The sequence below is a fragment of the Kogia breviceps genome, chromosome 19 (genome assembly GCF_026419965.1).
Source record: "Kogia breviceps isolate mKogBre1 chromosome 19, mKogBre1 haplotype 1, whole genome shotgun sequence".
Taxonomy (NCBI): Eukaryota; Metazoa; Chordata; class Mammalia; order Artiodactyla; family Physeteridae; genus Kogia; species Kogia breviceps.
This window is the reverse complement of record NC_081328.1, coordinates 1,914,100-2,150,023: the sequence shown is the minus strand read 5'-3', so window position 1 is coordinate 2,150,023 and position 235,924 is coordinate 1,914,100. Positions and strand designations below refer to the sequence as shown.

General features: G+C 45.5%; 3 protein-coding genes, 1 long non-coding RNA gene and 1 pseudogene across 32 annotated transcripts in view; 2 read left to right on the top strand and 3 right to left on the bottom strand.

The window, feature by feature from the left end:
- The window catches only part of SPECC1 (sperm antigen with calponin homology and coiled-coil domains 1), a 219,867-nt gene extending 146,325 nt beyond the window's left edge, over positions 1–73,542 (bottom strand). For 3 of the 15 annotated variants that reach the window (XM_067021724.1, XM_067021725.1, XM_067021726.1), the window contains exons 1-2: positions 73,319–73,338; positions 9,779–9,945 (exon numbers count right to left, since the gene is read on the bottom strand). In XM_067021724.1, coding sequence (XP_066877825.1) covers positions 9,779–9,925 — 147 coding nt within the window. In that variant the 5' untranslated portion in view covers positions 9,926–9,945; positions 73,319–73,338. Of the gene's footprint in view, positions 1,002–8,605; positions 8,816–9,778; positions 9,946–32,236; positions 32,337–72,787; positions 72,876–73,318 lie in introns of those variants that run through there. The other 12 variants (XM_067021727.1, XM_067021739.1, XM_067021731.1 and 9 more) reach the window with 11 other exon arrangements.
- A 10,894-nt stretch (positions 73,543–84,436) lies between these two features.
- On the bottom strand, positions 84,437–87,793 carry LOC136793250 (uncharacterized). The gene is made up of 3 exons (XR_010838279.1): positions 87,271–87,793; positions 85,321–85,524; positions 84,437–85,090 (listed from the first exon to the last, which is right to left on the bottom strand). It is a non-coding gene; the product is annotated as an uncharacterized lncRNA (long non-coding RNA).
- A 9,112-nt stretch (positions 87,794–96,905) lies between these two features.
- Positions 96,906–153,309, top strand: AKAP10 (A-kinase anchoring protein 10). Of its 4 annotated transcripts, none has more exons than XM_067021763.1 (15): positions 96,906–97,010; positions 104,423–104,470; positions 107,989–108,171; positions 110,493–111,032; positions 119,064–119,162; positions 123,549–123,633; positions 124,444–124,567; positions 125,921–126,057; positions 128,300–128,444; positions 130,377–130,550; positions 135,607–135,716; positions 138,555–138,637; positions 142,829–142,881; positions 143,504–143,599; positions 146,970–148,373. In XM_067021763.1, the coding sequence occupies exons 1-15, from the start codon at positions 96,989–96,991 to the stop codon at positions 146,973–146,975; spliced, it is 1,905 nt and encodes a 634-aa protein (XP_066877864.1). In that variant the 5' UTR covers positions 96,906–96,988; the 3' UTR covers positions 146,976–148,373. The 4 variants fall into 4 exon arrangements, with proteins under 4 accessions (XP_066877864.1, XP_066877865.1, XP_058904418.1 ...); XM_067021764.1 differs by lacking the exons at positions 96,906–97,010; positions 146,970–148,373 and adding exons at positions 97,388–97,700; positions 152,815–153,309; XM_059048435.2 differs by lacking the exon at positions 96,906–97,010 and adding an exon at positions 97,388–97,700.
- A 4,104-nt stretch (positions 153,310–157,413) lies between these two features.
- Positions 157,414–158,459, bottom strand: LOC136793232 (heat shock factor-binding protein 1 pseudogene; annotated as a pseudogene).
- Positions 158,460–169,730: 11,271 nt separating this feature from the next.
- Positions 169,731–235,503, top strand: ULK2 (unc-51 like autophagy activating kinase 2). 12 transcript variants are annotated; one of them, XM_067021746.1, is made up of 27 exons: positions 169,731–169,883; positions 170,787–170,879; positions 172,040–172,081; positions 180,366–180,398; positions 180,696–180,732; positions 185,612–185,785; positions 186,649–186,722; positions 188,501–188,602; positions 189,902–189,960; positions 191,179–191,261; positions 192,804–192,848; positions 193,191–193,279; positions 198,811–198,985; positions 207,516–207,576; positions 213,777–213,914; positions 216,983–217,128; positions 218,835–218,915; positions 220,766–221,052; positions 221,934–222,121; positions 222,536–222,639; positions 225,618–225,767; positions 227,154–227,362; positions 228,879–229,057; positions 229,466–229,584; positions 229,913–230,085; positions 232,261–232,396; positions 233,237–235,503. In XM_067021746.1, the coding sequence occupies exons 1-27, from the start codon at positions 169,794–169,796 to the stop codon at positions 233,293–233,295; spliced, it is 3,126 nt and encodes a 1,041-aa protein (XP_066877847.1). In that variant the 5' UTR covers positions 169,731–169,793; the 3' UTR covers positions 233,296–235,503. The 12 variants fall into 12 exon arrangements, 11 of the variants coding, with proteins under 11 accessions (XP_066877847.1, XP_066877850.1, XP_066877849.1 ...); XM_067021749.1 differs by having other exon boundaries at positions 192,801–192,848; positions 227,154–227,335; positions 229,913–230,070; XM_067021748.1 differs by having other exon boundaries at positions 192,801–192,848; positions 227,154–227,335.
- The last annotated feature ends 421 nt before the right edge of the window (positions 235,504–235,924 follow it).

Genomic DNA, 235,924 nt, shown 5'->3' with positions numbered 1-235,924 from the left:
TTAACAGAGGCCGGCTATAATCATAACCAACAGAACTCATCGTTATTATTTTTGTTATTAAAGGAAAGCAAGAATGAGAAGGGACTGTTTCAGGAAAAGATTCAGGCAACGCAACGGGGATTCCAGAGGGCACAGTGGAACTTTTTAAAGCAAGTCACTAACCTCCCTGGACCTCAGACTCTCCATCTTTTCATAACAACGTCCAGGAAACATTCATGGTGTGCGTGCTTATGAGGCACCAGGCACAGCCAGGGACAGCAGACACTTCACATGGCTCTTGTGAGAAGTGGGAATGAAATATACAAAGAGCGCCTTGGCACAGGGCACCTGCGCCACACACGGCAGCTGCTCCTGAAAGTTCTGGCGCTTCTACACACCATGCTAGCCCTGAAGCCCACCTCTGAGTTCCATTTTACCAGCCGCACCCAACTTCCTCTGCCTCTTCGTGGACTTTGGGGTCCCACTCTGTATTAGAAAAAGAGCTGTGCCCATCCTTTCCAGGGGAAAGGAGAAGTCAGACTCCTTGCAGGCCAGGGGCATGCCGTCTCTCCCTGCCACGCACACGGCGCGCTTGGGTGGCAGCAAAGCTTTTACAGGGAGCGCACTTCGTGTCTCCTGCACCTTCCACAGGGAATCCCGTCGGAGAGAGTCACGGCTTAGAAGGTCTCCCAGGGGGCACGGCCTACAGACCCCAAACCAATCCTACCGGCCCTCTGAGGCAAACTGCCGAAGCCTCTCTTACACCGTCACTGTTTTTTGAAGGCAACATCAGACACAGAAAGCTGTGAGTCTCAGTTACTAAGTCTTTTTCCTTCTCTGTTTGTGGCTGCATTCTTGGCTTTGTTTCCTGGTCATCAGGTGCTGCCTGCGCACCGCTTGAGATTTCTGGTTTGTGATAGAAGATCCCTACGAAAGTGTTGGTGTTGCTTTGATACGCTTGACAAGTATTTTCACTGTCGCTTCCATTGATATTCAAGCCGCTGAGCACCTGTACCTGAAAGCTGACAAAAAGAAAACGTTTGAACAGCTCACAGGTGAATGTGACTAAGAAATTCCTTCAATTCCACAGCGATGGGGTCCGGGGTGGAGATGCAAAGCTTTCAAATCATCACACAGAACACAACCCGGCCTTTAAAGGGAGATAACGTGTTATGGTTGGAGCCGTGGTTCTCAAACTTGAGAGTCCATCGGAACCCTTGGAGGGTCTGTTAAAATGCAAAGCCAAGCCCGCAGCCCTAGCGTCCCCACCAAGCTTCCGAATCCCTAGGTCTGGGGCAGGGCCTGAGGATTTGCATTTCTGACAAGTTCCCAGGTGATGCTGATACTGCTGGTGTGGGGGCCACGCTCTGAGGACCAAATGGCTTAGAGCGGCCCTGTCGACGGCAATATTATAAGAGCCACAGACCTAAGTTTACATGGTCGAATAGGAACATGAGAAAACGTAAAATGAAACAGGTAAAGTTAATTTTAACGATATATTTTCTGAACCCAATACATTTAAAACATTATCAATCAATGTAAAACACATTAAGGTCTTTTACTTCTTTTGTAGTCACTTCAAAATCTGGTTTGTTTTTTTTCCATCCCTGTGACTCATTCATTTTTTCTTTTAACATCTTTATTGGAGTATAATTGCTTTACAATGGTGTGTTAGTTTCTGCTGTATAACAAAGTGAATCAGCTCTACATATACATATATCCCCATATCCCCTCCCTCTTGTGTCTGGATTACTGCAGCTTTAGAGTATAGTCTGAAGTCAGGGAGCCTGATTCCTCTAGCTCCGTTTTTCTTTCTCAAGATGGCTTTGGTTATTCGGGGTCTTTTGTGTTTCCATACAAATTGTGAAATTTTCTGTTCTAGTTCTGTGAAAAATGCCATTGGTAGTTTGATAGGGATTTCATTGAATCTGTAGATTGCTTTGGGTAGTAGAGTCATTTTCACAATGTTGCTTCTTCCAGTCCAAGAACATGGTATATCTATATCTCTCCATCTGTTTTATCATCTTTAATTTCTTTCATCCGTGTCTTACAGTTTTCTGCATGCAGGTCTTTTGTCTCCTTGGGTAGGTTTATTCCTAGGTATTTTATTCTTTTTGTTGCAGTCGTAAATGGGAGTGTTTCCTTAATTTCTCTTTCAGATTTTTCATCATTAGTGTATAGGAATGCAAGAGATTTCTGTGCATTTATTTTGTATTCTGCTACTTTACCAAATTCATTGATTAGCTCTACAGTTTTCTGGTGGCATCTTTAGGATTTTCAATGTATCTGCAAACAGTGACAGCTTTACTTCTTCTTTTCCGATTTGGATTCCTTTTATTTCTTTTTCTTCTCTGATTGCTGTGGCTAAAACTTCCAAAACTATGTTGAATAATAGTGGTGAGAGTGGGCAACCTTGTCTTGTTCCTGATCTTAGTGGAAATGGTTTCAGTTTTTCACCATTGACAATGATGTTGGCTGTGGGGTGGTCATATGTGGCCTTTATTATGTTGAGGTAGGTTTCCTCTGTGCCTACTTTCTGGAGGGTTTTTATCATAAATTGGTGTTGAATTTTGTCAAAAGCTTTTTCTGCATCTATTGAGATGATCATATGGTTTTTATCCTTCAATCTGTAATATGGTGTATCACATTGATTGATTTGCGTATATTGAAGAATCCTTGCATTCCTGGGATAAACCCCACTTGATCATGGTGTATGATCTTTTTAATGTGCTGTTGGATTCTGTTTGCTAGTATTTTGTTGAGGATTTTTGCATCTATGTTTATCAGTGATACTGGCCTGTAGTTTTCTCTTTTTGTGACTGTCTGGTTTTGGTATCAGGGTGATGGTGGCCTCGTAGAATGAGTTTGGGAGTGTTCCTCTTTCTGCTATATTTTGGAAGAGTTTGAGACGGATAGGTATTAGCTCTTCTCTAAATGTTTGATAGAATTCACCTGTGAAGCCATCTGGTCCTGGGCTTTTGTTTGTTGGAAGATTTTAAATCACAGTTTCAATTTCAGTGCTTGTGATTGGTCTGTTCATATTTTCTACTTCTTCCTGGTTCAGTCTCGGCAGCTTGTGCATTTCTAAGAATTTGTCCATTTCTTCCAGGTTGTCCATTTTGTTGGCATAGAGTTTCTTGTAGTAATCTCTCATGATCCTTTGTATTTCTGCAGTGTCAGTTGTTACTTCTCCTTTTTCATTTCTAATTCTGTTGATTTGAGTCTTCTCCCTTTTTTTCTTGATGAGTCTGGCTAATGGTTTATCAATTTTGTTTATCTTCTCAAATAACCAGTTTTTAGTTTTATTGATTTTTGCTATCATTTCCTTCATTTCTTTTTCATTTATTTCTGAGCTGATCTTTATTATTTCTTTCCTTCTGCTAACTTTGGGGGGGTTTTTTTGTTCTTCTCTCTCTAATTCCTTTAGGTGTAATGTTAGGTTGTTTATTTGAGATGTTTCTTGTTTCCCGAGGTAGGATTGTATTGCTATAAACTTCCCTCTTAGAACTGCTTTTTGTTCATCCCATAGATTTTGGGTCGTCATGTTTTCATTGTCATTTGTTTCTAGGTATTTTTTGATTTCCTCTTTGATTTCTTCAGTAATCTCTTGGTTATTTAATAGTTTAGCCTCCATGTGTTTTTATTTTTTACTGATTTTTTCCTTTAATTGGTATCTAGTCTCATAGCGTTGTGGTCAGAAAAGATGCTTGATATGATTTCAATTTTCTTAAATTTACCAAGGTTTGATTTGTGACCCAAGATATGATCTATCCTGGAGAATGTTCCATGAGCACTTGAGAAGAAAGTGTATCCTGTTGTTTTTGGATGGAATGTCCTATAAATATCAATTAAGTCCATCTTGTTTAATGTATCATTTAAAGCTTGTGTTTCCTTATTTATTTTCATTTTGGATGATCTGTCCATTGGTGAAAGTGGAGTGTTAAAGTCCCCTACTATTATTGTGTTACTGTCAATCTTCCCTTTTATGGCTGTTAGCAGTTGCCTTATGTACTGAGGTGCTCCTACGTTGGGTGCATAAATATTTACAATTGTTATATCTTCTTTGTGGATTGATTCCTTGATCATTATGTAGTGTCTTTCTTTGTCTCTTGTAATAGTATTTATTTTAAAGTCCATTTTGTCTGATATGAGAATTACTACTCCAGCTTTCTTTTGATTTCCATTTGCATGGAACATCTTTTTCCAACCCCTCACTTTCAGTCTGTATGTGTCCCTAGGTTTGAAGTGGGTGTCTTGTAGACAGCATATATACGGGTCTTGTTTTTGTATCCATTTAGCCAGTCTATGTCTTTTGGTTGGAGCATTTAATCCACTTACATTTAAGGTAGTTATCGATATGTGTGTTCCTGTTACCATTTTCTTAATTGTTTTGGGTTTGTTATTGTAGGTCTTTTCCTTCTCTTGTGTTTCCTGCCTAGAGAAGTTCCCTTAGCATTTGTGTCAAGCTGGTTTGGTGGTGCTGAGTTCTCTTCACTTTTGCTTGTCTGTAAAGGTTTTAATTTCTCCATTGAACCTGAATGAGATCCTTGCTGGGTAGAGTAATCTTGGTGGTAGGTTTTTCCCTTTCATCACTTTAAATATGTCCTGCCACTCCGTTCCGGCTTGCAGAGTTTCTGCTGAAAAATCAGCTGTTAACCTTATGGGGAATCCCTTGTATATTACTTGTTGCTTTTCCCTTGCTGTTTTTATTATTTTTTCTTTGTATTTAATTTTTGACAGTTTGATTAATATGTGTCTTGGCGTGTTTCTCCTTGGATTTATCCTGTATGGGATTCTCTGCACTTCCTGGACTTGACTGACTACTTCCTTTCCCATATTAGGGAAGTTTTCAACTATAATCTCTTCAAATATTTTCTCAGACCTTTTCTTTTTCTCTTCTTCTTCTGGGACCCCTATAATTCAAATGTTGGTGCATTTAATGTTGTCCCAGAGGTCTCTGAGACAGTCCTCAATTCTTTTCATCCTTTTTTCTTTATTCTGCTCTGCAGTAGTTATTTCCACTATTTTATCTTCCAGGTCACTTGTCTGTTCTTCTGCATCAGTTATTCTGCTATTGATTCCTTCTAGAGAATTTTTAATTCCACTTATTGTGTTATTCATCATTGTTTGCTCTTTAGTTCTTCTAGGTCCTTGTTAAACATTTCTTGTATTTTCTCCATTCTATTTCCAAGATTTTGGATCATCTTTACTATCATTACCCTGAAGTCATTTTCAGGTAGACTGCCTATTTCCTCTTCATTTGTTAGGTTGGTGGGTTTTTACCTTGCTCCTTCATCTGCTGTGTGTTTTTCTGTCTTCTCCTTTTGCTTAACTTACCGTGTTTGGGGTCTCCTTTTCGCAGGCTGCGGGTTCGTAGTTCCCATTGTTTTTGGTGTCTGTCCCCAGTGGGTAAGGTTGGTTCAGTGGGTTGTGTAGGCTTCCTGGTGGAGAGGACTGGTGCCTGTGTTCTGGTAGACGATGCTGGATCTTGTCTTTCTGGTGGGCAGGACTGAGTCCAGTGGTGTGTTTTGGGGTGTCTGTGAACTTAGTATGATTTTCAGCAGCCTCTCTGCTAATGGGTGGGGTTGTGTTTCTGTCTTGCTAGTTGTTGGGCATAGGGTGTCCAGCACTGTAGCTTGCTGGTCATTGAGTGGAGCTGGGTCTTAGCGTTGAGATGGAGATCTCTGGGAGAGCTTTCGCCCTTTGATATCACGTGGGGCCGGGAGGTGTCTGGTGGACCAATGTCCTGAACTTGGCTCTCCCACCTCAGAGGCACAGGCCTGACACCCGGCCGGAGTACCAAGACCCTGTCAGCCACACGGTTTTGTTTTTCTTTAAGGATAATTTGCTTCATGGAGGAAAAAGTATAGGTTCTTCTGACTCTTTTCTGTCTTGCTTGTTTCTCTTTAGGGCCTGACAGATTTGGTGCAGCAAGTTAGAAGGGAGAGTAGAGAAGATTCCTAGAGAATGTCTTAGCCTCGCTTTCTTGTGGCCACAGGAAGCTGCAGTTGGTCCCGCCGTATCGGGGCAGATCCTTTATTCCCTTCCCAGGACGGGGTATCTGAGGCAGGGCTTAGCAGAGGCAGGAGCTGGGGAAGCCAGCGTCTCTGAGGACGTCAAGGCGACATGAAGATGGTGAGGCGACCATTCTGGTGTGTATTTTGCACTCACAGCACGTGTCAAGGGCTCATCACCACACGGGGCTGGTGGCTCCTCTATCAGGTGGTGCAGGTGTGGAGCATTCACTCCCAAAGGACAATGACAGGACTGACCGGGTCCCCAAGACTCGTAGAGAACATAAACCTTAAGACTCTGCTTTCCAGGCACCCTGAACCCTGGCCACAGGAGGCTGGGGAGGATCAATACACGACTTGTGCCAATTTTTCTCTTGCTTTTGTTTTTAACCAGCCAGAAGCAAAGAAGCAGCTGGGCCTTCCAAGGGATGAGGGAGGCTTGGGCCGGCTGGCAGCTGTGCTTCATACCACGTGCAGGCGACAGAGAAGCAGAGACAGGTGACACGAAGTCCTGGGACACCCCAGTCTGTGGTCCTGGCCTCTCCGTGCTCCAGTCTTGCACCACTGGCCTGCACACCGTGACCCGGGTGTTCTGTCATTTGTGACCAGAGGAGTCCTGACTAATAGACTTGGCCTGCGTAAGTGGCCGGTGTCCTGTCTGCATCAGAGCAGTTCGGGTCCTTGCCTCCCTGTGCTGCGCTCAGAGACACAAGGAAGACTCCCGGTAGCCCCTCACCCCACCCTGTCCCATCCAGGCTCCTGTTCCCCCCACCTGCTCCCCCGGGGCTCCTTCAGCTCAGGCCAACATCTGCAGTAGGGTATTTCGTCCTACTTTCGGTGCACTTGTTTTAGTTTTCCTATTTGGGGCCAGTGAAAACACATCTGTCCATCCCATATGTGTCCATCTCCTACAAAGCAGTCGTAGTAAGACGTTAACTGTGGCATCCAGGTGGTGGGACGCTGTGTTCACTGTGTAATTCAACTCTCTGAACGCTCACAGATTTCCGTAGTAAATACTCGGGGGGAAATCTGCTTGCTCTTCTGTCCATCGCTGTTGCCTCTTTCTCTTCTGTTCTCCGGGTTTTTTGTCGTCTTCCTCTGTCCACTGAGGCGGACAGCAGAGAGGGTCAGGGCCAGACAGGTAGAGGGGGGCATGGCTCTCTGCTCCTCCCTCCCCCAAGCCCCGCCATCCTCTTTTACAGGATCGGGCCCGGGGATCCCAAGGACCAGGACGAGAGCTGAGAGTCTCCACAGGAGTATTTGTTTTTCCCCCGGCATTTTCCCCGTGGAACAAGTTTCCAAAACACACACCGATCAAAGGCGGAGCGGCCACCGTTTCATTGCCTTTAGGAAACACATGAGCTTCAGACCTTTTTGAAAACACTGCTTTTAAAGTATTTTAATGTATTCCAGAAGCTCTAAGGGTCTGTTCTGGGGGAAATGTATGTATTCATTTAAAATCCATATTAGAGATGTCTCCCAAATGTGCTATAAGTCAAAGATAATAAAAATTAAAGTCATGGAGATAACCGTCAAGTCGGAGATGTTAGAATAAGGATCAACATGATCTGTAGGACACTTTACCCACATTTACTCCTTGTGGCAAATACGGTGCGCATCCCATCTCGGAGCTCAGGGCAGCTACGTAGCTTGCCCGACGTTTCACAGCTCGAAAGGGGCAGAGCTGGGGGTCCCGATGCAGCCGGGGTCCCGACCCCCTCTCTGAGCGAGCGCCTCCTGTTCCACATCCGTCACCCCCAGGAGAACAGGTGTGCTCGGCGCCCAGTCCACGTGGGGCGCTGCCACGTAGCAGGTGCTCTCGTAAGCGCGAAGGACACAGCTTGCGACAAACAAAAGAGCAGGTGGTCCCGGCCCTCGTGGGGCTTCCAGTCTAGCCACGGGGGGACGACAGGAACCACGCAGGTGGGTGTGAGGGTCCTAAGAGCTGCGAAGGAAAACGAGGCAGGGCGAGGAGGACGGGCCAAGGCCACACTTTACACGGACTGGTCAGGGGCGCGCCTGTCACGGTGACCTTGAGCACAGACTTAGGCGAGGAGAAGCGGCAGGGTGCTGGGGGGGAGGGGGGGCGCCCCAGGCTGAGGGGCAGCTACCACACGTGGCTCGCACGAGGGACAGCGCCGGGGCACCTGGAGGCCGTGTGTCCGGAGCCCGGGCAGCCTGGGTGGCGGTAGGGGTTGGACTTTGCTCCCCTCTGAGTCGGTGGGGAGAGCCTGGAGCGTATTAAGCAGAGCAGTGACATGACCTGTGTTGAAAGGAGCACTCAGCTTCCGCTGAGAACGGAGCATAGGCCTCAAGTCAAAGGGAGGAAGGTGGCGGCATGTCCCCGGCGGTCCCCGGGCGGCGGTAAGAGCCGGTGGGAGTTGACATCTATTTTTAAGGTAGACGGCATTTTGCCGATGGACCATGGGATGTGAGAAAAGGAGGGTCCAAGGATGATGCCACGGGCTCTGGCCTGAGTGACTGAAAGATGGAGTCGCTGTTTACTCGAATGGGAAGAGTCACGGGCGGCAGGGGCGGCAGGTTTGCGGGGGGGCGGGGGGCGGGAGGGAGATGGAGAGGAGGAAGGACAGACTCAGCGTTGAATAGGTCACCTTCAAGGCGCCTTGTAGACGTCCAAGGGGCGGTGCCACAGAGGCAGTCGGAGGAGTGCTGGCTGGAGGTGCAACCTTGTGAGCCATCCACACACGGTGTTGAAATTCACGAGAGCGGAAGCTGTCACCTAGGACAAGTGTCCTCACCAGGGACGGTGGCGTCCCTCGGGGACTGGGTCGGAATCTGTGGGGGCACCTTTAGTTGCCACTGCGGTTGGAGGTGCTACTGACGCCTAAGGGACGGGAGGATGGAGGCCGTGAACGCGACAATCTTGCACAAAGGACTGCCCTGCGTCCCAGACGTCTCACGGGTTCCAGCCCCTCGGCGGTGCAGCATCTTACTGCTATCCGAGGCGACAGCATCCCTTTGGTGCGCATGTAAAAACGGTGTATTTCTTGCACAACTTTAAGATACACTCAACTTTCTAAGAGTAACGAGGGGAGGCTGCACTTGGGCTCAGAACTTTACCGAGGGCGCCCAGCATTCATGCCAACATGTCACGCGTCTCCCCCCAGCCTTCCTGGTGTCTGAGACGTCAGCACGACAGCCCGGAGTCCGGCTGTCCGGAGCTGCCACGTCCACGGGGCTCCAAGGAGCACGGGGGCCCTTCAGCGGAGTCACGCGCAGGCAGACGTGGGTAGAGACGCGGATAATTTACCTGGAAGTGATGTTCCTTTTGTTTGGCTTTTATAGTTAGGCCACTACACTGACTTCTCCAAAGTGCGTGTGAAGGTAGGGGACGCGGTCTCTGAGTCTCATCTCAGGGTGAGGAAGGGGGCGGCCCGCCCACCTGACATTAGGGGCACCTTGGGGGTGAGAAGGAGCCGGCAGTGGAGCCCCCAGGGGCTGCGCGGGGCCGGGGAGAGGAACACGGAGAGAAGGGACCCCAGCCGCAGGCAGGTGGGGAGCTGACCCCTGGACTGTCGGGGTCCTGGTGACGCTGAGCCCGTCTAGTGGGGGCTGGGGGCAAACTCTGGCTGGAGGGTCCACATGGTCCAGGGCAGGGGCTCCCAGTCACCCCGTTAACCTGCACATTTCCCCTCTCCAGCCCGGGGCACTCCGACTGCACCCCCTTTGCTCTGTGCCTTCAGGTCAGGCTATGCCGGGGCTCCTGGGGCCTCGCTCGCTGTCACGGGGCGCCCAGCAGCCCTGCCCTGTGTGTCCGTCCGTACCTTGCTGAGCCGGGCCTCAAATGCCAGCGAGGAGGATGACTTGGAGCTCTTCATGCCGGGAGACGGGGCGGGGGGGGCTCGCGCGCGGTCCCCCCCGCGGCTCCCCCCTCTGGGGACGGGGCTCCAGGGCTTGGCTGCACTCCTCATGTCCGTCCCAGTGGGTCCTTCTGTGCAAGAGCAGAAGAGAAAAAGCGTGTGTCCACACTTGAACCTGCTGAGAGATATCACAGAGGTCCATCCCCACGCACCGCGGGCACCACCGGGGTCGCGGAGAACGAGCCTCCGGGATGGGGCTGCACGTAGAGCAGCTTACTACCGAGAAGGTACCTTTGCAGCAGGTTCCTTTCTCTGGCCTCACAGCAGCCTTCACCAAACTATTACCAACACACGTGCGGGCTTCCCTGGTGGCGCAGGGGTTAAGAATCCACCTGCCAATGCAGGCGATACGGGTTCGAGCCCTCGTCCGGGATGATCCCACGTGCCGCGGAGCAACTAAGCCCGTGCGCCACAGCTGCTGAGCCTGTGAGCCACAACTACTGAAGCCCATGCAACAAGAGAAGCCCGCGCACCGCAACGAAGAGTAGCCCCCGCTCGCCGCGACTAGAGAAAGCCCGCGCGCGGCAACAACGAAGACCCAACGCAGCCAAAAATAAATGATTTTTTTGAAGTGCAATATTACTGATGCTCTGACAGTACTCTTTGGCGAAATGACGGCTTCTCCTTGGTCGGGGGCGCCTGTAGCACAGTCTTACTGCTGCATATACACATCTTTCTGTCTCCACGTAAAACAGGCCAGCTCGAGTCAAGACACGCTACGTCCATAAGCCTTGCCATTTTAGGGTTGATAATTGAGCGACTTACATGATTTCCAAGTAGACATAAATGAATTACTTGAAAAACAGATTTCACAGAAGCACAGGTTTTTTTCTTCTTTTGGACAAAAATGGTATCAAAAATTAATAGGGCACCCTCAATAAATCTGTGAAATAAATTTTAAAAAATTAATAGGGCAGATTTTAATTGGGCAGACCTGACATCATAGGACAGAGGTACCCGCCCTAACTAGAATATTCTATGAAAGACAATTTATGCAAAGGAGCAGGATGCGGTTAAAGACTTGGGGGGTGGGGGAGTGTGAATCCACGTCCAAAGACAAGCAAGACAGCCTGAGTCCTTCGATCAATGCTGAGGAGGTGGGCCGGCCATCTCAACCTCTCTGAGCCCATTTTGTTCTCAGTAGCACAGTGGGACCCTGACTCTGCTGTCCCCGTGGATTCTCGTGACCAGGGATGTGAGACAGAAGACCAAAACCGCAGACAAGAAACAAACTGAAAACAGCACTTTAAAACACCTCTAGGAAGGAAATCCAAATAAGAGGGGCTATATGTATACGTAGAGCTGATTCACGTTGCTGTACAGCAGAAACTAACACAACACTGTCAAGCGACTACACTCCAATAAAAATGTTTAAAAAACAGGGCTTCCCTGGTGGCGCAGTGGTTGAGAGCCCGCCTGCCGATGCAGGGGACACGGGTTCGAGCCCCGGTCCGGGAGGATCCCACGTGCCGCGGAGCGGCTGGGCCCATGAGCCGTGGCCACTGAGCCTGCGTGTCCGGAGCCTCTGCTCCGCAACGGGAGAGGCCGCAACAGTGAGAGGCCCGCGCACCGTGATGAAGAGTGGCCCCCGCTCGCAGCAACTGGAGAAAGCCCTCGCACAGAAACGAAGACCCAACGCAGCCAAAAATAAATAAATATTAAAAAAAAAAAACCCACTATGTGACAGCTAATGCCAGTGGCCGCACTCACAGGACCCGGGGCTAAATAACCGTCCCCCGGGATCGCAGCTGGTGCTCGGCGGCCCTGGGCCTCCTCTCCCCTCACCGCATCCCAGGACACCCTGTCCACCCCTCTGAGAAAAAGAACAGGCTGCCCGCTGCCCCCAGCCTGGCGCAGTGGGGTCCTCCTCCCGTCCTTATCTCCCTTCCCAGGGACACCATTTCAACCCACAGCATCCCAGCCAGGGCCATCCAGTTCCTCCTCCTACTTAAAGGGATTAGCTGGTGGCAGGGGTCCAAGACCCCACCTGGGGCTCATTCAGCAGCACGGCTACCCCGGCAGCTGTGCCAATGTGGCTCCAGGTGAAAATAATATTTTTTAAAAGATTTACTTATTTATTTATTATTTATTTTTGGCTGTGTCGGGCCTTAGTTGGAGCATGTGGGATCTTTTGCTGCAGCGCACGGGCTTCTCTCTGGTTGGGGTGCAGGGGTCTTCTCTCTCTAGTTGTGGCGTGCGGGCCCTGTAGTTTGCGGCACGTGAGCTCAGTAGTTGTGGTACGCGGGCTTAGCTGCCCCGCAGCCTGAGGGGATCTTAGTTCCCTGACCAGGGATCGAACCCCCGTCCCCTGCATTGCAAGGCAGATTCTTTACCACTGGACCACCAGGGAAGTCCTGTGAAAATAATATTTTTAAGACAGTGGTTTGTTTTCTAAAGTGTTTTTGAGAAAAATTATTCACGATTTCAGTTATATGATTAGTTCAATAGTCTGAGCTTGGTTCCAGGTGTCATGATTTTTAAAAATTCTATTTTTTTTTTTTTTTTTTTTTTTTTTTTTTTGCTGTATGCGGGCCTCTCACTGCCGCGGCCTCTCCCGTTGCGGAGCACAGGCTCCGGACGCGCAGGCCCAGCGGCCATGGCTCACGGGCTTAGTTGCTCCACGGCACGTGGGATCTTCCCGGACCAGGGCACGAACCCGTGACCCCTGCATCGGCAGGCAGATTCTCAACCACTGCGCCACCAGGGAAGCCCAAAAAATTCTATATTTAAAAAACCACTTCTCGTGTACTTTACGATGTTCAGCGCCAGCTATTTTTCTTTCTCGGCCCACAATGTTTAATTCTGGTTTCCACAGCAACAATGAAAGAATTCCTAGGTTAAGACCTATAGAGCAACTAATTTTATTAAATGAATATAAACATAAAATGAACGAACATAGCCTGAGTGATTCTTGGAGAGAATTACTGATGAATTTTATCCAGGGCTGCAGGAACAACCAGTAACATGTCAGTTTGAGTCATGGAGACGAGAAATAAAATACGTTTCATGAAGGCACCCTTTTACGCGATGATTGCAACTACTTAGAGATGATTATTGCAGGGCTTACTTGCTGAAAACATAGGTGATTCTGCAATGCATCTATGCTTTCCAAAATCTGCCCAGGTCACCCCTGCCTCTTGTTTATTCCCCAGAAGGAAGAAAGAATGTGAAGAGGAAAAGCAGAAGAAAGATGATAGAAAATTTCCCCAATGTTGCCCTAAGTCCTTGGCAAAAAAAAGAGAGAAAAAAAGTAATAACAATAACAGAAATAAACAAAGGAAGGAGAGAAGGAAAAGGAAAGGAGAGGGGAGGGAAGGGGAGGGCAGAGGAGGGGAGGGGAGAGGGGAGGGGGGAGGGGAGGGGGGAGGGGAGGGGGGAAGGGAGGGGGGAGGGGAGGACAAAGGCATCCTAGTCAAAATTCCAGATCTAAACGCCTCTTAATCTCTGTCAACCTTCTAGACAATCACCTGAAAAACATGCAGCCTCTTTATTTTTATTTTTTTTCATGCAGCCACTTTTCAAAGGCTGCCTGGTCACTTGCTCTGAGGCAGAATTCTCAGGTTTACTTCGTTTGCATCTTCACACCTTTCTTTATCCTCCTAGAGCCCTGAACCCATCAAATCACTCCCAGACAAGCGTACACAGAGGGCCTTCCTGCCGCGGACCCTCCTCACCGCCAGGCTCCTTTTCCTTGTCTCCCTTCACGTGTCTTTCCCCTTATTTCCCCAGACGGAGGCTTCTATTTCGTATTCGTGCACCAGCCAGGCTCTTCAAATTCCATCTTCTTCCAGAATTCAAAATACACAGAAATGAAATGAGTAATGTCCCCTCTTGAAGCAGGAAGAGCGTCCTAATGGTAGGGAGAGTGCCAGGGGGTGGGATGCCAGGGCGGGTGGTGGGCTCTGCCAGATCAGAGCAGCTTTCCAGGGACGGCCGACGAAAGGATGATGGCGGAGGGTGGGGACACGGCTCCAGGCAGGCTGAAGGCCAGCTCTGCACCCTTCTCCCCGCCCTCCGCGTCCAGGACCTTGTCAAGCATCGCCCACCCCCAGCCAGCAGGACTGGTGGCCTCCTAGCGTTCTCCAAATCTCCAAGTCGGCCGGCTCCGGCCCTGCCCTCTGTCCACTCCCAAGAAGGCCTCCTGCTGGCAGGGGGCAGGTGCCCTCAGGCCCGCTCCTAGGTTCTGCAGACTTTCACCCAATCCGCTTCCCACCGTCTCCTCTCCGACCCTCCTCTCGCCCCTCACCCCGGGCCTGGTGTCCAACGCTCCCTGTAATCCTACGAGGTAAGGGGTCACCTCCGTTCAGGGAGGCTAAGCAACTTGCCCAGACCACAGAGTTTATGACACAGCCAGGATTCAAACCCAGCTTGAACGGGCTCTTACACACCGGGGTTGGGTACGGCCTCCCTGGGTAACCCTTCTCCCACGGGAAGGCACTCGGGCTTTTGGATCCAGCGCTCCTGGTCAAAATCCGGCCCCACCGCTCACTGCGTGAGCCCGGGCGTGCTGCCTGAACACGAAGATCCTCAACGCCGTCCCCCGATAACTGGAGTCACTGGTGCCTGCACCGCAAAGCTGAAGATGAAGGAGGACACGGCACCCAGGAGCCGCTCAGCAGACGCCAGATGCCCCCCACAGCTGTTCCCCGTTTTCAGCTGGGGGCCGCCCTGCTTGATTAACTCAGCCACACCCAGCGGCGGGTCGGTGGGATCAACGTGCGCTGGCCGGGGCCACGTCAGGGAAGAGCTCTCTTTCTACACAGAGCGGCGTGTCTTCATTTGGAAACGTCCAAGAGGGAAAGCACGGAGGAAGATGAACACCGAGAGCAGACACCTTACCGTCACTAGAACTGGCCCCCGCTGCTGCAAGACAGACACGGGCGTGAATGCTGGGCGAATGAGACTTTTCTTACAGGCATGTGAACTAGTGACGGAAAAGAAATAGACGCGTTCTGGCCAAGGACAAGATCATGAAAAAACAAGTTTCTGTGACTAATTCCCTGATTTCTGAAAACCCTCCTAAACATCTCAAAGATGGTCTCATCCACTGTTGAAAAACATCCACGTGTAAGTAAGCAGATCCACGCAGTTCAAACCCGGGTTATTCGAGGGTCCACGGTACAGTTAAATTTAGGAATTCACTCCCACAGGGGTGGGGAGAGGGTCTTCCCAGGGGTGTTTTCCTTAAATTGTTCATTTTATTTAATTATCAAGCTTCTTTCCTCACGGGAATCATGCAAGACTTCTCTTTAAACCAGAACTCATTCATGGTATGGAGTTAAGTAGAAAAGAGAGAAGAGAGAGAGGGAACAAGGAACACAGTTAGGAACAAGCCGAGTGTCCGGGCACCGCGGAGGGTCGGAGCCCCTCCAACACGCTGCTGGGCTGCTTCATCACCGCCTTCAGAACCTGGGCTGGAGAGGCGGTCTCGGCCCTCAGGTTGGTAACGCTTTTAAGGCAAGAAAACGGAAAGGCGACTGGGACGCCATTCTGGACCACCACAAATAAGAGGGCGCGTCCAGGGACTTCCCTTGCAGTCCGGTGGTTAAGACTCTGCGCTTCCACGGCAGGGGGTGAGGGTTCGAGCTCTGGTCGGGGAGCTAAGATCCTGCCTGCCGCGCGGCTTGGCCAAAAAGAAATTTTGAAAAAAGTAAGGAGTGTCCGGGAGTGGGAGAGGGCATGGAGGTTTGCACTCCAAGTACAATAAGCCCCAGGAAGCCGAGAACGGAGGCATCCAAGTCTGAGAACGAGCAAACTGAGAATGTTCACATAGCTCAACTACCAGGGGACCTGGCAGGAAATAGAAGGCAAGTGAACAGCATGCCGAGAATATCTAGCTGGAGCTTTCTAGAACACATGCCCAGTTTGCTCTTGACCTCTTCAGCAGGGTGGGTGGCTGATTCTGCCCCCGGGGGGACCTCTGGCAACGTGTGCAGCTGCTTTGGGTTGCCCCAACTTGGGGTGGGGGGAGGTGCTAGGGTAGAGCCAGGGACGCTTCTGGACATCCCAGTACCCAAAGGGCAGCCCCACAACAAAGACTGATCCAGGCTAAAATGTCAAGAGTCGAGGTCGAGAAACTCAGTTCCAGAGGAAGAGGGAGGCTCCTCGGGCGCTGATTCTCAGACAGGCACCTGGTTCGTTTATGCTAACACTGGAACGTTTACGCCGAAAATCTAGTTTGGGAGCAGCCGAGGGAACCCCAGACTTCGGCCGGAGGCCACAGGAAACTCTTCGAAGCTTATTATTTCCCGTTAGTCTCGACATGAAAAATCATCCCGTTAGCCTCAGATTCCTTCCTGGTAAATAAAGAAAAGAACAGGTTTCCACACAGCATCAGAAGGAAAATGGCAAACAAAAATTCACTGAACCTATCAGGAGAAGTCATTGAAAGAAAATGAGAACCAAGAAGGGATAAGACAAAAACTAAACAGAAGAGAACATTTGCACAGCACTAGCCATTACCGTCTCAAGCCAAAAACAAACTCTGGACATGGAATAGGGACTTGCAGAAACTATGACGCACTGACACGAGGTGGAGACCGTAACAAATAGAGCTTAATCGGGAATAAGAAACAGGAGGAGCTGGTCTCTAAATATGAAAGGCAGACCCTAGAGAGAGGCTGTAATCTGGAAGCTATATTGAGACCAAACCCTGAGAATCGCTGCCCCAGGACATCCTTCTGTCTCCAAAGCTGAACCAAGAAGCCGGCATCCCACAGAGCTGGTGGCCACTAATCAGTAGTTATTTCCTTACCTATAACATGGCTTCACATCAAAGAATTAAAAGAATGAGCCAAGGCAGTAGAAAGGAGACGGAAATAAAATACTTCCAAGAGCTCTTTCTACAGGAATTGTTTGAAAAGGTCTGTTGAAAGAGTAACTAAGAATACAAACTATAGTCTAGTGCCAAGACCATTCAATAGGGAAGGACGGTCTTTTCAGCAAATGGTGCTGAGAAAACTGGATAGCCATACCAAAAGAATGAAGTTGAACCCTTACCTTACACCATATACAAAAATGAACTCAAAATGGATGAAAGACCTAAATATAAGAGCCCAAAGTGTCAAACTCTTAAGAGGAAAACACAGGGGAAAAGCTTTATGACATTGGATTTGGCAATGAATTCTTAAATATGACATCAAAAGCACGGGCAACAAGAAAAACTAGACAGACTGGAATATGTCAAAATTAAACACTTTTGTGCATCAAAGAACACAATCAACAGAGTAAAATGGCACCTCACAGAATGGAAGAAAATATTGGCAAATGGGTTTGCTGTGGACTGAATTGTGTCCCCTGTCCCACCACATTTACATGTTGAAGCCCTAATTCTCAGTGTGATTGCATTTGGAGATAGGGCTTTTAGGAGGTAAAGTAAGGTTAAATGAAGTGATACGGGTGGGTCCTAATCCAATAGGATTGGTGGCTTTATTAGAAGGGGGCAGAGAGAGATCTTTCTCCTGTGCACACACACTGATGAAAAGCCATGGGAGGACATAGTGAGAAGGCGGCCATCTGCAAGCCAGGAAGAGAGCCCTCACCAGGCACCAAATCAGCCATACATACCTTGCTCTTGGACTTCCCAGCCTCCAGAACTGTAAGAAATCAATTTCTGTTGTTTAAATCACTCAGTCTATGGTATTTTGTTATGACAGCCCAGGCAGAATAAGACGGGGCTAATATCCAGAATATATAAAGAACTCCTGCAACTCAACAACAAAAAGAAACCTCACTTAAAGATGGAGAAATGCTGAATAGACATTTCTCCAAAGAAGATATATGCATGGCCAATAAGTACACGAAAAGATGCTCAACATCACTAATCATCAGGGAAATGCAAGTCAAAACCACAATGAGATACCACTTCATACCCATTAGGATGGGTACTACAAAACCAAACCAAACAAAACCAAACCAGAAAACAACAAATGTTGGCAAGGATATGGAGAAGTGTGGAACTCTTGTGAACTGTTGCTGGGAATGTAACATGGTGCAGCTGCTATGGAGAACAGTATGGCAGTTCCTCAAAAAGTAAAAAATAGATTTTACCGCATGATCCAGCAATTCCACTTCTGGGCACATTCCCAAAAGAACTGAAAGCAGGGTCTCAAAAAGATATTTGCGCACACATGATCAGAGCAGCATTATTGACAACAGCCAAAAAAGGTGGAAGCAAAACCCAAGTGTCCACTGATGGATAAGTGGACACACAAACTGTGGTCTATACACATGCAGTGGAATATTACTCAGTCTTAAAAAGGAAGGAAATTCTGATACATTCCACAGCACGGATGAATCTTGAGGACACTATGCTAAGTGAAATAAGCCAGGCAGAAAAAGACAAACACACTTGTATGATTACACTTATATGAAGTACTTAGAGGAGTCAACTTCACGGGAACAGAAAGTGAAATGGTGAGGACCAGGGGCTGGGGGAGGGAGGAATAGGAGTTCTTGTTTAATGGGGACAGAGTTTCAGTTCTGTAAGGTAAACACAGTTCTGGCGACGGATGGTGGCGATTGCTGCACAGCAGTGTGAATGTACTTAATGCCACGGGACTAAACACCTAAAAATGGTTAAGACAGTAAATTTTGTATTATGTGTATTTTACCACAATTTTTTAAAGATGTGATAAGAAAGACAAAACAAAACAAAAGCATATAGTGCAGGAGAGAACCGCAGACCTTCACCTCCATTTCGGCAAAAGCATCTTGAGTCGTATGTTTGCACAGTCACGTGGTGCCCCTGCCACCGTCTGGGACTGATATCAGCTGGGAAACCGGGGAGAGCTCCAAAAGGACCCGTTTACAAGGGGCTGGGCCGCCCTGGAGGAGCAACACGGGCTAGGACATTATCACCCCCGGCCTGCGGGGTCAGGGAGGAAGCCGCTGGGCCCCGGAGAGGGCTGGACCAGGGGCAGGGGCTGAGGCGTCGACAGAGAAATGCAGCTAACTAACCCAGACAACTCAGTAGCACTGGGGGCGTGGCGTGGCGGGGCGGGGCGTGGCGTGGCGTGGCGGGGCGTGGCGTGGCGTGGCGTGGCGGGGCGTGGCGTGGGGGGGGCGGCGGGAGGAGCTGGGGAGAGAAAGGCCTCAGGGCCGTTCTCCCCTCCCCGACCCTCCAGGGCTACCCACGGGCTCACGGAGAAGGCGGGGCTCGAGGGGCGGAGCGGCCACCACTGATGCGGCATAGCCACAAGGTGGTGGCAACGTGGAGGGACAAACGAAGGCCTGGCCATCTCCCACCCGCCTTCCAAAGTGAGAAGCCCCCCCACCCCCCCACCAGCCCAGGAGGGCCTCCCCGCGGCTCCTACCCTCGTCTGTCCACCGACCCGCCACGCAGCTGGCCTGTCGCCTTCCCGGGGGCCGCCTGCCCGAGCACCGCGCAGAGGCAGTCCCGACTCGGCAGCTTCTCCCGACTTCCCGTTTCTGTTATCCTTGAGGCCTCCCTCCCGGCCTCCCGGGCGCAAAACCTCCGAGCCTCGTGGCCTCCCGCCGGCCCGGGCCGCTTCTCACACCCGCGGCCGCCTGCCGGGGGAGCTCAGGCTCGGCGCCAACCCCGCGAGCCCTCCTCCTTCTCCGGACGGACTGAGCAGAGCCCCGGCCCCTCCCCGCCGGAGTCAGCCCTTCCCCGTAAGCCTCCCGCCCGGCTCCCGCGCTGCTGCTCCCGCACCGTCTGCGGGCCGGGCTCGCGGCCGGAGGCACAGACGTCACCGTGCTGCACAGCGGCCAGGGAGGCCCCGGGAATTTGCTCCCTTGCCCAGCCGGGGCCTGTGCTCAGCCTTGCTCCAGATCGAGGGACTGCCCGGCTGAGCTCGGCCCTGCAGTGCAGCCGGACCCAGGCCTCTGCACCGTTCTCGGCTGGGGGCATCCACGGCCCCAGGACCCTCCTCGGGGACCTCCCCCAGGAGTGTTCCGGCCCCTCCTGCCAGGCTCTGCCAACAAGACTTTCGGATACTCACCCGCCCGAGCCGGCCCCCCGCGTTTCCCTGCCCCCTCCCCGTCCCGGCCCCTCCTGATGCCGCCGCCTCCCCGGGCCCCCAGCTCTGTTCCTGCCGTCTTGCCCACAACCGTTAACGCCACTCAGCAGCCCGAGGGCGCTTTAAAAACACAAATCATAAAAACGGCTAACATGGTACATTTTATGGTATGTGTGTGTGTTTAACCACGATTTAAATTTTAAAAATTATTTTTTAAAAAAATACAAACCCACACAAGTCAGATCATGTCCCTCCCTACGGAGAAACTTGCTGCGGCTTCTCACTATACTTAGAGCGCAAATCCAAGATCTCTGCCACAGCCCCGAAGTCCTAGGCCATCGTGGGGCTGCCCATCTGCATCCTGAGACCCTCCCCTGGGTGCTGGGGGAGCTACTCCAGCCCCTGGACCTGCCCAGCTGGTTCCCAAGGAGGACCGTTGAACTGGAAGGCCCCCTCCAGCTCTTCACACGGTGCGCGGAGAGGGGGGGGGGTCCTTCCTCCAAAAGGCCTTTCCCTGCCAGTCTCTGGAGGAGCTCACCGCACAGCACCCCGGTCGTTTCTTCAGAGCGTCTATCACCAAAGCCAGGCTCTGGCTGCTACTGATCATCCATCGTGGGCCCTCAGCCTCCACCCACCCCCTGCAGCTCCCAGGGCACCTCACCTTCCGGTTCACCCCCGCGTTCCCCCGGATGCACCGAGCAGGTGCTTAGCCAACATTAGCTAAGGAATGTTTAGATCCTGCCCGTCATTGAAGAAAGGTGTGCAAGTGTCTCCCTGCCCTTCCCTCGCTAGCCAGGCACCCAGATTCACAAAGTATTTGCTGAATCAATCAGAGAACACGAAACGGAGCCATAAAGCAATGAGAGCTCTCCTCCTGCAAGACTTATAAATGCCTCTAAACAGCTACCAAATAAGCAGTCCCCGGATTGCTTTCAGGATGAGAACCCCGTGGATATTGATACCCAGCCTTCCGGCATTATTACCTTGAAAACGGGGTTCACGTTGATGTATGAGCATTAGCCTTATGAAATGCATCTCATTAACTTATACCATGCTGGAGAAATAGTTCCTGAAGTTATTCAACACCAAACCTCTGAAATCACCTACTGATTCATCTCCATTCGTGACTTTATTCCCAAAGGACGGCTTTTTCAATTTGTGCTAGACATCCCAGTTTCACCGTAACAGTCAATAATAGTTTACAATTTTATGCTCTAAGATTTCAGACACCTTAACCAAAACATCACAATACATGCATTTATGTTCGATGCTCTGTTAAGCGGTAGCCAATGGCAACCACAGGTTTAGGGGCCCAGTAATTTAAAGTGTCAAGTCTAAGTACCTTTTATGCAGGCTTTTCTGTTTCTTTGTTCCTACCAGGGGCCCCTCAACCAGGTGGGACAAGGGGTAAAGGCCTATGATGTCAGTGGCACAGCTTCCAAGGAAGCGGGCGGCCACTTCTGAGTCATTCTGTTCTATTTCCTGTAGAAAACAATGCAAACACTGCAGGGCATGCCGCCCCCGACCCCAGTACCCCCAGCAGAACTCGATGCCCTCCACCCCCTCACTTCAATGCGCTTGCCCTACAGAGACGGGGGAGGGGGGGCACGCAAGTCCCCTCCCCCAGCGCCACAGGGCACAGATGCAAACAGGGGCCCTCCGTCCATGGGCGGAGAGATGGGGCCCCACCCCACATCCACACACACACACACACCCCCCCCCCCAGGCTCACTATGCGTTAGCCACATGGGCCTCTGGCCAAAGGGAAATAGAGGCCAGGAAGAAGGCAGCCCCGGCTCTGCAGACTCAGGAGGGGCAGCTCCCACGCCACACTCCCCACCCTGTACACGGGGCTCAAGAGAAACGGCGGAGGTTCACCTCCCAAGGCCCCTTGCTGAGAAAGTGGCTCAACATTCACGAGCTGTGGTGGGAGATCCCAGCACACACCCTGCACTCTGACTCAGGGCAAGAGCGCGGGCGTGAACCCTCCTGCACCGTCACAGGCTCTGCCGTGGGATGTCCCGAGTCACAAGCCAGGCCTCCTCCATGGCCGTCTCCCCTCCGATACTTTATTTATATTTATTTATTTTTGGCTGTGTTGGGTCTTCGTTTCTGTGCGAGGGCTTTCTCCAGTTGCAGCGAGCGGGGGCCACTCTTCATCGCGGGGCGCGGGCCTCTCACCCTCGCGGCCTCTCCCGTTGCAGAGAACAGCCTCCAGACACGCAGGCTCAGTAGTTGTGGCTCACGGGCTTAGTTGCTCCGCGGCATGCGGGACCTTCCCAGACCAGGGCTCGAACCCGTGTCCTCTGCACTGGCAGGCGGATTCTCAACCACTGCGCCACCAGGGAAGTGGTGGTGATACTTGAATCATCACAACTTAAGTTTCTCTTTCCCCAAAGATGGGCTCCTCACCACCGGGTCCTCACCACCCGTCTGCAGATGGCAGAGGCGGGGGCCCTCAGGACAAAAGGGAGGGCCCACCTGACAGACCCCGAGCTGTCTGGCCAGTTTCTGACCTTGTGTGTCTGTGTCTGTGCCTGTGTGTGTGTGCGTGTGTGCGTGTGTGCGTGTGTGTGTGTGTGTGTGTGTGTGTGTGCATTGTGTGTGTCTGTGTGTGGGTGTGACAGTGGGAACAACCGATTTGTTTTAGGATTTTTTTCTATTGGAGTAGAGTTGATTTACAATATTGAGGTAGTTTCAGGTGTACAGCACAGTGATTCAGTTTTATATATGTATATATATATATATATATATATATATATATATATATATATATTCTTTTTCAGATTCTTTTCCCTTATAGGTTATTACAAGATATTGAATATAGTTCCCTGTTCTATACAGTAGGACCTTTTTGGTTATCTATTTTTTTATATAGTACAGTGTATATGTTAATCCCAAGCTCCTAAATTAGGAGTTTGGGAACAAGCAATTGAATAACCAAAGTAAATCTTGAGCTCGACAAAATAAAGAACTTGTATAGGGAAGAAACCAAGATGGACTCTGGTTGCCTTCTTGCTTCTTGCTCAGAAAGGGCGGAATTCTCCTCTGACCGCTACCTTCAGAGGCCTGTGGTCCCTGACGGACTCACAAAGGACCCCGTCGGCGGCTGTGGGTTTTCTATAACGATGACATTATTCTGAAAAGGCAGCCCCGAGTCACGGGAGCTTTAAGGGTTCAGAGTGGCGGGGTCTCAGCTGGAGATCAGCCGCGCTGCGTGCTGTGGCCCAGGCATGTCGGGAGGCCGGCCAGGGCAGCCCCTGGCAGCCCGTCCATCTGTCTGCCTGTCTGTCTGTCCAAGGCACTGAAGAACCTCCCGGGAGAGCTCTCACCCCGGGGGCCCAGGGAGGGGGGCAGGGACTGGGCTAGGAAGATGAAGGGCCCTTTCATCGTGTCTTTGGGGGTGCATGGAAGCCTTGGCTCTTGCAGGTGGTGGAGGAGAGGCAGCGGGAGGGCCAGGCTCCCAGCTGTGGCCCCAGGAGCTGGTCTGCAGCACCTCGAGTGCAGGGACAGGACGGCAGGGCAGGGCAGGGACCAAGGGAGGGACCGCACAGCCGCTGACCCTGTTAGCGGTCTGTGTTGGCTCCTGGACCACAGGAGGAAACGAGGGGGAAACAGAACTTTCCCGAAGCTTCTACAGGCACAGAGCGTGCAGGGGCCTGACTCAGGCCCCTGCAGGTGGCAGTGGCCGCCCCAGGCGTGGCAGACACCCCGTCTGGGTACGGGGCAGAGTCCATCCCTCCACCAGGGCTGTAGGACTCGGCCATGGCTCTGGATTTCCTTATTGTTACCAGCTTAAGTTAGATCACTGGGCGTGCTGATTTCTTTTCTGTTTTCACATTCCTGAAATATTCTTTTCTAAGCCACAGGCTTCAGCTATTTTCCTGCAGTGCCAGCTGGCTCACGAAAGCACCTGCTGTCCTTTGCGGGGCTAACGTATTCCGTGCCCGGAGCACGCCCTACCTTTCCCCAGCACACCACGCTTTGAGGAGTGTGTTTTAAACATGTACAATAGCCGCAAATATGAGGGATCATGTACAGGCTGCCCCCGGGATGACCCTGCCATCGTGGGTGCCTCGCAGGGGTCCTGGGAGCAAATCTACAAGGAACCGCACACAGGACGGACAGCGGCGCTCTGTGCTCCACCCCCAGGGTAGGAGCCTGAGACAATGACGCAACAGCACTGTGGCCGGGCCCTAAGCACGGGCGCTTTGTGATGCGGGCGTGTCTGACTGGCTTTCAGTGAAGAAAGATGGTCCCCTGTCCCTCAGGGGACCCCGCATGAGCCACATCACCAGGCTGCCCCCACCTTCTCTTTGTTCTGGGGTGAGGCCTGCTTCATGCTCTGCCCACGCCTGCCAGGCGCCCTGCACTCAGATCCCAGCGCCACAGAGGATGGGCAGCTATGCTGTCACCAGCCTCCAGGCCTCCCCATGGCCACTCCACACCCAGGACAAGGGGTCCCCACCCCCATTCCTACTTTCAACCTAACCCCTACTGTCCTGTCCTGCTTCCCCACCACAAGGAGTGTCCACAGCACCCCAACCAGGCTGACACCCTGCTGACTCATCTCCCACCCCGGCTTCTGGGCCCAGAGGATCCTGGAGCAAAGGACCATCTCATTCCTCTGTGGTTCCACAGCTCTCCACCCACCGTCTGGGCCGTAATCAACGTTGTGTAAAGACAGGCTGAAAACCTCAGTAAAACTAGAAAGCTGCTAGAAGAAGACAGGAGAAAAATCTTTGTGACCTTCAGTCAGGCAACAATTTCTTAGAATCAGCACCAAAAGCATGATCCGTAAATAAAATTGTTTAAAACACTGATCAATTGGACTTCATCAAAATTTAAAGCTTCTGCTCTTCAGAGGACATTGTCAAGAAAATGAAAAGCCAACTGGAAGGGAAGCATCCGCAAAACACAAAACTGATAAAGGACCTGATTCCCGAATTCATGAGGAAACCCAGCAAAACTCACGAAACTCAACAATGACGAAACACACAACTCAATAAAAAATGGTCAAAGATTTAAACACTTCACCAAAGAAGATAACTGGATGGCAAATAAACACATGAGAAGATGCTCAATGTCATGAGTCATTAAGTAAATGCAAACTGAAACCACAGGGAGATATTACTACCCGTCTAATTAGAATGGCTTGAAGTTTAAAAACATAAAAACAAGCACAGGCAAGGGCATGGAGCAACTGGAACTCCCATTCATTGTTGATGGAAACGCAAACTGGTGCAGCTGCTTTGCAAATCAGTGTAGCCATTTCCTATTGTTAAAAAAAAAAAAACCCAAATTTAACTGAGTACATTTTAAAGATCTTATTGGCTTTTTTACTCAGTGATTCATGAATTGGTCATCATCCAATCTAGCTGAGAGAAAGGAGCTCCGAGGAGCTGTACAAAGCGAGAGGCTTTTACAGGCAGCAGGGAGCAGGGACAAAGAAGTTGTACTCGGCAAAAAGCGGGTTGCTCACTGCAAGGCCACTTCCCTCTAGGGGCTGCCGGGGTCCACCAGGCAGGTGACCTCACTGGTGCGGGTCAGGGGATTCCCGATTCCCTGGTTAAAGATCCTATTTCCGGGAGAGGCTGAAACTGTAATTAAGTGAAGTTTTGGTGACGTGGGGCTCGGCATCAGCGACTCCATTTGGGGCCTCTTGTTTTCAACGTTACAAAATTAAACATGCGCTTATTATACAATCTAGTAATCCCACTACTCAGTATTTATCCAAGAGAAATGAAAACTGTGTCCGAGTGGGAAGCTTGATTCACAGGCTTGGGTTCTGATGAAATAAAATTCATATTTTAAGGCAAGACATTTAAACATAAACTTTTTTCTCTGCTTTTGGTCTCCTTCCCCGCCTCCAGTGTACACTGTGCATGTGCATTAACCAGACCTCCCCAATGGCAGAGATAACTGCTCAACCATAAAGATAAATTTTTCTCCTTCTGCAACAAGGACCTACTGTCTAGCACAGGGAACTCTACTCAATATTCTGTAATAACCTATAAGGGAAAAGAATCTGAAAAAGAATAGATATATATATGTATGTATGTATATATATAACTGAATCACTTTGCTATACACCTGAAACTAACACAACATTGTAAATCAACTACACTTCAGTAGAAAAATAAAATTAAAAAACAAAAAACAGGGGCTTCCCTGGTGGCGCAGTGGTTGAGAGTCCCCCTGCCGATGCAGGGGACGCGGGTTCGTGCCCCGGTCCGGGAGGATCCCATATGCCGCGGAGCGGCTGGGCCCGTGAGCCACCGCCACTGAGCCTGCGCGTCCGGAGCCTGTGCTCCGCAGCGGGAGAGGCCACAGAGGTGAGAGGCCCGCGTACCACAAAAAATAAAAATTACAAAACCAAAAATTTTCTCCCTCTGGTACCAGCCATGTAACTCATTAGAAGACAGTATTCCTTTCTCAATCCTGTAAGGGGCCACGATGACCACCACCGGCCTGGTACATGCAGACGTCTTTGGTGGACTTTATATATGAAGCCAACATATCATTTCCCTTAAAGACAGTGAGTGGTGCGGGACAGCCTGGTGAGAAGACCTAGAGAGGTACTGGGCCATACCTAAAGGAAGTTCTCAGCCTAAATACTCACTTATGAACTTACATTAGCGTTACTAGCTATGTTACCTGAATTCTGCCTATTTTACAAAAGGATTGTTTCTTACATCACCAAATGTGTGACTGAGCCTCAGATAAAATCAATGATGATTAGGTGACTTGAAACGACTGACCAAATACATAGTTGTATACGATCAGTTACTGTAACAGTGTAACTCTAGAATTGGGAGGAAGCCACAGAGGGAACCGTTTCCTGGACCCTAACAGACTGTAGGACGCGGGGTCCAGAGGTTTTGGGCAACTGTTAACACGGCCTAGTCCAGTATCAGCACATCAGCGAAATCCTCACTCGACCTGGGAATGAGCATTGCTGGGACCATGGGACAAATTGGTCACTAAATGCCTCCCAAACCTCTGTCAAAATTAAGACCAAAAGGGAGGGCGCTGGAACATAAAGAATGTAGCCCACCGTCCAGTTCCACAAGAAGCAAGTCATCAGCCACTGCAGTCAGTGACCCACAGGACACCTTGAAAGGAATTCTGAGCAAAGACCAGGATGAGGCACTTTGCGTTCTGGGAAAACTGGCAGAACCAGCCCTCAGGCAGTTAGACGTTTTCAGGAGGAATTTTTTATGAACCTGGATTCTTGCATCTTCCCATACTTAGAAAAGCACTTAAAAAAAAAAAAACAGGGCTTCCCTGGTGGCGCAGTGGTTGGGAGTCCGCCTGCCGATGCAGGGGACACGGGTTCGTGCCCTGGTCCGGGAAGATCCCACATGCCGCGGAGCGACTGAGTCCGTGAGCCATGGCCGCTGCGCCTGCGCGTCCGGAGCCTGTGCTCCGCAACGGGAGAGGCCGCAACGGTGAGAGGCCCGCGTACCGCAAAAAAAAAAAAAAAAAAAAAAAGCTTTGCTAATTCTTGTTCCTATTAGTTGCGATTGCCAATGCCCATCTCCATATGTTCTCTTTGACGCTGGATGTTATTTATGTTTTCAGTTTTTGCCTATCTGCTACAGGGAAAGTGACATTTCATTAGTTTGAGTTTGCATTTCCATGATTCTTACCGAGGCATCTTTCTTGGCTGTCAATATTTCTTCATATATTTATGGAAATAAATATACATTTCTGTTTATAAATTGCCTTTGCCCACTTTTCCTGTGTGTCTTTTGCCTTTTCCTAACGGATGTGCGCAGGTTCCTCTCTCATCATGGGTAGCAGCTCTCCGCGGTACGGGTGCTGCACATAGTTCTCTCTGCCACGTGCCTGTCTTTCGATGCGCTACGGTTTTAAATGTGTATAACGTCAAGTGTGCCATCTTTTTCTGTCTCCCAAGATTACATGAAGGGTTGTCTTAAGTCATAAAGGGAAAGAATGACACATTTGACTCTATATAAGAAATACAAGTGAATACTCCTGCATTTGGTGGGAATGAAAACTGGTACAACCATTACGGAAAACATTATGGAGGTTCCTTAAAAAACACTAAATATAGAACTACCAGATGACCCAGCAATCCCACTCCTGGGCATATATCCAGAGAAAACCATAATTCAAAAAGATGCATGCACCCCAATATTCACTGCAGCACTGGTTACAAGAGCCAAGACATAGAAGCAACCTAAATGTCCATCAACAGAGGAATGGATGAAGAAGATGTGATATATATATATATACAATGGGATATTACTTAGCCATAACAAAGAATGAAATAATGTCATTTGAAGCAACATGGATGGACCTAGATATTGTCATACTGAGTGAAGTAAGTCAGACAGAGAAAGACAAATATCATATGATATCGCTTATATGTGGAATCTAAAGAAAAAAATGGTACAAATGAACTTAGTTACAAAACAGAAAAGGAGTCACAGACATAGAAAATAAACATATGGTTACGGGGGGCGTGAAGGGGGGATGAGGGATAAATTGGGAGATTGGGATTGACATATACACGCTACTGTAAATAAAATAGGTAACTAATAAGGACCTACTGTAGAGCACAGGGAACTCTACTCAATACTCTGTAATGAGTTATATGGGAAAAGAATCTAAAAATGAGTGGAGATATATCTAGATCTAGATCTAGATCTAGATCTAGATGTATCTATATAGATTTATCTATATCTATATATATCTCTGATTCACTTTGCTGCACACCTGAAACTAACACAACATTGTAATAAATCAACTATACTCCAATAAAAATTACATTAAAAAGAAACACACAGAATGCATATTTATGTATATAAAATAGATGTATACATATATATATATGTCTCTATGCATATCTGTGTACCCCAAATACTTTTTCAGTATTTCCTTGTTTAACTTTATTTCCCCACCCCAACAACCCATGGCGTGGACACTAGAACCATCCCCCTTTTACAGATGAGAAGACTAAGGCCGGGGAGGCCGAGATGGAGCCCTCGCTGCCAACAACTCTTCCTTTGACTCAGTGTCCCTCCACACAACCCATTCTCTCCACACATCTTAAAACAGCAAAATCAACACACAGTGATAACAGCTCAGAAACGGTCAGCTCCTATAAATAAAACAGACAACCCAGAAAAAGCATATTATCATAGAACAGCTGAGGATACACACTGACAAAATTATAAAATATTAGAGAACATAAAGGTCACTCATAAATGACAATGGAAAAACTGCCTAGCATTATTTTGTTTAAGTCAAAGTCCACTTTTCACATCAGGCACCAAAGTAAAAACTAGAAGGAAATAAATCCCTTAAAAAAAAGACAGATTTCTAAAGTAAGAAGAAATAGTTAAAAATGGGCAGATGTGACTATGCAAAAATGTTAACTGGCTGTATGGTTTTTCTTTGTTTGTTTGTTTGCGGTACGCGGGCCTCTCACCGTTGTGGCCTCTCCCGTTGCGGAGCACAGGCTCCGGACGCGCAGGCGCAGCGGCCATGGCTCCCGAGCCCAGCGGCTCCGCGGCACGTGGGATCTTCCCGGACCAGGTCACGAACCCGTGTGTCCCCTGCATCGGCAGGCGGATTCTCAACCACGGCGCCACCAGGGAAGCCCGGCTGTATGGTTTTTAAAAACTCATTTTAAAAAGGTAAAACATAGTCTGGGGAAAATAACTGATGAAACTTTGTGAGTAAATCTTTTAAAAACCTTTATGGGGACTTCCCTGGTGGTCCAGTGGTAAAGAATCCGCCTTACAATGCAGGGGATGCGGGTTTGATCCCCGGTCAGAGAACTAAGATCCCACGTGCCACGGGGCAACTAATCCCACGTGCCGCAACAACTACTGAGCTCACGCGCCTCAACCAGAGAAGAGAAAAACTGCGCACCGCAACTAGAGAGAAGCCCATGCACCGCGACGAAGAGCCCACGGGCTGCAACTAAGACCCAACGCAGCCAAAATTAAAGAATAAATAAAACCACACTTTATGAATTAGCCACCCCCACAAAAAAACGCATTAAGATCCTAACAGATAAATGAGCAAAGGAAGAGAAGGTACAATTTGTAAACAAACATGTGAAAAAAAAAGTTCATCGTAACTATATTAAAAAAGATGCAAAATTACCAACAAGTGCTTCTGTTTTGCCTGTTTTCTTTTCTTTTCTTTCATGGTGCTGTCACTGGAATGGATAAAATTAAACTGACATCTCACACACAGTGTTGGTAGAAAAGCAGTCTAGCAACATATACAAAGCACTGTTAAAAACTCATGTGCTTCAGGCTTCCCTGGTGGCTCAGTGGTTAATAATCCTCCTGCCGATGCAGGGGACGCGGGTTCGTGCCCCGGTCCGGGAAGATCCCACGTGCCGCGGAGCGGCTGGGCCCGTGAGCCACACCTACTGAGCCCGCACGCTACAACTGCTGAAGCCCAGGCGACTAGAGCCCGTGCTCCACGACCAGAGAAGCCACCTCAATGAGAAGCCCGCGCACCACAACGAAGAGCAGCCCCCACTCGCCGCAACTGGAGAACGCCCGCGCGCAGCAACGAAGACCCGACGCGGCCAAAAATTAATTAATTAATTTTTAAAAATTCACGCGCTTTGATCCAGTAATCCCACCTCTGAGAATCCATTCTACAGATAATCCAAAAACGTGGGGAAAATTATACGGACAAGACAGTCACTGAAGTGTCCTTTATCATAGCAAACAAACAAACAAAAAGCAATCCCATTTTCAAGAACAGGGAATAGTTAATTAATTTATGGAACAAACAAATTATACGCCATTAAAAATAATTGTGAACTAATAATATAAAGAAGTATGCTATAATATTTAACTGTACAGGTCCAGAGAAATATAGAAATTTGAAGTCGTCTTAGTGCATGGCACTGAGTCACTATTTCCTCTGCTTTCTAAACTTACTCCGGGTTTCAAAAGACCTGCGTTCCGATCCCAGACCACCGCACCCACCAGTCAGTCTGCCCTTGGCCAAGTTACAAGACCTTTCTGTGCCTCAGTTTCCCCACTTTGAAAGTGAAGACCGCACGCGTGGGCGCCTCACGGGGCGACGGCGAGCCTCAGAGAAGATGATCCTCGGCGAGCGCTCAACCGCTGGGTCTGCCAGGCAGTAAGTAGACAGGAGTGTTGTGTTTACCTTTTTTAAAGATATTAACGTGTTTGAAAAATAAAATTGAAGCGAGGGGAAAAGGCGCTTCCCACGCGGCGGCTTTTCCCAAGTGAAGGTGTGGCCTTGTCTGTTTGGCGCCCCCTCGACGTCCGTGGGTTTGTTCTGCTGAGACGACGACACCGCACCGTCCACGTAAGCTCACTCGGCAAAGGAGAGACGAAGGGAAGGGAAACGGCCGCTCTAACCAGAGCCACGCAAAAACGCGTAGAGTCTGTGGGGCACAGCTGCAGAGACCAGACCCAAGGTCAAAGCAGCACATGTGTGTCCCCACCTTTGCACCCGAAGGGGAGGCGGCAAAGCGCATTTCTCGAGCCAACTTAAAGAACGGGCTTTCTGCATGACTGAGCTAAAGGTCTGATTCCAACAAGAGATTAGACTCGATGGAAAAAAGGGAAGAAAAACAGCCCAAACTTAATTTCCAGCAAACGGAGAGGTGGAGACCTTTCAAAGTAGCTGGAGCCCTTTGCCAGGGCGGGTGGGGCAAAAGACCGTCTAAACAGAAACCATATCACGAGTAACTTCCTAGAAAAGCCTCTATCTTTGCCGCATCTTTGGAAAGTCTGCCATCTAGGCCTTGTAAGCACAATGTTTGGCCCAGATACTGAGCGCGGGCACGTTATCGGGCCCTCTGCAAGGAGGGTGGGCGTGCTCCACAGAGCTGGTCTTCCAGGGGAGAAGGCCCTAGAACCTCGTGGGGGTGAGGAACCAGGCAAGTGGGCGGCCCCTCCCGTGGGATTTCAGACTTCCCACCCTTGGCGAGAATAAGGCACAGCAGCAGCCCTCTTCACCGCGGTGGTGAAACACAGATCTCCACGCTGCTAGCAATGAGACCCACCGGGGGGATTTCTCTTCCAAAGACCTTCAGACATTTAACCTAAAGTTAGCATTAATTATCCTTTCTTGGCAAGACGAGAGAAGTGGCAGGCAGTGAGAAAAGACGGTGTTTTCAAGCTGCCAGAAGATGTCTGAAATCCATTTTTAGGCCCCCAAACATGCACGTAGCATGAACTTGCCCAGCCCACGAACCACAGGAGGATATATTAATAACACTGGAGTCAGAGCAGGAGTCACCGGGACTTGAGACGTTACAGCCACAAAAGAAGAACCTCTTCCCCCAGATACAGCTGTTCTAAGAGTTTCCACCTCCACCTTAAAGAATAACCAACAGGGTACTTACTGCAAAACCTTGGGCTTCTCCTGCTTCTCAGAGCGGCTGGCCTCAATCAGCAAGCCAGCCGCACTGTTCTGGGGTTTGGTGCCGGCCGGGAGGAAAACCACACTCGAAGGGCCGGGCACTGAGCACTGGAAGCGCTTCGCTCAGGAAACAGGCGGGCTCAGCTCTCCAGGGCTTCCGACGGCCTCTCCCTCCCCTCCACCCCCCACCCACCCCCCCAAAAAACCCTGCAAAATCACTTCTATCCTACTGGCTCCGGAATACTTCCTTCGAACCTCTCTGAAACATAAGGATTTAAAGATGTAAGCTGACTAGTTTCTTGCTGATTGCTCCCTGAGATATCAGACAGAAAAAAAAGAAAAAGGCAGTCTGCTCTTCAGAGGGGAGTCTGCCCTGAAGCCTCAGGGTCCCTTCCTTTCGAGCCTGTGACTCATAGAATGTTCTAGGTGGGATGGGAGACTCAGGTTCCAGCCGGGAACATTTCAAAGCAGGTGGTTCTGATCGGCGGACTCTAGGGACCTCGGAGGTAAGGCGTCTGGATCTCCAAGGCTCCCGTGACCAGTTGAGGCTTCCTGTTTCACTCAAGGTAAATATTTTCATACTTAATTTTGAATTCAGAGAGCTCCCAAATCATAAGAGCACTCTCACGACAGGTGGCCTCCAAGCCCCATGACGGTAAGATCTCCTGTTACAGGGGGCGAACACGCGGCATGGAAAATACACGAGGAAGAAATGTTGTGAGAAGGTAAACAAGCTCCTGTGTTGTGTCCACACTCTCCACGAACTGAAGGGATCAGGGCCAGGCAGAGCTCAGTCACGGCCATAAACTGGATTTTACTTGCTATTTTAGTGTCAAACAGGTGTGGGAAGCAGCCGAGTAGCTCTTAATGGCGCTGTGGGTTGGCAGGGCCTCGGTGACGTTGAGTCCGCTGTGTTCACCGCGGTTCCATGCCCATCCCAGACCACGGAAAGGAGCTCTGCTCACGCAGCTTGGAACCGCTCCCCACGAGCTCCGCCGCCGGGGCTGTTGCTGTAACTGTGGCCCCATGCCCCCCCCCCCCCGGCAAACGCTGCCGCCTCTGGTGGCCCCCCCTCTTTGCCTTAAAGCAAAAGAGAGGCACACCGCACGGGACACGCCCTCGCGGAGGAACGTCCATCCTCCGGGGAGCCGGGGGCGCACGGGGACCTGACTCACCCGGGGGTTTCCGCAGCGCATGGCCCCGCGGCACAGTCACGGGGGGTGGCCATGGGCGGGACCCTGCAAGTGACAGAACTCCGCTTAAGCAAAATGGCAAACTTACTGGCTAACTGGCTGCTCTGGGGATGACTTCAAGCTGGCTTTAAGCCACTTATACCTGGAGGTTCGGATGCCGTTGGGAAGCTGCTTCTCATCACCCCTCGGCTCTGCTTCCCTGAGTTCGCGTCGCTCCAACACAGGTGCTCTTGGGATGGGAAAGCCTTTCCCGGCAGCGTTCCAGGACTAGGGGGCTTTAGCGTTCAGGATCTCAGAAGACGAGACCTCAGAAAAGAACCCCAGAGTGATACACTGTCCAACCCAGAGGAGGGGAGAGGGACCTGGGTGATTGGGGACCCTACCAGCTGTAAGAACGGTTCCCCAAAGCAAAAAAAAAAAAAAGCTGGACAGACAAAAAAGTACAAGCTAGTCACCCACTAGCGCCTTGGATTTCAGCCTTTCATGTGACCATGTCTTACTTCCCCAATCAGACTGTAAATCTATTAATGGAAAGATATACACAAATTGTCAACAGTGGTTATCTCTGGAATTGGCGGTCATTTATTTTTTTAATTCACATTGTATCTTCTACATTTTCTAAAACAAGTAGGTATTAAATTGTGTAATAAAATAATTAAATAAGTTATTGCATGCTAAACAAATCCTAATTACAAAGTAAAAAATATATACATAAAATATCTATGAATAAACCTGGTAAGAAAATTGCTGTTGCCCCCCAAAATCTACAACATTTTACAGAATGACAAAAAGAGGACTGGATGGAAAAATATACCATGATTTTCCAATTAGATATTCATCATTCACAAAATAATTTTATAAATGTATTGTAAGTCCAATAAAAATTCTAATAGGATTAGAAGTGTGAAGAAAATTCTTTACAAAGTTATCCTAAAATTCATCTGGTAAAATAATTCATTCTTCTCTATAAAAGAAAATTCTAAAAAGAAAGTGTATTTACACTCCCAGATATAAAAGCAGACCAGAAAAGTAAAATAATTATAATAGTATGGCTCAGGAATAGAAAGATCATCAGTGAATCATAACAAAGCCCAAGCATAAGAATTTGGATTACAATAAAGATGGCATCATTAATCTGAGGACAAGGAATGGATTGTTTTTTAAAATGGCATTGGGAAAACTGGCTGATCATATGCAGAAAAAGAGAGTGACGGAGAAAGAAGGAAAGAGACTCCTACCTCACACCAAATGAATTTTGAAGGAATAAAGATTTAGGTGGGTAAAAAAAGAAGCATTGCAAGAACTAGAGGAAAATAGAGGAGATTCTATATGTAAACAAGATGAAAAAGGCCTCTCTGAGCCCACCTGCAAAAGCAGAATACATAAAGAAAAATAGATTTGGCTACTTTAAAAGAAAACACTCTGCAAAACAAAAACAAAAACTATAAACAAAATGTAAATGCCAGTGACAACATGAGCTGAGCATCTATGCATAACCTTTGGTTCAGTTATTCCATTTGTAGAAATGAATCCTATGAAAATAATTATGAAGGAATTTACAGCTGTGTGTGCAAGAGTTATAAGCTTATCCTTGATTATAACAACGATGACAACAAAGGAAATAATTAAAATCTAATTGGTTAGATGATGGTATATTCACATGATTAAACATTATGCAGCTGTTAAAAGTGACATATATCAACCAATATTCCCTATGATACTGATGCAAAAATCCTCAACAAAATACTAGCAAACCAAATTTAACAACATATATAAAGGATTATACACCATGACCAAGTGGGATTTACTCAGGAATTCAAGGTTTTCCAACATACGACAATCAATCAAAGTAACACACCATATTAATAGAATAAAGGACACAACCACATAATCATCTCAATAGATGCAGAAAAGCATTTGACAAAATCCAACACACGTTCACGATAAAAAAAGAAAAAAAAAAACACTCAACAGGCTAGGAATAAAAGAGAAATTCCTCAGCCTGATAAAGAGCAACTACAAAACACCCAACAACAAACATTGTACTTAATGGTGAAAATCTGAAACTTTTCCTGTAAGAGCAGTAATAAGGTAAGGATGTCTGCTCTCACCGCTTCTAGTCAACAATATAATGGAGTCTTTAGCCAGGGAAATTAGGAGGAAGGAAGGAAGGAAGGGAGGGAGGGAGGGAGGAAGAAAGACAAGGTATCCAGACTGGTAAGAAAGTAAAGCTATATTTTATTAGCAGATGACATGATCTCGTATACAGAAAATCCTAAGGAATCTACAACAACAAAACAGAGCTAATAAACTTGTTCAGCAAGGTTGTAGGCTACAAGATCAATATACAAAAATCAATTTTATTTTTATACACTTGTAATAAACAATCCAAATATATTTTTTAAAATTCCATTTACAATAGTCTCAAAAAGAAAATATCTAGAAATATATTTAACAAAATACATGCAAGACTTGCAGTACACTAAAAACTACAAAACACTTAAAAAATTGAAGAAGTCTTAAATAAATGGACAGACATCCCATGCTCAAGTACTGAAAAACTTGAGACGGCAATGCTCCTCAAATTGATCTACAGAATCAACACAACCCATATCAAAATTCTAGCTGCTCTTTTCACAGAAGTTGACAAGTTAATTCTACAACTCATATGGAAATGCAAGGGACCCAGAATAGTCAAAACAATTTTGAAAAAGAGGAACAAAGCAGGACTCACACTTCCCAATTTCAAAACTTACTACAAAGCTACAGCAGTCTAGACCATGTGGTACTGGCATAAGGATAGACATATGTAGATAAATAGAATAAAACTCAGAGTCCAAAAACGAGCCCATACATTTATGGGCAGTTGATTTTGGACAAGGGTGCCAAAACGATTCAATGGGGAAAGAATAGTCTTTTCAACAAGTGGTGTTGGGACAACTGGACATCCACATGCAAAAGAATGGAGTTAGACTCCTACTGCACACCACATACAAGAATTACCTCAAAATGTAACAGCTAAAAATAGAAAACTCTTAGAAGAAAATATAAGTATAAAACTTCATGACCTTGGATTAGGCAATGTTTTCTTAGATATTACACCCAAGACACAAGCAACCAAAGAAACACTAGATAAGTTGGACTTCATAAAAATTAAAAACTTTTGTGCTTCAAAGGACACTATCAAGAAAGTAAAAAGATAGCCCACATAATGGGAGAAAATATTTGCAAATCATATATCTGATAAGGGTCTATTATCCAGAATATAAAGGACAAGTAACCCAACGAAAAAATGGGCAAAGGAGCCAAATACACATTTCTCCAAGGAGAATATAAAATATACAAATGGCCAAAAAGCATATGAAAAGATATTCACCATCTTTAGGCATTAGTGGTATGCAAATCAAAGCTACAATTAGATACCACCTCACATCTACTAGGATGACTATAGGCAAAAAGACAGACAGTAATAAGTGTTGGCAAGGATATGAAGAAATTGAACCTTCATACATTGTGTGACCCAGTAATTCCACTCCTTGGTATATACCCCAAAGAACCAAAAACAGGAGTTCAAACAAAAATCTATACACAAATATTCACAACCACACTATTCACAATAGCCAAAAAGTAGAAAAAAAATGTTCATTAAGTGATGAATGGATAAACATAACATGTAGGTCCATATGATGGAATATTATTCATCAGTAAAAAGGAATGAAGTAAAAAAAAAAAAAAAAAAAAAGAGTGAAGTAGTGGCACATGCTACAACATAGATGAACCTTGAAAACATTATGCCGAGTGAAAGAAGCCACATCAAAAAGGCCACATATTGTATGATTACATTAATATGCAATTTCCAGAATAGGCAAATCCATAAATACAGAAAGTAGATTAGTGGTTGCCCTGGGATGAAGGGATAGGTTAGAATGGGGAGTGACTGCTAATGGCTCCAGGATTCCCTTTTGGGGTGATGTAAATATTCTGGAATTTGATAGAGGTGAGTGTTGCACAACTTTGTCAATACACAAGAAAAATTACTGTATTGTACAGTTTAAAATTGTGAATTTATGGTATGTGATTTATAGCAACTTCACAAAGGATACTGTAACATATTTGATCATGTAGAACAATGGTGACAATAAATTAGTGGAAAATATGATTGTAAAAGGTGCATACAGTAGGAAACCATATTTACAACAGGCATAGAAAAAAGACTTAGAGAAAAGTCTATATATTAAAAATGTTATTCTTGAACCCCTTGTTGAAGAATGAGTTGACCATATAGGTGTAGATTTATTTCTAGAATCTTTATTCTGTTCCATTGGTCTATATGTGTGTTTTTATGCTATACTGTTTTGATTACTATAGCTTTATAGTGTATCTTTTAATTAGAAAGTGTGATGCCTCCAGCTTTGTTCTTCTTTCTCAAAATAATTTGTGGTTTTTTGCAGTTCTATATGAATTTTAGAATTGTTTTTTGTATTTCTGTTAAAAAATGCCATTGGGCTTTTGTTAGGGATTGCACTGAATCTCTAATGGGGAAAAGATAGTTTCTTCAACAAATGGTGCAGGGGAAATTAGATATCCACATGCAAAAGAATGAAATTGTACCCTCATACCATACACAAAACCAATTCAAAATTGATTAAAGACTTAAACATAAGATCTGAAACCATAAGACTCTTAGGAAAAAACAAGGTGTAAAACTTCATGACATTGGTCTTGGTAATGACATCATGGATATGACACCAAATGCACAAGCAGCAAAAACAAAAATAAACAATCAGGACTACATCAAACCCCAAAAGCTTCTGCACAGCAAAGGAAACAACCAACAAAGTGGAAAGGCAACAAACAGAATGGGAGTAAATATTTGCAAACTATATATCTGATAAGGGGTTAATCTCCAAAATATATAAGGAACTCCTACAAGTCAACAGTATAAAACCTAATATCCAATAAAAAGATAGGCCAAGGACTTAAATAGATGTTTCTCCAAAGAAGACATAAAAATGGCCTACAGGTATATGAAAAATGGTTAACATCAGTAATCATCAGGGAAATGCAAATAAAAACCACAATGAGATATCACCTCACACCAGTCAGGATGGCTATTATAAAAAAAAAAAGAAGAAGACAAGTGTTGGTGAGGATGTGGAGATACTGGAACCCTGTACATTGCTGGTGAGAATGCAGAACAGTGCAGCCGCTATGGAAAACAGTATGGAGGTTCCTCAAAAAATTAAAAACACAGTTGTACCTCCACCTTTTCAGGGGATTGGTTCCAGGACCCGCCACGGACACCGAAATTAACAGATGCTCAAGTTCTGCAGTCCGCCCTCCGTATCCATGGGTACCACATCCACAGAGTCAACCACCCATGGATCGTGTATTAAGTTTGCATCAGCACTGAATTGAAGATGCAGAACCTGTGGCTACAGAGGGCCAACCATATATTTATTTTAAAAAATCTGTGTGTAAGTGGACCCATGCAGTTCAAACCCATGTTGTTCAAGGGTCAACTGCAGAACTATCATATGATGAGGTCATCACACTTCTGGGTATTCACCTAAAACAACTCAAATCAGGATCTCTAAGAGATATTAACACTCCTGTGTTCATGGCAGCATTATTCACAATATCCAAGATGTGGAAGCAACCTAAGTGTCCATTGACAGATGAAGGGATAAAGAAGATGTGGGGTAGACATACAATGGAATATGATTCGGCCTCAAAAAAGAAGGAAATTCTGCAACATGTGGCAACATGGATGAACCTGAGGACGTTATGCTGAGTGAAACAAACCAGTCACAAAAGAACAAACACCGCATGACTCCACTTATGTGAGGAATCTAAAAGAGTCAAATTCACAGAATCACGGAGTAGAATGGTGGTTGCCAGGGGCTGGGGGAGGGGAATGGGTCATAAAGTTTAATTGTTTAATTGACGGGCATAAAGTCTCAGTCAAGCAAGATGAGCAAAAGCTCTGGAGACCTGCTGTATAACGTTGTACCTACAATCACCCATCAGGTATTGTACGCGTAAACATTCAAGAGAGTAGATCTCACGTCAAGTGTTCTTACCACATTCAAACAAAAATTTCAAAAATAAATGACAAAAAAGAGGATGTTATTATCTCTGGGTGCTGGGACGATGTGAGGTTCTAATTTTCTTTACGTTTTTAAGATTTTTCTACACTCGTTACAATGAACGTGTAACGTTGTACAATTTTAATAACAGTATTTAAGCATAACAACAATTACGCATCTGAGAGCATCAGACTCTATTTGTGACTTGATAGCTTATACTGCGGAGAGTAAGTTCAATGTGACCCAAGGAAGGCTTTCTTAATTGTAGCAATAAGTAAACCCTGGACAAGACTCCCTCTGCAGGGACCGAGAGTCTCGGAACAGAGGGAGGTGACGGGCCGCGATGGCATGTCCAGGTGTCCACTGGCACAGAGACCACACAGTACAAGGTGGACCAGCTCCTGGGCTGGGTCCATGACTCCAGACCAGTGCTAAAGGAAACCTGTGTGCCAGCCAAGTTCATAAGCGCCTCAATGGGAAACCTGCCAGCTCTCCATGGAACAGAATTTACTAAACCTTAGCCAAAAATCAAAGCCTTAAGATGTTCTGTTTTGCTCTTGGAAAAATAAATGTATCGACCCTAAAAATAACTAGGACAAAGCCAAAAGATGAAAGTGGCTCTGAATGGGTTTCAGATGTTTGATGAATTTTTGCAAAGACCCTGAGAGTCCCCAGGACCCCTGCATTCTAGCAGAGAGGTGCCACGAGGATCTGTGATGACGCACCTTGAAAGGGCACCTCCCAGGGGCAAAAACAGCTAGAAAATCTTCATGGGTTTCTACATTTCAACTGCCAGCAACAGATCCAGCGTTTCTTACTGGAAAGCTGAGTATAAATAGAAATTGCTGGGACTTCCCTGGTGGCACAGTGGTTAAGAATCCACCTGCCAATGCAGGGGACACGGGTTCGAGCCCTGGTCCGGGAAGATCCCACATGCCGCAGAGCCACTAAGCCCGTGCGCCACAACTGCTGAGCCTGCGCTCTAGAGCCCGCGAGCCACAGCTACGGAGCCCAGGCCCGACAACTACTGAAGCCTGCGTGTGCTGGAGCCTGCGTGCCACAACTACTGAGCCCGAGTGCTGCAACTGTTGAAGCCCACATGCCTAGAGCCTATGCTCCACAACAAGAGAAGCCACCGCAATGAGAAGCCCACACACCACAACGAAGAGTAGCCCCCTGCTCGCCGCAACTAGAGAAAGCCCGTGTGCAGCAACGAAGACCCAACGCAGCCAAAAGTTAAAAACAAAAAAAAAAAGAAAGAAAGAAAAATTGTTTACCTGATGGGTTAGCAGGTCATAATGAATACGCTTATCTACTATACAAACTCTGCAACCTGACGTCAGCGTGTAGTATATACATTGCTCTTCCTATCTATAAGGCCTGACTGTAAACACTCATTCCTCCTAAGAGGAACTTGACTTTTATGTTAACCCAACCGTCTCTTTAGACGACTTTTTAATTTAGTTCTAAAGCATAAAATTTCACTGTAGGAAATTACATAGAGAGGAGTAATTACAGAGGGAGACACACCGCACCAGGAAAGGGGTGGTTAGTGAAGCCGGCCTTCATAAGAGCTCTGGGCAAGGGCCACTGCACCCTCCCTAAGAAAACACAAAGGCCAGGCTCCTTTTGTAAATGCGTCGCTAGGAGCAAGAGTTCTGGGGCTTCCCTGGTGGCGCAGTGGTTGAGGGTCCGCCTGCCGAGGCAGGGGACGCGGGTTTGTGCCCCCGTCCGGGAGGATCCCACGTGCCGCGGAGCGGCTGGGCCCGTGAGCCGTGGCCGCTGCGCCTGCGCGTCCGGCGCCTGTGCTCCGCAGCGGGAGAGGCCACGACAGCGAGAGGCCCGTGTACTGCAAAAAAAAAAAAAAAAAAAAAAAGAGTTCTGTCCGCTTATGAGTTACAATGCCTGGATATATTGTCATAAAAAGCACTCCTGGAGGCCCAGATGAATTCACATGCCCAAAGGAGCGTGGACAGGTCATGCTGCCATGAGGCAGATGGGGCTCCAGGGCTGGACGCCCTCTGCCGACTTCCCACCGCAGCCCAGACCACCCTCTGGCTGCCCGTGCCACACGCCCGCCACCCGCACTGCGCTCCCCTCCCAGCTGTGCGCGGGTGCTGAGTGAGGCCATGCGTATATTTGAATTTGTTTAATTAGCCAGGAATAGGAAAGCAGCGACTCTTTGGGCTTCAAAGCAGATGTTACGCTAAATTGGGGAAAGAACGAGAGCCCCAGAGCGTCTGAAGAATGACTCAGCCTTGGTCCCCCACAAGTCCCATCGTCCCTGGACCTGACCCTCCTGCCGTCAGGATTCCGAACCTGAAAGACCCGCCTCTGACATCCAGCGGCCCCTCTTCCAGCTGCCCCGCCCCCTCCTCCCTCCCAGCCCGGTCCGCCCCTGCACCCTTCCCAGAGCCGCGTTCCTTCCCTCCGCCGCGGCTCCCACAGGCCTCCCCGCCCAGCCTGACCCCCAGGACCTCCTGCTTCCACCGGCTCCCTGGATGCCCTCACTCTGGCCCTGCTCAGGCGGCCACCCACTGGGGATCCACCAAATCACCCATTTTTCTTTGTTTCCAGTCTGGGTCTCCGGATGGACCTATGCAGACGGAGCTCCCCTGAGGGCATGTAGCTCTCACAGCCCCTGAGCAGCTGATTTGTTCAGCTCTAACTGGCTTCATGTCGAACCTTCCAAAACGCATTTGCTCTAAGAACGTCTTCGTTAACCCAGAGGGTCGTTAGCCTGACTAACCGCAGGTCAAGCATTATTCCTCAAGCCAGCCTTATTACTAACAAAGCTGACACAATCTCCATCTGACGCCTGACTTGGTTCTTCCTGATTCTGAACCATCTGTATTGGTGATGGGGGTGGGGGGAAGGGGGGCACGCGGGGCGGGATGACGCCAACAGTTTCTCTCCCAACCCCCAACAACCATTGAACTTTTGCTCGCACCTTCCTATGTGTGCACAGAAAGCAGAAGGAAGAAATGAAAGTCGTACATCCACCGAAGGTAGAAGGAAGTAATGAGTAAAGAAAAAGCAGCAATTAATGAAACAGAAAACATTTTTGAATGGTCCAGAAGATTAATCAAATTGAAAGCTAGTGTTTTAAAAGCACTAACAAGATGAAAAAAAAAAACCTCTGGCAAATTTAATCAAGGAAGAAAAAAAGGCATCCAAATTAGAAACAAGAAAGAGGACATAATTATATATATGGATTTGTAAACTAGGCAAAATGGATGATTTTCTGGGAAAACATAGATTACCAAAATTAAGTCAAGGAGAAACAAACAGTCCCAGAGGGAAAAGAAGGCAAAGGTAGGAAAAGGCAATCCACAAAAATACTGAAAACTAATAAACATATGAAAAGATGCTTAATCTACCCAGTATCCAGCAGACATGAACTAACGCAATGAGATACTTTTAAACCCATCATATGGACTAATATTTTTTTAAAGGGATTACAATGTTAGCAAAAATGTAGGAAACAGGCAATTTCACACACTTGTATGTATGGCTCTTGGGAAGCAGCTGGACTGGAGAGTGTAAAAGGGGACTTTTCATATTTTACTCTCTGTACTGCGATATTTGAATTTTTACAAGAACGTGTTTTATGTACTACACCTGGAATTTCTAAGCCTGCATACACAAGGATTAATGCCACAATTGTTATCGTGTGTTTAGATTGGAGAAAAAAGTAACCTGAAATGAGGGCACAGACTTTAAATAGTTTATGGATCTGAAACAGAACAGGTAAGAAAAAGGAGAAACAGAAAAATAAGCAGCAAAGTACAGACTGGATATGATACAGAAGAAAACCGCACATGCAAAAGCCATGAGCTCGGTGAGGGCAGGAGCTCTGTCTTATTCTCCCTGCCCCCTGCCGAGTGCAGAACACAGGGCACTTAGTAAATGTTTGCTGAATAGTGAAAGAAAAACCGATGGAACACATCGAAAGGTACTCTGGGAATTTCAATTTCAAGAGAAACAAATGCAACAATTTTGCTCACACCTTTTCTACAAACTTGAAATGTTAAGATTATTCTTTTCACCGCAATCCTGTTACACTCTTCATATAACCTTTAAGTTTGAAATTTATACTTGCACTCGTCATTTTCCTGCATCTAACCTTTAGTTAAAAGGATGTGGTTCATCTTGCTTGGTCTGTTACTCTATTTTCACTGTATATTTTCATAATATTGGTGCACTGCTGCTCTTATTTGTTAAAACTCAGTTTTTAGCTTTTTATATTTTGTAGCATTATATCAGTTCAGAAAAATTGATATAGCAGAGAGGTTCAAGGAATTGTAAAGGTCAGGTTGAGAGTATAAATATGACTCAGCAATTAGAAGGGTCACTGTTTTGTTTTCTATTTTTAATCAACGTTTTTTTAATTGAAGTACAGTTGTTTGGAAGGGTCACTATTGAACAGGACTAAAATGTAAGCTGGAGAGATGCATGTCCCATACGCTGTGACGTGCCACCCAGCCAGTTAAAACAGGGATGTTCAGGCAGAAAGCACAGCCGCGAACATTGAAGAACTGGAATTTACTGGCCCATTGATGATTTGTTCCCAAGGGCTAGAGCACTTTACTGCTTTGATGAAGCTTCTGAAATAGTGGCAGAAAACCACGCACGCCCTCCACGTGACTTCCGTGGCCTCTTTGGTAAACCAACCAAGTGCTTCCTCGAGGGCAGAATAATGTTTCTCAAGGCAAACCCGATGCATTTCAAAGGAAAACTACAGAGGCCTCATTTAAGGTTGTATCCCTCCGAGACAAAACTGGTCCAGAACACACGCGAACGGGACGTTTTTTAGAACTGCCCCAAAGTTAATGATACATGTTCTGGTCAGAGAGAAAACAGAACAAGATGTTAGCAAAATTCCTCTATCAAATAACGCTCTGAATGTCAAGGAATACCTACGGCGTGCCCCGTGGAAGAGGAGGCGCAGAAAACTTCACCCTCCCGTTGACGGAAACCTCAGGGAGCTAGACGGGTGGGGGGCCCGCCGCTGGCGCGGCCAGGGAGAAAAGGAGCCGCAAAGTAGCCTCACAGGCGTGGCACCCGGGGCCCGTCCACACCACGGCCGTTTGCTCGGACGAGAGCAGATGATCTGAATAAACCGTGTGGCCTTCACTCCGGGCTGAGAAAGGGGTAAACACGCCGAGTCAAACTACAGTCGCGGACGACCCCTGTCGTCAGTATGCAGTACGGAATGTGATAGCAGGGTTTGCTTTTCACGCCGGACAGGCACTCACACGGGTACTTAAGATGAGGAATCACAGAGAACTATTTCTTCAAGACATTCACGATGCCGATTAAGACCGCTTCTATGATCCCAGGTGACTCACTGACACAGTCTATCTCCGTCATCAATATTTGCAGCGGCCTGAATCTTAACCAAAACATCAAGACTTTCAATGCTAAGATGTTAGGATACCTTTTTAAAAAAATGTCATTGAAATACAGTTGATGTACAACGTTGGGTTAATTTCTGCTGTACAGCACGTGACTCAGTTATACATGTATATGTTCTTTTTTGTATTCTTTTCCATTATGGTTTATACAAGATATTGAATATAGTTCCCTGTGCTACACAGTAGGACCTTGTTGTGTATCCATTCTATAGGTAATAGTTTGCACCTGCTGACCCCAAACTCCCAGTCCATCCCTCCCCACCCCCCCTTGGCAACCACAAGTCTGTTCTCCACGTCTATGAGTCTGTTTGTTTTTTTGGGTTTTGTTTTGTTTTGTTTTATAGATAAGTTCGTTTGTGTCATATTTTAGATTCCACATATAAGTGATATCACATATGTGTCTTTGTCTGACTGACTTCACTTAGTAGGACCATCTCTAGGTCCATCCATGTTGCTGCAAGTGGCGCTGTTTCCTTCTTTTTTGTGGCTAATGTTCCTCTGTATATGTGTGCCACATCCTCTTTATAAGATGTTAGGATGCCTTGATGTGACCAAACTACAATAGCTAACTAAGTCTCCGTGAGCCTGACTTCCCCAGTAGTTGACAGTTTTCTTTACAAATTGAATACATTTTCCCCATATTATTGGCATATTTAAAAACTATACTGAAATGCTGCAGAGCAATATAAACAAGTATTCTTGTGATGGCTGAACTCTCTCCTGCATGAGATTCAGGAGATGACGCTGCAAAGCGAGAAGGGCTCAAACCCCAAATGTCTTTACCTGGGTTGCTAAGGTGTTTGGACTTGATAAGCCCTAGTCAGTGAGGACGATGTAAGCAAAGAAGCAAGGCGATCAAATTCACATTTTAGGACAACTGCTCTGATGGCGGCGCAGAGGGTAGATTATAAGGGGGGTAAAGCTGGAAGCAAGAAACCAGTTATGAGGCAATTTAAACAGCCTAGATGAGATATAATATACTGAGAGAGTGACGGAGAAATTCACAAGAGGCTGAACCTACAGACACCAAAATGGAAATAACAGGACTTGATTACCAGTCGGATTTGGGGGAGGAAGGAGTTGTTTCTGGTTTGGAAACAATTTGCTGAGATTGACGAAAGAGAAGGTTTGCCATGCATATTCGTTATCTACTGCTGTATTAACACATCAGCCACAAAATTTCCCAGCTTGAAACAACCAGCATTTATCATCTCACAGTTTCTGTGGGTCAGGAATCTAGGAGCGGCTTTGCCGGAGTGTCCCTGAGCTGGGGCTGCATCATCCAAAGGCTTGACCACAGCTGGAGTTCCAAGGGGTTCGCTCACACGCCTGGCAACTAAGCGCTGGTTGTTAGCAGACCTCACTTTCTTGCCCAGTGAACCTCTCTCTACAGGGTTGCTTGAATATCCTTCGATCGTGGCACATGGCTTCCCCTGGACCAGGTGACCCAAGAAAGAGCAAGGAGGAGGCCACAGTGTTTTTAATGACCCTCAAGTCTCACACATCCTCTCTGACTTATTCCATTCGTTAGGAGGGAGACATTAAGTCCAGCCCACGTTCAAGAACAGGGAGTTAACTCCACCTCTTGAAAGGAAAAGTATCAAAGAGTTTGTGGGTATGTTTTCAAATCATTGCACCTCTGAAGTGGATGAGGAGTTCAGTTCCTGCTGAATTTGAAACGCTGGAGGCGCTCAGCAGGAAGAGGGCAGAGGGCAGACGGACACGCCCCTCTGTGGTCGCTGCTGAGCTCAGTGAGCACGAGGTCTACAGAAGACAGAGTTAGAAGCAAGGTTACAGAGCTAAGGAGGAAATGAGAGACAAGGGAAGTCAGGCTACTCCTGAAAACTTAGGCATAAAAGGAAGTCAACAGTTAGAGGTCAGAGTAGGGGATTTGGGTGGACTTCTTTTTAATAGGTTGTTTTTTCTTTTAATTATTATTTTTTTTTAATTTTTGTCTGTGTTGGGTCTTTGTTGCTGCGCGCAGGCTTTCTCTAGTTGCTGCGAGCAGGGGCTACTCTTTGTTGAGGTGCGTGGGCTTCTCATTGCGGTGGCTTCTCTTGTTGCGGAGCACAGGCTCTAGGCGTGCGGGCTTCCATAGTCGTGGCACACGGGCTCAGTAGTTGTGGCTCACAGGTTCTGGAGCGCTGGCTCGGTAGTTGTGGCACACGGGCTTAGTTGCTCCAAGGCATGTAGGATCTTCCCGGGCCAGGGCTCAAACCCGTGTCCCCTGCATTAGCAGGCGGATTCTTAACCACTGTGCCACGAAGGGAAGTCCAGGACTTTTTTTTTTAAGACAGGAAATCTTTGAGCATGTTTATAGGTAGAGGGAGAAGAAATCAGTGGAGAGGGAGAAGTCAGAGTACAAATGAGTAGGGGGTAGTGACAAAGGTCCCGTTGACTCAGCATAGAGGAGAGACCGCTTTACTTGAGAGAGAAGGAAAAGAAGAAAGAAATGGTGCTATTTAGGGCGGTCCTGTCTCCAGAACAAGTGGGTACACGACAAAGTGTGTCGTTCGGAATGTGGATGCAGCCCCGTGCTGGGAAACACACTCAGGTCAGTTTAGCTGTTCCCCGAGCCTTCCTACCTTCTCTTGTTGCTGTATGCAGAGCCTTGCGACAAGCCCCTGGCCTGCTGTAGGTTTCACCGTTCTGACTTACCTGCTTTCTTGTTCCCTAAGCTCTTATAAGGCCTTTGATTGGCTGCCTACCTAAGAAGATGACCAGCTTGGCCTCGGAACCTGCTCTGTGGAAAGTTCCCGGGCTTCCCTGGTGGCGCAGTGGTTCAGAGTCCGCCTGCCGATGCGGGGGACGCGGGTTCGTGCCCTGGTCCGGGAAGATCCCACGTGCCACGGACCGGCTGGGCCCGTGAGCCGTGGCCGCTGAGCCTGCGCGTCCGGAGCCTGTGCTCCGCAACAGGAGGGGCCACAGCAGTGAGAGGCCCGCGTACCGCAAAAAAAAAAAAAAAAAAAAAAAAGTTCCCATCAGCAGCCCTGACAGACTTGGTATCTTGGGGGCTCTGCCTGCTCTCAGTCTGTAGCCTAACAGGATCCCAGCCTGGACCCCGAGTTGTATGGATGAGGTAGTAAAACTCCTCTGAACCGCAGTACGTCGCATTCCTCAGAGCGGAACAGAAGAAACCGCTGGTGCTGATGTTTCTGCACTAGAACCCCGTTTTGGTGTCTAGATTTATTACCTTTCAGTTCTACTAAAATTTTGCAGCGTTAAATACAAATGTAGCCCCCTTTGTGTTATTTTTGACCTCAGCAAAATCCGACCAAGAGTAGATGAACATTAAACTGTGATGATTCATGGAGATGAATAAGCCGATACCAGCAAGTCCCCATGTTAGCCGTTACCATGGTGACCAGGGGCATGAATGGCTATTTAAAGGTGCTTTTTCTGTGAAACATCTCATTAGGCACAAGATAGTAAACCGAATGAAATCATGGGAAAGCTTCCTATTTTTTAAATTTTAATGAAGAAGGCAATTAAGCTAGAAATATTTTAGCTACTATTTATAAAGCAACTATTACAGATCCAACACTTTCCTAGGGTTTTTTGCTTAAATTGGCACATTTAATCCTTAAAAAGCCCCTATGAGCTACGTCTTATTTTTTACCCTCAGCGCAGCTGAGGAAACTGGAGATCAGAGAGGTTATGTAATTTGCTGAAGTCACACAGCATGTGTTAAAAAAACCCTGAGATTTGCACAGAAAAAGCCCATGCTTTTGCCATTTCCCACACTGTCTCTCTAAGGAAGGGTAACTGCCTTAAGGTATAACTACAGTGACCTTCTAGCAGACAGTCACTCCCACACCCCCCTGCTTAACCTTCTCCGTAGAACTGACCGTGACCTGAAGTTTCTTTATTGCTTGCCTACCTTCCCACTGAGACGATACACTCAACGGGTTCAGGGTCCTTGTCTGCTTCACTCCCCACCCAACCTCAGTACCTAGAACATCATCTAGCATGGGGCAGGGAATCAAGAAGTATTTGTTGAATTAATAAATGAATGAAAAAATTCCAAAGGAAAGTGAAATCGAGCAGGACCCTGCAGGGCCTTCCTGGGGACAGACAACTCGCCACCTTCCGTGTCCCCTGCCTGTTGTTTGTAGAACAGCTTTGGCCTCCTAGGCCTTCCTCAAGTTCCAAAGAGCAAAGTTCATCAGAAAAGTGAGAAAATGCAGAAAGAAAGGAAAAAAGTCAAGCAAGACGAAATAATAATAGTTTAGCCATAAAACAAGTCAAGGAACCTTTAGTTCCTCCTCAAGGGCTGTAGGTAACATCCTGAGCCGTATCCTTGAGCTGTTTTGCAGATACTGAACCCCCCCCCCACCAGGTGGAAGAAGTTAGCTGCATGCTGACCACCAGCAAGCAGACCCCAGACCCACTGGAACCAGAAGGTCGATGATGTTGACTCCTGATTACCTCACCACCAACCAATCAGAGAACTGTGCACAAGCTGATCACACACCTACAGCCCTCACGCCTACCAGTGTCTTTAAAAACCCTTCCCTGAGAGCCCTTGGGGGGTTCGGGTCTTTTGAGCATGAGCTGTCCGTTCTCCTTGCTTGGCCCTGCAATAAACGCTGTACTTTCCTTCACCACAACCTGAAGTCGGTAGATTGGCTTGGTGAGAGTGGGCCCAAGTTTGGCTCGGTAACAAAAGCACTAAAACAAATGCTTATATAAATATTCATTTTTAAAAGAAAGCATTTGACAATTCCAAGACAGAATTTAAATTATAAATTTTTAAAAGAAATACCCAAGTGCTTATTTGGGACATACTGGGCCGCATTTTTCCATGTACTATTTTCAGTAAAGCATTTAGCAAACTTGCAAGATCATGATAACAAAGATGTGCTTCTATAACTCTGAAATTGTGCCTAAAGGAAGTTCTTCTTTACCAGCTCATGCACACATTTGCCCCAAAAAATTGTAGCATTTTTTTTTCCTGGAGAATATCCATGGCCAGTTTAATCAAAGGAGGATGCTTACTGGGGTGAAGCTATCAAGTATGAACCTAAGTTAGTGTCGATATATTCCAGAACAACAACAAAAAATCCTAATTTCCTCGATCAACCCTGAAAATGCATTTCCTACGTCACTGGGGAGCGAGGGTAAGAGAATGTAGAAAAGTCCTGATTTCTATCAGCAAAATCAATTCAAAGCAAGTCGGTAAATGGATGTCCTAACAATGAAGAGCGGGTTATGTCCAGAAGAACCATCTAAAATATCTTACTGTGAGGATGCTACTAAAATCTTTCAACGTGATTTCTCTCCGAAATAATATTATTGAATTAGTATTTTTTAAAAAATATTATAAGACTAAATTTTTTAATGTTTGACACTGGTATACATCAACAAATAAACAGAGCAACAGAATCGATAAAGCGAGAATTTGTTCCATACGGCATAGCACATGGAAATATACTCAATATTTTGGAATAACCTATAAGGGAACAGAATCTAAAATATATATATATGTACATATATATACATTTATGTACATATATATATACATATATGTATAACTGAATCACTTTGCTGTACACCTGAAACTAACACAACATTGTACATCAACTAGACCTCAAAAAAAATTAATTAATTAATTTTTTAAAAAGAATTAGGTCCAAACACACACAGGAATTTAATACATGATAAAGCTGGTATTTCAAAGGAAAAGATGGATGGGTTCAATAAATGGTCAGCTGGACAGGCACCTGAGGGGAAAAGTGCAGTTAGACACCCTACTTTTTCCTTACCGCAAAATGACTCCAGCAGTACCAAATATTTCAAAGAAAAATAAAACTAAAATAAGTAGCAGAAGAAAGTGCAGGAGAATATTTACAGTCAGAATGGGGAAGGTCTTTCTATTTATAATATGAAAACTCAGAACCTAGGAAAGAAAAAAATCAACTACGTACAAACCAAATCTCTCTGCATATTTAATTAAACACAGAACAAACACAGTTAAATAAACATCAGTGAATGAACTGAGAAAAAACACTATTTACTCATACCTAGGCAAAGAGTTAATTTTCTATACATGAAAGGTGCCTACAAACCCAAGGAAAAACCACCATTAATCCAAAATTAAAATGTGCAAATGTAATTGTTCACAGAAAATACAAATGGCTCTTCAACATGTAAGATGCTCAACCTCAGTTTTAAAAAAGGAAATGTTAATTAAAATATAAATCTATTTTACCTATCAGCATGGCAAAAATGTGAAAACTCCGGTACATCACAATGTTGGTTGAGAGTGTGAGGAAATCAGCGCTCTTAATTTTTGCTAGAAGGATACATACTGATATCTTCTATGGAGGGCAATTTGGAATATCTATTAAATTTACAAATGCATATCTTCCTTGACAAAAGCAATTTCACTCGACGAACGTATTCTATAGATTTATTCTTTCCAGGGTCGGGAACTGGGGACTAGGGAACAGTGGTGAAAGAGGAACTTCTTTTTCCCCATATCTCCTTTTGAACACATTGAATTTTGTATACTGTCATTTGTTACTTTTTCACAAAACGCAATTTTTAAGCTATATGTCTGTGCACTCTTATAAAAGAAGACATATTTATTTACTCTCCCCTTCAGTTAAAGTCAAAATAGAGAGGGAAATTTGGCAAGTTACAGATTTCTCTATATTAAGAGGTAGAAGCAAGGAACATCCCACTGAGGGCCCTGGTCCCCACTGAAGGAAGATACAGGAGAAACAGTTCATCACAGAAGAGCTAATAAGACGACAGTAGGAGATGAAAATGACACAAATGGAAGAAAAAGGCAGCACCATCCCATGGTAAACGTTACACAAGGAAGAGCAAGAAGTGAAAGTGAAATGCTGAAAAAATCAGGGAAATAGAAGATTCATTTGAGAAGATGGAACAGAGGAAAACGGGTGAAAGTGACTAGAAAGATATTTGTTGTGGAAGATAAAAATGGGATGCACACGTAATTGCTATATTGAAGACGAGAGCAATGGGACAGGAAAGGGAACGAAAGATGTACTAGAAGAAAACTCTCCTGAAATTGAAAAAGTTCACCATATATCAAGGAAATCGGGAGATGGCAATCAAGACAGGCTCTATCCTGGCAAAGCTGACTGGTGCTCAAGGACACAGAGATAACCTAAGAAAATGAAGCAGAAGCATCAGATCACCTATAACAGGGAAACAATCTTCTCCAGCCATCTCCACGACATCAGAAGTCAGAGATGAAAGAGCCATGTCTGTGGAGTGTTGAGGAGAAGGGACCCAGGAGGAATACTTCACCAAGTTAGAAGGTCACTCATATTGAAAGGGAAAAAAGGCAATTTAAGATATGAAAGAACTCAAGAACCTTTTAGAGGGGGAGATAAATTAGGAGTTTGCAGTTAACATAGTCACATTACTATATATAAAATAAATAAACAACAAGGACCTACTGTATAGCACAGGGAACTATATTCAATATCTTGTAATAACCTATAACGGAAAGGAATATAAAAAGAATATAATATATATATGTATAACTGAACCACTTTGCTGTGCACTTGAAAGTAACACAACATTTTAAATTAACTACACTTCAATTAAAAAAAAAACTTTTAGAAAAATGTAGTCATAATGCAGCCAGTTAGAAGTTAGATGTAAATAATGTGCTCGTTGACGGAAATTTAATGCCTCTGGCGTGAAGTCCAGAGGCATAAAAAAGAGATTTATAATGTTACTATGTAAAAATTCAAAACTTTTATAGGGCACCAAACCCCACAAACAAAATCAAAAGACGAGAAACAAACCAGATTAAAAATACGTGCAACACTGCTAATATCACATAAAAATAGAAAGAGCTCTTCGAATCAATTATAAGGTAAACAATCCAGTTGAAAAAAAAGAGAAAAAAACACAGATGAAATATAAATGGTTTAAAAATATATGTGAAAGGTTGCTCACACTGATTAATAATTTTAAAATTCACAGTAAAACGATGATCTGTGATATTTGCTAGACTGGCAAACATTGACAATACCAAGGCGAGAGGGTGGAGGAATATTTATTATTTGCTGAGGACACATTATGTGTAAGGAATTATTCTGGGTGCTGGAGATACAAATATGAATAAAATAGAAAAAATGCTCCTGTCCACACTGAACTTATATTTTTAGGGGGTAAATAGGGGAGGGGGAATTTACATAATTATTTAAATGCAATTCTGACACGTGGTACAGAAGAGAAATACAGGGTGCTTTGAGAGCGTAGGAAAGGGAAGATCTGCTTTAGTTTGGAGGGGGGTGCCTTCTTAGCCACTGTAAATTGATCAGCTCTTTAGGAGAACAATTGGCAAAATCTTAAATAGCCACAACTTTTTTTTTTAAGTCTAGTTGATTTACAATATTGTGTTAATTTCTGCCGTACAGCAAAATGACTCAGTTATACACATATATACATTCTTTTTTATATTCTCTTCCATTATGGTTTATCCCAGGATATTGAATATAGTTCCTTGTGGTCTACAATAGGATCTTGTTGTTTCTCTATTTTATGTATAGTAGTGTGTATCTGTTAATCCCAACCTCCTAGTTTATCCCTCCCACCTCCACCTTTGGTAACCATAAGTTTGTTTTCTATGTCTGTGAGTCTATTTCTGTTTTGTAAGTAAGTTCATCTGTATCATTTTTCTAGATTCCACATATGACTGATATCAATGATATCTGTCTTTCTCTTTCTGATTTACTTCACTTAGTATAATCATCTCTACTCCTAAGTATCATTTCTACCAAAATACATAACTGGGCAAAGATACACACACAATAATGTTACCGAAGCACTGTTTATAACAGGAAAAAGATGAGAAATAATCCAAATGTCCATCATCAGGATATTGCCTATACGAGAGTACATACACAGAATTCAATCATCAAAAAGAAGCATAGGGCTTCCCTGGTGGCGCAGTGGTTGGGAGTCCGCCTGCCGATGCGGGGGACGCGGGTTCGTGCCCCGGTCCGGGAAGATCCCACGTGCCGCGGAGCGACTGGGCCCGTGAGCCGTGGCCGCTGCGCCTGCGCGTCCGGAGCCTGTGCTCCGCAACGGGAGAGGCCCGCGTACCGCAAAAAAAAAAAAAAGAAGCATAAAGATGTCCACATATTGATACACGAAGATGTGTGTCATGTGAAAACAAAACCAAAGAGCAGTACAGAAAACAAATATAGATTATGTGTTCCAGTGCACGCACAGGAAATGTCTGGAAGTAATAGAAACCAAACAGCTGGGGGAAACGTTAGGAATTTTCACGAAGTCGTAGATCTGTGATTGCGATTTTTACAGCAAGCAAGAATTACTTTTTGAAAAAAAAAAGAGATTAAGTTAAGGAAACAAAACATTTCTTTAAACCTACTAGTCTTAAGCATCGCCAACTTTTCTCGTATTTTGACATCTAAGACACAGAGACACACATGGAATGCCTCTAACTCTGTCAGTGATGATGGAATAAAAGTATTCTTCCTGATCATAAAAAAAATAACACACACACTCTTTGCTTAATAAATACTGTGTTTAATATTTTAGCCTTTCCTTTTAGGTTCTGTCCCTTCAGTCAACATGCAGGTTATAAATAACGTCACTTTACATGTGCCTTCTGCCAAAACCCACTTAAAGTCAGCCAAAAAAACTATACGCTTACAGTCCCTTATCATTACAGTCTCAAAGCTAGACTCGGTCCGCAACCACCCTGTCATTTGGAACACTTTTTAAAACGCCACACTACAGCTCCTTTAAAGAAAAAAACAAACCCTAGCATATGGTGTTAGGCATCCTTTGTTGCTACGTATAACGACTAAATCCTGCACTTTTAATACAGCTTTCATTTAATTACTACACATCAAAGGGTTTTCTAGGTTTTTCTCATTACCCCTTAATTAAATTTCTTTAGGATACCGTCACACTCTTTTCCAGATGAAAATGCGGAAAAGAAATTGAGCAACTTACAAAATAATATTGAGGGAGATGAGGTGGAAGTACAGATAAAACAAGTTTGGTCACGATTTAATCACTGTTGAAGCCAGGTCATGGGTACATGAATATTTATCATAGGAGGCTGTATGTTTCTGTGAATGTTTGAAATTTTCTCCAATAAAAGTCACAAAGCAATACGGAAGGAGCACCTGGCAGCAAAAGGAAAACCCCAGTTCACTTACTCAGAGGTTGGACACCAGGGGTGCACTGTTACCTGCAGGGTGAGCCATGAAGCTCTGAAAGGCACCTTCAGCAATGAATGATTCATTCCAAGTGAGTCAGGTCCCACTGCCTTACCTGTAAGACCAGCCTCAGATCTTATTATAGCCATTGTAGCATGCGGACGCCAATAAAATGTCTGCCATCCTGCAGAGAACTTGTTGCCTGCTTTAGAAGAAACACTGAAGGAAGTTCTTCAAGGTAAAAGCAAGCGGCCCCAGGAGGAAATTCAAATTCACACGCACAAGAATCAAAGAGCGCCAGTGAAGGTAATTATGTAATTATAAAATGATAGTAAAAACACAGGTTTTATTCTCCTCTGAATTGATTTTTTAAATTATGTAAAATATTATGCATATAATGTATTGTTGGACCTGTAACACATAGAAATATATGTGTAATGTATTTGCCAACAGCTACACAAAGGAGATGGGTTGGAACAAATCTATATTGGGCTAAAGAAATCACTCTAGATGGTTAAGATGATAATTACAACCATGTACGGTCAGGTTTGCAATATTAATAGACATAATATGTAATACCACGAAAGAGGAGCAAAGGGAATAGAGCCACACAGCAGTAACGTTGCTATGACTCACTGGAACTAAATTAAGATAAATCTGTAGGAGATTCTGATACGATATACACGGCGTGCCCTACAGCAACAACAAAGGACATAACTCAGATTTGGTGGGGGGAATCACTAAAGAAAATAAAAGGTTTGTATTCGCTTCCTAGGTCTACAGGAATAAATTACCACAAATTTAGTGGCTTAAAACAACAGAAATGTCTTCTCTCCCAGTTCTGGAGTCTAGAAGTCTGAAATCAGCGTGTCTCCTCCCTCTGAAGACTCTAGGAAAGAAACTTTCCTTGTCTCTTCCAGGTGCTGGTGGGTCAAAGCGATCCTAGGTACTCCTCGGCTTGTAGCTGCATCTCTGCTGACTTTGGGTGGACTGCTTTCTGTGTGCCTCTGTGTGTCCTCTTCTCCTCTCGTAAGGACACCAGTCATTGGATTTAGGGCCCACCCTAAATACAGGATGATATCATCTCAGGATCCCCAACTAGTTACATCTACAAAGACCCTATTTCCAAATAAGGTCATATTCTGAGGTTCTAAGTGAACGTGAAGTCGGGTGGAGACTATTCAGCCCACGGAAATGTTATATTAGAGAGCACTCAATGCAAAAGAAAGCAACGACGGGATAACAGAAGCAACTATACTGGTGATAGTGAAGAGGCTGAATTAGTAATTTTAAAAACTACCCTCTCAGCTCTGTGCTTTGCGTTGACCTAGAGGGGTGGGATAGGGAGGATGGGAGGGAGGCTCAAGAGGGAGGGGATATGGGGACATGTGTATGCATATGGCTGATTCACTCTGTTGTACAACAGAAACTAACACAGTATTGTGAAGCAATTAACAATAAAGATCTACTAAAAAAAAAAAAAAAAAAAAAAAACTACCCACAAAGAAGAGCCCAGGCCCAAAAGACTTCAACGTTGAATTCTACTGAACATTTAAATAATAATTAACATCAATTCTTCACAAACTGTTCCAAAAACAGAGAGGAAGGAACACTTTCCAACTCATTTCATGACATCAATATTTTCCGGATACCAAAACCAGCTAAAGACAACACAAGAAAACTACAGACCAGTATCTCCTCTGAATATGGATATAAAAATCCTCAACAAAATACTAGTAAACCAAATCCGGCAATATATTTAAAAAATTGCATACCATGAGCAAACGGAATTTATCTGAGGAATGCAAGGTTGGTTTAACATGCAAAAATCAATTAATAGAATAAATAAAAATCACACAATCATCTCAATAGACATAGAAAAAGCATGTGACAAAATCCAAGACCCTTTCCTGATAAAAAACACTCAACAAGCTAGGAATAGAAGGGAACCTCCTCAACCTGAAGAAAGGCGTCTACTAAAAACCCACAGGCAACATCATTCTTTTTGTTTGTTTTTGCGGTACGCGGGCCTCTCACCGTTGTGGCCTCTCCCGTTGCGGAGCACAGGCTCCGGACGCGCAGGCCCAGCGGCCACGGCTCACGGGCCCAGCCGCTCCGCGGCACGTGGGATCTTCCCGGACCGGGGCCCGAACCCGCGTCCCCTGCATCGGCAGGCGGACTCTCAACCACTGCGCCGCCAGGGAAGCCCAGGCAACATCATTCTTAACAGTGAAACACTGGATGCTTTCCCCCTAAGATCAGGAATACAAGGATGTCTTCTCTGCCACTTCTGGTGAAACTGTACTGGAGCTTCTGGTCAGGGCAATTAGACAAGAAAAAGAACAGGCAGCCAACGAAGTGTGCTTCCTCGAGCAAATTACCACTGTGAGTACCTGAAGCTTAATCCCACCGGGGAACTCTGGGCGCCAGCATACACAATACGCTCCTTGGCGTTGTCCCACGGTAGGGGGAGGTGCAGGGAGCTGGGGTACTTGTACACCAACCCCATCACCTTTGGCTGAGGGTTTCTGAGGAGTTGGGAGGGTGCTAATTCCCTGGGACTTCCACTCTGCGGTTCTGGGCAGCAAAGTGGGCACCAGAAAGCCCGGGGCAAAGACGCGCAGGTGCTAATCACTGGGAGTCGGGCCAACATTCACCGAAGCGGTGAAAAGAAGGGGATACAGACTGGGTAGCTATGCTTCTGCTACCCATCCTGACCTGGGCATCCAAGCTCCTCTTGGATTCCCCATGACGGCTGGTATCCAAGCCAAAAAAAAGGTGCCCAAACGAGCTCCTCCTGCTCTTCCGCCCCCACACCCACGACCCTGACGGTTCCAGGCCCTCTCTTGTCACCCCCACTGCAAAAGCCTTGGCTCACACACCATCGAGGGGCCCAGCTGGCTCCCCGACACGCAGCGGCCTTTCTCTTCTTGACAATCCTCTAAAAAGTGGCCCGTGTGAATGTTCTAAAATGCACATCTATTTACCCACCGCGTTACCACCAAACTTCAGTGGTTCTCATAAGGTACTTAGAGTAGTCAAATTCACAGGGACAGAAAGTAGGAGGGTGGTTACCAGGGGCTGAGGAAAGGAAAATGAAGAGTTGGCGTTGCACGGGGACAGAACTTTAGTTTAGGAAGACGAAAAAGTTTGGCGATGGAGGGTGGTGACGGTTGCACAGCAATGAGCAGGTACTGCACACCGCGGAGCCGTAGCTGAAGATGGTTAAGAAGGTAAATGTTATGTCATGTATTCGTTACCACGGTAAAAATGTTTAATGCTTCAGTGGTTCTCACTGCCTAAGGAATAAGGTCCAAGCATCTTACTTTACACATCAGCCCCGTCCCCCAGCCTTTGCCCATCCCTCACCCTCACCTCCAACCATCTCAGCTCTGCGCCTCCCCTGCCAGAGCTTCCCGACATGCAGTTTCCAGAGCACGTCTTGCTCCTCCAGGCGCGTTTGCCTTTGCACTTTCTCGTTTCTCTCCCTGGAGCGCCTTTCCCACCCCTGTCTACAAGCAATTTCTCTTCCTTCCTCAAAACACATTCCTTCATTTTTTCAGCAAGTATCTACCGGGTCCTTGATTCCTGCCTTAGGAAACAGACAGTGGTGAGAAAGACAGTGGGGGCCAGTGGTTTGAAGCACGAGTGTACACGGCGTCCTTGGGAAGCACCCCAGAGGAGGGTCTGGCCTCACCGGGGAAACTCAAGAGTCAAAGCTTGCCCACCTCCTCCTTGGGGAGCCCTCAGACACAGCCAGTCTCTCTCTTCTTGATGCTACTTCTGAGCCTTGACATTCTTTTAATTCCTGCACACGCCACACTGTTTATACTCATTTCATAAGCTTCTGGATTAGTCACGATTCTCTAGGTTGCAAGTGACATGAAACTAATCTGAACTAGCTTCACAGAGAAAGAGGGACGGATGGCCTGCTTCCGCACATAAACTGTGGAAAGCGCAGGGGTGGGTGCGGCCCAAGGAACAGCTGGACCCGGGGACACCCCCTCCCCACGTCTCTCTGCCAGCTGGCTTCACCCTCTGAGTGGGGGATGGGTTCAGGCAGCACCAGGTCCCTTCGCTTAACTAACTGTGCAAATGCCACAGCCTGTCGATTCTAAGACACACGTTTTAACCTCCCTGAAGTCAGCGTGCCGCCTACGGTGGCCACTGGCCGGTCGTGCTGCCCGGCCGGTTACAAGATAAGCTCCTGAAAAAGCACCGTGACTCGGCCTCCATTCCGGGGGCCTCACAGACGACCGCAACCCTCCAGTATCTCAGCCTGCACCCCGAGACGGGCAATCGAAGCAGCGGCGCGAGTCCTGGCTGCTTTATCAGCACCTTCTTCTGATCCCCTCAGGTGAGAGAAGGGAGGGCCAGCATCAAGTTTGAAGAATGGGTGTCACAAGCTCAAAAGAGAATCCTGGAGACGAGTGAGGAACAGATTTACAACCACACATTACCAGGGTTCCTGATGGCAGAGGGGACATCATCTGCAAAACGTCACAGACAAATGACCTGGAGTCAAGGGGACTCAGAAGAGGAGGTTTTAGAAATGCCCTAAGCAGTTTGCTTCACTTACACTTTCCTTTCTGTATACGAACAAGAACCCTGTATGACATGAACTGATGTCTTAAATACGTATAAAAGACCTTTTAATAAGCCTAAGATAAAAAGTGCACATGATAAGAAACATTACATCACAGTTTAATTGACAGTATGTTTTTTTCTTTTTTAGTGGAACACAAAATAATTGTTTGAAAATGGATGGGGCTTCCCTGGTGGCGCAGTGGTTGAGAATCCGCCTGCCGATGCAGGGGACACGGGTTCGTGCCCCGGTCCGGGAAGATCCCACATGCCGCGGAGCGGCTGGGCCCGTGAGCCATGGCCGCTGAGCCTGCGCGTCCGGAGCCTGCGCTCCACAATGGGAGAGGCCACAACAGTGAGAGGCCCGCGTACCACAAAAAAAAAAAAAAAAAAAAAAAAAAGAAAATGGATGGCATCTTAGATTTTATGAAATGGTGTTGACTGGGCACTCACTATGCACTGGAGACACACACAGAACCAAACAAAAACCAAGTTCATAAATCTAAAAAGTAAAAATCAAAAAACCCCCAAAGACCAACCCCCCGCAGAGCTCACGCATCCTATGACCCCCAAGAGCGAAGGGGGCTCTGGCCCTTCCAGCTCCATCTCCAGCAACTCAAAAGAAAGGGATTAACCTGGTTTGGAGACATGATTATCCCTGGAAAAGTCTCTGAACATGGACTGTGAAGTCCCACAATGGTCTCAGTCTGGGTCACGGCCAATGCTTGTGCCTGAGGTGAGGTCTGCTTCCGGGAAGAAGGCAGGAAGGAACACTGGACCGACAAAAATCAGAGTCGTTTTAATGTCTGTTTGTCCTTTAAGATTGTGGGCACCCAGAAGCAGGGTTCTTGTCTACGTTGGGCGGGGTCCAATCAGGAAAACAGAATGCAAGAGCAGTAGCTCAGTAGGGGGAACCTAATATGGGAACTGGCCACAAGGTCTGGGAAGGGCTAAAACGCCAAGTCGGGGGGCGAGCCGACCCAGAGACTCCCAACAGCGGAACCCCTCCAGCACGTTTAATAAGGCTGGAGGGACAAGAGAAGGAGGTGGGACACAGGCCAGAGGCCACTGTCACTCAGCTGGAGCTGGAACCACCCCTCAGACACGGTCCAAGGCAGCAAACGGCGGAGAAATCCCCTGGCGTCCACCCTCCTCTCACCTCCCCACCTCGTACGCACACCCTTAGCCAGCGGCCGAGGCCAGGGGAGCATCGGGAACCAGCCTGAGGGCGAGAAGGCCAGTGACCAGCATCCTCTAACTTAGCTCTGTATCTGCAGTGCCCACCACAGGACCAGGCTGCAACAGAAGGAAATCAACTAAGTACTGAGAGAGGCTAAGAATTACAACTGAGATGCACGATTAGAGGTCTGAAGAGTGTTCCCTGGGGCAGGGAGGAGAGAATAACTTATTCCACTCCGGGGACACAGGAAAGGGTCACAAAGGACATGAGGAAGGAAAACGTAAAGAAATAAAGAGCAGAGGTGTGCCAGAGAAACAGAAAGGTGAGGAAGTTAGGCAGGGCAGTGAAAGCTTCTCAAGAAAGCACACTGTTCGGCGTCAAATGCCATGAAGTGCTTTTTCAGTTTCTCTCAAGGTGATTACACAGCTTTCCCCTCTTATTACTTACACAGTAAATTAAACTCACTTATGTCCTAATATCAAAGCATTCTTCAATTCCCAGAATAAAACTTACTTGGAAAAATGCACTCCTCTTTACATTCTGCTGAATTCATTTTTCTGTTTTATTTAGGATATTTGCATACATTCATACGTAAGCTTGATCTACACTTTACTTGTGTGGGCTTGCACTGTACTCCATCGGGGTTATTTTAACTTTGTGAAATTAACGTTCTGTGTTTTCTTATTTTCTGACACACCATCAACCTTTGATAATTCGAGCACACGTCACTGTGTGTGTGGAATTTTTACCCAGTCTCTCTCTTGTCGTTCCTGCTTCCCACTTTTTGGCTGGTTACCAGCCCTACTACATCCACCCTGAGCCCCGTTCCTTGCCACCACAAAACCCAGATCTACGCTTTCCAGCTATATTGAGCAAAACTCTCACCTCTTGGATTTGTAGATGAAGTACAAAAAGGCCCTGCCCCTGTCTTGCCTAATTCCTCTCCCCGCTCATTTCTGATGCCTCCTTCTTACCGGAAGTCTTGTCCGATATGCCCTACCCGAAACCCCAATGCCCGATCTGGGCTCACCCAGTCCTGGCCTGTTATCCTCCCTTGTCTGTCTCCCCACCCAGACCTCGAGCTTAAAGACTGAACTTGTGTCTCATCCGTCACTATCATCTCAGCACCGGCACATAGTAGGTACCCGCTACGTAGTGATTAGGTGAATGTTATAACCGTGCACCTTAGAAACAACAGAAGGAAGAAAGCATTAAGTGAGCGAACGATAGTCTGTGGGTCAAGTCTGGACCAAATGAATGGACCACATTTATTCACATACTGTCTACGGCTGCGCTGAGCTATCAGGGCAGGAGCAGAGCTGTTGTGACAGCGTGTAAGACCCCGAAAAGCCTAAAATATTTTCTATCTGGCTCTTTACAGAACAAAGTTTTAGACCCCTGGTTCGGAGCCTCCACTCGTGTGCGGACTCCAGCAAGCCATAGAGTTTTTTTTTTTATGCATCAAAACAAGAAATGACCCAGGAAAGTTTGAAAAGAATGAGTTACTACTGCTGAAAGATGGTGGGCAACGCAATAGGTTTTCTGTTCCTACACTGACGCTTATTGGACGTCGTGAGAACGGCAGCCTCACCGTGCTCCCAGCTCCACGCCCACTTCACCCCATGATCAAGTTCACTGAACACCCTCGCACCACCATGCTTGTTTATTTCAAGGTGTTGCTCCACACTCAGCAGGGGCTGCTCATAAACTCAAAAGACCACAGACCAAGAGGTCACGAGACCAAGTGAGGTGAGCCAGATGGGGGACAGCCCACCTCTCGGTTACCCTAGCCAACATCGAAGCATGACTGATTTAACAGAGGCTAGAAATGTGGGTTTTTACGTGGAATGTCTTGATTATTAAAAAGTATTCAATCAACAAACATAGGCATTTATCTTGGGATCCGGGGGCAAATTTTTTCTTTGGAAGTACAGTTGAATGTTGTGCTAATTCTGTACAGCAAAGTGACTCTGTTATACATATATATATTTATTTTTCATATTCTTTTCCATTATAGTTTCTCACAGGATATTAAATATAGTTCCCTGTGCTATACAGTAGGACCTTGTTGTTTATCCATCCTATATATAACAGTTTGCCTCTGCTAATCCCAAACTCCCAATCCTTCCCTCCTCTACTCCCCAAATTGGTTATTTTGATTACAGAATTAAGGATTTCTACTCAACAAAGATTCCGGGACTTCCCTGGTGGCGCAGTGGTTGAGAATCCGCCTGCCAATGCAGGGGACACAGGTTTGAGCCCTGGTCTGGGAAGATCCCACATGTCGCGGAGTAACTAGGCCCGTGAGCCACAACTACTGAGCCTGCGCGTCTGGAGCCTGTGCTCTGCAACGAGAGGCCGTGACAGCGAGAGGCCCGCACACCGCGGTGAAGAGTGGCCCCCACTCGCCGCAACTGGAGAAAGCTCTCGCGCAGAAACGAAGACCCAACACAGCCATAAATAAATAAATAAATAAAAATTTAAAAAACAAAGATACCAACAACAAAGTGAATGGACACATTACATATCAGGAGAAACCATTTGCATCATCTAAAAATCAACAAGTGGCTAATGTCTAAAATATTCTAGTCAGAAATTCTAGTCGAAAACTGGGGGGCGCAGGACTCCCCTGGTGGCACAGTGGTTGAGAGTCCGCCTGCCAATGCAGGGGACACAGGTTCGAGCCCTGTTCGGGGAAGATCCCACATGCCTCGGAGCAACTAAGCCCGTGCGCCACAACTACTGAGCCTGCGCTCTAGAGCCCGCGAGCCACAATTACTGACCCCACGTGCCACAACTACTGAAGCCCGGGCACCTAGAGCCCATGCTCCACAACAAGAAGAAGTCACCGCCATGAGAAGCCCGCGCACCGCTACGAAGAGTAGCCCCCGCTCGCCGCAACTAGAGAAAGCCCGCGTGCAGCAACGAAGACCCAATGCAGCCAAAAATAAATAAATAAATTTAAAAGAAAAAAGGAAAAATGGGGGGCGGGAGGGAATTCCCTGGCGATCCAGTGGTTCCGACTCGGACTTTCACTGATGTGGGCACAGGATTGATCCCTGGTCGGGGAACTAAGATCCCACAAGCCGAGTGGTGCAGCCCCCCCCCCCGAAAAAAAAAGAAAGAAAGAAAAATGGGGAAAGAGCAGGAACAGGCAATTTATGTTACAGGAAATGCAACAAGGCAGCAAGCGTATATAAAGATATTCTCAAACTAGGTAGTAACCAGAGAAATGTATGTAAAAAGAGTAAGGCTGCTAAAAATTAGAAAGCTGGACAATGCCAAGTGTTTGCAGAGATAAAGATCTTTGGAATCCTGTGCACTGCTCGGGGGTGCGGGGGGGGGAATGCAGGATGGTGCAGCCTCTTTCAAGAGCCATCGGTGGTACTCGGTTCTATTCGGTATAGGCACACACTACGAGCAGGCAGTCCTGCTTCCTGGCCTGAATCCCAGAGAGATGCTCCCAGAAGTCCATATGGGACAAGTACAAGAGGTTCATTAAGCATTGTTTGCAGTGTCTGGGCGTAGGAATCAATGTGGGCGTCCATCACCAGGAGAGAGATAGGCAGGATGTGGTGGATACACAGACCAGATAGTTACCATGGCAACACGGCGTGAGCGATAACACTAGGGGGAGCTATAACGCGCGACACCATTTATGTAAATTAAAAATACTAGCACACGTAGCCTGGATGGGAGGGGCGTTTGGGGAGGATGGATATATGCACGTGTACGGCTGGGACCCTTTGCTGGGCACCTAGAACTACCACAACATCGTTAGTCGACTGCACTCCAACATAAGATAAAAAGTTAGAAAAAAATACAGAAAAGAAAAAAGAAAAAAATACATGCACACAAATTTTAAAAAATATGAAAAAACATGCACACAAAACAGTACACATTCTTAGGAATACATACAACAAGACATGGAAATATTTGGTAGGGAAGAGACTTTCATTCAAATGCAAATATTTTGGGAAGATGTAAGCACATTATCTAGTGAAGTCAAGATAGTGAATAAATTGACAGTTACATTTGGGCCATACAACTACAAATAAAACCACAATTGACGCTAAAAAAGAAAAAAACATACATACAACAAAAGCATATGTATTAAATACATTAGAATAGTCGGCTATGGGGCGAAGAGAATGAGAGAGTGGGGTACACAGAAGAAGAAGGAGTGAATTATAAATGAACCAACAAAAGCATCAACAGGCACACAAAACAAGAGAGAGGGGCTTGGACGGACCAACGATGATAAAGTGCTAAGAAAGAGCATGTGATTAATTCAGTTCCCCACACCTGAGGTCTAAAACCATGGGGAGAAGAAGGAATGAGGTCTACAACTGGACACAGCCCGTAGAGTCAGAAAAGATTTGACAATCTAAGTCCACACAGAGTCAGAAAAGATTTGACAATCTAAGTCCACACGCAGGTTCAATGACCTCAAAAAGCCTTTCCAACGAAGACGTTCCATTATACCATCTGCTGCTTGGGAAGACAGAACTCAGACAACCCAGGCTGTTAATGTCAGCTTGGAGCTTTACATCACCATCCTCAGCACAGAACACAAGTCGGCAACGTGGTGAGCAGGGAACAGGATGAAGAAGAGACAGCTTCCTGAGTCCTTGTAGCTGAGACAGGCTGGGACCTGGGACTCTTTGCTGCAGGGCTGCAATGCTTGGCCCTGGACACAGCTCTCCTGGAGCAACAGAATACAAAGAAACGATATGGGACTAAAAATAACTGCAGGAATGCCCAGTTGGGGCAAATTCCGGACCCCAAAGATACAAAGAGACCAAAAAACCCAGCTGCCACTTTCGAAGAGCCTGGAGCAAAAACAGGGCACTGCGCATGCCCCCTGCACACACCACCTAAGGGGCGGGCAAAACAGCTCAGTCACCCCTCTGGCCGGTCACCTGGACACACCCCTACCCTCACCCCATATAAGGAACAAGCTCGCCCGCCTCAGGGAGCAAGCAAACGAGGGAACCTGTTGTTTGTTATTTCTTGTCTGGCCTCTGGTCAATTTCTATTGATTAAGGAGGCCAAGAACCCCGGTCCGCAGCACAGCTGTACCTTCAAGCAGCGCTAACAGGGACCAAAGCAAGCAGTGACCCTGGCAGGGAGGCTCTGGGTCCATAACTACATGTGATTTGCTGTTTGATCCTCAGGGAATTCCCAATCTTGTGGGAGATTAAACGTGGACACAGAGTGAAGCGACAAAAGCCACTGAACACAGCCACGGAAGAAACGTAAGAGATGAAACGCCCCATGAGCAGAGCCAGGGCCGGGGTTTGGGCAGCAGAGCCTGCCGCGGACGGGGTGACCGGAAGGGCCCATGGAAAAGGGGTGCATGACACTGGGGGCGGCCGTGCTCGCGATGAGCCGCCGGTCGCCCTGCGGTGACCAAAGACCAACAAGAGGACCAATAGTTCAACAGTCACCCCACGCTCTGCGCCTCAGGGCTGCTTGGCACGAGCCGTACTTTGGCTTCTTCCAGAGTCAGGAAACACTTCTTTACCCATCACTGCATCTTAATACTCGGGCAAAAAGCACTTGGCGAGCCGGATGGGAGAAGTCAGTTCCAGGTATACGGTATCCATCTTTTTCTGTGGAAAACAGGAGGCACACTTTACAAAAAAGGGTTAACACAGCAGGCCTGAGATGGCTCTTCTGAGAAAAGGCCTACTTGCCAGGTTGGCCCTCGGCTGGCATCTGGGAACTCGGATTTTACTTCCTGACATTTGTAGGCCTGGTAAGAGAGGCTCTTATCGCTCCTAAATTGTTTCTGCAAACATGGTGGTTTCTGGTGAACACCTGCTTTCCTTCCGGGAGTCTGGAGTTTGCATAGGTGCTAGGCAGAGGACGCCCGCGTGACCAGCCCCAGAAAAAAACCCTGGTGCCCAGTCTCCGGAGAGCTTCCTGGTGGACAGCGCTTCACCTGTGTTCTCACAACTCGCCACCGTGCGACTCAGACGGGAGAGGACTTCTGAAAGCCTGTGCCTGCTCCCCTGGACTTGACCCCATGGGGCTTTTCCCTTTGCTGATCTTGCTTTGTATTCTTTCACTGTGATAAATCGCAGCCATGAAGATGACAATGTGTTGAGTCCCATGAGACCTCCTAGGGAATCACTAAATCTGGGGGTGGTCTAGTGGACCCCTGACACAGAAATAAATTCAAGATAAAAGAAATATTGGAGATCGGACCAAGAAAATGAACTAAACACGTACTTCTGCCTTCCAGGTACCCTAAAATTCTTTGGAATGACAGAAATATTTTTATTGTTCTGTTTTTTGGGGGTTTTTTTGCGTTATGCGGGCCTCTCACTGTTGTGGCCTCTCCCGTTGCGGAGCACAGGCTCCGGACACACAGGCTCGGCGGCCATGGCTCACGGGCCCAGCCGCTCCGCGGCACATGGGATCTTCCCGGACCGGGGCACGAACCCGTGTCCCCTGCATTGGCAGGCGGATTCTTAACCACTGCGCCACCAGGGAAGCCCCCCAGAAATATTTTTAAACCACTAAATCAATAAGAGACCTGGGAAACAAGAAACAGGGCCACTGGCCAACTAAAGCATCTAAGACACTTCTGAAAGGTGGAGAGTTCTCAGGATCAGACTGCCTAAGTGAACCCCAGCCCAGTACAAGCTTGGGAGGAGGCCGTCATGCATGGGTGACTGGTAACGGGTTTCAGGCTACAAATCAGCAGACAGAAAGAGCGGCAGGGCTGGGATCTGACAAGGAGATGGACTGGGGCACAGCGGCTGAGGTGGCCAGGGCCCTGGGATGCTTCCCGACACACAGAGCAGCCACAACGTGAGCCCCTCCCCAGGCTACACACTCCACCCGGCAGCGTGTCCCAGCTCGCCAGCAATCACCAGAGGCAGCAAAGAGACAGGCAGGGAAACAGGAATCCTCACAACTCAAAGATGAGCACACAAAGAAAGGCACCCCAGGTTTTACTCAGCGTCATGAAAATGGGGACACCAAGCCAACAGGAGAACATATCCCAGAAGAAGGCGTTAAAAAAGCACATAGAAAAAAAAAAAAAAGAAAAAAAAAAAAAAGCACATAGAGGGCTTCCCTGGTGGCGCAGTGGTTGAGAGTCCGCCTGCCGATGCAGGGGACGCGGGTTCGTGCCCCGGTCCGGGAGGATCCCACGTGCCGCGGAGCGGCTGGGCCCGTGAGCCATGGCCGCTGCGCCTGCGCGTCCGGAGCCTGTGCTCTGCAATGGGAGAGGCCACAACAGTGAGAGGCCCACATACCACAAAAAAAAAAAAAAAAAAAACACATAGAAGAAATTATTAAATGTCCTTGGAAAGACTGAGGGGAGACTCTATCTGCAAAAGCAAGAGCCAGCTGATGGGTGAAGATGTCTACTGCACGTTGTGAGATTAAAAAGCAGGGTCAAGAGAATCCCCCGGCGGTCCAGTGGTTAGGGCTCGGTGCTGTCACTGCTGGGGCCCAGGTTCGATACCTGGTCGGGGAAGTAAGATCCCGCAAGCCATGGGGCGTGGCCAAAAACCAAAAAAGCAGGTTCAAGGGTAGTACTATTTGTGCAAAACAAAAAGGAGGAATCAAGAATCTTCATATTTGCTTATATTTACATAAAGAGACTCTGGAGGGATAAGTAAGAAACTAATAACAATGGTTACCCACTTGTGGGGTGAGGGAGAACTGGGTAGGGGGACATAGGGTGGTGGGGGGACCTTTTAATACAGTATAATTTTTAAAATTAATTTATTTATTTTTGCCGTGTTGGGTCTCCGTTTCTGCGCGAGGGCTTTCTCTACTTGTGGCAAGCGGGGGCCACTCTTCATCGCGGTGCGCGGGCCTCTCACTGTCGCGGCCTCTCTTGTTGCGAAGCACAGGCTCCGGACGCGCAGGCTCAGTACTTGTGGCTCACGGGCCTAGTTGCTCCGCGGCATGTGGGATCCTCCCAGACCAGGGCTCGAAGCCGTGTTTCCCGCATTAGCAGGCAGATTCTCAACCACTGCGCCACCAGGGGAAGCCCATGATACAGTATAATTTTTGAACACTGAATATCTTATCTATTCCAAAAATTAAATTTATAAAAGTAGAAACCTTGAAAATTAAATATATGATAAACAATACTTAAAACACTCAACAGATCAGCTAAAGAGTTGACTGGACAAAGCTAAACGCTAGATTAGGGAAATGTCCCAGAACCATCCACAGAGATAAAGAGACAGAACATTTGAGAGAAAAGTCAAGAAACTTGAAAGATAAATTAAGATAGTCTAATACCCCATTTAACAGTAATTCCAGAAGCAGAAAATAAAGAGAATGGAGGAGATGAGGGAATCCTCATACTTCCCCAGGGCCAAATAAATGTATTAACCTATAGAATGAAAGGGCCCACAGAGAACCGAGCAGGAAGAACAAAAGAAATCCACCCCTAGACAAACAGTGCTGAAATTTTAGAACACTAGAGAAAAAGAAAAAATTGTAGAGCTTCAGAGAAATAAACAGTTTAACTACAAAGAAATAGGAATCAGGCGGCATAGATTTATCAACCACATTAGATGCCATGCCAGCAGGTAATGGAGAATTATCTTAAAAATTCAGAAAATTTTTAACCTAGAATCCTATACCTAGTCAAGAGTATTCATATGGAACAGCAAAATTTAAAAATATTTTTTAAACATGTGAAGGCTCAGAAAGTTTACCACGCACAGAATCTCTGGGGAAAAAAATTTACTTAAGGAGTCATTCAATCGAAACAAATAATGAATCCAAAAAGGAGGAAAACGAGATAAAACGATCAATGATGAGCAAATAATCAGTAAAACTTATGACTGTTGATGCATTAAGTACAAAACTGCCAAATCTCATATATGCAGATTATCTTTAAAAATCAAGAGAACATGTTTAGATATGTGTGAAAACTTAAGAATACCAAAAGAGCTCAATTTCATCTGTCATCAGGGAAATCCAAGTTAAAACCACAATGTGATACCCACCAGAATTACTAAAATAAAAAAGATTACCAGGCTTTGGCAAGGATGTGTGGCGTATGCTTCTTGGGTACATAAGTTGATGCAACCACCGTTGAAAACTCTTGGGCAGTATCTACAAAAACTGAGCATATGCATACCCTATGACCAAGCAATTCCACTTCTAGACATATACTCAACAGAAGTGCACACAGCCCGTTTGCTTAGGGCTGGCCTGTAAATGTATATAATATTGCAAAAACTAATAGAACTAGGAATCATAGTGGAAGTCTTTAACACAACTCTCGGAATCAATAGGTCAAACAGAAAAAATAAGTGTACAGACAATATAACTGATAATTAATAAATCTGAGATGAACATATAACTTTGTACAGGGAGAAGTCACTAAAACTGACAGTTTGTTAGACTACAAATTAATTTGTTTTTCATCTTTCAGCAATATAGCAGAATTGAAGTCCCCAGACCTTCCAGCTACAAAGTATCTTTTAAAAATACTAGAAAAAAAAAATATATATATATATATATAACTTTGGAATCAAAAGGATAGAGAAACCTGGTTAAGGCAAAATTCAAAAATGTGGACAAAATTAAAGGAATTTTCAGATATTATAATAACAGAAAAATGTGTTATCACTGATGGAGTTTCTAAAGAATGTACTTCAGGGAGAAGGAAAGTGATCCAAAGAAGCGTATCTGTGATCAAGAAGGAATGAAGAGTGAAGACAATAGTAAACAGGTAGATAAGTTTAATATTAACCTAGAAAATAATAATAACAGCAATAATGTCTGATTTGAAAGGTTAAATTTAAAATAGAGCAAAGGCCAGATGGGAGGCGACAGGAATTAGAGGCCCTTGCCTCCATCAGAAGGAGACTGATTACATAAACGATCTAATCTTTCGATTCAAAGGCTAGAATTTGAGTAAAATAAACTCAAATTGAGTAGAAAGAAAAAGAACAGAAATTAATGACATAGAAAAAGAAAAATGAATAGGATTAATCAATAAATCCAAAATCTGGTTCTTTGGAAAGACTAATAAAGTAAGCGAGCATTAAGCAAGTCTGACCAATTAAAAAAGAGAAAAGGCAGACATGCACGCACACACACGTATGAACAAGAACAAGAGTGCACCACAGACATGAAAGACTTCTTTGCTTTTACACATTATGCTAACATATATTAAATATGAACAATGTTAATGATTTTCCAGGAAGATATCAAGTATTAGGTTGACGCTGGAGATAGAAAACCTGAGAAAAGTCAATGATCATGGAAAAATGAAAAGGTAATTAAATACTGATACCAACTTCCTTAAAAACAAAAAAAACCACCAGCAGCCCAGGCAGTCTGCAGTCAGATTGTGCCACACTTCAAGGTGCAGATCGTTCTTCTGCTTCAAAGCACAGAAAATACTGGAAAGTTTCCCCACTTAATCAGTGAGGACAGCATAACCTTGATTATGAACTAAGACAAAAATGCGAGGAGGCTGAAAAAATATATACCAATCTCTTACAAATACAGATACCAGAACCCTAAATAAAATGTTAGCTAAGTGAATCTATCAAACAACCCAGACGTGCATTTTAAATTATCCCAGGATTTTAGAGACAGAAAAGCTAGCAGAATAATCACCTATGTTTAATACTGTTAAGAAGAAAACTACACGGTCTTCTCAATGCAAAAGCATTTGGGGGAAAAAAATCAACAAAACAGGAACTTACTTAATCTGATAAAGAAGATACTTAGTGAAGATACACTGGGGACATTCCCTGAAAACCAAGCCCAAGACAAAAAGGTCCTGTTTTACCCTTAATAGTCCACGCTGTGAAGAAGGTGGTCCATAGAAAACAAGGAATGAGCACAAACGTTAGAAAGAGACATCTGTTGCTGCTTAACAGAAGACAAGATTACGCGCCACAGGCAGACACGTCAACTTGAAAAACTATTAAAACAGAGTTCAACGTGGAGGCTTCAGATCTAGTTTGGGGCAGCAAATTAAACTCGCTTGCTTTGCGAGTTCATCGTACAAAGCCATTTGCTGTAGAGTTACGGCATCAGGGTTGACAGGTTTTGCTCCTCTCGCCCCGTCTTAAATGAAACCACATCTTGTTTGAAACTAGAGGACAAAAATCTTCTGAAACCAAAATTTGCTCGGAAGGGTTGACTTGTGTCGACTCCACGGGACTTTATCTGCTGCCTGCAGCGCCCGCAGCTGCTAACGGATAAGCGTGTCGACCGGTCCGCGAAATTCTCCCGATAGAGGGCAAGGGAGAGCAGCTTCCCCGCAACGCGTCTTTCTAACCGTACACCGCTTATTATATAAACTTACCTGCTGGCAAATGCAGCGCCCACAAAAGAAAAATGAGGTATTCAGGGTCCAACTTGCTTTAAAAAAAAAAAAAAAAAAAAAGAAAAGAAAAGAAAGAAAGCATCTAAAACTAACTGTGCTTCCAGGATGCGCAGGGAGGAGGCGTCCCCGCTGCGCTCCTGACAGGCTGCGCATCCCGGGCCACCGGGCATCCAAACGGCGCCCGGGCTCCAGGTGCGCCGCGCGGGCCCCGCCAGCTCAACGGTGCCCACGGCTCCGCGGAGCCGGGATTCCACGGGCCGGCCGGCCCCCGCCACGCAGCACTCAGGACAGCTCCCGCGGGGCCGCCGCGCGCCGGGCCGCGGGCGCCTCCGTGGCCCAGTGTCCGCGGCACCGGCCTCCGTCCTGCGCTCCCAGACACCCCCGGCCCGGAGGGGAGGCCGGCCACCTGCCGCGCCACCCGCGACACGGGTCCGGCCACCCGACTGGGCGGGCAGGACGCCGCCTCAGTGACGGGCAGTCCCGCGCCCCGCGCCGGACCCCGCGTCCCGGACCCGGACACGCAGCCCACGTAAACGACGCGTGGCCCCTACTCACCGGCCAGCTCGGCTCTGCAGCCCGCAGCCCGCAGCCCGCAGCCGCCGAGGCTCGCGCGCTCGCTCCCGGACTCCCCGAGGGGGCCCCCGCCACCAAGCGGCGCCGCGGAGGCGCCGCCAGGGGGCGCGAGCGAGCAGCGCGGGGCAGCCTGGGAGATGTGGTCCCGCGGCCCTGCGCCGTCTCCCGCCCGCGCAGTGCCCGGGTCGCCCGGCGTGGTACCTGGACCCCCTGCTCTGTGTCCGGACCGCTCAGCGTGGCAACCGGACCGCCCAGCTCGGTGCCCGGACCGCCAAGCGTGGTACCCGACCAGCAGCTTCAGCATCGCCTGGGGACCTGGTGGAAACGCAAACTCTCCCTCCACCTGAGGCTACGCAGGGTTTGCTGCATGGAAAACTCGGGGGTGGGGGGGGAGGCAGCAATCTGCCTTTTGCAAGCCCTTCAAGTGATTCTGAAGTTTCCTCAGGTTTGAGAACAACTGCTCTACATCCCCCCGACCCCCACCCCCACCCCCGCCAAGGGACCTCATCTCACCTGTGGCATCAGTTACACACGTAGCACACACACACCCATACGTCCCCAGGGGCACTGCCGGCCCAGACCGCCCCTCTCCCTCCCGCCGGCAAGTCTCAGTGTCCACCCAACATCTCCTCGAGGATGCCTCTGAGACTCCCAGACTCATCAGGGTCAACACCAGACTCGGGGTGCGCACTACCCCCTTCTGGTTCTGCTCCAGGGCGCCTCGTGTCCACTGCATTCATCGACGCGGAAGTCACCTGAGACCTTAGCGGAAGCCGAAGGGGCCGAAGGGCAGGACACTTAGTCATACCTGAGGGAGGATCGGAAGAGGAGGAAGGAAGGGAGCAAGGAAAACACGAACCCGTCAAGACGTGAGGGGAGGGGAAGGACGGGTGCCGGTGTAAGAGTTCCCTGGAAGTGTTACTGAGGGAGAGTTGTTTAAAGATGCTGAAGCCGGGGCTTCCCTGGTGACGCAGCGGTTGAGGGTCCGCCTGCCGATGCAGGGGACGCGGGTTCGTGCCCCGGTCCGGGAGGATCCCACGTGCCGCGGAGCGGCTGGGCCCGTGAGCCGCGGCCGCTGCGCCTGCGCGTCCGGAGCCTGCGCTCCGCAACGGGAGAGGCCGCGACAGTGAGAGGCCCGCGTACAAGAATTCAGTTAAGAGGGGCTGTGGGCTACACGGGAAAGAACAAGATAGCTCACACTGTATGATTCCTAAGAAGTTGCACATATGTGAGCCGGCAGGCAGAGGAGAGGGGTGGGCCAGGGCTAGAGGTTCTCAGGGCCCACACAGCCCCACACCTTCCCCCCACCCGCCCCCAGGAGAACTTGCTGCGTCTGCATACACTGTGGTTGTCACACTGGAGATGCCACCGCCATCTAGTGGCTAGAGGCCAGGGACGCTGCAGCAAATAATGTTGGCACAGGACGGCCCCACGACAAAGAAAATCTGGCCCAAATGCCAAAAGTGCTGAAGCTGAGAAGCCCCGAGAAAAGACGAGAGGAAGTTGTCTGTGAGGACAGACAGGTGTGTGTGTGAGTGTGTGTGTGATGCTGAATCTAAACTGAGCAAGAAAAGAAATAGGAGGGAGAAAGCTGAATGGCTGAAGGAAGTAGTGGGTCAGACAGACTGGAAGTTCTGATGGAGGTCAGGGATTTATTTATCTTACTGGAGTCATTGAAAAACCAAGCTAGAGAGGATGGTCACGGAGGCCCAGGTCACCATGTGAGGATGGATGTCTAAGTACCATTATGTCAATTGCACAGCCTGGGGTTGGGGCGGAGGAGTGGCGTAAATGAGAGACCAAGGTCATGTACGTGGATGCGGAAACCACTGACACACACGGCAAGAAAGTAGAGAGACACCAGGAAGGGGAGGGGAGAGGGTGGTAAAGGCAAACGGTTGACGGCTTGGACAAGAGTGCCAGGGGAGGTGTGGGCTGGCCCTGTAGAGAAGAGCAGGCTCAGGTGTCCTTAGGTGTTCTCAGGACAGTCAGTCAGTGTTTCCATCAAGGCAGAGGTGGAAAAGTGGAGCCACCCGGAGTGCTTGAGGATAAAGAGGGATTTGCAGGTTGTGGGGCAGATATTCCAGGGGATTCTGGGTTGGGATGGGAAGGGTTTGGGAGGTGGGTTTGCAGAGGCGTGAGGGAGGAGAGGGGAGGGTCTGGAGCAGGAGAGAGCTAGATCAGGAGCAAGAAATACAGAGCACGTGGGGGGGGGACGTAGGAGTGGGGTCATGTCTTATATCTTGCAAGTTGATTGAGCCTTAAGACCAGAGAATTTGCCTCACTTCACAGGTGGCAGGGGGGAGGGGGAGACATTCATCCTGGCAGTGTCTGTAGCCTCAGCAAGTCCTGTGACAGCAGAGTTCCTCACCCTGAAATGGTGACTCTTAGTTACAATAAATTCCTAATAAAAAACCTATTTCATTCCTGGAATAATCTTAGTATCATCTATTTTTTCAATTGGGGCTTGACTCGGTTTGCTAATACTTTAGGATTTTTACATTGATCTTCAAAAGTGAGAGTGGGCTGTAATTTTCTTGTTGAATGTCTAATACTGTTTGGTTTTCAGAATCAAGGTTATGATCAAATCAACATTTGGAAGCTTTTGTTCTTTGCTTTTACTCTGGAACGATTGAAGTAGCATGAAATTTTTCTGTTCTCTGGGGTCTGATCACTGTCCAGGTGAAACTGTGTGGGCCTGATGCTCTCCTCGTTATTAAAGAGTTAATAACTCTTTAACAAACTTCTTTATTTCTTCTGTGGTAATTTCACAATTTAGATTTTTAAAACTCTTATACAGAGTTAGTTTTGAAAACTTATAGTTTCCTCAAAACAAATTGTCCAGTTCATCCAGATTTCCAAGTGTATTTCCGTAAAGCAGAGCAAAGCATTCTCTTGGGAACTTTTTTAAAAAAATTAATTTATTAATTTATTTATTTTTTGGCTGCGTTGGGTCTCCGTTGCTGCGCGCGGGCTTTCTCTAGCTGTGGCGCGCGGGGGCTACTGTTCATTGCGGTGCACGGGCTTCTCAGTGCGGTGGCTTTTCTTGTTGCGGAGCACGGGCTCTAGGGCACGGGGGCTTCATCAGTTGTTACACACAGGCTCAGTAGTTGTGGCTCGCAGGCTCTTGAGTGCAAGCTCAGTAGTTGTTTCCCAGACCACGGCTCGAACCTCTGTCCCCCGCATTGGCAGGCAGATTCTTAACCATTGTGCCACCAGGGAAGTTCCCCCTAATTTCTTATTTTGTATATTTTCGCTTTCTTATGTTACAGTTTAAAATTGTATTTTTCATTTCAAAGAATCAGCTCTTAGATTTATTTTTTAGTTCTATCATTTTTTGTTACTATTGTTTCCTAATTCATTAATTTCTGCTTTTATCTTTACTAGTTTTTTTTTTTTTCCTTCAGGGGTATTTTTGTTGCTCTTTTTCTAACCTCTTGAATTGGATGCTTAATTTTTTCAATTCTTTTTGTAAATGTAAGTGTTTAAGGTTAAGAACCAGCCTTTAGATACAGATATGTACTATCTTAGATATAGCCCATAATTTCTGATGTATCTCCATGATTGCTATTTTGTAAATATTTTAAAATTTTGGTTTTGACTTATTTTTGATGTAGAATGTTTTTTTAATTGAAGTCAAGCTGACTTACAATATTATACTCGTTTCATGTGTAAAACGTGGTGATTCAGTATTTTTATATACTACAAAATGACCACCACTGATGTAGAGTTTTTTAATCTGAAGCAAGGGTAGGAGAGTTTTTAAAATTCCAGGCGTTGGGGCCTTTTGTTTCTGATTTTGTTATTAACGTTTGGTTCTATCTCATTGTGGTCAGAGATCAGAAATCAATGTTGCCTGCACGCTACTTTATTATTTTTCATATTTGAGTTTTCATTTGCAGCTTAAATAGGGTCAATTTTTGTGAATGTTTTAAGGGCACTCAAGGAAAATGCATAGTCTCTGGCGTGGGCCTACGGGTCTTGATATGTGTCAATGAGACATAACTTATTAACTGTATTATGTAGGTCTTCCATATCCTTAGATGTATTTTGACCTGATGTAATCTGAGAGAAGTAAACTAAAATCTTTTACTACTACTGCGTTTCTTATTTCTCCGGAGTCCTACTTTATAAATGACGATGCTATGGCATTTCTGCACAAATAGCCCTCTTATATTATATATCCCTCTCTTCATTATAAAATGACCTTCCTTGTCTCATTTAACCTTTGGACCTTTGCCCTGAATTTAACCTTGTCTGCTATGATGACAAGCTGATGAATTTTGCTTGCTTTAGCCCAATATCCCTTGGCCCTTTTATTTTCATCTTTTCTGAAGCCTTTGTCTTAAGTAAATCCCTTGAATAGGGCACCAAGTTTTGCTTTGTGATTCAATCTGAAAGTCTCTTTTCTTGGAATAGATGAGTTTAGCCCTAGCGTGAATGTGAGTTATTTTATGCCACGCTTTCAGCCCTTTTAGTCCTTCTTTATTCTTATATTGAGTGCTTTGTGTTTGCGTTGCTGTTGTTCTAGGTGTGTTTCTCCTGATCATTTGGAAGGTTTGCATGTTGATTCAAGCAGCTGCTTTTACAACGATAACTTGACAGGATACTCTAGTTCTCCAGACTGTTTCCATTGACCCCATCCTGAACAATGAAACACAGCACTTTTCCTCTTTTTTCTTTACCCCTTCTCCTTCTCTGCACTCAGTGTCAAGTGATTTCATCTTTCTTTAGTGTTTGTTTTTCTTTCATTAAATATGCGTATACATACCTCTGTTACTTGAGTTTTTAATCAGTTTTAAATGAGATATTTCAATCCCTGTGTATAACAGATGACGAAACCAGTGAGTTGAAATGCCCCCTCTTTTCTTTCCCTTTCCATCCCTATTTTTGTTAATTCTACCATTCCCACGTTACTGGCTTTGTAAAATCATCCGTTCTGCTGTGACCATTATCCCCACGTTTGCTTTTGCCCCAGTCCTACAGTTAAACAGGTTCAGAGTCTCTTTCGCCAAAGCGTTTCCCCTGGATCATTCCGTTTTAGATTTCATCTTGAGATCTCATCTTGTGAAGATCCTGCTTCAGTAGTTCCTTCAAGAAGAATTTATGGAAATGATAGTCTCTGATGAGCTTTCCATGTTCAAAAATGTTTCTTGCCTTTATCCAGAAAAACAGTTTGACAGACTATAAAATTCTTGGGTGACATTTTTTTTCTTGAGGATGTAGGCATTGCTTCCTTATCTCCTAGCACTGAATGTTGCCACAATGAAGTCTGAAACCAGCCTGACTTCTTTTTCCTTATACGTGATTTAATTGCCTTGCTGCCCCTATGAGATCCATAAACCTCATTGTTGTACATTTAGGAGTTATTCTTCTGTGCCTGTGTTTCCTGGGACAGAGTGGATTGACTCTATAGATTCAGCTCTTCCTTTTATCTGATCATTTTTCTTAAACCTTTAATTATTTGTTTGAATACTTTATTTCAGTCTAATTCTTGGGTGCACAAGCGCGCTTTTCCCGTTGTTCCTGGAAAGTGCCAAGGTCTGCCCTCACCTTGGCAGTAAACTTGGCTGGCTCTTCCCAAGAGATCCAGGTTCCTCCTGTTTGACTTCTGTCAGCCCTCACCTGTTTGGGAATTAACACCTGTCTCCTAGCTTTATTAAAAATGGTGTTTCTGCTTCTGTCTCGTATTCCTCCTTACTCTTGCGTAACTTCTGCAAGAGGACTGGGAAATTCCAACTTTATTTCACCATGTCTAAGCCAGATCCAGTTTCGACCCTTTCTCAGCCCCTTCTATTATTTTAATTTCACCTGTGTCAGGGGACCATAGCGCTGACTGTCCAAACCTGGATACTATGAGCGTGAAAGAGGGTGATATTAACGTGATGCTGGGACTCGCATTGTAACCTGGGATTATCTCTGGGAAAGCGAGAGGTGTGGCCACGCTTCCTATGGGGCGCTTGTCTTTGGATTGTCGAGTTTGGAGTTTCCATGTGCAGACCTATTTCAGCTGCACAGCCTTGCCCCCTCCCTGCCTGGCACGGTTACAGGTCCCGGCACCGGCCCTGTGGGACCCGCGGTCCAGACCCCCCAGTCCAGGTGTTAGCTGGGGCATTAAAGGTACTGCAGATCCCATCATCAACAAACCAGAGGCTGGCTTAGCTCAGTCCCCTGTCCTCCCCGGTCCCTGAATGGCTGCTTCACAAACTGTAACCCTGGACAGGTATCAGCTGCAGCTTTTCTTAGCACCATTTCAGGAGCCAGGAATCCCCCCTCAGGCCCTACAGCCCCATCTCTCATGAGGCTGTTTCAGTTCTTACTGCCCACGAGTCGAGCCCGCAGCCTCCACTGCCTGATTTCAGACGAGGGGCCAGCACTCCAGCGGCTTCAAGCCCGCAGCCCACTTTGCATCTCTGCCCCCCTCTAGTCCATGGAGATGCGTCAATGTCTTTGAGCCTGGATACATACTTAAATTTTTGTTATTTTTATATTTCTTTGCTATACTAGAGGGATGAGTTTACAGTGCTATATATTAAATAGAAATATCTGTCTGATTTCTACTTTGGGAAATATTCCATTCATAAATATTAGGCCACAAAGAAAAAAAATCTCAAAAAGTTCCAAAATCAACAATCACACTGACCCTAATGCAATAAAATTAGAAATTAACCACAACATGATGTTACAAAAATGATTCAGGTCAGGGAGGAAAAAGGAAATGAACATTAAAATTATCCACTCTCTACAGAAACAACCGGCAACACGAGAGTTAACTGTCAAAGCCTGGGGGAGGTTGCTAAAGGAGGACTCAGGAAAATTGATCACCCTATGTGAATTTATTTGAAAACAAGAAAAACAAGCCCTAAAAAGAAGTTTTCAACTCTAGAAGCTAGAAGACTGTAAGTGGAAGGAAAGGATTAATAAGAGTAAAGGCAGAAAATGTTTGACCTGGTAATAAAACAAAATACTGGTCCTGTACCTCTACACTCCTACACCCAATGCCCAATTTTCAGTTCTTTCCCTTTTTTTTTTTTTTTAGGTCTTAGTCATTAAAAAAAAAAATTTATTGAAGTACAGTTGATTTACAATGTTGTGTTAATTTCCGCTGTACAGCAAAGTGACTGTCATACATATATATAAGTACATCCTTTTTCATATTCTTTTCCATAAAAACAGCAAACATTGGCAAGCTCAAATTTACACCCATTCAGCCGAGTGCAGAGAAAGACGTCCAGCCCTGCTGACCGGTTTTGCTTCAAAATTCAAGGTCCCTCAGGCCTCGAAACCCAACCGTGTTTCTCTTCCTCTTCCTCTCCCAGAAAGCGATTTCTTTCCTTCTCCGTCCTCAGACCTCCAGCACTTCCTTCCCCTTCTTCAGCCTCAGCTGCTGACCTTGCTGAGAACCGGACGCATGCAAGGGGGAACTTCCACGCCCCGCTCATCTCTGTACACCTGCGTCCAGACAGGCCTCCCCACCGGTCGGGATGGAAGAACAGTCCTGGGGTCCCGCCTCGGCCCTCCCCCTCCCCAATCCCCGCTCCGGCGCACCTCCCGCCCTCCACTTCCTCCTCTCTCGGCGGCTTCATCAGCTCCCTGCTCTCCCAACAGCACATAGACTTCGTGATCTTTCTCCCGTCTGATAAATATTCTTTTTACTTTTTTTTTTTTTTTGGTTAAATATTCTTTTAACCTCACCCCTCCCTCCAGCTACTATCCCACAAGTTTCTTTCCATTCCCAGAAAGCTTCCTCCGATGCTCTGTCTGATGTGCTGTGTCTCTCTTCCTCTTCTCCTGCGAGCCCCCTCCCACCAGACTTTTGCCCCAGGCCCTCCAAGAAATACTCTGGTGGAGGTCATCAAAGACCTCTACACTCCTACACCCAATGCCCAATTTTCAGTTCTTTCTTTTTTTAGGTCCTAGTCATTAAAAAAAATTTTATTGAAGTACAGTTGATTTACAATGTTGTGTTAATTTCTGCTGTACAGCAAAGTGATTCAGTTATACACATATATATGCATTATTTTTCATATTCTTTTCCATGATGGTTTATCACAGGATATTGAATATAGTTAGTTGCCTGTGCTACACAGTAGGACCTTGTTGTTTATCCATCCCATATATGCTAGTTTGCATCTACTAATCCCGAACTCCCAGTCCGTCCCTCCCCCACCCCCTTCCCCCTTGGCAACCACAGGTCTCTTCTCTGTGTCTGTGAGTCTGTTTCTGTTTTGCAGGTAAGTTCATTGTGTCATATTTTAGATTCCACATATAAGTGATATCATACGGTATTTGTCTTTCTCCTTCTGACTTACTTCACTTAGTATGATCATCTCTAGTTGCATCTGTGTTGCTCCAAACGGCATTATTTCATTCCTTTTTATGGCTGAGTAGTATACCGTTGTGTAGATGTACCACATCTTCTTTATCCATTCATCTGTCGATGGACATTTAGATTGTTTCCATGTCTTGGCTATTGTGAATAGTGCTGCTATGAACATACGGGTGCATGTATCTTTCTGAATTAGAGTTTTCTCCAGATATATCCCCAGGAGTGGAATTGCTGGATCATGTGGCATCTCTATTTTTAGTTTTTTGAGGAACCTCCATACTGTTCTCCACAGTGGCTGCACCAATTTACATTCCCACCCGCAGTGTAGGAGGGTTCCCTTTTCCCACACCCTCCCCAGCATTCGTTATTTGTAGACTTTTTAATGGTAGCCATTCTGACCAGTGTGAGGCGGTACCTGACTGTACTTTTGATTTTCATTTCTCTAATAATTAGTGATACTGAGCATCTTTCCATGTGCCTCTTGGCCATCTGTTATGTCTGCTTTGGAGAAATGTCCCTGTAGGTCTTCTGACCATTTTCCAGTTGGGTTGCTTGGTTTTTTGTTGTCCAACTTTCAGTTCTTAATTCTACCAGACCTTTCAGCAGCATCTGACCCAGCCCATCCCTTCCTCCTCTTAGTAATACTTTCCTCAGCCACACTCTTTGGGTGGTCCTGCTCCTTCTGGATGGACCTTCTCAGTCTCCTTTGCCGGTTCGTCCTCATCTTCCCACCCTCTTGACCTTGGAGTGCCCCTGAGTGCCGTCCTTAGACCACCACTACACTCACTCCCTTCGTGAGCTCACCCTGTCTCAGGGCTTTAAATGCCATCTATATACCAGGGACTCCCACATTTGTATCTCCTGCTGGGAGTTCTCCTCTGAGCTCCATCCTCATATATCCAACTGCAATCCTCAGCATCTCAAATGCAATTTGCTCAAAAGTTAACACGTACTTTTCTCCTCAAGCTTGCTTTTCCTGAAGCCTTTCCTATCTTAGTTAATGTCAAATCTAGCCTTCAGACGAAAAATGTTGGAGTCATTCTTACTCTTCTCTCTTACACACCATATCCAATCTTTCTGCAAATCCGGTTGGCCCAATTTTTAAATCTATTCCTAAATCAATGAATTCTCCTCATCTGCCCTGTGACCACCTGGTCCAAGCCTCCTTCCCCTCTCACCAGGTGGTCACAGGGCACTTCAATATATTTAGCTCAAGGTGAGATGAACCACTGAAAATGCTGAAAGAAGCTCCAGGTTTGGGGTTCCATCCTTGGCAAAAAAAAAAAAAAAAAATGTGATTAAGAAAATTCAGAAACCAGAAGTGCATTTGAGGGTTTTGCTGCCACCTAGAGGACTGATGTAGTACTGAACTAGGCACCCTGAAACGCAGAGCCCCAAAGAGTAGGCTGCTTTTAACAGAATACAGCAAAATTATTTGGAGTTTTGAATAAGAACTTTTAGATGTTTTATGCAGGGATTCATAACACTTTGGATCATGGGCTCATGTTAAGATGTGGTGAAACAATGAACACTCCAGATAAATGCACAAACCAATCCCACACATTTCCAGGGATCCTGGGAGCCCCCCCCCAAGACCATAGCCAGGTTCAGTCTCCAGTTAAGAACCTCTATGTTACATGGGAATTCACTACAACTTCAGAATTCAAAGTCAATTCAATTTCAAATATAAATACACTTTTTTTCTTATGGAGGCATATTCCTGCATGTGACATCAGCTGCATATACACAGGGAGCCATTGCAAGAATGAAGACACTTCTGGGTCTACAGATGGGATGAAATGAATGGCCAAGGCTGAGAGCACTGGTTTTGGGGTCAGACAGCTGCATTCTGAATCTGGGCTCTGCCACTGAGGCAGAATCTGTTAGCTGCCCCTAATACCCATCCTTACCCTCTGATATGGAACGAGAACCCCCAACTATATGAAATGTGTTGTTTCAGAAGAAACAAGGCTCTAGGTCCAGAGCCAGTATTGACCCTCAACACAACAGGATGTTGACTCTGCTTTGCTCTGAGCCCATCCAAACACGGCCCTGTCTAGGTGTCACCCACACGCCACCCTTCCCGCAAATCCCAGAATAACTATGCTGTCCCTTGTTTGCTGAGTCCTCCCCGTGGGGGCTCAAGTGTGCAGCCCCTCCTTGCAGGAGGCAATGGCCTGATTTTGTCGGATGGCACGGTCGTCCCTGGGGGCTTGGGCTGCCTGGGCCATGACCGTGTGCCTGACACATCTCTGCTTCTGGGCTTTGTCCCCAGTAGACGCTGCAATCTTTATATTGTGTGACGCTGGGAGCATGTGGGTTTGTGCCCCTTCTCACGACCGTCTTCGGAAACCTGCCCAGGGATTTCGTCCTCGGCTTCCTCAAGTCCCGCTGACATGCAGGTGTTTCTCCCCTCACACCCCTCGGCCGCAGGCTCCACTCCCAGAACACTTAGAACAGAGACTCCCTCTGCAACCCCAAGAGCAGCCGTATCCTTCTCTCCCAGCCCCTCCAGACTGGGTGACCGTAGCACCTGGCAGCCTATGCCCATGAGCCACTGGGGCAGGTGGACTCCTCCCTCTGGAGCTGCGCCAGGGCAGCACTGCTGGCACCTGCACGGGAGGGGTGACATCTGAGGAGCCGGAGCACGAATCTCAGGGGGACGGGGACGGTGATCAAGCGGGCAGCCAAAGGTTGGCAGAGTGAAGCCACCAGACCTTCCTGGCCTTCCTCCCAAACAGGGCACCTGTACTGATGGTCCCTTCCTGGGGGCCACGCTCTCTGCCCTGAATTCCTGTGAGCGTCCTGATGAGGCCCTTTTCATACCCCAGAGCCTAGAACGGGGCCTAGACCTTCAACATAAATAAATAACGAAAGCTGGCTTCCCTGGTGGCGCAGCGGTTGAGAATCCGCCTGCCGATGCAGGGGACGCGGGTTCGAGCCCCGGTCCGGGAGGATCCCACATGCCGCGGAGCAACTAAGCCCGTGCGCCGCAACTACTGAGCCTGCGCTCTAGAGCCCGTGAGCCACAACTACTGAAGCCCATGCGCCTAGAGCCCGTGCTCCAAAGCAAGACAAGCCAGTGCAATGAGAAGCCCGCGCACCGCAACGAAGAGTAGCCCCCGCTCGCCCCAACTAGAGGAAGCCCGCACGCAGCGACGAAGACCCAACCCAGCCAAGAATAAATAAAATAAATAGATTTATAAAAATAAATAAATAACGAAAGCAATAGAACCATTGCAACAGTAATAGCTATAGAAGCTACTACCCATTGAGTGACTTCTTTAGGCTCAACTCTGTTCTAGGCACTTCCAATACATTATCTTTATTTTTAAAATTAATTTTTATTGGAGTATGGTTACTTTACAATGTTTTGTTAGTTTCTGCTGTACAGCAAAGTGAATCAGCTATACAGATACATATAGCCCCTCTTTTGGGGATTTTTCCATCTAGGTCACCACAGAGCATTGAGTTCCCTGAGCTCTGCGGCAGGTTCTCATTAGTTATCTATTCCAATATACTATCCTTAAAAGCACAACCACCCCCAAGACGCAGGTGATAGATATTTCCACTGTACAGACGCCACTCATCAACGGTAAGTACTTTACGCGAGAACAAATATTGGGTCGGGGTAGATACCCAAATCACTGTTCCCAGACCTACATTCTTTCTGGTAAGACATAACACCCAGGAACGGAACATTTAGGAACCGGTGGAGTCTGTCTTCCTGGATAACCCGGTGGAGACAACGGTTAAGAGATGGACTCGTGGCTTCCCTGGTGGCACAGTGGTTGAGAGCCCGCCTGCCGATGCATGGGACGCGGGTTCGTGCCCCGGTCCGGGAAGATCCCACGTGCCGCGGAGCGGCTGGGCCCGTGAGCCATGGCCGCTGAGCTTGCGCGTCCGGAGCCTGTGCTCCGCAAGGGGAGAGGCCACAGCGGTGAGAGGTCCGCGTACTGAAAAAAAAAAGAAGGCCAGGGCTTCCCTGGTGGCGCAGTGGCTGAGAGTCCGCCTGCCGATGCAGGGGACGCGGGTTCGCGCCCCGGTCCGGGAGGATCCCGTGAGCCATGGCCACTGAGCCTGCGCGCCCGGAGCCTGTGCTCTGCGACCGGAGAGGCCACAGCAGTGAGAGGCGCAAGTACAGGAAAAAAAAAAAAAAAAAAGAAAGAAAAAGAGATGGACTCACCTAGTCCTGCAGCTGCAGTGAGGAAACACCAGACAGGAAATCCCCATTGGCCCCGTACACACAGACCATCCCCAGAACAGGGCCTCCCTCTTTCTGGGATATGGCCTCACCATCCTTCTTCTCTCACATCGGGAGGGGGACATCTCCGGTCTTGCCATCTTGCCAGCTCCCTCGTGCACAATTGGCCAGACGGGTTCCAGAAACCTGTGCAAAGAGGTTTTGCACAAGACCCAGTCGCTAGCTGTTTCCTCTGCTTGGCTACAGGGTCGACTTGTCTGACAACACTGAGGGCAAGGCTCAGTTTCTCTACACATTCGTCTGTTATAAAAAATTCTTACGAACATCTGTGCCCAAAAGCATGTGCGGGCTTGAGTAGTCATCAGGTGAAAAGTTCACCCTTCAGCACCTCGGTCTGAGGAATCCCAGTTCGGGCAGGTTCTGGCCTCTGCTTGTGGCTCTCCTCGGCTTACAGACAAAAGCTGTCTGGGGCCGTCTGCGTTTCTGCTGCAGACCCGGGTATCACACTTGCTCTCTGAGTGCCCTAAGTCAGGGCAAAGAGAATCAGGAACTGAAAATCATTCAGCCACTTCACATTCTCAAAAAGACACCTGTGCAAAACCTGGTTATTATTTTCAAATGAAATGAGTCATCAGATTTGACAAACCAACCCTTTACGCAGCACGGCACAAAGAAAGAGGGCTTTAGAGGCAGAGGAAACCGTGTTCCAATCCTTGGCTCTGCCTTGTTAGCTGAAACGTTTTAGGCAATTCATTTGCCCTCTCTGAAGACTCATTCCCTCATTTGCAAAATGAGGCAAATAATAACACCTAAGATCTCAAGCTGCTGTGAGAATTAAATGCACCATTACTTTAATCGAATAAAAAGTCCCTTGGACAATACCTGGCATTCGGTATGCACTCAGCAAATGTTAGACTCTCATCTCTAGCTTTTCGTCTAGATACTAAGCGTCTCACGATGGATCCCCATAGTAACAGACTATGGGAGAGATGCCACCCGAATTCATTTTAAATGAATGAGTTTGACGGTATTGTACACAGGCAATTAAAGGAGGGGACAAGAGGATTGATGAGAAAGGTTTGGGCTCACTAGTCTCCTTTTGGGGGAAGGGAGACAAAACAATTTGGGGCTAAATGTCCAGCCTACACCCTAGTCACTAGAGTCAGGCAGACTGGTTAAATCGGAGCCCACCTGAGACTCCTTTTCATCTGCAAAGTGAGACCTCTTATGGGAATTAAGGTTTCTAAAAGTATGTCTGGTAGGAGCTCAAAAATGATAGCTGAAAGATTGAGAGACCTAGAGATTATCTTATTAAGCTAAGTACGTCAGAGAAAGACAAATATCATATGATATCACTTATATGTGGAATCTAAAGAAAATGATACAAATGACCTTATCTGCAAAAGAGAAATAGACTGGGCTTCCCTGGTGGCGCAGTGGTTGAGAGTCCGCCTGCCGATGCAGGAGACACAGGTTCGTGCCCTGGTCCGGGAGGATCCCACGTGCCGCGGAGCAACTAAGCCCGTGAGCCGTGGCCGCTGGGCCTGTGCGTCTGGAGCCTGTGCTCCGCAACGGGAGGGGCCACAGCAGTGAGAGGCCCGCATACCGCAAAAAAAAAAAAAAAAAAAGAGAAATAGACTCACAGACAAAGAAAACAAACTTATGGTTACCACAGGTGATAGCAGGGGAGGGAGGGAGATCAATTAGGAATTTGGAATTAATACATACACACGACTGTATGTAAAATAGGTAAACAACAAGGACCTAGGGTGTAGCTCAGGGAACTATACTCAATATCTTGTGATCACCTGTAAGGGAAAAGAACCTGAAAAAGAATGTCTATAACTGAATCACTCTGCTGTATGTTTGACACCAAGACAACATTGCCAGTTAACTATACTGCAATTAAAAAATGATAGCTGAAATTCTCACCTTAAATTAGCACGTTAAAGAAATGGGCAGTCAAACCTCCAGGCTCCACAGATGCCCTGGAATCCGTGCACCTTTGCGAGCCTACAAACCCATTCCCTCGGCTGCACTCCTGGCCGCTCTGAACTTGCCGGTCGGGGGGGGGTGGGGGTGGCGGGCGGGGCTGGGAAGCGCGAGGTGCTCGCCCGCTGCTCCCTCTGACCCCCGACTTGGGCCATTCCGGACCTTCTCGGTCTCGGCTGGCTCTACCGCCAGCTCTGTACGGGCCCCGGCCGGCTTCGCGCAGGGGTAACGGGACAGCACCTCACCTCCCGCCCCGCGCTGTGCCTCCCTGCCCGGCTCCGGGGCTCCCACACGGACCGCGCCCTGAGGTCTGAACCCCAGCGCTGACTCGCAGGAGACTCGACGCCCTGCGGGGTGGATCCCCGACCGAAGCGGGCTGGGTGGGCGCAGTTTGTACACTTCCCCGGAAGCAGTCCCACGGATCCCGCGGTCCTTCCCGCTCGCGGGCAGCCCGCCCTGTAACGCCGGCTCCCGCTGGCTCCGCCCCCTTCCCCGCTTCCCTCCCCCCGCCCCCCGGAAGGCGCCCTTAAGCAGCCCTGCTGGGAGCCCTCCGCTGCAGGCTTTGCTTTCTGTGGTTGAAATATGGGACTTAGGATATTCACCGGTATAACAGCAATAAAAGCACTGTTTTAAACAGCAAGGTCCTAATGTAGAGCACAGGGAACTATATTCAATATCCTGAGATAAACCATCAGGGAAAAGAATATTATTTAAATGTATATATATGTACAACTGAATCACTGTGCTGTACAGCAGAAATTAACACAACATTGTAAATCAACTAGACTGCAATTTTTTTTTTAAAAAAAAAGGCACCGTTGCTGGCGGGGAGAGGAGGTGCCAGTCACCGCCAGCGAGCAGGGAGCCCCACGCAGCAAGATTACTCAGGCTCTCACCTGTGGCCATAGGTGTAGCTGAGGCACTTATGTCCCGGGGCAGCAATGCCTGTGACGACCATGCGGTGGCCCGGCTGCCAGTTGAGAACTGGAAGGGGTGGGAGGCTCAGGGGGGCTAATTGCCAACTCGGGTCACACCGTGAAAGCCACCGACCCCTTGTAAGGAGCAATGGCAGGGCGGACTCTGCTGCAGAGCAGGCCCACGGTCTAACTGCAGGAGTGACAGAGCTGAAAAAGAGCGCGTGGTCCCAAGGGGACCCCACCTGACGGGCAGGCGTGGAATCCGACCTGTGAAATGGGGGCATTTGAGAGGATACCCCAGAGCAGCTGAGCCTGCAGACTCCTCGAACCCCCTCTCCTCTCCGGAGGAGGTGGGACCACGACCTCAGGGGAGGCAGGTGCCCTGCAAGGTGCCTCTGGTTCTGCTGGAGATCTGCCCTCCACTCCTGATGGCCTCAAAGCAAACGGCCAAGGCCAGGTCTCTGCACAGCCATCCCTGCTCTGAGGAGAGGAAACAGCACACGTGCCAAAGGGCTCGTGGGGGCCACTGCACCTGGGCAGAGACCGGGGTCACATGGGAGGGTTTTGACGCTGTCGGACTGGGGAACGGGTGGAATATAAGCCTGGGTGAGGAGGGTGTTTTCCCACTTGGGGGCCTTTGTCTGAAAGTCGAGATCCAGTGGTACAGCCAGAACACCCAGGGCCGTTCCAAATAGACTGTTGGCATGGAACTTGGCCTAGAGAAATGGGGGCCGACATAGTCTTGAGGAAAGGTGAGAAGGGCTAAGGAGGTGGAAGTGTTGGAATTGATTTACTGTGTAAGAAGGACACAGCCTCTATTAAGGCCACTGGCCTGAGATGCTTAATGGTGGCAGCGCTCTGTCGGCTAGTGTGGCCAGTGAGAGGTGGCCATAGATGGGAGGAGGAGGCCAGGTGACTGCACTGAAATATCAGAGGAAGGCGCGTGTAATTATTGTGCCAAAAAACGAGGCTGGACCAGCTCTCGGGGCTCCTTAACCCACAGGGATCTGGGGCAGTGGCTGTTGGGTCACTAGTGGGTCACTGTGTTCCTAGTGGGGAGAAAGATGGACAACCAGCTAGGACACGCTGACCTTATATAATTAAAAAAAAATCAGGGCTTCCCTGGTGGCGCAGTGGTTGAGAGTCCGCCCGCGGATGCGGGGGACGCGGGTTCGTGCCCCGGTCCGGGAGGATCCCACGTGCCGCGGAGCGGCTGGGCCCGTGAGCCGTGGCCGCTGAGCCTGCGCGTCCGGAGCCTGTGCTCCGCTATGGGAGAGGCCACAGCAGTGAGAGGCCCGCGTACCACAAAAAAAAATAAATAAATAAAATTTAAAAATAAAAAAAATAAAATTTAAAAAAAAAAAAAAATCAAGAGCTCATGAGCAGAAAGCTGATGTCAGCCGTCCGAGTGGAAAATCACGTTCCCTCCCAAGTTTCCAGGTAGAAGTCAGTTCACAGGCCCAGCACTCATTGTTTGACAGGGAAGTCAGCTCTCCTTAAGGAAGGACCTTGCAACACCACCATGCCTATATATAGCAAATATTTCCCCCATCATCCCCCCAGAGAGACTTGAGGTCATTTTCCAGGGTATCTATGCACCAGGGAAGGGAGAACACCCAGAATTTCCAAGGACTTTGTGATATGGGATCTGTGATAAGACTGACTGAAACCCAAAACCTCAAAACATCACATGCTCCTGTGCTTAGAATGAAGGCCCATGGAGGTCAGACGATAACTAGTCCTAGCTCCCGTTTAGCTGACAGGGGGCCTAGGGAATCTTCAGCCCCACCCTGTGATTATTTTCTCAGCCCCCGAGTGGGAACCAGAGTAACACAGCAGACACTGTCTGTCCCGGGCCCACGCCCCCTGGGCACTGAAACCTGACAGCTTTACTGCAAAGCCCTGTGACTCTTTGCGTGTGGTCTTCCTTTAGCAGCTGGCCTGTGCCTGGAGCAGGTTGGACATGCCAGAGGGCTGACAGTCCTAGGTGGGAGAGGTGAGGAGTCAGAATGTCCGGTGTCCTGCCCGAGGCTCCATCAGCTGACCGTGTTTCCTGAGAAGTCCCAGAGGTCACTCTCTTCTCTGAAACAAGAAGGAATGAATTAGTGTGGAGGCCACTGGGTCATGAGAACCCGAATGGTGGCCCAGGACTTAGGGGAGGAGATGCTGCTGTGGAACTGTCAAGGGTCATAACAGGACTCCAGACTCGCAGAGCCCAAGTGACAGCCCGAAACTGTCAGAGACGTGGTGAATATAATGGCCACACAGGTGGGAAAGGTGCCGAGGGCGACTTGACCCTCAGGATCTGTGGAGTGGCTGATCTAATGATGATTATGTCCCTGGAGGGAGACAGGTGGGCAGTGTCACGGACTGAATGTCTGTGTCCACCCAAGTTCACATGTTGAAATCCTAACCCCCAGTGTGATGCTATCAGGAGATAGGGATTTGGGGGGTGGTTAGGTCATCCGAGAGTCCCCGTGACTGGGATCAGTGCCTCTGTAAAGAAGACCCCAGAGAGCTCTCTTGTGCCACCTGCCTTGTGAGGACACGGAGAGAAGACAGGCATTTATGAATCAGAAATCGGGCTCTCACAAGACACCAAATCTGCAGGGAAAAACGTGAAAGTTCACTGGAGGAAACTAGAAGTCCAAACGATGACAGCTTCTCATTGGCTGAGCTGTGGTGTTTTCCATTGGCTGGGCTTGTTGCCGAGTGAGAAGAAAGCCTTCCTTCCACCCTCTGTGGCAGTAGAGCAGTGGCACTTCCTGTCCGGGGGTGTAAGGTACCTCTCTCCATCTCCCCGTTCGTAACTGATGTCTTCCTGTTGGCGTAATTAATGGTGAGGGGTAGCGTGGGAGACCTCCCTCTACAGGCCTTCTCAACTCCAATTTTAGTTGAGGTTATTTTTTTAATTTAATTTTATATTTTTTTAAAGTGGACCATTTTTAGTCTTTATTGAATTTGTTACAATATTGCTTCTGTTTTATGTTTTGGTTTTCTGGCCACAAGGCATGTGGGATCTCATCTCCCCAACCAGGGATCGAACCCGCACCCCTGCATTGGAAGGTGAAAGTCTTAACCACTGGACCGCCAGGGAAGTCCCCAAGGTTTCCTTTGATTAATTATTAATTTTCACAGTAACCACACTAAAAAAAAGTTCAAAAAGCAACAAGTGAAATTAATAATACCTGTATTTACTTAGCCCAACATATCTAAAATATTTTCTTTTCAACATGGAATCAATATACAATATTAGTGAGCTGTGTTAAATTACTTTTTCATACCAAGTCTTCGGGATCTGGTGTATATTTTACACATACAGCACATCTTAATTCAGTTACCCACATTTCAAGTGCTGAATAGCTACATGTATCTAGTGGCTAACATGTTGGACGGCGCAGGTCTGAGGAATCCTTCATTGTCTGGACGTTCTGCAGAACGTGATACTGGAACACGATATTGATGACATCATGCTACCTAGACCCAGAGAGCAAGAAACGGCAGGTTCTCTAGATGCCCTGGTAAGACACATACATGCCAGAAGGTGGGATGTAAGCCCTACAAAGATTCAGGGGCCTGCCACATCGGTGAAAATTTTAAACCTGTTCGATGTTTGTGTAGAAAGCAATTTAACTTGCCCAAAGGGGAGTCTGGCCTTAGCCCTGGGCTGCAGGGAAGTTATCTCTTGCCCTTGGAATGTCATGTCTGATAGGAGCGTTTTGTTTTGTTTGGCCTTGGGCCAGCCATATAATAACAATGTGATTTGGGATGGGGGCTTTGGGTTGTGCAATATCCGGTGTGACCTCTTGAGGATGAGGAGACTGAGATCAGCCACGAGGACAGTTAACCACGCTTATTTGATGGAGCCCCGCCCCGTCCCCCAAAATCTTTACACACCGAGGCTTGGGTAGGCTCCCCTGGTTGGCAAGCCTCCATGAATACCGTTACAAATCAATGCCTGGGAGAAATGCTGTCCAGACTCCTCGGGGAGAGGACGACTGGGAGCTCTGTGTTTGGTACCTCCCTGGATTCTACCCTTGGCATTTCTTCCCTTGGCTGATTCTAATCTGTATCCTTTAGCGGTAACAAGCTATAACTGTGAGGATATAACAGCTCTCAGTGAGTTCTGCAAGTCCTTCTGGCAAATTATCAAACCTAAGGGTGGTCTTGGGGCCCCCCAAACTTGTATTTGGTGTCAAAAATTAGGGTGATCTTATGTGGGCTGTACCCCCTCACCTCACGGCTGGTTACTTTCACAATGTTATTAAATGTTTATTTACAATTGTCTATATATTTACCACTCTCTTTGCTCTTTATAATGTCTTGCATATCAGACTTTCCATCTGATAGCACTGTCCTTTGGCCTGTAGCAAATTCTTTAGAGTATCCTTTAGTAAGTTCTGCTGGTGACAATTTTTTTTCCTGTTTTGGTCTGAAAATGTCTTATTTTGTGTCATCTTGGAAATATATTTTTGATGGGGTTTGTAGTTACTTTCTCCAGCACATTGAAGATTTAATTCCACAGTCTTCTGGCTTCCATTGTAGCTGTTGAAAAAAAGCAGCAGCCAAAGTATCATTCCTTTGAAGGTAATCTCTTTCCCCCACCTCAGCAATGTTTGATCATTTTTCTTTGCTTCCTCAAGTTTCATTATTAATAATCTAGGTGTGTATTTCTTTTCCTTTATTTTTGTGTGGAGTTCATAGTCCTTCCTGAACTGGTAGGCTGGTTTTTGTCATCACTTCAGGACAATTATCAGCCATTAATTTTTCCAATATTTCCTCTGCTACATTCTCTCTCTTCTCCTCTTCTGGGACTTTGATCAAACATAAACGTTCTCACTGTATTCTCTATTTCTCTAAACTTCACTACATGCTTCATTCTGGATATTTTCGTCTGACTCATCTTTTCACAAATTCTCTCTTTGGCTGTAACTCAGTTTACAGAATCTATCTAGTTATTTTGTCTTTCAGTTCTAGAATTTCTAGTTGCTTCCTTTTCGTATATACTCTGTCCGTTCTTATAGTTTCCAGTTCTCTACCCAAATTTCCAGTTGTTTTTTATATCCTTGACCATAGTAAGCAGCATTATGTTAAACTCTATGTCCAATAATTCCACTACCTGGCGCTCTGGTGTGACTATTCTATTACCTGCCACTTCTCTTGGGTCTTGCTCCTAACATATTATCTCTTCATGTGTCTGGTATCTGTGATTGTGTGTTAGGCATTTTTTTTTTTTTGCGGTACGCAGGCCTCTCACTGCTGTGGCCTCTCCCGTTGCGGAGCACAGGCTCTGGATGCACAGGCCCAGCTGCCTTGGCTCACGGGCCCAGCCGCTCCGCGGCACGTGGGATCCTCCCAGACCGGGGCACGAACCCATGTCCCCTGCATCGGCAGGCGGACTCTCAACCACTGCGCCACCCTGTGTTGGCATTATTTTTGAAAAATTGTTTGTGGAAATAATTTGAGAATTCGGATGTTAGTATCTTATTCCAAGAGGATTTGCATTTGCTTCTATCAGGCACCTGGAGCGCACTAGCGATCAGGATTTTCTTAATTTACTGTTAGGGATTAAGGTTTCCTGAGTCACACAGACGGCTTGAAGCTGGGTTGCATCCTGGCAAGGGCTGGTGTAGATTTTTCAGAATCCCAACCCAAAGCAGGCCCTGGGCTCCAACTTCTGTCCTTTTAGTCTGTGTTGCTATCCAAAAAATCACTCAGCTTCTCAGTCTCTTTTCCGTGAACAGTGGATGCTCCCAGAGCAGGAGGCCCCAAACGCAGGACATGATTCGCTGGATTTTGTTTTTCTTCTCTATCTTCACCTGGTTAATTCTTCATTACCTTCTTATTTCTTCAGTGTCTTTTAATATTTTGTTCACCCTTTTCAGCTTTCCTCAGCAGGTGGCTGGCTGGTCCCAATTACCTGTTCCACTGTTATTAGAAGTGAAAGTCTCTGTTATGCAAATGTAAGAGATTATTATTGTTATAATCTCCTGGCTACTTGTTTTGGGTTCCTTTGATGGGAAAAATGTGCACTAAACTCCCATTTACTTGGCATGATATAGAGATTACAAAAGAAATAAATTTTGTTAGGTCCAAATTGCTTTGATTCACCTTTGATTGAAACTAAAATCAGAGGCCACAATTTTTTTTAGAGATAAATTTTACAGAGCTATTGATACAAATGCTTTTGATAATGTAAAACACTGGGTTATGAATTAGCCTTTGTAAGACAGTTGAGGAGAATTTTAAGTTATATGAATATATATTCTGAATTTTGTTAAAAATCTGAGTTTTTATCTGCTTATTAAAAAGGTACAAGGACGGCTTCCCTGGTGGCGCAGTGGTTAAGAAACCACCTGCCAATGCACGGGACATGGGTTTGCTTCCTGGCCCAGGAAGATCCCATATGCTGCGGAGCAACTAAGTCCATGCACCACAACTACTGAAGCCGGGGCACCTACAGCCCTTGCTCTGCAACGTAAGAAGCCACAACAATGAGAAGCCCGCGCGCTGCAACGAAGAGTAGCCCCCGCTCACTGCAACTAGAGAAAGCCCGCACACAGCAACAAAGACCCAACACAGCCAAAAATAAAAACAAATAATTTTTTTTTAAAGTACAAGTTTTCTTTTCCTATAATGTCAAACTATTTGTTTGAATAGTTTCCTTGATGTTATGAATGCTTGATATAGAAAACTTACATATGTTCGAATATTTGCAGTAGAACACCATTCATTTGATTTGTAAATCGTATTTGCTGTAGGAGATTAATTTTATTCACTGGCTTTGTGATAATTAACTTGCTGATTTTACCTTGCTGGTTTGTTGTAATTAATACAACTGGTAGAAAAAGCCTGTGAGGATTCTCTTAAAATTAGGAACATAATGAAAGAAATTCCTTCTGGTAAAAACTAATTTTGTTTCATAAAAATTAAATTTGTTTTACGTGTAAATTAAAGTGGCTCTAACAAATTAACTTAGAAATGCAATGCAGAGTGTCAGCTTGTCACAACTGGGTATTCAGGCTAATGGAATCTTCTTATTTTGATAATGTTGTTTTATTTTACCTCTATTCATATGTGGATCATCACATTCCAAAAGATTAAATGATAATTCTCTTAAAGCTTCCCTAAGCATATAAACACTTTAACAGGTGGTGATTCAGAAGGCGTCTGCACTGCTAAATATCTCTCATCTCCTCACTCTTGCCCAATAAATAGACATCTCATGCTGGAACATGGGATGAATGGGAATTAGCAGCAGGTGGAGGGAAAGACAGGAGGAAGTAGCACAAGCAAGTGGCCTTGAAGTCAGACTGATGGTGATTGAAATCCTGTCCCTGCCCCTAACCAAGCTTTGTGATCCTGGGTAAGTTACCCTGAGCCCCGCGGTCATCAACTGCAGATTGGGGGTAATGATGGTAGCCACCTCACAAGGGCTTTTGTGGGGGAGAAGGTGAAGGATTACCTGAGATTGTGGTTATAAATCACTCAGTCCCTTGAGAGCATGTGATAGATAAGTACTGTATAAATAATGACGGCTATTTTTAGCTGACTGGGATAAATCTAGCTGTCTCGGGAACAGCAGAATTTCTGCTAGGAGGGGCTCCGGAACAGAGATCGCACTGGAAGGCGCGATAGGACCCTGCTTTTAAGTTGATTCTTTGCGTAGTTGAAGAAAAGAGGAAGGAGACTTAGAGGGACTGGAGCGCTTCCCCGCCCCGCACCCCTTGTGCGCTGCTCCCGTCCGGAGATGCTCGGGGCTTGTCTTGCACTCCTCCGTCCTGTCCCATTCGTTCCAACCAATCAACAAACACGAAACAGACCTGCCAAGGGGTTGTGAGTTGCCCTGCGCTCAGGGCCCCGCTAGATGCCCCTTACCCCTTACATCGACCCAGTGGGAACCCACCGAGACCCACCCCGGCCCCGCTCGCCCTGGACGTCAGCCCCATCTCCCTTTCCAAGGAGCAGGGGCAGGATCCGGGGTTCCACCGGCTACTGACCGCAGAGAGCGGTCCCCCTGAGCCAGGCTGGTATCAGCGCACTGCTGACCCGGGGGCGCCGCTAGGACCCGCTGCAGCCTCCACCGTCAGACAGGGGTCCATTCCCAGCACCTGCTCAGGTCGGGGACACACTCGGGCATCCACAGCCTCGGCCAGTCTCCTGTTCCCGCCCGGACACTCTCCCCACCCAGGGAGAGGCTTGACCTTGGCTCTGGAGCCGACTCTGAGGTCCAGGCTTCGCCTCCAGTTAGGACGTGACCTTGGGCAGGTTATGTTTGTGTGTCCGGTTTCCCCCATACCACGATCACCCCCAAGGACCATCATCAATCTGGAGGGTTTGGCACCTGCGCTCAGAGAACTTTCAATACGCATCAGCTGTGATTACCTTACATGCCCCGAACCCAAACAAATCTATCAACCTGCTCTGATTGTATGGTGAAAAGACCCCGGGTTCTGGTTACAGTGTCAACTGCAGTCTCAACACAGACACGCTGAATAATCTGGGACCAGTTGCCCCTTCTCTCTGGACCTCTGCTGCTCCGTCCGTCACCTGATCGACGTCACTGATTTGAAAAACCCATTTATTGATTTTACAGGCTCCTCCCAGGCAGGAGTGCCCAGCTACAGGGATTACGCAGTCCTGTGGGAGGGGCCCCACGGGTGGGAGGCTGGTCACTCTGCTTTAGGAGCGAGGGAGGTCAGAGGTTCATAGGAAAATGGCATTTGAACGAGGCTGGAAGGATGACCCACTGGAGTCCGCCTGGTAAATAATGGCGAGGCTTTTATGTCGCTGCCCTTTCAGAGCTGAGCGTTCGCAGGGATCGCGTCCTGTAGTAGACCCACGCTCCTCCTCCACGGCTGAGGTCGCGGGGACCGCGGAGCCACACAGAGCAGGTGGTGCCCGGAGGCCGCATCCCGGGACCTGGCCCGCATCTCGAGGCCCGCTCCGGGGTCCGCTCGCTGGGAGCGCGGGGGTGCGGCCGCTGTGTCCGCCAGTGCCCTGGCCACACTCGACCGTGGCAGGGGCCCCGCTTCCGGAAGGGTTCGCTCGGCTCGGGCAGCGCCCGCGCAGTCCCAACCCGCGAGAGCAGCGGGGTCCCGGGCCGAGTGCAGGCCGCGCGCGCGCGTCACGTGGGCGGCGCGGGCGCGCCCCGCCGCGGGAGGGGGCGGGGTCGGCACGCGGCCTCCCGTGAAGCCCCGCGCGGGGAAGGACCGGAACTCCGGGCGGGCGGCCTGTTGTTAACATGGCGGCGGGAGCTACCGGCACGTCTTTTGGAGGCGGCGGGGCCCACACCCGGAAGACGGGTTTCTTTTCGGCCTAGCGCGGCGGCCGCTGCGGACCCGGAAGTCCGGGCCGGTTGCTGAATGAGGGGAGCCGGGTCCTCTCCGCGCCAGTCCCCCCGCGCCCTACGCCCCGACCCGGGCCCCGCGATGTCCTTCTTCCGGCGGAAAGGTAACGAGGGGCGCGGACGGGCACTGGGCCGGGCCTGGGGCGGCGGGTGGCGGCGAGGCCGAGGCGCGGAAGGACGCTCTGTGCGCGGGGCCCGCGGTCTTGCGAGAGGGAGCGGGGCCTCCGCGTGGGCGGGCGGGCGGGCGCCCAGCAGGTTCCGAAGTGTGTGCCGGGACCCGCGCGGCGTGGTGCCTTTTGCGGACACACAGCTTTTCGGGGGCGGTGCGGTGCGTGTGTGTGCGTTTGTACCAGAAGAAGGGAATTCCTCCCGTACTTTCTTTACGGAAGTCTCGGACTTGTCAGAATATTGAGGGGTTTATGTCTAAAAGCAACACGTGAAAAAATTGTTTTCTTCAATTAGTGCTCTTTCCCAGTTTCCCCTTTTTTCGGGGGGTGGGGTGGGGGAGCGGGATTCTGCTGTCCCTAAAGTGATAGGGCTTAACTTACGGCTAAAAGTCTCCTAACGAAAACGACTTCTTCTTTTGATGAATTAACAAGTTGACTAAGTACTGGAACGCAAACTTCAGAGACAAACTGCATATATTTCTGATTTTCAGTAGTAGCTGCCCAATTTTTGAGTAGAGGCAGCTTGATTTTGAGCCTGGGTAAGGTCGTTGGCGTTTCGTTACCTGTACGTATCCAGAGTGGACAAGTGTGGGCTTTCTGGGTTGATTAGTGGTTCTTGAATCGATTCTTGCTGCTTCGGGGAAAATTTACCAGAGAAAAACGGGTTTTTGGGAGAGCACTAAACCATATCAGGGATTTGGGTTCACGTGACAGCTCTGCTACTAACTCTGTCACCTGGGCCAGAAAAACGTTAACCCTCTTTCCTCTCTCACCTGAGAATTCAATGATTTCTAAAGACCCCATTCAACTCTATAAATTAAAGAATTCCTTTTAAGTACGCACAGAGTTTTAATAACTGATGCCATGTGATGAGTGAAAGAAACCACGATGAGTGAATGAAAACCACTCTTAATGAATGAAAGCGGTAAAATGGTACAAGGAAGCTTTCTTGGTAAGGTACCTTGGTATAGTTAATAGCGCTCTAATTTGTTTGAGTGTTGGAATGGTTAGTTGTAGTGTTTTTTTCGGGGGGGGGGAAGCATTCTGTGTATAATGAGGCAGATTGCATGTTGCACAATAGACTGTTGTCTCTATTCAACAAATACTTTTGAACGTCCACTCTTTGCCAGGCACTGTGCTAGGCCCTCAGTATTACGCACTGAACAAGACAAAATCCTTATATCCATGGAGCTTGTTGTCCGCTGGGGTAGACGAACAATAAATCAATCTCTCTCTCTCTCTCTCTGTTTACAAATTGAATACAGTGTTATGAAAGAGCTTGAAAGAAGAAACATATTTCGGTTTGATGTTAGTCAAAGGCCTCAGCAGGTGACCTTGAAACTTAGAGCTGAAGGAACAGCAGGAGGTAACGTATAGAGGCCAGGGAAGAGCATTCTAGGCACAGGGAATAACGTGTTCAGAGGCTGGGAGGCAAGAGTCTGGTGCCCTTCAAGAAAGAAAAGAAGCCCACTGTGACTCGGGCTTAGAGAGGTAGACAAGGATCAGATGATTCAGAGCTTTGTAGGTCACGGTTAGGTGTTATTCCAAGTGCAGAAACAATATGACTTTTAAAATGTTAAAGAGGGGTGATTTGATCTCTTTTTATGTTTTAAAAAGATCATTCTAGATGCTTTTTGGAAACTGGATGTGGCAAGAATAGAAACTGAAGATGGTCTTATTTAGGGATCCCATCCAGTCTCTGAATACCATTTTTAAATACCACCTATCTGCTGTTGACTCCCAAATTTACATCTCCAGCTTGGATTTTCTGCCCTGAATCCAGACTGTGTATCCAACCGTTGGTCCACTTGATAGCTCTACCTAATAGATGTCTAATAGATAAATCTTTAGCCTACTGTATCTAAAATTTCCCCTTAGATTTAGTCCTCCTAAACCTGTACATCACTTTTTCTCCTCTTAACAAATTACATTTCTGGCCTTTTAATTGCTCAGGCTAAAACCGTTTTTTGAACCTCTTTCTCTCCTACTGTATATCTGATCTGTTAGGTGTACCCCAGAATATACCCAAATCCAACCACTTCTCACCATCCCTGACCATTAACACCCTGGTCTAGGGAGTCATCTCTATTTAGGTTGGGTGGTTAAGGAAGTCCTCTGAGGGATGTCATTCAGATCTCAGCTTAAATGTCAAGAAGAAGCCGGTTTTATGAAGATCAAGGAAGCAGCATTATTTTGCTATAGGCTTCAATTTGGTTTCCCTTCTTCCATTCTTGACGCCTCTGGTGTATTTTCGAAATGCATTCTGCACACCTCTGTTCAGATTCCCTCAGTGGCTTTCTGTACATGGCCCTCCATAATCTAGGTCCCATTTCTTCTCTGTGTTCATCTCCTGCTTTCTTTCTCCATCATTCTTCCATTTATATTGGCCTCCATGTTGTTAAGTACATCCCACCTCCGGGCCTTTGCGCTTATTCTCTCTGCCTGGAAACCTCTTCCCACAGATACGTGCCTACTTTGTCCCCCATCTTCTCCAGGTTTTTGATTAATTGACATCTTGGTGAAGCTTTCTCTGACCAGCTTGCTTAAGATTGTAGTCCCCAGGCCCTGCACTCCCATCCCGTCACCCTACTTTATTTTTTCTGTAGCATTTGTCACCATCTGCTGTACTATGTTTTATTAGGATAGAAGATGATAGAAGATGATTTCTGTTCATGGCTGTGCCCCCGTGTCTAGATTAGTGTCTGGGATGTAGTTAGGTAATTAGTAAATATTTGTTGAATAATTAAAGTAAGAAAAATATTAGGAAGTAATAAGTGCTGTGCAGGGAATTAAACAGTGATGTGGGAGCAGATCACCAGATGACAATTTGTGTTTGGATAGTGAGGGAAGGCTTGTCTGAGCAGATGGTATTTAAATTGAGGTCTCAATGAGGAAGGAGAGCCAGCCTTGCAAAGGTAAAAGGAACTGCATTCTGGCTGGAAAGAACTGGTAAGACAAACATCCTGAGACAGGAAGGAGCGGGGTTTGTTCAGGGGCAGAAAGCAGGCTGAAATGTGCTGGGAGTGGAGGGCAGAGGGGCGTGTGCTCGGGATAGAGGTAGCGTGACCTGAGTGATGATGGCAGCACAGGAAAACTGGGAAGGCCTAGAACGTGGGGTAGGGGGAGTCCAGAGCTCTCTTCCGGCAGTTGTGAGTTTGCGGAAACTCTTGGACGTCCGTGTGGCTGTGTCAGGGAGGCAGTTGGCTGTACAGGTCTGTAGTTCTGGGAGGGGATCAGAATTTGAGTTCGGAACCTGGACTTAGAAGTATTTTGCATAAATGATGGTTAAAGACACAGGCCTCAATGAGCTCATCTGTGGAGTACATATGGGATATGAATTAGTTGTGTTGAAAGGCTAAGGTACCGTAACAAAGAGACACCAAGTACAATGGCTCAAACAAGGTAGGCCTTTATTTCTGTCTTGTGTAACCGTCCAAGTCCCTGGTCATCGGGTGGTTTTGCTTCACGATCATTCAGGAATCATTTTCCTCCCGTTGTGTTACTCCTCTTTCTCTTAGGGTCTAGTCTGTGTTATCAAAGCCAGGTTATAGTCCCGCTGTCAGCTTTCTGACTCCTGACAAGGGGAAAGAGAAGCTTTGCCCAGAAATGGCACATACCTCTTCTGTTCACATTGCATTGCTGAGGACGGACTCATATGGTCACAGTTAATTAACTCGGGCTTCTGGGAAATGGAGAGAAGCTAGCCAGTTGTGTGCCAGGGTACAACCCTCTTACTAGGAAGGCCAGGTAGAACCCTCTACAACCCTCTACAGTGACCACGTAGAATCTCCTGCCATGCTGTAGACAAGGAGGGAGCTCCGGGGTTAATCCAGCTTTTAGAAGTTGAGGAACATGAGTCATTGGCAAAGGAGAATTGACAAGAGAACTCCCGTGATATAGGAGTACAATATCACGGAAGCTAAGAGAAGATAATATTTCAAAAAGGAGGGGTAAACGGGGAAGGGGCTGGAAGGGGCCATTGGGGTAAGGGTGGGGGGTTGTTGTTTTTAAGATAAAAGATGCTAAGCACGTTTGTTCTATGAAGGATCCAGTAGCGAGGGAGAAAGAGAGGTGTTACTTGCAGGAGTGAAGTTCTTGGAAAGACCTTAGGAGTTGGGATTGAAGCCTGGCTGTATCAAGATTTGATTAGGATACACTGCAGGTGGAAATGGCAAGTGACACCACCACTTGTTTAAAAGTTTAAAACCTTCAAACAGTGCTGTAACTTGTTTCTGAATACATAAGTATATTAAAGAGTAAAAATGATGCAAACCATAAACATTCAATTTCTGAAATTTTTTTCTCTAGGAAGAGGGGGAATGAGTTGAGGGAGGGACTTTAGTTGTAACTGCAGTGTTTTATTTCTTTTAAAAATTCTTCTGAAGCATACATGGCATAATGTTAAGATTTGCTAAACCTGAGTGTTCCTCATATTAAGGTCTAGTCTTGCCTTTGTTTTAAATGTTTCATAATAATAACAAATTATTATTTCTTATAGAAGAAATAGTAGTGCGAAATAAGATGACAGAAATAAACCACGTTAAATGTGAATAGAATAAAATCTCTATGGCTAAAAAATCTAACAAAAGTTCATGTAAACATGGACTAAAAGATAAAGACTCAAGTTGGGTAATAAACCAAAATGCACCTATTTACCAGAGACACAACCAAAACATAAGGACATAGAGAAATTGAAAATAAATGGATGCAAAGATATATCAAGCAAATGTTAACTAGAAGAAAGTTTGTGTGGTAGATGAAATACCATTAGGGCTAAGAAGGCCTGTAAATTATGATAAAACGAAAAGGGTACTAGGAAGATAAAATTTTGAACTTGTTTGTACCTAAATCATTTTCAAAAGGTATAAAACAAAATGTACAGAATTACCAGGAGAAGTCAAGAAATTTGTCATCATAGTTAGAGTTTTAAGAATGTTCTTTTTTAGAAATAAAGAGCAGTAATTACGATAAAAGGAAATGGGTTAACCCAGACAATAAAAAGATGGTGATCTTCAGATTGGTTTCCTGTACTGTTTAAATGTTAAAAAGGTCATGGGAAAGTTAAAAGGATGGAGAAACATATCAGGGATATACAAACAGAAGGAAAGCTAGCATAGTCTTCACAATAGCACACACATGAAAAAAAGATGGAAAAGTTAAGTTTTGTGAGGGAAAGGGAACAAGAGTCATTATTCACAGATAATATGATTGCATGCATAGAATATTCAAGAAAATCTAGGCTTCCCTGGTGGCACAGTGGTTATGAACCCGCCTGCCAGTGCAGGGGACACGGGTTCGAGCCCTGGTCCAGGAAGATCCCACATGCCGCGGAGCAACTAAGCCCCTGTGCCACAACTACTGAGCCTGCGCTCCAGAGCCCGTGAGCCACAAGTACTGAGCCCATGTGCCACAGCTACTGAAGCCTGCATGCCTACAGCCCATGCTCTGCAACAAGAGAAGCCCAGGCACCACAATGAAGAGTAACCTCCGCTTGCCGCAACTACAGAAAGCCCGCGCACAGCAACGAAGACCCGACACAGCCAAAAAATAATTAATTAGTTAATTTTTTTTAAAAAAAGAAAAAACATAAGAAAAGTAAAGTGGGCTGTGTCAGATCCCGTAAGTTTCTCACTTGGCTTGAGCTACCATGCTCCTTCCTTCCTGCATGTGATCTTGCTAGTGTGTGTGCATTAGAATTTCCAGTGTTTTGTATAATAGAGGAGAAATGGTATAATTTTTTTAAATTTTATTTATTTTATTTATTTTTGGCTGCGTTGGGTCTTCCTTGCTGCCTGCGTGCTTTCTCTAGTTGCGGAGAGCAGGGGCTACTCTTTGTTGCAGTGCGTTGGCTTCTCTTGTTGTGGAGCACAGGCTCTAGGCACGCGGGCATCCATAGTTGTGGCTTGTGGGCTCTAGAGCACAGGTTCAGTAGTTGTGGCGCATGGGCTTAGTTGCTCCACAGCACGTGGGATCTTCCCAGACCAGGGCTTGAACCCTTGTCCCCTGCATTGACAGGCAGGTTCTTTTTTTTTTTTTTTTTTTTTTCCGATACGCGGGCCTCTCACTGTCGTGGCCTCTCCCGTTGTGGAGCACAGGCTCCGGACGTGCAGGCCCAGTGGCCATGGCTCACGGGCCCAGCCGCTGCGTGGCATGTGGGATCTTCCCGGACTGGGGCATGAACCCGTGTCCCCTGCATCGGCAGGCGGACCCTCAACCGCTGCACCACCAGGGAAGCCCAAGAGTGATTTTTTTAGGGTCTGGCAGACCAGGGTTGAAATCCTGCGTGTTGAAATGACTCTTTACTAGCTCATAACAGTGACCTAGTTTTGTAAATGAAGGAAGTTGAGACCCAGAGAATTAAAGTAACTTGTCCAGCATCACATGGCTATTGAATGGCAGAGCCCAAATTTGAACCCAGGTGTTCTGACCTTGTCTCTCCTTAAGCTCTGAGCGTACTTGACCAAATGCTGTTCAGAGATCGCTTCCTGAGAGAAACTTCCCCTGGCAACTGCCCTGCCCCGCTCCAGGGCAGCTCGCCCAGCGTTACGGAACTTTGAACGCACCCTCACCTGTCAGGATAGGGCTGGTGTGGTTTTTCCAAGGTCTGGAGGGGGGTCTCGGGCTGTAGAAGTGGCTCACGGCGCTCTCTTCTCTTCCAGTGAAGGGCAGAGAGCAAGAGAAGACCTCAGATGCCAAGTCAGGTAAAGGTGAGTCAGCACGTCGCAGTGGTGAATGCTTTCATCCCGTCACGCTCTGCCTTCTTTATAATTACTTATGACTGTGACTGATGTCCCTGCTGACTTATATACTCTTCGACACCCACCACATAATAGACTTCGACTAAGCGCTCATGGGTGTCCTTGTGATTCCAGTGGGCCAGTGTTGTCCTTACTAGTCGCACATTTGATGGTTCCCCCAAAGCCGTTAGTTGACTGTGTTTGAAAAAAGCAAAAGACACTCTTTACCGAGTCGCCTGACCGCTGACTTCCGAAGCCTGGTTTTCCGTGGTTTATCTGCACGCATGGATGCTCACAATCTTCACTTCCTTATTACTTTGGGTGAATGGCCTTAACCTTAAATTCATGTGGAGTCCTTTACTGGAATCAGTATAGTGTCCTTATTTATAGGTGAGAGCATGTGTTTTTTAGGTTGTAATCTCTGCTGTAGTTTTGACTGATTTCATTATGTCAATGTACAAAAATTGAAAAGGGAAAATTGTAATGAAAATTACTTTCATGACCATTACGTACAACTTTCATAGATGTAATTTATTCACGTGAATTCTAAAGATCGCCACTTATTTAGTTTTTTTTTTTAATGTTTGTATGTTGTGCGGCTAGCGTTGAGTAGTAACTCCATATGCTCAAATTGCCAGAGGGACACTAATTATAACTTAGAGGTTTGTACGATTAGGGAAGAAGTAGGGTAGCTTACAGCCTTATTTTCTGCTTATTTCTGATAATTTAAAGCCAGTTGGTTCATATTGCCTTTTTTAAGGAGAATTTGATTGACATTGGTAAAGACTTCAAGCCCTCAGCAAGCAGAGGCTTGTGAAGACTAACCTTGATTGCAGTAGCAGGAGGGACTTTGATGTCCGAGGCACACTCGCCGCCGACAGGGTGACCCGGAGGAACTTTCCTCCTTTGTACAACGAGGGGATTGGCCTACCTAACTCCTCAGTCTGTCCACGCTTGTACTCTGTCTATGGCAGTGCGTAGTCTGTGCTCACATTCACTGCCTTAACTTTAGAAGAACACAGATGCAGCAGGGAAGCAGGCCCTCAAGAAGTTTGCAGTCTGATTAGAAGGACAAACTCAGACCCAGAACAGTAGCAAGTAAACCAAAATCATAATAACTATGGTTTATTGAGCACCTGTTCTGTTCTAGGTGTCAGACAAACACTGTGGCTGTAACAAACAGGGAACCACTGTGGGCTTTTGAGCAGGATGTTGATGCTTTACATATGGCATTTATAGAGGTTAGTCTGGAAGAGTCATACAGGATGGGGGCCCTAGAAGTGCTTTGCTGTGATACCTGTCCTAAGGAAGACCTGTCCTAAGGGTGTGGTGTTGCAAATAAGCAGGTCAGGATCTTGAAGGAAAAGTCAGGAGATCTTGACAAGTAAACAGGTCTAGTGAGGAAGAATGGTTCCAAGATCTTGAGCTTTAGGGACTGGTGGATTGACAGAGACAGGGAAATTAGAAAAGGAGAATGAGTCTGGAAGAAGATGTTTTAAGTTTGACGTTTGGAAAAATTGGTCTTGAGATGGTAAAGATGACAAATGAGAGGTTGGTGAGTAGCAAGTAATTAGAGCCACAGGCTGGAAGCCGAGCTCAGAGGTCAGCCTGAGATCAGGTCAGGGTCCCCTCTGCCTCCAACTCTGCAGGGGTGAGCCCTTGGAGCTGGTGCTGGGAGGGTCCGAATCGAGCGCATGTGTGAGACTTGCCCCTCGAATCAGCCAGAGTTATAGTTAACTCTGTTTTGTCTGTTTTAGATAACAATTTAGATTTTAGATATCTGTTTTAGCTAAAGTTTTATCTATTTTACAGACATATCAAGGTCCCACTTAAGTTTATTTGGGTGGGGGGAGCTTACAGCTAAAAAAAAAAAGTTTGGAAAAGATTGCTCTAGTAATAACTGAAGGTTTGAGAATAAATGTGCTTTCTAGCAGAAGAAGTAAAAGAAGAACAGAGAACCTTGGGAAGCAGAGGAGTGATGGATGCCATGTCTGGCCCCGCGGGCGGGGATTTGTGCATTCAAGAGAAGGAGAGGGAGGGCACTTGGGAGAGGAGAAGAGAGGAGTGCAGGACCGCAGAGGCCCCAGGGAGATGGGTTGTTAGGAAGGAGAGTGTGAGAGAAGTGGTTCTAACAGAGAAGTTAAGAGAGAGAGAAGGCTTGCACAAATGAGTTAGTATTATTTCACATCATCATACACGTCTAATTGGGAAACAATCAGAAAGTCTCTCACTTCTTGATGCATGGTATTTGTAGCTTGTCTATACAAGAAACTAGATACTATTGTTTATAAACCTACCAGAATGATTCTGCTCCCTTCAGTTTATCATAAAAATAGAAACAAAAAACAACTTCCTTCTAAAATTGAAAAGACCGTTTGAAGACAACTCCACTGCATAATTCTCCCAACTCTTATCGACCGACTGATAAACGCGTGCGCCTGAGGTAGACGCTCGCTCTGTTTTATCCCGTAAGCACACCTCACGGTGATAGACGGGGCTGCAGTGCTGTGGGTTCTTCAGAGGGGGTATTACGCGGCCTTACTCAGATTCCGTGTCCGGGAACCGTTTGCTAAGGCTGAGAGCGCTTGTCTGTTGACCGCTAATGTATCGTGAATTGACCGCTTAACAAAGTAAGTGGTGCTAGTGGACAGAAGTGCAGTCATCTGAGTGTTTGTATTGAGGGTGGGGAATGCTCAGGGACCTGTCTGTGCCCAGCCTTCCTGCTGTAGCAGTGCACTAAGCCAAAACTTCTCAAAAACCTTTCGTGAGAGTCCTCGACATTGTGTAGAATAAATGGGGTACAGGTGGAATGTTGATTCAGCTGTAGCAACAAGTTCATGGGCTTACTCTGACCGCATTGTGATCTGGAGTTGGTGATTCCCTGTTAACACATTGGTGACCAACCTCTTTATCCTGAAGTCAGAAGGAAGATATTAATATTTCTTCAGACTACCAAAGAAAATATATTTTGTGAATTTTTAAGTATGCTTCATCTTTAGGCAGCTTGAACTTTGATCAGTTTTTATTAGATGGTGGAATTTTGTTACTCGGTTAAAAAGTAAAATAAGTATCCTGAAGAGTATTTTTCTAATTATTTTCCTGTAAGCTTTTATTTTGGAATTTTAATTTTGTTCCTTCAGCAAGCAAGTATTAAGGAATTAAAAAGGGTCCATGTTTCAGAATGTTTGCTGCCTTTGGTATTTTCTGTCTTCAGCAGAGTTCTCAAAGAGAACTCAAAGAAAGATCTCTCTTTTGAGTTACATTTTGAGCACAGTGTTTTGAGAATTACAAATAACAGTAGGACATTTCTTTCCAATTTTCTGCTGCTTGGTTAATTTACCGTTTCCCCAAGTATTTTTGTTGACTGTATGTACTTAAGAGAGGTGTTACAAAATCTAATTTTTGAAGTTCCCTTAAAGCCCTCTTAGGAGACAGTTTTAGACTATCAAATTGTGTTTAATTTTTAACAATTTTTTGAAAAATTATAGCTTCAATATCCGTACATTCCCCACAAAAAAGCACTAAAAATCATGCCTTGCTGGAGGCTGCAGGACCAAGTCACGTGGCAATCAATGCCATTTCTGCCAACATGGACTCCTTTTCAAGTAGTAGGACGGCAACACTCAAGAAGCAGCCCAGCCACATGGAGGCCGCTCATTTTGGTGACCTGGGTAAGTGACTTTCCGTTCTTGTTAACTTCCTAGGAGGAGGGAATGAGTATAATATGTGAAGTTCCTGCCAAAGGATACCGAACCGTGTAATTGGATGGGACTTTGAAAAAAAATGTTTTAACTGAAATAACAGCTATAAGTGTAATTAATGGATGACTCCATGTTGTGTTTCTATAAATATAAAAAGCATGCCCAGTAGAAAAATGGGCCATTTCCAGAAGAAGAAATACATTTGGCCACTAAATGTATGAAAAGGATGCCTCACTGCAGTAATACCAGTGAAATGCAAATTAAAATAATGAGTGAATGTTCCCCCTAACACACTGGCAAATATTTAAAGTTTGATAATTGGAATGTTAATGTAGATGCAGAGAAATAGCCACTCCTGTATAGCAGAAGTATAAATTGGTGAAGATTTTTCGGAAGGCAGTTTGCAAGTATTTATCAAAAGATAAAGTATAAGATGTAGCCCTGGGCTTCCCTGGTGGCGCAGTGGTTGGGAGTCCGCCTGCCGATGCAGCAGGGGACACGGGTTCGTGCCCCGGTCCAGGAAGATCCCACATGCCGCGGAGCGGCTGGGCCCGTGAGCCATGGCCGCCGGGCCTGCGCGTCCGGAGCCTGTGCTCCGCAGCGGGAGAGGCCACAACAGTGAGAGGCCCGCGTACCCCAAAAAAAAAAAAATCGTATGTCAATTTATCATAAATTGAAAAAAATCTGTGAATGGATTGACTTTACTAAAATTAGTCCCTCTTTTGATACCTCTCTCTGCTTAACATTTGTGTGTATTCAGAGCTGAGGTGTCAGAGTCTTTGTGGGTCACCCTCAGCAGTGCACTGCAAATGACATTTGTGTTGGTCACGAAGTAAAGTTGTAAGTTTCACTGGATTACTCGTATGTCTGGTGGGAATGTAAAATGGTAGAGCCACTCTGGAAGACAGTTTGGCAGTTTCTTACAAAGCTAATCATGCAGTTACCGTATGACCCAGCCATTGCAGTTTTAGGCATTTGTCCCAGAGAAATGGAAACGTATGTCCACAAAAAACCTGTACACCAGTGTTCATAGCAGCTTAAAAGCCAAAAGCTGGATGTCCTTCAACAGGTGCATGGTAAACAAACCGGTACATTCATACCACAGAACACGACTCGGCAGTTAAAAAAAAAAAAAAAGAACAAGCTCTTGATACACAGGACAGCTTGGGCGAATCTCAGGGGGCTGTGCTGAGAGAGAAACGTTACTCCGTTCTGGGGATGGTGGCGGAGAGGAAGCATGGGAGACAAGAGCGCTTGCCGTTGCCTGGGCTGGAGGAGGCCGCTGTGAGAGGCCGCATGAGGCACCTTCGTGTCACGGGGCTGTTCCGTGTCTTGGTGGTGTTTACACGAATCTACACATGGGACGGAATTGCATAGGACTCAATACACCAGTGAGTGCTGGTTAAACGGGGCAAGTCTGAATGCGGTTGGTGGATTGTGTCCGCGTCAGTATCTTGGTGTGATATTGAACTGCAGTTTGAAAGGTGCTACGATAGGGGAAACCGGGAAGAGGGCGCACAGGTTCTCTCTGTGTCACTTCTTCTACCTGCACGTGAATCTGCCAGTATCTCAAGATTAGAAGTTTAATTTTTAAAAGTGCTTGAAGTCTTACAGTGGCTCGGGATTTCCTGAAGTTCATGAAAAGAGATGTTGGCGGAGATGGACTAGTTAACATCGGCAGGAGGGTAGTTAGTGAGGATGATGATACACGAAGTGCTTCAGAAGAAGCATCAAAGGATTCAGAGAAGCCCTTTTGAAAAACTGATGAAGCCCCCAGTGAATTTTATGAAAATGAGCCTCTTTATGTCTTGCTGTGAAAGTTAAAATTTTTCCTTTATTCTGATAATTAGCTTGCGGTTATAATCATAACCTAAATTTAGTTAACTATAAAATAAACTTCTATTAAGTTTGATTTTATTTTTCAAGATAGAATCGCAGAGCTAGCTCTTTATTTTGTTACAAATAATGCTAAGAGTTCATAACATCTTTCTAGCTATATCCACACATCCACAATTTTTCCTCAGGATAAGTTCCTAGAAATGGAGTTACTGGATTGAAAATCCAAAGAGGTCTTGCCGTTTTACATTCTCATCATCCGTTTTGCTCTGCCCTGGTTAGTGCTTGTTATTTTTTTAAAAAAAACATCTTTCAGTTTGACAGGCAAAAATGTTATCCTCTATTAATTTGCTTTTCTGAGATTTTTAATGAGGTTGAGTTGTTTAAATATTTTTATTGTAAGTTTTGGCGGTTGTCGTCTGTTGCTGAACTGCTCACTCTCTTGCTTCCTTTAGGCAGATCTTGTCTGGACTACCAGACTCAAGAGACCAAATCAAGTCTTTCAAAGACCCTTGAACAAGTCTTGCAGGACGCTGTTGTCCTCCCTTATTTCATTCAATTCATGGAACTTCGGAGAATGGAGCATTTGGTTAAGTTTTGGTTAGAGGCTGAAAGTTTTCACTCTACAACTTGGTCCCGAATAAGAGCACACAGTCTGAACACGGTGAAGCAGAGCTCACTGGCTGAACCTGTCTCTCCTTCTCAAAAGCACGAAACTACAGCAGCTTTTGTAACCGACTCTCTTGAAAAGAGATTGGAGGATTCTCGCTCAGCCCAGTCGGAAGGAATTGACCTGAGTAATAGAACTAGCAACTCTCAGAATCACTTGCTGCTTTCCCGGGAATGTGACGGTGCCCGCTCTCTCCACCTGGAGACGGCCAGAGCACGAGCTCATCGAGGTTCCGCGGAAACCCAGGAATCCTCCAGGCTTACGGTAGCCAGTAGAAATAGTCCCTCCTCTCCACTAAAGGAATTATCAGGAAAATTAATGAAAAGTAAGTGCGTGATTTTTGTCTCTCTTTATCCTGTTTTGTTTTGTGTTTTTTTAAAATTTTTTGAATCTGTTTACAGAGTGAAACTTGAGGTGGGGAATAAAAGGGTTGGAATAGTTTCTCGCGCACTCGCTTGCAGATTTGGGGGTATTGGGGTAGTGCCCCGGGGCAGGGTCAGTGTATGAAGAAGGGACAGAGGGCTGTCTACAGTGACTGGATCCTCTAAGAAAGGCGTTGGCAGAATTCACAAATGAAGAAGGGTCGGGGGTCATGCTGCTGCTTCCTTCCACAGATTTTGAGATCAGATCCTTACCCAGATAGGCTGATTTTCAGCCCTGGCTCAGTCTTAGCTTTATTACTATTTTACTGTAGTTTGCAGATAAAATTATTTTTTAATTGCCAGCAGGTGACATTAATTGAGTTCTGTGCTAGGGGTGTACTTGGATTTCATGGAATAAGCACAGCATCCCTGTGAGGTAGGCAGTTACCCCGTTTCACATGTGAGAAAGCCATGGCTTAGGAAGGTGGAGGAGCCTTCCGGGGGTTACGCAGCAGGTGGGAGCCGGGATTAAAGCCCTGGCATCTCAGCAACAGCACCTCTTTCTCTTTTCTGTTAGTTTGGAAATTACAGGCTCTTCACTTTTCAGTTATCATCTCCTGGGATTCTGATTAGACAGCTTCCCATCCATGCTTGTCCTCTTCTCTTTTATCTTTGCTTTCCTCAGAGGTCTAGATGATTTCTTTTCTGGATTTTCCTAGTGTGTTTTTTTTCCTTTCTTTCTACGAAGACTTTATGAGGGCAGTTTTAAGGTCCACAGCGTAATTGAGGGGAAGGTACAGAAATTTCCTGTATGCCCTTCTGCCCCTGCACGTGTGTCGCCTCCCCCACTGTGAATATCCCCCACCGGAGTGGAGCGCTTGTTGGCATCAGTGAACCTGCCTGGGCACATCGTAATTACCCAAAGTCCGTAGTTAACTCTGGGGTTCACTCCTCTGGGTTTGGGCCAGTGTATAACGACATGTAACTGTCATTATGGTGTCATACAGAACATTTTCACTGCCCTAAAAATCCTCTGTGCTCTACCTGTTCATCTCTGTATACCTGCTAATTTGACCCTGGCAACCACTGATCTTTTTCCTGTCTCCACAGTTTTGCGTTTTCCAGAATGTCATGTAGTTAGAATCATATGTAGTAGCCTTTTCAGATCGGTGGTGACTTCTTCAGATCTTTTAGTTCGTTGATTCTCTCTTAAAATGGGTCTAATTTGCTGTTGAGTCAATCTTTAACATGTTATTTTAGTCTAAAAGTTAGTGAATTTTTCATTTCTAGAAATTTTGTTTCTTCAGATTTGCCTGGTCATTTTTTAGTTTCTTAGTCCTTTAGCCCTCCATCCCACTTTTGAGCCTATTTTTTATTTATTTAAATTTATTAAACATATATTCATTATCTGAGAAGCCCAATATCCCAGTTTTTGTGTATTTGAATCAGCATTTATTTGTTTCTTCAGATTCACACTCTTGGTGGCCTGTGATTTTAACGGGTTTTGGCTGTGAATATATGTCTTTGGATTTTTATCTTTGGTAATTCTTTAAAGACTGATTAAATTGCGTTATTGCAGAGTGTATTTACATTTGCTTTTTTGAAAAAGAATTTATTTATTTTTGGCTGCATTGGTTCTTCGTTGCTGTGCGTGGGCTTTCTCTAGCTGTGGCGAACGGGGGCTACTGTTCGTTGAGGTGCACAGGCTTCTCATTTGCAGCGGCTTCTCTTGTTGCAGAGCACGGGCTCTAGGCGCGCGGGCGTCAGTAGTTGTGGCACGTGGGTTCAGTAGTTGTGGCTTGCAGGCTCTAGAGCACAGGCTCAGTAGTTGTGGCATGCAGTCTTAGTTGCTCCGCGGCACGTGAGATTTTCCTGGACCAGGGCTCGAACCCGGTGTCCCTGCACTGGCAGGTGGATTCTTAACCACTGCGCCACCACGGAAGCCCCTGCATTTGCTTTTGCCATGCTTCTGGGACCAGCTTCATTACTATTCCATTATCACTTAAAACTGAATTTTTGTCTTGGGTTTTTCAGGCCCTAAACTCTTAAGGCCTTCTGCCTGATGTTGGTCTAATCTACCCTGTTTGGGCCCTGGGCAGCTGCCCTTGAAAGTGCAAGCCTCAAGTCTCTTGCAGTTGGTGGTTTTTCTCAGGTGAATGCCCTCTCCCTTGTACTTTTGCCCGTCTTGATTTGTACTGACTCCTACAGGTCTACAATTCCTTGTCTGCAGTCCAGAAATCCTATCACAAGTTATTTTTTAAATGAACAAAACTTGACCTGAAGGGATGTGAGCTTATTGCAGAGTCATGAATGTGATCATCTCACATGCTGCTGGGGTATTAAAATGGTACATATAGGGCCTTCCCTGGGAGTCCAGTGGTTACAACTTCGGAAGCAGTATTGTAACGAATTCAATAAAGAAGTTACAATATTTTTAAAATAGTATATATAAACACAGTGCGTTACCTCTGTAAAACCTCAAATTCCGAATTCTAAAATATTGGTGGTCCCAAAGCTTTCAGATAAGGAGACTGCTTGTACTTGTTTCTGTTTCTCACTATTTCCCACAATCTCTGATGTAGTTTTCAAAAGCATTTTGGGAGAATTCAGTATTAAGAAGTGTTTCTTTGAATATCTAGTGAGGCCTGTTTCTGGAAATGAAAGTCGAAAGTCTGTTTCTTTGATTGTAATACACTTTATTGTTTTTGGAAACTGTCTTTGTTTTGGTGTTAATTTATTTCAGTAGCAGTGAAGTCATTAAAAGAGTACTAGTTTTTCATTTTTTGTTATTTAAAAATTTTGCATTTAAATTCAAAATTTAAAAATTTTGAATTTGACACCTTTTGATGTGTACTTGAGTTTTGACACATGCATAGATTCCTGTAACTGTCATCTGTTAACTTTAACAGTATAATAGCCAGTCATTTTACCAGCAGAAGCAAGTTTACCTGGAAATAGCCAGAGGAGTTGCAGTTTGAGATATGCGAATTGTGGTGGACCATAGGCAAATCCAGAGAAGGGGAGCTTGCTTTTTTTTATATGGAAAAGCTGGGGCGCCGGTAGTAACCGGAAACCATCAGAGGAAGCTGCTGGGGGTGGGGGTCCAAAGTGTGGAGCTTTCTCATTGGTTGAGCTGCTACAGTGTCTGATTGGCTAGGCTGCCCTGGGGCAGAGAGAAGTTTTCTTCTTCCTGCTGGATGATAGAATAGACAACACCTTCCCGTTGAGACGTAGGTGCTGGTCTCTTCCTGTTTGGAGTAATGAGGATGCCTTGCGGGGCGTGAGAGCTCACCCTATAGGCCTGTTCCCACTCCAGCTTCAGCTGAGGTTTCTTTAATTCCACACATCACGATCAGGATGAAGAAGAGTTCTGTCACCTTTGTAGTTAAACCCTCTATCCCAGCACTTGACAGCCACTGATCTATTTGTCTCTTTTTTACCTTTTCTGGAGTGCCATGTAAGTGAACTTACATAGTATGTAGCCTTTCACTTAGCATAATGGCTTTGAAGTTTACCCATGTTGTTTCTGTCCTTGCTTTCTAAAGCTAAGTTCTGCTCTATGGATGTTCCATCCATCCACCTGTTGAACCACGTTGGGATTGTTTCCAGCTTTTGATTATGAATAAAGCTGCTATAAACGTGTGTACACGTTTTTGTGTGGACAAAAGTTTTTATTTCTCTGGACAAATACCTAGTAGTGGATTTATGTGTTAAATGTGTGTCTAATTATATAAGAAACTGCCAGACTGTTTTGTAGAGTGGCTGCACCATTTTGCATGCCCAGCAGCCATATATGAGAGTTCTAGTTGCTTTGTTTCCTTGTCAGCACTTGGTGTAATCAGCTTTTGTTTATTTGTGGGGTTTTCTAGCCATTCTAATAGACGTGTGGTGGTATCTCATTGTGGTTTTACTTTGCATTTCCCTCATGTCTGAGGATGTTGAATGTTTTTTCATGTGCGTATTTGCCATCTGTATCTTCAGTAAATTGTTCCAGTCTTTCCCAATATTTCATTGTTGAATTTTGAGGTTCTTTATATGTTCTGGATATAAGACCTTTACTGGCTATGTGACTTGCAAATGTTTTCTCCCAGTTTATAGCTTGACTTTTCATTCTCTTAACAGTATCTTTCAGAGACCAAAAGGACTTTTTGTTGTTGTTGTTTTAAAGAAGATGTTGGGGGTAGGAGTTTATTAATTAATTTATTCATTTTTTCTGTGTTGGGTCTTCGTTTCTGTGCGAGGACTTTCTCTAGTTGTGGCGAGCAGGGGCCACTCTTCATCGCGGTGCGCGGGCCTGTCACTATCGTGGCCTCTCGTTGCGGAGCGCAGGCTCAGTAGTTGTGGCACGGGCCCAGCTGCTCCGCAGCATGTGGGATCCTCCCAGACCAGGGCTCAAACCCGTGTCCCCTGCATTAGCAGGCAGATTCTCAAACAATGCGCCACCAGGGAAGCCCAGGACTTTTTTGATTAAGTCCAATTTATCAGCTTTTTTCCTTTATGGATTGTGCTTTTGTAGTCATGCATAAGAGCTCTTTGCCCCTAATCAGAGGTCATGAAGATTTTCTCCTGTGTTTTCTTCTAAAAGTAATATGATTTTTTACTTAACATTTAGATATATGATCCGTTTTCAGTTAATATTATATAAGCTGTGGTGGTCAAGGTGTTTTGTTTTGTTTTCTTTTCTTTTCACATGTGGATCATTCCATACGTTATTAGTTAAAGGCTCCTCTTACGCCATTGAATTGCCTTTGTACCGTGGCCGTATTTGTGTAGGTCCATTTCTGGACTCTCTCTTCTGTTCCATTGGTGTATATGTCTGTTCCTTTACCTGTACCACACTGTTGATTATTATAGCTTTGCAGTGAGTCTTAAGATTGGATAGTTTGAGCCCTCCAAGTTTGTTCTTTTTCAAAATTGTTTTTTCTATTCTAGGTACCCCACCCGCCCCCGATATAAATTTTAGACTAATCTTTTCAATATCTACAAGAAACTCTGCTGGGATTTTTATTGGAATTGCATTCAGCCCATAGGTCAGTTTGGGGAGAATTTACGTCTTAACTGTATTGAGCCTTAAAATCCACAGATAGGATGTGTGTCTTCATTTACTTGGGTCTTTGATTTCTTTCCTCCACATTGTATAGTTTTCGGCATATAGATCCTTACTTAATGTGTTTTGTTATTTGGTGCTATTGTGAATAATATGTTTAAAAGTTTTTTGTTCCTAGTTTTTTTCATTGCTAGTACATAGAAATATCAATATGATTGACTTTTATATGTTGACCTTCTATTCTGTGGCCTTATTACTCACTTGTTATTTCTAGGAGCTTTTGTGTAGATTGCTTGAGTTTCTTGTCTTGTGTCTGATCTTAGAAAGCACTCAGTCTTTCACCATAAAGTGTTAGGTTAGCTGTGGGTTTTTGTAAATACACTTTCTCGGGTTGATGACGTTCCCTTCTCTTAATAGTTTCCTGGGAGTTGTTGCTGTTTGAATCATGAATGGTGTTGAATTTTGTCAAATGTTTTTTCTGTATCATTTGATATGAACATGTGGTTTTCCTTCTTTGGTCTGTTAATATGATGGATTACATTGATTTTTTTTTTTTTAATATTGAATAAGCTTGCATTCCCAGGGTAATTAAGCCTCATTTGGTTGTGGTGTATTCGTCTTTTTATATGTTGCTGGACTTGATTTTCTAATATTTTGTTGAGCATTTTTGCATCTGTTTAGATGGATATTGGTCTGTAGTCTTCTTATACTGCTTTTGTCTAGTTTTGGCATCAGTGTAATTCTGGCCCCATAAAATGAGGCGCCATTTCGTGGAAAACAGCTGACAGTATTTGTTGCCCAGTGGTAAAATTTAAGTTTTCAAGTGAAACTTAGAATTTGGAAAACTTCTGTTCACCACCGTGTGCTCTAACAACTTTATAGAGTGTCTGATAAGATCATTGTGATATTAATGATGTGATTTCTTTTTTTATACCATATGATGCAATGCATCAACATTTGTAAGATCTTCATAAGTCAGCAAACCAATATTTTCTACAATATTTGAAAATATATGATGTTATAAAATCAATCATGAGTAAAAGACTCTTTAAACATGGGAGATAGACCAATAGATGTTAATGTAACAGAATACAAGTTCATTATATGGTTTCAGATTCTACATTCTAATTAACCTTTAAGAAACGACCACTTTTCGGGTTTTGGTATAGTATCAAAGAAGAATGTATCCACAGTTATCTCAGAAAGCTATTAAAATACTCCTTTTCCCAATTACACATCCCTGAGGCCAGCTATTCTTGATATAAATAAAAGAAAACCATTTCTCTATTCATAACACTTCTGACGCCAAATATGTGGGTCTCCCACACTAAGCAGTTCTCTAATTCTCTGTGGACGGTAACTGGGTGCCCTGTGGTTTAATTCGTTCTGACACTGCCCGGAGTTACTGCAGACGCCCCAGGTTAGGGGCTCAGAGTCCAGAACACTGTCCCCCACTTCAGATGCTAGTCACAGGTCCCAAGTTGCCACCTGTGCTTCCCACCAACCAGCTATAAATCAGGGGTTCCCACTACCCCCTCCTCTTTCAGTAATTTGCTACAACAGTCAAAGAACTCAGGGAAACACTCTATTTATGTTTATTAGTCTATTATAAAGGACATTGTAAAGGATAGAAATGAACTGCCACGTGAAGGGGTACATAAGGCAAGGTCCAGGAGGGTCCCAAGTTCAGGAGCTTCTGTCTCTGTGGGGTTGGGGTGCATCACCTTTCCGGGACATGGAAACATTCACCAACCCAGAAGCTCTCTGAACTACTTCATTTAGGGGTTTCATGGTTCTATCACGTGGGCCCAGTTGAGTAAATCATAGGCCATTGGGGTGATTCGTTTGGTGGTCCTCAACCCCTCCACCCTCCCCAGAGGATGGGGAGTGGGGCTGAAGCTCCATGCTTGCTTCGTTGGCAACCAGCCCCCACTCTGCGAGAGTCGCCTCATTACCGTAAACTTTACCCCTGGTTGAAATCAGAGGCTTGTTATAAGTAACAAAAGGTGCTCCTCTGGCCCCTACCACTCAGGAAATTGCAAGGGTTTTAGGGGCTCTGTGCCAGGAATCAGGACAAAGAGTGTATACATACATATACACGCATACATACTATATATATATATATACACACACACACACACACACTTCTTCTCATATCATGAGAGCACAATGTATTTCAACCAAAACAAAACACAACAGATTAAATGCCAAAGCAGATTTGAGAATCTAACAGTTATCAAGATGAATAGAGATGCAAAAATGTAAAATGATGCCCTCTTCTCATTAATTTTTTTCAGTTTGGGAAACAGTTATTTTCTGAAAAAAATGGTATTTATGTTAACTTTTAACAGATTTAATATTGTTAATTTAAACTGAATAATTTTTTCTTGTTTTAATTTTTAATACCTTACTATCTATAGATAAAAGTCACATAAACAAAGCTCTTTAGGGTCCTCAGTAATTTTTAAGATTTCAAAGTCCCAAGACTAGGAAGTTTGAGATTCACTGTTTTAACGTTCCAGGGTTGTTGAAGGTCAAATGAATGTATTCATGAATATGAAATTTGGTAGAATATGTAAAATGTAGATTTTAAAATGGTTTTAGAGCTCCCGCTGTGTAAGTCCTTCAGGTTAGGACTTTGGAGAGATGGAGAGAGGATGTGCACCGTGATTTACTCTTACTCATCAGCTTGTCAGCTGAGGGGAGGAGGGCCCCGGGGGCCCACACAACTCCTCTGCTCGAAGAACCAAGCAGTGCAGGAGCAACGTTACCATGGAAGCTGTTTTGTCCTAAGCATATTTACAAAGATATTTATTTGTAATAAAAGATATGTTTGTGTGTGTGTGCCTGGACGCACAGCAAACAAGCCCTGCTATTCATGAATATGGTCCGTTACTGGTCCAAGTTGCCTTTTGATTTTTGAAGTTGTCCCCTTCTTCCCTTGCAGGTATAGAACAAGATGCAGTAAATACTTTTACCAAATATATATCTCCAGATGCTGCTAAACCAATACCAATTACAGAAGCAATGAGAAATGACATCGTAGGTAAGCAGTGCTTGAAGCTATGGCACCAAAAAAAAAAAAAAAAAAGCCTATTTTTGGTTATTATTAAGAGAATTTTTCATGAACATGTAATTCAGCATATACCTTCCTTGTCTGTTTTCAGGGTACTTTATTATATCTGATTGTAGCTCACTTCAGAAGTTTGTGTCTTACTTGTTGGACCCAAATTATGAGATTTTTGACTTGAATAATAGTAGCACGTTTACTGAGTGTACTTACCGTGTCCCAGACAATATTCTAAGCATTTCCCATTGACAAACTCATTCAATCTTCTATTTAGAACTTTGCAGCATAAATACAGTTATTATTTTATAAGTGAGGAAGCACAGAGAAGGTAAGTAATCTGCCCAAGGTGACAGCTCAGACTCGGCAGTTAGGACCTGAAACCAGACCCCTACGTGGTAACTAGTACGCTATTCGGCAGTGCTTTTCCAGCTCTGCACTGGGACCAGTCTCCTCATAGGTCCTCACCCCCCTGCCAAAAAAGACGAGACTGGACAAATCGCAGTGCTTCACAGTTGTAAGGGCAAATACACACCACTTCAGAAGATTGTTTCCATCATATGTACATATGTATACTGAGTCACATAAATATGTTTTTCTGTAGGTCGTAATAAAAATGTTTGAAAGCTTTGTCCATGTTGTATCAGAAAGACTTCAGGTGCACCTGCAGTCACAGATCCAAATGGTTGATTTATTCATTGAACAGATATTTATTATACTCCCGTCAAGTCCTAGCACTAAGTTTTGAGTTTTTAATACAAAAATGAAGTGTTTTTGATTTCTGAACGAAAGCCTATTATTCTGCTCCTAGCAGAGTCGCCCCAGTGTGGGGCTCTTTCGGTCTTTCCTCGTCACTGGGGACAGCAGAGCCCCTCCCGGTCTCAGCTGAGCCTCTTGAACCGGCCACATACTTCCGGGCAGGCTGCCGGGTGCTGCCCCCACTGTTTCCCTTTTCTTCTCCCTGGCAGACTCCTGGGACACACGGGTCCTGTGGCTGTTGGTGGCTGTCCCCGTCTGCCTGTGTTTTGGAGTTTTCACCCAGTTTTGTTGCAGATGTTGTCATGGGATTGTGGGTTTTCTATGTAGTTCCTCTATTTCTATCTGAAAATTCGTTGCTACCATCTTTTAGACTTTCCCAGACCAACTGTGCCTAATAATAACTGTTAGGTGTCCAAACAGATTAGAATTTGGCTATTTGAGGAACTGGTTGGCTAGTAATTCCACTGGGTGTTTGTACCAATTGATAACTGTCTGGGGTAGGTGAGAAAAGGAGGGAGTTTTGAGTCAAACATTTTTGACTCAAACATGCAGTTCTAATTTTCCTTTCCATAAACTTTATCAAATTAACGATGTAATCCCATGAGGGGAAAAATCTGAAGGATCAAGTTGATAACATTTAGTGATCAAGAAGTTTCCTGGGTTTCCCTGGTGGTGCAGTGGTTGAGAGCCCGCCTGCCGATGCGGGGGACGCGGGTTCGTGCCCCGGTCTGGGAAGATCCCACATGCTGGCTAGTGGCTGGGCCCGTGAGCCGTGGCCACTGCGCCTGCGCATCCGGAGCCTGTGCTCCGCAACGGGAGAGGCCACAACAGTGAGAGGCCCGCGTACCGCCAAAAAAAAAAAAAAAAAAAGTTTCCATTCCAGTGTGTGTTGCTATGCTTTTTAAAATTCTAATTACCTCTATGTCTTTAGACCACTCACTTTTCCTCTTTGGGCCTCATTCTTTTGAATCGTGCCCTAATTACTTGTCCCCTCTTCAAGCTGGAATATTTTAATATAGCTGTACTTCCAGTAAGTTACAGTTTGAAGAAGCCTCCACTTAAGCTTTTATTGTGTATCCCACCTGCCTGGTTTTGTTGTAGACGTTATCTCTGGGTTTTTGGTGCTGCTATTTAAGTTCTTTGTTTTTATGTGGGGAATTAGATTGACCTCAAAACTGTGCTTCCACTGTCTGTTCCATCTTCCACAAATCCTTGAAGTGGTGGAATTTTAAAAATATTTTGGAGGTACAGTTGACAGAATGTGCTGATGGTTTGGAAGTGAGTGGTGTGAGAGGAAAAAAGGAATCAAGCATGACTTCATTTTTTTTAACAATATATTTTTTAGAAGTTTTATAGTTTTATGTTTATTGATTGATTAGTTGATTGCTGCGTTGGGTCTTTGTTGCTGCGCGCCAGCTCTCTAGTTGCGTCTAACGGGCTGCCCTTGGTTGTGGTACGCGGGCTTCTCATTGCGGTGGCTTCTCGTTGCAGAGCATGGGCTCTAGGCGTGCAGACTTCAGTAGTTGTGGCACACGGGCTTAGTTGCTCCGGGGCATGTGGGATCTTCCCAGACCAGGGCTCGAACCCGTGTCCCCTGCGTTGGCAGGCGGACTCTCAACCACTGAGCCACCAGGGAAGCCCCGACTTCGTTTTTTAAAAGCCTGCATACCTAGGGGAGTATTTGTAAGGTGAAGAAGATGCAGGAGTAATGGCTGACGGGGAACATCAGGAGTTTGGCTCTCAGACACCCAGATGCTGGGCGCCAAGTAGGCAGCTGGATGCTAACGTTGGGAGCTCGTGGGAGACGTCCGGGTTGGAGGTGTGTGTTTGGAAGTCACCAGCCTGTGGTTGGGTTTAGAGCCCTGAAGCCGAGTGACATCCCTGGGAGGAGTGTGGTGAGGGAGGGCGCGGGGTCTGGGACCGGATGCTGCGGCGGGTCTAACATCTGGAAGAAACAGCCAGCAGTGGGGGCCTTCCTGCATCAGCTGTGTGTCGAGAGAGCAGTCTTTTCTGGAAGCCAAGTGAAAAACTCTGTCTGGGAGGAAGGGAGAGATCAAAGATGGCAAGCCGTACGATAGGTGAAGTAAGGTGAATACCAGGAATGGGATGGACTTGGCGGTGGGCATCTTAATTACAGTGGACCATTAGGGACAAAACTTAACTGGAGGCGTCTTAAAAGCAAATAGGAGGAGTGGAGACAGCAAGTATGGCAACTGTTAGAGGCATTTTACTCAAAGGTCAGCTGGCAGGGGGTGCTAGTCAAGGGACAGTGGTTTGGGGTTTTGTTTTTAAGGTGACGTGTCACAGCATGTAAGGTGTGTGACAGCATACAAACAGTTCATAGCTGGTGAGAATGAGGCAGTAGGAGGAAGTTGATACAGTAGGGAGAGGGGGCAGTTGCTGTAGAAGAGGTACCTTAAGGAGGTAAGAGAGGATGGGACCCGGTGCTCCTAGAGTTTTCCAGAGAGGAGCGAGGACAGTTCATCTGTAGTAGCAGGAGAGATTGCAGAGGCAGTGATGCGGGCAAGTTGGTAGAGGTGGTGGGAGTGGATGGAATTTGTTTTCTGATGGCTTGTTTTCCAAGTCATCAGCAAAGAAGGTAGAGCAAGAGGCACTACGATGTCTACAGAGACAGGAGGTGTGCTGTAATGGACCAGGTAACTGTAGTACAATCCTTGGGCTTCATGAAGGTCCCACTGAGGTCCTGAACTTGAAGTGAAACCAGCCATCAGGGTGGGGTTTTCCAGCCATGTTTAAGAGCTAGCTAGTAAACAGCTTATTGATTTGTTGCAGTTTATTTAGGTAGTTCCTAATTTTAGCCCATTTTATGTTTTAAAATTTCTACCAAATAACGTTTTGATAAACAGATAATTCTTTCACAAATCCGTAGTTCCTTAGGTTACAACCCTACAGATAGCATTGCTGATTGCGAGGGTGTGTTCATTTTTAAAGCTTATGCTAGAAACTGCCAGATCGCCCTCCATAAAAAGATATACCCATTTATATGCCCACTAACACAAGTGTTAGTTTTCCCATGCCCTTGCCCGAGCATATGTATCATTGAGCAGTTAAGCTTATGGATTTTGTTAAAACAATTTTGTCTCAAGCTACTAGACCAAAGGTGGGGTGCGTCCTCATTCTAATCCATGATTATACGTCCGTGGTTACTCGTGGGCACGCATATCTTGTTATGTTGGCCATTTTATATTTGTTCTTTAGTGAATTGTCTTCATGTCCATTGTTCATTTTTCTTTCAAGACTTTTTTGTTAGTTTGTAAGAGCTCTTGATACATGGATGAAAATAATCTGTCACTCATAAACTGTCATATATGCTGCAAATTTTTTCCCCCAGTTTACCCTTTTATTTTGTTTTGGGGGTGTTTTAAGGTAAAGAAATTAATTTTATATTGTTGACTCTTGATTTCTGCTTTTGCATTTATGCTTAGAAAGACCTTCCCTACCTCAAAATCAGCTGTTCACCTGTATTTTCTCTTAATTCCACTTAAAACCGGCTAATCTTCATGCCTTTACAGGGACTTCCGACTTTGATTTACAAATATGTGTAGTTTGGATTTAGAGAAAACTTACGTAGCATTTGTTTTACAGCAAAGATCTGCGGAGAAGACGGGCAGGTGGACCCCAGCTGCTTCGCCTCAGCGCAGTCCGTGGTCTTCAGCGCGATGGAGCATGAGTACGTGGCGCCGTGTCTCCGCGCCGGGCGCCCTTGGGGCTTCGGGTTCCCCTCAGGAGTAACTGAGACCAAGCTGTCTGTGAGGATTTAAATACTTGGGGTGTTTGCAGGCTCCTACAGGCCTTGCCTAAGACTGTCTTGGGTCATGGTTTCTTTTAAATATAAATTATGTGAGTTCTATTAAGAATAAAACCGACTTTTATTTTTAATGTTAGTATTTCCTAAGTTAAAAGAATTTATTTTTAATTGCAAAGTCATTAGGGGTGCTTGTGACTGTAGTGTGATATAGTAATTGGTTTATCTGTGTAAACGATGCGTGTCTTCAGGTGGATATCCTGATTTGTTAGTGCATGCTTTAAGCTTAACGGGTGCCGTGTTACTAAATCCACATAAATTTGTTGAAACTGCCTCCAGAGTTTTCTTAGATTAATTATTGCTGCATGCCCTCAAAAAAAAATCTCCATATTCATTCTTTCATTTAACATTTATGAAAAGGGTGCTACGCACAGTTTGGAAGTATTGCCTGCTTTGAGGGAAATTACAGCCTAATAAGAGAAGTAGGGCATGTTCTTTGCTTACTGTAATAGGAGGTAGCGTGAGTTAGCTATCAGAGGAGAGCTGCAGGTCATTAGGAGGTGGGAGAGATTACTTACAGGGAGAGGAAGCAGGAAGGCGCCACGGGAAGGGAGGTCGCATTGACCGAGGCCGGCAAGATGCTGCAGTCGGCAGGGTGGAGAAAGAGTGTGTTCTTCCCAGCGGAGCTCTTTCCTTGCTGGGTCCCTCAAACTTTACCTTTTTGTCCACGTGCAGGCACTTTAGTGAGTTTCTACGGAGTCACCATTTCTGTAAATACCAGATTGAAGTGCTGACCAGTGGAACTGTTTACCTGGCTGACATTCTCTTCTGTGAGTCAGCCCTCTTTTATTTCTCTGAGGTAAAGTCTGCATTTCCTTTCACACTCCGTTAGAGCATTCCAGCCTCTAAGCTGAACGTGCTGGGCCCTGTCTATAGAAAATAGCGTAGAAGAGACAAGTCATTTCCAAACCGACCAGGTGGATTTCAGTACTGTGATTACCGTCTTAAGCTGTATCTAATGGCAAGAGCGCTTGAATGGCATTAGTCAGATGAAGGAGAACATGAAAAGTCAAAGTAAAGTAACTCTATAATTTTGAAAAACCTAATTAAACTGCTTATAAGAGAATGCAGATTTTTAGTTATTTAGAGCTGGGTTTTTTTTTTTTTTTTTTTTTTTTTTTTGCGGTACGCGGGCCTCTCACTGTTGTGGCCTTTCCCGTTGCGGAGCACAGGCTCCGGACGCGCAGGCTCAGCGGCCGCGGCTCACGGGCCCAGCCGCTCCGCGGCACGTGGGATCCTCCCGGACCGGGGCACGAACCCGCGTCCCCTGCATCGGCAGGCGGACTCTCAACCACTGCGCCACCAGGGAAGCCCCCTAGAGCTGTTTTAAAATCATGAAATTTGATACTTCATTCCAGTGCATGAGTGTTTGCAGAGCAGACTTCAGAAGAGAGAAGGGAAAGTAGTCAATCTTTTCCTACTGTCTTCATTTTACTCCAGCCGCTTGATAGAATTGCCCTTGATCAGACTGAAGCATTCGCAACAAGCAGTGAGCATATTCATCTCTCTGAGGCGTACAGTGTAGAGGGATGGGCTTCGTTAGGCTTCAGCAGATGCAATCCTTTTGTTGCAAAGCAAATGACTGTTAAGTTGAGATAAGAGGATTCCGGGTCTCACAAGGCAGCACCTTAGACTCACACTTGCATCCTGCCTCTTGACGAGGATACAGTCATTCAGCTGATTCGTGTTTTCACTCCCTCTCTCTGCCTTAAGTTCAAGTTAGCATTTGTGCAGGTTAGTATGGCCGCGTGGAGTGGTGGAAATGATCAGGTATAAAAGATTTGGTCTGGTTGGCTTACGTTTTGTATGTTTGCCAGCGAGGAACCACTAATCCATCTTTAATTTTACTCCAGTTCACTAAGGTTTGCATCCAGCTGTGCAGTGGTTGCTTTTTGTTGTTGTTGTTGTTAGTTTTGTTTTTCTCCCCCTAAAAGAATATTTTAAAATGATTCAATCTCAAATGCCTGTAAGTGGCAGACTGGCACTAACTGAACGAGTGGATCTGTTTTCGGGTGGGGGGGTTTCTTCTGTGGGTTTTTTTTTTTTTCTTTATGTCCTGTATTTTAGTAGTTGGGGCTTAGATACAGATGAGAGATAGTGAGAGAAATCTGTATATAGCCTGATTTTCCTGTTTTGTGTTTTTCCTTCCCAGTACATGGAGAAAGAGGACGCAGTGAATATCCTACAGTTCTGGTTGGCAGCAGACAACTTCCAGTCTCAGCTTGCTGCCAAAAAAGGCCAGTATGACGGACAGGAGGCACAGAACGACGCCATGATTTTATATGACAAGTGAGTCTTAGTGATAGACGCATCCAGCTTTCCGCGGATATTGAGTACTTGATGCGTATTTCAGAAGCCACCTTGGTCTCTGCCGCCAGGGAGCTCACAGGGAGCCGCGTAAGAGCTGCTTTTCCTTGGTGTGTTCAGAGTAGGGGGTTCTTAGAATAAGTCGCCAGCGGGGCGGGGCAGGCTTGTGCGTGGCAAGCAGGGCGCCGCTGGTGGAGGTCACCGAGGTCACCGAGGGCTGCACAGAAGGGAGATTGGATTGGTGCCTGAAGAATGGGTTGAATTCTGCTAGCGGGGAGGGACACTCTTGGCCGAGTCATCGGTTCGGGCAGCGCCATAGAAACTTTGCGTAATTGACACTTGGTCGAGGGAACAGGAGAAGATGAAGCTAGCTGGAATCTATTGCAAAGGGTCTTAAATGTCTATACCATGTTTTCTGGTGCAAGTCTGCTCAGCCAGATGAACTACTCGGTGAAGAGTGGTTACTCGTTAGTTTTCACTGCAAATGAGAGGGCAGCACGATCTTAGTGAACAGAATTGAAAACTGTGTGTGTGTCCCCTTTCGTCTAACTTTGCTCGTTCTGTAAAGAAAAGTGATGTGTTATTTGTATCTGTGAGCACTCGCTAAGAAGATAACTTGAGAGGCAGAGAAAAATCCATGGGATATCAGGGTTGGAAGAGAGCTGAGAGCATCTAGGTCAGTGGTTCCCGAACATCGCCGGCAGGTCCGTGCTCCTGTCGGCATGAGAGTCACCTGGGAGCTTGTCAGAAATAGGTTTCCAGTCCTCTTCTCTAAGAGGTTCTGATTCAGCAGGTTTGAGGTATGACCCAGGCATCTGCTTCTGATGAATAGCCAGATTCGGGAGCTGGTTTGATTTTCCCATTTTGCAGATGAGAAAACTAAGGCCCACAGGGGTGGTGACTTTCTCCAAGACACAGGGCAAATTAGTGGCAAAACTTGGATGTAATTCTAATGTTCGTCCAGTGTTTATTTTTGTGCAGTATATTTGTGGGAAAATATTATATAAGAAATATTGTTATATGGGTGTTAATGTAGCAAGCATTTACATTTAGAAATTTGAGGGAATTCCCTGGTGGACCAGTGGTTAGGATGGTGCGTTTTCACTGCCGGGGCCTGGGTTCAACCCCTGGTTGGGGAACTAAGATCCCACAAGCCGTGCAACACAGCCCCAAGAAAAAAGGCTGGGGCGCCCCAAAATTCAAATCATGGAGGAATATTTGTCAACTTAGTTGTTGCAAGATGGGAGACTCACTTTTTGTTAAGAAAATACTGATAACAAGAAAAAAAAAAGTTTTTTCCTGCCTGAATAGAAGAGTGACAGTAGTAAGGTCCTGGCTGGAGCTCAGTGCCATGCAGAGCAGAGACCCTGTTTTCCCACTGGATCCCATTTTCAAATTGGGAGGCAGTTTTAAATGAAGATTACTGTGTGACATCCTCCCGGCACTGTCATTTTACCCGCTCCTGCGTATTTGTTTTTCTGCCTTTACTTTTTAATATCATGCCTCATCAGCCTGTCTGTATTTGTATCATGCACAGGAGTTAGGAGCCACAGAATGCTCAAAAGACAACATATATGTTTTTCTGCTTTTAATGCTTTTTTTGTATTCAGTTTATAACCAGTTTACCAAAACACCAGTTGCATTATATCCTATTAAGTTAGAAATCTTTGAGTTACCATTGAGTACTCCTTTTCCTTTCTACACCAAATCATTAGCAAATCCTGTTATTCTACCTAAATACATCAAATTCATCCACTTCACCCTCAGTGCTATTTTGTTTTGAATTCCTACATGTATATTATGTATGCCACACAGTTACGCTGGTATGTTCTCCTTTGTACCCTGTACGGGGATCTTTTCTGTTCTCTTTCCAGGGGACATGTCCATGTCTTACCCTGTTTTAACATTTGTTTCTTTCTCCCAAGCGCTGAACAGAGACTAGGCGCCCATTAAATGTGTGCGATTGGTTTCTTTGCCTCAGTTGTAACCTGACCTGGAAAATCTTAAACAAGAACCGAAGATGGTGGCAGGCAGATGGGGGGGGCGCGTCGGCTCAGATACCTCTTCGGCGGCGGGGATACAGGTTGCAGCCGGGCTGCCATCAACCCAGCTCTATAGTCCTAGGTCTGCAGGAGCCTCATAGAAGGTTCTCTGGTGTAGGTGCCAGAAATTGCCTATGATTGCTGTGAAGTTGAGGTTTACTTTGGCTGTCTTTCTGCCATAGGTACTTCTCCCTCCAGGCCACACATCCCCTTGGCTTCGATGATGTAGTACGACTGGAAATTGAATCCAACATCTGCAGGGAAGGTGGGCCACTCCCTAACTGTTTCACCACTCCGTTACGTCAGGCCTGGACAACCATGGAGAAGGTAACCAAAACTTGAAAAGCGTTAAACTACAAGACGTTTTTAACTGGTGGACTCAGAAAACAGAACATGGGAAAAAGCAAACAGAACAGAACAGTGGAAAATTGAAGCAGTGCAGCAGTGGTGAGAGCAGGGGCTTTGAGTCTGACTTGGTATGTATTAGTCTTAACCTTCATAGGCTGAGTGACTTCAGGCAGCTACTGAAGTCCTTTAATGCCATTTTCCTCCTCCGTGAAATGGGGCTAATACAGATACTTAGAGTTATTTTGAGGATAAAAATGAGGTACGATGTGGAGAGTGCTTTTAGTAACGTAAGCATTAAAAAATGTTAACTGCTATTACTACTGTTATTATAACATCTCTTAGATAATTCGTACCGAGCAGTTAGCTTAAGGATGACCCTCCGTCAGGGCTGGAGCACGAGTTTTCTGTATCAGGATCACTTATAGGGTATCACTAATAGCTGCTTAATAAAGTGTTGGAATTTGTGAGTCAGTTGTTGTTCTGATGAACTAAAGCAGATTTTACTAGGAATTGCAAGAGCCCAGGATAAGCGCATGAGGTTATTTTGCTCATGTGTGTCACGTGCATCTAGGTGGAAAGGGGTTAAGTAAGCACTGCCACATGACACCACACATAAAAACTGAATTTCAGGAATATGGAAGAGTTACATATAAAAATCAAATCGTTGAAAGCCTGGTGGTAAACTGGATAGACTATCGGCTGTTGTCCAGGGCCGATCATTTTTTCATGACTAAAATTAAAATTTTCTGATCTTAAAGGAAGAGTTCAAAATATGTATCATATAAAGAATGTAAACTGGGGCTTCCCTGGTGGTGCAGTAGTTTGGAGTCCGCCTGCCGATGCAGGGGACACAGGTTCGTGCCCCGGTCCGGGAAGATCCCACGTGCTGCGGAGCGGCTGGGCCCGTGAGCCGTGGCCGCTGAGCCTGCGCGTCCAGAGCCTGTGCTCCGCAACGGGAGAGGCCCGCATACCGCAAAAAAAAAAAAAAAAAAAGAATGTAAACTTTCTGGGTAATAAAGTTAAAATACAGAGAAAAAATGTAAAAATATTTCTTACTAACTGTATATCTAGGGAACTTATACTAGTTTTAATTTTAAAGAGTGCTGTCAAATAGGTAAATGGGAAAAAGATATGTGTGCTTCATTCCCTGATACTTTGAGTATTTCTCTGCTAGGTATTGTTGTTATGGGGTAAACAAAAAAAGAAACGTAGCTTCTGCCCTCCTGGAGCTCTGTCTATAAGGAGAGCACATATTAAACACAGACGTAAATATTTACAGTTGTGCAAAATGCTGTGAAGGAAAAGTTGGTAGTAGGAAATGCCAGTGATAAAGAGGGGAACTTAACATCATTAATAATTTTTAAATGGAAATAAAAGCATGCATGTAGCATTAGACATTTATTTAACAACTATTTGAACAGACAGAACCCAGCGTTGGGAAGCCCGTGTCAAAAGAGATGCCTTGATAATGCTAGTGATGCATCCTCCACGTTTATCAAAGCTCAGATGTTCACATCATGTAACTTAGTAATCGCACTCCGGGTAATTTATCTTAAGGAAATCAGATCAAAAGTGAAAATCAGTATATACACAAAGACTTCAATATTTATAACAAACAAGAAAAACCTAGTTTCAAATTAGATCCCTCCCTGGTATCTAAGAAGTCTAGATAGTCAAGTCCATTCAGTAGTTTCATGGCAAGTTTTCTGGGGGAAAAAAAAATCTATAAATTGTATACATTGTAGTTTTAATTACAATGTAAACTGTGTACAACAGGATAATACTTGAAGTGTAAGAGGAGGAGTAAAATCATGTGTGCTAACTGGTAGCATTGAAGGCAAAATTTTGTTGTAAAATAAAGTTTTAGTGTATTTGATTTCAACTTTAAAATAAATTGTATCCTCTCTTCAGGTATTTTTGCCTGGCTTTTTGTCCAGCAACCTTTATTATAAATATTTGAATGATCTCATCCATTCGGTTCGTGGAGACGAGTTCCTGGGAGGAGGTGTCTTGCTGACGGCTCTGGGCTCTTCTGGCCCCACTGAGGACTCCCACCCCGGGGCAGCCGACAGCTCTGCCGCGCAGGTAGCGACCCCGGTGCCTCTGCGCCGGGATTGTTTCACTCAGCTCGTAGCATCAGATCCCGTTTGTAGCTTTTAGGTGGTAGAAGAAACAAAGGAGAGATAAAATTAGCCTACTTCCTGTATATGCAACCAAAGTCTTTGTGATGATTAACAGTGTATCATATTGTAAGATGTCCTGCTGTTTCATTCAGACCATTATTCCGCTTGACACTGCAGCTCTTGCTTTATTTTTTAAAACATTTATTTATTTACTTATGTATATATGGCTGTGTTGCGTCTTTGTTGCTGTGCGCAGGCTTTCTCTAGTTGCAGTGAGCGGGGGCTACTCTTCGTTGCGGTGCGCCGGCTTCTCATTGCGGTGGCTTATCTTGCTGCGGAGCACGGGCTCTAGGCGCATGGGCTTCAGTAGTTGTGACTCTTGGGCTCTAGAGCGCAGGCTCAGTAGTTGCGGCACACAGACCTAGTTGCTCCGTGGCACGTGGGATCTTCCCGGAACAGGGCTTGAACCCATGTCCCCTGCATTGGCAGGCGGATTCTTAACCACCGCTCCACAAGGGAAGCCCAGCTCTTGCTTTAAATAATCAAATCACATGACATATTTATAGCCTCCGAAAAGCTGTTTGTATAATTATTTGGGAAATTTTAGTAACTAAATTTGGAATGCTGTTTTAGAGAATAATTGAGTGAACTCCTAGATTTATTAATATTTCACCGAAGAGCTTTTGGTTTCATTTTGAACTATAATGCCATTGTACATTTCCTTAACCTTTTTGTTTCTTTGGAGTGCTTTCATATATCAGGCCTTCTCTGTCTGCAAAATCACACAAAGTGGGCTATGCCCAAGAACAGAGGAAGGAGGTAGCAAAAAGTTAATTGATTTTATTGACGTCACACAGTAAGTGGCAGAGCCATGAACATATTCTCTGTCTAGTTTTTTCCACCATAAGTTTACTAATATAGCATAATTATTTTCTCATCACTAGTGGCAAATAATTTTTGACCCTGGGACTTGCGTAAATTTTCTTAATTTTTAAGACAGTACAGTTTTATTGCCATCAACAAGGCTGTCTGTCCTCAGTACCTTTTCCTCTTGTTGAGGTTGCCTAGGAGGTGACCTGCTGAGTGTGGTTGCCATTTCGTTTTTTGATATAAGCTGGAATAGTTTGTTTTTATTTAGGTACTTAAAAGGTCTAGGTGCTAACCATAAAATGTTGAAGTATAATAACATATACAGAAAACTCTACATTTCATAACTATGTACAGCTCAAAGAATTTAGATAAGCAGACCTAACCCATGTAACCAGCATCCAGATCAAGAAACAGGACGGGGCTTCCCTGGTGGCGCAGTGGTTGAGAGTCCGCCTGCCGATGCGGGGGACGCGGGTTCGTGCCCCGGTCCCGGAGGATCCCATGTGCTGCGGAGCGGCTGGGCCCGTGAGCCGTGGCCGCTGAGCCTGCGCGTCCGGAGCCTGTGCTCCTCAGCCGGAGAGGCCGCGGCAGTGAGAGGCCCGCGTACCGCAAAAAAAAAGAAAAGAAAAGAAAAGAAACAGGATGCGTTACCAGTATGTCCGAAGCTCTCGTCCCCCCTTCCAGTCACTATCCTCCTTTTTTCTTTTTTCTCTCTCTTTTTTTTTGTAGAGCCTTATTGAGATATAATTCACATACCATACAATTTACCCATTTATCCATACAATTTATCCACTGAATTGTGTAATTCAGTGGTTTTTTAGTATGTTTACAGAGTTGCTAAACTCTCACCACAATCAATTTTAGAACATTTTTTCACCCAAGAAAGAAAAACCCTGTATCCTTTAACTATCACCCTCCTAATCCTCTGTCCTCCAACCCTAGGCTACTGCTAATCTACTTTAACTTTATGTCTCTGTAGATTTGCCTACTCCAGACATGTCGTATAAGTGGAACCATACGATATGTGATCTTTATGACTAGCTTCTTTCACTTAGCATGTTTTCAGGGTTCATCTATGTTTTTAGCATGTATTAGAATTTTGTTCATTCTTATGGCCAAATGATATTCCACTGTGTAGACACACCACAGTTTGTTCATCCATCGGCTCGACATTTGGGTTGTTTCCACCTTTCGGCTGTTGCGAGCACAGCGCTGCTGTACAATTTTCGTGTGGATGTGGGTTTTCATGCCTCTTGGGTATGTGCCTCGGAGTAGGATTGCTGGGTCAGATGGTGTCTGTTTAACTCAGTCTTGGTACGTGATGCTTTGTCATAAGGTTTGAAATCAGGAAGTGAGAGCCCTCCAACTTAGTTCTTTTTCAAGGTTGTTTTGACTGTTTGAGGTCCCTTGCAATTCTCTGTGAATTTTAGGATCAGCTTGTCAATTTCTACGACAAAGCTAGTCAGGATTCTGATAGGGAGGGAGTACTTTGACTCCATAGATGAATTTGGTGAGGATTGCCATCTTCACAATATTTTGTAGTTTTCAAGTATAATTCTGTATTTCTTTTCTTAAATTTATTTCTAATGTTTTCTTCTTTTTGATGCTATTATAAATGTAATTGTTTCCCCAGTCTCACATTCAGCTTGTTCATCGTAAGTGTTTAGAAATAGTTTTTTTTTAATTGAGGTAAAATTCACTTAACGTAAATTTACGCATTATAAAGTACACAGTTCTGTGATGTTAGTATATTCACAGTATTGTGTAGTCATCACCACAACGTTTCATCATCCTAAATGGAAGCCTCGTGTCCATTAAGTAGTTACTCCCCATACCCACCTGTTTTCTTCTAAGAGTTTTGGGCCTTTGATCCATTTTGAGTTAGTTTTATATATTATGTGAAGTAAGATTCAGCTTTATTCTTTTGCATGTGGATACCTGGTTGTCTCAGCACTATTTATTGAAGAAACTAACTCTTTCACCGTTGCATGATCTTGGCACCCTTGTTGAAAATCATTTGACCTTAGATAGATGGGTTTACTTCTGGACTCTCAGCTCTACTCCATCATCTGTGTCTGTACTTAGACCAGTGCTACACTGTTTTGATTACTGTGGTTTGCAGGCTCTGTTTTGAAATCGGGAGCTGTGTGTCCTCTGACTTGTAGTTCCGTGTGAATCTTAGGATCAGCTTTAACATTTTGGTCAGGATTACACTGAATCTGTAGATTCCTTTAGGGAGTATTGTCATCTTAACAATATTAAGTCTTACAGTCCATGAACATGGGATGTCATTCCATTTATTTAGGCCATCTTTAATTTCTTTCAGCAGTGTTTTGTAGTTTGAATTGTACAATTCTTACACCTCCTGGAGTCAGTTTATCCCTGAGTATTTTATTATTTTCAATGCCATTATAAATAGAAATTGTTTTCTTAATTTCATTTTCTGATTGTTCACTAAGTGTATAGAAATGTAACTGCTTTTCGTCTGTTTATCTTGTACCTTCAGCTTTACTAAATTCATTTGTTAGCTCTAATAGTTTTCTTGTGGATTCTTTAGGATTTTCTATATGTAAGATCATGTCATCTGCGAATAGTAATGGTTTTCTTTCTTATCAACTTTGGATGCCTTTTATTTCCTTTTCTTGGCTAAACTGCTCTGGCTAGAACTTGCAGTATAGAAGTGGTGAAAGTGAGCATCTTTGTCTTTTTCCTGATTTCTCGGAGAAAGCTTTCAGTTTTTCATCATTTATTGTGATGTGTGGTGTTTTCATAAATGCTCTTTATCAAGTTGAGGAAGTTCCCTACTATCCCTAATTTGTTGAATGTTTTTTATCATGGAAGGCTGTTGGATTGTGTCAAATGCTCTTTCTGTATCAATTGAGGGGATTATGTGGGTTTTGGGGATTTACGCTGTTGTTACGGTGTATTACATTAATTAATTATCAGATATTAAACCAACCTTGCATTCTTGGGATGAATTCCACTTGGTTGTGGTATATAATTATTTTTATATGTTGCTAGTATTTTGTTGAGGATTTTGCATCTATACTCCTAAGAGATAGTGGTCTGTAGTTTTCTTTCCTAGTGATATCTCATTTTGGTATCTTACCTCAGTGGCCTCATGGAAGTATTTCTCTCTTCTTTTATTCTGGCGCATCTTTCTTTTTAATTATGTGCCCTTCTCAGCATGTAAAGAGAGCCCTTTTAACACCTACTATAGAGTGTTCTATAAGTGTCTGTTCGATTATTTTTTTAATTTAACTTATGCTTTAGTCATGGATGTTAAACGTATTCCTGTCTTTCGTTACTTGAAACAATTCTACAATAAGGACTCCTGGGTATAAGTCATTTTGCATAAGTGTGAGTCTGTCTATAATTGAATTTTTAGAAGTGAAATTTCTGGGTCAACCCATGCCTGCGTATTTCACAGAAGTACCGATTCTGACTTGCTTTTTTTTTGTGGGCATGAGGAGTAGGAGGTAGAATGCTGGTCATTTTAGAAAGTTTCCTTTATCTTCTCTTTTGTCACATGGCCACACTGAGATTCAAAAGCATTCGTGTGGCTTCCCTGGTGGCGCAGTGGTTGAGAGTCCGCCTGCCGATGCAGGGGACACGGGTTCGTGCCCCGGTCCGGGAAGATCCCACACGCCGCGGAGCGGCTGGGCCCGTGAGCCGTGGCCGCTGCACCTGCGCGTCCGGAGCCTGTGCTCTGCAACGGGAGAGGCCACAGCAGTGAGAGGCCCGCGTACCACAAAAATTTAAAAAAAAAAAAAAAAAAAAAAAGCATTCATGTTTACCTGTAAAAGTTGGGCTTTACATTTATTAGGCAAGATACATATGCCTGGAAGAATAGGAGTTTTGCACGTTTGGGAACGTAGGCACGTTTGTTGGAACTTCAGTCATTAAGGAAAATACATTTGCCACACAGACGCGTGTGTCGTACGCGTTAGTATCGTGCTTCCCTCCTGTAGTTATGTTCAGGATGACATTTCAGAATCATTGCTGTTAAGCATCTCATTAGCGACAGGGTTGAGTGAAAAGTGCATGTGTTTCAAGCACTGAAGATTTTGTACGAATCTGTCATTCCAAACCCAGGACTGATTTGACTCCTGAATAACATACTACTAATTTCACAATTTCTGTTGTAGTCTAGTGTGAAAAAAGCCAGTGTTAAAATTCTGAAAAATTTTGATGAAGCTATAATTGTGGATGCTGCAAGTCTGGATCCAGAATCTTTGTATCAACGGACGTATGCGGGGTGAGCATCTTTTTTATTTTTTAATTTAAAAATGGTTTTCTACTCTCTTGAATACACCCGCAGTGCAGTAGAGCATGGTTAAGGGTGAGGGCTCAGGAGTGACTTCCTGCGTTTCAGTCTCGGCTCAGCCGCTTGTGGCAAGCTACCTAACCTCTTTGTGTCTCCGGTTTTTCATCTGTAAAAGGAGGACAATATTCCTGCTTCCTTGGGCTGGTGAGGGGATTAAATGAGATGATACATGAAAAGCATTTAAAACATTGCCAGGCGTCAGTGAGCACTCGGTAAATATCACTGACATCATTATTCTACCACCATATACGACTCTGATGAGTGTCACGTTTACATAGTGTGTTTCTGGCTGTCTCTTCCACATTTCATTGGATTCATATGTTAGCTATTTCAAAGTCTCTGTCTTAAAACCAAAACTAAACTACAAAGATGCGGACATCGTTTGTCATGGACTGTATTATAAGTATTACTGTTATCCCTCGGTAACTGCAAGGGATTGATTCCAGGACCCCCTCGGATACCAAAATCTGAGGATACTCAAGTTCCTTATAGGAAATGGCCTAGTATTTTAAGCCTGTATAAATCATCTCTGGATTACTTATAATACCTAATAAAATGTCAGTGCTATGTAGATAGTTGTGAATACAATGTAAATGCGATGTAAATGGTTGGAATGCACAGCAAATTCAAGTTTTGCTTTTTGGAACTTTCTGGCTTTTTTTTTCCTAAAGTTTTCAGTCGGCAGTTGGTTGAGCCTGTGGATATGGAACCTGCAGATACGGAGAACCAACTATACTTGGAAAAATGGAATAAAATGATTCCTTTGTATTTAAGAATTAACTTGGTTGTTTATTTTATCCTGTAACAGAAAGACAGTGATTCCTGTGTTACAGCACTTCTTGATCCTTACCACAGATCAAATCATAAAATCACTTCCTCTTCCCTAAAAATGGCTTGAAAACACGGAAACCTGTGTAAAGGCCTGATTACCGCACCCCAGTCCTGGCAGTACCATAAAAAGGGGATTTCAACATGTTTAATTGCTTTTACCAGAAAGTAAATTGATACTTGGGAGACCAGGAAGTCTGGAAAATACTTTGAAGTGAATAGAAGGTTATTTTGCCCACAGTGTCTTCAGCTGTATCAGTGTTGCAGTAATCTTTATTTCTCCTTTTATGAAATGGTGGACAGTAAGCCTAAATGAGTTAAATCTCAAAGGTGATGTTTATTCTTAAGGAATGGTTGGTTCATTTATTTCAAACCTGACTCAAGAAAGTCTATCAATTGCAAGATGTTTTACTTCTATAGTTTTTTTGTGTGTAAAATAAATATATAAATATATTTTAATTTATAAAATTTAAATTTGTAAAATATATAGTGGGTAATACACATTTTTTAATTTATAAAATGGGTCATAAATAGAGAAATAATTATTTTTCTCCTTCTTTTGAGATAGTTTTCAGTGTTTGTTTTAGTTTTATGGTTTTAGCATCTTCCTGAAATTTTTCTAAAGGCAAACAAATTTGTATCAGTTGCTGTACTGGCACCCATATATTCATTGATGACTTATGAGGAAGGCTGTCTCTAAAGTAAGTTTCACTTAGCCAGAAGTGAAATAATATATAGGCATCATAGGATTCTTCTTTCTTCTTTTAACTTTTAATTACAAATATGTTACTCTCTTGTTATAAAAATTGAATTTACAGATAAGGCTGATGTGCCCTTTGATTACACACTAACGCTGATTTCACCGCCTTCCTTCTCAGGATGATCTCTGTTATGTTATGGTGTATATTTTCGTTTGCTTATTCTTATGTAACTGATACCGTACTCTGCCGTATCTTGTGCTTTCACTCATAGTGAGTTTGGAGATTTTTCTGTGTTAGTCTGTACACATTTACCTCATTTTTAACTATGTTGTTGTAGTCCATAAATAATACTCATTATAGCTCATAAACCGTGGCAGAACCTTCCATAGTGTGGTGTGTTACTATTTGGCTATTTTGGTATTAATGGGTTATTTAAATTGCTTGCAATTTTACTGTGATACACAGTGTAGCAAAGACTTCCTTTTATATTTCCTTGTACCAGGAAGCAGATTTAAAATTTTCATAGCCCTTAACCAGTTTACAGTTTACCTTTAAAAGGATCTGTTCATTTTACATTCTTACCAATCGTTAGTAAAGTTACGAATTTTCCCCACATCCTGTCAACAGTAAATAATATCAAACTTTAAATGTTTTACCAATCTGGGTTTGTTGCTTATGAGATTGAGCTTCTTTTGTCATGTTTGTTGGTTGTTCAGGTTTTTCCTCTGTGAATTGACTATCTCTTTTTCACATTTTTCTGTTGGGTAATTTCTTAGTGGTTTGTTGGAATTCTGTATGTTTCTGGTTATTAATTATCAGTTACTGCATCTATTAAAAATAAGACCTCTCACTGTTCTTTGCCTTTTAACTTTGCTTTCTATTACTATAGCTTTATAATGTATATAATTATATTTTTATCTTGTTAGGGCAAGTCTTTTTGTTTCTTTTACAAAATTATCTTGGCTATGCTTGTGCCTTTTCTGTATGAATTTTAGAACTGTGAATTATCTGTTAACTCATGTTTCATAAACTTTTTGAGGATTTTGAATAGAATTGCATTGAATTCAAGCTTGCTTTCTGTGGGGACAGTTCTTTTTGAAATTAGCCCCACTTTGTGTAACATGGGGTAGATATAAATTGTATTTCTAGCTTTCTAGATCTAGAAAAGGTGCTTAAAAATTAATTTTTTTGAAATGTTAAATTGCTTCTTAGAAATTATGTTCTTTTCATACTTATTTAGGAAGATGACGTTTGGAAGAGTTAGTGACTTGGGGCAGTTCATCCGAGAGTCTGAGCCTGAACCTGATGTAAAGAAATCGAAAGGTTTGTGGTGTCTTTATACATTGTATCAAGCCTTTACTCACATTAGTCATTGCCTAAGTAAAGGATCGCTGAAGATTTAAACTGTTTATTTTGCAAAATAACTGCCATCTCTTTGACCTTGTGTTTATAGTCACGAGCGAGTGCAAGGGCTTCGTGTAGTCAGGTCTCAGTACAGTCTTTTCTCTGAATCAGAAATTACTGAGCTTGCTTTACCGTTACAGAAGGTGCATCTACATGAAAAGATACTCTTCACCTTTTGATTTAAAGGCAAAATACCCAATCCAGGTTGGACTTGAGGTTTATCTTGATACCCTTTATTTTACAAAATTTCCTCTAAATTGCTGAAAGTTATTATGAAATATATGTGGAAAATATTAATAGGTTGAAATTGAAATCCTTTGTTTAATCAGCAAAAGAGTGCTTGGTTAATTCCAAGAGTTAAACACAGACATATTCTTTGTGACTGAGCTCAGCTTCCAATCAGTTGGTTTATACAGGAAGATTTAGGAAACCACTGTGGGTCCATTCAGATAATGTCTAGAAAATCAGTGTGATTGGATTGACAGTATTATCTTGAGTAAAAGATACTAACTTTTGTTAGAAGAAAGTGTTCCATTTTGATAAGTGTTTAAAATTAAGAGCTATTGGCAGTCTTCCTATTGAATTGAACTGCATTTCTATTCTGTTTATCTTATTTTTTAATACACGAATTGTTTAGGTAATGATTTGCACCACATTTTTTTTAATAGTTACTAACTTTAGATTTTGTTTGTTTGTTTGTTTTTGGCTGTGTTGGGTCGCCATTGCCCCGCGGGCTTTCTCCAGTTGCAGCGAGCGGGGGCTACTCTTCGTCGTGGTGCGCGGGCTTCTCGTTGCGGTGGCTTCTCTTGTTGCAGAGCGCGGGCTCTAGGCGCGCAGGCTTCAGTAGTTGTGGCACCTGGGCTTCAGTATTTGTGGCGCACGGGCTTAGTTGCTCCCGCGGCATGTGGGATCTTCCCGGACCAGGACTCGAGCCCGTGTCTCCCGCATTGGCGGATTCTTAACCACTGCGCCGCCAGGGAAGCCCTGCACCACTTTTATGTTGATGAATAGTCTACTTTGGGGTCAGATATAAATTAACGGAGTAAAAGCAAAAAGTGCAACAATTGTTGAAATAATTTAAACCAGGAAAGGGCCTGTTAACCTATTTGTCTTTATTAGTTTATCCAAAAAATTGATTTTATTTCCGTTTTAGCCAGAGAAGTCTGAGGTACACAGCTGGGAAAGTGTAAAGACCGAAGGAAGTCTGCACAGCTCATTCTGTAAATAATTACTGAGCGCCTCTGTGCACTCAGACTCACGGGGCCGTTAGAAGATGCAGAGCCTGCTGTTAAGAAACTTAGAGCCCGGTAGAGCGTCTTTCATTGGGTGGGAGATGAATACCAGGAGGAGGTCGGGGCGGCCCAGGTGCAGAGACAGCGCTGGGCAACCTCCGGAGGCTTCGGCCGGGAAGGGCTCCCCTGCCATCAGGCAGCTTCTGTCGGAGGCGGGAATGGCGTCTCCAGTAGTAACAGAGTCTCGGAGCTGTTTGCGTTTTTTGTCTGAAGCTGGTCTTATTCCTTGGAGAGCTCGTGAGGTGCTGCTGCTCCGAGAATAGGTGTTGGGTGTTTGCAGTTTGTTTTTGTATTATATGAATTAAGATATATGAGTAAAGATGAAGAGAAGATGTACAAAAAACGTTTCCCCAAATCGCTGTCTCTGCTTTTTCTATTCATTCAGTCTCCTCATATTATTCATTTGTTCATTCCTTCTAACATTTGAGTGCCTACTCTATGCATCTACTGCTCTAAATACTGGGCAGAAAATAAGATTTCTGCCCTCATGGAACTAACATCGTAGTGGAGGGGCAGCAAACAGATCAATGCGGTGTGTGTGTTTCTGTCTGTCTGTGTTTATACACAGACCTAAGCAGAGTGGGGGAGTGCCGGAGCGGCGGGTGGTGCCGTCAGGAAAGGCCTCGCTGAGGAGGTAGCACTTTGGGCGGGGACTGAGCCCTGGCTCGCCCGCCTTGCCCTGCAGGTGAAGACGTGGAGGGTCTGGGAGATTGGGGCCTGTTGGGGGTCACGCGGCAGGCGGCGCGCAGCCCCCAGCTTTGGTTCAGCGCCCCGTTGACAGCGGCTGTTGGCCGTCCAGCTCCGCCTCGTCCCCTTCCTCTCCTAGCCGAGGGCGGCTGCAGGGAATTTGTCACTTACCAACCTGTAGTTTCAGCTCGGATTTTCAAGCTCTGATAGTAGAGCACAGAAGAAAGGGCTACGTTTTGGGGCGGGTGTATCTCAGCAGCTTCTGAGAATGTGAGAACTTTGCTTTCAGGGCAAGCAAGGTAATTTTAAAAGTTACCTTCAAATCATCTAGGAGAAAGTGTAACGAGGAGGAGTTGCGGAGGATGTTGTGAGAAGGCGGTCCCTGCGGCGGTGGTCTCCTCGCGCCCCGGTGCAGTGGCGGGAGGTGAGCCGCGTGTGCACCGTGGGAGCCCGGGCGTGGCACACCGAGAAGCCTGCGGTGCTGTCTGCCGAGCACCAGAGGTTCCTAAGCAGAGCGCAGCGAGGCGCCTTTGCTGCCTGCGGTCTGCGAATGAATTGGAGTTGGGGAGAGACTGCTATCGGAGATTCGGGCAGGAGTCAGGTAGTGTCATTTGCTAGTAATGTAGACAGGAGAAAAAGAGGATCCGAGGATAGGTCGTGGTGGCAGGAATTAGGTCAGATTTATCAGACTTCCGAGGGGGAATCCAGGAGACTACGTCCAAGGTGGAATTTGGCGACAGATTTCATATGCAGAGCAAATGAGGAAGGCAGATGAGTTTTCTAATACCGGTTCTCTAGATGAACCATTATGGTGTGAATTTTTAATAGAGGATTAAATTAATTTCTGAGATAGAGGCTACAAGAAAAAGAGTACATGGGAGATAAGAAGAGCTCACCTCGGAACATGTTATGTTTGAGATGCCTGAGGACAATTTGTAAGTATTGGTTTGACACCCAATGGCAAGTTTTTGAGTTGTTTGCATTTTGAAGGAAGTGACAGCCACAGGAGGGGATGAGATGCCCCGGAGAGACAGTGCTGAAGGGAGTGGAATCCTGAGGAAGCTCCGTGTTGAGGGGGGCGGGGTGCACAGGAGTCCAAGACGGGCGTTGGAAGAGGAGGGAGTGCTCACAAGCGGGAGGCTGCCTACAGGGCGACTGCAGGGGAGCCCGAGGACAGCGTCGCGGCTGGGGTGAGCCTGCAGGCAGAGCGCGTGATGTGGGGGCCCTGCCGGCTCCGCTTGGCTCTAAAGTCTAACTAGATCGGTGTTCGGACTTTGGGCTGATAATGCAAAATATCAAGGGGAAAGGATCCAGGTTTTGTTTTTTTTTCATGAATGCTACAGTTTACTATAGCATATCCCAGTCATTGAACTAATCGGGATCTCGCCTAAGAAATAATCTACCAACCACTTGGCTTAAGGCAAAGTTAGGATGTGAGCCTATATGTATTAATGGAAGGATAAGCTGTGTATTTAATACCTGGAAATAGAGGCTAGCCTACGTCCTTGGTGACCCCTCAGCATCTAGAGTACAGATGCAGATAGGCTTGTGTGTCTCCTGGGAAGTTGAGGTGTATTATGGCCTGGACAGAGCGTGGCTGTTTAAAACTCTGATCTTACCCAGCAAGTGTACACAGACCAGAGAGCCAGCATGTAGCAGCATAATCTGCACTGGAAACCCTCTTGTATAGGAGCTGATCTGAAAAATTTATATACATGACATCTCCTGATGTATTGCTAGATTCTTAGCCCAAGACCAGATCCTGGTCATGGTTTTATTTGATCTTTGAATGTTTACTGCAAATTTAACACTAGATGATAGTTTCTTTCATCGAGTGAAGAGAATAGAAGAAAAATCTAGAGCTCTGAAACAGCTTTTCAAAGTTTTTCAAACCATAATATTTGCAAGTTAAATACTCTGTTATGGAGCCAATATAATCCGCTTTTATTAATGGTAATATTCCTTAATTTGGGGGTGAGGTTGTACCCCCAAAATAGTATCTTTTTAAAAAGATATATCTTTAAAAAAAGAATATCTTTTAAAAGCTGGGAAACAGATGTTTAAATAAGAGCATTTTTTTAATGTAAAATTATGCCTGAGGTCTACATTCAACTTTGGCTTTGTTTACTAGGATCCATGTTCTCTCAAGCTATGAAGAAATGGGTGCAAGGAAATACTGATGAGGTAAATTCTGCTTTTAGTGTAAACAGATTCCTGTTGATAAGGGACACTTACTCAAAGCAAGGTTTTGAGTTTTCTCTTTCCTTAGTTCCCTTGCTTAAGCAGCATGGTACGTCACTGCTTCCTTATCTAGGAGGTAACAAGAAGGGGTGGGCCCTTCCTAGCATCTCACAGTTGCCTGGTAGAGGCAGTGGAGGTGTCCTCAGTCCAGAGACTCTGGCCACTGAAAAACATCCAAGCAGTCAAGTTTCCATTAATCAGCAGCCACCAGTAGTCAGTGTAGAAACAAAAGCTCAAATGTTTTCTTCCTCACTGTCAGTTATACTTTCAGAAGTAGAGGCTTGCTTTTTTGAATAGTTAAGTACATTGAAAGATGAGAGTAGAGAAAGAAAGATGTTTTGTTTTGACCACCTAACATGAAAATAGTCATGATATCGGATAGACAGTGAAGAGCATGTTAATATATCACAGCCAGAGGGTGGCCCGGGTCCTTTCATACATGGGAATGTGCCTCTTCCCAAATAAGTAGAAGTGATATGCATATACAGGTGTGTTTAGAACATTAATAATGTTTGCTGATTCTTCTAGTGAATAACCATTATCAACAGTTTAATTACTTTTATAGGCCCAGGAAGAGCTAGCTTGGAAGATTGCTAAGATGATAGTCAGTGATGTTATGCAGCAGGCCCAGTGTGATCAGCCGTTAGAGAAGTCCGCGAAGGTAAGGATGCCTCGTGTTCTGATCGGGCGTGTGTAACACTGAAGAGAGTTCGGTCCCAGAGATACAAAAACTTAAGAGGACATAAGGGAGCTTCTGCTTCTGCCGTTGAAGGATTAACTGCTATAGGAACTGCCCTCTCATGATAAACAACTAGACAACTGACAAAGTAAATGAAACAGCTATTTCCAGATATGAGACAACAGGCGGTGGAGGGCTTTCATCCTTGAAAGGACGGTAACATCGAGGTGATCCCTACCTAGTTCACTTCCTAGAAGCAGTTTCCAAAGTGTAGGGAGGACAGACTGTAAGCTTTCAATGAATTTTAAAGGATTGAAAGCATACAGTTTCTTCTCTGACCATAAAGGAATTAAACAAGGAATCAGTAACAGAAAGGTATGTGGAGGGAATTCCCTGGCTGTCCTGTGGTTAGGACTCTGGGCTTTCACTGCTGAGGGCCTGGGCTCAGTCCCTGGTCGGGGAACTAGGATCTCACAAGCTGTGTGGCACAGCCAAAAAAAAAAAAAGAGAGAGAGAGAGAGAGAGAGAGAAAGAAAGATATGTGGAAAATCCCCAAATATTTTGAAATTAAAACAACGTACTTAGTCAAACGTACATTAGTCAAAGAAGAAATCAGAAGGAATATTAGAAAATATTTTGGACTGAAAACACAACGTAGTACAATCTGCCCTCCCTATTCGTGGGCTCTGCATCTGAAGGTTTCACATCCATGGATTCAACCAGCCACGAATCAAAAATATATTAAAAAAAAAAAATTTCCATAAAGTTCCAAAAAGCAGAACTTGCATTTGCCATGGCCTGGCAACTGTTTACATAGCATTTGCATTGTATTAGGTATTATAAGTAAGCTAGAGGTGATTTCAGATACACAGGATGAGATGTGTAGGTTGTATGCAAATACTGTGCCGTTTTATGTACGGCACTTGAGCATTCTCGGACTTGGGTATCTGCAGGGCTCCTGGGACCAACCTCCCACCGTTACTACGGGACAACTCTCTTTGTGGGGTGCTGCTAAAGCAGTTCTTACAGGTTAATTTGTAGCATTAAATATTTATATGGACGAGGAAAAGTCACAGTCTTCTATCTTAAGAAACTAGAAAATGAGTCAATGAAACCCAAAGAAAGTAGAAAGAAGGAAGTAATAAAGATAAAAGTGAATATCAATTACTTTTTTTTTTTTTTGGATCTACTAAGTCATTTACACTCTTCCATTTTGTTACCTCTTCTCTCACTTTTCCCTTTCATGTGACTTCGGTTTTTTTGTTTGGGTTATTTTCTTAAGTACTACTTTAGGGAGGGGTGAACTGAATGGGTGTGATCAATCGGCCATCTTTTTTTTTTTTTTTTTTGTGGTACGCGGGCCTCTCACCGTTGCGGCCTCTCCCGTCGTGGAGCACAGGCTCCAGACGCGCAGGCCCAGAGGCCATGGCCCACGGGCCCAACTGCTCCGCGGCACGTGGGATCTTCCCGGACCGGGGCACGAACCCGCGTCCCCTGCGTTGCCAGGCGGACTCTCAACCACTGCGCCACCGGGGAAGCCCCAATCTGCCATCTTTACCTGGAGGTCAACAACAGTAATCATTAGGAAATTCTGACTTGCCCCCAACCGAATACTCTGTTTGTCTGTGGCTTCACCAGCTGTGCCCACAAGAGCCACACAAATAACCCAGCAAATTGGAGGCAGCCACTTAGCACCCCCAGTTATCTCTTCAGGCAGACTCCCAGTTCCTCCACCAGCTTTGCTTTCTGTAACTTGAGTTGACTCACAGAGACTTCATGTGATAGGAGAACCTCTGCTCAGACTCTTTGTGAAGGTGTTAAACTACTCTTCTGTCCTGCACTTTATCAGGAGTTAGGAGCCCTGTGTTAGTTAGTTACCTGGGCTCAGACGGAGGCGTGAACTTAGATTTGGGTCCAGCATCACCTTTCCGTGCTGTGTAGCCAACTTTTTACTCTTTTATTACCAGAGCTTGGTTTAATTTTGAACTTTTCACTGAGCTGATTCATACCAAAGCTCTGTTTACCTTTGCAGACTCCGTCCTCTTTTCTATGTAAGGGTGATAATTTTTGCCTATATTCACTGGCTCAGTCAAACCCAGAACAGCAAAGAACATGATAAAGGCGTATAAAGAAGTGCAAGGCAGTTGTTTTTGTGGTCCCCGTTATCACGTTGACGACCCAGTGTCTGACAATATGAAAATGTTCTTTAGGAACCATTTTGGAAAGCAGATGTTTAAACTTAAGGCTTTGCATTGGAGTTCTGTGTTCAGATTTTATTACCATATGCTTTTCATTTCCAAGATACACAGATACATTTTGCTCTTAACCTCGCTGGACCTTCTCTCTGGCTGGTCAAGATGATTGTCCTGCGTGTCCTGTAGGAATCAGCAGTGTATTGGCATGGAAAAAGCAGTAGGCTGGCAGACCTCGTTCAGTCCATCTTTAGTATGTGTGGCCTTTTGCAAGTTAATTTTCTCCAGTCCCTTCATTTCCTTGTCAGTAGATCAGAGAAGTTGGACAAGAAAATCTCATAAGATCCCCTGTAGTCCTCATTCCGTGAATGTGAGAAGTCCTGCACCCACAAAGGGGTACCCAACCCCCCTTTAACCCCTGTGGATACCTCTCTGCTTTGAATCGCCTCCTCTACATTTGTCTGTAGAAAGCACTTGAGCATTTAATGTAAAGGACCTCACAGCATTACTGAGTTGTTTCATGTGTTTATGTCCCATCTCACAAATAGCAGGGACCATGTCTTCTGTGATGTTTGTTTCCTCCCCAGTGCGGTGAAATAGAGGACTCAGCCTCAGAATCTTGGTCTTAGGAGGCCAGAAGATCAAAGCTCTCTGTTTTCTTTCTAAAGGCTTTGGCGCATTCCATATTATGGCTCTGTCTTCATCTAATGAATCCCCTGTGGGTGGTCACTTAGGTCGTTTGGGATCGTTCCCTGTTACAAACAATACTTTGATGAATGTGTGTGTAAGTTTTTGCCCTCTCTTATGAGTATGCTTTAGAGTAATTCCTAGAAGCAGAATTATCTGTCAAGAAGTAGATATTTCGTTCTGATATCTGTTGCCAAAACGGAAAGATAAAAGCAAGTCTGGGTGCCAGTCCTCGTTATGGAAGCTTCAGGTGGGTTGCTTGGCCTCCTTAGGCTTCCATCCACTCAGCTGTAAAGGAAGGTACTTAGGGCATTTTCCGTCCCGTGGTTGTAGTCAGCTCCTGGCTGTCATGAGCGCTGGAGTGTAGTGGGTGCTCCCCGAGGGTCGGCGCCCTTCTTCCTTAATCCGTGATGGTAGCGTGTCACTGGTTGTACGAATGTACCTTACCTTTTTCTTTTCCTTTCTTTCATCAGCTATGACTCAAGACCTGAGATAAAGGAAATCTGCTTTTGGAAAATAAAAGAACTTTTTTCCTTTGGTTGGATTCTTCCCCGCAGCCAGTGAAAACAGAGCACTGTATTTCTTCTCACTGTTGTTCCCAAGAAAGAACGGCAGACAATCCTAGACTTCCAGCGTCGGCAGAGTGTCGCACAGACACATCTGCACACGATGATCGCACAGTGAAAGTCGTAGAGACGGAGTGGTGGTGTTTACATTACTAGAGACTTACTAGTTTTCCAATGGCGATAACCCACGCGTGGAAGAGCGTTAGTCCCCTGGGGTAGGCGGGGGCCACGCGCCACGGGAGATGCAGAGGCGAAGAGCCGGTAGTTGATGCACCCCCCGTGGCGGTGACCCACCCCAGCGGCGTCAGGCAGCGGGAGCCAGCGGGGCTTCGCTTGGTCTCCTGAGCGGGCAGGTGCGCCGGCCCCTCAGGAGCCGGGCGGTGCGGTGCCCGCAGGTGGCTTTTCTTCCGCGGGCGGGGTCTGCACAGAGGCGTTAATTTGGAAGGAAGCTAACGGGCCGTGGGTCGAGTCTTGGTGACGTTGTCCTCCATTTGGTGACAGTGTGTGGTCTTCACGTTTTAATTGCTCCTGAGAAGCAGTACTCCTAAAGCCAGCTCCCCCGCTGACGGAAGGGCGAGCCTCTGCGCTGCAAGTGGTAGGACTTGCTCCTCCGAGGTTCTGGGCTCCGGTGGCATCACCTCCCCTCAGAGTACTTGGGGAGAGGGACGTGCAACAGCCATCACTCCAGTTTTCCCCTGTGGCTCCTCGAACGAAATGTTTATTCCCAGATTGCAGAGTTTTTGAAGAAGATGGGCGGGCAGGCGTGGGGACAGAGGCGCTCAGTTCTGACCCCCCTTCTTTGCTCTGCGCTGGGACGCGTGCACGCTGTGGCCCTTTTCTTCTGTCTGGGGGGTAACGCGAGGCCCCTCCCTGCGCTTCCACCTGGCCGGCTTCGGGGTCTGGACGTCGCTGCCGTGGGCGGGGCCGCCCAGCCGGCCCCCACACTCCCTGGCGGCGGTGGCAGCGCCGCCCCACCACTCGGACCGCTGGAGGGGAAGAACGTGCTCTTAGGCGTTACTGCTTTTGCTCAGACTTTGCAAAAAATACACATATACACACATGAATATATAATTATTAATCACCTCTGTCCTTGAGAAAGTCCTGAATGAACAGAGAATTTATTCCACCGCAATATTTGGTTGTATAGACGCGCACTGTTTCATCAGCAGAAGAAGCAGAAAGGCTGTGTATGAGTTTTTGGTACTATGTACCACCTCTGTTATTCTTCTAGAGTGAAGTATTCATGTACTTAAACCATATTCTATTTAATTGTGTTTGATTTTAAAATATATATATGAATTATATTTACAATGGTGTCAGCTTTCTGCTTTCAGGGCATTTATGGCTCCTCCGTTGAGATGTGTTGATTCTTCCCAGTATTCCCATTTGCTTTACAGGAACCCAGAACATGAGCCACTCCGGGACTCAGCCTTGCGTTTGGAGCGTATGGCGTAGACCTGAGGTGTTGTTAGATGCATGTGCTGTGATTGACTCACCTTGTTCTTTTAACAGAATATTTCCATCCACTTCTCTTTGCTCCAACCTTTAAATAACAGAAAAGCAATATAAAGGTCATAGAATAAACTGTGGTTTTGGGTGACTCTTGCTGCCTCTGCATGGTTTGGAATAACATTTTCCATAAGACTCTAGGCTATTTAAACTAGTGCTTTCAGTTAAGGTCTGTCCAGTCATGTCTTTGTGTGCGTTGTGGGCTTCGGAGCTAGAGATGTCGGTAGTTGTAAGGTTCTTACAAGGAAAAGAACAGCAAGTTTGAGACGGGGCTACTTTTTCTACCCCGCCCACTGTAGGACACAGAAGCAGTGTGGCCTGAAACTTGTAGCCAGGCGAGACATATGCTCTCACGGAGCTCCTTGCACTTACTTTCAGATTAAGATTGGAATCATCTGACCTCGAGTGCCAGGCTCTGTGTGGTGTGCCCACAAAATAGGATTCCCTGGCAGGGTTTTTATAGGTTTAGTGAATCAACTGAACATCCGGCTTTATCGTGATGTTGACATCAATGCAGATTGTTTTAAAAAAAAAAAAGAAGATGTTAGTGAAAAGGGGTACCTTCCGTAACTGGGCTTGTCTTCATCACTCATGTAAGATGTGACGAAATTTAAAAAACAAGTATCGGCCTCGCCCGGTGAAAAGCAGTAAAACACGGAGCGGCTTTTTGTAGCCTTTTCTGCTCGGGTTCAGTGTCCAGGAGGAGTTTGTAAAACTAAGGAATTTACGGTTCTGAAGCTTTGGCTAGTGCAGTCAGAATTTGGAGGGGAAGGTCGCTCCGAATAGAAAAGCACAGACAACGTCTTTGTTGTTTTAAGTGCTGATAGCTAAGCACTGCTGACGCAGCGGGCGCCTCTCTCACTACCGTGTGGTGGGGCCTGTTTGTACACAAGGACCTCGCCCCTCCCCTCCCCCGCACACCAGTTGATCAGACCAGGGTTGATCTTCTCCCCATCCAAAGAGGCCCAAGAACAGAGTCTTTATCCAAAGAATTTTGCAAAGGGCAGGAGACATCCCAGTCCCTGTCTGGGCTGATAGCACGTATGGGGCACTTGCAAGTCAGGACCCCTGAGCCGGTGCCACGTGCATGAGCAGAGATCTGTACAAGCAGAAACAACAGACACGAGAGCAAGTGGGTGAGAGCAGCTGCCTTGTAGCCTGCAGGTGGTGAAGGTTTCTGGCTCTAGTCCTGCATCCTTGCCGTGGGCTCCATCAATTCCTCGGGTATCCTTAGGATGCACTTCGGCTTTTTAAAAATCAGTCTGAAGGGAGTTTTTCCTTCGCAAGCAAAAGGACCTTGACTACAGTACTACCAGATTGCTGTAATCACTAATGATCGCATGTGCTCAGCATGTTTGCAAAATACTGGTGAATTCTGGAGAATTTTTCTTCAGTAAACCTTCCTTGGTCATTTTGTGTATTCTCTCAAAATGGAATCCTACACTCACGGAACTAAAAGACACTCCCTCATTTTTCCAGGGGGGAGTTAGTCAGGCCTGGGAAAAGGGCAGGTCCTTGGCCTTTTGTCGGATGGCCACCTTCTGGATCAGGGCCTTTGCACACTTCCCTCCTTCCTTCTGCAGGATAAACACTGTTCCCACTTTCAGCACCTACAATGAAACCCAGAAATAGAAGGGCATTTCTGTTAACGAGTGAGAACTTCAAATAAGGGAGGGCAGTGATTATCACAAACTTTGTAAGTGCTGACCATTTCTACATACTAGGCAAGGTGTCTGGCCTTTGGCTGGGACCGGAAGCAGGAGTAAGTTTCAGCAGGACGTTCAAGGTTACAGCTTCAAAGACCCACCAGCCAGGACAGCTGCCGTGCAGGGCCCTCGGCCGATGAGCCCTGACGCCGCGGAGGCCTCTGCTTGGGCTCAAGAGCAGGAAGTGGGGTCCTACACGGACCCGGGGGCTGGGTGGAAAGGGCCAGCAAAAGCCTGGAGGGCGTTCGTGACCACGGAGGAAAGCCCGTCTGCCGCCTGTCTCTCGGGGTTGGAGCTCTTCCCGCTTCGCGGTTCATGCCAACGCGTGTGTCCTCGTCTGCTCCCGCCACGCCGCCTGCTCCGGCTGGCGCACTGCCCGGGCACGGGGGGGCACCCACGGCGCTGCTCCTCAGCTGCCCCCCAGGGAGCGCTCGCGAACCCAGGCAAGGGTGGCTGGACCCCGTCGGCGGTGGGCGGGCAGGTGCCCGGAAGGAGTGGCTTCCATTCAGCCGAAGTCAGCTGGCATTTGCCGAGAAGCCAGTGAGGGTTGTGACGGTGGCGTGTCCTCGGACGCCCGACTCCCCGATCTTGAATAGCCGCCAGGCTCAGCCCGAAATGATCCCAAGCCGGCCTCCACCTCCATCCTGGTAAGAACCCCCCCTGCGGGCACCGCATGGAACGGCTCGAGCTGGACCTCCAGACCAAGCAGAGCTCCCCGTCTTGGCAAAGGGCCCTTTGTTGTTTCTAATGACAGAGCTGCCGGGTTAGCAGGTGTTCACCTACGAAGTGCTGAGGGTGCAGGGATACAGGAAGGGGTATCCATTCTACCGAGGAGGTAGAGGTTGGAGGTTTATCTGAAGTGGGTGCTAGTATTTTTCACTCAAGACAGCCCTTTGAGCCAGTGATTTAACACCCTCTCCTTCCAAAACCCTTCCTGGCAGGAGTCACCAGGTTTCGTGACCTCTTGCCCGCGCCCTTCCACGTGCCCCCAGAGGGCCAGTTGCTGTGCAGCTCCATTTCCTCGCCGTCACCTGGCTGACAGCGAGGGGTGGGCACCTTGACCCCGAGCCCTTCGGGCTGCTCTCTGATCCAGGTGGGCGTAGGAGCAGCCACAGCGCCGTGGGGCTCTCTGCAGACCCCCGGGAAACGTGGAGCCTTAGAAGCTAGAAACAAGGGGCCCAATGTCGAGTTATTACACGCAGGGGATATAAAAACCCCAAGCTTGGAAAACCCAGCTCACTATTGAGCTGATGCCCTGAGGTGATCAGCCCCTTCCGAGTTCTCCTTTAGCGAGAAGAGCCAAGTACTTGAGTACTTGCTGTGTGCCGGGCACTCTCTCACGTAACCCGTGCGATAATCTTGTAAGTGCGTACTTTTCCCTCGTTATAAATGAGGAGACAGGCTCTGGAGGCGAAGCAATTCTCCAGAGGGATCAAGTCCAGGCAGCCATTACAAACATTCTGTTATAGCTTAAAGCGGTGGTTCTTAACACTTCCGCGTGCATCAGGGTCCCCTGGGGAACATGTTGAGATGGATCGCTGGGCCTCCCCGCCTCCGCCCGCCCACAGTTTCTGAGTTGGTAGGTCTGGGGCGGAGCCTGAGAATTTGCATTTTAGCAAATTCCCAGCTGCTGCTGCCCACGAGACCACACTTTTGAGAATCACGGCCTTAGAACCTTTCCTGTAAATTGGGAAACTCATGTTTTCATTCCCTTTTATTGGACGTGCCTACGCTACCCAGAAGTGTAATTTGAGACCTATTACTCATTCACTCAAGCACATAAATCCTTTATCAGTATTCAGATATTTGGCAAAGCCGAAGGGACCCAGACACCAACCCGCCAACCCGCTGTCTCATCGCCTGGGCAGGTCTGAGGCCATCCAGGCAGGTGTCTCCCCCAGGGGTGAGGCTTGGAAGAGGCCCAGGCCAGCCTCGGCCCTCGGTGCATTTGCTGGGGACAGTGCACGTGTCATCCCCTCAGGGGTGAGTCCGGGCTGGTGGGTCACACTGGGGTCCCGGCGGAAGCTTTTGCACACATCCTGCCTGGCCCGCTTCCTTCCAGCTTGTCCCCCAGGTCCTCGACGCCACCTGCCCCCAAGACTCTGACCAGGCCTCTCCTGCCCCCTCTCCCTCGCTGCCTCTTTTCAGGTCCCTTCCGCAGGGCTCGGGTGCCTTGTTCCCCTTCCTCTACCTTCTCCCTTCAGCACATGCTTCCTGGGGGCCAGCTGTAGGCCTGTCCCCGGAGCAGACACTGCCCACCCTCCTTGCTGCCTAGGAAACAAACCCTGACGCATTGCTGGGGTGAGTGACGTGCTGGGGGGCAGCCGAGGTGGACCCGAGGTTCATGGACTCCTGATCATCGCAGTCTTGCCCCGGAACATGCCCACTGTTTGTTCCCTCAAGATACCATTTCTTCACGGTCCCAACACGCGCAGGCTGCGCCCTCCCCTCCCCCGCCCCTCGCCTCCCCGCCCCTGCCCCGCCCCTGCTCTGCCCTCCCCGCCCCGCCCCGCCCCTCCCCTCCCCTCACATTTCAGCCCCCAGCAACCTCAAGCCCCGCAAGCTTTGCAGGGTTACAGATGCCTCCTATTGGAATGGGTTGAAAGGGTGAGAAGCAGGTTGGGAGTGATCCCAGGGGTTTTCCCCTCACTGTTACTAGAGTTGGGCTTTGTAAACCAGCGTCAAAGAGCAAGTTCAGAAGCAGTAAGTGAGCAGTTTTGTTCTAAGGCTGACGGGCGGGGGCCGGGGAGACCCGTGCTGACGTGGGACTTGGGCCAGTCTCCCCAGTTCCAGTGTGGGGCACGTGTCTCCTGCTGCGTCGCAAACAACTTAGACACAAGGAGAAACGCCTCGAGAAGCCGTCACTCTGTCACGGTGAAGACTGGGTGTCCCAGACGCACAGAGTGTGAATAACATTGTTACTTGAAATGTGAGGTGGGGGGAAAAGCAATATTTTGTACTGATGTATTCTTGTATATAATGTTATTTTAAATATGCATGTGTAACTAAATAAATTAGATATTATAACTAGACATCTGACTATTTTGTCAATATTCCCAAAACTTTAAACTCAGATGGATACCTTACTTTTTTAAAAATTTTTTCTTTAGGAAAATGGAGGTTTGCCTTAAATATAGGATCACATATGCATTACCTCCCTGTGATCTGCCGAGTAAAATCCAAATTCCTTATTCAGCACTAATGCCCTGGCTGACCCAGCCTCCAAGACCTCGGAACCCTAGACCCTTAACTCCACCTCCCCGCGCTCTCCCCCCGTGGAGTTCTGCAGACTTCACCCCGACACTCTGCCTCAGGAAGCCCTTCCCCTTCGAAGGCTCCCCCTCCCCCTCCTTCAAGACCCTCCCTGATGTCCGGCCCCCCTGAGACCCCCTAGCACATCCTCACACAGCATCCAACTCGGCCTTCCCGCGGCTGGCTCCCGGCCCTGTCTGCCCCCCCAGACGTGCACGCGCTTCCCCCCGGGGAAGGGTCCCAACCAGGGGGCGCGGCCCAGGAGATGCTGGGGAAGAAAAGAGAAAGTTTGCTTGAGATGAACCAGGCCCAGCCGTGGTCTTCCTGGGCTCATCTGCCCAGAATCGCAGCCAAGGCCTCCCGTGCCTCAGGGGCTGAAGGGGTCCCTGCCTGTTGGCAGCAAGAGGCTGACGTTTAGATATCTCAGCCCAGGTCCAGCAACTCACAGGTTGCCCAAGTGTCCTGAGACCCTTTCAGAAGGCCTGCAAGGTCAAAACTATTTTCGTAATAACACTAAGACGTGAATTGTCTTTTTCACTATGTGGATATTTGCATTGATGATGCAAAGGCGATGGTGACCTCTTAGCAGGAATCTGGACACGCTGTGCTGGTGGTCATTGTACTTTTCCCCGCCAGGCACTTGCCATTTAAAAAAAAGAGAGCCAGTTTCCCATAAGTGTCTTGATGAAGCAGTAACAATTACTAATTTTATTAAATCTCGACCCTCAAGTGCCTGTTTTTACTGTTACATGGGACAACGTGGGAAGGACACAGGAAGCCCTTCGGCACAGCAAGGGGTGATGGTTGTCTCCCGCAGAAGCTCTGGCCACCCCGCCGTGGACCCGCATGAGGGCACACTCAACAAGCCGGTTATTCAGGCTTGGGTCTTGCGAAGACATTTTCGTGAAAATGAAGGAAGCGAGCCTATCACTTTGAGAAGAAAACACTGCCGGTATTTATTATTGCCCGGGATGAAATCTGAGTTTTCAAGCAAAAACTAGAATTGTGGAAAACTGATATTCACCACGGCGGCCTTGATAGCTTCCCTTCCTGAAAGACGTTTCTGATGAGATCTAATGTATGTGTGACTTTTTAAAATACTGTATGATGACCGATGCCTGATGCACAAAACAGGTAGATGAAAGATTGGTTCAATGTGTGAGACCCACCCGTAGGATACAAAGGGTTCCGAGATGAGAAAACTTGAGAACTGCCCCGCTGGTCCAACCTCAGGCCCTGGAAGAAGCCACACCCGGGAGGCCAGACCTTATTTGCACTGTGCTTGTTTGCATGAAAGTAGGTTTGATTCCACATGGTGCTGTATCCTTGCTATGGGGTCTTCAACCTTTCCCTCACCTCTCTGGGCCTCTGTTCCTTCTGTAGAAACGGAGACAATGATTCTTCAGAAACTGGTGGTGGCAGAGAGGGTTCGCTGGCACGGGAAACGTTTGGTAGTGCAATCGGAATGTCTGGTTGATGTACGATGAAGAGGCTGGAGAGCTAGTTTTCTTTGGTTTAATTACAAAGACAGACCTGCCCTAATCATCTCCCAGCTAGGGCTGCCCTCTGGGTGCAAATCAACGGCTTTGTGTGCAGGCCCTGGGCTTGTGTGCAGGGGCTCCTCCTTAGAGGCGACAGGCTTTGTTTATAGTCGAGCTGTAACCAGGTGTGGGGGGAGGACTGCTGACCCGGGGTCTTCCCCCAGCACAGGAGGAAGTGAGCGTTCTGTCCTGACCGCAGGGCGCCAGGCCACCTCCTCTGCCTCTGGGGGCCCCCGTCTGAGGTCAGCGGCACAGCTGGCGGGCCAGCCTCTCGGGAAGGAAGCTCGAGGAGGCTGCGGGCCTCCCTCAAAGGAAGCAAGAAGCAGAACCACAGGCAACAAGGACCAAGACTGTGCATGGGGTCTCGGAGCAGAAAAGCAGAGGTCAGCGGAACCAGATGGAAAGCCCGAGACACAGGCGAGGTCAGCCCAGCACGGGGGGTGTTGGCAGAAAGTGGGTGGGGGAGCAAGCGGCCCTGCTGTCATCCCACAGGGGACTCACCACACCTGATCTCGTGAGCCCCGGGGGCCAGGGTGTCAGATTCAGGGACAGTTCACGTTAATCAAGCTCCCACAGGCTGTAACACAGAAATACAGGTCAGAAGCCCTCTTACTGATTTCTGAGGAAAAGTTCAACTGTCAAAAAGAAACCAAGGACTTCCCTGGTGGCGCAGTGGTTAAGAATCCGCCTGCCAATTCAGGGGACACGGGTTCAAGCCCTGGTCCGGGAAGGTCCCACATGCCGCGGAGCAACTAAGCCAGTGTCCCACAACTCCTGAGCCCGCGAGCCACAACTCCTGAGCCCGCGTGCCACAACTACTGAAGCCCACACGCCCAGAGCCCGTGATCCGCAACAAGAGAGGCCACCGCAGTGAGAAGCCCGCGCACCGTTAACGAAGAGTATCCCTGCTCGCTGCAACTAGAGAAAGACCGCGCGCGGCAACGAAGACGCAACGCAGCCAAAATTAATTAATTAATTAATTAATTAATTAATTAATTTTAAAAAAGTAAACCAAAAAGAGCATTTGACACAATCCAACATGCCTTCACGATAAAAACTCTCAGCAAAATAAGCTACGAGGACATACTGTACAGCACACGGAATATAGCCAATATTTTATAATAACTATAAATGGAGGATAACCTTTAAAAATTGTGAATCACCATATCGTACACCTGTAACTTATATAATATTGTACATCAACTAGACTTCAATTAAAAAAAAAAAAAAAAAACGCTCAGCAAAGTAGGAAGAGAGGGAAACTTCTCTCAACTCCGCTGTTTTTCCAGCGGCACAGAACGCACAGCAGCGGGGGGGGAGCCTCACGTGAGCGCTGGGCTCTGGGCGGTGATGGCGCGTGCGCGCTGCGTCGTCAGTGGTAGCGGACGTACCCTGTGGCGGCGAGTTGGTGGTGGGGAAGCTGTGCACGCGGGGGGGGCAGGGGTGTGGGGGGAATCTCTGCTTTCTGCCCAATTCTTTTTTTTTTTTTTTTTTTTTTTTTTTTTTTGCAGTACGCGGGCCTCTCACCGCTGCGGCTTCTCCCGTCGCTGAGCACAGGCTCCGGACGCGCAGGCGCAGCGGCCACGGCTCACGGGCCCAGCCGCCCCGCGGCACGTGGGATCTTCCTGGACCGGGGCACGAACCCGTGTCCCCTGCATCGGCAGGCGGACTCTCAACCACTGCGCCACCAGGGAAGCCCTGCCCAATTCTTTAACTGAGATAGAGTTGACGTTTAGCACGGTAGCGTTGGCTAGTTGGCCAACACCGCGGTTGCATCATCCAATCGTCGTTTCTAATAGGGCTGGGAACAACTCTCTGCTTCTGCTCAGTTTTGCTGCTATGATGTTGTTCTTTCCTTAAAAACCTTACAAAGGCTTCTCATCTGACCCAGGGACCTGCGGGACCCTACAGCCTCCGGCCAGTTTTCCCCGTGACCTCATCTCTAATCACTGTCCACGGTCCACGCAGCTGCAGCCAGGCTGGGCTACAGACACACCCCTCCCTCGGGGCTTCTGTACCTGGAATTCCTCCACTCCGCATGGATCGCAGCCTCCCTTCCTTCAGGTCTTGGCGCCATGTCACCTCGGTGAAGTCACTCCGGGTCACCTTTTCTTAAATTGGGCCCCTCCCCCCAAACTTCCTCCCTCCCTCCCAGGTTTAGTTCTCCCCTTGGGCCCTGTCACTAGCTAACCTCCTAGCTATTTTATTTATTCTATTTATGGTCTGTTGCCCCCACTAGAGAAGAAGCTCCTCAAGGGTAGGCACTTTGTCCATGACGTCTTCTCATAAACACTTGTTGGATGAACGAATAAGTGAAGTGTACAGTGGATGAGAGCGCTCGTATCAGGAGATCCTGCAAAGCCACCAGAGAGCCAAAGCCCCAGTGGTACTGAGTGAGCTGGACCAAAGCCAGGGTTACTCTCTGACCTTGGGTAACAGCATTGGAGGCCCTCACCCATCGAGGCAACTGAAAATCCTAACCCTCTGTCTGCTTGACTCTGCTTTTTTACTCTTCCTGGGTTCCCAGCCCCTCTTTGGTTGGCATAGGCTTACTTTTCTTCCTTCCTTCCTTCCTTCCTTCCTTCCTTCCTTCCTTCCTTCCCTCCTTCCTTCCTTCCTCTTTCTTTCCTTCTCTCTCTCTTTCCATCCCTCCCTCCCTCCCTCCCTTCCTTTTCTTCTCTCCTTCTTTCTTTTTCTTTCTTTCTCTCTCTTTCCTTCCTTCTTTCCATCTTTCCTTCCTTTCTTTCTTTCTTTCTCTCTCTTTCTCTCTCCCTCTCCCCCCACCTCTCTCTCTCTCTCCCTCCCTCCCTTCCTCCCTTCCTTCCTTCCTTCCTCCCTTCCTCTCTCTCTCTTTCTCTTTCTTTCTTTTTCAGGAACTGCCAAAGTTTTTGTGTTTAACAGCACAAGTGACCAAGGTCCAAGATGTGAAGTTACCGTGTTCAGGAGGCATGGGGGGACAGGGGAGGGAAATCACTCTATAAACTAACTATATAACATGTGCTAAGAAGAATGCACACTTTAGAATATAAAACATGTCCTCGCATAGTAGTTGGCTGCAAAAAGCCATCGGGCTTCTCCTGGCTTGTAGAAGGGGTGCCCCGGATCTCCGTGTAAATGAGAGCCACGCTCGACTCTTCTGTGCGGCAGGGGTCTCGGCTTCACCATCCGGCTCTTCCACCCCCGTTTGCATCATGAGGCCTGCGATGTTTTTCTCCGGGTCATCCGTGCGATCGCCCACGTCCTCAGTTCTTCCGGTGATCTGGCCGGGCGCGGTCTGTCGTTTACCTTCGCGTCTGTTCAGGAGTGTCTGCCCCACTGAGGGGTAATCCTGCACAGTCGTGGGGTCGGTCTCGGCCATCTCCCTGGTTCCTGGCGTGGTGGTGCTGTCTCAGACCGTTGCCTCCACTTCCGTTTGTCCCCACAGACTGGCATAGGCCTTCTTAAGAGATGCTCGACTTTACCGCCTCACTGACCTGGAGTCACATGTTTTCTCTACATCTTGCATGAACTCTGCCCTGAGCCACTGTGCTGACTTTGAACTCCACCTCTCAGGGCCAGTCCTCCAGTAAAGCGTCTACTACGCCTGTTTCCATCACAGAAGTCCCTGGGCCCAAGGCAGCAGACGGGAATAAAAGGGATGCCGGAGACATCGCAAAACAGAGGTGCTTCACTTAATCCATTATCCTGGGAAAATGAAAGAGCAATTTTTAAAAGTAGAGTTTTATTTTTATACCTTAGGAAAAGCTAAATTTCAGATGGATTTTAAAAATTAAATGCAAAAAAAAATAGAGAGAACTTCCCAACTAGCACAGGAAACCCAGAAGATGCTGGGGGGGGGGAGAAATACGTGTTTGCAAATTAAAAATGTGAAATGAGGGATACTGTAAACAAAGCAAAGGGTAAATTCTGGATTTGGAAAAACAGTAGTCTCAAGGCAAATGACAAAAGTGTGTGTATTATATAATTCCATAGAGAACTCTGACATGTTCCATGAAAAGAGACAAATCACAAAAGAGCAGATCCAAATGGCCTACAGATATATGAAAAAAATGTGCATACTCCTTAGTTTCCAGGGGAAAACCTATTAAAGAAAAATAAAACATCATTTTATTGCCCATAGACTGGGAAAATTAAAGAGGTAGAAATGGAACTGTCGCAGCACTTTAGGAAAGCAATCTGGAAAAATTCATTCCATTTAAAAACCCATATACTTACACCAAGCAATCCCACTCCTGGGAATCTATTCCAAGAAACAAAAGCACCGATACATAAAGGATGAATGTGATATAGCAGTGTTCTCGGTGGTCCACACACACACACCGAGGAGCAGCGAGTGTCCAACAACAGAGAATGAGAGGATATATTCTGGTGCATCAACACCACGGAATGTTATGTAACCATTAAAAAGCGTTAACCAGCTTTGCTCCAGTTAACTTAAAGGAATCCCACCTGAGAATAGCAAAATTCGGCAAAGTGTATCATATGATCCCACGTTTGTCAAACTGACATACAGGAAGGATGTTTTCCACATACGTGTTTATAAGCAACGGTCTGTATATATTTGTATACGGCGGCATTGCATGGGGAAAATCTGTAGTCGGCTGCTGACATGGGTCCCATGGGAGGAGAGGAAGAGAGAGGTGAAGGCAAGTAAAAGGGAAACAAACAAAGAGGGGAGGAAAGCTGGGGAGGGGAGCCCCCAATAGCATAGCACCATTTATACGTTTCTGAAATCTACATACGTGAACACACAACTAAACTTTAACATAGTTTCAAATAGACACACCACCAATATCCCTCGCACTCTTTAAAATTGTAAACAGATGGAGCAAGAGACTGAGTATCTCTGCCAAGGCTGGATGTCCCTTGTATTTTCAAATTTGTCTACACTAATATGCTGTAGCTTTTGTTACAAGTAAAGGTCATATTAGAGGGGGCTTCCCTGGTGGCCCAGTGGTTAAGAATCCACCTGCCAGTGCAGGGGACACAGGTTCGAGCCCTGGTCTGGGAAGATCCCACATGCCGCGGAGCAATGAAGCCTGTGCACCACAACCACTGAGCCCTCATGCCACAACTATTGAAGCCCACGCGCCTAAAGCCCGTGCTCCACAACGAAGAGAAGCCCCCGCTCGCCACAACTAGAGAAAGCCCACGTGCAGCAACAAAGACCCAATGCAGCCAAAAGTAAATAAATAAATGTTTTTTTTTTTTTTAAAAGGAAGTTTAAAGATAATATTAGAAACAAGAAAATCAGGGGAGGTTCCCTAATACCCACCAACTCCCTATCGCGGCCTGCGTAGCTGTACCAAGTCCACCCTCTTCTCCCGTCTTGCCTCAGCCCCTCTCCCTGCTCCACCTCCTGCGTGTTCCCCGACAGCCCCCAAACTTCTCTCCCGTCCAGGTGCTAAACAAACGCTTGTTGAACGAAGACCCGCGGTGTGGCCCCTTCGCTCTCCCGGCTCCGCCTCCTTTATCCCCTGCCCACTCCCCGTACCCGCCGCCCCAGCTTCGACACCGTAGCTGGACCCGCACGCGGGGAACCCTTCCTCCCCTACGTGCCCCCGACTCACTTTCCTGACTCACCTGAAACGCCGCAGCCTCACCTGACTCCAGATCCGAGGAGCTGCTTCTCGTGCTGTGTCGAGTTTTGCTCTCAACAGATGGCCCGGCTTGTGGGAAGCCCCGGGCGGCGCCGTAAATCGAGAGACAAGATGTATTCATTCAGCACGTTGAGGCTTTACTGTGTGTCAGGCCCTTTTCTAGGCCTGGAGGCTAGAGCAGTAAACCTGTACGTCCCAGTGGGGAACAGGGGCGAGAAGGAGGTGAGGGGCCCCACGGACGGAAGAGGGCTCCCGGCCGAGGGAACAGCAGAGGCAAAGGCCTTGATGGGAGACATGGGAGACATCCAGGAGGGACTGGAGCACCCCGGAGAGCCTTCCTGGAGGAGGCGTCGGAGCTGGGCCTTTGAGAGAGACCAGAGTCACGCCAGGCAGGATTAGGACAGCGGTGTGAAGGGGCGGGTGGGCTTGGGAAACGACGGGTCCGTGGCACATCTGGAGCTGGTCGGTAGTGGGTAATGATGAGAAATAAGGACCTCCCTGGGGGTCCAGTGGTTAAGACCCCGCAATCCCGACGCAGAGGGCACGGGTTTGATCCCTGGTCAGGCAACTAAGATCTCGCATGCCCCACGGCGCAGCCGATTAAATAAAACAGAATAGAATAAAAATGAAATAGAAAAGAAACAAAGCAGGAACGCGCCAGGATCCAGGTCTCCTGACTCGGGGCCTGGGGCTGCCACAGCCTCTGCGGGAGCCCAGAGAACAAAACCACTACCCACGGCCCCAAATTAACTTCCACCGATTTTCAAATCACCGCCTGTGCAACCAGTTGCCAGGAAGCTGTGCTCGCTGAGGGCTGCTCCTCGTACCTTCAGAGGTGAGACAGCTGCTCCTCCTCCACCAGTGACACCAGCCCCGGAGGATGTCCCTGGCCTGTAGAATGCAGCTTATGACCTGCCAGGAGGAGGTTAAGACCGTCCGATTACACTCACCAAATGGATAAAAAGACTGACACCGCCCAATACTGGTGAGAATGCAGAGCAACAAACTCGTACTCAGCCGGTGAACGCGAGCTGTCCAACCAGCCCGGAGCCCACTTTATTACTGTCAGCGCTGAGATGTACCCTGCGGCCCAGCGACTCCACTGCTGGGTGTGAACCAAACAGAAACGCACGCACACGGTCACCAAAGTCCACGTACACCGGCCGCGGCCTGGGTGCCTATCACGAGCAGAACGGAGAGGCAACTCGAGGTTTCTTCACACTGTGGGACCCCGAGGAGCAGCCCGAAGGAGCGGATGACTGCAGACAGCAAACTGAATGATTCTCACGCCCGTAATGCCGAGGAAGGAAGCCAGACACACACCAGGCAGAAATCGATCCGCGACCGTGATAGTATTACTCCCTTGGGGCCAGTGACTAGATGGGGCACGAGAGGGCCTCTAAGTGAATCCAGCTCACCCCTGCCGGTCAAGCCATGACCCGGGAGAGGCCCCAGACATTCACCCCAGCCGGGCGGTGCCCGATCCTCCAGCCCCGCCCGAGCCTTTCCTGATACGCCCCGCCGGAACTCCTGACCCGCAGCAGCCCCAACGATTGAAAGAAACGAGCAAACAAAAAAGGGTCGTGTTTGAAGTCACTGTGTTTTTCAAGACAGCAATTGATTATCGAAACAGTTTTCATCCTTGAGTGGCTGCTGAGGACAGGGACCAAACCTTTCTTGTATTCGAAGTGATGTTAAGAACACTTAACAATCTTTAATACAAACAATACTGTATGTTAATATACAAATAAATAATTTTAATCCTTTTTTATTCTCTGAGTAAAGAACATATAACATTAAAGCCTCTTACCAACGCATGTAAGATGCAGCATGCATGACTTATTTAATTGCTTTGCTAGTTCCTGAATAATTTAATATTTTGAAATTGTTGGGTGATTATTTCTCTGATGTGGCTGTCACTAGTTAGATGAGGGCTCAGTCTGAAACGTGATTTAACAGTAGGGAACTACGGCAAACTCTTCTTGAGACTTCCCCGTGAAATTTGAAGTCGTAAGGTGTTTCAGCATTCTTAATTTCGGAATAATTTCAGTGTTCTTAACAAGTAGTGAATGTCTCTTGATATTAACTGTGCTGTTCTTGGCTCTGAATCTTTCTTAATCCTTGTAATAATTTCAGAGATTTTAAAATATAGTCAACATCAGGCTTCCCTGCTGGCGCAGTGGTTGAGAGTCCGCCTGCCGATGCAGGGGACGCGGGTTTGTGCCCCGGTCCGGGAGGATCCCACGTGCCGCGGAGCGGCTGGGCCCGTGAGCCATGGCCGCTGCGCCTGCGCGTCCGGAGCCTGTGCTCCGCAACGGGAGAGGCCACAGCGGTGAGAGGCCCGCCTAGCGCACACACACACACACACACACACACACACACACACACACACAATATATATATATATATATATAGTCAACATCTTTATCATCAAATATATATAAAATAAGTCATTAGTGTGTCTAATTAGTTGGCATAATTTTGTTAGTTTTTGTTCATCTTCAATCCACGAGGCTAAAACATCATGTGGATGAGTTTCCATTTAATAAATGGAAAGATTTAAAAGGTTACTTTAATTTTCACTTTTGCCATTAGATAATAAGTTCGTTATCATAGAATTAAACAATCTAAAATTCTCTCTTGGAATTGGTACTTTGTTTTATTTCTGATAGTATGCCATATCTCTTTATTTCTCTTTCTTCTACTCACTTTTCAGTTTCCCTTACTTAGTTTTTTTAAAAAATAAATTTATTTATTTATTTATTTTTGGCTGTGTTGGGTCTTTGTTGCTGCTCGCGGGCTTTCTCTAGCTGCGGCGAGCTGGGGCTACTTTTTGTTGCGATGCGCGGGCTTCTCATTGTGGTGGCTTCTCTTGTTGTGAAGCACAGGCTCTAGGCACGCGGGCTTTAGTAGCTGTGGCTCACGGGCTCTAGAGCGCAGGCTCAGTGGTTGTGGTGCACGGGCTTCGTTGCTCCGCGGCATGTGGGATCTTCCCAGACCAAGGCTCGAACCCGTGTCCCCTGCCTTAGCAGGCAGATTCTCAACCACTGCGCCACCAGGGAAGCCCCTAGCTGATACCCTTTGTTATACAGCAGAAACTAACACAACATTGTAAAGCAATTATACTCCAGTAAAGATGTTAAAAAAAAATTCTTCAGAGTGAAATTATTTTATGGGCTTTAAATATAATTTTTAAAGAAATATTTTATTCTAAGTTCTGCACTAGTACCAAAGAAATGAACACTTCTACTTTTTACTAGCACTGTACTCTATACAGTACTGCACAGTAAAGTACACAAAAGCACAACCACTTGTAGAGGATGCACGCACGTGAAAATGTACACCAGACGTGAACTAACTTAATGTGATTGGACACACGAACACACGTTCGCATCTTTGAAAGTTGCAACTTTGAAAGTTCGTAAGTAGGGGACTTACTGTAGTAGAAGACGGGAACCAAAGTAGCAGTGGGGCCCGCCCACCGTCCAGCCCTGCTCCCATAAACACACACACACACAGGGCAGCTCTCACCCTGCCCAGAACTCAGAACCTCCCAGGAATACACGCTTCCCGCAGCTTGGCCACCAGCCCTGGGGTCCCTCAGGAAGTCTGAAACCTTGGCTACATGGTGAGCTTGCGGGACCTGGGTTTGTTTTCTGTCTCCTCCAACCTCTCCGAATCTTCATCCCATCCAAGTTCAGGGATGAGGCTTAGAACCTTAATAAATAGTATCTTATGGTTTAATCTGTGGCTGGACCTGTGAGCAGCCCTGGAATCAGACTTCTGGGAGTTCAGCCGGGGGCCCGTTCCTGGGCCCACGCCAGCAGCCTGGGACGTGTGGGCAGACAGACAGACAGACAAACAGAACACAGCGGTGCTCTGAACACTTCCAAGATAAACCGAATTTCCCTTTAAAAACAAAAAAACAAAACAAAGCAAAAATACTAGTCTGTGAAACCACAGATTTGTTGCTGATCGTGATAGAAAATTTACAGCCTGACTCATAAGTTTTCCAAAGTTGTGGTCTGTGGCCGCCTAGGAGATGTGCCGCCCAGACGCCCCGGGGAGGAAGGACGTGCCGTCCAGCTGCGGAAGGACTGTCAGGCTCCAGTTGTCTGCTCCTCCAGGGTCGCAGCCTGAGAGCAGCCTGGCCGCCGGGGCCACGCCCTCCAGGGCAGCCCTAGCAGGTGATGGGTGAGCTGGGCTTTTTTTGCTCAACTCCAGAGCTTTCTGCTGGGGTGGCCCAGGCGTGGTCAAGCCCGCATCAGGGTTCCCCCTATGGCAGTTACTGATGTCCTTCCTGTCCCTGTCCCTCCTGTCATTGGTGTCAGTCCCTAATGAGCATCTCCATTCCAACTCCAGGTCAGCCAGAACCCAGCTGGGACAGCTGTTTTCTCGTTTCAGTCGGTGTGTGATTTACAAGAGGAAGCAAAAACCTAGGCTGCAATTACACATTGATGTTGATCTTATTCTCGTCTAAAGTTGTAGTAAATCCATCATGGTTGAAGATGTGTTATTCTTTTTAAACCACGAAGTAGATTCTGTTTAAGAAGTTTCTGAGGGAATGCCCTCGTGGTCCAGTGCTTAGGACTCCATACTTTCACTGGCTGGGGCCCAGGTTCGATCCCTGGTCGGGGAACCAAGATCCCACAAGCTGTGTGGTGAGGCCAAAAAAAAGAAAAGAAAAGAAAAGAAAGATGTTCCTTGCTGTTGCCATGTTATCATAGTATCAGAAAATTCCTGGCTGAGACTTCCCTGGTGGTGCAGTGGTTACAAATCTGCCTGCCAGTGCAGAGGACACAGGTTCGAGCCCTGGTCTGGGAAGATCCCACATGCCGCGGAGCAACTGAGCCCGTGCACCACAACTGCCGAGCCTGCACTCTAGAGCCCGCGAGCCACAACTACTGAAGCCCACGCACCTAGAGACCGTGCTCTGCAACAAGAGAAGCCACCGCAATGAGAAGCCCGCGCACCGCAACGAAGAGTAGCCCCCGCTCGCCGCAACTAGAGAAAGCTCGCGCGCAGCACCGAAGACCCAATGCAGCCAAAAATAAATAAATTTATTTAAAAAAAGAGAAAATTCCTGGCTGAAGTCTATTTTTTATATCATTCCAGAAGATTTGTGTTTATGATTCAGAAGATTTGTGGTTATATTTTCTAAAAGCTTTATATATCCAAACTTTGTTGTCTCTTCACTTTATGTGCTTATTTCCATATTTTAGTATAAAATCGTGCACGTATAAACATCAAAGCTCTGCCCACTAGCAGTCCCAGGAATTTCAAAGCATCAGCGGTATGATCAAAGTAGAGACAATAGAACCAAAATAGAAGCACACAGCAGTGATGCGATTTGAAGAGAATAATTCACTGGTGATTCTCCTGATCTCAGAATGCTTGCCTGCCTAGGAGATGGGGCCATGAAAACTTGTCATATTTACTTGTCACAGGAGATCCTTTTACCATCACAGCAACCCGTGGCATTTGGCTGATCAAATAAGTTGATGTTAGAATTTTTATTAGTAAGTGATTTCACTTCTCACTGTGGTTACTATTACACAGTTTACTAACTGAAACATTTCAGTCGTTTGTCAGCAGGCATGTTTACACACACACACACACACACACACACACACACACATACACACACAGTTACTAGAACAACGAACAATGAAAGTGAATCAGATTGGCAACTTTGCATGCTTTCAGAAGTAAAGGAAAAGTCCCCCTTGCTTGCATTTCTGATTACATCCTAAATTTGACCCCCAGTCACCCTTCCTGAGTTACCCACCCGGCCCCGGCTTCTCCACCCTCCCTGCAGCACCCACAGCCTTGGACAACTCCATCTGCCCCCCTCAACTCCAGTCCCTGGCTTGAGACGATTGCTCTGTGCACCTCTCCTAAGCAGGGCGGATCAGAACCCCTTCCTGAAGAATTTGGGGTTGAGACTGCTGGCTGCTGGCTCTCTGCCCCTCTGCCCTGTCCATGGAGCCCTGAGGGGAAGGAACAAAGAAGCAGACTCCTCCTCCAGTCCCAGGCTCTGCTGGGAACCGGAGAGCCACACTTGTATCTTTATCTACATTCCTCTTTTGTTTGCTTTATCACGTTTGAGGTATGTGCTTATCTACATAGTCCTAAGTAAACACTAACTAAACGTCTCCTTAGCAAAGCTCTCCCACCCCGCATGCCCCCCTCGGTAGTGGGCCCTGAGGTCAGAAAGCCTTCTGTGCATGCTGCATACTTTATTTTTTAAAGCTATGGTGTGTTCCTGGGGCCCCTGTTTAGCCTGTGTGTATGGGATGGGATGCAGGTCTGAATTAAGGGCTTCTAGTGGCTTCTTTAAAACATCTCCATAAGGTCCTACTGTGGGGGTGTAATTTTAATGATATTAAATATAAACAGCTCAAAATTGTATATTGACTATTAGCTTCAATTAACTTCAACTCCTAGTGGATGCAACCTTGTGAACAGGGCTGAGTTATGGATGATGTCTCGTGCACCGGCTCAGCTGACAGAGGACACACCTGTCCTCACCTGGACGGTGAGGTGGCCAGCAGGAAGGTCGAAGCACTGCTCCCGGAGGGTGCTGAGGCCCCACGAGGCACCTCAGCGACGGATCCTGAAACCAGCAGCTTCGGCCTCTCAGGACAGCCTGGACAGCTCACCCTCCGCTGCCTGGGATGTTGGCTGTTGTCAGGTACTGCATGGGAAAGGCTGCCAGCCTTAGTCCAGGTGTGTTAGCCCTCCCCATTGCTTCCCTGCTGTCCAAAAATTTGATACCCATTGATTTTTTTTTTTTTTTTTTAATTTTTGCGGTACGCGGGCCTCTCACTGCCGTGGCCTCTCCCGTTGCGGAGCACAGGCTCCGGACGCGCAGGCGCAGCGGCCATGGCCCACGGAGCCAGCCGCTCCGCGGCACGTGGGATCTTCCGGGACCGGGGCACGAACCCGTGTCCCCTGCATCGGCAGGCGGACTCTCAACCGCTGAGCCACCAGGGAAGCCCCTATACCCATTGATTCTTCACAGAAAGTTTATAGGAAGTGACTTCTCCAGGCGACAGTTAGATAAACAGCTCTTACACAGGTGTAAGGGTCCATCCCTAGAACTGCAAAGTTTGCATTCTGTTCACCTAAGCACCACCTGGGGACTGGACGGAGGAGGGGACGGGGAGACCCCAGCACTGGGCCGGGGTCGGGGAAGGGTTGCCTATGGCCAGCTTTGATCTCACTTTACTTACCCTACACACACTGAAATAGTGCTTTGTAGAGCCAGGCAATCTTCCAAGCTCTTTCCACATTTCAGTCCTTCAATCCTCTTAACAACCCAATGAAGGTATATGTTGATGTTATATCTTCATTTTACAGATGAGGAAACCTAGGCAGGGGAGGTGAAGTGGCTAGTCCAGGGTCCTACAGCCCGTAAGATATTTATCCCAGAGAACTACTTTTCAGTGAATTTTGGCACATTGAATCCTGTATCCTATTTAAATACTCATGCTTAAAGAGAAAGGAAGATAGAGAATCTTTCAAAGAGGGAAGGAATCATCTCCACATGAATTTTTGTGTGTATGTGCAAACTTGTTTCATTTGCTCTTAATTTGTGAAGGCTGCAGACTTTCACAGGGTCTAACACGCACCTGGGCCAGGTTTTGAAGTAGGGAGGGAATTAGGTAGGTGTGCACAGTTGGGAGAATAAACCCAAGACCCCATATTTTAAGGGTTTCAGGAAGGGGCCAGTTCCTCTCCGGAGATTTCCTCCAGTGACTGCCGCAAGGTTGGAGGTTCTCAGGGTCCCTGTCTGGCCTTCAGAGGTCATTGTGCAGGGATGGGCCTGGGGTGGGAAATGTAGCTCTGGAGGTGAGGGATAAGCTGAGAGCAAATACGTTATACAAGTGAACATACAGTGCATGATAGGACCTGAGATTTCTGACATTCCCAAGCGCGTGGTTTATAAAATGATTTCGTAAGACACCTCTGAGGGAAAGGTGACAAATGAGTTCCTTGTCGCCTGAACATTAATAATCGGGTGAAAAGAAAACTCCCTTGTGTGATTTAAGGTAAGTCTGAGGTCACACCGGCAGGACACCGGAGGCGGGAATCAAGCGTTCTCACTAGAGCCTTGAAAGAATGCAAAACTGAGTCTGTGAGCATTGGCAATTCTCGGGGAGGACGGTCCTGAGCTGTCATCAGCTTCTCACAGAAGCCAAGCGACCCCAAGAAGTGCAGGATCCCTGCCCTACACGACGTCGTGAGGGACCCTGAACAGTAAACGCAGAAGGGTTGGGACTTGGCAGCGTGACCCCTGGCTTTGGAGGGCGCGGGAAAGACCGGGCTCTGGGAGATGCTCCTTTGCCCTCACCGCAGGCCTGGGGTCCACTCTGCATAGTGATGCCCCTGTCCCTCCCGCAGCCGGTGTAGGCGACCCGCTTCCCCGAAGCCCGCCTCCTAGCGGGTCCAGCCCGCGGCGCGCAGGCTCGCGCGCTCCCTCCCGCCTCCATCAGCAGCTGGGCACTCATTTTCCCGGCGGAGGGAGCGCGCCTGCCGCGCCGAGCGCTGCGGCAAAGAAGATGCGCTGACGTCGCGGAGAGCCGGCAGTCGGCGCGGAGCGGCCGATGCGAGCGTGCGGGGTCGTTGCGGGGCAGGGCGGTAGGGTATTGGGCCGGGCCGGCGAAGGGCGGCGGCCGGCGCTGAGCAGTTCCCGTGGAGAGACCGAGGCGCCGACGGGCGGGGATGAGGGGCGCCGGGGCCCGCACCTCTCCCGGGCGCGCGCGCGGACCCGGGGGCGCCCAGTGACGGAGGCGGCGGCGCCCCTGCCCAGCAGCGCCGAGCCCGCTTCGCCAGGAGGCCCGCTTCTCCAGGGGGCCCACTTCGCCAGGGGGCCCGCTTCTCCAGGGAGCCCGCGGCCGGCGGTGGCCGGCATGAAGAGCGGCCGGGGCCGGGCCAGGCCTCGCTGACCCCGACCCTGCGCGGCGCCTCCCCGTTTCCGCCCGGCCTCTCGGCATGAGCGACCGCTCGGGCCCGGGGCCTCGGCTGCCCCAGCTCGGCGGCCGGCGGGCGCGCTCGGGGCCGGCGGGCCCGCGGTGCTGATCGCCGCCCGCCTGCCCGCGCCGACCCCGGGGCGCGGCCATGGAGGTGGTGGGCGACTTCGAGTACAGCAAGCGGGACCTCGTGGGACACGGGGCCTTCGCTGTGGTCTTCCGGGGGCGGCACCGCCAGGTGAGCCCCGCCGGCCGGGCCGGACGGGCGGCGGCGCCTGAGGCGCGGCCGCTGCGGGTGCGAGGGGGCGGCGGCGGGGCCGGGCCGGCACCACACGGACCCTCCCCGGTGGCCGATAATTGCAGACCCAGCGGAAAACCGGCCGCCGGCCCGCGGGTGCGGGTCTTCCCCGACTCGGTGTCGCCTTTCCCGGCGCGGGGCCCTGACGGCCCCACCGGCCTCAGTCCCCGGGGCTGGGCGGGGGGCGGGGAGACCCAAATCGACCCGAAAGCGGGCTTAGCTTTTTTTTTTTTTTTTTTTTAAAAAAGGCTTTTGCTGTTTCGCAAACAGGCTCCCAGCAGTTTTTAGGATCTAAAGAATTTTGAAAGGCACCTCGGGAGTGGAAATAATCGTAGAAGGCTTGGGGCAAGGGGCAGGTCCAGAGGGATGGCCTGGTTGCTTAGCCGGCAAAGTAATAAACACTACTGACTATCATGAGAGTAACTTAAAACTCAACGGAAAAAAAATAACGAAAACACGTTGAATCCTACCTAGCTGTCAAATTCTGTTTTCAGTTAACTATACCACCTCCCAGGTTATCCTCCATAACTTTTAAGTAGTTGTAAATAAACTCTGTCCTTTCTTCACTTAATGCTTGTTACTACGTGGTCTTCATATTTATTTATTTTTACCGGCTATCTTATAGGACATTAGCTTGCTGCACCTTTAATTTATAAAGTCATTCTCTTGTTAGAGATTCGGGTTCTTTTCTATTTTTCTTCTTAGTGCTGTTATATGAATTTGCTAAAAACATCTTTATGCCTATAGATTTTTTTTTCTTTCTTTCTTTCTTTTTTTTTTTTTTTGCTGTTGTATTGTTTCTGTGGAATAATTTTCAGGACTAACAGTGTTTTTTCTTTCCAGAAAACTGATTGGGAGGTAGCTATTAAAAGTATTAATAAAAAGAACTTGTCAAAATCACAAATACTGCTTGGGAAGGAAATTAAAATCTTAAAGGTATGTTTCTTTGTGTGATATTTCATACTAGATTCAAACTTAAATGTATACATGATGACATCCTTTGCAATTTTGGTAGTCGGCCCCAAGTTTGAGAATGTTCACCTGTTGCTCTTATTTTTTGCATGCTCAGTTTTTTGAAACATTGAGTACTGTGACGCTATTTTTAAGCGTAGATGTTTGTGGCTCTTGGCCAGTGCTTAGAGGGATTAGATGAAAACTGCTTTTAGCTTCTCATCATTTCTTTCCCGTAGTTATTGCCTTATTGTTTGAGAAGAGGCAGGTCCCTCTTACACATTATTTATCTCTTCTGCTGATTCCTTTCATGTTACAGTTAATTTTTTTTTATTTTGGAGAAAGGGGGCAGTTGGAATCTTTCTTCCTTATAAACTGAACAAAGTTACGTTCCTTGGAAGTGGTCTTTTTATTTTTATTTATCTATTTATTTAAAGTGGTCTTTTTAGATCACTCACAAGCACTGTTATCCAAGTGGGATGCTTTGAGGGAAAAAAAGAGTCCATGGTCAAATAAGTGTGGAAAATCCTGTTTACTAAATACTTCTTGGAGAGCAACAAAGCACTTGACTCATTAAAGAAAGTTGAAAAAAATTATACAATGAAGAGACCAATTTAGGTGTGTTTAACCCAGTGTTTCCCAAAGTAATATAAACATGGAACCTTCATCTAACATTCATCAGAACTACTATTCTCTGGACAGCTCTTTGGTAAGAATTATAGTTTGTTGAATTATACTTCGTTTTCTTTTAGGCAAATCGTGCTTTTTAAAAGCACTTTGAAATTTTATGCCTTTCTTGTTAGAAATTGTATATTAAATCGGAAAGACTAGCAGAAAGTATGTGGTCATACTAACTCTGACCTTTATTTTTTAAATGAGAGTACTCACCTTAAGAGTTAAGAGTCTAAAAAATTAGGACAGTAAAAAAATATTTAGGCCCCAAGTAAAGTTCAATCAGGCACATTTGTTTTTATTTTTCAGTAGACTAGAATTGTTCTAATCTAGAAACAGAAGTATGGTATACTAGAAGTAGTATAAATGGATGTATATGTGTGTGTATACTTAAATTAATTTTATTTGTGTATTGAAATATTATAATTATTAGAATAAATACAAATATTTTGAATTCTCGATTTTCTTAACAGGAACTTCAGCATGAAAACATTGTAGCGCTCTATGATGTTCAGGTACCTTATTTTGGATTTTTAAAGAAATATTTGTGTGTTAATAAAAAACTTAAATTTTTTTCTATTTCATACAAATGTAAGCGAATCTTAACAGAAATAGAAAATTGCCTTATTCTTGTTGAAAAGATATATAGCTTGAGCTGTGTGTTTATTAATTAAGAATTTGTTTATAATAGCATAGGGCAGAAGGATAAAATAAATAATGGGCTGCATGAGTAAACTTACTGACAGATGATAATATACTATAGGAGTAGTGTTGTCTTAGATCAAGTCCAGATCTAGCATCTCTGTGGTAAGTGTAGAAAGGACTATTTTGAGCTATTAAAAAAATCAGGTAGAGCTTTTTTCTTATTGCAAAAGCAACATTTGCTAATGGTGGAGATATTAGACAATACGTGGAATAAAAACAAGGAAACTCTGCATATTCATCTAGATTTGTCTGGGATTATTGCCATGGCATACAGTAGAGTTGCATTGTATGTGGAGGTGGGAAGGCTGGGTTCTGAAGTTACTTTCTTTTTTTTTCCCCTTTTAATAAATTTATTTATTTTATTTATTTTTATTTGTGGCTGTGTTATGTCTCCGTTGCTGTGCTCGTGTTTTCTCTAGATGCGGCGAGCAGGGGCTACTCTTCATCGTGGTGTGCGGGCTTCTCATTGCGGTGGCTTCTCTTGTTGCGGAGCACGGGCTCTAGGTGTGTGGGCTTCAGTAGTTGTGGCTCGCGGGCTCAGTTGCTCTGCGGCATGTGGGATCTTCCTGGACCAGGGCTCAAACCTGTGTCCCCTGCACTGGCAGGCGGATTCCTAACCGCTGCGCCACCAGGGAAGTCCTCAGAAGTTACCTTCTAAGGCAACATTTCTATATAGTCAGAATTACCCTTGGAAATCCTTTTTAAAAGGCCAACTTTGGAGAAAATTCCTGTTTTTTGGGTGGAGCACCAGAGCAAGTAGTTGGCGTATATTTAGGGGCCATATTGTGTTTTATAAATCCCTGAATACCAGAATCACACTTGGCCAGTGGTATTCACCCGGTGAGAGCCCTAGGGTTCTGATACTGAGGACCAGCAGATTCAGCTTTTCCCTCCACTGTGATTCCAAAGCAGACCAGGGTACGTGATGGATGTTATCTTGTTCTTTTGTTTTGCTTAGTCTGGACAGTTGGATTCCAGAAAGTAAATGAACGTGTTAGTGATGCTGCTGTGTATATTTCTAGCTGAAACCTATTCTGTACACACTTGCGTTATTCAAATTCATTTGTCGTGTGAGGTTTGAGGGGCTACGGTGGCCAGGCGTTTGTAAGTGTGAGGAACAAAGGAGCAAAGCTGTGAGTAGAACGAAGTCCTTGCTCTTAGTGTGCTTAATTTTAGTGGACTGCTCTCTATATGTCCTTTTAAAAATATATAGAGTCGTTTTTCATGTCATATCATACCACAGAGTATTTATTTAACTAAGCCCATGTTATAAGATGTTAAGGTTTTTCCCATTGTAAAAAAAAAAAATGCTACGAGGAGAATACATACCTTCTGAAGATACCCAATTATTTCTTGTAAGTTGAATTTCTAGAATTGGAATTACTAGGACAAATAGCATGAACAGTTTTAGAGTTTTTGATGGCAGTGTGTGATTGTTCTCCAAAAATATTGCAGTTTAAACTCCATGCACCGAATATGTGCGTGCTGTGGGTATATTTTATTACCAATTTAAATAGGTGTAATTTATTCCTTCATTTGAGAAATTTCAAAGCAGCCTAGAAAGAAAGGGGGAAAAAATTTAAAGTAAAACTGATCTGATGTCACAATCCCTATTGAAATGTCAGTTCTCCTCAGAGCTGTTTGTGTCGTTGTCTTAGTCTCTGTAGATAGAGGGCACCAAGTGGTACAAGTCAGCGCCTCGTACAAAAATTGTTAAATAATATTAACTCTTAATTTCCCATCTTTTGAGAAGTGCAGAAAACCCTGTCAATTTCAGAGTAGGTCTTGCTTTCAGGGTAGAGAGTGTAGTTGGATTTTTTTCTATCAGAATGAGAAGTATTTAAAGTACTGGTTTTGGCTGCAGAATGAGATAGCATTAGGGAGAACATGTACTCAGAATCCAGAATTATGGAACAATTGGGAATGTCAAGGTGACTGCATGAAAATGTTTACTGTTTTGTGCATTGTGTACTCCTGGAACTAATTTGTAAAAATAAACTTAAGAACTATTAGTCAAATGAATCTAGTCTTGAGCATTTGGCTGTCAAGTAAACAGAGTTTGGATTTGCTTCCTGGATTCTGACTGGTCATCAAAGGGTACAGGGTGTTTGCACCATTCTCACTGGCCGTCGCTTTTGGAGGTCCACCTCAAGTTTGTGTGCACTTTGATGAATTGAGAACTTTTGACGTTGTTTGTAGTGATCAGGTTTCAGTTTGGATGACACTTAAAAAGAAACACATTTTCCCTAATTACAAAAGTAATATATGCCCACAGTTAAAATATTCTAACATTGTCAACACAAATAAATTGGAAAGGACATGGCACTTTCCAGAGATAACCACTGTTTGTTATATTTATTTTAGAGTTTTCTAAATAGATATATGAATCTATAATCAAGTGGGCGGGGGCCGGGCTCCTGTGGGGGCGGGGAGAACAGGTCAGCTTCCCATGCAGATGAGGCCTCTGGGAGGAGCTGACAGGAGGGACAGGTGAGAGGCCCTGGAAGAAGGGATGTGGTGGGAGTGCAGGCGGGAGGGAGGAGTAGTGCTGAGTGATGCAGGAGGGGGTGGAGGGGCCACATGGGTGGAGCTCTAGTCTGAGGACAGTGCAGAGCCATTTGGAGGGTGATATCATGTCTGTTTTTCAGAAGATACGTATCTCTGAGCATTCTGGGCATGAGATGAATATTGTCCGTTGGGAATACTTCCCTACCTGAATGTCAGTGATCTGGATAAACATCTCCTCTTGGTAATTTTTAGTACAGGGAGAAAAAGATGCATTTCGTAGATGGTGCTGACCAACTGAGATATCTGAGACAAAATAAAGTTGGATGTCTATTTTCATCATTTTCCAAAATAACTTTTAGATGAATTAAAGGCTTAAATATGTAATCTAAGAGGTAGAAAGGTATTTTAAATCAAGATAAACTCAGAAGCCATAAAAATGGTAGGGACATACAAAATTTTTTTAAAATTATTTCATAGCAAATAATATTGTGAACAAATTGACAGCCATAAAAAGGAACAAACGTGATACGTGCCGTAACATGAATCTCAAACATTACGTGGAGAAAAAGAAGCCGGCTATATACAGCTACTGTGTGATTCTGTTTTTGTGAGTTTCAAGAGGAGACGGGACTCAGCTAGGGTGATAGAGATCGGGGAAAGCAGATCAGAGGTTGCTTCTTGGTATCAGGGATGGACAGAAAAGGGGTATGTGGGAGCTTTCCGGGCTGATGGCAATGTTCTGTATTTTGACTGGAAGGGTAGTTACATGGGTGTATACATGTGTCACAAGTCTTTGACTGTACAGTTACATCTATACCACAGTAAAATGCAGAAACATGCAGTTGACAAATGGCAGTTTGAGAAAATGTGTACAACCCGAAAGGTGACGGGCTGACACCTAAAACGCATAAAGCTTCTCACAAATTAAGGAAAAGACAACCCAAAAGGAAGTGAGCAAAGGATACAAATTGTTGGTTCTCATAAGAGAAATAAAAATGGCTAAGAAATGGATGATATTCATGAACAAGTAGGGAAATGTAAATTAAGGTAACAGATGTCACTTCTCAGCCTTCTGGCGGGCAAAATTTAAAAGTGCAGTAATTCTTACTGGTGGGATTGGGGGGAGGTGCAAGCTGTTCTCCTGTGTCACTGGCACGAATGTGAACCGCTAGAATGTTTTGGGGATGCCCTCTGGCGACACCTGGCCCCCATGCCCTGAAGAATAGTCCCCACACAGTGGTCAGAGCTCCACCCCCTAGTGCAGGTAGGGCGTGTCCCTCCTCTCTGCAGACCCCATTGCTGTGAGTGAAAGCCCAACCCCGCTGCCCCTGGCTCTGGCTCCCCTGCTCTGTGCTTCGCTGCTTGTGTTCCGTCCGCTCGGGCTTCCTTGTGGTTCCTGGAGCGCCGTGTCCCCTACAGGGAGACTGTATGCACAGGACGGTCTCCGTGTCTGTAGCCTGCACAGGCACGCCCCAGCCTCCTTTAGGTCCTTCTTCAAGCGCTGTGCTTTCAGGGACGCTTTCTTTAGCCACCTAAATAAAACTGCAGTCCCTCCCCAGCACGGTCTCCCCTCCTCCCAAGCACCTATCACCTCTAACGTGCTCTGCATACATATTTCTTCCATTTGTTGTCTTGCTCCAGACCCTCCCTTCTTAGAATTGAAGACTGGGGAGAACAGGGCATTTAACTCTGTTGGCTTTCTGCTGTATCCTCCGGACCTGGAATAGTGTCTTGTATATAATAGGTAGTTTAAAAATCTTTCAATGAGGAGAAATATCTGTCATCATTAGAAATACACACCCTTTTACTAAGCAACCCAGATTCCTGGGCATCTATCCCAGAGCCATAAAAGCTTGAGAATTAGGATATATGTCCAAGAACCAGTATAGCTTTGCTTATAATGGCCCAAACTAGAAACAAGTGATGTTCCTTAGCAAGGGAATAGCTTAATAAATGGTGATATAGTCACACTATGACATATAACACACTTATGAAAAAGAGTTGTCTGTATGTAGTTGACCTGGAGGGATTTCTTTGGTGTATTATTGAGTGAGGAAAGCAAGGTTCAGACATCAATATACGATATCCCATTTTTTCAAAGTAAAGTATGTGTATGTTTAACTTATGATTGTATGAGTAGGAGAAAGATATGGAAGGATACGTACCAGATGTAAACATTGGCTACTTGGAGCGGTGAAGATAATTAAGCAAAAAGGTGGAAATGAATTATGTTAAAATTTAAAAAACCTAGCATGTACATGCTTCCTTTGGACGTGAATATGTGTACAAGTATTATAGATGCATGAAAGCAAGACCACTAAGATGTTAATAGCGCTTCTTTCAGATGGTGACATTAAGATGATTTTTTAACTTTCTTCCTTCAGATTTTATGTATCTTAAGTTTTTGCAATAAGCACATACTTTTTTTATAATTAATAAAAAAAAGCACTTTTCTTCTTTGGGGGAAAGGGGAAAACCTACTTTTGCTTTCTTTCTTTCTGTAATCCTTGGGCAATCTTCTGATTATGAATTAGCATTCCAGGTATTTTTATGCCAGTTAGGGAGTATAGAGAGAGAGTATTAGACCTAATCATTATGGTTAGAGAAAGACATGTTCTCCATTATAAATTAATAGGCATACGAGATTCTTAAAGTATGTAAAACACTGGCTACGCTGTGGAGAGTGGGCACGGGTGGATATGGGGCCACCATGCTGCAGGTGTTTGGGTGGGTGAAGGCACCAGTGGAAATGGGGAGGCCTGGACAGATTGATGGGACGTCTGGGAGGCCGGGTTGATCGGACTTGGGTACTGTAGGAGGTGAAGAAGAGGGAATCAGAGTTGGCAGCTCTTTGTCATTTGTGTTGAAGTGGTTTTCCCGGCCCTCTGGTCTGCTCCCTGCCCCTTCCTTGGGTTCCATTAAAAACTCAGAGAAAACTTACCAGATTACTGGTTTGTTATCAAAGGATGTAACACAGGAACAGCCAGATGGAAGAGATGCTTAGGGCAAGGTATCCACCCTGAGTGGGGGCCACTCTCACCAGATTTCATCCTGTTCACCATCCCGGAAGCTCTTGGAAGCCTGTCCTTTTGGGTTTTTATGGAGGCTTCATTATAGAAGAGGAATTTCTGGATCACAGGCTATGCAAAGGCCTAGCCTATACTGCCAGCGTATTGGCTTACACTCCCATCACATCTTGTCAGTTCGTCACGCCACATCCTTGCCAACACTCGGCCATGTTAGCCGTTCAGGTGATGAGGTGTCTTATTATGATTGTGATTAGCGTTTTCCTGATGATTGCTGATTTGAGTACCTTTTGTCTTTTTGAAATTCCTATAGAAGCTTGTTTTCCTATTGGTTTGTCTTTTTGTTATTAATTTGTTAGAGTTCTTTATATATTGTGGATATGAGTCGTTTGACAGATATGGGTGTTGTGAATGACTTACCCACTCTGACTTGCCTTTTTGCTATCTTAATCGTTTGTTTTGGTGAGTAGAAATTCTTAATTTTAATATAGTCCAGTGTATTGTTTCTTCCTTTTGTATCTAGTGCAAGAAAACTTTGCCTACAATAGCGTCATGAGGATGTTCTTTGTTTTTCCCCAGAGTCTTTATTGTTTTATCTGGCACATTTAGCTCTATAATCTATCTGGGAATGGTTTTGTATGTGGCGTGAGGTAGGGGTCACAATTCATTTACTTTTACAAAGGGGAGCCAGTTGATCTGTTGCTGAACCGACATCCTTCCCTTCTGTACTCTCATTTCTGCATTGCGAGCTCACATGTGGCGGCCTGTTTCTAGACTTTTTTCTGTCCCCTTAGCCTTTACCTCACTGTCTTTTTCAGTATAGTTTTATGATATCTAGTATCATACTTGATATCTAGTAGTATAAATCCTCCAACTTTTATTTTTCTTTTTCTACATGATATTTAGTTATTCTTGGCCTTTTGCATTTCTACATACATTTTGGAATCAACTTGTCAATTTCCACACATATACAAAACCTCCTTCGATTTTGATTGGGACTATACTGAAACTTAAGGAGAATTTCTTTGTGGAAAGGCTTTAAATTATAATTCAGTTTCTTTAACAGATACATACCTTTTCAAATTTTCTACTTCTTGTCAGTTTTAGTAAGTTGCGTTTTTCCCCAAATTGTTTTTCAGTGTATTCATTTCATGCAAATTTTGGCATACTGGCATTGAGTTGTTCATAATGATATCCTTTTTTCCCCTTCTTTTTAGAGAATAGGTTTTTTATTTTTTATCAAGTTAATAAGGACTTTGAGTAGGGAAATGATAGAATGAAATTCATTATGTTTAGTTTTGTTGGTGGAAGTTCTGGGGAGTAGTTGAGGATGTGGATGTCTTAATATTAGAAGGGAGGATAAGTATATATTCAGCTTTGGAAAACCCTTGGTGTGGTCTGGCTCACAGGTATGTTGGCCTCACTTCTCAGCCTTTCTGACCCTACAAGCATTTCTTAGTTCTTCCCTGGGCTCCAGTACCGTTTCAGTTTTGATTTGTCTATAGATGGCTTGATTGGTTTTGCTAAAAAAATGAACGTTTTTTTTCTCCTTCCTTTGCTGACTCTTCCTGGCTCTTGCAGCTCCTCCTGCTCCAGGTTACTCCGGTGCTTCATGTAAAGGACGGGCCTTTACACAAGGGGGGTGTTGGAGAGAATGATTGAATCTATGGAGATTTTCATTGCTTCAAAGGTGGGCAAAAGAAGGTCTGCCCGAGAAGTCAAAGATGTTAAAGTATTTCTGTCTTATTTATTATTTATTGAATGAGTGAGTGAATGCTTGGGGAAAACTAAGTGGTTATGTGTACCCCCAAAATTGTGAAAACCAAGATGGGAATGTGTCTTTGTCATATTGAAGGAACAGAAGTTCTTTGTGTCTCCTTAGCGTCCCCTTAGGAGTTCCCTCGTTATCTTTCCTCTGCAGTAGCTAGGGTATGGTGCTCTTACATGATTAAACAACACTGGTTTGAGGTAAGATTTTTGTATTTTATACTTGAGAAGAAGAAAATTTTGTTGAAAGTTATGTTTAATGATTTCTCATGTGATAAAATGTCTTCCCTTTGCCAGCAATTCCCAAGTAATGTGATTGCCTTCAAATATACAGAAAAACAAAGAACTAAGCATCCTGGATCATGTATTCCAGAACTCAGATTGTGCATTTAGTGTTGCTAGGGAGGATTTATCAAGTCATTGCTCCAAATCGTAAACTTTTCAAAGTGGAAGTGCTTCCTTGAGGACCAGAGAATCCTTCCTTTTTTCCACAAGCGGTAAATTTACCATAACTATGACCAAAAGATGAATCTTTCTTCCAAAAGATGAATCTTTCTTTAGTTCTTTCCATGAATAGAATTGAACTTTTTGATGACTATGTTAGTGTCATTGAAGCTGAGGTGCTATGTCATTGTTTTGGGGATTTTAAATTTCACTTACGAATGGATTTTGTGATTTCATTTTACTTGTTTAAAATGGACACGTGTACTATTTTTATTAACTGTCATTATTTTTAAAATTTGTGCTTAATTTTTTCTCTAATCTAAACCATATTTAATATGTTTACTTTCAGGAATTACCCAACTCTGTCTTTCTGGTGATGGAGGTAGGTAGTATACAGGTTTCTGTTTAATTTATTTCACATTTCTTTTGATTAATGTGTACTTTAAAATTGATGGTAGGTTATTTGAAAATTTGGATTAATAAAGTTGATTCAGTGATTTAGATTCTATTTTATAAGGAATATAAAATTTTAAAATGTTGATTCTATAATTCTTATAATTTGTGTGAGACTAGATTTATATTATATACAAATGTATTTTTAATTAAAGTCAACTGATAATGAATTGAATTAAGCTTGAATCAGTGTCTTATTTTAATTACTTTTTCTTTTACATATCAGTATTGCAATGGTGGAGACCTGGCAGATTATTTGCAAGGTAATTTTTCTACTTTGTCAGCGTTCAGTGTAGAAATGTAGTCTGTTTAGTCTTCATTTACTTCTGAAATATGCTACCCCTGTTTTCTGTACTTGTATAGAAACATTCAATAAATATTTGTGTATGTGTAATTGTGGTCACTTTGCTGACTGACTTGTCGTTTGTTGTGGTTTTGCTCCTAAACTTCGCTTGCGTATAAGTACTTGTTTATGTGTGCCTCTCTCGGACAGTTTGAGAGGTAGGGCCTGTCCCCAAGAGAGAAAAACCAACAGAATTTCTCTTCAAAAGACGCTAGTGAGCTGCTGTCAGTGAACCTTTAGTCCATTTCATTTATTTCACAGAAACAAAACAAAACAAAACAAACCATAATGGAAGAATGTATCCAAGAATGTGTTTATTAATGTGAATGTTGCTCGTAAATTTTTTAAAATGTTATAAGGGATTAAGTGTAACCTTGAAATTATTATGTGGCCCAGAGGTAAGATATTTTGTGTCCCAGAGGTAAGATTTTAATACTAGATGTTGCTGGTATCTAAAATGTATTCATGTAGGACAGTAAGTGCTCAAATCAAATTGTGTCCCTCAAAAGTGCTTTTTAAAACGACGTTAGATGAGGCCAGCACCTACTTTCTCCCCCTTAAAGATCCACGGGGAGTAAGCAAAAGACAGGGAGAGGTTCGTCACTGAGCCTAGAAACAGGCTATGGCAGTTGATGGTAAAAACACTAAGACATCAGTAAATACACCCACAAAGGGTGTGGACAGTTTACAGAAGAGAAGCAACGTATTTTAAATGTTCAAGTAAACGAGGAGTGCAATTAAAAATTAGGTTTTAAAAGTCTTTAAAATATAAAATATTGCTGAGATTTGGAAAGCCATGTAGAAATAATGTAAAGAATACAAAGATTACTCCTTCTAAATACAGCTGAAGCTCCTGTAGGCCCTTCTGTGATCCTACTCGGGTCCCTCCTGCTTAGAGACAGCCATTATCCTGAACTCAGGCGTTCAGTCCATGTGTGTTTTTGTTTTTCCCTGAGATTCTTTTTAAAGAAATTCTCAGTTTGATAAAAAGATTTTTCAAAATGTCATTTCCTAGTGGATACAGTGCAGAGACAGGCACTTTCTTCACTGCTGGGGGAGAGGAGTTGGAGCTAGAAGACACCTCGCCTTTACCTTCTGGTCCGCCTCTGAATCTTGAACTCTGTGACTGCTTAGTGATCCTGATGAGAGCACCTTTCCCTGGGGTCAGGTTCAGGGGCACCTTAGCCGTTTAGAGCCCTCACTGGAGTATCAGTTTCCTTCTTTCACAGAAGTCCTGTTGGCTGACGTAGGTGCTGATGCTGCTGTCGCAGATTTGGTAGCTTCGACAGCACTTTTGTCTGTGATGTTGAACTCTGCATTGGACATTCCAGAGCAATAGTGTTAGAACAGGAGACCCAGGAGTAAAGAGCTTACCTGAATGCTGCAGTCAGGCAGGCAGGCTGGTTTGCAGTAGTTCTGTTGTTCATATAACTTAATCATTATGAGATTTTGGCCATTATTTAACCTCTCCTTGGTCTCTAGCTGCCAATCAAAGAGACATGTAAACTAAATTTAGTCCTTAAGGAATTGTCTAGAGCTGTACTCTTCAGTATGGTACCATGGACCACATGGGACTGTTGAGCTCTTGAAATGTGGCTAGTCTGAATTGAGATGTGCTGTGATATAAAACACAACGTTGGATTTTGAACACTTCATAGGAAAAAAGAATGATTATATCTTAAGTTTTTTATATTGATTATAGGTTGAAATGATAATATTTTGGAAGCATTAGATTAAATATATGTTATTCCACCAGTTTCTTTTCATATTTGAAAGTGTGGCTACTAGAAAATTTGGAGGTACATATGTGACTCATATTTCTCTTGGAGAGCACTGGTCTGGAAGATGTGGCGGTCAGAGGTCTGGATGGTCTGTCTAATGCCACTAAATCACAAGACAGCTACTTAGTCCTTTTATTTGCTTTGATAAAGTCCCTTTTCTATCAAAAGATAGAAAACAAATTCTATCAATTGCAAGTTTTAAATAAGACACATTGTAGAGTAGTTGGTAAGTTGTACTTTAAATTAATTCTAGCAGATGTCTTCAGCGTGGCGGCCACAGCTGAGCCTGCCCTGCTGGGCGAACTGCTCAAGAGTTCATTCATCTCAGAGTTTTCATGTGAGCTGTTGGGCGAACTGCTCAAGAGTTCATTCATCTCAGAGTTTTCATGTGAGCTGTGCCTTTAAAATGTTAAGCTTTTTTTTTTTTTTTTTTTTTGCGGTTCGCGGGCCTCTCACTGCTGTGGCCTCTCCCGTTGCGGAGCACAGGAGGCTCCGGACGTGCAGGCTCAGCGGCCACGGCTCACGGGCCCAGCCGCTCCGCGGCACGTGGGATCCTCCCGGACCGGGGCACGAACCCGCGTCCCCTGCATCGGCAGGCGGGCTCTCAACCACTGTGCCACCAGGGAAGCCCAAATGTTAAGCTTTTAACATGAGAATTTCAATTTATGGGATTGTGTTGAGAGTAGGCATCCTGTGTTCATAGAAATATGTGAATTTTTACTGTAGTTTGTGCCCAGAAGCAGCCTAAACTAGGTCATTAATTTTTCCCCACAGGAACAGTGTTAGAATTTGGACTCTGAATCAAAGAAACCCTAAGTCTATTCAATAGTATGTCATGGGGCAATGATACAAGTTCTAAGCAGCCGTAGTCACTTAAAGTAGCAAAATTTTTCTAAGCCTTAGAATGAAAATGTAAATGAAATGGAAGAAACTGTACCATCCATTTTATTTTTTTATTTTATTTATTTATAATACATTTAATTAATTATTTATTTTTGGCTGCGTTGGGTCTTCGTTGCTGTGCGTGGGCTTCCTCTAGTTGCGGCGAGCGGGGGCTACTCTGTTGTGGTGTGCGGGCTTCTCATTGCGGTGGCTTCTCTTTTTGGGAGCGCGGGCTTCAGTAGTTGTGGCGCACGGGCTTAGTTGCTCCGTGGCGTGTGGGATCTTCCCGGACCAGGGCTTGAACCCGTGTCCCCTGCATTGGCAGGCGGATTCTTAAGCACTGCGCCACCAGGGAAGCCCTACCGTCCATTTTAATTGTTTCAGTGTAATTTAAGTATGACATTACAGAAATAAAGCTCCAGTTGTTGGTTTGATGCCCCCACTAACATGCAGTCATTTATGTGTTGCCGCCTGCGAGGAAGTAGATCTGGAGGAATATACTCCAGAGGTAAACAGCGTTCATTCGTCTCCAGGGTGGGATTGGGGAAGATTTCACTTTTTATATGTTTTCGCATATTTGGATTTTTATTTTTTAATAGCATCAGGAAAAGAACTCCAAAGAAGTTTTAAAAGGGGGTAGGTTAAGAACTGCCCTCACAGAAAAAAAGTATTTGATAATTAAAAAAAAAAAAATTTTTATTTATTTATTTTTGGCTGTGTTGAGTCTTTGTTGCTGCGCACAGGCTTTCTCTAGTTGAGGCGAGCGGGGGCTACTCTTTGTTGCGGTGCACGGGCTTCTCATTGCTGTGGCTTCTCCTGTTGGGAGCACGGGCTCTAGGTGTGTGGGCTCAGTAGTTGTGGCTCACAGGCTCTAGAGCACAGGTACAGTAGTGGCGCATGGGCTTAGTTGCTCCATGGCATGTGGGATCTTTCCGGACCAGGGCTCGAACCCGTGTCTCCTGCATTGGCAGGCGGATTCTTAACCACTGCACCACCAGGGAAGCCCAATTTGATAATTTTTAAACCATGGGGATTTAGTTTATTTGAAGATGTTAAGGACATAAACTGTCACTGTGTCATTAAAATGATTTTTAAAGTAATATTTCACTTGTTCTGAGTGTTAATGTTATTTCATTCTTAATCTTAAGTGCATATGGAAAGGTTATAAAGAACATATTCTAGAGTTGTATGGGCAGAAGTATGTTCGCAGAGGCTTTAAAATGGGGCCATGGATATTAAATCCCTAATGTAGATTCAAGGAATGACTTTTAGACCCATTGTCACGAAGTATATATTTGTGTACTGCCCACATTTGAGCACTTATGTGCCAGGCCTTTTTCTAAAGTCTCTATAATTAAATAAGCTGTCTTGCTTGGTTGTTACAACAGCCCCGTGTGGTTCGTCTATTTTCAGCTTTTTATAGCTGAGGATGGGCATAGAGGGGTCATCTTCCAGGGTCACGCAGTAAGTGGAGGAGCTGGGATTTGAGCAAAGGCAGCCGACTCCAGACCAGGCTCTGTTCCGTTACATGCCCCGGTGTGCGCGTAGAAACAACTGCTGTTTGCTGAACGGTGACTACCCTCAGGTCATTCCTACCGCCTCTTCATGGTACCGAAGACATAGCTTCTACGGGTGTCTTTAGTTAGGAGAGACGCTGCGGTGCGGTGGTGTGTTGGCAGCAGGGAGATGAGAGGAGACAGGTGTAGGGCCACAGACCCCGGCAGGCCCACGTGGAGGTGATGCCCAAGTCTCGCCAGCCAGGCAGCTCCCCTGTTTTTAATTCGTGCTCAGGTAATGGCTGGAGTTGAATACGGACATTCACCCGGGTGTTTGGTGTGAAGGGGACTTAGGTTTGGCTTGTGGGGGAGGCTCACATCTGCTGAGCACCTCTTGTGCTCATTCTTCCCGGTAACAACGGGAAAGGAGCGCCAGTGACAGTGACAGAGGCACGTGTAAATCAGTTCTCTCCACAACAGGCTGATTAAACATTTTGAGATATCCGCTCTCTCTTCACAGACTTAAATTGTTAAAGTAAAAACAATGAGAAAATGCGAATCCCAGTTCCGTACTCCCTCAGTGTTCTCCTCAGAATACGCAGATGATACTTGAATGTTGATGGAGCGCCTTTTCTCCCAGCTAAAGGCACTCTCAGTGAAGACACCATCAGAGTCTTTCTGCATCAGATCGCAGCCGCCATGCGGATCCTGCACAGCAAGGGGATCATCCACAGGGACCTCAAGCCCCAGAACATCCTGCTGTCCTACGCCAATCGTAGGAAGTCCACTGTCAGTGGTATTCGCATCAAAATAGGTACCTGGCTATATATTGTCTCGTGCAAAGAACATTTTTGGGACTTGGTATTTTTAGATAATTTTAGTTCAACTTTGTTAGAATGATGGATTTTGTCGAGACTCTTTTAAAATTTTTATTGAGTTCAGTGAGGTACATTTGGTTATGGGAACCCGTTACATAATTGGCAGCAGGTGCTAGACGGGGCCAAAGACCCCATGCTAGGAACTCTGAGTGTGACTCCCGTCAGGGAGTCCTGCTTCTCCTTATCACAGGGAAGCTAATGTGTCGCGGTTGCTGGCAGCAAATTAATAACCCTGATTCTTCGCAGCTTGTTGGATTTTAACGTAAGGGATCTGAGAGATCATTTAGTTCAGGCTTCTTCCTTGGAAGGTTTTTTAGCACTCTCAGGATTATTTGAAGCAGTTTATAATGCTAGATTTTTTTTTTTAAGCTGTTCTCTTCGTTGGTGGAAAAATAATTATTTGGCAGTATTTTAAGAAGTCTCTGATACTTTTTGGGTTACATCTGGTACCTGGAGGAGGACAGAAACAGCTCTAGTTCCATACCTGGTGTCGATGTTGGACGAGAGCTGTGTTGATGAGAGTTCTGTGTCATAATTAGCGCTTTCTCTTGCAAAGTGTGGCACTTCCGTCTCGGTGACAAAACTGGCAGAGCAGTGACGTGTGCGGGTGGTGATGACGGCCGCCTCTTAACTGGTTGAAAGTGAGGTAGCTCTTTTTTCTTTGGTGGACAGTCGTATTCCGTAAGCTGTAATTTCTCACAGTTCTTTTGTGCCCTCTTGTATCTTTAAAGAATCCTATGATCTGTGTTAACTGAGCAAAGGTATCATTTGATTTTCTCCTTTTTATTTTGTGAAACAGCGGATTTTGGCTTTGCTCGTTACCTGCGTAGTAACATGATGGCTGCAACGCTGTGTGGGTCTCCAATGTACATGGTGAGTGTGCGTTTGTGTCCTTGTGTGTTTGCAGCACGGCAGCACGAGCGTTGGGATTTAAGTGCAGTGCTTGTCTCCAAGTAAGACGTGATTTTATATATAGTCCGAGTTTTTATTATATGGCAAATGTTAATTCTGTCACCGATAATGATATAATGCAGACGTCTTTCGCTTTAGTACAGCAGACTGTGCAAGTCTGTCATCTTTGCCCATTAGCATTTATTTTTTAACATGATTAGTTAGTTATTATGGTAGAAATCTCCCGTTGGATTAAACTGAAAACAAAAGTTGATGAAATATGGTCATGCTATACATAATGTATAATCTTAGGAGTACTTAAAAAAACCTTTTGGGGTACCTCTTCAGCTGTAGTATGTAGTCATCTTTTGCATGTTGTCTCTTTAGACAGGATCCCTATATTGTAGAAGTGTTTTCCATCAGTGTCACACTTAACAGCTGAAAAGAATCTTAGTTTTCCTCTTTATCCTCTCCTGTGGTTACTGTCAGGTCTCATAGGGTGAAGCTGTGAAACTTCTGAACTAATGTGAGGTGTTAAGCCTGGAAATACTTTAATTCTGGAACTTCAGAATCCTGTGAAATAAATAAATTTACCTATTTCAGTTTTAATTTTAAATGGGTTTATGTTCAATTAGGGTTTCTTCTACTGTAAAATCACTTTGAGGTAAGGGAACTAGTAATCAAAGTTCAAAAAAAATTTTTTCTGTTAGACTTACTTTTTCTTGCTCATAATCTTACTGTTTATATAGTAAATGTTATAATTTAATATAATTAAATACTGTTTTTCATTTCTTGAGTGTGAAACCAGTTCAGCCTTGAACTAATAGCCTTGGGGATAGACAGAGTGCTTGGGCTGATTAATAAAGGGAGGTGGCTCAATTAGAAATTTATTAGGGACAGTAAATAAAAATGTTACACCTGGAAAATAAAATTTCACTATCTTTTAAGTGTATGTGACATTCCTATTTAATGCTATGCTTGCCTTGATTGATGGTATTTTGAAAAAGCAACATCTAATGAGAGGGTGGGAAAATAGCTGTGACAGAGCAGCAGAGAAAAAAGTTTTTTATTGTTTTGGCTGCTCTGAGCGGCATGTGAGGTCTTAGTTCCCCGACTAGGGATCGAACTCACGCCCCCTGCATTACAAGTGCGGAGTGTTAACCACTGGACCGCCGGGGAAGTCCCAAGATAGTTTTCATTACTGTGTTTTGCATAACAGATTTTCCATTATTTTAAAAGTTTTCACATGACAGGAATAATAGAGCAAACACTTGTGTGCCTACCATCCGTATTTAACAAAGTTAACAGTTTGTCATGTTTGCCTTGACCTCTTTTTAGAAAGAGATAAAGTATTTCAGAAAGAGTGCATGTGCCCTCCGTAGCCCTCCTTTTCCCATTTCCCACCCTCCTACTCTCCTACCCCAGAAGTAACCGCTATCCTGTAATTGGGGTATATTTTTCTTTATTATTATTTTAATATTCTTTCTGTATTTTATGTGTCCGTAATATTATATAGAAATGTTTGTTTCTGCAGCGTGCTTCTTTTCATGCACCGCTGTTTCTGAGGTTTACCAGTAAGCCTCAATGTAAGAATGTGGTTCTATATTCTTTGCAGTATCATTCGATTAGGGCAATATCACAGTGCGTTGTTTTTATTTTTGTAGTTTTGTCAGGAGTGAGACCTTTTCCAGCTAATTAATCCACACATATTAATTATGTAAATGACCCAATGCGTGTCTCTTGCGTTGTCTTATCCCCAGGCTCCTGAGGTTATTATGTCTCAGCATTATGATGCCAAGGCCGACCTGTGGAGCATAGGGACAGTGATATATCAGTGCCTCGTTGGAAAACCACCTTTTCAGGTACCTTGACTTTTCTGGGCTGTGCTCAGTTAGGGGATCTTCTCATTTTGCAGTTGCCTTTGACTTATGAAATGGGGATACAGTTGACCCTTGAACGGTGTAGGGGTTAGGGGTGCCGACCCCTCGCAGTGAAAAACGTGCTGTAACTTTACAGTCGGCCCCTTGTCCTTGACGTTCTGCGTCCGTGGGTTCAGCCGACTGCAGATCGTGTAGTACTGTAGTGTGTGTCGAAGAAAATTCCCAGCACAGTTCAAACCCGTGGTGTTCAAGGGTCACCTGTACTTTGAAAGCAGTGTTTCTGGTTCCTCTGTGACTTATTTTGATTTTGTTAACAGGCAAAACTGCTGTAGCGAGCCAGAACATCTTTCACTTTTTCCTTTTTTATCTACCTTCCCTTGTAGTTGGACTGGGCCTGGGGCCGGTTAGGTTCTCCAGGCTCATAAAAGCTGGTGCGGCTTAACGTAACAACCTGGTGGGAAACAGGTGTGAACAGTGATGTCAGTGCTTCCTGCTTAGCCTGGTTTTGGGGTCCTGGAATCCACGTGAGGGCTAGGGCAGGTCTGGGAACATCACTGGAAACTGTCCCCAGCTCTCTATTCCTGTCACCGCTGGGTGGGAGGTAATTATGTAGGCTTTATGGAAGTTACTTGGAGTAGGTCTTCCTCTCCCTTAACGTCCTGTCAAAGAGAGGCCTCCTAGGATGTAATCACAATGGTTCCTCTTGAGTTCATCCTGCCCAGTTACAAAGAGGAGTTTTGAATCTGAAAACTGAAACAGAGTGAAATTATTTGCCCAACATGGTTTTTAAAAGGCGGCGACACAGCCATGTTGAACACTTAATTTCCCAACCTAGTTTGGACGTAGAGGCAGCTTCACTAATTCAGCAGCACTTATTAGGAGGGTGCTGCCCATTACTGCGGCAGAAGGGCAGCAGTCCTCTGAGTTCTCTTCCTTGAATCCCTCGAAGGTAAAATACACCCTGATCTTATACAGTAAAAAAAATACACCTGTTGGGTAGGCCATGCAACCTCCAGAGTAGTGATTCTTTTCTAAGTTTCAGGCCTCTCTGAGAGTCTGACCTCAGAAAAGGTACGTTGTTATGCCCGGATGTGCAGAATTCACGTACAATTTCAGAAGTTTTTTAAGTTCCTAGTGCCCATCTGTGGCTCCTTCAGCATTCCGTGGCTTTCAAGTTCAGAGTCTCTGTTCTACAGCAGAATGTGAGCTTCGATCATATGATTTGGAATTGATGCCCTTAGTCATTTAGGAAATTAAACCTGTTTTTTTTTTTTTAAACAGGCTAATAGTCCTCAAGACCTAAGGATGCTTTATGAGAAAAACAGAAACTTAATGCCTAGGTATGTGTTTTGATTACACTGGGTTTTACCATTTGTCAGTGCAGTGTTATCTATTTGAATTCTATGTGTTTTATGTTTTTCCATTATTGAATCTTTTTTCAATTAACAGTAAGGAGAGCTTTCCTTTTAACAGGAAATTAGAAAATTACTAGTGTATCATAGGTGCCTGTGTGCTGTACCATTTTCTTTCTTTTTAAAAATGTTAAGTTTATTTAAAAGAAAAACCTACAGAACTTATAATGTGTTCTTTGAGGGGAGGGAGATGCAAACAGAATAGATGGGCATAAAGTAGAAAATAGCTAGGCTTTCCCCTAGAAAATAGCTAGCTCTAAAATAGCTAGAGTCCCCTAGTTAGATGTGTAACATACTTTGTTTAATCAGATCCCTGTTTTCATTTTTTTGGATACTACAAACAGGCTTTAGTGAGGAGATTGTGTGCGTGTGTGCGTGCATGCGTGTGTACACGCCTTTGTGCATTTCTTTAGGATGGACTCCTAGAAATGGAATTGTTGGGCTTAGAGACACTCTCTGCAGCTCAGCTGGCCCTGTTTGCACTGCGGAACAAGCAGTGCGCTCCTTTCCTGCATTCTACCGGCAGGGGTTGTTACCAGTCTCCATGCCTCCCAGGCAGGGCCAATTAGCTCTTCATTTAACTTGAATTATTCTCTTTACTAGTGAGGTTGGCTCGCTGTTCGTTTAACATCCTTTTGTAGTTTTTATTCTGTGAAGTACATATTCCTATTACTCACTTTTTTTTAAATTGCCTTGTCCTTTTTTATTGAACTTCAGGAAGCTGTGTTATTTCTCACTTGTATTTATTTAAGCTCTGCCCTTTTGCAGACGGAATTGGAGGTGGCTGTTTGTCTAACAGAGAACTCTGTAGCAGCTGTTAGTGCTGGGTCGACATTGTGTTAAAACTCAAGATGGTCTGTGCTTGTGAAGTGGTTTGTTCTCGCAGATATTCCAGCAACCGCAATAAGAAGCACAATGCAAGAATCTTCCCAAATTGATGCTGCTTTTCAAAGGCAGTTGCTTAGTGTTTGTTTGTTTGTTTGTTTTTTCCTTTAAGGAGTGAGGGTCTACCATGGTCCTTTTGGTATAAAATGTAGTATTTGTGGAACCGCAGATACATTTTCATTTACCGTAATGAAGGCGAAAGTCGTGTAGTTAATATATAAACTCACCACTTAGGTGGCTTTTTTTTTCCTTTCCCCCCAGCATTCCCAGAGAAACATCACCTTATTTGGCTAATCTCCTTTTGGGTTTGCTTCAGAGAAACCAAAAAGATAGAATGGACTTTGGTAAGTCATATTTTCAAATTTTGTATGTATGCTAGTTTCTAATTTTATTTTTGTGTATTCCAAAAAGTTTTTCTTTAATTTATTTTTTATTGAAGTATGGTTGATTTACAATGTTGTGTTAGTTTCTGGTATACAGCAAAGTAATTCAGTTACACGTATGTATACATTCTTTTCATATTCTTTTCCATTATGGTTTATCACAGGATGTTGAATATACAGTTCCCTGTGCTACACAGTAGGACCTTGTTGTTCATCCATCCTATATATACTAGCTTGCATCCGCTAATCCCAAACTCCCGCTCCATCCCTATGCCCCTACCTGCCTTGGCAACCACGCAAAAAGGTTTTTTTTAAAGATACTATAGATGTTTCAGAAGAAAATGAAAATCAGTTTTACTTTTCTTTCTATCTCTTTGTCTTTTTTCTTTCATGTATTTTGTAAATGTATGGAAGGTACATAAATAGTTAATATAATCGATAATTTACAAACTATTGTCCTATTTGTCGTTTTACTATCGGCCGATGTCTCTCACGGTTACAGAGCAATCTCAGTTTAATTTCTCCCTCTGAAAGATAAAAATATTTACCAAACTACACGACTGAAGTTCGATTCCAATTTTTACCAAGATTTAAGAAAAGATATATTTAGACTATTTCATCTTTTCCCCATACAGAAACTATTAGAGCTACTGTCTACTGAGAACATTTACTGGGACAGTGAACCGAGTGCTTCTGAGTGTGAGGTAGCTTAGACTAAACCTGACTTAAGCTCATTCCTGATTTTGTATCACCTGGTGAACCTCCATGCTGGGCTGTGCCATTCTCCTCGTCTGCTCTGTGCTATTGAGTAACATGCAATTTGGAGACTTAGTGATAAATGAGATGGTCTTCGTGAGGTTTTAAAGAAATAACGAAATAAATTATACGTACAGGAAAAGAGTCAATTAATGAACTGCCATATACTCGCCTACTTATTTACCTTTATCTACTTAGCGGGCTTACTGTGTAGGTTTTATCCTTGGTGAATAGCTGAAGAAACTAAAAATCAAATTAATAGCTTTTTAAAAAATGTGAAACCAGCTGTAGGAATGTTTCTTCTGGGATAGAAAAGTAAAGTTTATGATACAAATCAGCTGTCTAAGGTTTCCCGTTAGGACAGTTAAGAGCCACAGTTCACAGAGTGATTAGCGAGGGCCTGGTCACCGTTCTCCATGCCCTTGTCTGTTTGAGGACAGCACACAGTAGAGGACACACCTACTTTAGTCGCCTCAGGGGTGCTGTGCTGGTAATGGACACTGAGAATTCACACCATTATTTTAAAATTTTCATTCATTAAGAATTACTTATAAGTTGATGGGTTTTATGGATGATTTATAAAATAATGTGCTTTTACATTTAAAGGAAATGGAGTCTATGTAAAGAAGTTAATAATAATTACGTATGATCTCAAGGTTCTTACGTTGACTACGTTGACGAGGTTAACGTATCTGCAAAAATCAACATCAGTTTTTAATGGCTGCATTCTCATTTTCCTTATAGAAGCATTTTTTAGCCATCCTTTTCTTGAGCAAGTTCCAGTAAAAAAATGTGAGTGCCCACTTTTTACATTTCTACTTAAAGAGTGAGTGCAAGCTTAAGGGAAATTTAGTATTTGGTATCACAAAATTAATTTTTTATGTGCTTCTCAAGATTTCATTGAGCTTTTCTTAAATATTTGTAGTTGTGTTTACTTAATTACAATTCTGTTTTTCCTTCCAAGTCCAAATTGAAAGAGTTTAGTAATTACTGCATTTTTGGTTTCACCCATGGGAGCTGTAATAAGTAGGTGAATGTAAATTTTTGGCCAACACAAAGCTGTAGTAGTTGCGACAGGTTTGCTAGTGGACAGCTCGTGTAATCGCACTCCCTTCATCGGTGTCTCTCCCCCAGCCTGCCCGGTCCCGGTGCCTGTGTACGCCGGCTCCGCCTCTGAAGGTCCCTGTAGCAGCTCTCCATCCTGTCGCTTCGCCTCTCCACCTGTAAGTCCTGGTTGTATCAAAGGTGACGTTAGAGCCTGTGTTATTGCATCTGCTCCCAGAGCCTGCAGATACGTCGTGGGTATTCTCTTTACGTGCGGGGTTTCCTAGCGCAGCTGAGGCCTGGGCAAAGAGCACTGTTGTTGAGCCCCTCAGTCTGGGCTCTGCCTTGTCTGGCTGTGCACACTTCAGCCAGACGTGTCCCCTCTGACTGGTGGACCCAGCACTCTCACCCTTTCGTGACCAGTGAGGTGGGGAAAGATGTCACTCTGACACGTAGATAGGTAATTCGCATTTGTTTTGTGAATGGCGTAAACATGGGTCTGGACGGTTGCGGTACAGAGAACTTGCAGGGGTGGACGAGTGCCCTCTGAGCGGACTTCACTGCCTGAGGCCCCGTAGTCTCGGTGAGCGGCCCCGTGAGCCGGCTCCACTGCAGCCTCTCCCCTCCCCAGGGTCGCCCGAGCCATGCACCCCACGGCCGTCTGCCCTGCAGTCTCGGCGCTTCCTCCTGACGCTGAGAACTTGCGGCCGCTTCTGGTCCTTCCTTCCTTCCTTCTGCCCTGCTCTCCCAGGTCTTGCCTTTCCAACTTCTGTGCTTTTCTGGACTTTCCCCCACGCCTCTCTTGCTGCCTGAGAGGGCTCTGACCTTGAGACTTTTCACAAGCCAAGGTCCGGGGGCCGTTGTGTCAGCCACTGCAGGTGTTTTCCAGACTGGCCTGGCAGACATGCATTTCTTGAATTGTGCCGGCAGAAGGGTCGGGGAAGCACAGAGAGAGCTGGCTGGGTGACTGGAGGCTTGAGGCTTAAGAGTCAGGCTTGGGAGCTTCCATCCCTGCCTTGCCACGTTACCTGTCCGAGCCTGTTTCTCATAAGTAAAGTGAGTATAACTTACCCACTTCATGGAGTTTTTTAAGGGTAAATGAGCAAAAGCACCTACTCCAGTGCCTGGCACACAGTAGCACTCAGGAAGTGGCAAGTGCTGTTATTCTTATTTTCCGGGGAAACCCAGTACCCCACAGTGAAAGCAGATGCTGCAGCAGCCTGTTGCAGACGGATGAGGCCTAAAGCTGGCAAAAAACCTGTCCGCCCAGCCCTGCAGACTCAAACCAAATAGAAAAAGCAGATGGACTGGTAAGACTTACATTACATTCCCATGAATTTAAAAAAACTGAGAGGGGAAAGAAGTGTTGGGTATTTCCAGTTTCAGTCTGGAATATAGGAAAACACTGGATTTGGAGCGACCGGGGAGAAATGCAGAGGAACTGCAGGGAAAGACCGAAGGCTCTGTTTGGAGCCGGGCAGGACCGGCCTCAGTGCTGGCCCTGCTGCTTGCTCACTGTATCCTACGGGGCAGGTCAGTTCGCAGGCTGAGCTGAGCTTCCTTGTCTGTAACGTAGGCTACAGAGGCCTGGTTAACCTCTGGTTGAAGGGGAGTGGCTGATAGTGTGTAGTGAGTACTTGATAACTGTAGCTACCATGATGGAGCACGTATGTGATACAAGGTGACACGCGGTGTGAAAAGCAGAGATGGTGCTGGAGAAGGACAGCAGGGGAGAACCTCAGTGTGGGGAAGCCTGGGGGATGGTTGGACCCCAAGGGAGGAGAAAGAGAGGGGCCACCAGGAGGGGCGCAGCTGGGAAGTGCTTTGACTGGACAGAGCGGGCTGGGCTTCTGTTGGATGGGGATGCTTTGAAAGGGAGCGCCAGACAGCAGCGCGTCTTGGGCCTCTGGGAGAGCGGAGCAGGTGCTCACAGGGGGAGGGGCGAGGGGCGGGGGGGGAGACAGACTTAGATGCTCAGAACTTTGGTGGAAAAACCTTCTTTAGAAGGCCTTTATGAGAAGCTAATGCTTGAAGTGAAAATAACAAGGAAATCTGGAAATAGGAGGAGAGCAGGAATAATATAATGTAATGTAATTTCCAGTTAGTGAGATTAGAAAATGGAATGGTTTGATAGGCCTTGCTTTCAGCATAGTCTGCAAAAGTGAGGGGACTTCCTATAGGCACTGCCTTCCTTCCTAGGGCTGCGGCAGACTCTTGTACTGAGGGTGGATGCATGCAGGCATGCCCACGTAACCACCTCTTTCTTACGTTCTCACACAAATATCCAGCTGCTACTTCATTCCAGAGACATCTATGAAAGGTGAAAAACAACAACTCTGTAACAAAAAACTCAAGTCACTCTTAGTTATGATACTGGCTATAGGCTAAATGCTATTTAGATAATGTCTCTTGAATATCTATTGCTTTAATCACATTTATTAAATGCCTACGTTATGTGAAGTTTTGGTTGGTACCAGTGGAAGATATGACCAGGTCCCTTCCTTGAGGAGCTTTTAGTTTAGTTGTGTGGAGAAGAGGCAGGTAAAGCATCACTACAGAAGCAGATGTATACACGCCTTTACTGCCTGGGGGGTGTGGATGAGGGGCACGAAATCGGACTAAGAAGCCGGCAGAGATGCTCAGGAGAGGCACTGAGCTGAGTGCTTTGTTTTTGTTTCTTTCTTTCTTTATTTTCGGCTGCGTTGGGTCTTCGTTGCTGCATGCAGGCTTTCTCTAGTTGCGGCGAGCGTGGGCTTCTCACTGCGGTGGCTTCTCTTGTGGAGCGCGGGCTCTAGGTGGGTGGGCTTCAGTAGTTGTGGCACGCGGGCTCATTAGTTGTGGTGCACGGGCTTAGCTGCTCCACGGCATGTGGGATCTTCCCGGACCAGGGCTCGAACCCTTTTCCCCTGCACTGGCAGGCGGATTCTCAACCACTGCGCCACCAGGGAAGCCCTTGAGCTGAGTTTTGAAGGAAGAGTAAGCACGGTGAATTTGTAGAAGAGTGGTGTTGTAAGCAGAGGAATCCCTGTGGAATGGTGACCCGCTGAAGGAATCTGTAGCCATCCTTGGCCGTAATGTTTATTAGAATTAAGTGAAATGTAAGTTCAGCTCCTTAGTCTCCCTGGCCACATTTCAAGTGCTCATAGCCACATGTAGCTGGTGGCCACCACGCTGGATAGAACAGAACTCTCCCATCGTTGCAGGAAGCTCTGTTGGACAGGCTTCTCTGACGATTGAGTCTGTAGGGTGCAGAGAGCATTGGTGATGTGCTGAGGGGAAAGCAGAGCCACCAGAAGGGTAGGGAGAGGCTGTGTCTTGGCAGAATTTGGGCACTGAGCAGAGGGGGCCAGACTTTTTGTGGTGAGCCATTTGAGAGATTTTAAGTGGAGGCGTCATCTGGTCCACTGTGTTTTAGCAAATAAATTCTCCTGTAAGCGGGTAGAGGATTGGATCGGAGACAAGGAGAGAAGCCTCTCTACTAGACCAAAGAGAACAACCTGTGACCGTTGCGGATTTTTTTGGTTTGGTTTTGGTTTTGCTCTGTTTTTCTTGAGAATGAGGGCCTGAAGCAAGTCAGCGGCAGGAAAGGGGAAGACAAGGGGCCAGGAGGCGCAAGGTGAAGAGTTTGTGGCCCTCGGAGATTGCTTGAACTTGGGGCCTGAGGAAGAGGATGATCTTGATGGGACCCAAGTGGGTGGGCTTTGATGGAGCCACTCAGCGAGGGAGCACAGAGGCGATGTGCCGGTGGTGTGCAGACGCGGGGGCGGGCGCCGGGGCAGCCTGGGAGAGGCGGGGCTGCAGCCGTCACTCTGGCGGGTGGTAGCTGAGGCAGGAAGGTGAGATTGACCCCGGGTGAGGCTACAAAGTGTGCCGAGTGGAGGCCCAGCGTGGCCCTGGGGACTCCCACAAGCCACTCCTCTCCTTCAAGGGGCAAAGGAGACTAAGAAGTAGTGGGGAAAGCAAGAGAGTAGGGTCGCTGAATGGAGGGGGTGAGTCGGGAGAAGAGCGGCCCACGGTGTCGGAGTCGCAGAGTCATAACTTTAAGGCATAGAGGAGCCTCTGGAGAATGTGGCCACAGGGGTCCCCGGTAGGCTTAATAAAGGCGGTTTTGGTGGAGGGTTGAAAGCAGGAAGTGGATTATGGTGGGTTAGGTGACACACAGGGGGTGAGGAATTAGGGTCAGTGAAGACTGAAGTTTCAGGCAACATTGTTAAGTGAAGAAGGGAGAGAAGATGGTAATTGAGAGCGTTGCATTGATTTGAGATGTGGAAAAATTCAAGGGAGAGGGTGAAAGTGTCAGGAGCAGAGGTGAGTGATCTGGGTCCTTGAGGAGGTGGGGAGAATTAGTGGAGAGATTAGCTTTGAATGCAAGAAGCATCTCTTCCACCCAAGTGGTTGTGGATGAAGGTGATTTTATAAATAGCAAAGCAAGAAATTGAGAGAGTTCCTGCCTGGAAAGAAATGGCACTGGAAAGAAATCGTGGGGTTTTTAGATACTTGGAATCCAGCCCAGCGCAACTGCTCTTCAGTTGGCAGATTTCCTAATCTTCTGAGTTTTGTTTATTTATATAGGAAATGGGTTTCAGAACAGGGTTGAAGTTAGATAATACACAGAAAGCTCTTAACAGTGCCTAGCCCGTGGTGGGTGCTCTGTAATGTTAGTCCCTCGATCTTCCTCCCTCTTTATAACCTTGAAGCATAAGTGCTCTTCAGAAAGTGATAAGGAGAATTTATATCATGTGTGTGTCACACACACACACACACACACACACACACACACACACACACACACACACACACACACAGAAGTGATGAGGAGACTGGAGACTGATCTCATTGCTCAGTGACATTCAAAGGAGCCCTAGCCGTTTAAGACTGGGGTTTAAAGAGCATTATGTAGTATTTTTCTTTTTCTTAAATAGAAACAAAGGTTAAACATGTAGGAAACTGTTGTATGATGAAGACATTCAATTAGAGTTGTCACTAGTGTCCTTGAAGTGGGCAAGTGTCAAGAGGTCTATAGCTACTTACTCCCACGTATCTTTAAATATGTTTATATGCTTTTCTTCCCTTCCTGTCCTATCTCCCACAAATCACCTCCTTCCCCTGACAAAAAAGAACACAAAACGAACACACCCACGCCTGTAAGGTTTTCCAGATCTCTCCTTCTGGAAGTGTAAACAATCTCTGTGCTTACACGCCCTTATCCTTACTGTTAACATGGTCTCTTGCTTTCCCTTTTATAATGTTTTCTTCATTGGAGATTTAAAACTTTGTGTGTGCAGGATGTCATTAATTTAAAGTCCCTGGACGTTTTGTTTTAGTCATTAAGTAAACAGGTATTGAGTGTCTGCTTTGCTAGGCCATGCGCTGAAACGGGGATGTGGAGATGATAAAAACTCACCTCAACCATTTCAGGAGAGGCGGTGTGTACGTGTGATAACTGGTATGATGGTTTTTTGGTTGGGTTTTTTTTGGTATGATGTATTTTTAAGTATCATTTTTGGAAAACATTTTAGAAATCATTATGCAAAGACACTTAAACTGTGCTTTTTTCTAAGGGAAAGATTTTCCAAAGAGATTTTTTAAAATCTTAAATGGAATTGAACGCTATGCCACTTTCATGGAAAAAATATTCCTTAGTCTGATGGCTATTCTGACTTGCATTTTATTATGAGGCCACTTTTTAATTTTATGTTGTTAATTTTAGGCCCTTCCAGATATGCAGCATATTCAGGAAGAAAACTTATCCTCCCCACCATTGGGTCCTCCCAACTATCTCCAGGTGTCCAAAGATTCTGCCAGTACTAGTAGCAAGAGCTCTTCTTGTGACACGGATGACTTTGTTTTGGTTCCACACAGCAGCACCGCGTCAGACCACTCATGTGAGAATCTTTTCTGCTTGTACACACTGTGTTTCTGAATTTACTAGACCAGCATTTTTTAACCTTTATATCCTGCTGTCTTGTGTAGGACACCTTTCCATGTGGACATTTTATTTAGTTGGTGGAGTTCCCAGAGCTTTCCACCTCCCTTGCTGTCATCTGCTCAGTCATCTCCTGTAAGACAGTAACCTTGGGCTCTGGAGGCAGATGAGAACTTTGTAGGGAATGATCTCAAATTCTGTTGGTGTCCAGACAGAGAGGAGCGGAGAAGCCAGCACCCTGAGAGAGATTAAATGTAAGGAAAGGAGTCAAAGGAAGACCTCTTTTGGGAAAAACCCGAGAGTCAGAGGCTCTTAAAAACAGTCTGGATGGTGCTTCAGGAGCTACTGGCCAGAGTTCAGGAATGAGCCTCGTAAATTTACAGAAGAACTTTGATAAAGGAAGCAGAATCCAAGCTGGCTAAACACAGTCAGGGTTCTGTGGAGCAGTGAAGGGCACCAGAAAACCTGCAAAAAGAGAAGTTAGACAAAACCGTGAAAAAGGACGGAAACATGGTTTGGAAGTTTGATTACTTTCAACAAGTGAATAGTACCCAGTTGGCTGTGTGCAGATATAGAAAGTTGGAGACTTTGTAGAAACGTCTCTAGTTGTTTGTCAAATACGTATTGAGTAGCTGCTTGCATTCACCCCTGCGCTGGCTGCTGTGAAGGCTGTGGCCCTAGACCAAACATGCTTCGGGGCTGCTTGGCTGGGGCAGGGGAAGCACACAGGGCACGTAAGGCAAGCGGCGGGTCCTGGTCCGTGTGCTGAGAGCCGGGAGCTGCCTTTAAACATCATCCTGTGTGGTGGTTTTATTTCACTAAAAAGGTAATTAAAACTTTTAAAATTGTGAAATATTTCAAACAAAATAATGCGGCAGATACTCAAATCATCCACCGCACTAATTTTATTTATGTCAGCATTTTGCCATATATGTTTTAGATGTCTTTTTACAGGTATAAAATGCCGTAGGTACAGCCAGGGTACCTTGCATCATTCTTCTCTTGCCAGAGATACATTCTTCTTCTTGATTTGTAATTCTAATATGCCCCTGTATCCATAACGAACATATAGTATTTTTATGATTTTACTTTCGAGTAAATGTTATATAGAATATTGTTTTCTATAGTTTGCTTTTTTATTCATATTTTTGCTGTGTATCTAGATCTATATCTAGGTGTGTATCTCGTTCATTTTAATATATGATATTCATAGTACAGCTAAACCATAGTTTATCCATTTCCCTACTCACTATGACTTGGAACATTTCTGTCTTTTTACTGTTCAAAATGTGTTATAACAGACGTCCTTGTGCCAGAATTTCTTCCAGGTGGATGCTCTAGATATGTACAACTTCAACTCTATAGAATATTGGTATAAGCAGGTGGTAGCCACTAACACCTCTGCCATGCTGCCCCAGCGTTTTCATGGTGCCTTCTAAAGATTTTCATGGTTTTTTTTCATATTTAACAGATGGAATAAGGGCTCTCTCAATTACCCTAGCATTATTTATTGACTATTCTGTCCTTTCTACACTGATACGCAATTCCAGACTTGTCATATCAGGCTTATATAAAGGATTTGTTTCATTGTGTGTGCGTAGACCGGGTGGAAGGTGATGGTGGGGAGCATTCTAGAATTCTGTGGAGTCACCTGGGCTATTCTTGGCCCCCCTGCCCCCCCCATATAGTTTAATTTCATCTTGAAAATCCTACAAAAAACCATTTGGGGATTTTGATCAGCATTGTATTGATTCTCTAAGAGCTATTCAGGGACCTAGAGAATTGTCTACTCAAGAATGTTTGTGTGTTGGTTCCTCCACTTACTTAGATTTCTTTAGTGTGTTTTGATGCATGTTTATACTTTTCTATGTAAAGGACATTCACACCTTTTGTTTTATTCAAGTTACCTTTGGTTATTTTTGTAGTTGTATAAATGTTGTCTTAAAAACATGTCTTTTTTTCCAAAACTGCTCCTGTCGAGGTCTTTTTATGCTGCCAAATCCCAGGGGTCATTTCTCAGTCCTCATCTTTTTGATATGTCCACAGCATATGTTACAGTTGACCACACCCTGCCATGTAATTAGTAAAAATTTGTTATTGTGAAGTATATCATATGTATAAGATAGTTTTTTAAAAGATGTATTTTTTCCTTTTTGGTCACGGCACGTGGCTTGCGGGATCTCGTTTCCCCAACCAGGGACTGAACCTGGGCCGCGGTAGTGAAGGCTTGGACTCCTAACCACTAGTCCATCAGGGAGCCCGCTGAGATGAATTCTTCGGGGCAGTTTTAGGTTATACAACACAACTGAGAGAAAGGTACAGAGATCTCCCATATACCCTTGTGTTGCCCTTGGTTGCACAGCTTCCCCCGTTGTCGTCATCAGTCACCAGAGTGGTATGTTCGTCACCCAACGGTGAGCCGTCATTGACACATCATAATCACCTAACGTCCACAGTTTACCTTAGAGTTCACTCTTGGTGGTGTACATTCTGTGGTTTGGACAAATGTACAATGACATGTTTCCACCATTGTTACTATACAGAGCATTTTCACTGCCTTAAAAATCCTCTGTGGTCTACCTACTGATTTCTCCCCACCTAACCCCTGGAAACCACTGATTTTTTTTTTTTTTTTTTTTGAAGGGGACTGCAGCTCCTGCACTGAGGGTGGGACTTGTGGCTCCTCTGTACAGCTCCCCCTCCCCGTTTCCTACTTTTTAAAAAAATTGAAGTATAGTTAATTTACAATGTTGTGGTATTTTCAAGTGTACAGCAAAGTGATTCAGTTATACATATATGTATATATGTATTGTCTTTCAGATTATTTTCCATTATAGGTTATTACCAGATATTGAATAGAGTTCTCTGTGCTATACAGTATAGGTCCTTGTTGGTTGTCTGTTTTGTATACAGTAGTGTGTATATGTTAATCCCAAACTCCTAATTTATCCCTCCTTGTCCCCTTTGCTAACCATAAGTTTGTTTTCTATGTCTGTGAGTCTATTTCTGTTTTGTACGTACAGAAGTTCATTTGTATCATTTTCTTAGATTCCACATATAAGTGATATATGGTATTTGTCTTTCTCTGTCCGACTTACTTCACTTAGTATGATAATCTCTGGATCCAGCCATGAAGCTGTAAATGTCATTTTTCATTCTTTTTTATGAGTAATTTCCATTGTGTATATGTACATCTTCTTTATCCATTCATCTGTTGATGGACCTTGAGGTTGTTTCCATGTCTTGGCCATTGTGAATAGTGCTGCTGTGAACATAATTCTTTCTGAATTAGAGTTTTCTCCAGATATATCCCTAGGAGTAAGATTGCTGGATCATGTGGCATCTCTATTTTTAGTTTTTTGAGGAACCTCCATACTGTTCTCCACAGTGGCTGCACCAATTTACATTCCCACCAGCAGTGTAGGAGGGCTCCCTTTTCTCCGCACCCTCCCCAGCGTTTATCGTTTGTAGACTTTTTGATGGTGGCCATGCAGCCTGGCATGAGGTAGTACCTCATGGCGGTTTTGATTTGTGTTTCTTTAATAATAGGCGATGTTGAGCATCTTTTCATGTGCCTGTTGGCCTTCTGTGTAGCTTCTTTGAAATTTCTGTCTTTTAATTGTGCATTTAGACCACTGATGTTAAAAGTGATTATTGGATTAGTATCTACCATAGTCATTACTGTTTTCTGTTGTTGTCCTTGATCTTTGTTCTTGTATTTGTCTTCCACTCTTTTTCTACCTTTTGTGGTTTTAATTGAGCATTTATTATGGTTCTATTTTCTTTCCTTTCTTAGCATATCAATTATACCTCTTTTTTATTTTTTTTTTAGTGTTTGCCCTAGGTTTGCAATATACATGTGTAACTAATCCAAGTCCACTTTCAAATATGCTATACCATTCATAAATATAACAAAATAATCCTAATTCCTTCCTCCCATCCCTTGTATCACTGCTGTCATTAATTTCACTTATATATAAGCTACATAAGTAAGTATGTATATATACACATAAGATATGTAGGGAAGCATACATAACTGAGTACATTGTTGCTGTTGTTATTTTGAACAAATTGTTACCTGTAAGCAGCTCATGGAGCTCAATATCAAAAAAACAAACAACCCAATGAAAATATGGGCAGAAGACCTAAACAGACATTTCACCAAAGAAGACATACAGGTGTCCAAGAGGCACGTGAAAAGATGCTCAACATCACTAATCATTAGAGAAATGCAAATCAAAACTACAATGAGGTATCACCTCACACCAGTCAGAATGGCCATCATCAAAAAATCTATAAACAGTAAATGCTGGAGAGGGTGTGGAGAAAAGGGAAGCCTTTTGTACTGTACTGCTGGTGGGAATGTAAATTGGTACAGCCACTGTGGAGAACAGTATGGAGGTTCCTTAAAAAACTAAAAATAGAACTACCATATGACCCAGCAACCCCACTACTGGGCATGTACCCTGAGAAAACCATAATTCAAAAGGACACATGTACCACAATGTTCATTGTAGCACTGTTTACAATAGCCAGGACATGGAAACAACCTAAATGTCCAATGACAGGTGAATGGACGAAGAAGATGTGGTACGTATATACAGTGGAATATTACTCAGCCGTAAAAAGGAATGAAATTGGGTCATTTGTAGAGATGTGGATGGACCTAGAGTCTGTAATACAGAGTGAAGTAAGCCAGAAAGAGAAAAACAAATATCGTATATTAACGCATATGTGTGGAATCTAGAAAAATGGTACAGATGAAACTAGTTCCAGGGCAGGAATAGTGACATAGACATAGAGGATGGACATGTGGACATGGTGGAGAAGGGGAAGCTAGGACGGATTGGGAGCTTAGGTTTGACATAAATACACTCTCATGTAAAATAGGTAGCTAGTGGGAACCTGCTGTATAGCACAGGGAGATCAGCTCGGTGCTCTGTGACGACCTAGACGGGTGGGAGGGAGGTCCAAGAGGGAGGGGATGTATGTCTGCATACAGCTGATTCATTTCATTGTACAGCAGAAACTTAACAACATTGTAAAGCAATTTTACTCCAATTAAAAAATAATAATAAAAATACAAGTTTTTATTTTACCTTCACTTATTCCTTCTTCAGTGTTCTTCCTTTCTTTATGTAGATTCAGTTTTCTGATCCATATTATTTTCCTTCTCTCTAAAGAACTTCTTGCACGGCAGATCTACTGGCAGCAAATCCCCTCAATTTTTATTTGTCTGAGAGTCTTTATTTCTCCTTCATTTTGGAGGATGGTTTTGCAGGGTACAGAATTCTAAGTTGGTGGTTTATTTCTCTCAACACCTTAATATTTCCCTCCACTCTCTTTCTGCTTGCATGGTTTCTGAGGAGAAGTCTGTGTAATTCTTATCTTTGTTCCTCTGTAGGTATGGTGTTCCTTTCCTCTGGCTTCTTTCAGGATATTTTCTTTATGTTTGATTTTCTGTAATTTGAAAAGGACACGCTGACATGTTTGGGGCATTTACCCTGCTGGGTGTTTTCTGAGCTTCCTGGATCTGTAGCTTGGTGTCTGACATTAATTTGGGGGAAATTCTCAGTCATTGTTTCAAATATTTCCTTCTGTTGCTCCTCTTTTTTCTCCTTCTGGAATCACCATTATGCAATATGTTACACTTTTTATAGTCCCACAGACTGTGGATATTCTGTTCTGTTTTTTGGGTGTTTTTTTTTTTTTTTAAGTCTTTGTTCTCTTTGTTTTTGGGTTTTCAAGGATTCTCTTGAAATACTACTCTTGCTCAGAGATTCTGTCCTCAAACATGTCCAGTCTACTAATAAGCACACCAAAGACATTCTTCATTAATGTTACAGTGTTTATCTCCAGCATTTCTTTTTGGATCTTTCTTACGATTTCCATCTCTGCTTACCTTCCTCATCTGTTCTTGCATGCTGTCTGCTTTCCCCATTAGAGCCCTGAGCATATTAATCATACATGTTTTAAATTCCCTGTCTGATAATTGCAACATCCCCACCGTGTCTGGTCTGATGCTTGCTCTGTCTTTTCAAAGTGTGGGGTTTTTTTTTGCCTTTTGATATGCCTTGTAATTCTTTCTTATTTTTTTTTTAATAAATTTATTTATTTTTGGCTATGTTGCATCTTCGTTGCTGCGTGTGGGCTTTCTCTAGTTGCGGCAAGCAGGGGCTACTCTTCGTTGCAGTGCGAAGACTTCTCATTGCGGTGGCTTCTCTTGTTGCAGAGCACAGGCTTTAGGCTTGGGGGCTTCATTAGTTGCAGCACTTGGGCTCAGTAGTTGTGGCTCACAAGCTCTAGAGCGCAGGCTCAGTAGTTGTGGCACATGGGCTTAGTTGCTCCGTGGCATGTGGGATCTTCCCGGACCAGGGCTCGAACCCGTATCTCCTGCATTGGCAGGCGGATTCTTAACCACTGCGCCACCAGGGAAGCCCTCTAATTCTTTCTTGATAGGCGCACATGAGGTACCGGGTGAAAGGACCTGCTGTCAATAGGCCTTCTGTGATGTGGTGAGGAGTGGGCGAGTCCTGTGATTGGGGCTCTGCCTTGCGTTGAGCCTGTGCCTCTGGGCTGTGAACTTCACAGGTGTTTCAGATTCTTCCTCTCGCCTCAGGTGGAACAGGAGGACTACAGGGGCCTGTAGTTGGGTGTTCCCCCCACCACCCTGCAAGTAAATCACTGAGTTTAAAGTCACTTGAAAGCATCCCCAGACTTCCCTGGTGACGCAGTGGTTAAGAACCCACCTGCCAGTGCAGGGGACATGGGTTCGATCCCTGGTCAAGGAAGATTCCCACATGCAGTGGAGCAACTAAGCCCGTGCACCACAACCACTGAAGCCCACGTGCTCTAGGTCCCGTGCTCCACAACAGGAGAAGCCACTGCAATGAGAAGCCTGTGCACCACAACAAAGAGTAGCCCCCACTCGCCGCAACTAGAGAAAGCCCATGCACAGCAGCGGAGACCCAACCCAAACAAAAACAAAAATAAAAAATCCTCAATAAAGAACTTAAAAAAAAAAAAAAAAAAAGAAAGCATTCATTCCCCTCTGGTGGTTATGCTCCCAAGTTGATATATGATTAGGTTCCATTGCTTCATTTTATTTTTAATTTCTAGGGCTTGTTCTTTTCTTTTGACTTAATTTTGTTTCATAATGATGGATGATTCCAAACTCAAAGCTACAAAATGAAGAGGTGAACTCTTAGTGAACTCCAGATTCCAACCCTGTCCCCTCTGCCTCATTTCCTCCGTAGGAAACTATTGTCTTTATTTTATTTTATTTTATTTCGGTACACGGGCTTCTCACTGCTGTGGCCTCTCCCGTTGCGGAGCACAGGCTCCGGACGCACAGGCCCAGTGGCCATGGCCCACGGGCCCAGCCGCTCCGCGGCACGTGGGACCCTCCCGGACCAGGGCACGAACCCGTGTCTCCCGCACCGGCAGGCGGACTCCCAACCACTGCGCCACCAGGGAAGCCCGAAACTATTGTCTTTAAAATCAACTCCTTCCTTGCCCCTCTCTTTATTCCCTTACCCTGATTCATTTTCCTTTTATACATCTTATCACTGCCTGGTATTATTACCTTCTTTCACTGCTAGAATGTAAGCTTCATGAGAGTAGCGACCAAAGTAAATGTATTTTGAATGGCCACAGTTCCATGTATGGCCATTCAAAAGGATATTTGTGATTATTTTTTTCCTTTTTGAGTATTTTGAGGTTACCGTAGTTTATTTTATTTTTAAAAATTTATATTATTTGGTCGACACTGCTATTTCACATCAACACGTATGAATTATACCTTTGCAGCCATGTAAAGGTCACACAGGGCAGTGTGATCTAGTGGGTATAGAGGTGACAGGCCCCTGTGTTCTGAGCTGTGCTCCATTCCCTTAGACGTATGATGTCTGAGCATGATGATGGCCTGTGGCATCTGTGTCCAAGAGGCCCCAGTTTCATGACATCTTGTTCAGCTACCTGTGCAAGACACAGGAGAGTGTCACGCAGGAGAGTGGGTGCTCCAGCGTTAGAGTGAATTAGACTTCGGATACAGGCAGCTGTACTAGAATGTGACACACGTGTTCCTAAAAGTCACCACACCCTGCAGAGTAGTTCAGTAAAAACCACAGAGTTTATGGGCAAATTGGGATTAGGAGCACAACACTCAAAACCTTTGTCCGTGGCACATGAAAAGGAACATGATAAAAAACAGCACAGATTTTGCACATGTTAAAAGGTGAAAAATATGTATACACTGCAATAAGTATGACACTTTACCCTGAAAAGACCTGATGTTGGCAGCCTGTGAATTCAGCTGGGTGCAGTGTTCCGTGCTCACCTGTTGTTACTCATGGACAACATCACAACATAAGCAAATGGTAAATTCGTACTGTGATCAGATTGTTTCCTAATAGTCACATTGGAATAATATACATTTTTTAAACAGGTGGTATAGCAGCACTGACTGTATTTTTCTCTTTTTCCTTTAGATGATATGCCGATGGGCACTGCTGGCAGACATGCTTCTAATGAGTTCTTGGTGTGTGGAGGGTATGTTTGCATATATTTCACTAAACATTTCTTCATATTTTTTTGTGTGTGAGTAAAGTTATAGAACTCTGTGTTCTTGATGTAAAATTAATCTTGTTTCACAGTCTGTTCTTTATAAACTTTTAAAATTGTGTTAAAAAACATAAAATCTGCCATCTTAACCATTTTTCAGTTTGAGTTCAATAATAGCACTAAGGGGCTTCCCCGGTGGCACAGTGGTTGAGAGTCCGCCTGCTGATGCAGGGGACGTGGGTTCGTGCCCCGGTCCGGGAAGATCCCACGTGCTGCAGAGCGGCTGGGCCCGTGAGCCATGGCCACTGAGCCTGCGCGTCTGGAGCCTGTACCATTAAGTATATCCACAGTGTTGTGGAACAGGTCTCCATATACGTATTATTTTTTTAAATATATATTTATTTACTTATGTATTTATTTTTGGCTGTGTTGGGTCTTCATTGCTGCGCACCAGCTTTCTTTGGTTGTGTCGAGCTGGGGCTTCTCGTCGCAGTGGCTTCTCTTGTTCCAGAGCGCGGGCTTTAGGCGCACAGGCTTCAGTAGTTGTGGCACACGGGCTCAGTAGTTGCGGCTCGTGGGCTATAGAGCACAGGCTTAGTAGTTGTGGTGCACGGGCTTAGTTGCTCCACGGCATGTGGGATTTTCCAAAACCAGGGCTTGAACCCATGTCCCCTGCATTTGCAGGCAGATTCTTAACCACTGCGCCACCAGGAAAGTCCCTCCGTATACTTTTATATGGTTATGTATTATATTTTTATATTTAGATCTTTAATCTATTTTTAGTTGATTTTTGTATATGGCATAAGGGTCCAGTTTCATTTTTTGCATGTGGATGTCTTGTTTTCCCAGCACCATTTGCTGAAGAGACTGTCCTTTCTCCAATGATTGGTGCTGGCACCCTTGTCATAGGTCATTTGTCCATGTATGCAAGTGTTTGTTTCTGGGCTCTCTATTCTGCTCTCCTGGTCTATAGATCTGTCTTTATGCCAGTGACACACTGTTTTGATTACTGTAGCTTTGTAATATTTTTTTAAAAAATTTATTTATTTTTGGCTGCATTGGGTCTTCCTTGCTGCGCGCGGGCTTCCTCTAGTTGTGGCAAGCAGGGTCTACTCTTCGTTGCGGTGCGCGGGCTTCTCATTGTGGTAGCCTCTCTTGTTGTGGAGCACAGGCTCTAGAGTGCAGGCTCAGTAGTTGTGGTACACGGGCTTAGTTGCTCTGCAGCATGTGGGATTTTCCCAGACCAGGGCTCAAACCTCTGTCCCCTGCATTGGCAGGCGGATTCTTAACAACTGTGCCACCAGAGAAGTCTTGAAATATGTTTTTAAATAAAAAAGTATGAGACCTCCGGGAATTCCCTGGCTGTCCAGTGGTTAGGACTCAGTGCTTTCACTGCTGTGGGCCTGGGTTGAATCCCCGGTCGGGGAACTAAGATCCCACAATCTGTGTGGCACAGCAAAAATAAATAAAAAAATAAAAAGAAGAAGTATGAGACCTCTAATTTTATTCTTCTTCTCCAAGGTTATTTTGACTATTCAGGGTCCTTGCAGATTCCATATGAATTCTAGGATAGATTTTTTTATTTTTCTATTTATGCAAAAATTGCCATTGGGATTTTTTTTAACATCTTTATTGGTGTATAATTGCTTTATAATGGTGTGTTAGTTTCTGCTTTACAACAAAGTGAATCAGTTATACATATACATATGTTCCCATATCTCTTCCTTCTTGCGTCTCCCTCCCTCCCACCCTCCCTATCCCACTCCTTGTGGGAGTGGTCACAGACCACTGAGCTGATCTCCTTGTGCTATGCGGCTGCTTCCCACTAGCTATCTGTTTTACGTTTGGTAGTGTACATATGTCCATGCCACTCTCTCACTTTGTCACAGCTTCCCCTTCCCCCTCCCCACCATTGGGATTTTGATAGGGATTGCACTGATCCATATAAAACACTTTGGGTAGTACTATTGACATCTTAAACACTAAGTCATCCAATCTGTGAATATGATATGTCTTCTTTAATTTCTTTTAGCAGTGTTTTGTAGTGTTCAGCATACAAGTCTTTCGTCTCCTTGGTTAGGCTTACTCCTCAGTATTTTTTTCTTTTGATACTATTGTCGGTGAGATTGTTTTCTTAATTTCCTTTTGGCATTGTTCATTTTTAGTAAATGGAAATACAGCTGATTTGTGGGTGTTGATTTTGTACCCTGCACCTTTGCTGAGTTTGCTAGCTCTAATGTGTTTTGGGTTTTTTTTGCATGTGAAATCTTTAAAGTTTTCTACATTTAAGGTCATGTTATCTGTGAACAGAGATAATTTTACTTCTTCCTTTCCAGTTTGAAAGTCTTCCTTTTTTTTGCCTAATTGCTCTGGCTGGGAATTCTGCGTTGAATAGAAGTGTTGAGAGTGGCCATTCTTGTCTCATTACTGATCGTAGAAGAAAGGCTTTCTGTCTTTCACCACTGAGTATGCTGTTAGCTGTGGGCTTTTCACATATGACCTTTATTATATTGAGGTAATTTCCTTCTGTTCCTCTTTTATTCAGTGGTTTTATCGTGAAAGGGTGTTGGATTTTGACAAATGCTCTTTCTGCATCAATTGCGATGATCATGTGGGTTTCGTCCTTGTTCTGTTAATGGTGGTATACTGTAAATCCCATTTGGCCATGGTGTTTGATCCTTTTAAGGTGCTGTTGAATTTGGTTTGCTAGTATTTTTGTTGAGGATTTTCACATCAAACTTCATCAGGGATATTCTGTAGTTTTCTTGTAGTGTCTGTGTCTGGCTTTGGTACTAGGGTAATACTGAACTTATGGAATGAGTTTGGGAATGTTCCCTCCTCTTCAAATTTTTGGAAGAGTTTGGGTGTTTGTGTTAGGTCTTTAACTGTTCTATAGAATTCACCAGTGAAGCCATCTGGTCCTAGACTTTTCTTTGTTGGGAGGTTTTCAATTACTGATTCAGTCTCATTACTAGTAATGGTCTTTCACATTTTGTTTCTTCATGATCCAGTCTTGGTAGTTTGTGTATTTGTAGGATTTTTTCTGTATCTTCTAGGTTATCAGTTTGTTGGTAAGCAATTGTTCACAGTATTCTCTTAAAATGCTTTTTATTTCTGTGGCATTAGTTATGTCCCCTCTTGCCTTTCTGATTTTGAGTCTTTTCTCTTTTATCCTTAGTTAATCTTGCTAAGGGTTTGTCAGTTTCATTGATTTTATTTAAAAAAAATAAACCAACTCTTAGTTTCCTTGATTTTTTTCTATTGTTTTTCCATTTTCTCAGTTTTCTTTACCTCTCCTCTAATCTTTTGGAAGACAACCAGAATCTTAGAAAAAGAGTTCTGAATAAATCAAGATGCACAATCTGTATATGTTCTGCCATCTACCTGTTATTTCCTTCCTTCTGCTAGCTTTGAGTTTAGTTGTCTTCTTTTTCTAGTTCCTTGAGGGATAGAGTTAGATTGTTGATTTGAGACCTTTTCAAATGTGAGATACAATCTTCTTCATCTTAGCACTACTTTCACTGTATCCCATAAGTTTTTTTTTTTTTAATTTATTTTTATTTTATTTATTTTATTTTTGGCTGCATTGGGTCTTTGTTGCTGCACACGGGCTTTCTCTGGTTGCAGCGAGCGGGGGCTACTCTTCGTTGAGGTGCGCAGGCTTCTCGTTGTGGTGGCTTCTCTTGTTGCGGAGCATGGGCTCTAGGCGTGCGGGCTTCAGTAGTTGTGGCACGCGGACTTCAGTAGTTGTGGCTCACAGGCTCTAGAGCGCAGGCTCAGTAGTTGTGGCGCACGGGCTTAGTTGCTCCACGGCATGTGGGATCTTCCCGGACCAGGGCTCGAACCCGTGTCCCCTGCATTGGCAGGCGGATTCTTAACCACTGCGCCACCAGGGAGGCCCTCTCATAAGTTTTGGTACATTGTGTTTTCATTTTTCTTTTTCTCAGGTTATTTGTTGATTTTTTCCAAGATTTCTTCTGTGACCCATAGGTTGTTTAAGAGTTGTGTTGCTTAGTTTCCATGTATTTGTGGATTTTCTAGTTTTCCTTCTGCTGTTGATTTCTAGTTTCTATCCTTTGTGATTGATTGGAAAGGATACTTTGTATGATTTAAATTTGTTAAGATTTGTTTTGTGGCCTATCATGTGGTATGTCCTGGAGAATGTTTCCAGTGCATCAGAGAAAAATGTGTTCTGTCAGTGGGGGGAGTGTTCTGCAGTGTCTGTTAGGTCCTGTTGTCTGTTGTGTTGCTCAGGCAGTTGTTTCTTTATTGGTCTTCCATCTGGTTGTTCTATCCATGATTGAGGGTGTGGGTTCGGCCTGCGATTATTTTTGTAGAATTGTCTTTTCTCCCTTTAAGTCTGTTATGTATGTGCCTCATATATGTGGTCGTGCTGATGTTTGGTGTATGAATATTTATAATTGTTATGTCTTCCTGGTTAATTGACCCTTTTATCATTATATAATGTCCTTTTTTTGTTTCTTATAACAGCATCTGACTGAAAGTCTTTTTGGTCTGATGTTAATGTAGCCACCCCTGCTCTCCTTTAGGTACCATTTGCATGGAATATCTCTTTCCATCCTTTCACTTCCAGCCTAATAGGGAAAGATTTATTACTGCCATTTTGTTACTTTTCTGTATGTCTTGTGGCTCTTTTGTCCCTCATTTCCTCTCTTACTACCTTTGTATTTTGTTTTTTTTCCAGTACTGATATGCTTTGATGCTCTTCTCATTTCCTATTGTGTATATTCTGTAGGTATATTCTTTGAGGTTACCATTGAGATGATATAAAATAAAGTTATAACAATCTATTTGAAACTGATGACAACTTCAGTCACATATAAAAACTCTACTCCTGTAAAGAGTATACTGCCCCCACCTTTATGTTACTGATGTCCCAGATTACATCTTTATTTATTGTTTACCCATTAATATCTAGATTTATAATTTGGGGGTACTTTTGTCTCTTAGATTATTATTTTTTTTAATATTTATTCATTCATTCATGCATGCATGCTGCGCTGGGTCTTAGTTGAGATATGGGGGATCTAGTTCCCTGACCAGGGATCCAGCCCAGGACCCCTGCATTGGGAGCACAGAGTCTTAACCACTGGACCACCCAGTGGTGGTCCCTAGATTTTCTTTTTATTTAAATCTGAAATAATGGTTCCAAAAGTTCTAAAGTGACACTTTAGAAGATAATCATATTGTTTGTTTAGGTAACTAAATATATAATCTCTTTATCTCTGTAAGGTTGTAATTGGGCAAAAATGGGAGAGTTTGTGGCTTTTTTAGAATTACAGAAGGGCAAAAGAAGGAAATAACTCATCTTTCTTAAGGCCCAGTATGTCCCTGATGTTTTAAGGTATGTATGTTGTAAATTGAATTGAAAGTCATCTAAGGACATGCTGTTTCTGAATTTATGAAAAGCAAGGAAAGAAACCAGCTACGCTACAAAATGTGGACCTCAGATGGGTTATGTGCAGGGAGAGTCACACAGTGTATTTTCAGTCTTCATCAAAGTCCAAGTTCCTTGGGAACGCTTACTGCACTCATAACTTTTGTAAACATTCCAGTCATCTCTACTCTTGAACTTCCTGTTCTTTTACCCAGCGCATTTTCCTCGAACTCTCGCATGAGGAGTGACTAGCAGAGTGTGAGCAGCTGAAGCTGCGTTTTGCGGCCCGCGGCTCTTCCCTGCTGTGGCAGAGGGTCGCTTGTCCCCTCCTCCTTACAAGTCTCTTCCCCCTCAACGTGCATGTGCAGGCCAGTAGGCTTCTGTGAAGGACAAGTGTGGGTTTTTTGGCTTTATGTCTATTTTCAAGATGATCATTTCTTTTTTTTTTTTTTTTTTTGTGGTATGCGGGCCTCACTGTTGTGGCCTCTCCCGTTGCGGAGCACAGGCTCCGGACGCGCAGGCTCAGCGGCCATGGCTCACCGGCCCAGCCGCTCTGCGGCATGTGGGATCTTCCCAGACCGGGGCACGAACCCCCGTGTCCCCTGCATGGGCAGGCAGATTCTCAACCGCTGCGCCACCAGGGAAGCCCAAGATGATCATTTCTTATTCACATTCAGAGGTGATCATTTGGCTTCTTACAGAATTTCCTCTAAATACCACCAATGCGTCAGATGAAAGGAAAACGGTCTCACTTGTATTTCTTTCCTTTTTCAATGAATGATGTCTGCAGGCAGTGTCAGCCCACTGTGTCCCCTCACAGCGCAGCCACCCCCATTCCCGTCCCTACTCAGATAAGGAACTACCAGCGCATAGAGCAGAACCTCACCTCCACCGCCAGCTCCGGCACAAACCTCCATGGCTCTCCGAGGTAAGCTAGCACTTGCTTCCTTTCCCAGTTCTTCCTCCTTTCTTTTAAAATTGTTGTTGTTGTGATTGAAACGTCTGTTAATTTCCATGGCTGACTTAGACTGTTATGTATGTGTATAATGGAGATGTACAAAGTTGAATAATAATAAAATTTTTTGTAATGGATCTATTTAAATGATATTTAAGCTTGGCTGGGTAATTAATATAGTATGAGATACATATATATATTTGTCCACAAGTATAATTATTTTTAAGAATTGAGGAAGAACTTGTTAAAAAATGAAACCTCACCAGTTTTAGCAGACTGTGTACATATTATTTATTTCTCCCACATCCTAAAACCCCACTCAAATAGAAAAGGAATGACAAAGGTATAAGTCCACAAAGACAAGTAAAACGAGAATAAGTATTGAGTTGGTGAGTGCTTCCAACACGTTTCTGGAAGTGAGAAAGAGAACAACGGAGGGGTGCCAGCTGTCGCCACTGGGCAGGGTAAGTGTGTGCTCAGGCAAAACAGGGCAGCCGGAGTCTTAGCTCAGGCAGGGTGGCCAGACGGAGGCGGACGGCTGAGAGCAGGAAAGCTGCACCTGGAGGGAAGTGCATGAGTGCAAAGAGAGGAAAGAACTGGTGCCTTCGAGCTAGGTTAGAGACTGCATCTGCAAGTACGAACGAACTGCTACTGAAAACAAGCGAAGTAAAAAAGGCCTCTTGAACATTACAAAATAGAATAACTGAATTAAAAATAAATGTTGGAAGACAGAGTTGAGGAAATATTTGAAATACATAATCAAATCAAGAAGGTGGAGAGTGTGAATTAATAATACTCTTCAAGGATTAATTAGTTTAGGCATTCTAGAAAGAAAACTATAATAGTGAGGAAGAAAATTTCCAGGAAATAATTAAGAAAGTTTTTTCCAAAATTGGAGGAGACAAGATTTTAGATTAAAAGGACCCACCAAAGGAATAGCTCAGTGAATGGAAAAGGATCCTCACCGTCTTGTACGATGTAAATTAAGAAAACTTCTAGGAAGGGTATTTGGCAATATCTGTGAAAATCAGTAATGCATATATCCTTTGACCCATCAGTCAGCTCTGGTAACTTATTCTAAGATATGTATTCCTTGCCTGTATATAAAATCGTATGTGTACAAAGTGGTTAATTGTTACAGTAGCAAAGGATGAGCAACAAGCCCAGTGCCTACCAGTAAGGGACACATTTATTCTGATCCATCTGTGACAGTGGAACACCTTCCAGAGAGAGTCAGGAAGCTCTCTGTGTGGTGAGGTAGGGCGGTTTCCAAGGTACATTATAAAATGAAAACAGCAAAGTGAATAACAGCGCACTAGCAGTGGTTCTCAAAGTGTGGTCTGCGACTCCATTTCGGAGGGTCCATGAGGTGGAGACTGTTTCCATGGTTAACTCCAGGATACTGTTTGCTTTCTTCACTGCGCTGACACGTGCACTGTTGGTGTGAACGCAGTGATGGGAAAGCTGCTGGTGCCTCAGGACACGTCACGGGAGCGGCTCCCGTTCTGCTGTTAGCCCCGGTCTCTTTACCTCCACACACTTTTACTACCGAGGAGTGTCCTTACTGAAACAGTGAAAGGTATTCTCTCTCTTTGAAAATCTCGACCTTGAGTGGAGAGTAGGCATAAAGCCCCTTTGCTGCACAAAGGAGTGGTGGCCCTAAGGCACAGCCCTTGTATGGTGGTTTTCATTGTGAGCTGAATTTTAGCCACTTTTTCATGGAACACCTGGTGCTTGAGGGGACAGCTGTGGCTGTGGTGTTGACAGCCATTTTGTCAAAAGTGAACTAAGTTGGTGGTGATATTTTGATATGAATGTGACTTTTTTTTTTTTTTTTTTGCGGGCCTCTCACTGTTGTGTCCTCTCCCGTTGCGGAGCACAGGCTCCGGACGCGCAGGCCCAGCGGCCGTGGCTCACGGGCCCAGCCGCTCTGTGGCACATGGGATCTTCCCGGACCGGGGCATGAACCTATGTCCCCTGCATCGGCAGGCGGACTCTCAACCACTGCGCCACCAGGGAAGCCCTGAATGTGACTTTTTGATATTGTATAATGCGTCAGCGTTTGGAATATCTGCATAACTCTGTCAACCAGTATTTTCCAAATGACCAAATTTTTTGAAAAGCATACATAGATATAAGATCCATTCCAAGTACAAGAAACTCTTGCCTCAGAGAATGGAGTTTAATGGAACAGAGTACAAATTTTTCCGATGTGGTTTCAGACTCCATATTGCAGGTGATCTTAGAAATGACGACTTGCTGAATTTGGGGTGGCGTCAGAGAGGAGTGTCACAGTATCTGAGAGGCTACCAAAGTGCGCCTCCTATTTCCAGTTACACATTTATAAGGCAGTATTTTCTTCATGTACTTCTCCCAAAATAACACGTATAACAGACTGAGTGTACAAACAGTTATGAATACGCAACTGCCATCTCTTGAGCCAGACATTAGAGATTTGCAAAATGTAAAGTAATGTCATCCTTCTCAATAATTTGTTTTGGAAAATATTTTTCATAATCTTGTGTCATAAGATTATTTTTAATGAATTAATAATTACAAAAATTTCTCAGTTTTAACTTCTAGTACCATAAAAATCAATAGATATAATAAGTTGCATAAATAAAAACTCTGGTATCTTCAGTAACTTTAAGAATATAAAGGGGATCTAAGACCAAAAAAGTTGAAAATGATTTTGGTATGGAGTCTATTACCTCTGTTAACACAAGATGAAAATAAGATTATATATTCAGTTTGCTTGTATTTGAATTAAGGAACTCTGGAAGGATACATTAGAAACTAAAAATAATGGTAACCTTTTGAGCAGGATTTGAGGAAGTGTTGGGAATTAGGTAGATGGATACAAGGATGGGAGGGAGACCTCATTCTGTCATTTTATAGGTTTTATGTTTGTTGCATATGACTATGTTCCATATGTTTAAAAAATCTACTCCACGGCATATTGTTAGGAAGTTTTAGGAAAAAGGACAGAAATAAAGTCCTAGAACCTGCCGGTGAGGGAGTAATATTATTTTTCCCTTTAGATCTGCGGTGGTACGGAGGTCTAACACCAGCCCCATGGGTTTCCCCCGGCTGGGATCCTGCTCCCCAGCGGCGGCAGACACAGTACAGACGGTCGGACGAAGACTCTCCACGGGGTCTTCCAGGCCTTACTCACCTTCCCCTCCAGGTAAGGAGAATTTATAGCCGTTGTTTCCAGCCTTCTTTCATTATGGCCAGTGCGACATGACACTCTCTTTAGGAGCACGGGCTCGCGATGGCAGTGCGTCCCGGCTGACTGGGAGCCGTACCCGCCCCTCCAGCCCTGCCCTGCTCTGATTCCCTCCTGAGAATCTCTGTGTAAAGCCATTAAGACGGCTGTCGGAAACAGGATAATATAAATGGATCTTGCGGATAAAAAGCATCTCCACTGGGTTTGGGCTCTAAACACAAACTCAGAAACCCTAGGTGAAAGTACATAAAATGCCTACCCTCCTTGGCACTGGGAGTTAGGAGGATTAAAAGGCAGTAGAGTACGTGACAGCGCTGGGTTACATCCACCAGAGGCCTTCCCGCTGCGGGGGGGACCGGCTGGCAGCTCCACTGCGGAACCTCCCACCTCTCCTGGACACTGCGGGCAGCAACACGGGGAGCTCGAAAATAGCCGCCCAAGGCACGCAGGGAGGCCACAGAACAGCCAATCCCAACCCAACAGGAAGACCTCGAACCACATTTTCAGGGGCTTAACTAAGAAAACGCTCCAAGCTTCAGAACACACGCGAGAGAGGCCAGGGCAACGGAGATCCAGAGTTCGTGAGCAGTCGCCTCCTAGCGGCAACGTGGGGGAGAACGGGAGCAGGGAGGGCCAGCGCGCGCACGCGCACGCACGCACGCACGCAGGCGCAGGCGTGCGTCCAAAGGGGCAGGCCCCACCCTCCGTCTCCGCCCTGGAGTAGGACTGGGAGGGAGGGGCGCGTCTCGGAAGCAGGCGGAGCGAGCAGGACCGAACCCTCGCCCGGGAGGCTCGGTTCACAAAGCGAAAACCACAGTGATAATGTTTTTTAAAAGTTTATGTCACCACTCCCCCTGTGGCAGTGGTTTGGACACTACTTTTAGCTGAAAAATCTTCTTCAAGCAAAGTCTTGGCCCGTCCTCGCCCCCTCAGAGGCCCCCGGGAGTTTGCGGACGAGGCCCCAACCCTTGCTCTCAGGGAGGAGACCCTCCCTCGGGGTCGAGTCTCCGTCCGCAGCTCCGCCGCTGCTGGAGACACACGCCTCTCGTCTGCTTGAGCTCCCGGAAACCTTCCCCGCCTCCCGTTCTTGTTAATTCGGGTTCGCAGCGGTAGATGCAAAGAAGGGGGCTGCAGAAATGTGCAGGGAGCGCCTGGGCAGCTGCTGTGGCGGAGAGCGGGGAGGAAGCAGGGGCCGCAGGGCGCCCTTTCTGACCACCTTGTACCTGACCCCCGGGGGAGAGGGCTGGAAGGAGGGATGGGCCGGCGTCTCGACGGCTAGTGAGTTCTGAGGAGCGTCCCCAGGCACAAGCCACCCAGAATCCCCGTGACCCGCACGGTCAGGCTGGGCCAGCCCGGGGGGCAGCCTCGGCGGGAGGGGAATGCGGCGGGTGGATGGGCAGCAGCTGGGCCCCGGCAGCTCCACGCCCGAGACCCACGTCAAAGGTTTGCCTGGCTCTTGCCCCGTCTCTGCCCTCCGGGCAGGTCCTACGGTGCTTTGATCTCTGCGTGCCCCGCACGCTGTCGCTTAGTACGTGCGAGCTGAACTGCATCTTCGCGAGTTAAATTGTGTCAGCTGTAATGTACGATCTGTGCATGTGTCGCCTTTTCCATGGTGTATTAGTTGTGAGCCATTTCTCCCTGCTTTACCTTTCCCTGCTTCACAGTTGGCACCATTCCTGAGCAGTTGAGTCAGTGCTGCTGTGGGCATCCTCAGGGCCAGGAATCCAGGAGCAGGAACTGGTCAGGTAGGATATGGACTCGCAATGTTGATAGTTTAAATCCCGTCGTAAGTGAATTTGAGATATGTTTTTCCAGTCTTAACAAAGCAATAGAATTTATGTGAAGTATTTTCTCCGTTTTCCTGTCTTTCATGCTAATGTGCTCTAGTGTATCATTGCCAGTTGGTTATCGCCTACGTATAGGATTCTTTTATGAGACTAAGTCCTAGGAATTACACAGTTGGGCTCAACTCCGGTTGTTGTCCCACAGATAATGAAGATCGATCTAGAAAATGAAATTTCACTATTTTGATTAATACTGGTTTTGATAAGAGCTACCAGTTAGCACCAGATAAAAAAGAACTACGGGTGTTTATTTCCTTTATTATATAAAATATATGTGCCTGAAAAGATCTGTGCAAATCACACTTTGATAAGTCAAATTTTATTGTATGTGCGTCTGAGGAGTTGGGCAGTTAAAGGAATGCTGTGTTACTTAGAAAAGCACTTTTGGGACGTCTCTGGTGGCACAGTGGGTAAGAATCCGCCTGCCAATGCAGGGGACAGGGGTTTGATCCCTGGTCCGGGAAGATCCCACATGCCGCGAAGCATCTAAGCCCGTGCACCGCAACTACCGACTAGAGCCCGTGCTCTGCAGCAGGAGTAGCCTGAGCACTGCAACAAAGAGTAGCCCCCCATCTCCGCAGCTAGGGAAAGCCTGCGCGCAGCAGCAAAGACCCAACGCAGCTGCAAAAGAAAAGTGAAGTAAAGGTTGTTTAAAGAAAAGAAAAGCACTCTTTTCTAGGTTTAGTGTTTCATATTTTGTGTTTCTTTAAAGATAAAGCTTGATTAACTTTCTCCGGATCAGAACATTTTGTCACTGTTTATTTGGACGTGTGTACGTATATACACACATGTATGGCGGAACCCACTTCTGAAAAATCAAATAGTAGATTTAGGATGAGATTAAGCCAGGAGTGGTCAGCAGCAAGAGCTCCGGTTTATTACTGTCTGTTTCGGGAAAGATGATGGTTATCAGCCACTAAAAAGGTTTGTGTGTCTTTAACGTTATTGGCGGTAATTTGGCTTGCAAGAAGCTCCAAGGCATTTGTAACCGGAGCCCCGGGCTTAGCGAATGTTAAGTCAGCAACAGCAGGGTTTGTGGGGGGAATTCCCTTGTTGTAGCCAGCTGTTCATCCTGTCAAGACCCCATCACCCAGTGTCCCCCTAAGAGGCAAGAATATCTGCGGACAAGTGTTTTCTTTGTAGAGAAGTTGGATAGTTTAGGATTTAAATGAATTTCGTGAAACGGACAAAAATAAATATGCGTATGCTTGTTATTTTTAGACAAAATAAAATCCAGGAAAAGTATATCATCTTTCTAATTTTCTTTCCAACATTCTTTTTTGAGTAAAGAGCTGTTCTAGGTTAGCTTGAAAAGTTTTTTTTAGTTGCTGTGTGAGAAAAGAGAATAATTGCATTGATAGTACACACATACGTATCGATATAAAGAGTGGGAATCATCTCATTCCATGTAGATTTTTGTTGTTTTCGTTGGCTTTACGCTCTCTTTAACTCTCTGTGGTGCTGACTAGATGTTACGTTAAATGAGTTGTGTGCCCGCTGTTGGTAAAAGAGCTGACAGACCCGTCGTCACTAACCCCTGTCCCCTGGGAAGGCCAACGGCAGCGTGCTTGTCACTGTTTGTAAAGGATGCCAAAAAATGTCTCTTGCCAGGTAAACAACTTTTAGACTGTCTCACGGGAGACAAGACATTCGTTGGATCTCTCCTTGAAGAGGTGTCTTCTTAGCGCGCCGGTTTCTGCCCTGCCCTCCTTCTTCCCTTTGGGTTAACGCTGTCTCTGTGTCCTCGGCAGGCTCTCCCGTGCCGCAGCCTCCGTCGCCACAGCCATTCTTGTTGGGTGCTAGGCTGCAGAGTGCCTCCACCCTCACCGACATCTACCAGAACAAGCAGAAGCTCAGAAAGCAGCACTCAGACCCCGTGTGCCCGTCCCACGCCGGGGCTGGGTGCAGCTGCTCCCCCCAGCCCAGTCGGCCCGGCAGCCTTGGCACCTCTCCCACCAAGCACGCGGGGTCCTCCCCGCGGAGTTCCGACTGGTTCTTCAAAACTCCATTACCAACAATCATTGGCTCTCCTACTAAGGTGTGTTTATTAAGCCCTTTTGTAGATGTTGTGACTTGGCTAAACTAACATTTTTTAGCTGGGGCATTTTGTTCCGGGTGGTCAGCTGAGGTCCAGCGACAGACCACAGGAGAAATTGAAATAGAGAAGTTGGTTACTCACCAGTCCTGGAAGAAGCACCCAGATGCCACACGGGGAAGTCAAGTCAAAGTGCAGAGAGAGACAGGACCTGGGCACATGCCTTTATTAGGGTCTGTGGTGGTGTGCTCTGGGGTTCCCGGGCTAAGGCTGGATGGGTCAATCCAGACCAAAAGAGCAGGGTTGTGATAAGTTCCACAGGGGTCTGGTCTAAGGAGCGCACAGCAGGAAGGCCCTGGCAGACGGGGGGAGGTCACCAGGCCCGTCAGGGAAGTCATGTCCGGAACGTACATTTATTTGCGATTCTGTGGGCTGCTGTCTAGGACGTGTGCTTGTACAAGGGACTGTGTCAGTTTAAGGTCCCTGCAGGCCGCATAGGCAAGCACAGTGGATGTGGAAGCAGCAATACCATGGAGTAGCTTCACTCTCAGCAGTAGGTCGTGAACTGGTATCATAAGCACTTCATAGACAGCCTTCAGGAAGAGGATAGCTGCAGTTTAATCAGCACCTGCCGTGTAGCAGGCAAAGTGTAAGTCCTTCACTTGCTGAATGCTTTATATACACGTTCCCATATAATCCTGAAAAAAGGAAACAGGCCTGTGGTGTAAATGAACTGTCAAGGTCACAGGGACTGGAAGCAGAAGAGCCGAGATTGGAATCCAAGACTGACAGAGTCTGGAGTCTCTGCTCCGGCTACTGTGCCACGAGCCTGACGGTTCTGAACATGCCACATCATAGCAACCGGCTTACATGTGTTCCCTCAGACCACGGCTCCTTTCAAAATCCCGAAGACGCAAGCATCTTCCAACCTGCTAGCCTTGGCCACTCGCCGCGGGCCTTCTGAGGGGCAGTCGAAAGATGGCAGTGACCCGCGGGGGTGCCCTCACTGTCTCTCAGTACAAGGAGGGGAGAGGCAGCAGTCCGAGCAGCAGGCCAGGGCAGCGCTTGGCAGGTAAGAGACGCCATCTGCTTCCGGCCCCAAGCGTGGAGACTGTAACGGTGCCTCCATTGCTATCGTGAAACAGCCAGACCCGATTCGGAGCTGGTTTATGCCAGTGGTTAATGACACTGTACCCGTGTAAGGAACTGCATACACTTAGAATCTATGAAAACCATAGCTGTTGCCTATACCTGTGGGAGTCCAGAGCTCTCCCTGAGTTTCCTGAGTAGTCTGTTTCTGCCTTTTTGTTTATTTGGGGTATTGAAGTTTATCTCTACCTTGAATTGTTCAGTCTCTATTTTTTGTCTCCTTGTTCTCTGACTTTCCTTTAACCACTTTTATGGCTTGGCTTAAATCACCCTTATTACTGATATGTGTGGATTTTTTAAAAGTATACATTTACATTATTATCCTTCTTCTTTTTAGATCTGTCAGTACTGGGAAATTATCAGATCAACCAATAAAAACACCTTTAGGTGGACATCAGGGCAGCACGGACAGTTTAAATACAGAACGACCAATGGATATAGGTAAGAGAAGTCCGGTTTCTTTTTAGGCAGGTCATCTGTTTGTTAACTTTCCTATTGCTGCTGTAACAAATTACCACAAGCTTGGTAGCTTAAAAACAACACAGATATATTATTTTATGGTTCTGGAGGGCAGAAGTCCACAGTGGGTTTCACTAGGCTAAAATCAAGGTGTAGGCAGGGCTGGTTCCTTCTGCAGGCTCTCAGGGAGAGTGGACTTCCTGGCCTTTTGCAGCTTCTGGGGGCTGCCCTCATCCCTTGGCTTGTGGCCCCTTCAACTGTGAAAGCCAGCAATGGCCAGTCTAGACTCAGACCTTCTGCCCCCTTAGTCTACACTTAAAGGACCCTTGTGATTACATTGGACCCACTGGATAATCTGGATAATCTCTTTAAGTTCAGCTGATGAGCAGCCCTGGTTCCATCTGCAGCTTTAGTTCCCCCTTTGCCATGTAACATAGCCTATTTACAGGTTTCAGGGGTCAGGACGTGGGCATCTTTGGCTTGGGCATGGGGGTAATTACTCTGCCCACCTACTTCTGTTGACTGTTCACAAACCTGTTGACCAGATTTCTTCATCCTGTCCGTCATCTCATCTAATGTCTTAGGAGCCTGTCAAGACAGGGACATGTTGAGTGTCTTGATGATCAGCAGATCTGCAGCAGTTAGAAGTTAGATGCTGACCAAGATTGCGTTTTATCAGTAGGATAACACTGGCCAAAGTTGCCTTACACATATGTACTCTTGAGCATTTCTTATACAGCAAGCCCAACCTATAAAGAACCATAGGCCACTGAGATCCCTGGCTCTTTCATAGTTGTTCCAGGGAACTTTATGTCCATGGACCCACATCTAGATTACCTTAGACTGCTTATCAAAAAATGAAAACAAAGGGCTGGCTCCAGACCCTAACCCAGACTTGTTTAATCAAGTTTTCTGGGAAAGGAGTTTAGGAATCTGTGTCTTTAACAAGCTCCCCACGTGATTATTATGTCCATTTAAATTTGAGAGTCAGTATTGGAGCCTCTTTGTTCTTGTTTTCTCTGTAATTCTTTTACCGTCTCTCCCATGAGCCTCCAAAGGAGGAAATATCTAGACCAGCAAACACCCGAGTATGGTTTCTGTGCTATAGGGCTTGATATCTCACTCCACCGTCATCTTGCTGGCATGGTTTCTGAAGAGAAATCTCATGTAATTCTTACCCTCATTCCTCTTATAAATGAGGTGCTTTTTTTCGTTGGCTTCTTTCAGGATTTTTTCTTTGATTCTCTGCTGTTTGAAGATGAAATGCACAGGTGTAGATTTTTTGGCATTCTAACTGCTTGCTTTAAGCTTCCTGGACTTGGAATGTTTGGTTCTGCATTTATTTTGGAAATTTCTTGGTCATTACTACTTCACGTATTTCTTCTGTTTCTTTCTCTTTCTCCTTTTGATATTCCTGTTGCACATATATTATATCTTTGTAGTTGTCCCACAGTTCTTGGATATTCTGGGATTTTTTTTGTTGTTCTTGTTGTTTAAATTCTTTCTCCTTGCTTTTCAGTTTTGGAAGTTCCTGTTGACATATCTTCAAGCTAACTGATTTTTTTCTCAGCCATGTCCTGTCTGTTGATGAGCTCATCAAATACATTCTTCATTTCTGTGTCAGTGATTCTGACTTACAGCATTTCCTTTGAGTCTTTCTTAGAGTTGCCATCTCTCTGCTTTGTTGCTCATTTGCTCTTACATGTTGTTTATTTTTTCCATTAGAGTTCTTAGCATTAATCAAAGTTAATGTAATTTCTGGTGTGATAAGTCCAATGTGTGTGCTATATCTGAGTCTGGTTCAGTGCTTGCTCTGTCTCTTCAAGCTGTTTTTACCTTTTAACTTGGCTTTTAATTTTTTGTTGAAATCCAGAAATGATATTGCTGGACATATAATTGAGTTAAATAGTGTGAGGGTTTTTTTTTTGTTTATCTGGCTAAGAGTTAGGCTGTGTTTAGTGTTTGCTGTACCCAAAGGTATCAGGGTAAACTTTTCTCTGGTGTCTTTGTTTTTGTCTCCCCTGTTGTCTTTGAGTTTCCCTAGATACCCCTTCTTAAATGCCTAACTCTATATTTTCTTCTAAGAAAATATAAGTTATAAAACAGCTTAGGGACTTCCCTGGTGGCACAGTGGTTAAGAATCCGCCTGCCAATGCAGGGGACATGGGTTCGAGCCCTGGTCCGGGAAGATCCAACCAGCTGCAGAGCAACTAAGCCCGTGCGCCACAACTACTGAGCCTGCTCTCTAGAGCCCACGAGCCACAACTACTGAAGCCCGCGCGCCTAGAGCCAGTGCTGTGCAACAAGAGAAGCCACCGCAGTGAGAAGCCTGTACACCAGCCCTCACTTGCCACAACTAGAGAAAGCCCGTGTGCAGCAACGAAGACCCAGCATAGCCAAATAAATAAATAAATAAATTTATTTAAAAAACAAAAACAAAAAATAGCTTAGCTCTTAGTTTCTCCACATTCTCACCAGCGTTTGTTATTTGTGGTCTTTTCAATGATGACCATTCTGACAGGTGTGAGGTGATGTCTCATTGGGGTTTTTATTTGCATTTGCGTGATGATTAGCGATGTTGAGCATCTTTTCATGTGCCTGTTGGCCATCTGTATTTTTTGGAAAAATAACTATTCAGGTCTTCTGCCCATTTTTTTAATCAGGGTGTTTCCCCACATTTTTATTCCCAATTCTTGGTTTCCACCTTTTCACATTATCCTCAGGTGTGACGGCAATTCACGTAGAAGTAACTGAATTGTAGGCCTTGGCAAAAAGAAGATTCACAGCTGTGAAGAGATTACCATAAAATATTTTTAATGGAGATCTATATTGAATTTTCTGTTTTTAAGAGTAATAAATGCTTATTGTAAAAAAAGAAAACAAAACTAATATAAAAGTAAAGGAGTCCCTATAAACCCACCCTCCGATATGTGACACATTTGGTGAACTTTTTATTGCAGCCCCTGCAGGAGCCTGTGGTGTTGCATGGGCTCCTTCTGTGGGAACAGCAGCGAGTCCCGGGGCTGTGCTGTTCACGGTAGGCTCTCCTCCACACAGGGCCACAACCCCCGCTTGCACCCGCATAGTCCTTCGGACAAGAACCACCTCAGGTGAGGATTGTCTTAGTTCTGCCTTGGGCTCATGTTTGGTGTGCAGATTCGGATAACGGCTTAAAGGGGTGACGTAGTTCCTTTACCAATGACGTGGAGATAACGATTTACTTTACCTTAAAGGGTGTGGAGTGTAGATGAGGGGACTTCCCTGGCAGTCCCGTGGTCAAGACTCCACGCTTGCACGGCAGGGGGCATGGGTTTGCTACCTGGTCGGGGAACTAAGATCCCACATGCCACGCTGTGCGGCCAAAAAAAGAAAAGTAAATGAGACAATACTTGTGGGGGAAAAAAAACTTTGTAAAATAAAAGGTATTATGTTATATATTTGTAATAATATATATATAATTTTATAACATTATTACATAAATGTGACTTCTCCACAGTGAAGCAGCTATGCATATCGGTGCTTCTTAGCTTATATTGAAGGCTTATTTTAGTACATCCAGTAAATGTTTTGAAAATGATAGATTGTTGTTTATTTTTGTTTTTGTGGGTTTTTTTAAGAAACATAGGTTTCACCTTCTTTGGTACTTTGAGTCCCAATCTTTGCACTTAATCCTATATCCTACTTTTAGATAGGCTGATAGATTGGTTTTATCAGCCATAGTCTATAAATAGGTAATTGGTACCAAAAATTAAGAAAGTATTTAGATTGGACTTGAGTTATCATTTGACATCATATATTATACCTTGTGTCCCTTAAGTTCTCTTATGCTAAATCAGTTACTAATCAAGATACCAGTAGATTAATAAGCAAAGGATATAAATAGGTAATGAGAGTGGAAGAAGAGCTAATAATCTTGATTTTAGGATTATTAAGAGTATTAAATAATAAGAGAACACCACTTTGAGAAAATCGCTTTCTATACGTGTGAACGAAGCCAGCGTTTAACACATGCAATGCCCACTGTTGTTGAGGCTCCGTGGGATCCTGCGCCCACCCACGGCTGCTTCAGAAAATAGCGTGGCGAGTCTTACAAAGAGCTATAAAAACATTTATAGTAGTATTTGAGCTGTGGTAATCCCATTCTGTCTGTAACCTTGTAAAGTATTTATCACAGATAACTCGGAAGAAGGAAGGGTTTCATTACATTGTTACCGGTGGCATTAAAAAAATCAGAAATAGTGTGAGTGCCTCCACAGAAGCATATTGGGGTGTGATTTTAGCGAAGCGCGCACGCCCCCGCCGAGTCTCATCAGCGTGAGGGCCGTGGAGCAGCAGGGAGAGATGGGTGTGCTAGAAATCTGTTTAAAACCGAATTTAAAAGCAGCTGTGCTGGTTCTGTAAGGAATGAAGGTGAGCCTGGGAAGATGAAGCCTGTTCATGTGCTCAGGGAGGGGTCGGGGGCCTTCCTTTTAACGCTTCCTCGCCCGTCTCCACAGGGGGCTCCAGCGGGGGCCGCGTGTCTGGGGGCTCCCCGCCTGGGCCGTGCTCCGGGTCTCCCCCTCTGGGAGCAGAGGCAGCTCCCAGCCTGAGACACGTGCCTTGTGGTGCTTCACCCCCCAGCCTGGAGGGGCTCGTCGCCTTTGAAGCCCCTGAACTGCCCGAGGAGACGCTGATGGAGGTGGGAAGAGACCCCGTGACGTGTCACGTAAGGGGGCTCCCGAGGAGAGTGTTGCTGATAGGAGGACAAAATCCCCCTTACCTTTCCTGTTCGGAACAGTGCTCATATATTTTCAGAATAATGTTGACAGTGGCACTCATTCGTAACAAGCTTTGGTTGACAGGAAGTGACGTGTGCAGAGTTTGTATTCTTAATTTCTTTACCTGAAGTTTATTGACTACTTACCGGACTTTTAAGACATACTCTTTTCCCTAAAACCGTAACTTTTTCTTCTCAAAGCTTGCTTTTCTTCATAAGATAAAAATAATACACTTAAACTTAGGTTTAAAAAAATAAATTAAGATGCCAAGTCAGTCAGTAACGCTGAGGAATGCAGCTGCCTGGCAGACGGGACAGTTGCGTGTGCGCACCAGTACCTTCCCTCTGCGGAGCCAGGCCTCCAGGGAGCAACACTTGAGAACGTGAAGCGTGCTGAGCACAGATGCAGAGTGGAGGTGAATTTTACGATTCCAGAGCCTCTGCCAGCTAATTCCTCAGTGTCGACTCTAGGACAGTGGTCCATAGACCGCACCTCCTCCAGGTCAACTAAAGAACAAATTCTCTTCCCATATTTCTATTGTGTGTGAAGGAAAATTAAGTATTTCACATAAAAGTTACAAAGTACTGCATGCAAAATTTTAATAGTGATTCTGTAGTAAGTTTAAGTTGTAATTTTGAAAATACGTATAAGATTGGAAAAGCAATCTTCAGAGTTTTTTCAGTCTCCATCAAATTAGGCATAAATTATGTTCCAATATGTATTGGAACCTATAATCTGATATGCTGTTACAGAGCAGAGAGACTTTAAAAAATTGATTCGTTTATTCTTCTGACTCTAGCACACTGATTCTCATCCCTTTTTAACCATAAGAGGAGACTGAGAAACTTAGTCTTACTTGAGACTTCAAAATACATTTGTAGCTAAAAACAAATCTCAAAACATTAATTTTAGAGTACCCATTTTTCATGCGCTGCTATCATGTCTATCTATACTCCACTTTTTAACTGACAAGGTCACAAAATTTAGAGCCTTGGTATTAGGAATCACTGTTAAGAGCCACCAGAAATTAAAATGAAGTGTCTCTGAAATTGTAAGTCAGTATAATTCATTAAACTATCAAGAAATGTGGTTTACTGCACAGAATATCCTTACATTCTTATATCTTGGTATCTATTTTGTCATGTTTCTGTCTCATGTGTATTCATTTAATTGTTCTGTGTTTCATTTTTTTCCTGGTGCAAGTACAGTGCCCTCATATCTTTGAGGCTGAATTTTGTGGGCGCTCTCACACATCCATGCACACAAACACGTGACACGCTCTTGTTCGGTTTCATTTGTGTTTATTTTTCTCAGTTTTCTGGAATTTAAAACTTTCATTCTCCTTTGATCATTCTGACGTTCGTAAGTATAGAAAACATTAGCAGTGGCCACAGTTTGTGTGCAGAAATGAGTGTGCGCCTCTCCTTAACCTGCAAGTTTCTAAGACGATTGGCTTTGCCGCAGCGAGAGCACACAGACACCTTCCGCCACCTGAACGCAATGCTGTTGTTCACGGAGTGCGTGCTGGACCTGACGGCCGTGCGCGGCGGAGACCCGGGGCTCTGCGCGTCCGCGGTCTCCTTGTACCAGATCCAGGAGAGCGCGGTGGTGGACCAGATCAGCCAGCTGAGCAAAGACTGGGGGTAGGTGCCCCCTTGCTGTCCACCTCCAGAGGCTTCCTGCCCTCTGTAAACTGGTGTCCAAGCTGGGGGCCGTGCCATCCACGGTCGTGGGTGTGTCTCTGAGTTGTCTCACTGTGCCCAGTGTCACTGTGTGAGCCGAGACTTGGAGGTCCTGCAGCCTTGGTGTTTCCTTTCCTCTAAATCATGCTGTTAAGGTATTTGATGGTAAAGAGATAGTATTTTTACCTGAGCGTGCCCATTGCATTGAGAGTATGCACGTCTCCCTCCGTGCCGGCCCTTCTCCCTTCAGGAGGTGTTCGTGCACTAAACGTGTCAAGGGGGATGATGTTCCCTTAGAGAGACTGCTGAGATGGGGCCCTGGCCTGTCGGCTCGCAGGCTGACGCTCCGCTTGCTGTCTCTGGCTGCAGGCGGGTGGAGCAGCTGGTGTTATACATGAAGGCCGCACAGCTGCTGGCAGCCTCTCTGCATCTCGCCAAAGAGCAGATCAAGTCTGGGAAGCTGAGCCCATCCACGGGTGTGAAACAAGGTACAAGCGGAGCGTGACGGGGCTGCTTTTCCCGTTACGCTGGGAAGGGGAGTTTTTGGTGAGAGGTCACTGTGGTATTAAGCATTCTTAAATGGGAACAGATGCTGGCTTTTCTGTTTTTTGGTTTTGCCATTTAACCGATACAGAGAGCAGTCAGAATTACTTTGCTCTCAGTCTTCACTGAGAGAGAGAACATGTGGAAGAATGATGTCCACTCACTTTTTTCAGTGATCATTTAGTGTCGCTTTCCGTAAATCAACAGGGAAGTTGCATGCCACCATGACTGTTTCTGGGGGAAAATTAAAATTCTCATTTCAATTTTTTCCAGTTGTCAAAAATCTGAATGAACGATATAAATTCTGCATCAGCATGTGCAAGAAACTTACAGAAAAGCTGAATCGCTTCTTCTCTGACAAACAGAGATTTATTGATGAAATCAACAGCGTAACAGCAGAGAAACTCATCTATAATTGTGCTGTAGAAATGGTAACCCTTTTTGAGGTGTAATATTGCATAGTAATACTACTTGTCTTTAAGAGCACCTTTTGTTTTTTGTTTTTCTTGGCTGCGTTGGGTCTTTGTTGCTGCGCACAGGCTTTCTCTAGTTGTGGCGAGCGGGGGCTACTGTTCCTTGCTGTGTGCGGGCTTCTCATCGCGGTGGCTTCTCTTTGTTGCAGAGCACGGGCTCTAGAGCGCAGGCTCAGTAGTTGTGGCGCACAGGCTTAGTTGCTCCGCGGCATATGGGATCTTCCCGGGCCAGGGCCCGAACCCGTGTCCCCTGCATTGGCAGGCGGATTCTTAACCACTGCGCCACCAGGGAAGTCCCCTAAGAGCATCTTTTGAAGTGCACACCTACTTGACATCATCCTTTTAAAAAGAGTTTATGCCCCACCACTCCCAAGTCCCAGGTATTGTGGTACCTCTTCCTGAAGGAGTGATTACACTTAATTAACATGCAACAAACATAGGTTATGTTGGTTACCTACCACATTTGGTAATACCTCTTAAAAATTGCTAACATTAGTCATGATCTAATCTTTTTATAGTTTTTGCATCTAAAAGCTGTCACTGGATCTGTTCTTCATTTTCTACTATTTAAGAAATTTGGCTTGATGAAACATTAGAAAAAATACTGCTCTTCTTACCCAATCTGCAGAAATTCACATGCTCGCCTTCCACAGCTGACCTTACCTAAGTGTGGACACACAAAGTATAATCTACTTTTCCAACTCTCTGGTTATATTAGTGGAAATAATTTGTTTTCTGTATCTTGGGGGAAATATTGCTCTGAAGCAAACAGGAAATTAGGGACTGTCAAAGAAGTAATTAAGTGGGGAAAAATTTAATTACTGACCAGCCTTATAGTTTTTACCATATTAACATAGTTGAGCTTCCTTTTCCCCCTCAAATTTGTGTACTTTGAAATGTACTGTTATATTACCCCCTTGGTCTTATTTTGAAAGCCATCATAATAAAAAGGAATACGAAAATAGTTTGGGGATATAAACTGTTGATGAGAATAATATACATTATATTGCCCTAAACCGTTGACGTGAATAATATGTATTGTATCGTTCTGTACTGAATTAAGGCTTCATAGGACAGATTTTCTTTTAGAAATTTGTGCCAGGAAAGACGTCCTCTCGTACGGAGTTACGGTGCTTCTGTCTCTTCTGATGATAGAGCCACGTGCCTCCAGCAAGTCTCTCCTTGTGCCCTGGCTGCTGAGCAAGCTTGGAGACACTCAAGTTATATTTAGTTACTTCTCTCTCCTTCCTTTTCAGGGCTTGGGTTTTCTGTATCCATTTTATTTATCGTATTGTATGTGGCTTTACTCTTTGAAAGAGACAGAGCATACTGACAAGTAAATTAGGATACTGGATTACTGACAGTCTGGGCAGTGAACGACGAAAGAGAAAATCAGGATGCTGTTGGGGAAACAGATGCTCGTAACCCCGTGAATGATACCATGTGACACCATGCCCGTCTTTTGGGGAGCCCTACCCACCTCTTCCCCGGCCCAGCTCGCTCCTGCTTCCTAATGGCTCTGCCTCAGCGTCACTTCCTGGAGGCGCTCCTGAACCCCTTCTTCCTCCATAGTCGGGTTAGATGCCTCTTGCGTGTGCTCCGTACCGTCCGGGGCTTCCTCCTGTGATGCCAGGTACCCCTTGGAGTTCACAGCCGACGCTTCCCCCTGGACTGTGAGCTTTACCTTCATCACATGCTCTGGAGCGACCCTCAGCAGGTGCCCAGTCAATACCTCTGAATGATTGAATCCCACACGCCAGAAAATTCAGTAACTAAAAGGAAAAGCTGATAAGTGGCTTTTAACATCATTGAATTATTTCACTGTAACAAGATCTACTTTAGTGAAATGCCAGGGTACTAGTGTGGAAGTGTATGTTTAAAATAAACTTTTTAGTGAAGTCATAGAAGAGCCAGTTTAGAAGTATAAGTATCATGAGTTACGAATCTCTGAGTTCAAGAAGGTTATGTTTGAATGCAGAGTACCTCTTTTGTCAAGAAGCTCTTTTATGTCGCTCACCCAATAGATTATATCATGTTGTCAAAACGTATTCATTTTGGACAGATTCCATTTAAAGCTGCATTGCCTGAATGGATTCGTATTTTCATGGAAAAGCTGAGAATCTTCTTGTTTCTGCTGACTGGTTCCAGGTTCAGGCTGCAGCCCTGGATGAGATGTTCCAGCAGACTGAAGATATTGTTTATCGCTATCATAAGGCGGCCCTTCTTTTGGAAGGCTTAACTAAGATTCTCCAGGACCCGGCAGATATTGAAAACGTACACAAATGTGAGTTGACTTAGAAAGTAGTGTGCGTGTTGGTTGCACTTTCGTTGTCTCCTCCTGGTGCAGTAGACAGAGCGTGGAGTTTGGAACCGTGCAGCCTGGGGGTTGCATCTTGGCTTCCCAACCTTGGGCAAGTCACTCACCCTTTCTGTGGTCTCCGTCTCTTCTCCTACAAGATGAGGAACAATGCATGCCTTGCCGAGCTGTCGTGAGGGTAGAGAGGTTGCTTGTACAGAGCTGTTGGCTTTTGTCATTAGTCTTTAGATTTCTACACTGCGTGACTGTATTGGTGGGTGTGTTTGTGTATGCAGAGAACTTTGCTTTTATCATTAAACAATAAGAAAGGCAACTGTTTTGATCCTCGCTGGCTTAGTGGCCGAAGCGCCCCGTGAAAACGCTGTGTACTGCAGATGTGGTGCACTGAACGGAGTGGAGACTGGTAGCGCACCAGGATGCCGTTTCCACTGGTCAGATGTAAGACCAGTGATGTTTGTTGAGGAGGAGGAGGTGGACCTCTTGGAGGAGGTGTGGTCATACCACATTTTGAAGAGCCAGAAGGGGCTGGCAGTTCTAAAGTTGTTTGCAGTTGTGAGCGAACTAGCTGTGAAAACCTAAATGTTCTTCATTTGACGTGCTGATCTAGCTTTTACCACTGTGCCTCACTAAGCTAGATGATTACCCGGCAGAAAGAAGAAAAAGTACTCAGAACTGTTAACTCTGGGGCAGAGACAGAACAGAGGTGAGGGTGTAGGTGGAGAGTGAGAGACTTGTTTTCATTGGTTCTTCTTTTCCTTGGTTTTGAAAATACAAATGATTTTTATTATGAATTTGTTTTATTTCTAGATAAATCTAGTATTGAAAGGAGATTGTCGGCACTCTGCTACAGCACCTCGACCTTGTGAGCAGCGGAGGGCAGCCCCCAGGACTAGGGGTGGTGTGAGGCGATGCGCTTGGGAGCACAGCTTGGGTCCTGTCGCCCCACCCGCAGGAAACTGTAGGTTCCTGCGCGGTGACTACCAAAGAGCAAGCGGTGATTTCAAAAAGGAAAAGCAACCCCAGAACTACCTGCCTCGTCAGAGAAGCCACCCCTTCCCTTTTTCTTTGTAGAAGCAGAAGCAAGAGTATTCCACCTGGCTTTCCGTTTGAACTTGGTAAATAAATGTACCGTAGAACTAGCCTTGTCAGTACAGTTATTCTTAAGGATAATTAGGAACGAAACGATGAGTGGCTCTTCACGCCGGTCACCAGAGCAAAGTGAGGGGCTCCACATGTTCGCTGGGGCGAAAAAGTCAAAAGCCACGTCTCTTCCAGCCCGTTTGATACTCGGGGTAAGTTTTTCTGAGTCTGAGCACGCGTCCATAAACAGGAAGAAATAGCTTAAGAAGGAGTGAAAGACGTCTCTTGGAAGAAATTGTGAAATCTTCAGTTTGATCTAGTATGGACACATATTAATAATCTTCCAAAATCTTTCATATTGCACTAATTTATTAAAACAACTGTGTATTGGATTTTGCAATTTAAAACTAACTGAGGCACAATGGACTTGTTTAAAATATTTTACTTGATTATATACACGTACCCTTTCCAGAATTCACAGGTACTCTCTCGTGGACTTTGAAGTGGTAAAAAACTTGTGCTGTGTGAACCTTTGCATTTTCTTAACCTATTCATCTACGCCTACAGGTTTTCTCAGTGATATTTTAAAGTTGCTGGTTGTCTGCTTTTGTTTGCATTTTTTACCGTGCGTGCAGAATGTGCATTCATGCCCGTGACCTCTAGGTTTGCTAAAGACGAAGTTCATTGGGGCAGCGTTAGAACAAGTGTCAATCCAGAGATCCTCGCAAGAGCTGTGACAGGGCCGAAACAAAGTCGGTGACTTAAAGGCTTATTAGTGATGTGGAATTTTCCATGAAGGTAGTGAGAAATGAGGTTTGTTTTCTCTTAGGAAAATGGGCAGCTCTTTCCGGCCTGTGTGCATTTTCATGTTAATCCTGACAGTTCACCAGATAGCTAGTCACGGAGAATGTGGGCACTTAACATCCCTCTAGAAATGGTGCCTACATTGTAGATTGTTTCGTTTCTCTTACTTACCTGCTTTGAATACTTGAATAAACCATTCTCCGGTTTTAATCCTTTTAGATAATATACTCTGAACTCTTGACAACTTGCACAGAAGCTCTTTGGCATTAATCTAATTTAGTGTACTGATAAAAACAAAAACATGGTTTTTCTTTACTTTGACGAAGTAATGTAATTTTTACTTTATTTATCTGTATGAAATTCCAGCAGTTAATTTTGAACATTTATTTATATGATGTTTATATTTTTAGGTCTTTAATACAGTGTTTCTACCTCTTATTTGTAACTGCATGCATTATTCATGAAACTAGGTAAAACTCACTGAATTGTTGTGTAATAGCCTTTTTATTGTTGCCTGTACAGATGTGTATTAAGGTAAATAAGACTGACCAGGTGTTCGTAGGGGAAGGCTGGGTCCCTGTGCTGTGGATTCTCAGGCCAGGTCCTTCCTCGGGAGCGTGGAGGCTTGGTGGTTGACGCCCGTTGCCCTGCGCCAGGATTGCAGCCGCCCGGTGGCTGTCCTGCAGGCTGCCGGGAGCGTGGGCTGGGTGGTGGGTTCCTGCCCGCCCTGCAGGGGTGGTAAGCACCGTCACTGGTGACGCTCCGCTTTGTATGAGTTTTTCGAGGGTAAAGGGCAGTTTCTCGTATGTTCTCTCAGTTACTGCCCGTGTCGTCTCACTGATCCTCCAAGGGGGTGGGTACATTCCGGCCCCTCCTCCCCTCTCCCGTTTGTTTTTTAAACACAGGATGAAACAGGTTCACAGCAAGGAAGTGCTTGGTCTGCAGTCAGTACCTAGGGAAGTGGCCGGGCTGTGCTTTGTGACCTCCAACCAAGTGCATTCTTCTTCTTCTTCTTCTTGTACGACAAAGGTCAGGTGGTAGGTGGTATGTGTGAGGCCGTGAAGTCTGAACAGCAGAGAACAAACTGTAAACTTGTGATTAATGGTTCTGATTATATTTCCATTATCAAGGCCAGTTGTTAAGAGATTTTGCCTTGATTATAGCAATAATAAACAAATGCTTTATGTTTCCACGTGTATCTTTTGATTTTGTATCGTCTATTTCGTAAAAAAGAAAGAAACCCAGCCCACACGTTCACGGGTTGACACCAGTGCTCAGGTGAGCCTGGAAGGTTGCGGGCGCGCAGACGCACACGGGGCTGATCCGTGAGCGTGCCGAGTGGCTGTTCCTGCTGTGAGGATTCGCCGCGGTGGCGCCCGCGCCGGGCCCCTGGGGTGCTTCGCACACGCCCGTCTCCTCGAGGGGGGGTGTCCTTCTGTCCCCTCCTGGGGTCCAGGAGAGGAGCCCGGAGAGGGGAGACAGTTGGGGCCCGGTCGCCGCAGTCCCCACAGGTAAAGCAGGGCAGTCGAGCTGGGCACCGTGGGTGTGCTGTCGCTGAAGTGGCTCTCAAAAGCCCTTGAGGTGACGCGGGAAGACTTGCTGCTCGCACCG

Excerpts from the sequence above, each read along its gene's own strand:
- AKAP10 (XM_067021764.1), top strand. The coding sequence starts at position 97,613 with ATGAGGGGAGCCGGGTCCTCTCCGCGCCAGTCCCCCCGCGCCCTACGC. Across the intron at positions 108,172-110,492 it reads CGCTCATTTTGGTGACCTGG|GCAGATCTTGTCTGGACTAC; the intron begins GTAAGTGACTTT and ends TGCTTCCTTTAG. Across the intron at positions 119,163-123,548 it reads AATGAGAAATGACATCGTAG|CAAAGATCTGCGGAGAAGAC; the intron begins GTAAGCAGTGCT and ends TTTGTTTTACAG.
- ULK2 (XM_067021745.1), top strand. The coding sequence starts at position 169,794 with ATGGAGGTGGTGGGCGACTTCGAGTACAGCAAGCGGGACCTCGTGGGA. Across the intron at positions 207,577-213,776 it reads GAGTTCTTGGTGTGTGGAGG|GCAGTGTCAGCCCACTGTGT; the intron begins GTATGTTTGCAT and ends TGATGTCTGCAG. Across the intron at positions 225,768-227,153 it reads TCGGACAAGAACCACCTCAG|GGGGCTCCAGCGGGGGCCGC; the intron begins GTGAGGATTGTC and ends CCGTCTCCACAG.